This window comes from Taudactylus pleione, unplaced genomic scaffold, assembly GCF_031769625.1.
Source record: "Taudactylus pleione unplaced genomic scaffold, aTauple2 ptg000206l, whole genome shotgun sequence".
In the NCBI taxonomy this organism is placed as follows: domain Eukaryota; kingdom Metazoa; phylum Chordata; class Amphibia; order Anura; family Myobatrachidae; genus Taudactylus; species Taudactylus pleione.
In genome coordinates this window covers 12883959-13172316 of record NW_028284608.1, presented here as the reverse complement: position 1 = coordinate 13172316, position 288358 = coordinate 12883959, and the positions used below count along the sequence as shown (strand labels likewise).

General features: G+C 43.6%; 5 protein-coding genes across 7 annotated transcripts; 4 read left to right on the top strand and 1 right to left on the bottom strand.

Moving 5' to 3' along the window:
• The first annotated feature begins 5242 nt into the window (after positions 1-5242).
• JAG1 (jagged canonical Notch ligand 1) lies at positions 5243-51673 on the top strand. 2 transcript variants are annotated; one of them, XM_088478061.1, is made up of 27 exons: positions 5243-5780; positions 6149-6454; positions 24539-24590; positions 27456-27518; positions 27919-28179; positions 28313-28373; positions 30714-30844; positions 31089-31208; positions 31772-31885; positions 32037-32150; positions 33597-33710; positions 34158-34204; positions 34568-34741; positions 35187-35337; positions 36203-36367; positions 37029-37142; positions 37776-37889; positions 37972-38085; positions 39376-39492; positions 39906-39933; positions 40905-40990; positions 43119-43232; positions 43459-43568; positions 44665-44904; positions 46828-46959; positions 48051-48198; positions 50670-51673. In XM_088478061.1, exons 1-27 carry the CDS (start codon positions 5703-5705, stop codon positions 51125-51127), a joined length of 3726 nt encoding a protein of 1241 aa, XP_088334187.1. In that variant the 5' UTR covers positions 5243-5702; the 3' UTR covers positions 51128-51673. The 2 variants fall into 2 exon arrangements, with proteins under 2 accessions (XP_088334187.1, XP_088334188.1); XM_088478062.1 differs by lacking the exon at positions 27456-27518 and having other exon boundaries at positions 5246-5780.
• A 52804-nt stretch (positions 51674-104477) lies between these two features.
• SLX4IP (SLX4 interacting protein) lies at positions 104478-261773 on the bottom strand. Of its 2 annotated transcripts, XM_088478087.1 has the most exons (9): positions 261649-261773; positions 249250-249288; positions 248196-248357; positions 196926-197015; positions 193339-193462; positions 145414-145491; positions 138018-138115; positions 107491-107597; positions 104478-106748 (listed from the first exon to the last, which is right to left on the bottom strand). In XM_088478087.1, exons 3-9 carry the CDS (start codon positions 248220-248222, stop codon positions 106028-106030), a joined length of 1245 nt encoding a protein of 414 aa, XP_088334213.1. In that variant the 5' UTR covers positions 248223-248357; positions 249250-249288; positions 261649-261773; the 3' UTR covers positions 104478-106027. The 2 variants fall into 2 exon arrangements, with proteins under 2 accessions (XP_088334213.1, XP_088334214.1); XM_088478088.1 differs by lacking the exon at positions 249250-249288.
• Positions 261774-264603: 2830 nt separating this feature from the next.
• Positions 264604-268485, top strand: LOC148517928 (uncharacterized). The gene is made up of 2 exons (XM_088478059.1): positions 264604-264692; positions 268286-268485. Exon 2 carries the CDS (start codon positions 268300-268302, stop codon positions 268483-268485), a length of 186 nt encoding a protein of 61 aa, XP_088334185.1. The 5' UTR covers positions 264604-264692; positions 268286-268299.
• On the top strand, positions 264606-270711 carry LOC148517927 (uncharacterized). Its single transcript, XM_088478060.1, has 2 exons — positions 264606-264692; positions 270372-270711. Exon 2 carries the CDS (start codon positions 270413-270415, stop codon positions 270563-270565), a length of 153 nt encoding a protein of 50 aa, XP_088334186.1. The 5' UTR covers positions 264606-264692; positions 270372-270412; the 3' UTR covers positions 270566-270711.
• Positions 270712-270750: 39 nt separating this feature from the next.
• On the top strand, positions 270751-277361 carry MKKS (MKKS centrosomal shuttling protein). Its single transcript, XM_088478055.1, has 4 exons — positions 270751-271753; positions 273646-273821; positions 274463-274573; positions 275428-277361. Exons 1-4 carry the CDS (start codon positions 270763-270765, stop codon positions 275869-275871), a joined length of 1722 nt encoding a protein of 573 aa, XP_088334181.1. The 5' UTR covers positions 270751-270762; the 3' UTR covers positions 275872-277361.
• The last annotated feature ends 10997 nt before the right edge of the window (positions 277362-288358 follow it).

The following is a 288358-nucleotide window of genomic DNA, read 5'->3' as shown; positions in this document are numbered from 1 at the left end:
GACCTGGGGGCTCGTGTGCACCGCACATCATACACCCATTATAGATACGCCCCTGGCATCAGTGTTTTAAGTAAATTGGGAAATGCAGGTGGATGTTTTCTCAGTACTCCATCTTGCACTCTTTTATGTTTACCATGGGGGAAATATTATTTCTGCAACGACCTGAATCACAGACACCAAATAATTCCTGGCCAACCACCTCAGGACCAAATCCTTGGACAACACTGTTGCATACTGTATTAAAAAACTGTAGAGTGGCATCTGTAATATAATTATACTAGTACTTTTTGGAGACCTATATCATATATCATACAACCTTAAAAAGAGGCTGCAATGTCCTACGGGCTTGCTTTCTAGTTCTGCTGTTCAGCTAAAAGTATCAAAGCTATATAAATCTCCTTCAACCACTTTTGTTGATTTTCTCACCACAAAAATGTTATTGTATTTCCTGTTCGGCTACTAATAATCTTCCTTTCAGCAAGAAATGACAAAGATGTTCTGCGGCAAAAATAATATTGCACGTAGGCCCTGATTGAGAGAAGGGTGCAGTTCACACAGCAGCTGTGTCTTTGGGTGTGCTGGCTATTCCTAATCGACTTGCCCAATGTGTGCTATGGAACAGCCCTCGGCATATAGGGTGTGGCCACAGATTGAAGCTGTGTGTATTGGAGTGGAATCGGTCCCCACCCTGCTCGGGCTCCCCAGGATTAGGCGCCCTAGTTCTGCTCACAGTGACCCCATTTTTTTCACCTTTCACTTTTAGGACAGAGCAAATGCGAAATTTCAACTGGTTCCACCCCTTGGACCGCTTATTTATCTGTTCAATAATAAATATTGCCCTCCGGGCTGTATGCCTGCAGCCTTCAAGCCGTGGTTGTCTCGGGGGATTAGATACCTCAACGATCATTCCAAGGCCTTCATCTTCCTTTCGTTCTCTGACATTAAAGATACATATTCAGTACCAAACAGATCCTTCTTCCAATTCTTACAAATTCGTAACTTCCACTCCTCTATGTAGTACAGAATTTGCTCCGGACCAGTCACCACTTTTGAGATGTGTTGTGTCTTAGGTAATCCTCCACTAAGGGTGTAGTGTCCACCTTGTATGAGGAACTGCACCTGTATAGCTCCACAGACAGAGACCCACATTAGAGGCATGGGAGAGAGACCTTGGGAAAAATCTCTACAATGAGGACTGGACAGTTTTTAAGCTCCTCTATGACTGGCACCTAGTCTCCTCGAGTTTACATAAATTCCCAATAGGTGCTTGAGAGGTAGTTCAGCAACAAGCACTTTCAGTCATGTTTGGTGGGATGTTTGGTGGGATTGTCCCAAACTGATCCCTACCTGGAAAGCTGTCTGCCATCTGCTGTCCACCCTTCTGAATCCTGCTATCATTGAATTTACCTTCAGCCACTAAACACCAGAATAAGCTGATTAGACACGTATCTCTGGCAACCACTTGTCCAACTGCCTCAACCATCTCCCTCATTTTTTACCTTTTGGCTCTGTCGGCCTTAGTCCACGTCGATTTTTTTAACTGTCAACCTTTTGACCCTGTCTACCTAATACTGTAGATCTTTCAAGCCACACCTGTCTTAAAGAATTTCACTAAAAATTGAGCATCCTTTTATGTGGGAGGTCTCCTTATTTTACAATTGCCAATAGAGCCAAACAAAACACTGCTTATTTGGTGCCTGCCAGCAGGTGTGGAGCCACAAGCTAAACCACTTGTAAATTGGGAGTGTGCACAGAAAGCACCACCAAATTAGTCAAATGCCATGGAAACGTAAGTAGGTGCCAATTTCAATGAATACTTCTTAATGAAAACCATTATAATACCCCTTTTCCATTGCCACAATAACTCGGGTTATTGCCGGGTCTATCCGAGTCGTGGCTCTGTGGAAAAGGTCCCAATAAAATAACCCGCGTCCATTAACCCGGGAATCCAACCCAGGTAGCGAACAGGGTTGAACACAGGAAAGACCTGAGGTAAAGGATAGTGTAAACGTGTAACCCAGGTCGGCCGACCTGGGTCCTGTTTACAGCATGGGGAGATACGGATCTCCCGGGGCTTGGAGATGATGTCATCTCAAAGCGCTGGCAGAAGAATTCCACTGCACATGGGTGCATTGTGAATGGCGCCGACCTGGTACATTGTACTTATATTCATGTGAATACTACTAATCATGTTCTCTCTACCACCATTATTATTATTATTACAGGTCTCCTAATATTTTTTAAAAGACCTTTCAAATAACACTGTGTGGTCATGCCTGGGAACACCACCATTACTTTATATAGCAAAGCAGTGACATTTTTTAAACTCATACCTTATAACTGAAGTTTAGGATTTTACCTCAGATGTGTAACTATTAAGTCCATTGAAGCACAATGAATGAATGAGAGAAGGAGGGAGGGGATCAAAGAGAAGTGGGGAGTGGAAAGTGCTGATAAGAGGGGTGCCAACATGAAAGGAGAGGGGAAGGGCAAAGCCAATTAGAGAGGGCAAGTGACAGAGCCAATAAGAAAAGGAGAGGAGAGGGGCAAAGCCAATCACAGAAGGCCAGTGACAGAAGCCAAAACGAAAAGGAGAGGAGAGGGGCAAAGCCAATCTGAGAGGGCCAGTGACAGAAGCCAATAAAAAAAGGAGCGGAGAGGGGTGGTAACAGAAGCCAATAAGAAAAGGAGAGGGGTGTTGACAGAAGCCAATAAGAAAAGGAGACGGGTGGTGACAGAAGCCAATAAGAAAGGAGTGGACAGGGGCAAAGAGCCAATCACAGGGTAGAGAGGGGAGGGAATTAAAGAGGTGAGAAGTGAATGTAATCAATCTGATAGGTAAGGGGAGGTGACAGAAGATGATCACAGAGGAGGGAGGGCCGTAGGGGAGGCAATCTGGGCAGCTTCAGGGAGCATGAAATGTAGAAACGAATCTCAGATCCATAATTTATATAGGATATAGAGCGCACAAACCGAGATAAATGTAACAGGTGGTGTCATACTGTGCAGCGCCCCATGAATTCTGGAACCCTGGATGGCGCCCTCTGTCCATTTTGGCGCCCGGAGCTCATGCTCCACTGGAACCACCCTCGCTACACCCCTGCTCTTGAGTCGTAACCATAGACGTGATTGAAATTAATACTAATCTGTATCACTCATACTTGCGTACATTTGGTTCCAGACAGGAGCGTTTTAGGAGAGGAGGGGGCCTGTGTGCAGACTCGATGCAGGTCCCCTCCTCTCTCATGCGGTGCCGCACCATTTATCATATACAGTGACATTTATCACTCATTTTGGTGATAAAACTCGTTAGTAAATGGGGGCCATAGTGAACAAACATGAAGGGTATGCTCCACATACGGATGGACGTTGAACTCAACGGTCCTCCGATATGTAAAAGTACATTTTGCAAATGTTGACTTTGCATGTGGAAAAGTAACTCAGTCCTTCTAAGCCCCCTTCACTTGTAATGGCGGAGTTTAGGAACCTCTGTAATAAGTGCTCCCCTAGGCAATGGAGTATAGGAGGACTCTGCATTTATCCCCAAGTGTATAGTGCATAGGACACAATGAAAAAACTATTTTTACACATAGGTGACAGGTTATCTTGAACTGAAGCTGGAAAAGTGACATCCAGCTGTATAAAGAAGAAACCTGGTTATTTAGCACATAAAAAATGACCTGCTGATTGGACAGAGGTGAGCAATAGGCGTATCTTTCTTCAGTCATGACACAATAAAAATGACTTATATCCCCTACAGAAATAAAAGCTTTGGGGCGTGATAAGTTTTAATTGTGGCATGTCTTGAACTCCCTCTTGTCAAGGTTTACCGGGATAGTCCCTATTTTCCCAACTAAAACCTTAAGCCTACAGTACGTATTGTCCCATAATGTATGTCAGCCTGGTTTGCGTAGTGGGCAGCATTGCTGTCATACAGCTCTGAGGTCATGAGTTCAATTAATGGTCACAGTCGATCTGTGTGGTGTTTGAATGTTCTCTCAATGTTTGTGTGGGTACCCCCGGGTACTTTAGTTTCCTCCCACACTGCAAAAACATACAGGTAGGTTAAATGTCTGCTGACAAAACAATAATAACCCTAGTGTGTATATTTGTCCAAATGGTAGGGAATATAGATTGTATAGCTGGGTACACACCATGTCATGGTGCGACCCAGCAACGGTGTGATGCATTGTAACACTACATCACGTGCACCATACACTCTACACAATCCGGCGTACATATGTATCTGCACCACATCATTCATTGTATCGTCCCATCTGCTGTGCAGAACAGCAGTTGGGAAGATGCGATTAATGACTGTCATGAACGACAGAACGGACAATGTACGATGTATACACTATACGATGTTTACTACATATCGTTCTGATCTGCGTTGGAACGAGTTATCGTCCGATACATCATTTAGTGTGTACACATCTAAAGCTCCACTGCCTAAATACACATCCTCTGCAAAGTGCTGCATAATATGTATGCACTAATAATTAAATTACTGATGAATACAAATTACTAGGATGTTGGAAAAGGTTTATATAACTAGTACGGAATTATATGCCCTGAGCAAGCGTCAGGTTACTTTTTTTGTCAATTTTATTTATTTCCAATTTATGGTGGCCTCGGCATGTCCCAATCCCGAATCAACAAAACCGAATCAACAGACGTCGTGAAAGCCTGACGTAGATTATCCCAAACAAACCCGTGGTGTTGCAACAGTTTATGATTACCCTAAAGTTGTGCATTGCAAAAACAAACCTTCCTTCCATGTTTAATAAAGAATACACACAAATAGGGATGCATACAAATTTCAAGTCCCGGGAACATGTATATTTAATATGCGCCCTGCAGGCTGAAGCCTCTGGCAGTGTGTTATACTCTATTTTTTTTATTGTTGTTGTTGCATTTTCACATGACCTACACAGTGCAGTCCTGACACACCAAGCAGTGAAATAACTTCCCTTAGGAAATAGTATGACTGCTATGAACACTTGTGCAATTTGTCTTCTGGTCATAAGGAGTCAAATCACTGAGTTCCCACTCACTCAGCAGAGAACCCCCTCCTGTGCTCCTCTCCCATGCTGCAGAGATCAGGGCACATTGCACAAGCTTGCAGCAAACTCTATTTCCCTGTCTTGTTGTGACTGCCACCTGGTTTGTCTCCTGCCAGCTAATCCCAACTTCCTACCTGTCTCCCTCACCTACAGATTTCTCCAACCCCCCCAGTGTATTAGGATTGGAATAGAGGAGGAGGAGGAGGAGAAGGTGTTGCCAGCAACCATCTGACCACCCTGCACTATGAATACTAAACCCAGCCATGCCCCTGGCTCCTCCTGCAAGCTCGCCTCTGCCTAGATGAAGCAGTCAGTCTCTCCGATCACAGAAGCTCTTTTAGGTCTTGCCTCTCATTGTCTGTCTCATCGAACGGTTGCAGCTGATTTGCAAACAAAAAAAGAGAAAAGAAAAGGATCAATAATAAAATACAACAACAAAAAAGAGGGAGAGAGACCCCAGTAATAAAAGGAGGCTGGCTGCAGCTGCATTTGCATTCAGGATCTTGGTGTAATAGGAAAGTGTGTTGTCTTTCACTCGTGCATGCAGAAATCAGCAGCCTATATCAGAGCTGTGGAGCGGTCACAGCCCTCATTGGCGTCTGGGCGACGGCAGCAGCACTTGCAGAAGCGGAGGCAATGCTGTTACCGGAGAGAACCCTGTGCAGTCCTCTCTACTCCAGGCTTATCATTGTCTTACTATGCTTACGGGTAAAGGTATGTTTCCATCAATCTTCCGCTGGATCTGCAAAAAAAATAAATGAGGATGATCTGATCCCTCTTTTTTTTAAGTTATCCACCTCATTTTTATATACTGATTGGATGATTAGCATAGTAATATCTCCAGCCGTGCATTATTCCTGTAGATGGTATTTTTTTTTTAATGTGTATTAGTGCACTTCTGTGCATGCATTTAGCCTGCACTCCTTTTTATTTTTTTTTCCATCGCATTTATTAGTTTACATTTTGTTTTTGCAATGGGTGCAAGTGAGCAATGCACTCTTTTTCAGTTTTACAATAATTTTTATATATAGAAATTTTTTTTATTTTTTTTTCCTGATTTAATTTTTTTATTTTTACAACAGGTGTCTCTAGCGTCAGGGCAATTCGAGTTGGAGATACTATCTATGCAGAACCCCAATGGAGAGGTGCTGAATGGCAACTGCTGCGACAGCCCCCGGAACCCTGCGGACGGAAAGTGCACCAGGGATGAGTGTGACACTTATTTTAAAGTTTGCCTAAAGGAGTACCAGTCCCGGGTTTCGGCGGCCGGGACCTGCAGCTTTGGCGCCGGCTCTACCCCAGTTCTTGGGGGGAACTCTTTCAACCTTAAATACAGCCGGAATAGCGAGAGGAACAGGATCGTGCTGCCTTTCAGTTTTGCATGGCCGGTGAGTCTCCAATGGGATATGGTCCATTCCTCCCCTCCCTCTTCTTTTATTTTTCCACCAGCCATGTGCTTTGCTAGCAAATGTAAAAAGTAGATTTGTTGGTAGGGAATGGTTTAATGAGGAATCAGAGATCAGCTGTCAGTTATGATGGTGGTGTTGCAATGGGTTAACTCTTTTGCTGCCTGTCTGTGCTTGGTGTAGAGTCATGTGGATACAAATTTGGATGAGGAGGGAGGCTCACCAGTACCAGCAGAGAGGTGTACTGCAGCAAGCAGTGGACCCAGGAGAGTGGGAGGAGTGCCTGGGAATGGAGGGAGCTGCTCCTGATTATATATATATATATATATATATATATATATATATATATATATATAAATAATGTGGCTGCATGCTGTAACTGAAATATATATATGTATCTGTTTTGTTTTTTGTTAGGTCTGTATATGGCTTTACATGCTTATCCTCTATATTGATGTGGCTGTACGCTGTATTGGAGTATTGTTCTGCTTGCGGCTCTATTAGGAGGTCCCATGCATGTCTACTGTAAATCCCTGTCTGACACTATACTCTATTACTTGTGCAGCACACTGCATTGTAGTATTGTGCTGCTTGTTGCTGTTTTAGGAGTACTGTCCTATATTGTTCTCTATATGGCTGTCGACTATTACTGTGTCTATACACCATATTGGAGTATTCTTGTGGTTGCATTAGGATGTCCTATATATGGGTATCCTCTATACATGTTTCTATATAACTATCCCCTGCACATGGAGCATTGTCCTGCTTGTGGCTAGGAGTCGTCCTATATAGTTCTCTATATGGGTATCCTCTATACATGTCTATATATAACTATCCCCTGTACATGGAGCATTGTCCTGCTTGTGGCTGTATTAGTCGTCCTATATAGTTCTCTATATGGTTATCCTCTATACGGGTTATGGCTATTCTCTATTACTTGGTAAACTGTGTTGTGGTACTGTGTAGGAGGTCCTATAAATGTCTCTCTGTAGGTATTCTCTATATCATCCCCCTATAACTAGCTGTATGTACTCTCTATCGGCCTATTGTCCTGCTTGTGGCTGTATTATGAGGTCAGAAGTTCGGTAGAATGGAGAAGCTAGGGCTGGAGTAAATCTCCTGTAAACCTCTCTAGTTTTCCAATCCCTCTCCCTCCCCTCTTGTGGTTTAATGTTTGTGTATCTACAGCTGTAGCTCAGCTATTGGCAAGAGCAGGATGGATGATGATGTTGATATGGTGAAGAGGGGGGAAATGTATCACAAGTTTGCCTAGCAGGAGACCCGGAACCTAGGACTTTCTGTAGCTGCTGCAATCCCCTATAGATAATACACCTGTTTGCAGGCAGGGGCACAAAGACTGATTGACAGCTGTATCTCACATGCGACTTTGGAATGCCTCATTTGCACCACTTCCTTCTGTGAGTGACAAGTGGTTTCTTTCATGTGGTTTAAATTGGTAAACTCCAGCCAGACTGGGTGGTAATTGCCCTCCTGCTACTCAGGGAGGCTGTTATTGCAGTTTAAGATATCCATTTCTTCTCATGCTCATGGAGGCAAGCCTGGCATAGCTCCAGGAGGAACTGGGATTTATACTGTATCCTCATACCTACGGTATCTCCAAGCTCTCCCCCCCTCCTCTCTGATGGAGTGTGTGCCCTGCCCTTCCCCTCCAGCTGTGTCCTTCCATCCCAGCCAGGTGTTGCAGGGTGGGTGTGCATGATCCATTTAATCTAGGAGTGCCATTTGTATTAATCATTTGCTGTTTTGGAGCTGTAGAGACCTTTTATATTACAGCAGCGCTCCCAAAACACCTTCTCGTTTCGGCACAGTGATTTTCTAATCGATGGTTTGTAAGGTCATCTGCTCCCTCAACAACCTGAATCCATAAAACCCCAAATTGGCAGTTTCAGGTATGCTGCCTCCAAAACCAATGCTGGCGGGGGTATGACTTGCAGCCAGGATTTTGTGTCCTGTAAGGGTTACACAGTGTTCAGGTGCAGCCCAGCTGACAATCACTCCTGTTTGCTTTTCACATAAACTGCTTAACATATACTTAGAATAATTTGCTTTGCATGTTCTATAGAACGGAGAAAACTTATTTTGCTGTTTTGGGGCAGCACAGAGCCCCCCCTAAAGTGCTCTTGTCATTGGCACAGTTTATAGAATAAGTAGCCGTTTATATGTTTACACAGTGTGGCAACTTCACTGTAGATAATGTAAATCCAAACATTATTTTTTGTTTTTCAGTTGTTTTGAGTAGAACGTTTTTCAAATGGACTCTAGATTCCTTCCCCATTATTTTTGTTTTTTTCTATTATTTTAACTTACTGTGTGGCAGGGCTAGATAGTATGTTAAAAATACTGATATTAATTGTTTACAATCTTCGTATTCCCCACCGGTCACTAAATGAACTGGACATCACTCCCTCTTGTAATGCTTAACCTTGAGGGGGTTTAATTGGCTGTAAGGCCGTTTCTCTTTTGTTTCATGGTGGTTTTTATTCTCAAGCTTTCAACCTTGGTTTCGCCCAATGGGACCAAAGACTTCTTTTTATTTTTTGTTAAATAATGAGGCCACCCCAGTTGTAATTGACTAGTATGGAAGTAACCACATGTTTTGGGCTTGCTGCGCTGTCAGTGTTCTTTTTTAGAAGTTTGCATTTAGGCAATCTGATTTACAAGCATATCCTAATGCATCCATAATGCAGAAAAATATATATATTTATTTGTGTTGGGCATACAGTGTTCTATTCCTCCACTGTGTCTACTTACCTGAATCACAGACTTTGGGAATAAAGCTTTATTTTGGGGGAAATACTGGCACAATATGTTGGTTAACACAAATAGCCTCTGTTGGCAGAGCGAGGGCCAGGTTTTGCTTGCTGTGAGATAAAACTGTTATCAAATATACCATCAAAGGGATAAAAGGTTTTATAAAAATCTGTGGTATTTGAAGTCCTGCCAATGAATGCAGTGCCTCCATTGTTGTGGCATTTGACTTCTCTTTCCATTCATGCTTTGAAGGACTGTCTCGGATGTTTGCCTTCAAACCTGAGGAAATAAACTCAGGTGTTTGATCATGAACATATTCTATTCTGTTATGGATTTATGAAGCACTACAGTTTTCTTCTCTTCCACGTGGGGGTGGGTAAGGGATTGCTTTTAAAGGAACACTATGATAAAAGCGTTGGTAGTTCTAAAAGTGTATTTTTGGCAGATTCTCGCTGATTAAAGCCAAGATTTGTGTGGCAAAAATAAAGATGTGTTTTTGTATTCTACAATTTTCAGTGATAATTTGGCCACTAGGAGGCACTGTTTCATTGTTGTGCATGACTCGTGTCTCGTTTGATTTATGCTAGGGAATCTATATGGCAGCTTCCATTGTGCGAATGTACTTCGAAATTAGATTCTTGGGTATAGGAGGTTATGCTTCTGTAGTCCTGAATGTCAAAAGGGGGTTTGGGGGGGGGGGGGGGCTTATGTTCAATGATGGGTTACTTTTGCAGTTATGTTCTTAAAAGAAAATCAGTTTTCTTCTACTTTGAAAACTGTGATTTACCATTTAAGCAAACTAGCTGCACTTTTTTATAGACTTCTTTTTGCAAATCGGTGATCCTTTCTCATAAACTATCATATGTGTGATCGCTTGCCCGTGGCTAATCCGTGGCCTGTGTCGTGAATTGGTGTAAGTGGGACTGGACGATTGTTTAGCGTTTTCTTTGTATTTCAGATCACTTAATTCATGAATTGGATACCAGGGTTCTCTGTTGTGTAGGATTGAGTAATGGGTCTGGAGAATAAAGGGCTGTAAATAAATTTTTAAAGTCATCAGTTTGACAAAGTTGCTAGGTTACAGGCCATCTTGGGACAATGCGAGTTCACTAAACTTCGCTGCACCTGCAAATAGGAATGTGCACACTGTAACTAGTACTTTCACATTAACCCTGTTTTGCTACGTCTCTTTTATTTGTCTGTCTCATTCCTCCTAATCACACTATGTCAGCTTGGAGGCAGTGTTATGTTTTGGATAAATTAATTTATTAAGGCCTTTAATTAATAATGGCTTGTCCCAGTAATTCAATTCCATATATCTCAAGCTGTCAAACCTCAGTTTGTACACGAGATTGCCTATTAAAAATATATATATATATTATAGTACATGAGATTACATATATATATATATTATAGTACATGAGATTACATATATATATATATATTATAGTACATGAGATTACATATATATATATATATTATAGTACATGAGATTACATATATATATATATATATTATAGTACATGAGATTACATATATATATATATATATTATAGTACATGAGATTACATATATATATATATATTATAGTACATGAGATTACATATATATATATATATTATAGTACATGAGATTACATATATATATATATATTATAGTACATGAGATTACATATATATATATATATTATAGTACATGAGATTACATATATATATATATATTATAGTACATGAGATTACATATATATATATATATTATAGTACATGAGATTACATATATATATATATATATTATAGTACATGAGATTACATATATATATATATATTATAGTACATGAGATTACATATATATATATATATTATAGTACATGAGATTACATATATATATATATATTATAGTACATGAGATTACATATATATATATATATTATAGTACATGAGATTACATATATATATATATATATTATAGTACATGAGATTACATATATATATATATATATTATAGTACATGAGATTACATATATATATATATATATTATAGTACATGAGATTACATATATATATATATATTATAGTACATGAGATTACATTATATATATATATATTATATATTCTATGATGGCTTATGTTCAAAGGCTTTTTTTATGGTGTAATAAGATGTGGTTACTCCGATGAGTCATGACGTATTGGTATTATGTAACCCATGTAGTCTCTGCTGAGAGTGGGGAGCTAGTAGTGGTGAGGCTTGCATTGTGATACCTTGCAATACAGCTGCAAATTTGTCTGCAGTGTTTAAAGTTTTGTTTTGCGTTCTGTATAGCTTATCAACTTTATATTGGCGTTGTTGTTTGTTTTTTCTTTTTTCTTCATGTGTAAGATGGGTCAAAGGTCAATGCATGTTGCTGTGAGATGATACCAGACATTGGTGTAATGATTATGAAAACTAGTGCACAAGAATATTGACCTCATTGTTTACACTGTACTGTGGATGGAATTATCCAGGTATATCCATATAACCCCTACACATGGTCCTGCTTATCTCCTCTTTAATTATTGTGGCTTTCATATACACAGTGACTACGTTATTGTGTATAATTAATAACACTTTAATACAATGATCTAATTGGCAAATGATCTAGCTGCAATACCATGCATAAAAAAATAAAAATAAAATAAATAATCCAAAAATGGTGAAGAGGTTCAGTTATTGTTCAGACCAAACCACAGAATGGGAAAGAAATGTGATCAAAATGACTGACTGGTGAATAAATGTTGGTGCCAGACAATATGGATTGAGCATCTTGCAAATAACTGTGATCTCATGGGGATTTTTCCCATGAGATCACAGAAACGCTACAGTCTGTAGCGTTTACAGAGATTAATGCACAAAAACTACAACATCCAATGAGCAGTTCTGTGGGTGAAAACATTGTTAATGAAAGGTCAGAAGAGGATGGCCAGATGGGTTCAAACTGACAGGAACTCTTAAAACTGAAACCGGTCAATTCAGTTGAGTTGGTCCTGCGAGCCATTTTGCACGGCGAATTCCTTTTGCAATGCAGTTCCAAGCCCCCAATGATTTTTCACAGGAATTTGCTTTTCTGTGTGAACCCCCCCTTAGCAGGTAAAAAGAGAGGGATAATCTTTAGGTTTAAGGTAAAAATGTCAGGACAGTACAGAATCCCCTAGTGCACCCCTCCCAATGAATAATCACTCATTTGGAGGGGTTTAAATGTATTTATTGGCCAAATTATGCTATGTCACTTTTCAGATTTAATTTTCTTTAAGAAGCTCAATAATGGGCTAAATGATGTGGGACAGGTGTGTGGAGGTGTTGTATTGATGGGAGAGGGGTATCTGAACTAGCAGATGAGAAGTAAGTATTTTAAAAACACTTAAATAAGTTTTCTGGGATTTTTTTATATATTTTTTTTTTTTTTCTGTACCCCAAAATGCTGGAAAGACTTAATTTCTTGAAAAACACTTGCTGGCTATTCTTTTTTCACCATTAATAAAAAATGAATCTGCTATTGGACACCATATAAAAGCCTCCAGTACTTTCCTTATGACCACTGACCGCCTTCTATATGGTCCTGCTGTCACTTTTTTGGGGTCCAGCATAGTTTCCCCACTTTTTCATAAACTTGAAGAGGCTTTTTTTTTTTTTTTTTGCCGTAAAGTGGCACATCCTCACCGCCAGTACAGCCAATTGCTATTTCTAATACAATCCTGCTTTTCTCGGGCGCACACATTCGTGCAATATTAGTTTCATGAAACAAATTTGCTCCTAATTGAATTGACCCCAAAGGGAGGTGATGTAATATTATTATTTTTATCTTTGCACACATTAGTCCCCTTAATACCAATTGATTCTTTTAAATAGCAGAGCCTACCTGAGCGTTGTCTGTCTATCTTCTAGCAGCTCCTTCCAGCGGGCTCACGCACTATGGGGGGAAATGTATCAAACCTTTGCGAGAGAGAAAGTGGTTGCCTTGGGTAAATTCTCCAATCAGCTTTGTCATTTCATAGACTGTGCCATATAATTGCTAGCTAGGAGCTGATTGGTTGCTTTGGACACTCCACTTTATCTTGCTCAAAGGTTTGAAGCATCTCCCCTCTGTCACAAAGCAAGCGTCATCACAAGCTGGTTTATTAACATTTATTTTATATAGCGTTATCATATTCCATTGCGACTTACAATTGGTTCCACGTACATGACAAAGTGTACGACAATGGCCTCCCCAGTCATCAGGACTTGATCCGATAAAGTACCTTTTGGGATGTGGTAGAACAGCAGGAATGGCACCATGGATTAGAATATCTAAGGAATGTTTCCAGCACCTTGTTGAATCCAAGCCCCAAATGGGTAGCGTTCAGTGCTTTTTGCTTGCACCTGCAGGAATAAGCATTAACTGCTGCCTAGGTTGCTCACGGCTTCATTGCGGATTTTTAATTGAATAGCTCTGGGCTCCTTACCGGGGAGAAGACTGCAGTACTCAACCCACGGCTAACTGAGTCTGTCCCAACAAAGTCAAGCTGTTCTAGGGGCAAAGGCAGTCCTACCTAGCACTCGACTGATCTAGTCATACAGTGGTACTAAGGGGTCTATTTACTAAGCTGTGGATGGAGATAAAGTACCAACCAACTAGCTCCTAACTGTCATTTTTCAAACAGTTCGTGACATGGCAGTTAGGAGCTGTTTGGCTGGTTCTTTATCTCTGTTCACTTTATCGCCATCCAAGGCTTAGTAAATAGTACTATATACTTCGAGGTCTAAAGCTTGGTGCACACAGTCCGATGTGTACCCAGCGATGCGATCCACGACCATTTGGCCGACATATCGGGCGGTCCCCACACTCTGAGCGATCTGGTGCCCGACCGCCTGGTAGGGCCCCTTTTTAGTCCATGACCCTGACTACACTTTTTTGCTTGCGTTTTGTAGGTGTATGTTCTGTTGCTGTCCATCACCACTAGTAGCAAATCGGCTCACATTGTGTACAAATAAGAGATCTGTCTTTTCTGTAAGGAGGGAATGTGACTTTATAACGCCCTCGCTCATTTTCAGTCTACTCTGCACTTTCATTTATTTTCCATAATTGTGTGTGTGTGTGTTGCTTTTGCCCAATGATAACCAAATGAACCTTTCTAGCAGGTTTCAAGGAGTTAAATTATTGTATTTAATACATCACTTATAAAAACCCTGATGAATTGTATTAGCATTCCGCAACCCCCTTGAGCTTACAGGGAGAATTGATGTGCTAAACCCTAGTGACCTTTTCCCAGTTGGACAGATAAGAAAAATACTGACCATGTAAGTGCAGCGCTGCCAGGGCGTTCCAGCTGTCGGACTGCGGCTCTCCTCATCTACTGGTACGGACAGCCAAAGAGCGGGATTGAGTTTGATTGATAATTTCCACATTTAAATATATCTGTAATAAAGCTCATATATACCAAAGAAATGTCTGATTTTTTTATTTTTATTTTACTAGTGTGACCCCCAGAAATACCCTTTTGTATGAGCTTCCCAGAAGCTGCTTTGTTTCATTGGAAATTGCAGTAAGGGAAGGGTTGGCTTATTACAGTGATATTGTAGCCTTGATTGTGGCAATAAACTGCAACTTCTCCCTTGGCACCTCCTCACGAAACTGCCTGCAGCATGATTGCATCAGGCCAAACACCTGCAGAGAAGGTGACACAAAATGGGTGGTTGAAATGGAAGAGGGCAGGCAAGACAGCTAAACCACTCCGCAAATGGCCAAACCATACTGGTATGCCTCGTCTTTGGCGATTCCTTGAAGAGATGTCGAGGTATGGCTTGGGGAACTGGGGGCAAGACTTGTTGCCGTACCCCACTGTACAATGCTGCACTTGGAATAAAGATGCAGGGGGGCAGGGTTGTTGACGTGACTTGCCAGGAAGTGGATCATAGAGGTTGATCTACTCTTCCTCAAGTCGGGGAGACCTCAAGTGTGGGCCAAACATTGCTGTATCTTCTAAACCACAGGTTCTCAAACTCTGTCCTCAAACAGTGCATGTTTTCTAGGTCTCCTCACTGAATCACAAGTGAAATAAGTAGTTCCACCTGTGGATCTTTTAAAATGTGTCGGTGAGTAATGAATACACCTGCTGGGTGACCTGGAAAATGTGACCTGTGTGGAGGACCGAGTTTGAGGACCCCTGTTCTAAACCATTGTTTCTCTGCGCCAGTCCTCAAGTAGCCCCAAGAGGTTGCGTTTTCAGGATAACTGTTTGTGGAAACAGGTGGGGTAATTATTGATTCAGCAAATAGATTAACTTACCCATGCATTCTTAAAGAAATCCAGAAAACATGACTTGTTGGGGTACTTGAGAACTGGAGTTGAGAATCTCTGTTCTAAACCAAAGCTCGTAATTGTCATATTATATTAGCAAATATGTATGTTTGGGCAGAATTTAATTAATGGAAGCAACTTGTTGTAAGTAACCTTATATCTTAATGCCTACTGTATACTAGGGGCTGTATGTTTGTGTGGTGTGACCCATTAGCCTAATGATTGAATACTTAGAGAAAACACTTAGCTAATGGGAACATGTATGCCTCGTTACTATAAAGCTTTCTGTCAGATAATGTAGTTAGTTTGGAATTTTGGAACTGGTTTGTTAAGGTGTAATAATGCTGTAGATAGGGTAATACGCTCAGGCACTTGTAGTTGCTCAGTGATAGTGTTCTTTACACTTTCAGCATCTTCTCTCTCTGCCGTCTGAGTTTAGGATTAGTGAAGAAATCATAAAATGTAGATGGTGGTTGCCAAACATCCAAAGTCCCTTTCACCGGCTCAATCCATTTTATGCACTTCTAGTAAATAAGTAGAAAGGGCTCTTGTTCATGCTTGCTGTGTGTGAACCTGACTGCTGTGCTTGGCTGACCAGCTGGTATTCTATTAACCTCGCCACCCTTTTGTAACTAGTGCATTTAATTATCTGTGGGATTTTTTTTTTTTTTTTTTTTAAGATGGTTAATGTCAAATTGTGAGTAGGCTATTTGTACAGTGGCAATAAATGCCTACTTTTGATATTTTATTTTTTTACCTATTCCCATGGGCTTTCATGTTCCTCCTTATAACTTATTGTGCAGAGCCAAAGAACTAGACTTAACTTTGCCAGTTTTCTGTGTTTTTCAGCATTGTTTGTATATAATCAGGCAGTTAATTTTGTTACCCTGGGATACAACCCAAGATGCTCTCCCAAGACCATTTAATAAAGTGCAGTGAAGCAAAGATTGTTCTTATCGTAGGATGGCAAAAACAAACCACTCATTTATCCGATGATGTAACAACATGGCTTGAGGACATAGATGGACGGTAGATAAACTAGGTCAGGAGGCCATGTACCAACCAATAGAGATATTGTTTTGTTTTATACTATTGTCTGTGACCTTTTTCGAGTTGCGTGACACACAGATGACGGATAATCTGTGAACACTAGCTGGCATGGTATCGTTTACAATTTAAAAAAAAAAAATCCAAATTTTCTTCATTTGGGCTTTTATACATGCTACTTTGTGCGATTAGAACACATTGTAGTCTGGCCACCCAGACAGGCAATGACTGCTAATATTAACCAAGAACAATAGTGTGGCCATTCTGACTGCAACGAGGATTACAGAACATAATGGGGCCCATCCAAAAATAATGCAAATACAGGACAAGCAACAGGAAGCTGCAGTAGACTCAGCAGTGCCCGGCTCCCAGACAAACCGTGGACTTAGCTAACACAATGGCAACTTTAGCACATTATGTATTCACAGGATACTCATTATTCCAGAAGGCTTGCCAGATCAGAGATCAGACCTGTTTATTGGATACAACGCATGCATAGTTTGGATAGTGGCATTTATTTCTTTGCCCTCTATCATTTGGCGGAAGCAGCTGTATAACATACGTTCACAAATTCTGTCGCTCATTTTGTTTTCGTGACTGTCCCTGCTGGAGGGAAAAAGAGGAGAAACCTTAATGATCACTTTTTTTAAATATATTTATATTCTCCGCCATGAAATGTAACATTGTCCAGGCATCTTCTCTGTATTATGGTGCATACACACGATCAGATTTTTCCTTCAGATATTGAAAGAAACCTCGGTATGACATGTCGAAAAAGTGGACGCTGGTAGTTCAAGTTGAATAAGCAGCTTTACTTTACTGCCCTGTCTGTAAATATGGTGTTACTCATCACTTTTTGTTTTGTTATCAGTTCTCTAGGAATTATGTGAAAGCTGGCTTTCCATCCGGTCAGCAATTCGCAGACCAGGCCCGGCGAGGGCTTTGTTGCCTTTTCTGTGAAGCCTACAAGGCTTTTTCCCTAGCAGTGAAATGATTAGGTGCTTTTTTTTTTTTTTTTTCCTATCTAGTTTAACGCACGGTTCTTGGCAAAATATACGGAAAGTGCAATTACATGATCCATGTGCAGATGGACTGTTTATAATCTGTTCATAGGCAAAGGGAGCAGCCTTTTTTTTTTTTTTTTTTTTTGCCTCGATATTGAACTCCCTGAAATCTCAGGTCTGCCGTTATTGCACAATCTCAAAGGGACACTGTGAAAAATGTGATTCAAAGGGACAAGTCCATAGTGAGGACAATTGAAAAATCAGTAGATGTAGGCCATTGGTATGCAGTTCTCTGTGTAAATTGGTCTTGTAATTCTACCTTTCTGCATGACGCCACCGTATACTCTGCCTATTTTGTATAGTCCCCTACAACACTTTAGAGGATTCCCTTCCTTTAGAAATGTATACACACTACATAATAGTAGTAATAGATGTGTACACTGCAGTTTCCGTTTTTCCCAGCGACGGTGAAGCGCTTTGTGTTGCTTTTATCACTATGGCAATAAACTTTCGTCCATCTTGACCATTACGAATGTGCCACAGTTAAGGTTAAACTGATTTAGCCAAAGTTTACCAATGTCTTAGCCTAGAGCAGGGATGGGGAACCTCAGGCCCAGGGGCCACATAAGGCCCCCGTAATCATTTGTTCTGGCCCTCTGAGTTTGTTTTTTTTTTTTTTTCTAGCCTCATCTGGCTAGCAGGGTGCCTAGAATGGTACCATGCAGCCAGAATCTATACAGCAGTGCCACCTGCAGCGTCCTTAGGACGTTTCAGACGGACACACCACGGCCCTTGCAGTTCCCCGGAGCATTGCTGTAATCACCGGCAATTGTGGCCCCGCCCAAGTGTGACATCACAAGGAGGGGGCGTGCACCGGCCCCGCAATAACCACCTAGAGCAATTCTTTTTGCAGATGTGTCCTCATACACCTAGCAATTGTGCATAAGGCACGATGTAGGCGCCTTACCACGGGTCACGATTCTCGATATTTAGGACTTTCTTCTGAATTTTGTAGTCTTTGTCATACTGTAGTTGCACACACTCGCTTATGCTGGGCATACACGGCCAGATAAAATGCCTGTCAGACCGACAGACATTTTATCTGGCCGGCTGCCAGCCGCAGATGTCACCGGCATACACTGTGAGATTTCTCTGTGTATTTGGCAGACATCTGCGGTCCGCTCCCGGGGGAGGAGACATTTCCTTATTCCTTCCGTAGGAAGGAACACAGGAAGTGTCTGTCTGTCGGCCGCGGCTGGGCATACACTGCCCGATGCGGCCGACAGTTTACCGGGAAATATCGCATCGGACGGGCATGCTGGACAATCCGGCATGCCCGACCGAGCAATATTTAACCCTCGGTCGCCCCCCCACACGCTACAATTATTGGGGCGATCCGCCGATATAAGGCGGATCGCCCCGATAATTGTAGCGTGCATGGCCAACATTAGTGTCCTAGGTACTTAGGATTAGTATTCTTGTTGCAAAGAAATTGGTACCAAGTCACAAATCAGCAACATAACGATGCGTGGTGCGGGTCACTCCTATATGGTGCGGGTCACTCCTATATGACCTGTAGGTTTTTTTTCCTTTTTACCCAGATCAGCGAATGAGCCCTACACAGAACTACATGAACTGCCAGCGCCTCTATTCAGGGTACACGTACATTATACTATTGTCGCCTTAGTGATGTGAATAAGACTCATATTTTGGGTGGGATGTACTAAACTATAAAACCCCTGGAAATGCAGTTTTAGGGTGGTTTACTGCATTTCCCATACATTCTAGGCATCGTAATGCGATGCGTTCCCGTGCTTTGTCCCGATGGCGTTACCCAATAGAAGCCTACATGCTGCTTTTCTAGATGCCTCTGAGGGGGATCAAATTAGATCCCTCCCATCTACTCCCGTGGCGCGAGCGTCCTGCTGCGCATCTGCATAAGGACGCCAGAGAGACTTTGGGTGTTAAACCCAGTTGTCCCTCTATCTTAGAATATCGCAAAGAACAGCTCTTATAGGAAGAGCTGTCCTTTGCAAATTTAACTGCAGTTTTGAGTACATACCGGGGCAATTAACCCCGGTATATACCAGATAAGAGGTTGGATGCGATGTTTAGTACATCCTGCCCTTTGAGAGAGAAATTTTGTCGGGATGCGTGGCGCAACAAAGTCGCCAAGCCTGTGGCGCATCAAATGGGGCTATTTGCTGTAATTGTAACCACAAAGTGTTACAAGGATCTTGCAAAAGAATCCTTATTCTATGGTCTGGTTTACCCTACTAGTTAGTAATTGTCTGAATGCGGATACGGTGAATTTGAAGAGACTTGTAGAGCGACCATGGCTAATGCTGTTTTTTTTTTTTTGTTTGTTTGTTTTTAAATCAACAGGAATATTCGATTTTTACTGTATATTACCAATTTTATCTGATGTGTTCTTTAATGAAAGATCAGTGATCTTCTACAGTCAGGATGGTTTCATTGAAGCTAAGCACATGGTTATTATCTAGATACTGTGCATAGCTGGTACGTCCTCCGTACTGATGTTTAAGTATTCCTGGAGGGACATATTTTTTGGCTCAGGGTCAGACCTCTAGTGGCTAATTAAGTGTGACATTATCAGCACACAGCTGACCTTTGACACTGCGTGGATCTCTCATTTGAATACGTTGGCCGTGTGCAGTTTTTATTATTTAGGCTGGATGTATCTTTATCAGAGGTCATCTGTGGTCATGGGAACATTAAAACCTGCTGGTTGCTTTCATTCCAGAGGTATTCTGTAAACCTGAATGCAGCAGGGTGGATGTGAGTGCTCATTCACCCATTCATAAACCAACAGTTCCCAATAGCGAATGAGTTATATAGAATATATGTAATCATAGCCGGCAATTATAAGCAGGTGTACTAGATGGAGGATTAGATGGGGTATGACAAAAACAGGCAATGCTAGCAAAAATATAACCTTAAACCCAACCCCCTACCCCTTCCATATGTAAAATCGTGTTCTATTCAGGATTACAATCCCATTTTGTGCTCTCCCAGCATGTCTGACACACAGCTGACTTATTTGCCTATTTATTATTATTAATATTTTATTTCATATTTTTTCCCCAGACCATTTGGTCCGCAGTGTCCTATTTCATTGAGTGAGATGATTTTAAATATTGAACTAGTGAAATATACACTCGCCTGTGCAGGCCTGATGGGGTACACATGGTGTTAAGCCAAGATATGGGAGCTAAATTTTGTGACCCTGTGCGGCTTTGCGGCATGCATCAGCTGTCATCAGTCTGGGGGGCGTGCCCAGCACTCCAGGAGATGCTGGGCTGCCCACAGGCTCTCTCCACACTGTGAAGATGCCAAGCAGAGCAGCAGTGTGAGAGTGCTTCCCCCCCCCCCTCCATGGGACGCCAGGACAGTCCCTGAAAAGTGGGACTGTCCCACCCGAAGCGAAACAGTTGGGTAGCATGCTATACGCTTGAGCTGCTTTGTGTTCCACTTGCATTAAAACGTAACCGAATGATGCACATATGGGCAACTGAAGTTTTTTTTTTTTTGTTTTGTTTTAAGGTAAACCTGAGGGTAGCTAAACCCTGAGGCCATGACTCAATAAGGGACATGGACATGTTTTTCCTTCCAGGTGGGGTGGTTATGTTAAGGTTAACTTTTCTACTGGTGTGTGTCTGTGTCTGTTATTGGTCATAGAATAAATGGGCTTAACAGGAAGTGGAGTTCCCAGATAACTACTAAGAAACACACACCCCTTCCTTCAAAGATTTTCCCCTCCTCCATCCTTAATTACTTTTAGTTTTCTTAATGGCTTATGTGCATTTGTTTTTTTTTTCTTAGTTTGAGACTGCTCGAACGACTGTGTTGTAAGGTGGTTGTTTAGGTATCGGTGCGTCCTCCCTGTTAGTTCTGTGGTTGCTGCTGACTCCCTACGGGTTTGGCTGCACCACTTGTCCGTATGGATCCACCATAGGTTATGTTATGTATGAACGATCTTGGTGAAAGATTTCCCTTGAACTCTGTAGTGCAGGACCAACGATATTGGGTGTAAACACTGATGGATATCTTTATCTTTCAGTGAAGTCATCCTGCCACATCTCTGAACAGGCAATTCTTGAAGATATCGTCAGATTGGCCTGCGTGTATGGACAACAAAAGACCTTGTTAACGACCTGCGGGAGCGCGCATTGTTGGTTCGGCTTAAGGGAGGGTGGTCCACAAGCGAATGTGTTGGTGGTTTATCTTGTCATGTAGTTGGTGGTTTATCCTCTGTTCTTTTAATTGCCATCATACCTACCTATACCCCTCCTCACAATCCTTTCTTTTTATTCATTATTTGGTAGTAGTTTTTATGTTGAGAATGGATATTGGTGTTTCATGTCTGATAAGTGGTAGGCCTTTAAGGAGTTTATGAACTTTTAAAAATGGAACCCTATGACGATTGTAATGGTCACATTGTGGGGGATGGATGAGCAGTCACCCAGCATTAACCTGAGTTGCTTTTTGAAAAAAAAACAAAAATTTTTTTTTTTTTTTTTAAAGTTGCATTTGCCAACATTGGGGGGGAGATACTTAATAAGGAAGTGAAATGTGCAAAGAAAAAATAATTACCCCATTCTATGATCTGTCTATGATGGGCTTTGTAGTGCACATATTTCACAGTGTTCTACCATCCTTTTTTGGGAGTAAAGTATATTTTGGCTGTACTTTTGCCAGTTAAAAGTAAATCCAGTATTACTAACAAGGGTTTTTTTTTTTTATGGAAGTCCTGTATCCCAACAGAAATTTTAAACATTTTTGTTTTCTTTCCTCTGATCTTTTGTTCAATTTTTAATTGAAATGGCTGGTTACGTTACAGAAAACCATCATCCTGCTTGGGTAGAGCCCCTTGATGCTCACTCAGACCTCCAGATACCTGAGGGAGGCAGAGAAACTGGAAAACGGGCATTGTCCTAGAGATTCAGAAAGCTATCTTTACAGATGTCGGTGAATCTAGTTCCTGATTGGATAATTTTTTATGAGATGGATATTTATAAATTTGAGATCTAAACCTGTTACTGTCCCGACTAGTATTCTGGTTATTCAAAGGCCCTTTCTCTCGCACTTGGCTGTTTCAACCACTGGAAGAGAAGTAGGAGGGGCAGGGCTATAGGTAGGGGAGGAAAATGTATTACTAGGTGATGGTCCAACTTTTAAGCCATTGCAAAGCGCTCCGGTCTCCTAACTTACATCTTGTATGTAAAAAAAAAAAAAACCTGTGTGCCAGATAATTTCATTGCTCTGTGAATGCCCCCCCCAATAGTTAAAACAAAATTCCTATGTCTGTAACTTGTCTGTATCAGAAAAGGAGAATAAAGGTGTGACACTCATGCAAGTGCTTCATTGGCGGTTTATAAACCGGTGGAGGAGATACTACATGTAACATAAAAGTCCATAACAATATTGCTTATAAATGTTATTAATTTGCTGGAGAAATTGCACAATCTGCTAAATGGACCTGGCTGATGGTCTTTTGTATTGGTGGTTACGTACACGTCCAGACTTGCCCAGATTTGCTTACTCGTCTCCGTATTTTCCCACAGCTATCTGTGTACAAATTGGAATCCTACTCTTTTTGAATATTAAATATATTTAGGCTGTATTCCAAGTGGAGCCTCACAATGAAGCGCTTTCCTTCAAAGCTTGCGTGCTCTGTCAAGTTGTTAGAAGTCGCATTTATGCTGACTTTTGAAGTTTTTCTTCATCCTACACCTTCAAGGTGTATGCCTGGCTCCATAAATGCTGTATGCGCTTCTGGTTTGTCTCCTGTGTAATTACCACATTCCATTTCGTTCCAAGCAGTTTGGGATCTACAGCTGGTACCACGACTGAGCCAAATCATTTTATTTGCTGGTTCCTGCCTCGTTCGGCACTAGCTCCGACTGGCTGAAATGAGAATACAGCTGATGGTTTAGCCGAACCAGGGCTCCTTTAAAGACCTGTTTATAAAGTGGTCCTACTTGCAGCTCAGACTTGTCAGGGCTGTAAAGCAGGGAGCTCTGCCTTACTGGCTAGCCTATTTTTTTTTGGGGGGGGGGGGAAGTAGAGATAAAAGGTGGCCGTATACAATGGCTGGCATCCAGCCAGGACGATGGAGTTGGTTTAAGCAGAAGATGCTTATGATTATTACTGGAATGTATGAGATCTGCTGGTCAGATTAGTGCGCCTATAAATGTGACACATAGCTTCGCCCTAGAGGTTTTGAATGCTTGGGCCCTAGACTGTGTGTTTTTAAAAGCGCCCTCTCCTCCCTCCAACCTCACTAAAATTCACCCGTTCTCTCTCTGGATACCTGATACTTGTGGGAGCATTGATGGTCTATTGCAGACAAAGCTTTGAAAGAGGTGCTGAAAAGCAATAACTCCCAGGAGACTCCGCTTCAGATGCTCAGTGAATTACTGTTTGCAGAAGACTATGTACATGTACATATTTTCCACCCCTGGCATCCGGTTGGTTTGTCTACTTGTTTACACTCCATATAATTATTATTATTATTTTTTTTTTACCTCCCACTTCTCCGAAATAAAGATCATTTTGTTCATTCTTATATATTTTTTTTTTTTTTTGTATTTTACGCTTAAATGGCAAAGTTTATTTGTTCTCCCCCAGTTAAATATGAGAGACTCATTACTGTTGACAAAGATGAGTAATTTAGGGTTGAAAGGTCCCTGCTGAATCAGGCTGGGTAAGTTCGCTTACAGGGTTGAAGGAGGATCATCTTTGATTCAAGTGTAATCTGTTGCCTATTTAGCTTTTATTTGGCATAGATGAATACCTAGCTCTGACTTCGTCAAGCACACGTGTGTCTGTATCGAGCCAGGGTTATTATTAAACGTGTATTTATATGTAAGACTTTTTTGTTTTTTTAATGGAATTTCTAATATTTTGCAGAGATCTTATACCTTGGTGGTGGAAGCATGGGATTACAACAATGAGACCAATGGTAAGTATCTATGAGCCACTGTATATAAATGTGATTTTATCTTATTTTGTCTAAAATGCAATAGCTTTACGTTTTATTCATGGCGGCCTGGCTGCGGCACATGGCGGAGACCTATATGATGGTCTATTTATCAAGCAGTGTTAACCCCTTTCTCCAGCGTTCTTGCTGGAGGAAGAGGGTAACCACACTTCTCCCTATTTAAGTATAAAAATGGCTGATTATTTTTTTATTTGTTTTCCTAGCTGCCCCTTTATTTTAGATTGTTGCGCTGAGTGCACACCATACGATGGTGGGATGCAGCGAGCGGTGTAACGATACATCAAGCACGTCGTACTCTGCACTATCTGGCATAAGATGGAGCGATGTATCGTTACATGCTGCATGTAACTACGCATCGTTCATCTGACAGCAGATGGGATGAACGACTGTCGGGAACGATGGATCGGTCGTACACACTATATGATGTGTATGATATATCGTTTTTGATCCTCGTTGGAACGATATATCGTACAATACATCGTGTAGTGTGTACCAAGCTTTAAGCTGCATACACACATAAAGATTTTCTGTCAAACCATCCAACTAGTTGATTGATTGGTATGAAAATCTGGTAAGGTATGAAAGCAAATGACAATCGGCAATTTGCTCCCAAACGCCCGAAAATGGACAAAAACTGTTTTAACAAATTGATTAAATCAAACATTTAACAAACTTGTCTGACGACCATTTTCATCTGTTTTCTGGGATTTAGGAGCAATTTGCTGATCATCAGTTACTCCCATACATTCCCAGATTTTCATTCCAACCAATCAACTAGTTGGATGGTTGGACAGAGAATCTTTACGTGTGTATGCAGCTTAACTGTCATTCCTATAGGCTGGCACAGGTACTGCGAGCAGGGTCACTTTACCAAGCGGCAAAAGCTAAGCTTTTCACTGATGGGTAATGCCATTTGATATGGCATTGCACATACCACACAGTTGGTCAAGCCGAGGCAAGATACTTTGTCAAGAGAAGCCTCAGCATTGCAAATTACAGCCTCGCTACAACCTGTATGTAGAATTTGAAGGCACAGGCATGAGGCGATATCTGAATACAGTGACATACTGAATGTTGGTTCATCCCACAAGTGAATGCATTCATGAACCTGTACACTACTTAGTACCCAAAACCATGTATGTAGGTGACGCATGTGTTTTTTTTTTTTTTGTCGTTCCCTAGCACTTAATTTCTCTACGACCTTGTTCTGAAGTTATCCGCGTTGCGAGCATTGAAGCTGGTTTTCTGTATTAAGTCCCTCAACACATATTTCTTTTTTTTTCTCTGCGCAAAAAAATAAACAAAGCGGCAGCCCCAGTACAGTCCTATCGAGACCACAGTGGGGCTCATTTTTGTGACCTTCAAGCCAAACTGCATGGGGTCCCTGATAGAAGTTTTGTTTTTCATTTCTCCTTTTCCCGCAAGCTAATGGTATTCCCAGGGCTAGTTAGTTAAGTGTGTCTACAGACTGAAAGCCCCAAGTGAAGGTTACCATTATTGGTTATAAAAATGTTTTGAAATAGATATTGATGAGGGCAGGTGCAGCCCAAGGTTCCAGGGCGACACTGCTGCCCCCTCTAAGGACTATATGAGAAAGATGTTGATTGCTTTTTCACCTTTAGGAAAATTATATATATTTAAACATAAATCTGTGAAATATTTCGTTACCCATTTTCCATCCGTTATATTTTATTTTTACTTTTTTTTTTTTTTTTTTTTCTCCTAACTTTAATTTTTGTTTGTAATGCTAAACAAAGTTGCAGAGCTTTGTACCATTAAATTACGAGCAATGTGAGCAGTAACTGTTCATACACATGGGTGTTTAAAGTCCAATAAACTCTCTGTAATACAGATAATGCTAAAATTGAAGGAAAATGGACCTGTTGCAGTTTTGCCTGCACCTACATAAGCAACATATTACACGCATGTAAATGCTTAGTACACAAGATCCTGTCTTGCAGTGATTTAAGAACATTGGGGTCTATTTACTAAGCCTTGGATGGAGCGAAGTGAACTGAAATAAAGTACCAGCCAATCTGCTCCTAACTGTCATTTTTTTAAACAGCCGGTGACATGACTTATGAGCTGAATGGTTGGTACTTTATCTCCGTTCACTTTCTCCATCCAAGGCTTAAGATGGGTACACACTTAACATGTGTACCTAGCGCTGACAGGCCGACATATCGGGCGATACGTACACACTGGATAGTGTTGCATGAGATCGTCTGATTTTACTGCATGTACAAAAGATCGGGAGATCCGGCTGACGACCCCACGGGAGCGCGCGCTAAGTGATTTAGTGCAGACACAATGCATGATATTAACGATTTGACGTTATGATGCGTCAGAATCGGCCAAATCGTTAGCAATATCGTGTAGTGTGTAGGGGCTTTTAGTAAATAGACCCCAGAGTTTCAATACTCTGCTGAGGTTTGGTAGAGAATATTGTCTATGCCTGTAACAGGTGTGTGTACAGGGCCTTATTGTACCTTGGAGATAATTTATACATATTCCGACTGTAGTGTAATTGTTGTATAGAACATGGTGATCTGCTTGTGCCCAGAACATTTAAATAATAAATAAAAAAAAGCAGAAAAAAATGTAAACCAAAACCATTTTTACATCAATAGTGGAATAAGATCTAAATGAATCTCAGGAGGTTCTTAAATTGCCTCCAAGAACTTTCCCCCCCACCTCTCTGTTTGTTATAGAAGGCTCTTACCATTTATTTTTGTTTGCCATGCTAAACCGTCTGCCCTTGTGGTTTTTCTTTCCACTGTGTGCAAAGTTAATTTAAATGTTTTATGATAATTCTTCACTTTGCAGTGAAGGCAGAGCCTGCTGCAGGTCGTAAGCCAGTGTCAGATCGTTTGAGTCATAAGGCCCAAGGTACAGAGTGAAATACCACAGATATATACAATATTCCGGGCTACTGTGAAATATTATTTCAGGTTATAATGTTAAGCAGATGCATGTTTTTTGAAAGGACAGGTTGCGTGTCTCAGTATGTTCAGACTATGTCGGCAATATTTTCCATATTTTTCTCCATATTTATTATTATTATTTTTTTTATCAGTTACTTAAATAGCTCACTTTAACTTTTAAATAGATATTGTAGGCCAAGGAACGGTTTTGGCACTATTGCAGTGTATAAAGTGTCCTTATTTGGAGGTGAATGTATATAGCATCCTGGGTGTGATTTTGTGTTTGTGTGTTTTTAATTTTCGGGCTGTAAAACAAGAACGTCAACAAACGGCGATGTCATTTATTTATATATTTTATTTTAAAGATGACGATGATGATGACATCATAGACAAGGCCCTCCACTCCGGTATGATCAACCCTAGCCGCCAATGGCAAACTCTCAAGCAGAATGCTGGCATGTCCCACTTCGAGTACCAGATAAGAGTAACTTGTGACGACCACTACTATGGATTTGGCTGTAACAAGTTTTGCCGGCCGAGAGATGATTTCTTTGGACATTATACCTGTGATCAGAACGGCAACAAGACCTGCTTGGAAGGCTGGATGGGACTTGAATGTAACAGAGGTGCTTTGAATGTGAAATTCTATTTATTTCTAGTTTGACTATATTATATATTTTACCCTAAACCTATTGGTACTGATTTGAGGCTTCTTGGGTACATCGATTGACCTTTTACCTTGATCTTTTATATTTTCAGCTATATGTCGCCAAGGCTGCAGCCCGAAGCACGGGACTTGTAAGACTCCTGGAGAATGCAGGTAACTTACAGCTGAATAGATCTTATGTGCCTTTGTCAAACTACTGTAGGGTGCTTGTTTCAGTTGTGACTGATGTAGAATCCACAAAGTGAGCTTAATCTTGGGCTTGTGGCCCCTATGGCATAGCCGGGGTTAACACATTTTCACTGTCCACCCGTCGTCCCGTCCCCCCCCCCCCCCCCCCCCCACCACACCAAGTCTATCAATAGGCAAAAAAAAGTGAGGCATTCTTCAGAGTGGGATTAGTGAGATCTCTGGGTCCCTTAGCTCTTGTGAGCCAGCGTCTGAGTGCTGAGAGGTTAATGGCTGAGATGGAATCTCGTCAGTAGATGCTGTTTGTTGCTGGGCTTTGAAGTCCTCCGTGTTCTGGCTTCGATACAATGGAAAGCAGGTTTTATACATACTCGGACAATTTAATAATTAAAATATTGGGGACGACTTGAAATTACAGATCTTCTTTCATCTGCCCATTATCCCATTGTTAAGCTTATGTTATAAACCTGGTAAGATAAAACTTTTTAAAAAATGTTCATTGGGAATAAACGTATATGGTTTGAGTTTTACAATTGTCCTAATGTAGGGAGAGAAAAAAAAAAGCCTTTTTTTTTTAAATATTATTCTGACCACTTCATTAAATGCTGCTTGCATTCTGCTAAATTATCTGACGTTTGTTTGCATTAGAATACTCGTTATAAATATGCCTGTTCTGTGGTCACATTGTTAAACTGTAGCTGTTATATCAATTGCTTTGGGCATATTATACAGTAACTCTGATCATGAGGTGAGTAGCAGTTTAAGAACGGCTAATGACTTCTGCTCTTGTCACCAAAATAAACACGCCTTGCTGAGTCGCTACAAGAACCGGCTTTGTTTCCAGGTTTTTAGGCCTTTCTCTTTCTAGATCATATACCTCCTATTCAATGCCCAGACATGCATTATTGCTCATATTTGCTTAAGGTGCAACTTTCTCACACTTTATTTGCATATTCTGAAAAAAAAAAAAAATGGTCTTTGAGAAGCTCAAACAATTAAAAATGTGATTGGATAGTATTGTAAAGCTAAATTGCAGGCTTCTAATTGAGATAGATGCTGGTCATTGTAGTTTGCTTCCCAAGGGGAGACAACCAGGGCAGCTAATCTTTTATCTCACAGGCTGACACTTCGGGGGCCATGGAAATAGTCAATAACCAAAATTTAATGTAAAATACAATTATTTTTTTTTTTTTCGGCAAAAATGTTCATTGTGTTTTTAAAAAAAAAAAAGTATGAGTGGAAGTTGCTTGGTGGTGTTTTTTTTTTTTTTTTTTTTTTCTAAAACTGATGTTTTTTTGGAACTTCGAGATAAAAATATAAGGATCAACTCATACATCGTGCCTAAAAAGGTACTTCAGTTATGGATCAGAGCCATGCTGGTCACATAAATGATTAAGTACTAAAAGGGACGTATAGCATAGAGGGTTAAATGGGCTTGCTATTTAAAAGAGAAAAAATGAATCTCCCCCTTCAGAATGCACTAGCTTTCCCATGATACGGATTTGCTGTGGCAGATTTCTATTTGAAGTCTGAATGACCTCGATCTAATGGTTTATTTTCCTAGTTTATAAGTCTGCTTTGGGGGGCGGGGGGGGGGGGGGGAGAGAGAGAGTTTTGGTCTCCGGCTAAAGTGTTTAGCTTTGGAATCCTTGCTCCCGCATTGAAGACCCCACTAGGGTCTGTTTCCTATCTGTGGCGTTCGCTTCATGTGGTTATAATTTCTAGATGGCCTTCTCTCTTCTTGAGGATATAATCCATTTTATGTTCAAACATAATTTTGCGAATCAGGGTTATTTTTAACTTGTATAAGGTATGAGCATCCTCTTGTAAAAAATTAAAGAGATCTCAAAGACCACAGGCTGAAAAAAAAAAAATAATAATAATAAACCAAAAATAAAAAAACAAATAAAAAAAACCTGAACAGGAAAGCGTCCATGTCATTGTTCCCCGGGACTTTATATTTTACACACAATTGATTGTCCACTTTGACATTGCCTAGAGATTGATTTGTAGAGCGCACCCACTCTCTCTGTCTCATTTGAATGACCTGAGAATAGAGTATTATTGTACTGAATGGCACCACGCAGGGTCTCCCAGAACAGTTATTCTTTTGTGAAGAGATTGGCTTAGAGACCTTGGCAAAAACTACTAGTAGGTTTGTTTACAAGAAAGCACCAAATACACCCTCTAGGAATGCAGTACGTTTTTATACATGAGGGAAGGATTCTGTCGCAGTGAAGGCGACTTTGTATAAACCTTTGTATTTTTTATTTTATTCCCCCTTTCCCCCACCCCCTCCCGATGTAGATGCCAATATGGATGGCAAGGACAGTACTGTGACAAGTGCATTCCTCACCCAGGATGTGTCCATGGCACTTGCATTGAACCATGGCAGTGTCTGTGTGAAACGAATTGGGGTGGTCAGCTCTGCGACAAAGGTATGCTAATTATATACAGCAAACTATAAATTCACGATGTAAAGCCTCTTGTCTTTTATGTAAGTTTTTTTTTTTTTTTCTTTTTTCTCCATTCTATTACATTTCAATCCTAAATTAGCCGCCGCCACCACCAAATCCGAATAGACTGAAATTTGCTTAGTGCGTTTGCAGAACTGTCATCTAAAATAGCTTAAACACTGTATAATATCACTCACTGACCAGTGTATCCCTTTCCTCATGGTAGATCTCAACTCCTGTGGAACCTACCAGCCCTGTCTGAATGGAGGCACATGCAGTAATACAGGTCCCGATAAATACCAGTGTTCCTGTCCGGAGGGGTATTCAGGGCTCAACTGTGAAATTGGTAAGGGGTTTTATATAATAATCTGTGCATATTCCTGATAATACAGTAAGGTTGTGGCTGGCTTTTATATAGATAGTGTTTGTGCACCTCCATTTATATATAATTAATGATGATTTTTTTTGTTACCTTGTAAACTGCATTATGCAAGCATGCTCCTTCACAAGCACAAGTTACGCTTCCTGGAACTTTTTTACTTTTTTTGTTTTCTCTGTGCCTGTGTGTGTTCTCCCCCACCCCCATTGTACAGTGATGCCTTCTCCTGAGGCTATGGGAATCTGTGTTAGACCTGGCTCAGACTCAAGCTGATCTAAGCTATGGCACATTGATCAGGTCAGCTTAGCATGAAAGATTATTTCCTTCTTGTTTGAACTTAGTTGTGTTAAATCAAGCACTGTTAATGAGAATAAGATATAGAGGCATTGGTGCTGGTCACAACTTTGAGAGCAAGGTGGTCTGTATAGAGGACAGAAATGCACCTTTTTTTTTTCTTTACTAATCTTTTAAATACTGACGTTTATTTCTTCTAAGTACGCTCTTAAGTAAATATCATCTTCTTTCTGCAGCTGAACATGCCTGTCTTTCTGATCCATGCCACAATGGCGGAAGTTGCTCAGAGACTGCTGGAGGATTTGAGTGTAACTGTGCTCCGGGTTGGACTGGTCCCACCTGCCTCGTCAGTATGTATTTTCTTTATTTGATTTTAATGTAGGGTTTTAAAAGTATTTAATAAAATTAAAACAATACGTAATGTGTGTGTGTTTTTTTTGTTTTTGTTTTTTTTAATTAATTTTTTAAAAAAATGTTGAATTTTTTTTTTTTTAATTAAAGATATCGATGATTGCGCTCCAAATCCCTGTGCGCATGGCGGCACCTGCCAAGATCTAGTTGATGGATTTAGGTGTGTTTGTCCTTCCCAGTGGACTGGCAAGACATGCCAACTAGGTAATAACAATGGTGTATTTCCTATCTCTTTGCATGTGGGTTTGAGTCTGGCCAGGGTGCTGTATGTGTGGAGTTTGTACGTTCTTCACGTTTCCTGCGTGGGCTTGTCTTTCATAAATGGAGCATTATATTTGTAATGAGCCTTTGAAGCTGGAAATCTGACCTCCTTTTGTCTTTGTGATCACTTGTGTGAAACTTGGACAATAGACAGTTGCCATGTTGTCAGGCTATAGCTGTATGTATTACTAGGATGGCCATGTCTGCTGACTGCTCATTAGAGTTTGGCTGTAGGTTGTTTAAAAACTGTGCAGTTACTTCCAGAGACGGATTATCCACTAAGCAACGCAGGCTCCCGATTAGGGCCCAGGGGTAACGATTACTATACTGTATCCTATTTTATGTTTTTTCGAGACACCAAGTTGAGGGGAGGGAGTTTAAGTTTGCTCTTTTATAAGAAAGTAATTTTCATAATTACTTTAGCATAGTACAGTGTTTATTAGCTTATTTATTTTGTATTCTATTTTTTTTTCTTTTTATACGAATACCAATAATAACAAACAAAACCCCCAGTCATAGTCACTGAGCGCACTCGCACGGGAAGGTTTTGAGCCTTAACCATAACTAAGTAGTGTTCTCTGGAAAAATCATTTAAGTGGAGCCCACATTCGCCCTGCCTGGTCCTGTGGGAAAGTTGCTGTAACTTTTCAGCCGTGTCAACTCCCACAGACCAAGGAGTTTACAGCTGGGCTCCAAAAACGTGGTTGATCTCATGAAGAATGAGTTGTCCACATTCTCTTCTATGGAGCTCTCTAATCTGGCTGACAATGGTGCAGAAAGTTCTCTTCTGAAATGGTCAATTGCCTCTGACTCTTCTTAATGAGCGGTCACACAAATACCCGTAACAATTATAGAAGATCGTTTAAAATCTGGCTAAAAACAAATCTCACAATACAGGCAGATATGCTCCGCCGTACTGCTCTATCCGTAACTTAATGAGGCTAGGGAGCTGGTTCAAAGGTTGCCCTTCTGTATATTTAAAGGAAATTAGGATTTAGGAATTTAATAAACCTCTAGGATTACTAGAGACTGATGCGTATGTATGGTGCTGGGAAATGGTTTTTGTTTTTTCTTGTTTCTCAGCACAGACTTGAGGACCAGCAGAAAATCTGTACCATGTGTGTACATATAGAAAGATGTCTCCATTGTATATACATTACAGTGAGATCAGTAAATCGGAACGGATGTTTAGCTAAATAGGCTAAACACTCATCCAGAAAAAAAACTCAGTTACCGTGGAGAATGGGGGTGTAGCCTGTGGCTCCCACGGCTTGGTTTGTGTGCATGCTGGAACTTGCAGTCCCACAGCAACTGTAGCGGCACAGGTTACTTGCCTCTCTTGATCTGCCGTACTAATCATTCCCCTCTTGTGTTTTTTTTTTTTTTAAGATGCAAATGAGTGTGAAGTTAAACCCTGCGTTAATTCAAAGTCCTGCAAGAACCTGATTGGCAGCTACTACTGTGACTGTATCCCCGGATGGACTGGCCAGAACTGCGACATCAGTATGTACTAACAATCACATGATCCCTTTTCCTGCGTCCATGATACTGATAAGCACCTGCAGCTATTTCTACGACTCATTTCTGACCCAGAAGAAGAAATTGTGCATTAGCTGGTATAATAGAGGAGAAAAAGGGTGTTGTCAGGCTGGGAATATACGATATTATCAGACCTATTCGCTTGTAGCCTGGTCATATTTTGATACCATGGCTAAAAACAATGGTGTGAAGTTCAGCTTCTGGAAGAATTGCTTAAGGAGTTCCCACCCTGTAAAATAACCTTATCTTAAGGAAAGGATGCAGGAAACTTGACTAAAGCTCTATCTTGCTGCACTTGTACAGATTTACATTATTTCACCATCATTTGATGTGTGTATAGAGTATTTGATTTATAATTATTTTTTAATCCATTTTTTTTTTTTTTTTTCTTTTTTATTTCTTTACATGTAGACATCAATGACTGTATTGACCAATGTCAAAATGGAGGAACTTGCAGGGTAAGTCTTGGTTTTGTTGTATTATATTTTTTAGTTATCATCGTACAATCGTATTATCGCCGTACAATCGTTGCTCTATTATTAATAATTTATAATACTAATAATATCATTATTAGACCATCATTTATCGATTTATCTTGAAAATACGTTTTGTTTTGTTTTTATTATTATTATTATTATTATTATTATTATAATTTTTATTTATTTATTTTTTTGGTTGGTGAGTGCAGGTTTGTTCCTAACTGCGGTAGTGGCGGCATTTTGAAGGAAGTTGTGATATGCATTTTGCAGGAGATTGTTATGATTCTAGTTGGTGCTAAGTAAACAGTATTTCCTTTTGTTCCAACCTTTGACAAATTGCAGGACTTGGTTAATGGATTCCGCTGTATCTGTCCGCCGGGCTATGCAGGGGAGCGCTGTGAGAAAGACGTCAATGAATGTGCCAGCAACCCTTGCTTGAATGGGGGTCACTGCCAGGATGAAATCAATGGATTTCAATGTCTGTGTCCTGCTGGTTTCTCTGGAAACCTCTGTCAGGTGAGCCCTGGTGAAATGCAAACCTTTGAGAATTGTTCTTGTTGTTAGACCGGCAGTTTTTTTTTCTTTTCCTAATGACTTGTACACTAAATACCTGTTCAGTGAGGCCTGCTATATAGTCATACTCCTTACAGCTGTCTGCCAATAACGTGTTGGTTGGAGGAGGGTGGAGGATGCGTAGGAGAAATCGGATCCATTCAGTTAAACAGATTGCAAATGTTTGCGTGTTAGAGGGTTTTTTTTTTGTTGTATGTTCGCTGTTGGCCTTTGGTCACTGTTTTATATCAAGAAACTTTTCTGCAGAGATCTAGGCAGACCAGGGTTGTACATTCTGCTAGAAGTAAAATGATAAGAAGGTCTGATTCCAGACTGTCTGCTCCCTTTAGCATTGAATCGGGCGATAATAAAACCTCCTTGTTTTGCTGCCTCTTTCCAACATTTACAGTTGGACATAGATTACTGCAAGCCCAGCCCATGCCAGAACGGAGCGCAGTGCTTTAATCTTGCCGTAGACTACTTCTGCAACTGCTCCGAAGACTACGAGGGGAAGAACTGCTCACAGCTGAAAGATCACTGCCGCACGACTCCCTGTGAAGGTAAGGTGCCAGTTACCGCGACACGCTGGGTTGTCTCCAACACAACCATCACTTGCAGGTGCAGCAACTAAGTGATTTGTGGCTCATACGTGCAATGTGACAGTCCAGCTAGGTCCAAGTGGTTAAATCATTAGCATAAGTTGCGCAAAGCAAGTGCCTGGAATAATGGACCTCTCGTGTTTGCCCCAGTCATGTAGGGGTCATTGTTCTGCTTAATAGGCAGTATTCAGTATGCCTGGACTATGCTTAAAGTTCATTGAGGCCTGAGGGATTTATGCATCAGAAATGTCATTAGTTCCTAGTGGATTGATTTATTTTATTACCAGTTATTTATATAGTGCATACATATTCCGCAGTGCTTTACAGAGAATATCTTACCATTCACATCTGTTCCTGCCCCAGTGGAGCTTACAATCTATATTCCCTATGGCAGGCAGACTATGGTCAATTTTTTGTGGGGAGCCAATTAACCTACCTGTATATTTTTGGAGTGTGGGAGGAAACTGGAGTACCCGGAGGAAACCCACGCAAGCACAGGGAGAATATACAAACTCCGCACAGTTTGAATACAAACAGAATGACTGCCTGGGAAAACGTGGCATGACATTAGTTCCCACTACAGTGCAAACTTGAGTGTATAGTTGTCGAAGAACAATCCTGTAATGAAATAGAGCTTTATTTAACCATCCCTATGAGATGTAGTAATTTAATATCCTACTAATGTGATGTTGTAGTGTAACTGTTATACTGATAATGGTCAAACTTGTTACAGTTTAAACAGCCGATACAGTTTGGCCGTGATCAGGACAGCCCAGTCTTACAAGTCATGTAATTTCTACCTTTTGTCCGTCACTCTCTCCCTCAGTGATTGACAGCTGTACAGTTGCGGTGACTTCCAACAGTACCCCGGAAGGAGTGAGGTACATTTCCTCTAATGTGTGCGGACCACATGGCAAATGCAAGAGTCAGGCTGGAGGCAAATTCACCTGTGAATGCAACAAAGGCTTCACTGGCACATACTGTCATGAAAGTAAGTATGCTTTAATATAGGAATAAGACTGCGTGGACTTTCGGTTTTGTCTAATTTCAGAGGGTTGTATCTTAGCAATTTAGCTAGTCGCTATGTGTCTGATGCGCGCATATCCGTCACGTACAGATGTGTCCTCATATACCAAGCCCCAACAGGTCTTACGGCGCAAGTGAGCCGCACCGAGCAGTGTAGCGCAGTGACTTTTCCTTTAAATTGCACGTTGTAGTCTCATTGCAGACTCTGCATGATACCACTCAAAATTTATTAAAGATTTTTCGGCTGCGACTTTTGCTGCACAGAAATTAATTTTAAACATGTACAAAGTCACTGATGAAGCACGACGGAACTTGGTGTGAGCAAAAGCCGCGTCCGACTTCGTATGCAGATTCAGACTTCTTCGCGCACAGACGTACAAATATTGCATATCATATTAATCAGTGCAGTCTAGTGAAGCGGTTTTGTCACATTCAATTGTTTAATGTATGCGACAGAGGCACATTCAAGTGAAAAAGCCACTCGGCGCAAGCCGAACCGCACGGGGCCTGGTGCGCCAAGAAGCGCAGTAGGTATATAGAATAACCTTTGATGCTTCTGTAGATGATGATAAATATTATTATGTCGGATACCGTGGTATGATACATGGCTTTCTTCTTTATTGCAGATATCAATGACTGTGAAAGCAACCCTTGCAAAAATAGTGGCACCTGTATTGATGGGGTAAACTCCTACAAGTGCATTTGTAGTGAAGGCTGGGAAGGAACTTACTGTGAAATAAGTAAGTACTGTTTCTTTAGTCTACAAGAGTAACATAACTGAGCATGGTTAATAGAGGAAGCTGGAATGACCCCCCCCCCCCTTTCCTAGTATAGCGTTGATTTGCCATTTTGTCCGGCTAACGCACTTGTTGGGTTCCAGATAAAGTCGCCCAGAATTTCCTGTCACCGAGCAATGATCTTATAAGCCTATAATTCTGTCTAGTCATTTAATTTGTAAGGTGTGTGTGTGTGTGTGTGTGTGTGTGTCAACCCGGAAGAGAATGAAGGGTATATTTACTAAAGTGACAGTTGGCAACCAATAAGACTCTACTTAACATTTAAATAGCACCTTCTAGAAGATAATAGCTATAATCTGATTGGTTGCTATGGGAAACATCTCCACTTCTAAAAACTTTCACTTTAGTAATTATACCCCTGAGTGTGAAAATTTACAGAAACCGTCATTATGCAGTTTGCTTGTAATATAGACCACTTGGTGTAATGTAAAATTTTAGCTGTAGTCCAGTACTCAGAGCTTGCTGCATCTAGTTCACTATTGTATGAAAAGCCGCCAAGTTTCTGCACCAGCTCAGGCAGCCTCGGTCAGTGAGTACTTGTCTGTAACCATGTGCTGTATTTGTTTCTGTTTTTAGACATAAATAACTGCAGTAAAAATTCTTGCCACAATGGAGGTACTTGTCGAGACTTGGTTAATGATTTCTACTGTGAATGCAAGAATGGGTGGAAAGGAAAGACGTGCCACTCCCGTAAGTGTATGTTTGTGATTGAAGATGAACGCTGATGTTTTTTTGGAGGTGCCAGATCTAACACCATGCGCTCTTCTTACAGAAGACAGCCAGTGTGACGAGTCCACCTGCAACAATGGGGGCACGTGCTACGACGAGGGGGATGCCTTTAAGTGCATGTGTTCGGCTGGCTGGGAAGGGACCACTTGTAACATCGGTAAGAATACGTCCTAATTTCTTTAGGAACTGCATCTGTTGCTGTTTATCTTGGAAGTGTAATAGATATTATGTCTGCTCATGGGCTGAACTTTATTGAAAGCAACACCAAAAGAGCATAGTGAAGCCGGTGAGCCGACGCCAACATCCCGGCAGGGCTAGGATACCGACACCTGTCAGTCACTATACTAAACTTCCCTCCCCGCTGCCTAACCCTTCACCCTTAGTGCCTGTGCCCAACCCTCCCCCTAACCCCAGTACTTACTGTTGGGATGCCGGTGCCGGGATTCTAACAGGTGCCGGGATTCTGGGGGTGGCATTCTAAATGCCGGCATCCCAACTGTCTGTATTATGACCGCATCCTGGTCGTAGTAGGACTATGGCCCTAATTCAGAGACGCTCGCAAAATGCGAGCGGTCGCTCTGAATGAGTGTGGCCGCTTGGGGTTTGAAGTGCGGCCCCCTGGTCGCTAGCTAAGCTGTGGGTTACCACCCACAGCTTTAGCGACCGACCAGGTTGATGGTCGCGATGGTCAAGACCATCGCGACCATCTGGGCTTGCAATGAGACCCTAAGGTTGGGTCTCGGCAATCGCAAGCCCCAGGGAGCTTCCTGCTCTGATCGAGCAGGAAGCTCCCCACTGACATCACTGCTGATGTCAGTGCGGCCGCCCACAAAACGGCAGGCGTTAAGGAACGCCTCCGTTTGTGAAACCACCCTCCCGCCACGCCTACAAAACGGGTCGAGTGGTCGATCAACATCAACAGCCGCCCCTTTTGTAGTGAGCTCCGAAGCGAGAGAATTTCTCTCTCGCTCCGGGGCTTGCGAACGCGCAGTGCGGCCGCTGTGCGTGCACAGGGCCTAAACATCGGCCCGCTTGCGAGCGCTCAGCACTTGCGAGCGGGTCTGAATGAGGTCCTATGGTTTTATACTATAGAATCTCTGATTTACATCCTTCCCCCTTCCGGTACTGTGGCCTGCCTTCTTCATAGCTTGATGTGGGGCCTAAAAATAATTATCTCAGCGGCTCTTTAGGAAAGTATTGGTGTCCTGGTTCCAAGCATAATTGCTAGATTTCCTGTAATCCTGGCATTGCATTATGGTTTCTGGACCGGTTCTGTTGGTCTATAGTAGGGTTAAACCAGATGAAGGCATTTTGTAAGTTGCTGTTTGCAGTCAGCAGTAATGTGGGGAAAATGAATTTTAAAGGCAGGGAAACATCCTGTTCTCTCTCGTGACTCGTCTGTTCCCTGCTCGGCTTTCATGCTTACTTTGCACTGTTTTCCTCGTAGCAAGAAACAGCAGCTGTTTGCCAAATCCTTGCTTCAATGGTGGAACTTGCATAGTCCGAGGGAATTCTTTCACTTGTGTTTGCAAAGAAGGCTGGGAAGGCCCAACGTGCTCTCAGAGTAAGTTTGTGCTGCACCGGAGGGGGTGGGGGGAGCGGAGCTGAAAGAACTTAGACCATTAGCTCATCCAGTCGCCCTCTGTACCTTAAATTGAATCCAGAAGAGGGAAGTGTTTGATGTGGACTTCAGCATCACCTGAATCATGTTTTGCTATAACATTAAGTAACGGAGGTTTGACCTGGGCATGAGAAAGTTGCAAATGACATAACCAGGCACAGATGTTGCCCGGTGGTTTTATACATTCTCTGCAGCCCACAGCTCGTCTGCTTCCCTTCACCTTCTTTTTTTTTTTTTTTTTTTTTTATTTCATTTCTTTTTTAGTCTGTATGTGATTTAGATTTTTTGTTGTGACTTACAGTACCGTAGCCCTTTATTCTTTATTTTTTTTATTTATATTTTGTTTTTGTTTTTAGATACCAATGACTGCAGCCCGCATCCATGGTAAGTGAAAACTGTAAACAAATACATATTTCACCCAATAACATAAGCCACGGGCTGCTTCCTGCATATCGGAGCTCCCAAGATGTCCAGTATTCTATGTTCTACATTTAATGATTGAATGTCATGCACTATAAAGTCAGTTTCCCAACCAATGATTATCCCGGAGATTTAAACCTAAAGACTAATAGGTGGCACCTTCTTCATGGTCATTTTTAATATGCAACATTGGGAGTAAAATATTCTGAGAGATCTGGAAAACATGCACTGTTAGAGGTGCACTGATATAGACCATCTATAGGGTCAATTATTAATACTGTATAGTAATACACTATCCAGTGCATAAGGTAACCCATGTGTACATATATATCCAGGGCAGTGTTGCCCACATCTGAAATAAAAACCTTCAGCGCAGACAGGATGTCCATACTGGTGCATATAAAGGCTTAGTGTGATCGCTGGTCCTGTATTTATTACATAAACTGTTTCTTATGATGTATATTGTAGCTGATTAAGTGCTAATTATGCACACCCTCCCCCCCTTAGAAATCCTGCATTTTCCCATGGTAATGATAAACTTCTGGAAAGCAAACTCTTAACGTAACTAAACTATTCACTTCTCTGTTTGTTTGACTCATGACAAGTGTCGCTAGTACAAAAAAACAAATATATATGGCCACCTACAAAGCAGAACTATTGCAATGTCTGGGATATATACATGCTGTATGCTGTGCATTGTAGCTACTCGCATATTTACAGGGAAGTCTATAGTGAGGTTTGTGTAAAGGGAACAAGCCTATGTACTAAAGGTTGTAATAAATGCTTTAGATGCATGTAAGATTGCAGTGTATCACTCGGACTTGAAGTTGTATAAAATGGTTCCGCAGTAATGATAATTTCAATGTTTCATCTCTAAATTGTTAGCAACACTTTACAAATCAGTGTCTAATTTTTATTTATATTTTCCTTTTCAGTTACAATAGTGGAACCTGTGTAGATGGGGATAACTGGTATCGCTGTGAATGTGCTCCTGGATTTGCTGGTCCAGACTGTAGAATTAGTAAGTATTGCAACGTTTAAATCTCATTGCAAAACCCAAAACTTTGGGGGGAAGATTTATCAAACCTTGGAGAGAGAGAGAGAGAGAGAGAGAGTACAGTATCTGCCATTTTTCAAGCAACTGCCTGTAAAATGACAGTCGGGAGTTGATTGGTTGGTAGTTTCTCTTTCCACTTTATCTCTTTCCAAGGTTTGATACATCTCCCCCCTTTTAGCTCCTAAAACAAACCATTACATTTTAGTGTGTGTGTGTGTTTTTCTCCTCTTGTGGTGGTGTGAAGTGAAACTATCCCCTGTACACTGGTGTTTGTAATCCCCCACAATGTTCAGCTTATCAACTGACTAGAAACCACCTTTCCATCATTATTCCTAGTACTATAGGGGGTAAATTTACTAAAGAGAGAGTTTTAAAAGTGATGTTGCCCATAGCGACCAATCAGATTCTACTTAACATTTAACTAGCACCTTCTAGTAGATAATAGATAGAATCTGATTGGTTACTGTGGGCAACATCACTTTTTAAAACTCTCTTCTAAAAACTCACTTTAGTAAATTTACCCCTAGGACGTTTAATGTACAGCTATGTGGTGTAACTATTGCAAAGAAAAATAAAAGTCTTCTTGTTTTTAGTGTCAAACAGGCAATTAAATCATGCGGATAGATTCTGTGTAATTGTACTCAGTGATGGCACGACATGTATTTTCCATCTAAGTGGTATTCTACAGCCTGTTGTTTTAAATGGCATTCTGTCACAGATGTTGGCACTGTAGATTTCACACCAGATTCCATGTAGAAAGCCATACCGGTGATAATACAGCTGGGAACCTTTCACGCACTCATTTATGAATAGGCCTGCTTAGAATTGGCTGGCTGCCAAGCGTCGTCTAGTTGGCGTATGGATAACGACAGCCCTCCCTTACTGGCTGCTTGTTAGAAGTCGGGGCCAGCGTGCTGAGTGCAGGCTTTTGCAGGCAGGGAAGTTCTTTTGTGTTTACGCATCAGAGGAAGAGATTGGGCTTCTAAAGAAAATCTGATGAGGAGGGAAGAGAGGTGGTCAGACATAATTGTACTAGGCAGAGGGGCTAGGAAAAAGTGGAAGGAATTTCAGGATTTGAAAATCTGCATAATCATCTAGCACCAGTAATGCACAAACATGAAAAAATTACTGGTTGTGCTCAGTGGTGTCACTAGGGTTGTAGTCACCCAGCGTGCCACTGAGTGTGGCAAAGTGGGTGCAATTGTGCGTCATCCATAACCTTTGCACAGTGACACAAACCGGGGGGGGGGGGGGTTTGATGCCCAAATAACAGAGAAGCTCTGCTACTTTGCAGTGAGCTGCTGATCTAGTGCAGTGTATAAGGTGATTTAAACCTACATAAATAAACACTTGACATGAAATCCGCTTTGATTTGCCTTTTTAATATCCTATTCTTGAAGACCTTTTATAAGTGTAGTCAGAAATGTGGGACATAGGGTGAAATTGTGACTGGTTATATTGACTGGGAGGTCGTCTAGTTACAGCTTCATTCCTATTTCCACCAGTGCAACCCTGCACATGCTACAGTAGGCACACAAATCAATAAGTGGCACAGTGGTTAGCATTGCTGCTTCTCGGCATGGCTTTGATTCCAACCAGTGCACTTTCCGTATGGAGGTTATATGTGTAATATGTTGGCGTTTTATAAAACGCCATCAGTACAGAATATTGTCACTGTGCCATCTGGACATAAATGATCTACTGTGACTGTGTTTATAGCCTGTAATATTTTATAGATTGCGGTTCATCCTTTGTGTTGGTTATGATACGGTTTTCAGGCTATTGGTAGGTTAATTATTACAGCACACACTGTGATCCCTAAGGAGTTATACTTTGCCTTTGGCCTTAGAGTCTTAACTATATCTTGCATTTCATAACTGTACTTTTGAAGCTAGTCCTCTAATTGTCTTTTATCTCATTCTGCATTATTACTGTTACAAAGGTTACTTGTAAACCTACTGAGACAACGAGCTATCACAGGGGAAGTCAACTGGCTATTAATCTGCAAAGCTTAATATGCAATGTCATCACAAAATCTTCATTTCCAAATTTTAATTTTATTCTCTTTTTGTTTTTGTCTTTCTTTCCCAAGATATTAACGAGTGTCAGTCTTCTCCGTGTGCCTTTGGAGCTACGTGCATAGACGACATCAATGGTTATCATTGTAACTGTCCACCTGGCCGCAGTGGTCCAAAGTGTCAAGAAGGTATTGGCAAAAGCTTTTTACTATTGTATTATATTTAAGTTAAATGGTGACCTAACAAACAACTGTTCATGTTAACCGAAAACGGCAACCTTCATTCATGGGCTCTGTTTTATTACGATGAGATGCTGTGATATGAGGTGCCATTCCGATTGGTTGTCTCCTGTTGACCGTTTTGAATATATGCAGTTAGTACAAGCCTTGAGCTCACACTTTATCATTTGTGCAGTTACAGGAAGGCCTTGTATAACCAATGGACATGATATGCCAGATGGATCGAATTGGGAGGATGACTGCAACGCATGTCAGTGTTTTAATGGAAAAGTTGCCTGCACCAAGGTAAGCCTTTGTTTTGATAACCAGATGGCGTGAAGAACCAACGCCAATGCTGCTGGCTGCGTGCACTGCCCCTCCAAAGGCTATGGGCATTGAAATGATTGACGTAAAAAGAAAAAAAAAATCCCCTTGTAAAAAATAAATACATCTGTCATCACTGTAAGAGCAGAATACATCCAGGATCATGAGGCGGCACAGTGCATGCTGTACGCACTGCTCTTGATCCTCCTTCTAAGTGACGCATACATCAAATACAGTCTGTCCAAATATTTCCTTGCTTGATGGAACACAAGTCTTTAAACATGCAACTCATTTTATTTTAGAAAGTTGGGGGTAGTTTGCATGAATTTCTCCTTACTAAGAATATGTCGTAGTAGCAGAAAGGAGATGGTTCTAGGACTCAGCTAAGCCCCTATTTTACCATGGTCTCAGTGGGACGGCCAAGTGCTGTATGTACAAAAGTGGAGCGAACGACTGCAACGTTAGTGGTCGATGGCAGTGGAAGGCCTGGGGGCATCAGTCTTATGCTGCCCATCCACTACATGACATAGAAACGACAGCACGATTACAACATTTTTAATCGTGCTGTCGTTCGTATGTCTGTGATAAGCCTACACTTGAACCTTCAGTATAAGCGCATCCATCATCCCCATACATGCTGGGACTGACGTGATTGTCAGGTTGACCAGCATGTATGGGCAATGATAGAGGTCAAACTGCACGATTTGCGGGCGATTACCAAGCGATTGAGCGATAACGACTGTCGTTATCGCCAATCGCTAGGTTTCATCGCCTAGTGGATGGGCAGCATAAGATCCAGAAAGTTGTCGTTGTTTTTTTATAACACTTTTCAAAACGGTTTACGTTACCGTTCTGCTAATCGTCACCTAAATGATTAGGAATGTTCGAACTATATTATACTAAACTATGTGTCGTCATTCATCTTATTTACCACTGTTATTATTACTTTGCGGATTTATGATAAAAAGAGGCTCCGTAATATGGATTTGTGATAGAACAATGCTAAAACGAAAGCTGCTATATATAGCGCAGTAGTACTAAAACTTCCCCTGTATAACGGTGTTTACTTAAATTGTAGGTGTGGTGCGGCCCGCAGCGCTGTGAATTACACAGTAAAGGCCATAATGAGTGTCCCGCTGGGCAGTCTTGCTTTCCGATTAAAGACAACCACTGCTTCATCCCTCCCTGTACTGGAGCTGGGGAGTGCTGGCCGTCAAATCGGCCGCCAGTGAAAGCCAAATGTAATGTCAACACCAGTTATCAGGACAGCAGCTGTGTGAACATCACCTTTACCTTCAACAAAGAGCTGATGTCTCCGGTGAGTTGAGTCTATTCCTTACATGTCATAAGTACATTGCATTGAAATAAGATTATATCCAGTCAGGATATGGTGACGATTTGGCGATGTTTAATAAAACTATATCACAGGAAAGGTTATGCTACCAATCAAATGTTTGCTTCCTTAACTGCTGTAAATCTCATTGATTCTAGAAACGTTTTGCCTTTGTGTCAGTTACATAACTATCCAACCTTTTGGTGCAGGAGAGAAGTAAATAGTTACTTAAGCCTTACCTAAAATGTTTGCTACTCCTGTCATAGAGGGTTATGCAGTGTATACAGATGTATCCACATACTACTTTCTTATTTGTGCGTTAAACAGTCCTAGTAGCGCCATGCCGCGGTATGACTCAGTATGACGGAGCGTCTTTTCGTGCCACTTTTTACCTTCAAATGCGTCTTATTCGCAAAGTGGTGTAAATAGGATGCACAAGCGGCTTCTGCTGATTAGGAATGCCTCATATCATTTTATATTCTGTGAGCGAGTGCGGGTGTATCTGCATGCGAAATGCTACTCTACAGTGTTACAGCCGCTGGCACTAACGTAGCATTTTGCATGCAGATACACCCGCAGTTGCCCATAGGATATATAGGCATGCCGCATATCATTTTAATCAGCAGGAGCTGCTGTGCGTCCTATTCACATCGCCTTTCGTATAAGACATTGAATGGTACAAAGTCGCTCAAAGGCGCTCAGTGCTACCGAGATACACGGCACTCACATGTTATGTTTAACGCGACTTGTAGTGCACAGAGGTAAGGTGTATGTGGACACATCTGTATTCTCAGGGCTGTCAACCAAATATTCAGATACCAGTTAAAAAACATTTATTTACAAGTGGTGGTAGGGTTGGCTCGGTGAAAAATTTTGTATAGTCTCTTGCCATGTAAAAGTAAGGGCGGTATTCAATTAGTATTGCGTCTGCGATAAATTTCCGCCTGCCAGGCTTTTCGCTTACATCGCGTGTTTTGAACGTGGAAGCTTAGCTTGCGCTTCCCTGCTATACGCCGAATTCAATGCCAAAACTGGCGAAACAGGCAAGTGGCGAATGTAAAACAGGCGGGAAGTACTGTCGGAATTGGGGGAATCACTCTGTACCCCAGAAAGAGATGGACTGACTTTGGAAATCATTATGGTAGTTTAGTATTAGCCCTAATTGAACTAGTTAGGATACTTAAGTGGTGGTAATTGTTTGCTATTAGCGTCTTGGTAAAAGTGGTGAAGAATGGCATAAGGCAGTATTTTTTGGAGAAAGTAAGTAGTTCCATCAAATTTGGGGTAGTGGAAAATCGGTACAAGCATATTTTAATGTCTCTAAAGTGAAGTTTTAGACAAAGTGAAATTCCTCCTGCATACAAGCACCTGCAATCCCAAAAATACTTGGCCCCTTATTTCGCTAGTTTTTGAAGTTGTCCCCCCACTTTTTTCATTTTCAAATTTCGAAGGTGTTTTTGGCGTGTTCTTGGTTCCCCTCCCCCCCCCCCCCCTTTTTTGTGGGTCCTTGTCCTTTGGGGGGGTGTACCAAGGGTTCTGAGTGATTTCCCAACTTCTACACCCAAAAATAAAAAATCTGAACTACTTTTCACCTGCTATTCTGAGGCAAATCTTTTTAGCCTATTACAATACATTGACTTTCCGCGTACACGATGGGCTGGAATTGTATTTGGAGATAAGTTCCGACCACGTGAAAAGCCGAAATCGTCGATACTTTTCCATGGATAGCGGCTTTTCTCGTCTAATTGAAGAAGGCCCTAAGTTTAAAAATAAAACCAAACCATTTGTACGTATTGTTTTGTTTATCGAATGGGAATATTTTACGGAAGTAGGGTCCTTTTTCTTAGGTCACATTTACACAAATTAACCCTGATTACTGGAATCTAATGTGTTGTGTTCGTTTACCAGGGACTCACTACAGAGAGCATTTGCAATGAACTGAGGAATCTTAACATTGTGAAGAATGCTTCAGCTGAATATTCCATCTACATTACCTGCGAGCCATCTCCTTTGGCAAACAATGAGGTCCACGTTGCTATAGTAAGTTCATGTAGTTTTAAGATATGTATATGTGTGTATGTACTCTTGTAGAGCCATATAGATAGATAGATAGATAGGGTAATAAGATATACAAAATAATGGGATGGGCAGTGCAAAAAAAATGGCAGTGTTGAAGGAGACCAATGAATATTATTACTACTTAAAAGAAATACATAAGCCTATACATGCATGTGTAATGATACTATAATCGCACAGCTGAGACCTCTGGGCCTGATTCAGACCCGGTCGCAAGAGCTGAGCGCTTGCAACCGGGTCGATGGTGGCCCAGAGCGCATGCACACAACTGAGCCGGCTCCGTCTCGCTCATGCGCGTGACCCGGATAGCGACGGGCAATCCGGGTCTCGCACCAAAGGGGGCGTGCTGTCGATGTTGAGTGACAGCACGCCCCCTTTGGTGGGCGGGCAGGGGGGGTGGCTGCCCAAACGGGGGCGTTCCCGTGAGAACGCCTACCGTCTGGGGGTGGCCCCACTGACATCACAAGTGATGTCAGTGGGAGAGCTTTCGGCTCTGTTTGAGCCGAAAGCTCTCTGGGGCTTGCGGCCACGAGACCCTACTACAAGGATCTCGTCGCAGGCCTTTCGCTTCATAAAGAAAAAAAAAAAGACGCCCTGATTCAAAGCGAGCGCTCTGTCAGAGCGTCCGGCTCTGAATCAGGGCCTCTGTCTGGTAACCGAATGCATTGAATAGTACTGTTATCGGACCATGAATGATTATGCCCACAGAAGTGGAGGCTGACAAGCATGATACTGCACGAGGCCTCCCATTGCAAGGATTCCCCTAGAACCACAGTACTGCTACCCATTATGTATCTTTCCTCTCGACACTGGAAATGGAGTGGGCACTAGGGCTGGTCTCCGGTAAATGAAACTGTTCCTCTGTGGTCCCCCACCCCCCCCCCATCCATGCAGCCAGAGTAGCTTTAATAAGCAGTTTCCTGGTCTTAACAACAAGAATGTCAGAGGGCTTTAACACATCACAAACCTATTCAAAAGCAAACATCATATGTTGTCTGTGCTGAAAACGGAATGATCATTCTGGTAAATAACTGATGTGTGCGTTTACTTTCCAGTCTGCTGATGAAAGCAGAGATGGTAGGAACCGAGTTCAAGACATCACTGAGAAGATAATAAACCTGGTTAGTAAAAGAGATGGAAACAACACTTTCATCGCATCGGTTGCAGAGGTCCGAGTGCAAACGCAAAGCAAAAGCCAGACGGGTGAGTGCCGGGACTCGGGAGTGCCGACTGACGTAGATGCAGTTTGGGGGTTTAAAGTAAATGTTCAAAATAGATCATCATTTCTGCTAATATAATCCATATCCAGTTGCTAATCATTTGGATGCTCTATTATCTTACAATAACTTTTCATGCTTCTTATCCAGACTCGGGGTGATTCTGGGTTCTAAAGATATTACTACTAGAAAGTATTTGGATGATGCATGTTCAGCATTTACACGAGTGATACAACACTTATTTCCTCCTAAAGTTGATTGGGCAAAAATAGTGGGATCCGGTCTAAAGATCTACAGTAAAAAGGTAGACAATGTCTAGATAGATACCAGATGTTAGACAGTCAATAAGTCGACAGGGACAAAAGGTTGTCAACCATTAGTACATGTCAACCTTTGGTGTGTCAAGAGTCAAAAGGTCGACACAAAAATGGCAGAGACTCGTCTTTTAGGGTTAGGCACTTACCCCAATGGTTAGGTACGAGGAGGGGGGGGGGGGTTAGACACTTACTGGAGAGTTGGGCACTAGAAGGGACTGTTAGGGTCAGGCACCTACCTAGACGGTCAGGCATCAGGAGGGAGGGTTAGGGTTGGGCACCAAGGGGACAGTTAGGGTGAAGATTAGGCTTAGGACCTTCTGTCCCTGTCGACCATTTGACTAACATCTGGTGTTTATCTTTTTACTGTAGATCTTTCAATCCACACCTAAAAATAGTGACCTTATACCAAAATCCTAATGAGATTATTGAGTGAGGCTTTGTGAAGGTGGTAGCGAGACCAAAAGAAGCAAGTTACATTTGTATCTGGAACAAACCATGTTGCAATGCAAAGGGGTGCAAATACATACTTGCTGCTTTTGCATGTAGCCCACAAATACCGGGAAACTTAAATTTTTACATTGCAATTTAGATCTGAGTTTTACACACACCCCTCCCAAATCTAAATCTCTCTGCACATCTTACATCTGACCCCCCCTGCAGTGCAGCATGGTTTACCAAGGTGCAAAGTTACTTGCTCTTGTTTGCTTTGCTTCCAACTCAGCATTAGTCCTTCAGTGTGTGGCATATGTGCGCTCCTCTATCTGTGCCAAACCTCTCCAGGGCCTCACACGTCCATGGTGTCAACTGACTTGTGCGGAAAGCTCTGAGCAAGTCTGCTCACACTCTCTTATGTCGGATTTGTGGGGGCTCAACCTAGGAAGACTGAATAACCTCTGTCCCATCGAACGGGTATTGCTCATCATATTCTGCTACATTTTTAGGCGGGTGCCGAAAGGGGGGAATCGGATACTAATTTCTTGGGTTGTTGGAGGGGCAGCCTCTCTTGCCATCTCCGGAGGATCCAGGGAGGCTGCTACCGCTGAACGCAACAGTAGTCTCCTCTGCCTGCATCTGCATGATGAGCAGGGGATCGCACTGAGGCCTTGAATCAGGGCCGTCCTGCTGAAATTTTAGAGTGGCCTCCTGGCCGCTCGCATAGCTGTGGGTTACCACCCACAGCTATAGCGAGCGGCCAAAAAGATGGTCCATCGCGACCATCGGGCTTGCGACGAGACCCCCTTGTGGTAGGGTCTCGTTCTCCCAAGCCCTGGAGTGCTTTTGGCTCTATCAGAGCCAAAAGCACTCCCACTGACATCACTTGTGATGTCAGTAGGGCCGACCCCAGGCGTTCCCATGGGAATGTCTCCGTCTGGGCAGCCACACCCCCGGCACGCCCACCAAAGGGGGCGTTCTGTCAATCACCATCGACAGCACGCCCCCTTTGTAGCGAGGCCCGGAGCCGCGCATGCACACTTGGCCACCATCGACCCGCTTGCGAGCGCTCAGCATATTTTACTGTAGCACAGAATTGCTTTGAGGCTAAACCATGGTGGGGCATTGACTAAACTTTATTGTGTCTCCCTCCCTGGGGTATCTCTGACTTCTGTATGAGTTGAGTATAAACTTAATGTGTTTAAATTCAATAACACTGGTTTAGTTGTCACAATTTCGCAGAGATTAACAAACTTTGAAAATCGCATTACACATTATTTAAATTCAGCCAGAGTTTCTTTGATTTTGTATTTTCTGATTGTGGTAATTGGGTATATTTTTTTGCATTTTGATTATAATGGTAGTTGCTTTAAATAGCTTCAGCTAGTTGTAATGTTTCATGTTGTTGAGACTGTTACGGGGGTTATATTTACTACGCGGCGTCTTTTCAAAGCTGCTGATTTGTTGGAGGTTCTGTGCGTGGGATTTAAATGGCAATAATGATAAATTGAGCCAGAACCGCCGACAAATGGCGGGTTTGAAAAGTCATCCCTTAGTACGATCAGTTTAGATTATGGGAGCAATGGAGGTGATTGTAGTTTAAAAGATTATGCAAACCAAAGACTTCTTTAAAAGACGACATGGGTTCGGAAAACATCGCTCCACTGTATCAATATAGATATTAATTGCTCTCTTATTTTCATACCAGATTTCCTTGTGCCGTTGCTGAGCTCTATCCTGACAGTGGCATGGATTTGTTGCCTGGTCACCGCTCTTTACTGGTGTATACGGAAGCGCAGAAAGCAGAGCGGGCAAAGCCACACCGCCTCCGAGGACAACACCACGAACAACGTCAGGGAGCAGCTCAACCAGATTAAAAACCCCATCGAAAAACATGCAGCGAACAGCGTTCCCATTAAAGACTACGAAAACAAAAATTCCAAAATTGCAAAAATAAGGACACACAACTCAGAAGTTGAAGAAGACGACATGGATAAACACCAGCAGAAAAGCAGATATGTGAAGCAGCCAGCTTACACGCTGGTAGACAGGGATGAAAAACCACCTAATGGCACACCCACAAAACAACCAAACTGGACAAATAAACAGGACAACAGAGACCTAGAAACGGCACAAAGTTTAAATCGAATGGAGTACATTGTATAGCAGACGAGCACTACCATGCAGGGCTGGTGTCTGCTGTTAAGGGCTCGGAGTCTCTAGTTCTTAAACTGTTGTGTAATATTTGAGTCTAAGGCTATTATTTACTTAGAATCCCTATGTTAATTTAAGTTTTGACAAGCTGGCTTACACTGGCAAGGATAGTTGCTGTGGTTGGCTGGAATACCAAGTGCTGCATTTCACATCTATGCAAAACTAGTGAGAAGTGCCCTAATGAAAATTCAGCCGCAGCTGGACGATGGAAATGCTTCAGAAGATCCTGCATTGCCTTTGCAGTTTGCTAGCTCGTAATAATTATTATTTTTATTTTTTTTATCGACGTTTTCAACAGGTGTCCATAGTAATACAGTCTTTAGAATAATACATTTTATTTATATTTATTATATATAATTTTTTTATTTTGTATATTGGTTTTTATAGTGATGTACAACTAGTTCTGTATTTGAAAGTGCCTTTGTAGCTCAGTACCACAGCAACTATCGAAATTTAAGTTTATTATTTATTTTTTTTATTGTATTTTGTGTTGGGAAAGGGAGGGAGGGCTGGGTGGGACTGTCAGCTGTTGCTGGTAAAATGAAGAATTGTCAAGTAGAAGTTTTGTATAGACCTGTAAATAAATAACTTTTTTTTTTTTTTTTTTTTTAATTAATCAGTGTATATTTGATTTATTAACTTAATAATCAAGAGCCTTAAATATCATCATTCCTTTTTTTATTTATACCTGTGTTTAGAGTTTAAGGTTTTTGATAGCTTTTTGTAAGCTCGTGGCTTCAGTTTTTCAATTTTTCTTGTTACACGTTTAACTATATGCCAAAATTTAAGATGTTCTAAAAATAGTTTTATTTTTTAAGAATAGGATGGGCGCACGTGCCTCAACGCTGTTTTTTGTACATTGTCAAATGTTAAACACCTTTTTTATATAGTATCACTTTAAAAAAAAATACAAAAAAACTTTTTGTAAGTTCATACTGAGACCATTTTCGGAGTTAGACTTTAGAACAATCTTTGCTGCTTTTGGCTTTGATATAAAAAGAAAAAAAACCTAAGTGGGAAAAAAAAAGTGTGACTGGCAGATATTCTGCAACAGGGCAGTTCAAGGGAACAGTTTGAGGTCTTCATGTACAAGAAATGTGAGTGCGCATGTAAAAATGAGAAAAAAAAAATTAAAATCAATTGGCGTGTGAAGTTGCAAACTCTGCAATCTTGTCTTTGTAAAATCATTTTTTTTTTTTTTTTTTTTTTTTTTTTTTAACCATGAAAATGTGCTAAAGAACCACATGTAGATAATTTGTTTTGTTTGTTTTTTGATCTGCTGATACTGGGGAGCATTCTAGGCGAATTATTGAATACTTGAACAGTAGAAATCCAGTTCTCACTGTTGCTTTTCCACATGATACACTGCCTGCCATGTAGCCAAGGCACGTGGGTGTTTTGCTACTGTGGTTTAAATGTTTTGACAAAATGCTGATGTACTAATGCTACAGTATAATAATCAATGAAAAAAAGTACTTTAAAGGCAAGCTGCCAATAAAACTCTTGAGCATGATGACTCACATTTAATAGTCTTTGAGTTGCAGGGACCGGTGCAATTCAGGCAATTTGGCTTGTAGATTTAAAGCGGCAATAATTTTAACCAACTTTAAATCTACAGGATAAATCGCCAGAATCGCACTGGCAATCTGCAACCGGCAGACTGTTGTATACAGGCAGATGTTGGCCTTTTGTCACCACTTTTAAGTAAGAATAAACTGCAATAAAACTCCTGTGTATCTTAGGCTTTAACTTTAAATACATTGATAACTGCACTTGCAGAGAGGAGGGAGATGACCTTCCACTACCGCAGATGTTCAGTTGTTATGGATATATTTCAAAATGCTAAACGTCGTTCTCCCATCCGTGGCCAGAGAAGTCCTGGAGATTCCCTGTATTGCGATATTGGTGTTATATAAACCCTAAAGTGCATCTTTTGTGTTGTTGGAAGGCAATAAATTTTGAAAAGTAATATTTATTAAATTTTTTTTGTATGAAAACGTATAATATTGGATTTCACGTTTGTTTGACATATGCTATCCTGCCCATCCACTACAATATACACTGTAGACCTCTTTCCCGAAAAGGCACTCGATGCACATAGCGAAATGCATTTGTTTTGCATCTTTGTATCTAGAATCTAGATGGTCAGCCCTAAATGTCTTCGGTGTTCTTGATGAGATCTGCAAAGAGGTTGGAAACCTATTCGGAGCATTATTGATCTCCAACTTCCATTTCAACATTTTCCTCAAATTGTTGAGGCTTTATTTGCAAATACACATCTATTGTTTTGATTAGATTTAGTACTGCGGGACGATTTAACAGGGACAGATTTAATGATCCAGTTCTGACCTTAGCAGACACAGCAGTGAGGCTCACACAGTTTGGTAAAATATATTTCTCTATTGACAGAGAATATGTATTTTGCCAGAAGCATGAAAACCTGAGGAAAATGCATATTTCTGGCCATTGGAAATAAATCCTGTTGAGCAGCATTACACTTCTCTTCTCTGTTGCATTTTCTGAATAAATGAAGTGTCCCTTCTTTAACGAGAACCCAAACCTGTTACGTTGCTTCTTCAAACTAGTCTGCCACACAGGAACCAACTGCAATCTGTGACTGTCCAGTTATTCTGGGGCGTGTTCTATTGCAAATAATCTGCAGAAAAGCGTGGCATAGTGTTCTAACTTCTGTTAATTAAAACCTTCCCATTGCATATTTGCGATGGATCAGCCTTGCTGTTGCCAGAACCAATAGCCACGAGAATATAGCCATCCATTCACTAGCTACCTCATTGATGACTAGATCCTTGCACCTTTTTTATAGGCTGCAATGACAACAATTGAGTCCAGCCACAAATCTTTTCCCTCCACTGTAAGCTGGTTATACACCTCCCCAGTAGAGACCATTGGGAATTTCTAGTAGACCATTCATTGTCTTACTGTGGAATGGATCATATGTGGTAAGGTGTCCATCATAACCTAGGGTTGTCATTAGTCTTCCAATTACAATTCACTAGGGACTAATGACCCCAACTCCACCAACAAAATGGTTCCCCCTGCACCCTCTATTGTGTCTCGCTGACTTACAGTTTAAGCAACCTATAGGCAAACAAGAATGAGTACCTAGTTTGAGGACTGATGTCTGTGTTATGTATTGGTCGTACACTGCTCACTCTGATAATTTCATAGTTCAAAGTGTCATGAAGGCTTTTAAGGAAATCGCTTTGTGAAGGAAGTGGTCTCGTGATGTCTCCCAATGCTACGGCGTGTTTACTCTGAACATGATTCATCAAACTGGAGCAGAAATAGACTTGCTTCCCATTAAAATGAGGATCAGCGTTTCACTTAATAATAGCTGCAATAAAAGCATTTATTCAAATACATATTTATATAGCTTTATAGTGGTAAAGGGATAGTCTGGGAATGTTGTTTGAACATCTAATAAAGGCAATTACATGATGTGGGAACGTATCATAAAAACCCAGGTCTCAAGGCACAGTAATGGTAATTGGCTTGCTGCTGAAGTAGTCTTGTACATTACATGGTATGCCAGATTTTATCAAGGAAAAAAAAAAATAAGCAGCATAAAACCACAATAATGGTCTGACCAAGTTCTCAATACTTGCCTGCTTAAGAGATGCGCCATCAGTCCAATGGTACTATTTACCATACTTGTTCCTTTCACACCCGTCCCTGCGCCGACCCAAAATTCTACCCCTGTCCTTCAGGGTGTAGCGTTATGGACGATCTGTGTGGCTCTTGGCTTCACATAATGGGAGTTTGTGTTGGGAAATCCATTATACATTTTAATGTGAACTCATCAGCCATGAACAGTGGGAGCAGCTGTTTTTTGGGATAAAATAATACTGCTAAAAAGACAGCCAATCAATTTGCTAGGAATTTTGGGGCAGATTTATCAAAGCATCTAATAGGGAAACTTGGTGCTCTTGTCCATAGCAAACAATTAGATTCTAGCTATCATTTAGTACATTAAAGACAATTATTGATACAATCTGGTTGCTATGGGCGACAACTCCACTTTTTCTTTTTACAAGTTTTGATAAATGTACCCCTTTGAGTCTCATGCCTCAGTGATGTCAGTAGTTCCTATTGAAGTGAAAGAAAGAGCATTTAGCCCATAAAATGGCTGCCCCTGCTTTGTGAAGCTAATGGATTTATTTAAGGGGAGATTAATCAAGCTTGCGAGAGAAATAAAGAGGAGCAGTTGCCCAAAGCAACAAATCCGCTTCTAACGCTCATGTCATAGACTGTGCCAGACACATGATAATTAGCAGCTGATTGGATGCATTAGGAAATGTCTCCTCTTCATCTCCAAGGCTTGCTACTGGTTTCCAGCCTATGAGCAATGGGGACTGGCTATTGCACAGGTTCTCAAAGTCTGTCCTCAGGACCCCAAACAGTGCATGTTTTCCAGGTCTCCTCACAAAATCAAAAGTGAAATAATTCGCTCTACCAGTGAAACTTTTAAAATGTATTAGTGAAGCTGGGCATACACGTTCAGATAAAATACCTGTCAGACCGACAGACATTTTATCTGGCAGCCTGCCAGCCGCAGATGTCCACTGCGTACACTGTGAGATTACTCAGTGTATTAGTCCGACATCTGCGCTCCGCCCCCGGGGAGGAGACATTTCCCTGTTCCTTCCATGGGAAGGATCACAGGAAATGTCTATCGGCCTCGGCTGGGCATACACTGCCCGTTGTGGTCGTCAGTTTACGTCTTAAATATCGCATCAGACGGGCATGCTGGACAGAGCAATATTTAACCCTCGGTCGCCCGCACACACGCTACAATTATATGGGCGATCCGCGGATATCGGGCGGATTGCCCCAATAATTGTAACATGTATGGCCAGCATGAGTAATGACTACACCTGTGCACTTGCTGGGTGGCCTGGCATACCTCAAAACATTGTGTAAGCCTGGATTGGTCATGCTACCGTGTGTATTGCTATTGTTAAATATGGCTAGGCTGTCCCTTCTCCTCATCCTTTGCATTACAGTTATTTCTACTCACCCCATTGCCAGGTGAGTGTGGCATCCAGACACCACTGCTTGCTCATATCTGGATTATTGTGAGGTATGCTAATTACAGTTCTGTCTAGTCCCCTCGTTGATAACCATAAAGTTATCAATTACTTTGTCATTCAATACCCTGTTGAACACCTATGCCATGCTTACCATTCTGGATGGGTCATTATTGATCAATGTGTCTGAGCTGACTTCGCAACTGGGAGGGAAGTTAAATTTGCCCGCTCAGTTGTGATGTCAGGGTCAGCGGTCCCTGCAGCAAGTGTGTGGTCACCGTACACACTGCCCGCTGCACCGATATATCGGCATCGGTTGTGCTGCAGGGCTGACCAGATATTGTCTGTGAAAGACATCGATCACAGACATACAGTATTGGGTGTACACACCCGCCGATGCACTCTCTATATAAATCGCTTGTCGGTAGATAGAGCAATGTATCGCCAAGTGTGTACACAGCATTAGGTAACACCAGACTGTACTTTAATTCCACCTTCATATTTACAGATGTCCATTTTAATAGTGTTTTGACTTTTCATTATGCATCTAAACAGAGTTCCAATAAATTTTGCAGATAAAATATGGAATATTAACACACCTGAGGTGATTATAAAAAGCAAATACAAATATGTTGGTACCCTTCAACGAAAAAATAACCCCTAGTTTTCTCTGAAATAACATGACACTGACAAAAGCAGATGGTATCCGTCAACATTTGTTCCATATTTAATAGAAATCAGACTTTGGATTTGATTTTAAATAGTAAAACTAATGATGGAACAAATGATGGGACCTGTAACCTAATATTTTGTTGCACAAACATTAGAGGCAGTAACGTCAATCAAGTAATTTCTGTAGCTCTGGATGCGTCTTCTGCACCCGTCAGCAGGTAGTTTGGGCCAATCTTCCTGAGCAAACTGCTCCAGCTGTCTCAGGTTTGATGGGTGCCTTCTCCAGACTGAGTGTTTCAGCTCTTTCCACAGATGTTCGATAGGATCAGGACTCATAGGAGACCCCTGCAGAATAGTCCAATGTTTTGTTCTTTCCCATTCTTGGTTGGTTTTAGCTGTGTGTTTTGGGTCATTATCCTGTTAGAGGACCCATGACATGTGACTGACAGAGCTTTCTGATACTGAGCAGTATACTTTGCTCCAGAATACGTTAATAGTTTTGAGCCCTGCAGATTCATGCACCCGTGCTAGACAAAGTAAAGCAGCCCCAAAACATAACCAAGCCTTCATGTTTCACAATAGTTATGGTGACCTTTTCTTTGAAAGCTTAACTGTTATCTTTTGTGAACATAGAGCTGATGTGACTTGCCAAGAAGCTCCAGTTTTGACTCATTTGTCCAAAGGACATTCTCCCAGATGTATTGTGGCTTATCAATATTTTTTATGTTGTTGTTTTTTTTTCAAAAGTCGAATCTGCTGTCGCTAAAAAAGCATTGGATGGTGCCATCAGCCACTGACTTATCTTGGATTTTATCTTGTATCTTTTTGGAAGTTTTTCCGTGGCTCTTTTCTGCCAATCTCACTGTCCTGTTCAGTCTGGGGTTGATTTTTGTTTTGTGGCCACATTTAAGGAGGTTGGCTACAGTCCCATGGACTTGAAATGTCTTAATATTTGCAGTTGTAGTGACAGGAACATCAAGCTGCTTTTGAGATTGTCATTGTGTGCACCACTCTGAATATGGACCAGAGAAAGCAGAGTGTCTACTTTTCTCCATTTAAAGAGGCTGAATTATTAATTATAAGCATGAAAATATGTGATGCTAATTCAAGACAACAATTAGTTTGAAATATCACTATCCAATTATTTATTATCTATTCTAATGGGTACCAACAAATCTGGCCAGCAGTTTCTTTGCTTTATTCTATGACCTAGCAAAGGCATGCAGGTATACATTTATTTATTACCGGTTATTTATATAGCGCACACATATTCCGCAGCGCTTTACAGAAACTATTCGGCCATTCACATCCATCCCTGCCCCAGTGGAGCTTACAATCTATATTCCCTACCACATGCACACACACATACACACTATGGGTAATTTTGTTAGGAGCCAATTAACCTACCTGTATATTTTTGGAGTGTGGGAGGAAACTGGAGTACCACGCAAGCACAGGGAGAAGATACAAACTCCACACAGTACTGAACCAATGACCTCAGTGCTGTGAGGCAGTAATGCTAACCATTACACCATCTGTGCTGCCCATGAGACAATAGCTTCATCACTTTACAGGAGGAATGAAGCATTGTTTCAATGAGCTGTAAGGGTACCACATCTGTATGTCTAATGAGGGTGTGAGCAAGCCAGAGACCACAAAGTCATCACTCATACCAGCAGCTGCCCCTTCCCCCTACCCCTATTGCTCAGCTTCTCCCTGGTCCTGGCAGCCATCTATCGCAGGGTTGCCCGGAGTGTCCTTAGCATGCTCTCGGCACTGAACTTGCCTCTCTTCCTGGTGGCCCTTCCCCTCATTGTGATTTTATGATGTCACATGTTTAGGAGGAGGGTCTAGCACAGAGTGCATTTTTGACCTGCTATTGGCCCTGAGTACAGCCTCACACTGGGAGTCGTTAACACTCAAATGGCAGAGATGCAAACTGATCTTCAGTAGCGCTGGGTGCCTCGATTTATGCACCCCATCTTGATTACCGCCATAGAGCATGGAGGTTGCGGAGCGCCAGTGCAGCTATTTTTTTTTTTTGGAAGCAATGCACAGACTATATTTTGTTTAGCAAAGCAAGAGATCTGAAATTAGATATAAGCACGCATATTGTGCGCCAAACCTGAGCTGGTCTAGTCATGGTATTTACTGACCCACATTTTGCACCTTCCGCTCCAGCAGAAAAGGCCATTTCCGGGATTGGTTGAGAAGATCAATTCCAGTTATTTAAGCAGTGAGCAATTTATAATTAAGCAGTGTTTGATGATCTTCCTAGATGGCAGGGTTGTGATATTCCCCCCCTTCATTTAAACTCGCAACTGCACAATCATCAGCATCAGCACAAATCCATTTACTGACACCTCTTCACTCTCCAGTCATCTGTGACTCCAGACTGTATGAAAACAGTTACTTCCTTCCTAGAGCATCAAAGGCAGAGTCAGCTGTATTCCACAGATAGGTCTGTATGCTGAGCTCCTGCTTTATCACACAGATCTTCTGTTATTCTAAATCTAAGGCTTCATACACACAGACATTCATTTTAGTCATTGAGCGTGCATCTTTAAAGCCTACTAAATGCCCTTTTGAAGCTCATAGTACAGAAAATAATGTAAGTGAATGGACCTCTATACACACACACAACAAGTGCTCACTTTGCGGCACATCCAGTGTTTCCTGCCGTGATCAGAGACGTTGACATGGTAAAATAATATAATGCGTTATACATCATACTAAGCTGCAAGTTAGCCTTGAGGCCATATCTCCTCTCCTCGCTCACTGTCTGGAAGACTCTCGACAGTTGGGGTTCTCCCGGACTCCTGGGCCTATAGACCATCTCCAGTGAAGTGGGTGGGATGGAAGTGTGATGATACCATTAAGCAATAAACCTAGTATTCATAGCCCAGTCCCCTGTGATGTGATGTCACAATTTGCAGCATTTGGCCACACAGTGCAGGGCAGCGTTAATTAAATTCTGACACCACGCCCCCCACCAGGACTCCCCACCCCGGAAGGCACCATTAAAAGACAGTTACGTATCTTTAGATGCCAATAAATCTTCTAATGGTCTTATAAAGTAAGGAAATAGAAGAATGTTTTGATCACACATCTAAATAAAGTTTTTCACACTCATATCAACCAATCAGATTCTACCTATCATTTATCCAGCACATTCTAGAAAATTATAGCTTGAATCTAGTTGCTATGGGCAACACCTCCTCTTTTTCCTTTTTAGAAGTTTTAGCAAATCTACATCTTTAGGGCTCCATTTATCAAGCGCTAAAGGGATTATGTCGTCCTCTAAATATTTAACAAACCACGGTAATCTAAGATTACTGTTGTTTGCCACTTTATCGCTTATGCCATCTTCAGATGCAGATAGCAATACTGTCCCCATTGTCGACAATGGGGATCCGGCCGAAGCAGTTCTGGCTTCAGTGAAGCCTTCCATGCACTACCAGGTCAACCTGTTGCTGGCAGCAATAGGCTACCAAACAAAAGAGCATAAAATGCTGCTGAGGAAGGAGACGCCACTGGACCTTGGTGGTGAGGTAAGTAATGGTGAATAACAGTGGCATATTGGTTAGTATCACTGCAATAATAAACTAAAAATACGGCTGGTAATAAGTTACGTTCATTAAAGGGCTCCAAGTGAGACCATCTAGCTTCTGGCTAAATCCAAAGTAAAGCTGGGTACACACTATCCGGTATATTGTCCTGACGCGGAATGATATATCGTACACATCGTATAGTATGTACTTCAGGGGTTCCCAAACACGGTGCTCAAGGTTCCCCAACAGTTCAGGTTTTAAATCAGATTGACTGAGGTACTAATTAAGTCACCTGTGCTCAACCATGGATATCTCTAAAACCTGAACTGTTGGGGAGCCTTGAGGACCACGTTTGGGAACCTCTGATGTACTTCCAATCCGCTGGTTACTGCATCGTCCCATCTGCTGTTCTTGCATGACAGAAGGGACAATGCAATAAACGATGCAGTGCTGTCACATGTCGTATGTAACAACACATTGCACCGTCAGATTGTGCAGTGCAGTTACTTAAAATAAAATTAGTTTAATTGCAAATGACAAATTCTAGCAGTTGCCCTTTAACCACTCCAGTGCTAAGGTCAGGTGGGACTTATTCTCAGCATTACCTCAAAAATGACTCGTCCAAAATATACTTTAATGAAAGTCTCCCCAACTCCTCTATCCTGGCACATGCAGGCCTGTGGGCACACTAGTTTGAAAGAGGAATCCCCTATTTCAAAACAATCTGTCATCTTAGTAGTTACTGTCTGGTGATGACACCTTAGATTTCAGAAAACATTAAGTTTTCTAGAGATGGGAGTTTCAAATACCCAGATCTCCCCCATCCTGGGATAAAATGAAATGGAAGTCACCTCATTTGATGTGTTAGGTATTCTAGTTTTCAAAATAGTATGTCTTGTTGGGCTACCTTATTATTCTTACATAGGGCACCCTTATGTTTGTGTGTGTAAAACACAGTGCAGAAGGCATCATATAGTAGAATAGGGATACTGTGCAGCAATGACCAGTCATCTGGATGGGAGTACAGAGCTGCCTATTGGTTGTCAGTGCTAGGCACACCCGATAATGTGGCCATGCCCCAATATTGAATACATATGCTCCAGTTGGGCATGGTCCTGTCACCATCGTAACCATAAGACAAACCCTATCCTGATTCACTGATTGAAAATTTGGGGAGGTATGCATGCTTACACAGGGTCAAACTGGCCCACAGGGGTACAGGGGAAATCCCCGGTGAGCTCCACTGCCTGAGGGTCCCGGCTCCTCTTCTAAACTTAAGTTGCAGAGTGCACTTGAATTCTACATTGTTTTTTTTTTTTTTATTACAGGGTCAGTTACCTGGTAGAGCAAGAACATGGATGAACAGACTCTATAACACTTGGTCAAGCCCCCGGCTGGCCACAACCTTTAAGCACTGGCCACTACCTCTGCCTTCCCCCGGTGGGCCCTTCATGCCCCAATCCGACACTGTTCTTACATGCCCCCTCCTCCTTTATTTTTACTAGATGTCTCGATAATCTTGCGCACTGGAGAGGTTAGTTGTGGCAGGGTGTGCTGTACTGGAGAGGTTAGTTGTGGCAGGGTGTGCTGTACTGGAGAGGTTAGCTGTGGCGGGGTGTGCTGTACAGGGGAGGTTAGCGGTGGCGGGGTGTGCTGTACTGGAGAGGTTAGCTGTGGCGGGGCGTGCTGTACTGGAGAGGTTAGTTGTGGCGGGGTGTGCTGTACTGGAGAGGTTAGTTGTGGCGGGGTGTGCTGGACTGGAGAGGTTAGTTGTGGCGGGGTGTGCTGCACTGGAGAGGTTAGTTGTGGCGTGGTGTGCTGCACTGGAGAGGTTAGTTGTGGCGGGTTGTGCTGCACTGGAGAGGTTAGTTGTGGCGGGGTGTGCTGTACTGGAGAGGTTAGTTGTGGCGGGGTGTGCTGTACTGGAGAGGTTAGTTGTGGCGGGGTGTGCTGTACTGGAGAGGTTAGCTGTGGCGGGGTGTGCTGTACTGGACAGGTTAGTTATGGCGGGTTGTGCTGCACTGGAGAGGTTAGCTGTGGCGGGGTGTGCTGCACTGGAGAGGTTAGTTGTGGCGGGGTGTGCTGCACTGGAGAGGTTAGTTGTGGCGGGGTGTGCTGTACTGGAGAGGTTAGTTGTGGCGGGTTGTGCTGTACTGGAGAGGTTAGTTGTGGCAGGGTGTGCTGTACTGGAGAGGTTAGTTGTGGCGGGGTGTGCTGTACTGGAGAGGTTAGTTGTGGCGGGGTGTGCTGTATTGGAGAGGTTAGTTGTGGCGGGGTGTGCTGTACTGGAGAGGTTAGTTGTGGCGGGCTGTGCTGCACCTAAATCAGAGGTACCTAAGGCCTCTGGTACAGTTAGTGAAAAGAAGAGTTACTGCACTCACCCCTATTTCTACATGTGCTTATGTTGATCAGGTGGTACTAGTGTCACAGTAATGTTAACCATCTCCTATGTATATGATGAGTTCCTGAAATAGATGTACTTTACATTGATTGGAGGCAATGGTATCAAGACTCTACTCAGTAGATCTTCAAAAAGGATACATTACTTATATACGTAAAACACACAAAATGGAACAATCTAAAATCAATCTAAAGATACATAGCAAAGTACTGCAATACTACATATCTTTGCTGGCTGATTGGCTGAAATGTGCTTACTTAGAGTATGTCAGCTGCACTCCAGACTAATGGTGCATACACGTGGGACAATCGTTAACGATATCGTTGAACGATCCCCCGGGTGTGCTGGATGATCGATATCGATCATCCAGCACACCATGAACCCACCAACAATCGCCGGTCCCTATAGTAACCTGGTCAATATCGACCAGGTTGGCCTGCGTGCGCGGACGATGGACAATATAATTATCGCAGGTCGTTGGTGGGTTGAAGGCACTGAAAAATGCACGATATGATTAATATCGTTATCGTTCATTTTAATCGTACCGTGTGTATGCACCATAAATAAGACTTTATAATTTTCACACCGCCTGCTTTAACCGCAGATGCATACTATTTGTGTTGTTATTGTATATTATCCATCGTCTTGTGCTGCACTGATCATTGACATTTATAATTGGGGTAGTGTTTAAAGGTGTTATTTGTATGCATTGGTTGGCTGGCCCTTTAGCTTGATTGATTTTAGATTGTTCCATTTTGTCTGTTTTACGTATATAAGTAAAGTATACTTTTTGAAGATCTACTGAGTAGAGTCTTGATATCATTGCATCCAATCACTGTACACATATTTCAGGGACACATCATATACATAGGAGGTTGTTAACATTACTGTGACACTAGTACCACCTGATCAACATAAGCACATGTAGAATAGGGGTGAGCGCAGTAACTCTTCTTTTATTTTTTACTAGGAGAGAGCAAGTATGTGGTAAGACCTTGTTGGACCGAATAATAAAAAAGATAATTACAGTAAGGAGGGAAAAAATAAACAAACATAACCATCACTATGCTGCCCTTTGAGCAGTACTGCCCTAGGCAGCTGGCTAGTTAGTTCATATAACAGTCCAGACTTTTTACCCATGCCCTACAGGAAATGCCAGAGAGGGAGGCACAGGTGGGAGGTGCTGGGGGCTTAAAGCTCTGACTCACATCATTCTGGCCCTGATTCCCGCTCACGACGATGCAATTCACCAAGCATGGTTTCATCAAGAACCCAAACCACCTGCATCTCTGGAGAAGTGAGTGGATACAGGAGGCTGACCTACTCTCCCAGGATATTGGGAGACCTCCCCTGACATTTGTGAGTCTTCCGGACAGTCCAGGAGTCGGCAAGTAGGGTACAATCCCACTAGTTTACTAAGACAAGACACAGTCTAAGTGCATACAATGTAAAACGGACTATATAAAATAGATGTGTGAGTGCAGAAAGAAAAGATGTGAGCTGAAGTCAGATGGCTTGTTTGTTTTAGAGTAGTTAAGGAGATAAGTCTATTTCTGGAAGGACTGTGTGTTTACAAGATCTGCTATATTTTAAATCATAAATTACAGGTTAATCCACAGACCTGTGAAATGTGAGACATTTAAAAAGATCAATGCAACCCTGCAGAAACCTTTTCCATAATTTACTTCCCTCTCTGTAATAGCAGCAGACTGCAAGCACATAGGAGTCACTCACTGTCAGAGCATGCACTGTCATGCGAGTGCGTAGGCAGCGCTACACACAGACCAGATGTGATGAACCATATAAGTAACTTAAGAGATCACTTTAAAGGGGAAGCTAAAAAAAAAACAATCACGTTGAATTTGTAATTATAAAAAGAAGATACAAAATAGTAGAGCTATCACCTAAAAGCTCAATTGCATAACAAACTGTTCTTATACCTTCTAAGTGACAGAAAAAGTATTTATATCATATTATCCTGTCGCCTAATTAACTATTACAATGCATCTTACATATAAAATTCATTGGTCTGTTTGTTTGTCTGTGTATTCGAACACCCCTGCACCGATTGGGATGAAACCAATGCGAGGTAGTCCAGTTGGATCCTGGCCCTGTTTTAAACGGGGTTAGGGTCCCTGTCGGACCTTCCGTTGGTGTATGCTGGGCAGAACTTTGACCCGGGGAGCCTGTTCTGGATGGATTTGGATAAAACTTCACAGAGTGGTAACACTGGTTTCCAGAAGGCATACTAGGGGGGTAGAGGTCCCGGTCGAACCTCCCGTTGGTGTACACTGGGCAGAACTTTGACCGGGGAGCCTGTTCTGGGCATTCCACTGGATGGATTTGGATGAAAACTTCAGAGGGGTGGCAATTGGTCTGGGGTGCCTAATGGAGTGGTTGGAGTCCCGGTCGGACCTCATGGTAGAGGGCAACGGGCAGAACTTTGACCCAGGGAGCCTGTTCTGGGCCTTCCACTGGATGAATTTGGATGACAACACATAATAAAACTTAATATCTTGAAGATTTAGACCCGGACAATGCCGGGTACTGGAGCTAGTTGATACATAAAATTCATACACGTCATTTTAGCCTTTTGATCACAACATTTCTGAATTTTTTTTTCTGTATCTCTACCTTTCTACCTTGAACTGTACCCTCTAAGCTTTACTCTATGGGCCTGATACAGAGTTGTACACAACACGATGGTTTATTTAATGATCGGCACACGTGCCGATCACAGACTGAGAGATCGCTCGCAGTGCCCTCAAGTCGCAGCATGATTGACAGGCTGCAGCCATTTGGGGGCTGGGTGGAGACGGAGACTTGGTTTACAAAACAGGGCATGTAACCTCTGTTTTGTAGGGGTACCGAGGCCAGAGTCTGCGTATTCTGACGCATTTACAATGGCCAGTCTGAGTAAGCTAAGGCACAAAAACCAATGGACTAGGGCAGGGGTGGGGAACCTTTTTTCTGCCGGGGGCCATTTTGATATATGTAATAGTTTTTGCGGGCTCGGTGCAGGCCACAACCCTCCGTGTGACATCACAAGGGGCGGGGCCACAAGCGCCAGGGATTACACCAATGCCTGGAGCATCCTGAGGATGCTTCGGGGAGCTGTAAGGGCAGTGGTGTGAATGTCTGAAGCATCCTAAGGACGCTTCAGCGGCACTGCTGTATATAATTCTAGCTGCAGGATGCCAGTCTAGGCACCTTGCTAGCCAGATGAGGCTAGCAGAAAAAAGCTCAGAGGGCAATACCAAATGATTCCGGGGGCCTTATACGGCCCCTGGGCCTGAGGTTCCCCATCCCTGGACTAGGGAGAAAGATCTACTAGAGGCAAGGGTGCTAATAGTGATGCCCTGAAGTCTGGAGGCCATCAAACCCTTATGCCAATACTACAGCTACTGACCTTCCCCATACATACCCAACAATTCTTTTAGTACGCTGAGATAAGGGAATCAGTATGAAATACTGCCAGCCACATAGTTCTAATCCCAACAGAGGAAGCCCGGTAGGGGTGAAGATCCCGATCGCTAATTTAGGTAAGTACCCCTAACCCTCCTTTAGGGGTGCCTAACCCTAACCCCCCCTTCCTCGCAGCCTAACTCAAACCCTCCCAGGGGGGTGCCTAACCCAAAGTCCTCCTGGGAGCCCTAAAACCTTCCCCTCACCCCCGCCCCCCGCCCCCCCCCCCCACACACACACACGGATGTCCGTGCCCGGATTATCCTTGTTCCGTATACCGGGCGTCAGGCTCTCAGCGTAGGTCTAATGACAGGCATCGGGATTTCAATGCCTGTCATTAGTACCTTGCTGGGATTTGACAGTCGGGAAGCCGGCGGTCAGCATTTCAGCCGTTGGCTTCCTAACTGCATCCCGAGATGGGTATCTGCAAGATGCCCAGTATGCCAAGGTTTGTGACATTGATGAGTAGCAGGTACTATATGCACTCTTTTCTTATTTTTGTGCAACTTTAAGTGATCATAGCATAGCATCCAGGGGATAGATGCTAGATGACCTACAGTATAATTCGTCAATGTTTTCCATTGATATTCCAGACTGAGAGCTTATTTTGGATGCATAAAGCATCAAAGAAATACAGTATTTAAAAAAAAAAATTCTTGAAAGAAAGCGGTTCATTATTTTGGTCTGTTTTGTTAATTTCCTGCATTAATTTATTATAGAACATTATACATCTCTCTACTAGACTGAATTAAATTAAAGTAGCTGAAGGGCAGGGTAGTAGAGGATGTGGTGCATAATCCTTTTGTTCCAGACATTAAGGGTCTTCTATATGAGGAGATGAGCAGATCTGTCTGGAAAAGGCTTCCACCCAATTCTCGCTCTTGATAAACCTAAAATAGAAGTTGATCCAAAAGGGAAGAAACATTCTGCGACATGATTATCACCTATCTCCCCAATCATCCCCCAAAATGGTCCACATTGATAATGAGCCAGTTCAACTGCTAAAATGATCAATTAATATCAACCCCAAATGAAGTCAATCATCATATTAAAATGAGCAAATTCCTGTATGTAATTATACAAATTAATATTGATTAATACATATTAGCAGTAATATTTTTTTTGCCCTTAGTTATTAGTTTGTGTGTATACTCCTGCAAATTTTACTAGATACAGGAGTCTGGCCTTTCATTTGCTTCCTTCGGTCTCTATCAACAAGCCGATTATATTATATAATCATACTTTCTGTTCATGTTTTACAGTATATGGGATGTTGCTCTGCACTATGGCATAGAAATGGTGGGCCACAAATAAATATAAATATAGTTGTACCCAAGGCACACACCAGAGCTGGGCTGTGCCATATTCAAGGGTAACACTTACAAAACAACTAAGCTAGTAGTCATAAAGGCCTTTGTGAAGAACACGGAAGTAAATCAGAAAGATAACACAAGGGGCCAAATGTAATAGGCAGTCTGTTTTAGTAACAGTACAAACTCGCACTTTCTCGCACTTTTAAAAAGTGCGAGTTTGTACTGAAACTCGCAAATTCAATAGCCTGCGAACTTTTCAGCTCGAGGCTACTGCATTTGCGAGTTTAGGCGAGTTTAGGACTATGTAAACTGACACCTTTTAATGCAAGTAGCATTAAAAGGTGCGAGTTTTAGAGAAGCCATCACAGATCAGTGAGATCCGTGATGGCGTCTGTGTGTGTTTTAAAAAAAAAAAACGTGCACCCCCTCCCCAAAAGCATAACCAGCCCCGGGCTTTATAAAGCCTGTTCTGGTTCTAAAAATACAGGGGCCAAAATGCGTAGGGGGCCCCTGTATATTAAAAACCAGCACAGGGCTTTGTTGAGCTGGTCCTGGTTCTGTAAAATTAGGGGACAAAACAAGTAGGGGTCCCCTGAAAATTCCAGAACCATCACCGAACTCTTTCTAGCGGGGGGATAATGCCACAGCCAGGGAAAACCTTTCACCGGTTTCCCCGGCCAAAGCATTATCCCTGACCGCTAGTCAGTCCAGGCCGAGGATCCCTGGGGAGTTGGGTACCCCCCCAATAAAGGGGTACCCCTCTCCAGGGCACCCCAGGCCTAGACTGATAGCCCGGGGCTATCCCCGGCACCCTAGGGCGGTGGGTGCCGGGTTGATAGTGTAAAGTGTAAAAATAAAGTTTGCATATTGTCTTTAGTTGTAGAACCACAAGTACCAGCAAGCCTTCCCTGCATGCTGGTATTTGGAGAACCACAAATACCAGCATGCGGGGCATTGCGGGCCCGCTGGCACTTGTAGTTCCACAACTAAAGAAATACGTAAATAAACAAACATACACTGTGAATGTCAAATTTTATTAAAACATACATGCACACTCACACTCACACATACTCACCTAGTATCCGAAGTAATCCATAGGGGTGTACCTGAAAAAAAAAAAATCCATACTCACCTCTCCTATGCGTAGAATACGTCCACTGGCAATCCAGGGGTTAAAATAAAAAAACGCAAAAAACCCGATCCATGCCGGACTGAGCAATGGTATGTGTGTACACATACCTTTGCTCCGCGTAAATGTGCATACTTATGTTAAATGTTTTTAAATTTTAAAAAAATGACGTGCACCCCCTCCCCAAAAACATAACCAGCCCTGGGCTTTATAAAGCCTGTTCTGGTTCTAAAAATACAGGGGCCAAAATGCGTAGGGCGGTGGGTGCCGGGTTGATAGTGTAAAGTGTAAAAATAAAGTTTGCTCCGCGTATGGATATGTGCATGTTTCAGTGTTAAGCTGACCTGCTCAGGATGTACTCGCTAGCCTGAAGCAGGTCTATTATTTGGGGACTTTTGGTAATCTTTTTTTTGCGAGTCTGAAACAGACACTCTATTACATTGGGCGAGTTGATTGTTTTCAATGTGAAAACATCTGGATGCGAGTTTGAGAATGGAGAGTTTTAGTAACTCTGAAAAATGCGAGTTTTAGTGAACAGACACCCTATTACATTGGAGAGTTGTGAAAAATTGCGAGTTTAGCACCAAACTTGCAATTTACCAAAACAGACACCCTACTACATTTGGCCCAATGTGTTTTGTGAAATATGGGGCCTGAAAGAAAATGCGAGCCTTAATAATGGCTCTTCCAGCCTCCGACTCTATTATTGCAAAATGTTAAAAGTAACAAAAAAGAGCAAAATTAACACAATTCAATTTGATAACATTTCAAATAGGTACATTATTCCCATTTGAACTAACAGGGCAGTGTGGCTGATACATGTAAACTGAGCTTCTGCTCAAGCTGGCATGACAGTTGGATGCTCCTTTGGAGGAATGGCTGAAACTCATGTACCTTCCACGGGCCGCAGAGCATCCAGATTTCCCTGAATAAGCTGTTGTGGGTTATCTTCCTCTTGTTGGAGGACGTCCTTCAGTTCCCAGCTGATTCCATGACTTTCAGACTAATAAAAACGGTCATGCAGCAGACTACCTAGGAGGACTCTTTTAGTCAGTTTAGGGTTGGCACTGGCAGCGTTGAGATGCGGAGTCTAACGGTCTTCACAGGAACCGCTACAACGAAGTAAAGGCTTCATTGTCAGGGACCCGCAGGTCATGGCCCTCTAACTGCCCATTTAACTGAAAAGGTAGCTGTTAACACGGCACGGTGCAGAATCAGAATGCAAAGTATGGTCAGGCATAGCACAAGGTAAGTGACGCAGGGCCATAAGCAGTACAGAGGCAGAAGTTGGGATCAAATTCATAAACAGTAGCACAGACAGTGGGGAGTTACCAGATAGCCAAGGTACTGGAGTAAAGGAATGAGACCTAATACTCTGGCACTGAATAGTGCACATAGTGCTTCTTAAACAGGCTGCTCTAATTTTGAACTTGGCGCTGCTGGTCACATGACCAACCACTTTAAAGGGGCCTATTTATCTCCCTTTTTTCTTCTATTTTTTTTTTTAACTAAAATAATGTGAAAACGAGTATTTTCACAATCTTTTACGGTCTCTTAAATGTATAGAAAAATACCCTGATAGGTGCAGGGTCAGCATTCGCAGGGACATAGGCCCTCATTCAGAGCCGCTCGCTATTTGCGGTCGTTCGTTCTAAAACAAGGGGTGGCTATTCAAATGAACCGTTCGCTAATTGCGGTCTGTTCACGCCTCTAAGTCTGAACGAGCGAGCAAAACTTGCGGTTGTAATTTTGAAAAATACGCCCCCTTGCCGCTCGCAGCATACGTCATGTCCGCTATTTATTAGATTAATCGAGTACATTGAACAGCGTATGAACTACTCGCTATTCTTGTGGCTGGTTTTTTCAACTGCTATTTTGCGAGCAGTTCTGGGTAAAAGAAAACCAAGTGACGTGGTCAATGACGCTGCTGTATTAATTATGCACTCCCTTAAAACGCCCGTTTTGACCTTTAAGCATGCCTGCGTTCAAATTCCACACCCCCGTTTTCAAGCACCTTCCCCTGTTACCACCCACATATGCCTCCTTCTGTCACTCAAAATAGCAGGCATTCGCTATATAGCGAACAAACGATTTTCGACCGCACTGACTGGTTCGCGCATGCGTATTAAAATCCGTACGCATGCGCAGATGTGCGAACATCGGTCAGAACGAACGAGCGGCCGATTACGAGCGGCTCTGAATCAGGGCCATAGATCTTAAGAGAAACCTATCTCCACACACACCCCTCCTCCCCTTCCACCGTTTCACCTACTCCAGCTCAGGGAGAGCAGAGTCCGGAGTTGGCTTCTGTGATTAGCCATGTGTGTCTAAGAAACCACAGGATGATCATAGTAAAAAATATATATATAGCAACACTTACCTGTACCCAGGGACCAGTGATCTGGTGAACTCCTCGGTAACCTAGTCATCTGATCGCTGTGCTCTGTTACCCCGATCAGCTGATCTGCAAAGTCAACCGAGATGCTGTGAAGCCCCGGCCGGCAGTGCTGATCAGATGGCCGAGGTCACAGAGCAGGAGCCCAGAGATCAGATGACCGAATCTCTGAGGAGATCAACGATCACCGGTCCCTGGCTGCAGGTAAGTGTAAATGGGGAGAGGAAGCGCACGGACAGAGGTTTTTCGCACACTCTGTCCTTGCGTGCGATATTTGTATACCACGTCCCATCTGCATCGGAGAAGCGGATTGTGATAAATATGACCCTTAGTACCAGAGTCACATGCCTGCCCCTAGGAGAAGCACTGTTAGCAGGCCCGAGAGGACACCTGTTCCACAGAAAGAGACAGACAGCAGAGATGACAGCAGGGATGGAGGGCCTAGTTCTGAGATGTACGCTAACCCGGTGGTTAGCGTACATCTCAGTTGGCGAGTGGTCTGCGCATGCGTTCTGTGCATGTGCAGAACAGGTCCTGTGATCTTGCAAGCCGCATCATGATTGCAACAGGTCCTGTGACCCTCCCAAGCCGCATCATGATTGACATTTGGGGGTCAGATCGGGGGCGTTCGTGGGCAGCTTTTACGGAAACTAGGGCATGTCTCCCCCTCGCAGCTGCCAGGACCCGGTCAGGCTGCAATAAGCTTCAGCTACTGCAGCATGGCCAAAGGTGCATCCATCATAAACGATGGCCACAATAGTAATCCCAGGCTGAGACCTCGGTCGCAGCGCTGGTATTGCTGATGCAGCAAGGAGGTGTCAGTTTCCTACACAGACCTTCTGCTGCATTTGAAGTTTTGATGGACAGAATTGCCCCAGCAGCTTACGTGCGGCTCTGCAATTCCAACTCTCTCTGAATAAGCCCCGGATGCCGCACTGCCAGACCCAGTAGGTGGGCACGAAGCGCTGTTTTATGTCTAATTACAGGCACCTCTCTCATTTCATCAATGCCGCCTTGAAGAATCTAGAGACCTCTATCCCAGTATGTATCCATCTATTTTTAAGTGGCTATCACATCCATTTATGAAAAGATATAAATCACAACATATAGATAAGTGGGGAATCTGGTTCCCTTTGTCCTAGGAAACCGTCTTAGTAGACACGATATAATCCCTGAACCTCTTCTTACTTTACTTAGCGGAGAGCCTCAGGAGCTGAGCAAATTGCTTTTCATACCTGTGTGATGTGTGCTTAGCTGCTAGATGCTGAATAGCGAAATCATGAAAAACTAAACTTCCAAGAAGTCCTCAATAAAACATGTGAGTTCGGCCTCGCTCTATGTTTCCCCAATAAGCAGATATTTGGGCTGTATAGGACACTGCTGTAATTGTTGGTATCTGGGTCACAGACATATTTCCAGTTTCATTTCCTCTTCCTACATCTTATTCCCTGTTCCCTTGTATCATCACTTTTCTTTTGTCTTTTCTCTCTCTATATATATATATTATATAAGCTCATAAATCTTTCTATTCCATATGCGCGGCACATCTCTAGTATTGCAGTCATTAACACATTTATTATATCCTTCACCTTGTGCTATTATGTGTGTATTATTGAAGATAACCATCTTATTGTTGTTACTATCCAATTATATGTAAAAAAAAATGTTGCCATCAATTCAGTAAAGAAAAATTTAATGCTTAAATAAATAAGTACTTTTGGCTATAAAATAGTTCAATGTTAGCATAGAGGGCTGACCACCTTTATATCAGGCATGTCTGTAACCAGTTAAACAACGAAATAATAGATCTCTCATGGCTACAGAAAAATATAGGTGGGCTCCAGTCATACGGCTGATACATCAATAATAAGCTGTTAAAACACTGGGCCTGCTTCCTAGATGGACACATCTGCGGCCACACCAGCCGTGTATACTAAATACCATGCGCCTCCCTGTCCCGCCCTCTGTATTACATCCGCTGCTGTCATTATTAGTATATGGACACATCTGCGGCCACACCAGCCGTGTATACTTATATCATGCGCCTCCATGTCCCGCCCTCTGTATTACATCCGCTGCTGTCATTAGTATATGGACACATCTGCGGCCACACCAGCCGTGTATACTAAATACCATGCGCCTCCCTGTCCCGCCCTCTGTATTACATCCGCTGCTGTCATTATTAGTATATGGACACTTCTGCGGCCACACCAGCCGTGTATACTTATATCATGCGCCTCCATGTACCGCCCTCTGTATTACATCCGCTGCTGTCATTATTAGTATATGGACATATCTGCGGCCACACCAGCCGTGTATACTTATATCCGTGCGCCTCCCTGTCCCGCCCTCTGTATTACATCCGCTGCTGTCATTAGTATATGGACACATCTGCGGCCACACCAGCCGTGTATACTAAATACCATGCGCCTCCCTGTCCCGCCCTCTGTATTACATCCGCTGCTGTCATTATTAGTATATGGACACTTCTGCGGCCACACCAGCCGTGTATACTTATATCATGCGCCTCCATGTACCGCCCTCTGTATTACATCCGCTGCTGTCATTATTAGTATATGGACATATCTGCGGCCACACCAGCCGTGTATACTAAATACCATGCGCCTCCATGTCCCGCCCTCTGTATTACATCTGCTGCTGTCATTATTAGTATATGGACACATCTGCGGCCACACCAGCCGTGTATACTTATATCCGTGCGCCTCCATGTCCAGCCCTCTGTATTACATCCGCTGCTGTCATTATTAGTATATGGACACATCTGCGGCCACACCAGTCGTGTATACTTATATCCGTGCGCCTCCATGTCCAGCCCTCTGTATTACATCCGCTGCTGTCATTATTAGTATATGGACACATCTGCGGCCACACCAGCCGTGTATACTTATATCCGTGCGCCTCCATGTCCAGCCCTCTGTATTACATCTGCTGCTGTCATTATTAGTATATGGACACATCTGTGGCCACACCAGCCGTGTATACTAAATATCCGTGCGTCTCCATGTCCCGCCCTCTGTATTACATCTGCTGCTGTCATTATTAGTATATGGACACATCTGCGGCCACACCAGCCGTGTATACTAAATATCCGTGCGCCTCCATGTCCCGCCCTCTGTATTACATATGCTGCTGTCATTATTAGTATATGGACACATCTGTGGCCACACCAGCCGTGTATACTAAATATCCGTGCGCCTCCCTGTCCCGCCCTCTGTATTACATCTGCTGCTGTCATTATTAGTATATGGACACATCTGCGGCCACACCAGCCGTGTATATTAAATATCCGTGCGTCTCCATGTCCCGCCCTCTGTATTACATCTGCTGCTGTCATTATTAGTATATGGACTTGCAGCCACCTCATGCTGGGTGATAAAAGGGCGTCCAATTTCCGTTCGCACGCTACCATCCAGCATGAATGATACGGAACAGTTCTGTGCCTTAACGCGCTCGCCACCAAGTTACCGACCACAAATGCTCATTTTACAGATAGTGTGCGACAGATGGACAATCCATACACACTAGTGTTCTCCATTCGCGTGCATATACCTGATCCGGACATTTTACATTATTTCTTTGGCACATGTGCATTATGCTGAAATGCGCAAAGTCCGTCCGTATTTCTGCTTGCATACATCTCAGGATAGCCCACTGTCTTTACTGTCACATCTACAAGAAAATAGGAGTTGTAATTCAATCGATTCATATGCTAATTTGGGCCTAATGCCAGGTATGTATAATGCAATTATTGGTCCAATACGCCGATAATCTGAGGATTGGGCTGATAATTGCAGAGTGTATGGCCGCAACAGAGCAGTGATGATTGGACAGTCAAAGATTTTGCAACATGCATCACTGATCTGATCATTGGTTGGCTGCATCGGGCAATGTATGTGCTGCCGCGGTGGACACTTCCCGTTCCTTCACAGGGGAGCAACGGGGAAATGGAATCTAGATAATGTGGGCCAAATACTGACATACAGTGTCAGTGTATGGCCACGATATCTGGCTGTTAGATAAGATGTCTGTGTGTATGCCCAGCATTAGGCTACTGCCCTGTCCTTAAGCCAGCCCCCAGTGTTATAACACCAGGAGTTCTCCCTGATGTTGTACAGCCTTAGGCTGTATTTGCAAACCGTATAACTACCTGCATAATTCAGATGTGCTCGTCCATGCTACAATCATAGAAAACATTTGTCCACTGTTAGGTGATATTAATTGGCTATTCTAACCAAGGAGCTGTTATATTTGGTACAGATACCATACAGAGGGGTTTATGTGTTGCTATGGGCAACTTTTCCACTGGTCCACTGCTTGATACATGAACCCCACACATTATTATGTGATTATAACACCCTCCTAGTATTTTAGGCATTGTAAGTCAGTCACCCTACAGTATCTAATGTACATGCTCCGTAAAAAGGTTCAGTCAATCAGTTCAACTAATATATAAGGTATTACCTTTCTGTTAAAATGTGAGAACAGCTTTATTTATGGAAAAGTATTCCAGTTATTTACTGAAAGCTGCCATGTTTCTGTGAAAGTCACTGATTTGCACCAGCAGGTAACCGGCCTTGTATGCTAATCACTTACTCTAAATCAAGAAATACTAAGAAAAGTATATATCAGGCGCACACTATAAATAATTAATGGAAAACAGCTAATGAAGCAGCTCTCAGAAGGGGTGTTTGGGAGCACCCTACAGAATAATGAGTACACAATGAAATATGAAATGAAGAGAGCGCTAGTAAATAAAAGTAAATCTCTTTAGTAAAATGTAAAATAACAAATCAATCATAAGGCAACATAAATCATTATAGAAATGGGCAGTAAAAACATATATCAATAATTAAAAGTAACCCAGCTATATGCCGATTAGAATGATAGTCAATAAAAAATTCCAATTTTAAAAGGGAAAACGTGAGTTTGTAAAACCCACTCCTTACTGGTTAGATTGTATCCCTATTTGTCATCGATCCAGATACAGTAAAGATATGATGGGAATCCAGTATTCCGGAGTTAAAGGTTTTCCTTTAAATTAATAGTAAGTCACCGATTACTCACTCAAGCAGCTCAGTGATAGCATTAGTAGTACAAATCCGAAGAGACTGCTGGGAGATGACTTGGAGTTCCACTTATCACCGATCGAATCACCTGGCTTGCTCACAGCATCAGCCTAGCTGTGGTACTCACGGCTCCACTTGTGGCATTGTCTGTATACTGCCCAGAACTCTGTCTCTCACAGATGCAATAATCAGCAGGTCTTTCCCATCAGCTGTTTAGAGGGCAAAATAGCGGGTATGGATATTTCAAAGTCCTTAACGCGTTTCTCCATTGTCTAGAAATTCTAACGGTTTCACTTACTCTAAACATAGACCTTAGAAAGCTGTGTCTCTAGTGACTTCTGTTACTTGTGTCACATAGCGGATTTGAAAGGGACTTTTTCTCAAGAACAAATCAATAGAATCACACGGGTGCTTCTTACCATTGTGTAAGCTCACCTAAAACAGAACAGTAAACAATTCTATTGTTATCACATTTTGTGTTATCTCAATGCTTATATTTTACGAAAAAATAATAAGAATTACCATCATGCTATAGCCCAATCAGAACAGGCTGAGTTAGATATAAGGCAGTATAATGTATCCATGTATCACTTTCAGGTGTATGTATGATTCTTAGGGCAAAATTTACTAAGCGTCGGGTTCTAAACCCCGGCGGTTTGGTGGTGGTTTTGCTATCCGCAGATTTACTAGGGCCAAAACCACTGCAAAACCGCCGTCAAAACAAATTTTAGAATATACTTCAAAAAACACTGTTGTTTCGATCCCGCACAGATATAAATATTAGTACCTTTGCAAATCCAGAAGAATAGTATGTTCTCTGTAAGACCTATAGAACTCCTTAGTGTCCTTAAATTCCTCCTGTATTGGTAGGTAGGTTCTATTCCTGGAGGTGCCCCCAGACCATCTTCTGATACTACAATATAATTTATCACAAAAAAAGAAGATATTCTGGTCCAGTGCACTAATCGGTCTTAATTAATCGTCTGTTAATCGAATATCTTCAAGACAAAAGGGTTTATAATTTATATAAAATATAACTTTTATTAATGAATTTAAAATGTAGTGTTTATACATATAGGCAAAATATTAAAAAATAGTGTAAAGAAAAATGTGAAATTTGTGATTAAAACACTTCCTGTTGCTGCCGGTCATTTGGATCCTATAATCACATAATATAATCGCAGCGCTAAGTGTATCGGTATCACTATTTGTATCTAGTGGATCTTATCCATGCCCATGTCTTAATAGTCAGTGCAAGTGAATCGTGACATAAACAACATTTTTTCATATATTGATTAACTTGTAGTGACTGTAATTAAAAGTAATAAAGATACCAATATATAACAAAGATATGTTGTGTTTGTTCCCTCAATCTTCATAACTCTCAACACTTGTAGGGGATAGCTGTTATCTGGATTTGTCTACACTGTCATCCAAGTCATAGTTAGGGGTAATGAACACACTGTATATAATTCATGTATGGTCTGAATATAACCAATCTGCGGTGTATCACATGCACGTTAATTAGAGTGGTATCCGAATGTCATTCTAATCTCCAGAAAAAATAGAAATCAACTTGCAGGCTATTCACGTGTAGTTGTATCAGTATCAAGTATTGAGTAAATCGGATTCACCGCCTGAGATATTCAGTGGTGTTCCGATCAAATTCCCTTATCTCTTTCCAGCACTCTTAATGCATATAGGGGAATGCCACACATTCATATGTATACTATGCCGAGGATATTAGCTTAATTAAGAGGTTTCAATAGTCTGCATAAAATTGTGCGGTCACGGGCAGCACTCAGGGAACGCCGACGCGATTTTCACCTGAGGCTGCATTTTCAAGGCAGTTCCTACATTTTAAAATTCATTAATAAAAGTTATATTTTATAGAAATTATAAACTCTTTTGTCTTGACGATATACAATTAACAGACGATTAAGACCTATTAGTGCACTGGACCAGCATGTCTTCTCTTTTCTTTTGTGATACATTTTAGAATAGATTAGAACAGGGCTGTCATTTAGAAACCGCCACCAAACCCCCGGGGTTTAGAACCCACCACTTAGTAAATTTTCCACTAAATCTTTTACGCACAGTAAATTGTGTTTTTAGGGGTGGCAAAGATAATAAAAAATTTATTTAGACAGCTTTTTTCTCCAATAGGACTCAAGGTGCTTTACGTTTGAAGAGAATACAAAAATCCAGAACCATAATACAGAGGTTTACATTTGCACAAAATACAGGAAGCATGAACATAATACAGAGGTGAGGAAGCCATTTTGGATCTTCAGTTCCAAGATTGCTCATCCTACCCACAAGAGTTCCAGGTGAGGTAGCCATTTTAGGCAGGGGCGTAACTAGGTATTTGAAGGGCAAAACTTTGTAAGGGCCCTTATGTACCACCCAATGGTGAAAAACGTATATAACACATATAACTTTGATAAGGAAGATGGGCCCCCGTCAGCTCTGGGCCGCACAGTAGCTGTACCCCTTGCACCTATGGTAGTTACGCCCATGATTTTGGGCCCACAATATAGGTTACATAGGTGATTCTTGGAAGAGATGAAACAAAATGGGGGAACTGCAGAACACTCAAACTAGATAAAGAGTACAAAATCAACAGCCATGCATTTATATCCTACCCACAAGAGGGGTGTGGTATGTTATGCAAACAGTTATAATGTTGACTTGCATAAGGTTGGCATGAGAATGTAAACATGGTTGAAATGTTGACATTCTTAGCACATACTGTATAGTGATCATGTCGACATTTATCGTGTCTACGCAGATGACATGTCGACGTGACAATGTCGACATAACACCCTGGTGTTTCAGCAGTCACTTACCTGGTCCCGGTGCCAGCGCCGTTTACCGGGTCCCGGCGGCCTTGTGATGAGCTGTTCTGGTGCAGACGGCTGATGTGTGGCATTCCAGTGAGCACAGTCACCCTTTCCCTATCCATATCCCTAACCTCCCCCTAGTGCCTAACCCTAAGCCTCCCGCTGGTGCTTAAATCTGAGTGTTGGCATTCTGAGAATGTTGACATTTCACATGTCGACATTGTGAACATGTCAACATGGTACCTGTCAACATGTTGGACCATGTCGTCATTCGACTGTGGACACGGTAACTGTCGACAATGTGACTGGATACTCCCCAAGAGTTCCATGTGAGACAGGCACCTTGGCCACACAACACTGGCTACGATGGGCGAGGCAGGCAATACATGGATATGTGATACAAATTGTGGAAATATGGAATAGAAGAGCAGCATACAGGTTACTCACGGAATCAACTGAATCCATGTATTGTCCATCCTGTGAAATTACCTGACGAGATCTCCATCGTGGGCGCCCTACATAGGTTAGAATGTAGACGATACGCATGGACATAGAATGGGTAAGATCTGGTCCTGCCTTCTATACATGGCTACCTTTGCCTGTCTGAATGACTCCCTAGCCTTGACACACAGTGGGCGAGATGCAGGAAGGTGTGAATTGCGGTCAAACCCGGAAAATGCAGGTATGACCACATTTCTCATATGCACCAAGCCCCCCCGCTGGTTGCGGGGCGTTACCCAAAAAGGCCTAAGGGCTTCTCCCCACCGTACATTCTGATGAAACCGTTATACTGCTGCAACGGAGAAACGCGTTAAGAACTTTTTATCAATTATTTCCACTGCTGTCGGGAGTTACGATTGTTTATCTGGGACATTGATGACTGGATCTTACCCTCCATTATCTTCAGCGAGAGCTGCAGTCTCCCTCCTCACATCAGCAAAGGCAGTTACTCCCTTCACGGGCGTCGCTCTGCACCAAGTGGGCGGTTTCTGTGTTTGGTGTTGGGCTTACCTAGGATTCTTCCTCCCACTATCGCCGCACTGGGGCTGCATTCTGCGGGCGATCTCTACACAAGTGGTGAGCTGACTATATGGTGGGGAGGTTGAGTACAACGCATGCTGCTAGCTCTTAATGCTGTTTACAAACAATCGATTGGAATATATGTCATCTTTCAAAATTAATGTGGATTTCTATTAAAGCGACATAACACCAGAGCTTCTAAATTCAAAGTGGATATATATATAATTTTTTTGTTCTCAGGACTTTATATATTTTTTTAGATTGGCCACAATTGGTGGTTTCTAATTAATATATGTATATTTGTTTGTAAACAAGTATTTTTATAAAAATTATATCATGTATCTTTAATCGCGCTCCCTATGTGCTTTTGTTGTTCTCTCTGCAGAGTGCTGATAGAGGGATCCAATCGAATTCCTCCCAGCACACCCGCGGTGCGTGCATCCTTCTGAGCATGCTCAGAAGGATGGCGGAGGGGCTTCTTGGTCATAGACCCGGAAGTCCCTTCATCACAAAGTGCCACTCTTACCGACAGAGTGGTCCTTTGCGGTGATACTCATGCATACCAGCGATACCAATGCATTGTATCCAGAGTGTGATGCGTCATGCATCCCACTCAGGGACTTTAGAGAAACAGGATGATAGAGCTTTGACAGAACATATTCTACATTTTCCAGTGATCCTTGGGAAGTAACGACTGGGAGTACGCTTTAATGATATATAGACATCTTCATATCCCTCTCTCATCTAGTTTTTTTTACATGAGAAAGGAAGAGAGCAGTGCCAGACTATTAATGAGGTAGATGGGACTACAGCTCCAGGCCTCCATATAAAAATAGGTCCATCATCATGACCGTTTGATGATGACCAGCCACCACTTGGCCACACAGCCATAAATAATAAGTATTAAAATTTAGCTTCTACTTCCCTCACAAAAAGATGCAATTCCTACTTTTATGTATTTAGGGAGATATTGGGGCTGACCGTGTAGGCAGTGTACACGCCCACATGACACTAGCCACACCCACACAGAACTGGTCACACCTCCTCCACTTCTCACAGTAGGCCCTTGATCATTTTCAGCTCCAGGCCCTTGTTGCCATGGAAAAGAGAGTGATATATATTATATAGTATGGAGACCATTCATCTCTATGTAATAACACACTGACCCTGCACACAGCAGTGGGTAGTTTAGGGGCAAGGACAGGAGCAATAGAACATGTTCTGTCTTCTGTTTCTCTAAAGCCCCTGTGTGTCTTGTCAGTCTATTACTCCATAGCAATTAATTATTAGCATCTTCACTCCAATAAAAAAAAACAGGAACAAATAGGAGATGGAAACCACAATATGGCCTGAGCCCTATGAAAACATTTGCTTATATATCTCTGCTGCAACAGGTGATGTCACTTAGAAGGATCCATGCATGAATTCAAATCTGCAGTTCTTTATTGCATCTCCTTGTGTGTTGACTTGCTTGGGATGGGTGATGGTAAAAATATAGGCCGCCATCCTATTAGCTGCAAAAATTTTTACGGATGCAAAAAATGGGGGTTTTCTGCGTTTTTTTTTTTTTTTTTAAGGTATCCAATTAAACCCCGTTTTTGATGTCAGTAAAAAATTAATGTTTCTCGCAAAAATACGTAGGGTGTGCGAAAAAGTCGCGGACCTATGTATTTTCGCTACAGCTGCGATCGCGGGACAAAAAGGGCTTATCGCGGATTTGGTTTTGCCTGCCTGGAGCCTAATTAGATAGCCCTGGGTGAGGTAATTAGCAGCGGTAATTTACCGTGGCTAATAGGATACCGCCCATTAGGGGTGTAGCGAGGGTGGTCCTGCGGAACCCGTGTTCTGGGCGCCTGTGACTGCTAGGGCGCAAGAGATCAAATGGGGGGCGAATCACCTGCAGATCCTGAAGCAGAGAGGGATCAGTGACTCCAGACAGTGAGCATGGTGTGGACGGAGCAATGCTTGCACCATGGGAATTGTGTGAAGGGGGAGCTGAATGAGGGGAGATCTCAGTAAGTGGGCAGACCTGTGTGTTTGGGGGAGTCTGTGCGAAAAGGGGTGATCTGTGTGAGGGCAGGGACATCTCTTCCATTGGGCTTGTTGGGCAGTTGCCCAAGGGCCCGAAGCTCAAAGGGGCCCATCAACCTGCCCCCCTGCAGCCGCAGCCAGTTGGTAAATGTGATATTTTTATAAGACGTCCGGCAGTGCACTGTATTCTGATCTAACCTCCCCCCCCATCCCCCCCCGTGACAAGTACTCACCTCAGTCCCAGTTTCACTCCATCCGCCGGCTTCAGACGAGTCAGACAGAGTCTCTCTGCATGTGTGGGAGGTCTGATGGGCATGCAGGAAGGTTTAATTTGATTGACCATTTTTATTTTTTTCCCGGTAATGGGTGGGTAGGGGCCCCAGTGCATTGCTTTGCCCAGGGTCCACACTGCTGTTAAGACAACCCTGAGGGGGGGAGAGAGCAGTGTGGGGGAATCTCAGTGAATAGGGAAGAGCTGTGTGTGGGTGGGAGGGGGGCACTATTGTGTGTAGTACGTTCCTTTTTTATGGTTATACAGGTTTATAGCTGAACTGGTTCAGTATTATTAAAAACCTGTATAACCATAAAAAAGGAACCTACTACATGTTGTATCTATTCTATCCCCATTTTTCATTTACATACCCATCAAACTAAGACGAGGATAAGAAATTGTTGAAAAAGAAATGGAATCCCCACCTCTATAAGGGATGTATAGTTTTAATTTATTTATTGCATGTATGTTTTCCTTTCACACTAACCACATACTAATCATTAATCCCAAAAAAGGAGCGCCAATTGACACTATCTATTCTTATCAATTTTGAGCTAAATATACAGTGCATCCGGAAAGTATTCACAGCACTTCACTTTTTCCATAATTTGTTATGTTACAGCCTTATTCTAAAATGCAATAAATAAATTTTTGTCCTCAATATTCTACACACAATACCCCATAATGACATGCAAAAAGTGTGAGATTTTTGCAAATTTTATTTAAAAAAAAACCCCGAAGGAATCACATGTACATAAGTATTCACAGCATTTGCCATGAAGCTCAAAATTTAGCTCAGGTGTATCCTGTTTCCACTGATCATCCTTGAGATGCTCCTACAGCTTAATTGGAGTCCACCTGTGGTAAAATCTGTTGATTGGACATGCTTTTGAAAGGCATACACCTGTCTGTATAAGGTCCCATACTTGACAGTGCATGTCAGAGCACAAACCAAGCATGAAGTCCAAGGAATTGTCTGTAGACCTCCGAGACAGGATTGTCTTGAGGCGCAAATCTGGGGAAAGGTACAGAAAATATCTGCTGCTTTGAAGGTCCCAATGAGCACAGTGGCCTCCATCATCCGTAAATGGAAGAAGTTTGGAACCATCAGGACTCTTCCTAGAGTTGCCGGCTGGTCTAAACTGAGCGATCGTGGAAGAAGGGCCCTAGTCAGGGAGGTGACCAAGAACCTGATGATCAATCTGTCAGAGCTACAGCATTCCTCTGTGGAGAGAGGAGAACCTTCCAGAAGGACAACCATCTCTGCGGCAATCCACCGCTATGGTAGAGTGGCCAGACGGAAGCCACTCCTTAGTAAAAAGCACATGGCAGCCCGCCTGGAGTTTGCCAAAATGCACCTGGAGGACTCTCAGACCATGAGAAACAAAATTCTCTGGTCTGATGAGACAAAGATTGAACTCTCTGGCGTGAATGCCATGCGTTATGTTTGGAGGAAACCAGGCACCGCTCATCACCAGGCCAATACCATCCCTACAGTGAAGCATGGTGGTGGCAGCATCATGCTGTGGGGATGTTTTTCAGGAGCAGGAACTGGAAGACTAGTCAGAATAGAGGGAAAGATGAATGTAGCAATGTACAGAGACATCCTGGATGAAAATCTGCTCCAAAGCGCTCTTGACCTCAGACTGGGGCGACGGTTCAACTTTCAGCAGGACAACGACCCTAAGCACACAGCCAAGATATCAAAGGTGTGGCTTCAGGACAACTCTGTGAAAGTCCTTGAGTGGCCCAGCCAGAACCCAGACTTGAATCCAATTGAACATCTCTGGAGAGATCTGAAAATGGCTGTGCACCGATGCTTACTATTCCAACCTGAAGGAGCTTGAGAGGTGCTGCAAAGAGGAATGGGTGAAACTGCCCAAATATAGGTATGCCAAGCTTGTGGCATTATATTCAAAAAGACTTGAGGCTGTAGTTGCTGCCAAAAGGTGCATCAACAAAGTATTGAGCAAAGGTTGTGAATACTTATATACATGTGATGTCTTATATATTTATTTATTTTATTACATTTGCAAAAATCTCAAAAAAAACTTTTTACACGTTGTCATTATGGGGTATTGTGTGTATAATTTATTCCATTTTGGAATAAGGCTGTAACATAACAGAATGTGGAAAAAGTGAAGTACTGTGAATACTTTCTGGATGCACTGTATTGGGGACCTGTGGGAGTAGACCCCTTGGTAGTAGCAAAGGCAGAACCTTTTGGAAGCACTCCAGCTCCCATCTCATACCATTTTGCATTATTATATTTATTTTCCCTGTAATTTACCGCTACATGCTGGACATGCCCCCTACGTGGTACACTAGGGGAGGAGGGGGTGCAGTAGCGCACACATGCTCCGGGCACCATGGCTACACGCTACATCGCTGCCGCCCATAGTATGATGCACTCTTTATATTATGCATAGGAATACACATTTTTGTTGTTATGTAGCCTCCAATGTAATATTAGCATAAGTTACTTTTTAAGCAATTACTGTTTTCCTATGAAAAGAAATGTTGAGTGCTGCTGAAAAAAATACCACCCATTGGCAGGATACAGCCTACTGTCTATCCCAGAGCCACACAAGTAATACAAACCACAGACATGATATTGAGAAATTAAATGTGGTCTGTGAGCGAGATATGAACACAGTAGCAATGACACAATGGCACTCTATGATCATTAAGTCATGATCCACATTAGTGCTGTCTGTGAGAAGGAAAATAGCTTTGTAACGAGTTTCACGAGATAGTTTTCTTCCCAAACGATTTGTACAGTATGTTACATAACATGTTTTTTTATGCATGTGACTTATTCATCATTTAAATGTATTCACAAAACAAAGCACATCATTTAGTGAAAAACAACTACAGGGTATATTTACTAAGTGAGAGTTTTTAGAAGTGGAGATGTTGCCCATAGCAACCAATCAGATTCTAGCTATTATCTTCTAGAAGGTGCTAGTTAAAAGTGAAGTAGAATCTGATTGGTTGGTATGGGCAACACAGGGCCGGCGCTACAATTAGGCAGCTGCCTAGAGTGCCAGCCGGGTCCAGAAAAAGTAAACCATGTCTGTGGTTTAATTAAGTGTAGTGTGGAACGCACATAAGTGCGGTCCACACTACACAATAACAAACACATAGCGTCCGGCGCCGGTGTGTTTGTTTTAGCAGCCCATGAGATTCAGACAGACTCATTGGCTGCTGCGCCCACTGCCGGAGACGAGCTGGAGCTCACTCATGAGCTTCGACTTCCGGCTCCCGCAGTGGGTGATGGGAGAGACGTCATGACGTTTCTCCCATTGTGCAGAGCGGGCCGGGAGGACGGAGGAGTGGACGGCGACGGGCGCAGGAGCGGGGATTCTGGTACGTATAATGTTTGTCTGTTTTGTGTGTATGGGGCACTGCATAGGGGGGACCACTACTTGGGGCACTGCATTGGGGGGAGATCACTACAGGGGGCACTGCATAGGGGGGACCACTACAGTGGAGCACTGCATAGGGGCGAACACTACTGGGGGAACTGTATAAGAGGCACTACTGAGGGGCACTGCATAGTGGGGACCACTACTGGGGGCACTGTATAAGGGGCACTACTGAGGGCACTATATAAGGGGCACTGTCTAGCAGGACCACTACTGGGGGCATTGTATAAGGGGTACTGCTGGGGGAACTGCATAGGGGGACCTATACTGGGGGCACAGCATAGTGGGGACTGCTCCTGGTGGCACTGTATAAGGGGCACTACTGAGGGCACTGTATAAGGGGAACTGCATAGACGGACCACTACTGGGGGCACTGCATAGGGGGACCACTACTGGGGGCACTGCATGGGGGGGACCACTACTGGGGGCACTGCATGGGGGGGACCACTACTGGGGGCCCTGCATAGGTGGACCCACTACTGGGGGCACTGCATAGGGGGGACCACTACTGAGGGCACTGCATAGGGGGACCACTACTGGGGGCACTGCATAGGGGGCACTCCATGGGGGGGCCACTACTGGGAACACTCCATAGGGGGGACCACTACTGGGGGCACACCATGGGGGGGCCACTACATAGGGGGGGATCACTACTGGGGCACTGCATAGGGGGGCCACTACTGGGAGCACTGCATAGTGGGGACTACTACTGGGGGCACTGTATAAGGGGTACTACTGAGGGCACTGTATAAGGGGCATCCCCATATGGGGGACCACTACTGGGGGCACAGCATAGTTGGGACCACTACTGAGGGCACTATATAAGGGGCACTGCATAGGAGGACCACTACCAGGGGCACTGTATAAAGGCTTGTGTAGCTATCCGAGAGAAGGGGGGGAGCTAGGCTATAGCTATGCCTAGGGTACCAAGAAACCTTGCAGCGGCCCTGGGGCAACATCTCCACTTCTGAACACCTGCACTTTAGTAAATGTACCCCTAATATTTGTCTGAACTTGAAATATAATACATGCTATAATAAATGATTGCAGAAGTGGTCTTCATTTCTCTCCAGCAAACCTGGATCGTTCCTTTGTATGCTGTATGGGCCTGATGCCGATTTGGAAGCATATTGGGCATAATTTATTCCCCAAAAAAGCAGAATCAGCATGTAATATTGAAATAATGTATATATGTAAACATGGCGTACCAGCATTACAACACACATCCAGCTATGCACCAGGTTTATACCCAGATACACGTACCATTCTTACCTACTTTTGAAAAAGCATTTCAGGGAGATTGTGAGAGAACGGTAAAGTGGGCGTGTACTGCTACATCTGAGGGGCGTGTCATAAGTTGACTTGCATCCAAATATAAACGAGCCCCAAAGCAGTTAGTAAGATGTACTTGTAGATGAAAACAAACTGATACTCTTCAGAAAATACATGTAGCCATAGGGATCATTGTGCCGTATAACAAATGCAGGGAAATTATACTAATGATCCCATTTGAATGTATAGATCTCTGTTTTATTTTTAATATAACAGCTTCATAATGGGAGTAAAGTGCAATCACGGAGATTGACAGACTCTTAGGTAGACAGGGAGATTGCTTCTATTTAAGGGAGTCTCCCTGACAATGAGGGAGAGTTAGCAAGTATGAGACACACACAACCAATGACAGCACAGTGGCACAATGCCTAGCTTGCTGACTCACGGCACTGAGATCTTTGGTTCGATTCCCACCAAGGCCCTATCTGTTTAGGGTTTGTATATTCAACCCTGGGTTTGTGTGGGTTTCCTCCCACAGTCCAAAAAAATTCTGGTAAAAAAAATGAACCTTATTGTATACGTGAGTGTGTGTATACTAGTTTGTAACTGGGGTAGGGACTGTGAATGAGGGACATATTCTTTGTAATAGGTCTGCGCTGTATACATAGCTTTTATAAATAAACAAACCAGGTCATAAGCACACAAAAAAAAAGTTTGTTAACATTTGTTTTGACAGCGAAAAATGCATTTGTTATTCAGCTTGATTTAAATAATATTTGTTTTCTTACAAGAAGGTTAAAGTAGCACATAAAAATATGTTTAAAGTGGGCCCTCAAAATCCTAAAATACATGCACGATCAATGGAAAAAGCCAAACAGCCAATTAGATGATGCCATCATTATCAGCTCATATTGGCAGCAGACAGCCGCTGTAGATATGGCGATTGTCATCCCTGAGTCAGGGGAATATGTAGAACCACAGCTGCTCTGTTGGCGACCGCCCGTCTGCAACTTTTTAGAAATGCCAATATGTCCTTCCCGGTGTACATGCGTGTGTCCGAATGTGCAAACACTGAGAGGCCCTCTGTCAGCGTCCGTACACGCTGTAATACTGCCTGGTGACTCCACCATCATTCGCACCATCAAAACTTGCACCATCCCTATGACAGGTGTAGTTTTTACCTCTGAGTATGGCCTCCTATGTGACTGGTCGAGCGTATGTGCACGCAACCACTTTCACCGATACGCCCATAACATGCCCATAAACCGGACTATCTCCGTGCATGTTCTAAAACCGCTCCCTGTCACTGCCCAGGAACGGCCACTACATTTTCAATACACTTCTTCCTGCGTCCACCTGAAATTGCAACTGTGGCTCTGTACGGACACAATCGGGATGCATGCGCAGTGCGATATAAACGCATGCGCAGTAGCAAAGTCACTCCACTACGTACAACATCGGCAGTGCGTCCACCTCTAACTCAGGCCTTGTATTTTTAAAGCCCTGCGCTCCGCAATTGGTGATTTCTATATGGTTAGCTGCACATAAACCAGGGACGGATCCTAATATCTGATATTACATTTAGAAAACCAGTCAATGTACCAGCTGACAGTCTCCGATCAATGCCAACGGGTAAATGCGCACACAGTCTGAATAGAATGGTCCTGTGGTTCAGAGGGCGGCGTCCCACAACTCTGCTTCACACCGTCTTACCAGATGTGAGGTCTTTGCACAGCAGTCTCTGGAGTGTTCCTGAGTGGTAGAGCATGGGATGGAATCGGTATGTAATGCTGTCGGATCAAATACCGACAGCGGCAGCCCGACAATTCGGAATCCTGACAGCAGCAGGTAAGTAGTACTCTAACCCTCTCATCTAAAGGGTGCCTAACCCTAACCTCCCCACCATTAGTGCCTAAACCTAACACCCCCTCCCCGCACCCTAAACCTAACCCTCCCGGGGGGGTGCCTAACCCCCCTTTCCGTACCCTAACCCTCCCGGGGGGTGCCAAACCCTAAGTCCCCCTAAAGCTATCTTTAGTCTCATGTCAGTATTAGGCAAAATAGGGTTAATAATTTTCCCAAATTCTATGTACTGTAAATAGATTCATATGCAATTTAAACACTAAGCTATGGATTTAGGACCTCATTCAGACACGCTCACAAGCGGGTCGATGTTTGGCTGTGCGCACGCGCAGCAGCTGCACTGCGCGCGCACAAGCCCCGGAGCGATTCTCTCGCTTAAGGGGATCACTACAAAAGGCAAAAGGGGCGGCTGTCGATGTTGATCGACAGCTCGACCCGTTTTGTAGGCGTGGCATAGGGGTGGCTTCACAAACAGAGGTGTTCCCATGCGAACGCCTGCCGTTTGTGGGCGGATCCACTGACCAGTGATGTCAGTGAGAGAGCTTCCAGGGTCATTAGGGTCTCGTCGCAAGCCCTGATGGTTGCGACGAGACCGGATCATCAGGAGGCCGGATCATTTTTTAGATGTGGCCGCCCTCATTCAGAGCGAGCGCTCGCATTTTGCGAGCGGCTCTGAATGAGGTCCTTAGTGTATCCATAATATCTACTTCACTGACTCGGAATGCCCAATCCTCACCTAAGAATCGGTGAAACGCAATGATTAGGTCTTCTCACAATATATGGACCGAAACAGACAGAAGGGGTCATTCAATTAAATGTGATTTAGGCGACGTGCTGTTGGAGGGGGGCGACATGTGAATGCCGGCAATGGCACCCTACATTTTACCCTGCACCCTAAAAGGGTGTGCAGGAAGATTCACAGTGTTACAGGGTATGTGGGCAATTCCCAAGCTACTGTGAGTAATCTACTTCATGCTTTAACATGAAACATCTTTTCATGCCACAAATGGTACTGGGCGCAGTCGCGGCATTCATTGCGTCTTTTGCCGCTGTCGCGTATGCGGCTTTATACTGCCACTACATTGTCCTTCCCTGGGGTATATCTGTGCGTCTGAATGTGCAAGGTCTGAGATACCCACCATCAGTCAGGCCCAGAGTGGGATGAACAGAGATTTTATTGTATTGTACACACAGTATAGTAGTGGGTGGATCCCAGTGGCTAGTCGCCAGGCAGTTTATAGAGGCGGAGGTACAGTCAACAGAGGTGGCTGGTCATAGGCTTGGGGAACATGTGGGCTAGTATGCACACACAGCGGAAGCTGGTCACAGACAGCGGTACAGTGGGGTACTTCACTAGCTGTGATGTAGGAAGCAGCAGAAATTGGTCAAAGACTTGAGTTAAAGCAGAGTGCTGCAGTGTAGGAAAAGACTAGGGGTGGCAATAGACCGTAGATGGATAGAAACAGTCAATGGTTTTACCATCGATTTGATGGTTCTATGCCATCGATGGCAGAGGCACGGTGAGGTTTTCTTTGTTTAGCCAGCGCAAGGGGCATCTCCTCAATGCTCCACTTAGCCCAGGCTCCTTCCCTGATTGGCCCACCGCCCACTGTGCAGCATAAGCAATGATGTCTATTGATGGTTAAACCTTGGATGGCCAACAGTAGAAAAAGACCCAGGGGAGTCTGCAACCAGAATCTCAACAGTTCCAAATATGAAACCATGTCTGACCAATTTAATAAAAACAGCCTTATGACCCCCAAAAATGGATCTGAAAGCATCTTGATCTATTCTACACTGTCGGTAAACAAAGCAATAATGGTGTTCTCAGTCTAAATGAGCCTGGATGTAGGGATGGCCATTGATGGATGATATTTCATAACCATCAGTGTTTTCAGAACAAGCGCAATGGTTTCTCCATTCCATGGAATGAGGTTGCTCCCATGGCTTGCTTCATTCCGATGATCGTTTAGCGAAGTTTGGTGATGTAATTCCTGCTCATACACCAGAAGGACAAACCCTGAGTCTGTGGGATAGCTCCTTTGCGCAAACTCTCCCCCGCCATAGCACATGCGCACGAGCGTACCATTGATGGCTCAAACCACCAAGTGATTTTGAAACAACAGACACATACCATCGTTAAGCAGAAACCATGACAGAAAAACTGAAACAATTCAATAACAACTTTCCGGTGTGTAGCCTTACTTGGTTTCTCTAAAGTCAGCAGAATGGATATGTGCAATTTAGATTACATTGTCTTGTTTTGTACAGAAAACAATAAATTAAAAAATGTCTTAAGAAAATTTCCAAATATTTGGTAAGATTAATAATAAAAAAATAAAAATTCCTGTGAAAAGTTTTTTTTTAACGATATCCACGTGCATAACCAAAACTGCACCCCACACCACCTGCTGCCTAAATGTAACCACTCTTTGGGGTATATTTACTATAAGTGCAGGATTTTGAAGTGGAGTTGTTGCCCATCAATCAGATTCTAGCTAATGTCTTATAGAAGGTGCTAGATAGATAAGTAGAATCTGATTGGTTGCTAAGGGCAACAACTCCACTTCTAAAATCTACACTTTTTTAAATATACCCCTTCTAGTGTTACAGCACAAGAGTGTTGACAACAGCTGGACCAACAGTAGGGGTCAGCACTTATGCAAATGAGGTTATGGTGGAGAGATTTCGGAGGAGGAACCTCCATGCCCATAATTGCTATGTTGCCATGGACATCCCTTGTGACAGTATGTCAGAAATGCAGAAAGCAGAAGTGTAGCTTTCCTCACAACTACTTACCTGCATTCACTTCAATGTCAGTAATGCTGGGCATACACTCTACAATTATCTGTCAGATATCTGTCCAATCTGGCTGGTTGGAATGAAAATCTGGTAATGTATGGGAGCCAATGACTATCGACCATATGGTCTTAAACACTGGAAAATGGACAAAAATGATTGGTCATATTGGTTAAATTCATTTGATTTAACGAATTTGTCTGAATTGCCATTTTTGTCTGTTTTTCAGTATTTGTGAGCAAATGGACGATATTCATTTGCTCCCATACATTACCAGATTTTCATTGCAACCATCCACATTGGACAGATATCCGACAGAATTGTATAGTGTATGCCCAGTATAACAAACTCAGGCCTTACAGAAGCCACAGGTGCTGGCATTTAGACCGTAGACTGCAACACAACTGTAATCTCATTGCTTTAAAAAATATATATATATATACACTGTGTGTATGTATATATATATATATATATATATATATATATATATATATATATAAAAATCAAAAGGTATAACCACAACAGAACTGCAGGAAGGTTAGCTTGTATTCAGAAAGGGGCACCAGAATATGCATGAATTCTGGGAATAAAGCCCACCTGTTGCAGAATAGCTGTGGTTATTCATTTACTGTAAGGGATCTAATAGTTCAATTACTGGCAAGCACCTGCAACACCTATTGCTGTTACGCCATTCATAAGCAAAGCTGCCAGCTCCTCTTATCTGTCATAAGGTAAAGCTGCCATGTAATGCTCTATGCGGTTAACTTGACCCATTTATTTTCCTTTTTTTTTTTTACCCATCTTCTGTAAGAAAAAAGAAAAAAAAAAAAAAACCCGAGATAAACATTTACCAGTAACAATAAAATGTACATTATATAAGGGATCAGTTCTCACCTACTGCCTGTATATAGGAAATTGAATGTAAATCTCACGTGCCTAATTGTATGTCCCCTTATCTACAGCACTATAAGATATGTAATTGCTTGATCAATGAATGCAAAGCCACAAATAAGTAACAGAAATCTTAATTCAACACATAAAAGTTCTATGTAAGTTAAAGTAGCAAATGGCCAAACGTTGAAGTCTCCTCCTTTTCAGGTCTAAAAACTGAGTCACATTTTTGGAATGCTCTACAGTCAGATGCTGTTTAGGCGTAAATGTGTGTGAGTGTGTGTGTGTGTGTGTGTGTGTCTGTGGCTATTCAATGTTCTGTACAGGTTTTAACTCAACAATAAAGAAATCTCTGCAATGAGTGCTACTGTTGGCCCCTGTTATTACCTTTGACTCAGCCTAGCTTTGCACCATACAGAGGGGAAGCAGCCTGTACTTTATAGCCTGCAGCAGTCTACTCCCTGTGTGTCATATTTCTGGAACCCTGGATTGCACAAAGTAGATAAAGAGCATTGAGTTAATTATTGGTTTACCACGAAATAAGGAAAATACTATTCCTGTGATGGTCACTTTAATTATACCCCAAATTCCCCCTGCCACAAAAAATATAAATAAATACATACAAATATATAGATGAATAAATATTTTTAATCAATATAAAATGTTGGAATATCATTAACAATGATCAGTCATAGTAAAAATGCATGAAAGCCACTTAACAATATGCCCTTTACAGAAGTTACTTTATGCAACCTAAAACATTGCATTCATAAAAATAAAATAAAAAATAGACAATACTGATGAAAATATGTTTTATGGGTCTTCATACTGAACATCAAAGTGCAATAAAACTGGATGACAACCGATAAACTGGAACACACCTATACTATTAACCTGCCGATCACACAATATTAACTGATCGGCCCAATAATTGTATAGGTGTGTATCATGGAGCATTAGAAAATAAACGGCTTCAATCGCTCCTGCAATGGTCGGTTCCAGAGCTCGCATCTTACAAGCTGCTTAAAAGTTTAGATGCCCGACCTCAGGTTTTTCAAAGCGGTCATTCCTCAGCAGCTAGGACAGCTGGATATAAAAGAGCACTAGTAATATGCGGAAAATCACGCTTGTTTTGCATGTATTACTATTGCCCTTTTAAAAGCAGCGAGAATCAGCGGCTTTGAAAATTAAAATGTTGTTTAGTAAATATACCCCTTAGTATGGGCGAGCCCTTACTGTTACTATATCTTTGTTCAATTTCGCTTTGAAGTGCCAGAAGCAGGTGATAGGCAGAGATAGGTATACCGGTCATCTGCACAGTGGAGGCATCCATGTTTTCTGGGCTGAACCAACATTTCTGGATATGCAGCATATTATTTTACTAGAAACTGAACACATTTATTACCATTTATTTGTATAGCACAAACTTAATACACATGATTTTTGCCTTTGTAGAAAATTAAGCCTAGAGGAAAAAACACGCAAGCATCGTGGGAACATGCAAACTCCACAGATATAAGCCCTTGGTCTGAATTTAACCCATGGTCCCAACACAGTGAGGAAGCACTGCTAATCACTGTCCCAGTGTAAATGGGATACCACCATTTTCATCAGCTGAAAGGGGAGGGCCACCACAATTTAGTTTTAGTATCAGTCGAGGCGTAGTTCAATTGGATGTGGCTTAATATTATCATCATTTATTTATATGACGCCACGTGTTCCGCAGCACCTTACAAAGTACATAAACAAATAAGTAACCAGCGACTTACTATACAATACAATGCAGGACATGGATAATAAACATAGCTATATATTAGCGACCTTTACACCCACATAAGCATCCAAGTGTTAGTTGCCCTAGTGGGGAGTAAGAGAAATTAAAATACAGTAGGGAGAAGCACAAGAGAGTAGAGGGCCCTGTTCGAAAGACCTTACATTCTAAAAAGAGAGGAGCAGACAAACAGGAGTGACACAGATGGGGTAGGCGGGGAGGAAGGAAGATGTAGCAGCAAGTTAGGATGAGAGCTGGAAGGCTTTAATGAAGTAGTGGGTCTTAAGAGCTTGTTTGAATGATTGCAGAGAGGTGCAGAGTCTGATGGGGAGAGGGAGGGAGTTCCAAAGGTGGGGAGCAGCACATGTAAAATCTTGGAGGTGGGAGTGGGAGGAAGTAATCAATTGGCATGAAAGGCGACGTGTATTAAGTGAACGAAGAGGGCAAACAGAAGAGTGAAGGGAGATGAGATCAGAGACATAAATGGGAGAGGAATGGGTGAGGGCTTTGTAGGTGAGTGTGAGAACCTTGAATTGGATTCCGGAAGGGAAGGAGGAGCCAGTGGAGGGCTTATAGGAGAGGGGGAGCAGATGTAGAGCGTTTGGAGAGGAAAATGAGCCGAGCAGCAGCATTGAGGACAGGCTGGAGAGGAGAGAGATGGGAATTGGGGAGGCCAGATAGGAGGAGGTTACAGTAGTCCAATCTGGAGATGACCAGTGAATGTATGAGGGCTTTGGTGGCATCCTGGGTGAGAAAGGGTCTGATCTTGGAAATATTCCTGAGATTAAACGACAGGACTGTGAGAGGTTCTGAATTTGAGGTTTGAACGAAAGGGAAGAGTCCAGGATGACTCCAAGACAAAGCACTTTGGGACTAGATGAGATAGTTATGCCATCTATTGATAAAGAAATAGTGGCAAATGAGGTTATGTGGGAGGGTGTGAAGATGATCAGCTCAGTCTTAGACATATTAAGAGAGACAGTTGGAGATACGAGTCAGTAGAGAGGGGGAAAGATCATGTGAGGAAAGGTAGATCTGAGTATTATCCGCATAGAGATGATAATGAAGGTCAAAAGAGCGGATGAGTTTACCTAGAGAGGACCTATAGAGAGAATAGGAGAGGTCCAAGAACAGAACCTTGGGAAACACCTACTGTAAGAGGCTGTGGGGGGTGAGGAGTCGTCGTGAGAGGAAACAGAAAAAACAGTCAGAGGTAGGACAGCCAGGAGAGAGTAGTGTCACGTAGACATAGGGAGTGAAGAATATGCAGCAGGAGAGGGCGGTCCACAGTGTCAAAAGCAGCAGAGAGGTCAAGGAGAATGAGTAGGGAGTAGTGGACCTTGGATTTGGTAGCAAGGAGGTTATTGCTGACTTTCGTGAAGGCAGTTTCAGTGGTGTGTAGAGAACGGAAGCCAGACTGAAAAGGGTCAAGGAGGGAGTGAGAGGAAAGAAATGTGGTGAGGCGGTTGTAAACAATACACTGAGTTTGGAGGCAAAAGGGAGGAGAGAGATGGGACGGTAGTTAGAGTGAATGTTAGGATCAAGGGTAGGTTTTTTTAAGAATGGGGGAGACAAGGGCATGCTTGAATGCAGAAAGGACCATGCCAGAAGAGAGGAAGAGATTAAGGAAGTGGGTAAGATGGGAGCAGGCAGAAGGAGAGAGGCAGCGGGAGGGTATAGGGTCAAGGGGGGAGGTGGAAGGGGGGGGGAACTGGATGAGGGCCATTGCTTCCTCTCCAGATAAAGGGGAGAAGGATGTCAGAGTTGGTAAAGTGGATGGGGAGGGGTGATCCGGGAAAGGAGGGGGTGAAGAGCTGGGGGACTGGTTGGATATGATGTCCTGATGATGGAATAAATTTTAGATGTAAAATAGTTAGCAAAGTCAGTGGCAGAGAGCAAGGAGGGGAGACGAGGAGGGGGTGGACAGAGGAGGGAGTTGAAGGTGGAAGAGACGCTGGGGATTTGAGATTCTTGAAATATGACTGTTTAGAGAGGGAAAGGGCAGCACTGTAGGATGACAGCAGAAATTTGAAATGGAGAAAATCAGCCTGAGAGCGTGATCCTCTCCACTGTCGCTCGGCGGTTCGTGAACATTTTTGCAGGTATCTGGTGCATTTGGAATGCCAGGGTTGAAGTGTGGATTTGCGTGGATGAGTAATGATCACCTAAGCAACAGAGTCAAGAGCAGAAGTAAGGGAGGCATTGTCTGGGGAAGCAGCTTGTTCAAGTTTAATAAAACAAAATGTAGTAAAGTAATACAGTGAAGTAAATTGTGCTTACCTGTCATCCTTAGGTTTGGTTATATAGTGGTAGACAGGTTTGGGCTTCTTTTTGTGCGCATATTTAAATTACATTGACCATAAAGAATTTGATTTGGTGCAGGACCACCAACCTGAGGCACCCCAGGGTGCCGCGGCGCACAGTTTGGGAACCACTGAGCTAACTAACAAAGAAACAAAAAACAAAACCAAAAAACATCAGGCTACTATACTATGCAGTGATATGCTATTTAACATTGCTTATAAGTTAAATGCTGAGACTTGTAGTCCATAACCTAAAGTTATTAGGCTGGGCAATATAAATTCATTGCAGCAAAATGGCTTAAAGTCACTTGATTCCCAAATTAAGAAGGTTGTGATGTAGGGTTCACTTGACCAGCATCATCCTTGCAGCATCTAATCAGCAAACGATTAGATGAGGGTTTCCCAAACTCGGCCCCTCAAGGCACCATAACAGTCCATGTTTTAAGGATATCCATGCTTGTCCACAGATGGTATAATAAAATTGACTGAGGTACTAATTAAGTCACCTGTGCTTAAGTATGGACATCCTTAAAACCTGGACTGCCTTGAGGACCAGGTGTGGGAACCACTGGATTAGACTATAGAACTACGTTGGTGCATAATACTTATTTAAAGAATCATCACTTAAACTGAAAAATAAGTCTCCTCCTACTTCAAGACCTTCCTAAAATATCATTCAATGTTAACCACTTGGAACCCCATTTACTGTGTTACAATTCTATCATGTATTTTGTACTTGCTGGTGTTTGCAAAGGAACAAAGATCGTCTATATCCATAAGCAGACAAAACCCCAGCTGGTTTCCATTTCTTGCCAAATTTGTTTTGCTATGTAGCATCAAGCGAGGGAAACGGACAAGTTTTTTTTTTTTTAAATAGAAAATATTTCTTAGATTCCTTAAATATAACAAAGGCTGTGGGCAGGGCTTTCTGGGACTCATCTAATTTTCCAGGACACTTGACAGCAGCAGAAAGTAGGTATTTCAGTTTAATCAGAACTATGTCAAACTATGGGATTCTGAATAGGCTTTTCCAAAAATATTATGAATCCCAGATTGTGCAGCTGTCTGATGGCAAAGATTCAGTCTTCAATCAACATGTTGCAGGACTGTGTGTAGAACTCAAACAATTAAAGAAGCACTAGAACCGAGAGGCACAAGAGGAGCCCAGGTCATTTAGAAATAGGTTAGAAATATTAGTACTCCATCATATAAATGTGTTTATATGGGTAAACAATTTAGAGGTCTATTTAAAATAGGGAGGATAGCCCAGAATCCATACGTTTTCACCGGAAATACAGTTTCTCCCAATTTAGCATGCCTCCAGAGATTGATTGCTTCCTCATGCGAAGTATGGGAAATCTGTTTATGACGAGTGGTTATTGCCATCTCAGGATGGATATAGCGTGGCGATAGAGGGGAAAAAGGTATGTGACAGCATCATGTAAATAAAAAATAAAAAAACATATGCTCTGCATTCACCTAATTACACTCCAAACTGCATTTCATTTAAATTCAAGGAATGTTTGTTTCAAAACATTGCAATGATTTGTTAAGCTGGCCAACTCTCTCAACTTAATACCTGGTGGCAAAGGAAGCAGAGCAATGCTCATTATATATATATATACATTTCATTGGTTGGTTTGTCTGTCTGGTTATGCATTCGGTCACCCCTGCACCAATTGGGATGAAACCAACGCGAGGTGGTCCAGTTGGATCCTGGACAGGTTTTAAAGGGGTTAGGGTCCCGGTGGGACCTTCTGTTGGTGTACGCTGGCAAGAACTTTGACCCGGGGAGCCTTTTCTGAGCCTTCCACTGGATGGATTTGGATGAAAACTTTCCAGGGTGGTAACATTGGATCCCAGAAGACATACTAGGGGGGCTGAGGTCCCGGTCGAACCTCCTGTTGGTGTACGCTGGACAGAACTTTGACCCAGGGAATATGGGCAGAACCTTGACCTGGGGAGATTGTTCTGGGACTTCCACTGGATGGATTTGGATGAAAACTTCACAGAGGGGTGTCAATTAGTCTGGGTGTCAATGCCACTGCGACCCCAGTTGCAGTGCCCAGGACGCTGCAGTTTGATTGACAGGTCCGGGCATCTGTGGGTGGAGAATGGGACCATTCCACAAAATGGAGAGGTGTTTTCTTTCTTGTTTTTTTTTCTATTTCTTGGATGATAACTTCTACTGGTAGTCCAAGCTTACTGCTGCCAGCCGGTTTCACTGTGTAGCCAAATGAACATTTAGTGATAAATTGCAGCAATAAAAGATTTTAAATCGCTTCTAAAAGTGGCAATAGAAATTCTCTTGTATTGCGGCAGCGGCATACTGGTAAATAGACCCCCAAGTCCATTAACATAATGAAGAATGAAACTATTTAAATTTGATGGCTACCTCAATGGGAGAGTATAATTCATTGGCACACTACTCTCACCCCATTGTTTTGTATAATATTGTGATGAAGTTAATGGGGTCTAGAATCTTTGGACGGGTTTTAACGCAATTGGCTTCTGCATGCCCCTCTGCAACTTTTACTAAATGTATTACATTTTATCACATTATTTTTCGCTTTTGTTCTGCGATTTGATATTGCCAATCTCTTTTTTTCCAATAATAATGTTGACAACACAATATTCGACATGTGAAATGCAGCAGACAATGACAGAATGTCGACATTAGGGTTAGGCTGCAGGTCGGAAGTGTTAGGCACTAGGGGTAGGTTAGGCTGCAGGGGGGGAGGGGATTGGGTGATGAGTGTCAACATATAATACCTAACCCCACCTCTTCTGCAATGAAACTTCATGTCGTAATGAAAATTAACAAATCTACATGGGAGTACAGAGCCAGCTGGTGTAGCGCATCTTGTGGATTCTGTGACTCGTGCCTGGCATAAACCAGATGCATATGTTGCTGACCGGAAAGCAGCTTGAGCTCGACACATGGATGCTGTATAAATATTTGCTCAGTGTACAGGTGACTGACCTATTTATCCTTCTTCTAATACCACTTTCAGACATAAAATCCCGGCTTCAACCTGGCTCGGACCCGGGACACCGAGCACTGGTTGAAGCCAGGCTACCCCTTTCACATTCAAGAGATGACCCTGGTTATTCCCAGGTCGTCACCCTTCACACCTGACCCGGGTGCTTCGGTATTCAGTGGATGCTTGTAGATGATCTCAACTCCAAGGTGCCACTGTCCCCGGCCAGTCAGTTTGTTGTAGGCATGACCCGGGTCGCACCATTTACACTTCAGCAGAGTCGTCTTGCAAGTCCCGGGAAAAACCCTGCTAGTGACGGTCAACCTGGGTTGCACCTTTCAGACTTACGTCTGGGATGATGCGCGTTCACACGCAGAAAGCCGGATTTTAGGCTGATGTCTGGAAGGGGTAGAATAGGCAAATTTCGTGCTGTGGAGGATTTATTTTTTTATTTTGGCACACAGGAAGCAATCAATTAATGGGCTCTCAATCTGCCGACTACCACCAGCAGGGTCCAACAACAAGTTTGTTTCCCTGTATACAGCATGTTACAATTACTGCACAGTTATGTCATTGCAGTGTGGGGGGTGGGGAGACAATAGGGCATCCTATATGCCAGCAAAGCACAGACTAAGAAAATTATTTCATTGGGGGGAATTCAATTGAACGCCCTATTGAATAGCGATGGGAGGGACTCCCGAAGCTATTCAATACACTGAGCTGTTTGGTCGTGCTAAGGATTTCTTCTCGCACCCCTCTGGGGATGAGAGGAGAAATTCGACCAAAGTGCTGGGCGCACAACAGTTTTTCTGCATAGCACTGCGCTAACAGCCGCGCGCCCGGCACTTTGGTCAGAGAATGCCGGTGTACGCGCCTTAACACTCTTGTTAAGGCGCGATAACCGGCAATTCTCCGACCACACAGCGCAGTGTATTGAACAGCTTTGGGAGTCCCTCCCGTCGCTATTCAATAGCGTGTTCAATTGAATACCCCCATTGTTATGACATTCCTATAATATATATCTACAACAGTGAAAATAATATGACCATACGAGATGGTGCACTGGTAACAGCTGGTAAAAGCTGCATTAATACATATCAACCGATCAGATTAGTTCTTTTTATCAGTAGTTAAACTGAAAGCAAAATGTGTGATTTGTTGCTATGGGTTACTTCTGATTTTTTTATAGTTACTTGTGTACCAGTTTCCATTAGATTTGCCCCCCAATATAGTAATTTAATGCTGTGAATAGCTACTTCCATCTTTACATTTACACTGCCTTTTTATATGAATTGGTTAACTGTTACACTTTTGCCCATAAATATGCCCAAGCTATGCATTGATTCATGCCCTCCTATACCAGTAATCAGTATAATCAAGGGTAGAAGGTAAACTCAGGAAAACGCTTACGGTACTTATGAGCTATAATTATATATTTGTAGCTAGCTGCTGTGATTGCATTATTTACATAATGTGTGTATATAAAATTACATTTTATTACAAAACGATTGAAGCAGAAGTATTCAAATCTGGTATATCCTGCCTGCAATTGTAAGTGTCTAATTATATCAGTGTTCAATGCATTAGCATTGTTTGTACCGATGAATATTTATATGGATGTAGCAACATTTCTGTGATTTGAGGTAAGTTCATGGTGTACTGTGCCATTAGGCAAACCACATGGAGTCTTGAATTGTTCGGAAAGCCGGCAGTCGCAGACTGCAATTAGTACAATGACTGTACAGCAATATCTGTCCTTGAATGACGTTTTCCTTTCATGTACAACAATCTTTTCTGATATTAAACACAGAAAAAGCTTTGATGTTAGCCGATTTGTTAAAACACAAAGGAGACAAGTTCATTGTTTATCTTTGCGCAAACACACACACATAAATGGTATAATATATGTGTGTGTATGTGCATACATAATATATATGTACACACACACACACTTACAGATGTGTCTGCATACATCTAGTCTGCTTGCGCGTTAAATAGCCCTTCTAGTGCGTCATCCTGTGGCGTGACTCAATAGCGCTGAGCAACTTTTTCCTTTACAGCGTGTCAGCGGCTGTGACGCTGTAAGGTAGCATTTCACATGCAGATACAGCCGCAGTCACACACAGAATACAGGTATGCCCAGTGGCGGGCTGGGCCGGGGGGCAGGGTGCCATGTGCCCCCCGGGCCGCAGCGTCATGCGGGCCGCGGTGCAGACTGTGTCACTGTGACACAGCTGCACCGCGTGTGTAGCGCTAACCGGACGGAGTTCGGTCAGCGCTACACAGCACAAACACACAGCCGCCGGAGCCGGCAACTGTGTGTTTGCTTTAGCAGCTGATGAGAGTCAGACAGACTCTCATCGGCTGCTGCTCCCACTGCCAGAGCCGGACATCTTCCGGCTCCCGCAGTGGATAAAATGGGAGTGACGCGTCACTCCTATAATGCAAGGCGGCGGACGGAGGAGCTGATCTCGGCGGCGGGACCAGGAGCAGGTGTCAGGTAAGTGTTTTTTTTTTCTTTTTTATTATGTCTCAGCTGCGGGGGGGACGGACTACTGGGAGCACTACAAGGGAGGGACTCCTGGGAGCACTACAAGGGGGGGGACTCCTGGGAGCACTACAAGGGGGGGGACTCCTGGGAGCACTACAAGGGGGGGGACTCCTGGGAGCACTACAAGGGGGGGGACTCCTGGGAGCACTACAAGGGGGGGGACTCCTGGGAGCACTACAAGGGGGGGGGACTCCTGGGAGCACTACAAGGGGGGGGGGACTCCTGGGAGCACTACAAGGGGGGGGGGGACTCCTGGGAGCACTACAAGGGGGGGGGGGACTCCTGGGAGCACTACAAGGGGGGGGACTCCTGGGAGCACTACAAGGGGGGGGACGACTCCTGGGAGCACTACAAGGGGGGGGACGACTCCTGGGAGCACTACAAGGGGGGGGGGGGGACTCCTGGGAGCACTACAAGGGGGGGGGGGACTCCTGGGAGCACTACAAGGGGGGGGGGGGGACTCCTGGGAGCACTACAAGGGGGGTGGACTCCTGGGAGCACTACAAGGGGGGGGGACTCCTGGGAGCACTACAAGGGGGGGGGGACTCCTGGGAGCACTACAAGGGGGGGGGGGGGGACTCCTGGGAGCACTACAAGGGGGGGGGGACTCCTGGGAGCACTACAAGGGGGGGGGGGACTCCTGGGAGCACTACAAGGGGGGGGGGGACTCCTGGGAGCACTACAAGGGGGGGGACTCCTGGGAGCACTACAAGGGGGGGGACTCCTGGGAGCACTACAAGGGGGGGGACTCCTGGGAGCACTACAAGGGGGGGACTCCTGGGGGCACTACAAGGGGGGGGACTCCTGGGGGCACTACAAGGGGGGGGACTCCTGGGGGCACTACAAGGGGGGGACTCCTGGGGGCACTACAAGGGGGGGGGACTCCTGGGAGCACTACAAGGGGGGGGACTCCTGGGGGCACTACAAGGGGGGGACTCCTGGGGGCACTACAAGGGGGGGGACTCCTGGGAGCACTACAAGGGGGGGACTTCTGGGGGCACTACAAGGGGGGGACTTCTGGGGGCACTACAAGGGGGGGACTCCTGGGGGCACTACAAGGGGGGGACTCCTGGGGGCACTACAAGGGGGGGACTCCTGGGAGCACTACAAGGGGAGGACTCCTACTGGGGGCACTACAAGGGGGGGGACTCCTACTGGGGGCACTACAAGGGGGGGAATACTACTGGGGGCACTACAAGGGGGGGACTACTGGGAGCACTACAAGGGGGGGGACTACTGGGAGCACTACAGGGGGGGAATACTACTGGGGGCACTACAAGGGGGGGACTCCTGGGAGCACTACAAGGGGGGGACTACTACTACTGGGGGCACTACAAGGGCAGGACTACTACTACTGGGGGCACTACAAGGAGGGTACTACTACTGGGGGGGACTACTACTAGGAGCACTACAAGGGGAGGGGACTACTAATAGGGGCATTACATAGGGGGGAGGGGACTACTACTAGGGGCACTACATAGGGGGGAGGGGACTACCACTGGGGGCACTGCATCGAGGGACCACTGCTGGGGGCTCTATATAAAGGGCAATAGTGGGGGTACTGCATAGGGGGAAGACTACAACTGGGGCCACTATTTAAGGGGCACTGCATAGGGGGAAGACTACAACTGGGGGCACTATATAAGGGGCTTACTACTGGGGGCACAAGGGGCACTGCATAGGGGGGATCACTACTGGGTGCACTACTCGAGGCCTGCATAAGGGTGTCCTCCTGTGGCACTGCATATGGGCACTACGACAGGGGGCTGCCCCATATCTTTATTTTTACCTTACATTAATCCCATATGGACCCGCCTCCTCCCTAGAACACTTGAGGGGGTGGGGGGGTGCCGTAGCACGCACGTTCTTTCGAGCACCCTGGCTACACGCTACTCCTCTGCCAGGGCCGCCTGCATGCATTTGCCCCCCAGGCTAAAAGTTGCCAGCCAGCCCCTGGGTATGCCGCATATCAATTTAATCAGCATGAGCTGCTCTACTTTGTGCATCCTATTTGCTTCACTTTACAAATAAGACGCACCGTAAGGAAAAACATTGCACGGAAAGACGCTCTGCACTAAAGGGTCGCACAGTGCTCATGTGTTATGTGTAATGCGACTTGTAGCGCACGGTAGATGTATATGTACACATCTGTGTGTATATGTATATATCTTTATATACACATTTTTATTACACAAATATATATCTTATTAACAGCATTTTATTGAAGACAGTTACAAAAACCAAACAGACACACAGGTACTTATTATATTACAGTAGAGCAGTGGAAACTCTATATGTTGAGAGTATGGGCCAATGCCAAAAGTAAATTATAACTAAATGCAGATGCTTTTTGTATCTCACAAGTCACCATTGAGTTCTTCAATTAGTACTTTTAAGCAAACAGCTTATGGAACATCAAGGTAACATATATTATGCACTTTAAGGTCTAAATGAAAGCGAGTTAGAAGTTCATATGTATGTGTGCAGCCAGGAATGGCGTTATTTGAAATTAAAATATCAGGATTGAACTATGTTTCAAATGACTTTTACCAGTATATTGTCAGGGTACGTTTGAGAGAAGCAATGGCTTACCGCGGATAAAGTTGTTGTGTATTGTGCAGGACTGAAGACGTGAGTCCAGACCATCTGACTGGATGCGGCCAGTCACATGACTACAGCTACAATGCGCTGAAGAGCTAACACACGCCTTTTGTACCTTAACGATGGTTCTTTGTAGTTTCTAACGGTTCAGATTCATAAGAGATCTTAAATCAATCTTATTTTATGTTCAAAATAAAAATAAACAAGATGCATGGTTTGAATGTATGATGTTCATCTTTAAAGGTAGAATCATCATCAGACTAGTTTCTATTGTTCTATTCACTAAATTTAGAGATACAAACGTAAATGACGCTGGCTGAATTGTAATCCAATGTTGTCTGATAACATTAATGTTATCATTATTGTATTTTATTTATTTATTTATTTTATTTATTTATTACCAGTTATTTATATAGCGCACACATATTCCGCAGCGCTTTACAGAGAATAGTTGGCCACTCACATCAGTCCCTGCCCCAGTGGAGCTTACAATCTATGTTCCCTATCACATGCTCACACACATACACACTAGGGTTAATTTTTTTTTTTTTTTTAGGTTTTTTGGAGCCAATTAACCTACCAGTATATTTTTGGAGTGTGGGAGGAAACCGGAGTACCTGGAGGAAACCCACGCAAGCACAGGGAGAATATACAAACTCCACACAGTTAGGGCCGTGGTGGGAATCGAACCCACGACCTCTGTGCTGTGAGGCAGTAACGCTAACCATTACACCGTAAGACTATACCTGAAGGTGAGCTGTCGGATGACGTCATGGAGCATCCACATGTCATCGCTGGGATATTACAGTACCCTACATACACATGGTAGAAGAGCCAAAGAGTTCTCCTACCATGATCAGTGATATCAGATACGTAGATCATGCATATTAATCTGTAGCGATACATTCCAGCGCTATATTTCACACGCTCCATGTGCTGAGTGCCCTACGTGGACTGGGTAAAGTAAGAGAGAACGAGTCTTCATTAAATCTTGGAAAGCAGAGTTTGAATTAAAACTGCCTCTAGTTAATAATAATACCTGGTGAACATAAAAACACAACAGATGTTTAAACACTAGTAACTGTTTCACTAAGGGACAATCTTCACAGATAGACTTTGAACTAATGTTATGGCTAAGAAGTTCAGGCCGTACCTACAGAACAGAATTATTGCAATTTTTTGGACCTTTGAAGTTTTAACTTCCTTGGCTGGCCGCTGGTAGGCCTTCTGGTATCTTCACGGGTTCCGTCTTCAGGTGTGCTGTTGGCCAATAAGTCTACCACGTTCTCACTAGCGAGTACCTCGATGTTATTAGCCAGTGTCATCTTTTCCACCGGCACTATCGTGGCACCTGCGACTGTGGAGAACTTCTGAATGTTACGTATCCTTAACGCTAAAGGTATGTCCTCTACAGGCTGTGCTGCCCCCTTGTCAGCTAGGCTTAGAAAGGTATCATCCCTTAAATCTGCTTTCTTGTAGCTGAGCGTAGGTTTCCCTTCCGAGCTGTGCCGTCTCCTCTTCTGTTGCGTAACACTTGTTCGGAGAGTTTGTTTTTGTTTTGGCAATGCTGACTCACGGATCCAGGAAAGAGCCTCGCTCGGGTCCTCTGCCTGTAACCGCTCTGCAGGGCTGAGTCTCTGCTGGCTGCTAGTTGTGCATGGCTGGCTGTGATTAACATAATTTTCCACTTCAGCATCAGGAAGCTCCGAGCTGCTCTGAGCAGTATTTATGCAATCCTTCGCTTGTTCCGCACTCCTACTCTCGGTTTCAGATTGCGTATTACTCTTGTTTCCTTTGTCAGAGTCCGCTTGCCGTAAACGCGGGTGCACGTTACAGTCCTGGCCGAGCTCAGAGCTAGCATTCTTCGTGGCTTTTACCTTCTTTACTCTGTAATTTAAAAAAAAAAAAACAAGGCTCGTTCTCCGCTCTACTGGTAATTTATTAGGCGTTTAATAGGCTCGGAAAACATCTGTCCTGTAACGTAACAAAGCTGCCATACACATCACCATGACAAGAAACATTGCTTGCAGTGGAGGAATCCTATCATACTTTATAATCTTGATTTTCTCTCAACATGCAGGGATATACATATATCTACATATTTAGTCACTCGGCTATGGAGGAGTTCACATTGTACTGACTAATTTGTTACAGATGTTAAGGTCAATATTGCATACTGGGATCACGTTTCAGTAGAGGCTAAATAAAATATTATAGCACAAATAGGGCTTTTTAAGGAATGCATCCCAAGGCACTTAATGATATTACTCAATACACACTTAGCCAGTGCCATAATTTTTTACCGTGTAATAGCGGAGATAGAACCGCTGGGGGCCTAGAACAGTGTATAATCAATCTAGTTTATCTACTGTGTTTGTCACATGCCAAGCTTTTTACACATCCTGAAACGGAGCTATGCAAATGAGCTGCCTCTGAACGTGATGGGGGGAAAACATGACATCACCCGAGAACAGCTGGCCCAACTTTGTTTCTTGATGACACAATGCAGCTTAGCAGCAATTCCGCCTAGAGTTATCTGGCAAACGTTGCTCCAGGGTTTTGGAATGGAAGGCCGAGATTCAGACATCACAATCACCTCATGATATCGTCACCTTGGAGGAGAACTTACATGTTTATCAGCACGGAGTGCTTCCTCACTGCGGCGGATAATATGTTGTTTATTTCGCTTTCCCTGTGTTCAGCAAAATATTCGGACGTTCCGCTGGAAGCCGCCTCCTATGTGATTGCAAAGACAATAAAACAGTGATATATAAGCAGCTGTCCCTTTGGAAACTGACCCAGGAAACTCTATAATCACAAGATGAAAGTTCAGTTCTCTTTGCCCAAAACCTACAGATGTTGCTTGTTGAATTATTTAAATTGGAGTGGGATGGGCGAGTTATAAACTAGTCCTGGTGCTAATGAGGCAAATAAATGGCTGTGGTGAGCTTCAATTAGGGAATGACGTGTTTAACAGGGTAACAGTATAGCAGAAGATTGTGACAGCATGTAGTCTCATTACCATACAAACCACCAGGCCTCAGAACACCAAGGGGACTTAGGGGTCTATTTACTAAACAGTGTTAGGAGACAGAGTGAAAAGTGATAAGGTGCCAGCCAATCAGCTCCCAACTGTCATTTTTCAAACACAGCCTGTGAGATGACAGTTGGGAGCTGATTGGCTGGTACCTTATCACTCTTCACTCAGTCTCCTAACACTGCTTAGTACATAGACCCCATATTTTCATAGTCTAAACAGTGCAGGATACAAAACTGCTTATAGTACTAAACATGCATTGTGTATAGCCTAACTAAACATGAATGACAAACCAGAACAACCGCTGTGAAGTGAATGAGGAGAAAGTAGTGTGGTAAATTTAGATTTGAATTCATAGTTTATTAGCTGTCTTTTAACAAAAGCAAGAAGTATCTTTTGTGCTTACTGGATTCTGTGCATTTATAGAGAAGAAGAATTTCCACCCACTTGTGGCAAATGACTGCATTTAAAGTGTCCCCACGACTTGCGGGCTTATGTATTACTATGTAGCAATATCACCTTTCCTATTTTAATCACAGCGATAGAAAATCAGTCACTACAACAATCGACACATTTCGCAGAGACAGCTGAGAGTTAAGCTGGGCACACACCGTAACATGGTGCGACCCAGAGATGCCAAAGATATGATGTAATGATACATCACATGCGGTACACATTATCTGATGTACGACGGCATGATGTATGGTTACATGCTGCATGTAGCAGCACTGTGTCGTTCATTGCATCGTCCTATCTGACATGCAGAACAGCGGATAGAATGATGCGATGAATGATGGATCGGGCATACACACTATACGAAGTGTACGATTCCCATCTGCACCAGAACAATATAAAGTACGAATTATCATATAGTGTATACACAGCTTTACTCTATGCCAGTCTTGGCTCTGACTTGGGTAAATATTTTTTTTTTTTAAATAATAAAAAAACAATATATATATATATATATATATATATATATATATATATATATATATTATTTTTTTTTTTTCTTTATACAAAATATATATTTTAGTGGCCAGATTTAAATAAAAAATTTTTCTACTAATACATTCACCTAGCAACATGCTGGGACAGCTTTCCCTTGAGATACACTTCATAAATAAGGAGAAGGCATTTTTCTGGCACAAATACCAGAGATGGGGCTATTCCTGCTTTAGTAAATAGAACATTAATGAGTTTTGTTATGGCATAACTGTTTACAATGTTATGTACCAGTTACTTAAAGAGAAGAGTACACCGTGGGATATAAGGAGCAAGATGACTACTTTGGGCCATATTCAATTAGGCTGCAAAAACCCATTGTCGGCGATACTTTATCGCCGATGATGTCGTTTTCGCGGGTCTGACTTATCCCCGTTTTCAATTTTCCCGACTTTTAACAGGAGTGAAAAGTCTATGCATTGGGACCTGCGAAAAAGTATCACCATTGAATAGGTTGCGAGAACAAATGCAGAATTGGGGTTTTGGGGTGCAGACTTCCAACAAGTACCCTGCACTCCTTGGACAGTCCCCTAAAGTTATCCTGTGTCAAATTTTTTTTAAAAAGGACCACAGGACGCCCCAAAAAAAGGTACTTTCATTTTTGGGACAAAAAAAAATATTTAGGGGACAAACTTGAAAACTAGCGAAATAGACTCAGGGGGGCCCCCCGAAGTATGCGGCAGGTGTTTTTTTGATTGCAGGTAGATTCACGATTTTTAAAACGTCACATTAGCCACTTTAAAATATACTAGTACACATTTTCATGTACCCCAAATTTGATGGGACACCTTATTTAAAAAAAAAAAAAAAAAGAAAAGTTGCTAAATGCTATTCTTCACCACTTTGCAAAAAAAACGCTATACAACACCTATTGAGACTGTTTAAAGACCCCACATACCTTTAGCAGGGCTTTTCAGGGGTACCCATAGTGATCCCCCATGTCACAGCATCTTTTGGGGGGTGTCAGGCAAATTTCCCCTAAAATTACAGGACTTTTCGCCGATTTCCTTTTCGCCGGGTCCCGTTTTCACCAAAATGAAATTGAATATGGGGAATCGCAGGAATGAGCGCGATAAGTTTTCACTTCCAAAACCTCAGATGACGGCGAAAAGTCCGGCAACAGACTTTTCGCCTCAAATTGAATATGGCCCTATGTCCTTTATAATATTGCCACATGTGCTCTATAGATTCTCTGCTTCTGAATAGGTACAATTTACCAGAATGTACTGTAGGTAAAACACCTACATTAGATACGAGCACATAAGGGGTCCACATACGGAATAACTACAACTGGTGAGTTTTCACGTCACAAGTTGCCAATCTAATCTTATATTACATAATAATACCGAATAGGTATATTTTCTGATAACATGGGACACAAAGGCCACTAATATATGTACAAACGGTATGCAGTCGGGATCCCGCCTATCTAATCCTGGCAAGGGTCTAATGACAGGCGTCGAAATCCCGACACCTGTCATTTTACCTACGCCGAGAGCCCGACGCCCGGCATCCTGATCGATGGTAAGCCGGGTGCGGACAGCCGCGCGGGGAGGGGGCGGGGAGGGTTAGGGATAGCACCCCCGGGTGAGGTTATGGATAGGCACCCCTTCAGGAGGGTTAGGTTTAGGCAGCGGGGAAGGGGGGGTTTAGGTTTAGGCACGGAGGGGGGATAGGCACTGGGGGGGGGGGGAGGTTAGGTTAGGCACCCCTAAGGGCGGGTTAGGGTGGAGTGGTTAGGCTGGTTTATACTTACCTGTAGCGCAGTCGGGATTTTCACTGGTGCCGGTCTACCGGCGTTGGGATTTGAACAGACGGACATGCGTCCAGGATGCGTCATACCGATCCCGTATAAACTTGTGCAAAGAACTGTATAAACCGTATGACTAAAGATGTCATCATTTATAATCAATGTTTTGTCAGTTTTTGTCACATTGGTAATCAGTATATTCATTGTCAAGTAAAGTTATTTGCATTGTGAAACAAAGAATGGCCGTGAAAGCTTAAGCCACTATACATAGCTAGATAATAACATTTCAGTAATACAATACACAAAATAAAATCTGATCCTATGCTCTTTTCTGTGAACGATATGGCTAAACAGTACTGGGGGGGGGAAGCATCAAACCTCATAAGAGGACAAGTGGAGAAGTGCTCTAAACAGCAACCAATCAGCTCCTAGCTATCATTTATCGATTACATTCTATAAAATGATATCTAGCATCTGATTGGTTACTATGGGAAACCCCTCCATTTGTCCTCTGTAGATGGTTCCCTACATCTCTCCCCTTAATTTTTAAACTGAGAATATAGATCTGTGAAAGTGAGTGGGGAACAGGTCATATAATGCTGTGAGTACAGGAGGGGGGAGAGGAAACTCAAGTGTCACTTACTGGATAGACCACACAGACTTCCCCATGTGTAACTATTGTCTGCTATTGTCTATCTTAAATGGATGAATGATGGCGCTTAGATTAGTTGGCACCATACAGCTATGTTACACGAAGAGTCTGGTACAAGATTGGATGGAGGTGGCACTGCCTATTTTCAGGGTGTCATGGGCACTGGTAATGCCACTGTTGGTTGATCATGCTCTACAGTGTATCAGACTGGGATGTAGTGGCATACTGCTTCTAGATAGAGACCAGTGGATATATTGAGGTACTATCAAAAAGGCAATAATAATAAGCATCTCATGGGGTTTCTGTTCTTCTTCAACTGCGGAACCACCCGTAACTTTTAGAATGATCCGAAATCTTTAGATCCATAGCAGTTATGTTGGTTGATATACCCAGTTATACATGGACCTTGTGTGTGTGTAGTGTTATGCTGCACACCATATGTACATCCAATGCAGCAAACAACCTGAGGCTTCCTTACTGCAAGTTGTGCAGTTAATGCGCCATTACACACAATGAAGACACGTTTCTAGATGGATTAACATACTTTCATAGTATAGATATATCCCTTTTGAAAATGGGGCCACTGCCATTATTAGTGTCATTAAGAAAGCAATTAGCTATGTGCAAATGGAGCTTATGGCCCTCATTCAGAGCTGTACGCTCTGAGCAGAGCGCACGCTCTGAATGAGGGCCGCCCTCCATAATTATGGAGCGTCCTCCTGGACGCTCGTATAGCTGTGGGTCACCACCCACAGCCTATACGAGCGTGCAGTTTGATGGCCGCGATGGTCGTGACCATCGCGACCATCGAAACTGCGAGCCGGAGCCTGCGGTTGAGGTTTTCAACCGCAAGGCTCGGAGTGATTTTGGCTCTATCAGAGCCAAAATCACTCCCACTGACATCACGGGCCGGCTTTTGACGGGAGGCGTTCCCTTGGGTACGCCCCCGTCAGGGAGGCACGCCCCCGGCACACCCACCAAAGGTGGCGTGCTGTCAATCAACATCGACAGCACGCCCCCTTTGATCAGACACAACGAGCGAAGGAAAGTCCTTCGCTCGTCGCGTCTGACGCATGCGCACGACGGAGCTCCCTCCGTCGTGCGCATGCTCAGTGCAGACCATCGACCCACTTGCGAGCGGGTCTGAATCAGGCCCTATGTTCCCAACCTATGGGTGTACATTCATTAATAACGCAGTGTATGCACATCAGTATGCTATATCCAATATCACCGAGATGTTTGCGGTCATTTTAAAAACTAAATGACAAAATGTGAGCTTTCGCTACCAATTACATGGACATGGCAGGATAACACAATGATAACACACGTACATATAAATGAGTGGATAATGCCTACCACTTTCAAAGATCTAGTAAGTGTACGACTAGAGGGGGCTCCATTTGGAAAGTTCCCGTTTGGATGGAGGGGGGGGGGGGGGGGTCACTTTTTCACTCACAGCCCAATGTATGAGAGCACCTGTGGACATGTATTTAATTCTTTACAAAATACTGCACTATACACTACTGTATATTGCTCTATGTATTCACTATTTGGTTATATGCTTTGGAGAAGAAAAAAACAAAACAAACAATCACGAACATAAGAACACATGACAACCTAGAATCTGATTGAGAGTGGGCTTCTGTGGGACCAGGACTGGAATAGAGCTCTATGCCGCTCCCGCCCCCTAGAACAGTGACGACATGCCTAGCGAGCAAGGTTGCCGGGTCTAGGAAGTAGGCAGTGCCACTGGCTGCAGGGTGCCGTTCCAGGTACTCTGCAAGCAACATGCAAGTGCTGTGTGAGCTGCAACAGTGCCAACCCCTTGGTCCCGCGCAACGGCACCACCCATACAGCCCAGTGTGGGACTATTTTCATTGTCCAAATCAAAGGTTATCCATTCATTTATATGTAGCTATTTAGAGGTGGTCTGGTCAACACCCAGGAGACCCTATTCTAGGCTGCTTTTTGAGGTGATATTGGTGTCCTCCACTTGTAAAATGACAATTTACAGAAAAGCCATGGTTTTAATTGCTCTTTTTAGAGTCTTGTAGTCAGTTAAAACAATAAGGGGAGTGTGCATTCTTCATTGTAAATTGTGTTCTCTGAAGATTTAAATGGGATGTAGAATATTCACATTAGATGACAGCAGAAGGTCTATGTTATTTTTAACTTTTCGATCTAAAGAAACAGTTGATTTTTTTGAAGGATTACTATTAACACTATATACTGTATATAATTTCATTTAGAGACTCGCTTAGCACAACAATCTGCACACCAGACTGACAGAGCCTCACATCACTACTCTGTGCTGGGAATGTTACAATAATCTGAATGGCATAGCCCCTTCCACTTCAAAACGTGTCCACATATGGACTAGGGGTGGCCAATCTGCTGCCCCGCATCGATCCATCAAATCAATATGGCATAGACAAAACGAAATAATTAAATAAAAATCCATCTCTACAAAGATCAATATTTGGTCACATGCGTTGTTACGTAGTTAGGTAAAGGCGCAGAATTGGATCAACTGAATGAACATTGGTCATCTGAGGAATCCTCAGGATGTGATATTTCACACTTTCGGTGCCAGCGAAGTTGCGTCCAAGGACGAAACCACTGGAATCAGCATGCCCGAAAATGGAGCCGACGCTGCCTCTTTCTTTAATGCTTGGCTGTTGCCGCGCCTCTTCTCCAGCCCCAAACGGCTGTGGCATGTCAATCATGCTGCGGCTTAGGGGGCACTGCCGTTGCAGACACAGATCCTGCACATACGCATATCGCCAAACAGCGGAGATGTACGTAAACCATCGGGTTTGCATAGAACTCTGAACCAGGCCCTGTGTCTCCAGAATCCAAAAATCGCCATGTATCGGGCATGAAAATCTTTTTAAAAGATTGGAGAGATGCCCATCCCTGATATGGGCACACAGGAGTTGGCTAAGGGGGAAAAAAACTGCACTGATTGGCTACAGGGTGCTCTAACCCTGCCCACCCACCCTGCTAGTCCTGGTCTCCACAAGCTTGAAAAGTAAACGCAGTTGGTATTTTGACCCTAATCCTGAAAGACATTTTCTACATTACTATATACCTTCACTTGGAGAACAAGAAAAAAAGGTTTTCCAATAAGAGATAGACAACATAATGGTTCTTCAGCTCTGGTTTAACTGCGGAACACTTGTGGCGCCATATAAATAAAGGATAATAATAATAATAACTATATACCAGCAAGCTTTGTCCCTGCTAGAGCCACAGGTCCTCCATTTGATTCCTACGTATTAAGCAAATTCAGACGAGCAGCATGTTCTGTCCATGGTTCCATTAAGCATTGGAAATTGTGGGGTTAAACCACAAGCCTAAACATTTGGATGATCATGGTTTGTGCTTGTTGGCTACACTTCCTGCACAAACCACAGGAGATTTCATGTTGTCCATGTTAAAAAATAGAATCATTGGAGAGCTTTATCATTTGATGAGATCCACATAAAACATAAACACAGAAAGAAAAACACAACAAGCTATGTACGAAAAGGCATGTTTCACCCGAGACAGATACAGTATACACTGCTTACATGCACAAACTGAATGTTGCAATCTTTTTATTAGCTTGCTCCACATTAGCTTGTTTACATGAGAAAAAAATAAAAAGAATAATCTTCCTTGTCCCTGGGGCCATTTCAAAAGAAGCCTTCTCTGCTCTTCATTTATTAGTGCAACAATATTTTATTTTATTACCAGTTATATATATAGCGCACACATATTCCGCAGCGATTTACAGAGAATATTTGGCCATTCACATCAGTCCTTGCCCCAGTGGCTCTTACAATCTATATTCCCTACCACATGCACACACATATATAGGGTTAATTTATGTTAGAAGCCAATAAAGCTACCAGTATATCTTTGGATTGTGGGAGGAAACCGGAGTACTCGGAGGAAACCCACATAAGCACGGGGAAAATATGCAAACACTACAGTTAGGGTCGTGGTGGGAATTGAACTCAAGACATCAGTGCTGTGAGGCAGTAATCCTAACCATTACAACAACCGTGCTGTGCAATATCATATACGTTCTTTCTGTACTGGATCATGCCTTTAGGTAACACCTGGTACCTGGACTATACAACATGTTGTAAGGAGAACATCCACTGAGAATAGCAAGCAGATAACCTGTTTGTGGTTCGACTTGATCTGGCAGAAGCAAGATATTTGTTTTATATCTTGAGAAGGGGCATTTTTTTTTGTAAATAAAGCCCTAGGTTTAGGTTTATGATAAATGTAGGAGGACAGCAGCCACTGGATATATAAACACATTTAAACACTGTGGGGTGGATACTGAATCCACCCAACAGTACATTGGATTTCGGAGCATATCTTGAATGTTATTGTACTGCACAGAGCTGTACGCATTCAATCACATGTCCACTTGCGATAAGGAGATGTAACTAAGCTGTGACGTGGCGTTGCAAATCAAGGCGTCTCTATCAAGCAGTGATAGCCCCTTTTTCATGGATACTGCAGAGAAATTAGGATAGCTTTATGTATGGTCTGCGTTGCGGGGTCTAAAGTAATCTTCAGATGTACTGCGCACGTGCAACTTTTCCTCTCGCTCATGCGCAGTACAGGGGGAAATGGCAAGTTTGTACTGTGGAAGCCTCTCTGGCCCTCACATGTGCATTATTTCAATCAGTACATTCATTACCGAAAAGCATTACTCTCTCAGCTAAGACGACCGGAGATGGGCCGGATTTTGGTGAATGCGGATTACTAAATCGCAGCGGTACTTCACATTGTATTGCTGCAGTATAATGAGTCATAGAATGTTAGTGTAAGTACCAAATGAGTCATTAATAAATGGTAAAAAAAAATATAATAAAAATAAAATAATTCCAATGAGTCATTATTAATAAACAGACCCCCAAATGTTGATTGGAAATGAACGTTGTTTTGTGCCAACAAACGCTGCAATTTAACCTGTCCAGATTGGCCTCCCAAATTGCTTTGTGTGTGGGCAGTTTATGTTCAATCCTTCGAACAAAAGGTTTGTAAAGATGCAGTGAATTAGGAGGCCAGTGGTTGACTCCTTGTGAACTTGTGAAGTCGCTATTCTCTAGTGCTTGGAAAGCTGAGGTTTGTAGTGCAATGTAGCACTAGGTTGATTCAGATTTGTACATCAAAAAGATTAAGCTCTGAAAAGGTATAGAGAAAAAACTGTGTATTTACTCCCATATGCGGGGGCAGAGCCAACTCATCTTAAGATTAATCCTGTTCTGCACCAGTTGCAAACGCGTCACGTTCATGTCAGACATACATAAGATACTATTACATTATAAGAACATTTTTAACTTTTGTTTTGATAGTGAAAAATTTGCTTATAGAGTTGCTTTAAAAGAAAAAAAAAAAAACAGCCCCCTATACTGTAATACAGTTGGTATAAGCTCCCTTTGGGGGCGATTCAATTGTTTTATAGGGTGCCTAAAAACTAATGGGCACCCGACAGAGCAATTCAATTGTTGCTCCATTCGGGCGCGCATAGCCGTTGTTAGACACGTTTTTGATCGCAGCCGTCTGTGGTGGCGAGCAGAAATGTGAGAGAAGTTGGCTGTTTTGGCACCCAAATCTGTGCTTTAGACGGGGTTAGCGGCTGTACGCGGCTAAACCCTGTGCTTTGGGTCTCACATACGCAACACCTGTGCCCATCCGAGCAAACGGATTTGCTCCATTGGGTGCCCATTGTGTTTGGATGCCTGAAAAACAACCGAATTGCCCACGTATAAAAATAAAACATTGAATTCTAAATTCTGCCCACAATTATTATGCCAATATAACAAAGGCCTGAGCAATGAATAAATGACCTATCAGCTGCTGAATCTGCAATCAGCCAATCAGAGGAGATCAGCTAGTGCTGGTACCCGTCACCATCATCGTGCACCAAACCTCAGGCGCCTGCGAGTGATAGGACTATGGGCAGGTGTGTATACTTCTTAGTGCAGGTCTGGCTACTGCGCAGTTACGTAAACACAAACCTTACTGTACTTAGTAGGCACTTGCATGTCACCCACCCGTCCAAGCATAAGGTGGGCTTAGTTACTTTGGAACTTGTGGTTCCATAACAGCTGGTGAGCCACAGGTTCCTGATGCACAGCTGGTTCATTCTGTGCATAGCACTAGGTAAAAGCTGCAAGCACTATATAAAATTAAAAGATTATAACAGTAACGTCAGCTCTCCTCCACTAACGCATTATACCTAAGGGAGCATTAAACTTTAATTCATCCCTGACAACTGGAGCACTCTGTATCTGTATCCCTCACTTCATAATACGGCTGTCTAGTCCTCGGAGACGGAGCGAGCGCTAACAGCCGGCATGCGGGAAGGTAGCCGTGCAAGGTCGCTCTTTTGCTTTAAGTTGTGAGTGTCGCATTTTTTTAATGGAACAAAAACATGATTTGTGTGTGAAACATTTCTGAACATGCCCTTTAAGTACAGTAGACTTTCCTCTCTGGCCACACCCTTAAAGTGCTGAATTTTCAGAACAATTAACACAGACCGTGAGTCAGTCTTTGAACAGCTCTGTGGGAACCAGAGACTCAGCTATGTGCAGTGATGTAAACTCCCTGAGGCTTTCAAAAGCCTACAAGAGAATTCAGAAACAGACATAAATAAGAGACGGAACCCAGTCACATTACCAAAGCGTCTTGGCGTAATGGACCGTGCGCTGCGCTGTATACTTGTTTATTTCTGGCTATCGAGCAGCGTTGCCGTCTCTGTATTGCAGATGTGGAGATTCATTTTCTATTCAGAAAGAAGTTTGTACACAGAGTTATAAGAAACTTTACATGTTGATGTATTTTATCAACACTGGAAGGGGTGAAACTTGCAAGTAACAAATGTTACCCCCCCCCCCCCACCCCCTTCATGCTTCTTAAATTAAAAGCACATTTCCTGGCGTATTTACACTTGCGTAAAAGACTGGGTGGGCACGGCACATAACCGAGCGTTTCCAGCCCATGGGCTGTCAGCTCTTATTAGACATTCGGCGCACTGACTCCTCACTTCTGACCGACTCTTGGGAAGGGTTAAGGCCCTGACATCCCTTAGGGAAATGAGATTAGGAGGAAAGTGAAGGTAAAGCTGATACCGAGGCACTTCTAAGTGATGTAAAAAGTATGCAGTCTTTTATAAACTGTCCCCTGACGGATCCACCGATCACTCCTCTTACCATGCTAAGAATTTGGCTCTGTAAAAGGTAATCTAATTATTTTAGGCAGTTTATTGCCGGTGACCTATGCAAAGCTTCATAGAACTGGCTTTACTTTTTAAAAGTAAAAGAAAAAAAAAAAAAAAGTTTTGGTTTATTGAAGAAATAACAAAAAATTCCTAGTCACCAAAGAATTTATAAAGTGTCCGTGTTTTTACACCGCACGACTTAACAAAATAAGATGCAGTTGAAATTGGCTCTATTCCATAAAGTACCATTTTAATACTGTACTATAGTGTGTGTGTGTGTCTGTCTGTATATATACACACATACATATATACACACATATACACTGTATGTTAACAAGAAAAAAAGTGTACTGGTTAAAATGATGATTAGGAGGTAGAGTCACTGAACATGATTGCTCAATTGCTATAGCCTGATCCGAGTGTATGCCCCTTTTATATACATTATGGACACACATGAGAATTTTCAGGGATTCCAACCTGAGGGTTTCTTAAACATACTTGTGGAAGTGGATAAATACACATACATATATTCATCAAAGCTTTCCACTGCTCCATGCTCCTTCCTCACTATCTACCCAATCTGTGCCACTCCTGTCTGTCTGCCCCTCCCCTTTAGAATGTAAGCTCTCATGAGCAGGGCCCTCTTCCTAATGTGCTTCTCCTTCCCTTACTTATACTATAATTTACTCCTAACTCCCTAACACTTGGTTGCTGATGGCCTGCTGCTTGTTTCAAGGTTATGCAGCGATGTTTATAAACCATGTCCTTGTCCTGCATTATTTTGAATTGTTAATAACTGTTTGCTATTTGGCGCCATATAAAGACCTCTGATGGTGTCCTGTGGTATCTGGCACCATGAGATTAGCAGCAGATCCTTTAAGTCCTGTAAATTGTGAGGTGGGTTCTCCACGGCTCAAGACTTGATTTCCAACACATCCCACAGATGCTCGATCGGACTCCAATCTGGGGAATTCGGTCATGTTCCTCAAATCACTCCTGAACAGTGTGGCCGGGCACAGTATCCTACTGAAAGAGGCCTCTGCCATCAGGGAACACCATTGCCATGAAGGTGTGTACTTGGTCTTCAAAAATGTTTAGGTAGGCGATACATGTCAAAATAACATCCACATGAATGCCAGGACCCAAAGTTTCCTAGCAGAACATTGCCCAGAGCATCACACTGCCTCCGCTAGTTTCCCATAGTGCATCCTGATGCCATCTCTACCCTGCCGCCCACACAATGAAAAAAGTGTGATTCATCAGACCAGGCCACCTTCTTCCACTGCTCCATGGTCCATTTCTGACACTCACGTGCCCATTATGGCGGTGAACAAGCGTCAGCATGGGCACTTTGACTAGTCTCCGGCTACACAGCATCAAACTTAGCAAGCTGCTTTGCCTTGCATGTTCTGTCACCTTTCTATCATGGCCGGCATCAACTTTTTCAGCAATCTGTGCTACAGTAGCTCTTCCCTGGGATCCGAACAGATAAATTAGCCTTTGCTTCTAAATGCGCATCAAGGCTGCTTGGGTGCTCACAGTCCTGTTACATACATACACACACAAATTTTTATAACTATATACATACATACACACAATATATATATATATATATATATATATATATATATATAGTGCATCCGGAAAGTATTCACAGCGCTTCACTTTTTCCACATTTTGTTATGTTACAGCCTTATTTCAAAATGGAATAAATTCATTTTTGTCCTCAAAATTCTACACAAAATACCCCATAATGACAATGTGTACAAAAATTTTTGCAAATTTTATTAAATTTAAAAAAAAAAAAAAAAAAGAAATCACATGTACATAAGTATTCACAACCTTTGCTCAATACTTTGTTAATGCACCTTTGGCAGTAATTACAGCCTCAAGTCTTTTTGAATATGATGCCACAAGCTTGGAACATCTATCTTTGGGCAGTTTCGCCCATTCCTCTTTGCAGCACCTCTCAAGCTCCATCAGGTTGGATGGGAATCGTCGGTGCACAGCCATTTTCAATCTCTCCAGAGATTCAAGTCTGGGCTCTGGCTGGGCCACTCAAGGACATTCACAGAGTTGTCCTGAAGCCACTCCTTTGATATCTTGACTGTGTGCTTAGGGTCGTTGTCCTGCTGAAAGATGAACAGTCGCCCCAGTCTGAGGTCAAGAGCGCTCTGGAGCAGGTTTTCATCCAGGATTTCTCTTTACATTGCTGCAGTCATATTTCCCTCTATCCTGACAAGTCTCTCAGTTCTTGCCACTGAAAAACATCCCCACAGCATGATGCTGCCACCACCATGCTTCACTGTAGGGAAGGTATTGGCCTGGTGATGAGTGGGGCCTGGTTTCCTCCAAACATAATGCCTGGCATTCACGCCAAAGAGTTCAATCATTGTCTCTCATGGTCTGAGAGTCCTTCAGGTGCATTTTGGCAAACTCCAGGTGGGCTGCCATGTGCTTTTTGCTAAAGAGTGGCTTCTGTCTGGCCACTCTACCATACAGGCCTGATTGGTGGATTGCTGCGGAGATGGTTGTCCTTCTGGAATGTTCTCCTCTCTCCACACACAGAGGAATGCTACACACCTGACAGACCATCAGGTTCTTGGTCACCTCCCTGGGGCCCTTCTCCCCCGATCGCTCAGTTTAGATGGCCGGCAACTCTAGGAAGAGTCCTGGTGGTTCCGAACTTCTTCCATTTACAGATGATGGAGGCCAGTGTGCTCATTGGGACCTTCAAAGCAGCAGATATTTTTCTGTACCCTTCCCCAGATTTGTGCCTCGAGACAATCCTGTACTGGAGGTCTACAGACAATTCCTTGGACTTCATGCTTGGTTTGTGCTCTGACAAGTGTGGGACCTTATATAGATAGGTGTATGCCTTTCAAAATCAAGTCCAATCAACGATTTTTACCACAGGTGGTCTCCAATTAAGCTGTAGGAACATCTCAAGGATGATCAGTGGAAACAGGATGCACCCTGAGCTAAATTTTGAGCTTCATGGCAAAGGCCGTGAATACTTATGTACATGTGATTTCTTAGTGTTTTTTTTTTTTATAAAATTTGCAAAAATCTCCAAAAAAACTTTTTACATGTAGTCATTATGGGGTATTGTGTGTGTGTATATGTATATGTATATATATATATATATATATATATATATATACACACACACACACACACAGTCAGGTCCATAAATATTGGGACATTGACAGAATTTTCAGATTTTGGCCTCTATTCACCACCACAAAGGTTTTGAAATTAAACAATGAAACAACCAAGATGTGCTTTAACTGCAGACTTTCAGATTTAATTTGAGGGTAATTACATCCAAATCGGGTGAACGGTGTAGGAATTACAACAGTTTCAATATGTGCCTCCCACTTTTTAAGGGGCCAAAAGTAATGGGACTGTCAACTCAAAAGCTATTTCATGGACAGGTGTGGGCTATTCCCTCGTTATTTCATTATCAATTAAGCAGGTAAAAGGTCTGGAGTTGATTCTAGGTGTGACATTTGCATTTGGAATCAGTTGCTGTCAACTCTCAATATGAGATCCAAAGAGCTGTCACCATCAGTGAAGCAAGCCATCATTAGGCTGAAAAATCAAAACAAACCCATCAGAGAGATAGCAAAAACACAACAGTTGGCCAAATCAAGAACACTCTCCAGGAGGTAGATGTATATGTGTCAAAGTCAACAATCAAGAGAAGACTTCACAAGAGTGAATATAGAGGGTTCACCACAAGATGCAAACCATTGGTGAGCCACAAAAACAGGAAGACCAGATTAGAGTTTGCCAAACAACATCTAAAAAAGCCATTACAGTTCTGGAACAACATCCTATTGACAGATGAGACAAAGATCAACTTGTACCAGAGTGATGGGAAGAGAAGAGAAGGAAAGGAACTGCTCATGATCCAGAACATACCACCTCATCAGTGAAGCATGGTGGTGGTAGTGTCATGGTGTGGGCATGTATGGCTGCCAATGGAACTGGTTCCCTTGTATTTATTGATGATGTGACTGCTGACAAAAGCAGCAGAATGAATTCTGAAGTGTTTTGGGCAATATCATATGCTCATATTCAGTCAAATGCTTCAGAACTCATTGGACGGCGCTTCAAAGTGCAGATGGACAATGACCCGAAGCATACTGCAAATGCAACCAAAGAGTTTTTTAAGCTAAAAAGTGGAATGTTATGCAATGGCCAAGTCAATCCCCTGACCTGAATCCGATTGAGCATGCATTTCACTTGATGAAGACAAAACTGAAGGGAAAATGCCCCAAGAACAAGCAGGAACTGAAGACATTTGCAGTAGAGGCCTGGCAGAGCAGAGCATCACCAGGGATGAAACCCAGCGTCTGGTGATGTCTATGCGTTCCAGACTTCAGGCTGTAATTGCCTGCAAAGGATTTGCAACAAAGTATTAAAAAGTGAAAGTTAGATTTAGGATTGTTTAGTTTGTCCCATTACTTTTGGCCCCTTAAAAAGCGGGAGGCACATATAGAAACCGTTGTAATTCCTACACCGTTCACCTGATTTGGATGTAATTACCCTCAAATTAAATCTGAAAGTCTGCAGTTAAAGCACATCTTGTTTGTTTAATTTCAAAGCCATTGTGGTGGTGAATAGAGGCCAAAATATGAAAATTCTGTCAATGTCCCAATATTTATGGACCTGACTGTATATATATATAAAAAAAATCTTGAGCGAGAAATCTGTACTTTCCCAGCTCGACACATTCAATATTTAATAGAGTGGTGAAAAATGGCGTATTCGGTTAAGAAACCATTTCACACTTGGGGCCGTACTCAATTAAGTGGCAAAAAACAAACGAAAACGGGTAGGTGCGATAAAAAAAACAGGCGAAAATAGGCAAAAAAGTCAGGACATGCAGGAAATTGCGTCTGTACCCCAAAAAATGTCTGACGTACAACGGAAATGAATTTAGAAGTGCATTATTGGCCGTAAAAAAAAAGTATTTAAGGTACTTAAATTACGTTGGTTGGCTGTAGTTTGCGTATATGAAAAAATATATAGAAAGCAATTTTTTTCCAGGAAATTATTGTTTCATGTAAATTGGGGGTATGTTAAAATGGGTGCAAGTATATTTTCGTGTCATAAAAGCACACTTTTAATAACCAATATCCTTTAAAAAAACCGCCTGCTGCAACCACGTGCAAAGTTTAAAACACTTGACGCATCCATATAGCCCCCCGAAATACCAGACCCAATACCTTAAACCCATTTTCATTGATTTTTTTTTTTTTCACCCAATAGTTGACCGGTCGTTTTTCACCAAATTACGCAAATTTTGGGGTACTAAATCATTAGGGGGGCTGTCCAAAGGGTTTTGAAAGAAATCTCCAAATCTTTAGGCAAAAATAGGGATTTTGCATTTTTTTTCACCTGATCTGAGATAGTGTAAAACAGGCGAAAAGTTTTCACCATCTGATTATCGTGCGTGCGATAATTTGCCACAAAATCATCCGATTTTATTGCTGGCGATAAAATCGGCCGATTTCGTACTTAATTGAATCCGGCCCTAAAGCTGGGTACACACTATACGATGTAACAAACAATGTAACTGTTGTTCCAACTTCACTAAATTCCAGAACACATGATATAGAGCATACACACTATGCAATCATCCAAACAACAGCACAATATATCATGTTGTATCCAATTAGTTTCTCCTATACACTGGGGCCTCATTCACAGATGTACACTCTTCCAATTTCTACGCAGTTGTGCGATTATCGGTGAGCTGAAAATGCATCGAAATGTGCCAAGCCCCCTCTGCGATCCTGCACACATACCTTCAAGGAGCGCAGTGTGACTGACAGGAAGGCACCGTTTGGCGAGGAAACCGAGGAGTGGTTGGCAAAATGAAGACGAGTCATTGCCATTTTGGGGGTGGGTCGCTTAGGTGTCTGCAATCCCCTGCGTACACAAGAATGTTCCAGTGTCTCAGTCCAGGCCCCCGTACTGTGTGACCATGGGAAGACTCACAAAGCCGATTATGGAAGACCACGTGTATGGGCTGCAAATGTATATGCAGTTGCATTGCTGTTTGCGATGGCTCCGATGGACGTAACAGTACTTTACGGGAGGGTGTTATTTTACAATCGCTCCTCCGCAGCATGAGAAATCGCAGCTGCAACACCGCACACCTCTGCATCAGGTCCTATGTGCGGTCATGCATACACACTGCACGATCGTTCATTGCACTGTCCCATCTGACGTGCAGCACAGCTACACTACCCGTAACCATGCACCCGCTCCCCGCACACACTACCCGTAACCCTGCACCCGCTCCCCGCACACACTACCTAACTACACTACCCGTAACCATGCACCCGCTCCCCGCACACACTACCTAACTACACTACCTGTAACCATGCACCCGCTCCCCACACACACTACCTAACTACACTACCCGTAACCATGCACCCGCTCCCCACACACACTACCTAACTACACTACCCGTAACCATGCACCCGCTCCCCGCACACACTACCCAACTACACTACCCGTAACCATGCACCCGCTCCCCGCACACACTACCTAACTACACTACCCGTAACCATGCACCCGCTCCCCGCACACACTACCTAACTACACTACCCGTAACCATACACCCGCTCCCCGCACACACTATCCGTAACCATGCACCCGCTCCCCGCACACACTACCTAACTACACTACCCGTAACCATGCACCCGCTCCCCGCACACACTACCTAACTACACTACCCGTAACCATGCACCTGCTCCCCGCACACACTACCTAACTACACTAACCGTAACCATGCACCCGCTCCCCGCACACACTACCCGTAACCATGCACCCCGCTCCCTGCACACACTACTAACTACACTACCCGTAACCATGCACCTGCTCCCCGCACACACTACCTAAGTACACTACCCGTAACCATGCACCTGCTCCCCGCACACACTACCTAACTATACTACCGCCGCTAACCCTGCACCCCTCTCTCGGCACACTGCTGAGAAGTGTTATGACTTACCGTATATGTTTTTAGAGTCCAGCTAAGCAGGACATGATTTGTTACCGGACTGATTACCAAAAACAAAATTTCCCTCCTGCGGTTATTTTAAATTGGATAATGGGGCGAGCATACCCACGGTAATCCAAAATTGGTCTGTGTATATTTTTGAGGGCAAAACCTCGCGGCCAATTGAATAGGACCCCTAGAATTGTATATGTATGACGACCCAGTTTTTCACATTTAGCTGCATTGTTAGTCTTATGGGTAGACTGTGACGTTGTCTAGTTGTAATTTTTTTTTGCTAATCTTTTGCACATTTGCTGCAAATATTCGCAAACAGGAATATGGGTCACTCCGCTATGAAGCGTCTTGGTTTTCTGACCACAAACTATTTGTCTCCAGACCACATAGAGACCTCTCAGTAGGATGTGAAGATGACCGTTGACCGAGTCAAAGTTCTGTCCAGCGTACACCAATGGGAGGTCCAACCAGGACCCTAACCCCCATAAAACCTGGCCAGGATCCAACTGGTCCACCTCGCGTTGGTATCATCTCAATCCGGTGCAGTAGTGTCCGAATGCATAACCGGACAGAAACAGACCAATGAATTTTATATACAAGATATTTCTGTTGCAAATTTTGTACCTATTAATAAATGACATTTTATAACTTAATTCCTGGTTCTAAAATCACGGGAAAGAGACGTAAATAACGTAACATTTATAGAAACTCTGCCTATTATGGCACAGTTTGGTCTTTCTGCCCACCTTCACTCTCTTACCTACGTACAACCAAATACTATGCTGCTCTTGCTACAAGATAGATGGGACCATTGGGAAGAGTGAACGTCTCTGCCGTTCGTTCCACAGCCGGCTGTTGGGTGGTCACACACACTCGCTCTTCATCCTCCACCTCCTCAAGGCGTACTTCATTTTCCCTATAGGAAAGGGAGGATGAGTGCGGTTTAAGGCCTGGCCGCTGCTTACGAGCGGAGCAGAGAAAACCGATCAGCTTTCCCCTGAGGTCCGCATCCATCCTCGGCCAAGGATTTCTGCTGTAATTCCGTACGGCTGCTCTTGACGTTCTCCATGGCAGGAGGCCACTGGTATGTTTTTCAGTGATCATAGGATCCCAAAAGGACTGATACGATTACATATCTTCAAGGAAACCAACTGTAAACGTTCCAGGAGGAAATAAATCGTGGAACTGCGCCAGCTGCGTCTATGGAAAACGCACAGTGCTAACTATAAATAAAGGTGATGACATAAACAATATAGGATTCAGATGGTCGAATAAGAAAAATATTTATTTAACTGACTTTATTCAAAGGAGGAAAGAAGCACGAAGGCCATTTTGCACTCTCTGGACGGCTGCACCTCTGGCAATAAAACGGCTACTTTCTTAATTGTTATTTTGTGTCATAGGAGGTGACTTTGGCACATGTCCCATCTACAGTGCATAATTTGTACTTTGGCACGTACATTCCATAATTACTTGGGATAACTGGCAGGTTCACTTCAATGGCTGTATAATGGTAACTCTCGCATCTATGCAAAGTGTTTCTTTTCCCTCTAAATAGTTACTATACCAATACCAGGAGCCGTGCTGGGATGTGTAGTTCCACAGCAGCTGGAGAGCCGCATGTTGAATAGCTCTGTTGTTGTAACCTTGCAGCACATGTATTGTTACTTGGGTGTAGTAGGTATTACTGCCGGACGCAGGGCCGTCGGTTCGAATCCCGACAGTGGCAGCCCGACAAGGGTGAAAATCCTGATCGTCCCTAAGGTAAGTATCACTAACCTAATTCCCCCCCCCCATCCCTAACCCTCCCTTAGGGGTGCCTAACCCTAACCGCCCCCCCAAGTGCCTAACCTTAATCCCCCCTCTAAGTGCCTAAACCTAACCCCCCCATTCCCCGCAGCCTAAACCTAAGTCTCCCCCAGGTGGGTACCTAACCCTAACCTCCCCCCAGGGGCGCCTAACCCCCCCCCCCCCCTTCCCGTAGCCTACACCTAACCCTCCCGGGGGGGTGCCTAACCCTAAGTCCCCCAGAGAGATCTAAACCTATAAACCTAACCCTCCCCCCCCGCAGCTGCCGACGCCTGGCTTACCTACGTTCGGTATGCCGGGCGTCGGTCTTCCGGCATCTGGTTAATGACAGGCGTCGATTTTTTGACGCCCGTCATTAGTACCATGCCGGGATTACAAAGTCTGGAAGCCGGCGGTCGGCATTTAGACCGTCGGCTTCCAAACTACATCCCTGTTACTTGTGTTTGGTATTGTAAAATTCAGAGTTTCTGTGAGAGCAGATGACAGCTAGGGCCAGATGCAGAGCTCAATGTAAGTCAGTTTGTGGACAGATCATGTGCGTTTTCACACTACGCATGCTGCGGAGCTGAGCGTATGCGAATGAAGCAATGCCGATTGGTACGCAATTCAGCCTGATCTCCACTTGTGCCTGAAGGGGCATTACTGCATGATAGCAGAGAGAGCATGTACCAGACTTGCAGGGGTATTCAATATGGGAGCGAAAACATCGTTTTTGCGTTAATCTCAGAGGTATGACGTCATTATCGCAGGTTTTACTTTTACACCGTATTCAATTTCAAAGACTTATCGCAGTTTTGAAAAGTCTTTGATAAAAAACGGGGATAACTTTTCACCATTGAATAGGTGTTGAAAAAAAGTGCAGAATTGGGGTTTAGGGGTGCAGGCTTAAAAAAAATAGCCTGCACCCCTGGGAATGACATTTAAAAAAGAAACGTGTCAAAAAAAGTTTAAAAAAAAATAGGGAAACCCCAAAAAATGTATTTAAAAATTGGGGTGAAAAAAAAAAAAAAAATGGGATAAAATTGTTTAAGAATAGGGTAACAGGTTCAGGGCTATTCTGCAAGTATGCGGCAGGTGTTTTCTAGAATAGAATTATAGCGGCAGGTGCACAAATGCAGAATTTTTTAAAACTTACTTTAGGGACATAAAAATATGCTAGTACCCATTTTCATGTACCCCAAATTTGATGGGACCATTTAAAAAAATGAAAAAAATAACCTAAGTGCTCTTCTGCATCACTTCTTCAATGTCGGAAAAAAAAACACCTGCTGCGGCTATTTAAATCCCCGACTTTTAATTAAAGGTTAAAACGGGGGTACCCATAGTGATCCCCCATGTTTTTACAACTTTAGGGGGGTCTTACAATTTTTTTAAGGAAAAATTCGTAACTTTACGCAAATCCAACTTCGGAGTTTCCCGTTTTCGTTAATTTTATATTGAATACGGGGATAAGCGGGAGCGCGCCCGATACTTTATCGTAGGTAAAAACTCCGATATGAAACGTTAACTTCGACAGTGAAGTTAACGTTTCATATTGAATACACCTCTTGGAGGGCTATGCATGCCTGTTGTGCGTACGTGTAATAATTATACATGTTTCAGATGTATTGTTTTCCACCCAACATTAGTCTTGAGCAAGTACGCATTGATAATATTGACGGCTATGACAAACTGAGAAACTACGGAAAACCTCCCCCAGAACTACAGGTGCGTCTGGGTGGGTGTCATGTGGACCCCATGGACCATGAAGAAAAAGAGTTAACAAAGGTATGTTATACCATAACTCTAATTTTCTCCTTCGGGGTCCATGGGGTCCACAGCCATTACGTTGGGGATATCCCAAAGCACTAACCCTACGGGCGGGGACGCTCCTGACTCTCGGAAGAGAGGAGAATCCTACGCCCGAAGGAGGCATCCTGAGAGGCAAAAGTGTCAAAGGCATAAAATTTGACAAAGGTATGGATGGAAGACCATGTGGCTGCTTTACATAATTGCTCAGCAGAGGCACCCCGGCGGGCCGCCCATGATGGACCTACCGCCCTAGTAGAATGTGCCGTCACTGAATCCGGCACACGCATACCAGCCTGTGTATAAGCCAATGAAATTGCCATGCGAATACACCTGGCCAGTGTCTGTTTATTGGCTGGCCAGCCACACTTATGACAACCATAAAGCACAAAAAGTGAATCGGACTTCCTCCATTTGCTCGTGCGTTTAACATAAATTCTCAATGCACGGACCACATCCAGGGAAGCCTCACCTTGTGAGAGACTTGTGCCCTGAAATGCTGGAACTACTATTTCTTCATTAATATGAAATTTAGACACCACTTTCGAAAGGTAACCCCTCCCTAGTACGTAGTACTGCTCTATCTTGATGAAATATCAAGATCGGCTCCCGGAAGGAAAGCGCAGCTAAATCCGACACTCTACGTGCAGATGCCATAGCAAGGAGGAATACCGTCTTTGCTGTTAGCCACTTGATGTCTATTGAATTTAAAGGCTCGAACGGAGGAGCCTGTAAAACCTTCAGAACTAGAGTCAAGTCCCACGGAACAACCGGGGAAACGAAGGGAGGCTGAATCCTCAACACCCCCTGAAAAAAGGTCTTTATATCCGGTCTCGGAGCAATTTTATGTTGGAACCAGACTGAAAGAGCTGACACCTGTACCCTTAAAGAGGCCAGGCGTAGCCCTTTTTCCAGACCGCTTTGAAGAAAATCCAGCACTCAGGATATCAGGAATTTATGTGGATCATACCCTTTCAGTTCACACCACTGAAAGAAAGTATGCCAAACCCTATAATATATACGGGCTGAGGATGGTTTCCATGCCTTCAGCATCGTCCGTATAACAGACTCGGAAAACCCCTTTTCCCTCAAGACGGAGGCCTCAAGAGCCATGCCGTCAAAGATGGCCGATGAAGATCCGGGTACCAGCAGGGACCCTGTAGCAACAGATCCGGTCTCAATGGCAGAGGCCATGGAGTGTCTATGGAGAGAGACCGTAGATCTGTGAACCAGTGCCGTCTCGGCCACGCCGGAGCTATTAATATGACGGTGCTGCCCTCTTGTTTGATCTTTCTGACCACTCTGGGCAGAAGAGCAAACGGGGGAAACAGATATACCAGCTTGTAACGCCACTTTACTGTCAGTGCGTCTACAAACTCGGCTCTCTTGTCCAGGATCCGTACCTGGGAACATTGTTGTTCCTTCTTCATGCCATCAGATCTATTTTTGGTAGACCCCACCTGTCCACAAGGTTCCGAAAAACCTGTGGATGTAGAGCCCATTCCCCTGCATTTATCTCTTGCCGACTGAGAAAATCGGCCTCAAAATTCAGGATTCCTGGAATGAACACGGCAGATATTGTGGGCAGATGAGTCTCTGCCCATACCAGGATTCTTGATACCTCTGCCAAGGCGGCCCGACTCCTCGTGCCCCCTTGATGATTTAGGTAGGCGACCGCGGTGCGATTGTCCGACTGTATCTGAACCGACCTGCCCTTTAAGATTTCCTGAGCCTGCACTAAAGCTTTGAATATAGCTCTTAGTTCCAGGATATTTATCGGTAGCCGGCTTTCCGTCACTGACCACTTTCCTTAGAAAGTGTGTGACCCCGTCATCGCCCCCCAACCTCGAAGACTGGCGTCGGTTTTGACTAATGTCCAATCCGGCACCCAAAAGGGGCGACCCTGCCTGAGATGCTTTGTCTGCAACCACCAGGTCAGGGACAACCGTACCTCTGGAGAGAGATGCAGCAGCTGGGACCTGATCGTGCGATGATCCTGTTCCAGCGAGACAGAATGAATTGCTGCAGTGGTCTAGAGCGGAATTGAGCGTATTCCACCATCCTGAAGGTGGCCACCATCGACCCCATGACCTGCATGGCTACTAGAACGGATATTTGCCTGTTGCGAAGCAACCTGCGTATTTGTGATTGTAGAGCAAGGATCTTCTCCTCCGGCAGATATATTCTCTGCACCACGGAGTCCAATCTCGCTCCCAAATGACACATCTGTTGTACCGGACAGGGTGACGATTTTTGCAAGTTTATGATCCAGCCGTGACTGTACAGACATGATACTGTCAGCCTCAAACGATCCTGTAACTGCTGTGGGGACTGCCCCAGCAACAGGAGGTCATCCAAGTAAGGCAAAATCCCGACGCCTTGGCGCCTGAGGCATGCCATCATAACTGCCATCACCTTGGTGAATACCCGAGGGGCTGTGGACAGGCCAAACGGCAGGGCCTGGAACTGCAAATGTTCCTCCCCTACCGCAAAACGAAGAAATTTTTGATGAGCGTGTGATTGGGATGTGAAAGTAGGCATCTTGTATGTCTAGGGACACCATATAGTCCCCCTGTTCCATTGCCAACACAATCGATCGCAATGTTTCCATCCTGAACCCGGGGGCTCGAACAAATTTGTTGAGCTCTCTCAGATTTAGAATAGGCCGGTATGACCCATTCGGTTTCAGAACCAAGAACAGATTGGAGTAAAACCCCTCTCGGAACTGGTTCTCTGGCACCGGAATCACTAATTCTTATGGTAGTAAGGCAAATATAGCCTTCTGAAGGGCCAAAGCTCTTTCTGAACCCACCTGCGGGTTTACACAAAAGAACCTTTGAGGAGGAGTCCTCCAAAACGTCAGGGCGTACCCTCGGGAAACAACTCCCTGAACCCAGGCATCCTCCGTCGTGAGGTGCCAGGGCTCTGAGAACCGAGGCAGTCGGCCCCCCACCCTGGGATCACCCAGGGGGAGGCCCGTCCCATCAGGCCACTGGTTTATCCTGGACCCTAGATCCTGGACGTTTGTTCTGCCAGGGCTTCCTGGGTCCTGCCTTTCTTGGTGGAAATCTCGCTGAGGGCTTACCTTTGGCCTTGCCCTGCGGCCGAAACCCCCGAAAGGATGCCCTCCTCGATTTAGACGAGGTTGCTGATGGTAAACCTGCCGTCTTTGAGGCTGCCATGGAGGATACAATTTTGTCCAGTTCTGGACCAAAGAGCACACCTCCTGTGAATGGAAGGAATTCTAGGGCCTTTTTGGACCCGACATCTGCCCTCCAATCTTTCAACCAGAGGATCCTACGTGCCACCACGGACTCAGCTGAAACTTTAGAGGAAAGGATCCCTGCATCCAAGGCGGCATCACCCAAATAAGAGACCCCTTCTCTAATAAAGGAGATCATATTCAGTTGCTCCTTAGAGGCATCTGGTAAAGACTCCGTTAGAGTTTTGGCACACTCCTCCATAGCTCTTGCTACCCAGGCAGTGGCCATAACATTGGGGCGGGTGGCCGTTCCTGCCAGCGAAAAAATTGATTTGAGACAAGACTCCAGTCTCCTATCCGTGGTTTCCTTCAGCGAAACTGCTGGGATTAGCAAAGTGGTAATCAGCTGTGCCACATGCGCATCAACTGATGGTGGATTCTCCCACTTGGCACAGTCCTCTGCTGAAAAAGGATATAGAAGCGCCATTCTTTTAGAAGAATGGCTTATCTTATCCGGACGGACCCAGGCTTCCTCCATAAGTTCTGATAAATGTTCAGACTTTGGGAATTCTGCCTTAATCACTTTTTCGTGCTTGAACAGGGGGGCTTTCCTAAGCAGAAGATCCCCTTCCTCGATATTTTACACCGATTTTACAGCCCTTATCAGAAAAGGGATATCGGCTACTGGGAAATGATCACCACCCTCCTCGGAGGAGGCACTCGAGTACTCACCCATGTAAGGCGGTACATGGCACCTAGATTTAGGCTGCTTTGGCTTGACAGCCTGAGGCTGAAAAACCCCCAAGGATGATGCCATAACCTTACCAGCACCAGGGTCCATCCAAGGCGGCCACATCATGGGTATAGGATGCATCTACTGAGGCAAACCCCAAACCGGTGGTACCGGGGCAGCCAGCCGTTCCGCCACCTGAGCCATAACCTGAGAAAATGATGCCCAAGGAGGCTCAGGTCCTGAAACAGGCAAACTTAATTGGTGTGGTGGATGTCTGAAACAGTTCCCACAAAGCCCATTTTGTAGAAAGCCCTGTGGGGACAAACCTGCCTTGCAGGCTACACAGGATATCAGCAACGGGGCTCCCGCCACCTGACCCTCAGACTCCTTAGACATAACACTATGTCACTGGTTCTGAGTGTATATGTGCTGCTTTCTACTCTCAACCCACACACCTGTAGCAAGGGAAGGGTAGAGACAGTGACAGTATACAGGAATTACAGTTCTTTTACAGAAGAAACAGTATCCATAAACAACAATCACATGTCATGCATAAATACTCTGCGAGCCATATGCATATAAGGTCTCACTACCATAATCAGCCTCAGCTTAGGTAGGATAGAGCCCTGTAAAAACCTAGACCAGCAGTAGGGAAGTTATACAGGGAGACTGCCCAGCGTCCCTCTTGTAGGAGCAGCGTTCAGAGAGCAACTGACATACACTCTGGCTGCCCTATATGGAGGCTGGGAGGAACAATCCACAATCAACTGTGCCAGAGGACTGAACTAGCGTGTGGATTGGGGGAGGGGTCTCCGGGGAAGCGTACCTCCCCTATGCTGCTTGCACCTGCCCGATAAACTGACCTGGCCGCCGCCACAAGCCCCGGCTGGTCAGGAACATCAAATCCCGGCGGTCTAGGCTAGGAGAACCTCCTGACTGCAGCGCGCCTCCGGCCAGTCTCACCGCCGGAGGCCGGACCACCACGTGGTCCCGGCGTCAGCGGCCGCCGCGACCACCTGCTTACCTGCCATCCCCTTGATCCGGTTGCGGTCCAGGGCCAGAAAGCCCCTGCCAAGGACCTGCCGAGGCTAGCGGTGCGGCGCCGGAGGAGGTAGTTGCAGCGCGTGGCCGGTGCGCCTCCAATCAGGCGCGAGGCTGCTTTCAGAACAGCTCAGACCACCCGCTGAGATAGAGAGAGGATTGTCTCGAGGCGCAAATCTGGGGAAAGGTACAGAAAATATCTGCTGCTTTGAAGGTCCCAATGAGCACAGTGGCCTCCATCATCCGTATATGGAAGAAGTTCGTAACCACCAAGACTCTTCCTAGAGTTTGCTGGCCGTCTAAACTGAGCGATCGTGGGAGAAGGGCCCTAGTCAGGGAGGTGACCAAGAACCCGATTGTCACTTTGTCAGAGCTACAGCATTCCTCTGTGGAGAGAGGAGAACCTTCCAGAAGGAAAACCATCTCTGCAGCAATCCACCAATCAGGCCTGTATGGTAGAGTGGCCAGACGGAAGTCACTCCTCAGTAAAAAGCACATGGCAGCCCACCTGGAGTTTGCCAAAATGCACCTGGAGGACTATCAGACCATGAGAGACAAAGATTGAACTCTTTGGCATGAATGCCAGGTGTTAGGTTTGGAGGAAATCAGGCACCGCTCATCACCAGGCCAATACCATCCCTACAGTGAAGCATGGTGGTGGCATCGTCATGCTGTGGGGATGTTTTTCAGTGGCAGGAACTGGGAGACTAGTCACGATAGAGGGAAAGATGAATGCAGCAATGTACACAGACATCCTGAATGAAAACCTGCTCCAGAGCGCTCTTGACCTCAGACTGGGGCGACGGCTCATCTTTCAGCAAGACAACGACCCTAAGCACACAGCCAAGATATCAAAGGAGTGGCTTCAGGACAACTCTGTGAATGTCCTTGAGTGGCCCAGCCAGAGCCCAGACTTGAATCCGATTGAACATCTCTGGAGAGATCTGAAAATGGCTGTGCACCGACGCTTCCCGTCCAACCTGATGGAGCTTGACAGGTGCTGCAAAGAGGAATGGGCGAAACTGCCCAAAGATAGATGTGCCAAGCTTGTGGCATCATATTCAAAAAGACTTGAGGCTGTAATTGCTGGCAAAGGTGCATCAACAAAGTATTGAGCCAAGGTTGTGAATATTTATGTACATGTGATTTCTTAGGTTTTTTTATTAAAATTGCAAAAAAACTTTTTACACGTTGCCATTATGGGGTATTGTGTGTAGAATTTTGAGGACAAAAATGAATTTATTCCATTTTGGAATAAGGCTGTAACATAACAATATGTGGAAAAAGTGAAGCGTTGTGAATACTTTCCGGATGCACTGTATGTATTTGCACCCCTTGCATTGCAACATGGTTTGTCCAGGTACAGTTACTTGCTATATCTTACCATATTCCCAAGTCTGAATAAGGTCCAAAGTACATAAACAGTTGAGCAATTTATACACACAATATAAGGGAATGTCCATTCGGTATAAACTCTGATCAAAATGTTAGTGAATTTTATTATGAGTATGCCAAGAAACATATAGGTACAGGGCCCTGGAGTCCTTTGTTACTCCTATTAAAATTTGCTTTACGGTTTCAGATTGAAGCATAAAAGCAGTATAAATATATATAAAAAAAAAAAGTAAAAATAAAAAAATTTAAAAGAAAAAAAACTTTAAAAAATTGTTCCATATCTATTTTTATTTAAGACACAAAGTAAAATATACATTTAAATAAAAAAAAATCTTACTAACTCACTCTGCAGAAGCGGACAACTCCGTGAAATGCTTTGCAGAGAGGTTATGAAACCAAGCATGCGGATAGGGGCGATCTGATCTCAGATGAAACTATACATAAATATAGGTATTTAGTTCAATGCTCAACACGCGAGAGTCGGGACCAATTATGGGTGACTTGCGTTCCACTCTGCATTAGCCCCTCAAGGGCCAAATCAAGTAAGCGCAATTGCCGCCAGTACGGCTTTGTGCATTGCCTCCCACCAGCATAACTAAACCACACACACTTGCCGATTTTAAGGGACCTTCCTACTGGGAGATCATGAACGTCGTTCCAAGTTCAGGGTTGCAGTGACAAGATTTCGGTCATCAATGCCCAACACCATGGTGCAATGCTGCCAATTGCTGCATCATTTGGCTGGGGCGAAAGGCCAATATGGCGCCTTTTGCACTGAAATGAGTTAGAAAGCCCAAGTCCCAACCACTTCACCAGGAAATTGAGCACGATCCGGGAGCCTTTACAGTTCACCCAGGAGTCAGGAGGATGGGGTAGGTGTATCTGGCTATGATAGCTTCTTTCGCGGACATAGGACTCCACAGACCCAGCAACCAGGAGATATTAGCATTCTATTCGCAGTGGACGCACAGAATTTCATTAGTATTAAGTGCCACTCAGAATCAGGGCCTAACAACACAATTCACCATGCTGCTTTTTGTAATTTCACCATTTGCCCTAGCCGTGTTGGTAGTACAGGTTGAGTCTCCCATATCCAAAATGCTCGGGACCAGGGGTATTTTGGATATCGGATTATTCCGTATTTTGGAATATTTGCATACTATAATGAAATATCTTGGGTATAGGACCCACAACTAAACACAGAATGCATTTATGTTCTATATACACCTTATACACACAGCCTGCAGCTTATTTTATACAATATTTTTTATAATTTTGAGCATCAAAAAAAGTTTGTGTACATACATGAAATTCATTTATGTTTCATATACACCTTATACACACAGCCTGAAGGTTATTGTATACTGTATTTTAATGAATTTGTGCTTTAAAACAAGTTTGTGTACATTGAACCATCAGAAAGCAAAGGTTTCACATTCTCAGTCATACTAAAAATATTCCGTAATACGGAATATTCTGTATTTCGGAATATTTGGATATGGGAGACTCAACCTGTATCTTTAAACAACCCTTTTGTATAACAACAAAGAACGCAAATAAAAAATACAATTAGAAACATACAAGTTTGGTATTAATTGTATCTATTTTTGAATAAACATTTAAAAAAAAATGTATGTACAGTGAAAATATATATATATATATATATATATATATATATATATATACACATACACACACATACTGTCAAACAACCGACAACAGTGGCCTTTTTTTTTTGTTTCTCTTTTAACCAAATATTTTATTTCCTGTGCACCAAATACTGACAGATTCATAGCATGGACACTTATTCTTATAAGAATATAGATTTGAGGATATATTATATGAAAATGAAAAAGGGTTATTCCCATATGTAGAAGTGTTATGGTGCATACACACGATCAGATTTTTCCTTCAGATATGAACGATAACGATTTAAAAATCGTTCAGTCGTTCATATCTGAAGGAAAATCGTTCATATCTGACATGCCTGAACGATGGACGATCAACGATGCGCGTTCCCGATGGTCAGATAACGATTTCTGACATCTGATGTGTTTGCAGTCAGACTTGGACGATTCCATTCATTTTAATGCAGTCAAAAATCGTTCAATCGTTCAAATCGTTCAAATCTTTGGTAAAATCGTTCAAATCGTTCAAATCGTTCAATCGTTCAGTCGTTCATCTGACAAATCTGACAAGTCTGACAAATCTGACCGTGTGTATGCTCCATAAGTGCAAAATGTATTTTCAAACAATTCTATACAAGCATGTTTCACGATTTCACCACTAGGGGCACTGTTCCATTGGACTATGACTGAAATCAATACAATTTAGCTGGCAGCACCCATTCCTAGCAATATAACAATACATGAAGAGAGATATATATATATCATGATAATGCTACAGTAAAAAAACACATCCATATAGTTCAGCCTCCCTACGAGCAATGTAAGCAAGACTTCTTGAGTGTACTAACTCACCATGCTGGCAGGTTTGCCCATTGCGGCTACCCACATGTTGGAATCCGGTTCTAGCTGACTCGCGCAGACCACAAATCTGTCTGGAAACACATACAGCTCTGCACAATGACAAAGATTGAGGAAATTGCTTACGTACTCAGCATGTTTTTGTTCCTATGCATTCTAATGGTAGTTTTTTTCTTATTATGCATTATTTTGATAAAATATGTAATAAAAACCATAGTTAAATCACAGCAAATCTCAGGCTGCTAGCGAGTACAACCAGTTCTCCAGCCCCATAATTACATATTTCATCATGGGCTTACTTGGTGAAGTGGATAATATTGTATGTGGTTGGACCACTGGCAAGAGCCAACTGTGATCATGTTAGGAACTTGAGAAAATCTGTCATCCTACAAGGTTCAGAGGGCGGACGGAGTTCATCACCAAAGTAGGTTACTTTAAGAGTACAACGACAAGATTCATTTTACAGGGGGAGGCGCTCGGTTCCTGTGTCTGAAGCTGCAAAATACTTGTTTCACCATCTTACTCAGGCAAATAGGCAGCACTTGCAAAAAGGCAAAAACACAAAATAGCTACAAATTAAACCTATATTCATTTGAAACCGAATATTTTAAAGGTTAATTTTATATTCTGTGGAAATTTAACAAAAACTTAGACTCCACTTGTCATTTTTATTCAATAAACTCCTGTTTGTCAGGAATATGCCCCAAATAACTCCCTACCTAAGTTTTACATTTTGTTATGTTTGCCCCCATCAGCTTCGGTAGGATCACAGGGTCATTCAGACCCGCTCGCGAGCGCAGGACGCTCGCAAGCGGGTCAATGTTGCCCCACTGCGCATGCGCGAGACCCGGATAGCGACGGGCTCTCCGTCGCTCCGGGTCTCGCACCAAAGGTGGCGTGCTGTCGATTTTGATTGACAGCACGCCCCCTTTGGTGTGCGTGCCAGGGGCGTGGCTGCCAGACGGAGGCGTTTCCATGGGAACGCCTACCGTCTGAAGCCGACCCCACTGACATCACTAGTGATGTCAGTGGGAGTGATTTTGGCTCTGATAGAGCCAAAATCACTCCAGGGCTTGCGGCAGCGAGACCCTACCGCAGGGTCTCCGTCGCAAGCCCTATGGTCGCGATGGTCTTGACCATCGCGACCATCATCATGGACGATCGCATAAGCTGTGGGTGGAAACCCACAGCTATGCGAGCGTCCATAAGGCTGCTCCATTTTCATGTAGGAGGGCCCTGATTCAGAGCGAGCGCTCTGGTCAGAGCGTCCGGCTCTGAATCAGGCCCACTGTCCAAACCGCTAACACAAATGGGTGTCTCTACTAACTTATGGGCACACAATCCTCTCTCTACCTAACTCACAAGCAGGTACTGGTAACGCCATCTCCATTAACTTTGCCTAAGTAGTAAAGCTAAAGCTGGGTACACACTAGATTATTTCTCGGATGATATGAAGAATTGGACAGGCATTTCATCCGGATCGTTTAGTGTGCATGCGCTATAGGCGCTCCCACACGCCGACACCGGGTCGTTCCGTCGGCCGTGCACGCACAGCTGATGAATGGACCTAGGTGCCGACGCCAGGAAGGTGAACGATATATCGGGCGGTCATTCCCCGGATTTGTGCAATGTGTATCAACCGCCCGCTATATCATGCTGTCGTAACATCGGGCTTTGTATTGTGGGTCGTCTAGTGTACACCCAGCCTTAGAGACGATTGCAATGTGATATCTGGCAAAGGTTATTAGGATTCCATTTTCTATATTAATATTACTACTTTTGTCTTGGGTGAAGTCTTTTAAAATTTTAACAGTAGGTTGACTTATCCTGTAAGCTAATTGCTATTTCCCAAGCATCAGCTGACCAGAACAATAGCCCCACCCCACCCACATATGATCTGGTGGCTGAGCCTAGGAACCGAGTGATGGGATGAAACCAACGTTGTGGCTCGTGCATAACACACCGTATGGCCACCACTCCTGTGCTTCGGAACTTTGATGCTTTGTATGCCGAGATAAATCCTAGCAGCATCACAAAAGAATTCTAGACCTGTAGCAGGTAGGAGCTATACGGTCACTGCTGCAACATCACACGGTTATGAATTCCAAGCTCTAGCATGAGAGAAAAAAAAAAAAAAAAAATTCCTTTGATAATACCACCTAAAGGTTGGTTTTAGGTTACATCTGACCAATAATGAGAACAATGTGGACTCGGGTTTCAGTCTCTCAGAGATATGGTATAAAGTGAGTTAGTTGTCGCTGTCCAGCTGATGTACCCTGAAGGGTGGAACCTATCTCAGGTGAAACTCTTGTTGCATTTTTTTCATTACATAGAGGCACATTCTGGTATATTGATCTGTAAAGCTGTCAACGCTGGTTCCCACCGTAAAACATTAGCTCTACAAAGTAACACAGTAAGAAGGAAGGGGGAAGCACAAACAAATCACTTGCGATGGCATCTAAAATATTAAGTTACTTTTGGATATTTGTGACAGTGATGATATGACCGATGGGTGTAAAGATCGCTGAAGCAAGCTATATTATGTTACCGTGTACAGTACTAAAGGAGGACATTTATCATACAGTATTGAAGGTGTCAAAATTAGATTTCTTAACCGATTAATCTAATGAACCCTTGTTGTAATTGGCTACATGAACAGAAGAATAGCTGCTTATTGGTGTCAAGCAATTGCCCAGAAATCTGGTAAATATAATGCTCCATCTGAGGGGCAGCACAAAATGCTGTTAATGTTTATGTAGGCAGTAAGAAACAGAGGAGTGAAGTTGCCCATAGCAACCAATTCGACTTCTACTTATCATAATTGTCGCTACCGCTGCTGCGGGAGGGAGAAAGGGGAAAGGAGATTGGGATAATGTGGGGCGGCGCAGTCTGTTGCAGGTGGTAGGATGAAGGGGGAGAGGAGACTGCCAGATGAAGGGGGAGGGGGGGCGGGGGCGCTGGCTGCTGCGGGTGGTAGGAAGAAGGGGGAGAGGAGACTGCCGGCTGATGTGGGAGGGGGGCCGCTGGCTGCTGCTGTGGGTGGTAGGAAGAAGGGGGAGAGGAGACTGCCGGCTGATGCAGAAGGGTGGAAGTGGCTTCTGTGCACTGTAGGCTGGTGCAGGAGGAAGAGAGGAAAGGGGGTCTGCCGGGACCTAGCGCTCGTCGTCAGCGCTACGTAACAGCTACTGCACCCTGGAGAGTTTCAATTACACCAACGAGCGGCAAGTTCAAAATACCACTCGCTGATAAATACACACAGCCGTCATTTTCAATGGATATATGAAGTGAAATAGCGCTGCTATATCTAAGGAGACAGCACAGTGCACACATCAATAATAAATACCAGGAGCTTCTATTTTACATACACAGAGTTTACACACACAAACATCGTTAATAAATGGAGCCCTCAATCTGTTATGATGCAGTATTTACAGGTGCTTCTCATCCTAGGATGGCATTTTATATAGACAGAGGGGTCTATTTACTAAGCAGTGTTAGGAGACAGAGTGAAAAGTGATAAGAAAGTGATAAGGTGCCAGCCAATCAGCTCCCAACTGTTATTTTTCAAACACAGCCTGTGAGATGACAGTTGGGAGCTGATTGGCTGGCACCTTATCACTTTCTTATCACTTTTCACTCTGTCTCCTAACACTGCTTAGTAAATAGACCCCAGAATCTGCAGTGGTTCCCTTAGGAATTGTTTGCACTAGTAATTTCAAAGCCGCTGAGCAGATCACAGGAGTGGGGAAAGGACATATACAGGGCACCACTCTTTGAAGAACGAACCTGCAAACATGTTAGATACACTATTTTAGAGAGTGTATATAACCAATGATTAAAGACAGAGTAGGCTTAACATTTATACAATATTATGCACATTACAGGGGGGTGGGGAGAAGGACACAAAGGTGAACTTGTCACTTAAGGTAAGTTGTGCTGATCAGCAGTTGTTTTGCTTCTTTCAACTTAAATGAATGAATACCTGCACTGCCAGTCTGACATACTGTGCATACATGCATAAATAACACTTACATATACTGCAAGTTCTACATTTGTAATACAATTCCAAGGGACATAGAACAGCTGCATTATCCTTTTGTTGTTAGGGACCCTGCACTGTTTACAACAGTCTGACTGTTACAGGTAATGGCCAAGATATGCATACACATCCAATATGCAAATACAGGTCTCCCATATCCAAAATGCTTGGGACCAGGGGTATTTTGGATATCGGAATATTCTGTATATTGGAATATTTGCATATCATCAAAACTAAACACAGAATGCTTTTATGTGTTGTATACACCTTATACACACACAGCCTGCAGGTAATTTTATACAATATTTTTAATAATTTTGTGGCTCAAACAAAGTTTGTGTACAGTACATTAAATCATCAAAAAGCAAAAAGAGTCTCAGTCATGCTAAAAATATTCCGGATTTCAGAATATTTGGATATGGGAGACTCAACCTGTATACAAAAAAGTAAAGTTGGCTTTTATGTCTTTTCACATTGGATCAACGTTTGTTTTATAATTAGTCATTTATAGATGTAATTATTTTAGGTGTCATTGGTAGGAACTCATTTACAGATGTGTCTGATTTACAGGTAATCAGTCTCAACAGCCATCTCTATGATACCGCCTTTACCCTATTATTTTAGTGATTGGCCAGTGTCAGCAAGTGAAGTCAGCCAATGACAGGAAGAGATGGTATTGTAGCTGGTAATTAGGTAAATACTGAATGGCTAAATCCATAGCAGCTACACATGTACCGGTTACCTTGCAGATGTAGCCCACTATGGGTAAACTGCTATTTTTGTATTTCCCTGCCTGCATTTCTCTACACATCAGCTCATCCAGCACAGAAAGGCTTCTGTGATTGTAGGGCAGGACATGCTGAGGTGGGCCTCATTAGTGAGGTTAATAAGGGATATTTCCCACAGATCAATCCAGCATGGTAATATTACATTACCAGTTGGCGTGAGACAAGAGTGAGCTAGAGCTCGGATGGCTAATGAACAGAAAAGCTAGTAGCTAACCAGTTTTAATCAATAAATGACCACACTATGACAGAGAAACCTGCTGGGACTAAATGAATGAGTCTCCAAAGAGAGAGATTTTGAATTATGGGGCGGTACAGTGGCACAGTGGTTAACATGCTGCCTCAGAGCCCTGAGGTCTTGGGTTCATTCCCATCAAGGTCCTATCTATGCAGACTGGGATTCTCACTGTGTTTGCAGTAGTTTCTTCCTGCAAAAGGGCAAAAACGTACTTATACGTTAAATGGCTTCTGACATAAATGAACACTAGTGTGTGTCAGGGAATTTAAACTGTAAGTTCTAACAGGGCAGGGACTCATGTGAAAGACCTAGAAGAGCAGCTTCCTTTGCCTACGAAGGCTGCTTCATCCTCTGCAAATATGTAAAGCTAAATATACATACATATATACACACACACATATATATATATATATACATACATACATACACACACACACACACATACATATATATATATATATACATACACACATACATACATACATACATACATATACAGGGCTCGACAAATCCCGGGGCCAGGTTACCATGGCTACCAGATTTTGCTGCCTGGCTACCAGATTTTGCAGTGAGGGAGGAAGCAGATCCTCATCAGCTCCGGCAGAGATTCGTGCCTATAGTATTGCGGTGTTCATATCATGCACAGGAGTGCATGTGCTGAGTGTCGCCTGCGGTGACTGCTGTGCCTGTGTCCGTCCCAGCCTGCGCTGACGACTCCTCCATCCTGGCCTGCTCTGATCCCTGCTGTCTGTCCCAGTCTACGCTGATCCTCCTGTATGTCCCAACTATGTATGTATGTATGTATGTATGTCTCCTATCTCCAACTGCATAGAGCTCTCCGGTAGTAGGGTCTATGCGTGGCCAGGGATTGCGGAGGAGCCTCAGAGGGATAGTGGTGTGACCATGAGGGGAGGGGGGTTTTGTTGCACTTTCTGGCACCATTGTTTTATGTGAAATGTGGTCCATTATTACTGGAGGGTGGAGCAGGGGAGCTGTGCAGAGCAGTAAGGGGGGCCTCCATTTTCCTTTAACCATACAACATACAGAGCTGTGCTCCTTACACACTCCTGATATTTTTCTTGAGGGGGGCAGTGGTCTGGCTCCTACAATTTCATCCTGGCTCCTAGATTTTAGAAAAATTTGTCAAGCTCTGTATGTATATAATAAATATATATATATACAGGTTGAGTCTCCAAAATCCAAAATGCTTGGGACCAGGGTTATTTTGGATAACGGAATATTCCGTATTTTGGAATATTTGCATACTATAATGAAATTTTTGGGGTATAGGACCCAAAACTAAACACAGAATGCATTTATGTTCTATATACACTTTATACACACAGCCTGCAGGTCATTTTATACAATATTTTTAATAATTTTGAGCATCAAAAAAAGTTTGTGTACATACATGAAATTCATTTATGTTTCATATACACCTTATACACACAGCCTGAAGGTTATTGTATACTGTATTTTAATGATTTTGTGCTTTAAAAAAAGCTTGTGTACATTGAACCATCAGAAAGCAAAGGTTTCACATTATCAGTCATACAAAAAATATTCCGTATTTCGGAATATTTGGATATGGGAGAGTGTGTGTGTGTGAGTGTGTGAGTGTGTGAGTGAGTGTGTGAGTGTGTGTGTGTGTACACAACACACACCTGACTAAGGGGTGCTATCCCCGAAACGTTGAACACAGATAATACAATGGTTTTGCAGGACTGAGTCTGAGAGCAGTCTATTTCTCTGCATATTATATTATATACATACACATATAGACAATAGAATGGCACTCCCACTCGCAATGAAATAAAGTCCCGGGTGCCCTCTGTAGCTTGCTATAACATAGCAGCACATACACATACAATCTCAGCGGCACTCCAGTATGGAAAAATGCACATGCACTCTTACATCAACGTTTCGATGCCTTTATTGCATCGTCATCAGGATACACATATATATCTGATGATGATGCAATAAAGGCATCGAAACGTTGATGTAAGAGATCCTGTGCATTTTTCATACTGGAGTGCCGCTGAGATTGTGTATATATATATATATATATATATATACACACACACACACACATACACACAGTATATAATAGTTAGTATGGAGTCTCCTTATATTAATAATGAAATAAAGAGGAGTCCCTATAAATAACATAAGCCCAGTTCTTTAGGTCTGAACCCACAGCCACCTATTAAAGAGGGCCCCTCTCATGCTGAAAGGATCCAGGAGATTTCTCCATCACTACTAAATGACATTACAGATATGCAGAGTTTCACAGTCCATACAGAAGTCTAGGAAGAGAACATGCCATACCTCGATACTGATGTTTTACAACACAACGAAGGTTAACCCATCTTTTAATGAAATAGGCCGCAATCCGTATGCTGCTTCCTGCAAAATATAGATGCATATGTATTTTTAGTAAGCAATTGCTATTTACCAGTTATAAACTGTGAAAAGAACACAGATGTTTAAGTTACTATATAAAAGGACCTATGATTTTAGTGAAACGCGTGGGTAAAAACTTTATAATGTGTTACCCCACACTTCCAGACACCATTGGGCAAGAGGCTCCATCAGAATTAATGTTTGTATATTAAATCATAATTAGAGACTATGTCATGCCATCATTGAGAAATTTGCTGTGTAATCAGTATTCCAAGCACAGCTACACTGAAAACATGAAATTTGTGTATGAAGCAAGAGCGTGAAATTCATTTTCACTGTTACTAAAAATTTCCCTGCAGCTTTTTTAGAAGAGTGCCAACCGAAAAAAAAACATCCTCAGCTCAATTAAACATATATAATTAAGCTGTGTCAAAAGGCTTAGACAGCACATGTGCCTTCAGACTTGCAGTGATGTAACTAATCACCCCTGTTAGGGGTGTGGTATAAAAAATAGACAGTAAAAAGGTTGACAATGTCTAGATAGACACTGGATGTTAGACAGGTGTGATACCCCCAAATCGGGGCATCACTGGCACAAGGAGAGAGCTGGGGCTCAGAAGAGGCACATGCCTCCATATAACAGCTATGGGAATATAGATTGTGGAACTATATTGGCAGCGGTATACAAAGAAGGGCGGAGTTATACAGCTCTGTGTGATTTGCCCAGTCAGAGAAAGAGGGGCAGGGTGAGAGACAGGAAGAGGTTGGTTTTGTTTTGTTTTTCCCTTGGAGGGTGGAGGAGAGGCAACTGCGCTGGAGCTTGAAGCCATGAGGTATGTCAGGGACACTGACAAACCCTTGGTTTGCTTCGGCTGATGACAGGATTCCCTGGAGAGTGACTTCGTGAGGGGCTGCATCAAAGAGCCATTCAGAGGGTCCCAAGCCTGAAACAGAGGTCAGTTCCCAGTGGCAGACAATGGATCAGGTCTGTACCAAAGCACCAGCAATATTGACAGCAAGTGACTCTATACACTAAAGGGCTCATACACATGGGACGATATGTGCTGTATGAACGATATTGGTGAAAGATTTCCTTTGGACTTTCTGTAGTGCAGGACAAACGATATTGGGTGTACACACTGAAAGATATCTATGATACATATCTTTCAGTGAAGTCATCCTGCCACATCTCTGAACAGGCAATTCTTGATGATACTGTCAGATTGACCTGCATGTACGGACGACAAAGACATTGTTAACGACTCGCTGGAGTATGTATCTTTGGTCGTTCACTGCATACACACTGAACGATATATCGTTGAACGATATCGTTATCGTCCATATGAATCGTGTATTGTGTATACGGCTTAAGTCTGCATGAGGCCAGCTTCAGGACCAGATCAGTACTGACTAGACTTATATAAAGTATAGTTTCTGTGGAGCTGCAGCATAGGAAACACAGAGACAGTCTGTATTACAGAGTCAGGAGTATTACTGCCAGTCATCAGTACAGAGCCAGGAGTATTACCGCCAGTCATCAGTACATTGACAGTCTGAATTACAGAGTCAGGAGTATTACTGCCAGTCAGCAGTACAGAGTCAGGAGTATTACTGCCAGTCATCAGTACAGAGCCAGGAGTATTACCGTCAGTCATCAGTACATTGACAGTCTGAATTACAGAGTCAGGAGTATTACTGCCAGTCAGCAGTACAGAGTCAGGAGTATTACTGCCAGTCATCAGTACAGAGACAGTCTGTATTACTGAGTCAGGAGTATTACTGCCAGTCATCAGTACAGAGCCAGGAGTATTACCACCAGTCATCAGTACATTGACAGTCTGAATTACAGAGTCAGGAGTATTACTGCCAGTCAGCAGTACAGAGACAGTCTGTATTACAGAGTCAGGAGTATTACTGCCAGTCATCAGCACAGAGACAGTCTGTATTACTGAGTCAGGAGTATTACTGCCAGTCATCAGTACAGAGAGTCTGTATTACAGAGTCAGGAGTATTACTGAGTCAGGAGTATTACTGCCAGTCATCAGTACAGAGTGAGGAGTATTACTGCCAGTCATCAGTACAGAGACAGTCTGTATTACAGAGTCAGGAGTATTACTGCTAGTCAGCAGTACAGAGTCAGGAGTATTACAGAGTCAGGAGTATTACTGCCAGTCATCAGCACAGAGACAGTCTGTATTACTGAGTCAGGAGTATTACTGCCAGTCATCAGTACAGAGCCAGGAGTATTACCGCCAGTCATCAGTACATTGACAGTCTGAATTACAGAGTCAGGAGTATTACTGCCAGTCAGCAGTACAGAGTCAGGAGTATTACTGCCAGTCATCAGTACAGAGAGTCTGTATTACAGAGTCAGGAGTATTACTGCCAGTCATCAGTACAGAGCCAGGAGTATTACCGCCAGTCATCAGTACATTGACAGTCTGAATTACAGAGTCAGGAGTATTACTGCCAGTCAGCAGTACAGAGTCAGGAGTATTACTGCCAGTCATCAGTACAGAGAGTCTGTATTACAGAGTCAGGAGTATTACTGAGTCAGGAGTATTACTGCCAGTCATCAGTACAGAGACAGTCTGTATTACAGAGTCAGGAGTATTACTGCTAGTCAGCAGTACAGAGTCAGGAGTATTACTGCCAGTCAGCAGTACAGAGTCAGGAGTATTACAGAGTCAGGAGTATTACTGCCAGTCATCAGCACAGAGACAGTCTGTATTACTGAGTCAGGAGTATTACTGCCAGTCATCAGTACAGAGCCAGGAGTATTACCGCCAGTCATCAGTAAATTGACAGTCTGAATTACAGAGTCAGGAGTATTACTGCCAGTCAGCAGTACAGAGAGTCTGTATTACAGAGTCAGGAGTATTACTGAGTCAGGAGTATTACTGCCAGTCATCAGTACAGAGTGAGGAGTATTACTGCCAGTAATCAGTACAGTGACAGTCTTATCATCAGCAATGAGTCATAAAGGGAAAGCCACTGGTGAAGTGCGCTACAGATGCTTCTTTACAAAACTCCATACATCCCAGCTGCTACATATTCAGAGCTAATATTAAACAAGTACCAAGCCGGCTTGCGACAATAATTAACAGTAAAAACTACATGCACCCACATTCTAACTGGCCAGTGGACATTCTTCTTGTACAGTGTTTTGATTATTTGTGTGGGTACATTGCCTATAGTCGAGACTTTAACTATTAGTACACAGAATAACTTTTAATTGTTAACTAATGCAGTAACTGGATGTAACTAAACACGAGTAGTGTTATTGTGCGTACACACTGGGCGATTAAAGTGGACGACTGTTCAGTCGTCCACTTTATTGTCCATTTTTAACACAAAAACGATGAACGATGACAACACGCGTTCCCGCGGGTCGTTCGTCATCATCGTTCATCGGGTTAACATGCAGACCAACCTGACGATGTCGTCAGGTTGCTGCATGTTATGGAATGGGGGAGAGAGCCCGGCGCTGAACAATATGGTTAATGATATCGTTCAGCGGGTGTGCTCAATGTCATGAACGACATTGAGCACAGCCTGCTGGGGACACACTAGACGAAATCGCTCAGGGAGCATACCGTCTAATGTGTACGCACCATTAGAGTGATATATATGAAGTGTTTCATAATTGTGTTGTAGTGTGCAATGTATTATTGTTAGCTAAGTGCATAAGAAGTTCCAATATTGAAGAAGTGCTCCAGTGTGATAAGTCTGAATTTATTTTTTTTAAATATGTGTGATTTTTGAGTCTGGGGGTCAGGTTGCCTTCATCTCTCAGCCAGTGATGGAAAGGAGTGACTACAGAAAGAAGCTATCCTATCAGAACCAACAGACACCTTTGGTGAGTGACATTATAGTGGGGAGTGTCACACAGGCAATAGGTGGACAGGGACAGAGTCAAAAGGTCGGCTCGAAAATGATCAATGCAAAAATGGTCGACACGTGTTTTTTTTCAGGCGGCACTGCTGCATTGATTCTGGCTGCAGGGTGTCAATCTAGGCACCCTGCTAGCCAGATGAGGCTAGCAGAAAACGGCTCAGAGGGCCAGACCAAATGATTCCGCAGGCCTTATACGGCCCCCGGGCCTGAATTTCCCCATCCCTGCTATATAGGGTCTGCCACTAGTAGATGGAGTATTTGTTGTGCCAAAATCATTTATTATCTATGACGATACAAGAAAAAAGTGGCGATGGGGGGGGGGGGTTGGGGGGGCAATTGGGCAATCTATAACAGCAGATGGAAATTATTCCATATATCTCTGTTTATCTGACCATGGCTTTGTGCCAGTAAAACAGCGCAGCCATCTATAAATCAAACCTAGTCCTCATTAGCATCGCTAATTATCCACCCACACAAAAAACTATGCTTTATCTATGTGTTCCAGCAGGAACTGAAATTCCTAACATCTCATATTATAGCTATGGTGTCTTTCACTGCAAGTCCACGTTATGCTTAATATCTGAAACCTTAACTAGGATATTCAGGGACCGACTCAGAGGTGTACAGACTCGTTGCCATTGATGTTACAGTTTGCGGAGCTGCGGCAGCGATATGCAAATGCTACTTTCAGCCTTCCTCCTTGTGTACTTAGCGTGCGCCAGAATGAGCAAGCCCCGAGAGGCCCACTTTCACTGCTCCGTGCACTGTATAAATGGGTGCAGCACACTAGGGGCAAAAACTTATGGCAGTGGTGATGGACACACTGATATATGCGGCCAGGAGGTGCGAGTGTAAATTACAAGTACAGAAGAGAAATTAAGGGTGTTCAGGGCGAAAAAACACAAATTCTATGCAAAAATCACAGGGGGGGTTGGAAGACAAAATATAGATAAAATATATACATATATAGGCGAGTAGAAGAGAAAATGGGACAAAATCAATCACATTCTGCTACCGCAAATACCGAAAGCATCCATCTTCGTTTTACAAGTCATGCGGCCCTTGTGGTCATATGAGCTTGGTACCCCTTCATCTACTCTGCCACTTCTACAAAAGGAATAAAGCACTTTAAACAGATTGCATTATGTTCAGCTAATATTGGACCCGGTTCAGGTTCCGATGGTGTTGGAAAATTTGTCGCTGCTTACCGATTATCATCCTGTGATCTTGTACACAGATCACTAAGTGCTGCATGATTTACATGATGCTTCATTTTTTTTGGGGGGGGGGGGGGGGTGGCGTGTGGCCAGTGTTCCCGGAAACAGGGGAGTCTCTCCCCTGTTCTCTGAGGAGTGCAAAGGTCAGGGTCTGCGTCGGCGGATGCAGATTTCCTGGCCTCACAGGCTGCCAGCCTGAGTAAGCGGAAGCTTACCCAGACTAGCCAGTGCTGCCGCCATAGCGACCAACAGTCGAAAAAGGTGATACGAGGCAGCGTGGCACTCCGATCACTAGTGCTGTCAGGAGGCGTCTGCTTCCTCTCGATGGCTCATGGAGTATTTTAAAATGTGCTGGACCGTATTGTGTGTGTGGTGGGGGCATTGCTTCATTTCCACGGCTGGCTTTGGACACCCCTACAAGCCCGGGCCTAGTTAATCTGTACACAGGGGCTGATTCAGCATTACACATACTGTATGTGCAATGCTGATCTGGCATTTAAGGGGCGGTGCGGGGGCGGCCGGCGTTCCCGGAAATGGGGGCGTGTCCGTCCAGTTTTCCGGAAGTGGCAAGGCCACGGACGCAGTTTCCTAGCCTCGCAAGCCGGCCAGCCAGAGTAAGCCGAGGCTTACTCAGCTGGCTGGCAGCCTGGCGCTGTCCACCATTGCGACCGAGTCATCCCAGCCTGCAACCTTGGTCGCAGTGCTGGGATCGGAAATGCAGCAGGGGGTGTCATACACCTCCTGCTGCATTTGCATATTAGTAAGGATGGAATTGCAAAGCTGCCTGTGTGTAGCTTTGCAATTCTGTTCTAAGCTGAATTAGCCCCACAGTGCCCATGATTGAGGACATGGGAAATGTAATCATCTTGCGTTTCTCATAGTGCCATGCACACTAAGGGCATCATCTAACATTAAGGACCGTATTCAATTGGCGGCGAAAAGTCCAGGACTTTTCGCCTGACGGACTTTCCATAAACATTGCATGTTTTTGGCGAACACACTTTCCGTGCGTGCGCCCGCTTCTCGCCCTATTCAATTCCAAAGAATGCGAAAACGCGTACCGGCGGATCTCAAACAGGCGAAAAGTGCTGTAAGATTTGGGGAAATCAGTCCAACACCCCCCAAAAAGATGTACTGACATGTTTTTGGGGTGCTTAAATGCTCTCAATTGCTGCTATTTAGTGTCTTTACACAAGTGGTGAAGAAAGGAATTTAGTGTTTTTTTTTTGCAAAAAGTAGTCCCAGCAAATTTGGGGTACAAGAAAAATGGGTGCAAGCATGGTTAAAAATCCATCAAGTGAGGTTTTAAAAAACGCACCTTCAGCAAGCACCTGCAATCAAAAAACACCTGGGGCATACTTGGAGGACCCCCTGGAGTCTATTTCGCTAGTTTTTAAGTTTGGTCCCCAACTTTGAACTTTTTCGCCCCCAAAACAAAAGTACTTTCTGGAGGGGATCAAAAGTATTTTTTTTTTTTTTTTTTGACGCAGTTTACCATTGGGGGACTGTCCAAAGGCTGCAGAGGTGTTCCCGCAACTTTGCACCCCAAACCCCCAATTCTGCACTTTTTTCCACCTCCATTCAGAGTTGAATCTTTTCTGCTGGTTACAAGGCGCAGACTTTTTGCACCGGCGAAAAAAAGTCTTTGCAATTGAATACGGCGGAATGTTTCCGGCAGGCGACATGACTTCATCGGCAAAAACTTTTCGCCAAGAACGGCTTTTCGCCAGCAATTGAATACGGCCCTAAGTGAGAATCCATCTATACAAAACCATGTTGTGCTGCTACAGTATGGCAGTGACATGGAAGGGACTTAAAATGTGCGGACAGATCTACAGCTGGGTAATGGGGGGGGGATCTGAGCTTATCTCTAATTTGCAGGATAAAATGAAGCTGCCCACTATGTGTCTGCTAAATGCACACCCTGGAGGTATTTTCCCTGCATTCTAGAAAAACAAGATTACAAAGGCTACCTGGACATCACTGCTGACACTGACCCCTTATTACATCATGCTATCTGTAGACAATTCTACAACTGTGCCAAGTCCTCCGCTGATGAGCCTCATGTCTATTCCCTAACTCCCTTCCGTGGATGAGCAATAACAGGCTGGAATCCACAATGGTGCGACATCCAAAACAAACATCAGTCATAGGAGCCAAATTCTAAAAATGACTGGGGGTGCTCTCATTACCACCCATCATATTACTGAGACATGCCATGTACAGAAGTGGCTAGTGGGAGCACAAATACTTGGGAGGGGGGTCAACAACACAGACCTGGTCCCTACAACAACAGTAACACATAACAATTACAGGTAACAGCAATTGAAGTTTCTTCACCGATGACCCTCTGCACAGTTAATATTAAATACATATATGCACACAAACATATGTAAGATGGGCAGTGTTAAAAATACAAGACATGCAGGCTTAGAAATTAGACGTTGCTTCATCGTATTGTACTGAAAATGATTTCCAAAATGCTAGATATTTGGATACATGAAAAAAAAAAAAAATTAATGTATTTAACTTTCTTCCCCTATCCACTGTAAGTACATACTTCATATAATCTTATATACCATGTTTAAACTTGCTACAAGTCTCGGCAGGGCTCCAGAGATACCTCTGCTGTATAGACCGGCACTTTACAAATGTATAATAAATCTCCATTTTTCACTCCGCAGTTGTTTATTTATAGATTATATGATTAGGCACGTACGAGAACCTGTGTATATATATATATATATATATACACACACACGTGTTTTCTTTTCTTTATATAATGGCAAATTGTTTAGTTTAGCATTAGTGGTTTTAAATCAAGTATGATTTGCCCCACCGGTTGAGTTTTAAAAGAATACTTGACAGCTGCTCCAAACAGGAAACACCTGTCTGATCTGATATTTTTATGTATTATTGCCAAATGGGGAAAGTAGACAGTGAAACCAAAACCGGTTTACAGCAGAGGAAGATCACTCGCTCACTAGCTTGAGGAACTACAAGGCCCAGCATGTCCTGCCAACAGCTTGAGAGAGAGAGCGCGACATGTTGTCTAAAGCCTGGTCTACAACAACTAGAAGAGTTCAAGAATAGATAAACTTCATTCTGGTTTTTGGGTATTAGAAACTAAAATATAATATTCATAATGCAAACAACATTTGCAATAATCGTTACAAGAAGGCAGTGTTTAACTAGGACGGCACGGAAACGCAGCTGACCGAGCAAGGACAACCACAATAGCAGATCACGGCAAATACGTCCTATCCATATTTATGAAAAAGACTAAAAATTTATAAAAGTGAAGATACATTTCGAAAAAACATTTTGATAAGGTAAAACTACAGAGGACAAAAATAAATTAAAAAAAAATACAGACCGCTCTACACTTTTATTGTATGCGCAAGAAAGAAAAATAAAAAAGGTTTTAAAAATAAAACGACAGACATTTAAAACTGGCACATTTTTTGGATTTATGATCATTTCCTCTAATTGTGAAGGCCGTGTAAAAAAATAAAAAAAGTGATTCATTGTCTGTGTATTCAGAGAGACAGATTTGCAGACAAAATACACCCAGCGCAAGGGGCACCCAGACTTGTGAATCCGCTCGGAGACTAAATGTCATCGCTCCACAATTGCAATTCTGTCTTATGTCACACATTCATACCCTGCCTGGATAAAATGGCACAGCGCTGTCAAAGCGGCAGATTGTTTTATGGAAAACAAGATTCTCCTTGTGTCCACGATCTTGAATGGAATTAGAAGATTATGAATTGGCAAACTGAGAGGGAAACACAAAGAGGTCTTGGAATTACGCAGGACATCTCCGTTCCTCCAATTTTCTTGCAGGAATAAAAACTTGTTAATTACTAAATATGAAAACAGGTGAGCTTTGTGTCACTGATTCAGCGTCCTCATCACATGCCGATGGGAATTTAAACTGTTAGGAGATATATTTCCTAAAGAGGAACTAAAGCCTCCCCCCCCCCTCCCAAAGCCAGAACAATTTATTGGGAGTCAATGGAAATCTAGAAAATCCCCTTCCCTGTTCTAGAGCCAGTGATGCCAGTCCCAGAGCAGCCAGCATGCCAAGCGCTTAGTGATGCAGAAGGCTGGCAGCTCGAAGCGCATGAAGTCAGGATCTCTGACCCGAAATATGCAACCGAAACATATAACATTACACACACACAATGCACCACATGGAGAGACAATAGTGATCGTCACCCTGCGCAAAGCGTTTATAATTCAAGATAAATGAGAGGTATGTGCGAGTTTATAGTGGGAATAATGAACAACCTCCTGTAAAACTATCTCAGCACTGCAGCTTTGCACTTTTGTTTGATCTAAGAATTCCTAGTCGTTTTCTAGTATACAGCAAGATACAGATGTGTTCTCATACATTACTGCTGTGATCACGGCAAACAGCCTCTCTTGGCGCACCAGGTCCCATGCTACTCTGCTACCGCTGGGCATCTTTCTTGCCGAAAATGCGTCTTATCCGCAATGCGACACTTGTATGTCTGTGCGCGACTGAGTATTTGAATCTATATACAAAGAAGCTTTTTTCCACGCCAAGTCATTGTGTGTGACTCAGTCTCTCACAGATATACAAGTGTCGCATAATCAGCGCAGTCTGCCGGTGCGTCCTAGTACATGCATTTCCACTAAGGTGCATTTTCGGGCAGCAAAAGATGCAAAAAATACACCTGGCAAGCCCCTTGCGCCACATGGCGTATTGAGGCTAGATGTATGAGGACACATCTGTATGTGTATATGGGTTGGGTTCGGGATGTTGGCGCTCAGGATCCCGGCAGTCAGAATTTAGACAGGGTTAGGATACAGACACCTGTCGGTAAATATCCTAACTCTACCCCTAACCCTCCCCCCCAGTGCCTAACCCTCCCCCCCAGTGCCTAACCCTAACCCTCTCCTCCAGTGCCTAACCCTCCCCCCTGGTGCCTAACCCTAACCCTCCCCCCTAGTGCCTAAATAGTGCTTAATCCTAACCCTCCCCCCATAGTGCCTAACCGTAACCCTCCCCCTTACCGTCGGGATTCCGGCGCTGGCATTCTGAGCGCCGGGATCCTGACTGCCGGGTTTTCAACTACATCCCGTGTATATATGGGATCAGTATTAAATACATACGGCTGAATAGCCGGCGGTTCTCATACCAACGCCGAAAGCCTGATCGGCTACAATCCCGACTGGGACTGGTAAATATCCTTACCCTCCCCTAACCTCCCCTTGGTGGTACCTAACCCTAAGTCCCCCCAGGGGTGCCTAAACCTAACCCTTCCGGGGAGGGGGGGGGTGCCTAACCCTAACATTCCCACTAACCTGTTCCCGCTTACCTTCGTTCAGGATTTCAACGTGGGGCTAAAAATAGGAGTCGGGATTTCGACGCCTATCTTTAGTCCCGGGTCGGGCTTCTATTGTTGAGATTCCGACGGCCAGCATCCCATATATATATATATATATATATATACACATGTAACTATAATAGAAAATGTTACCACTGGTCCTTAGATCAGGTGTTACATTTTCTATTATACCTGAGCATCGCACCCTCGTCCATCCCTTCATGTGCATGTCTTCTCTGCAAAACCACCAGGGTCTCTCTGATATACAGTATATACACAATATATATGCTGCTTTTTCTGGCTATTATGTTGCAAGCTTTATAAACACCTTGGTTGTTCCTGAGGAAGCTAGAGTGCATTTCTTCACTTTATACTATTATCTCCACTGGCCCCCTACTACTACCTACCAGCAGAGCAACCAACTACCTACTAACGCGCACGCACAAGAGAAAAATAAAATACTTGTAAAAAACAAATCTACAAATACTGGGGAAAAAAAAAACTTTACCTTGAATGCTGTTTCTATTATCACAATGGTTCTTGTTAAATAGACTTTCCATTTTGCAAGTAGGAGCTATTGGCTGCCGTTGAGACCCGGAGAAAATACTGGTTTTGTCATTTTTCATCCTTCACTAAGTAGCCCCCTTATTATGGGAATCTGCTTTACTTCCATATAAATGAATAATGTAACACATTTTTTTTCTATTACTTCACTGTTACGTATACGAAATATAAATCACAAGGGAAACAGATACAAAACACACAAATAATAATAATTAGTTTAAGTGGAAGTAAACTAGAGGTTGTGCAATGATGCTCAATGTGACCACCATAAATCACACTAGATTTTGAAAACTGTAGTGCACGTTGGAAAGACAGCTAAGGGCGGAACTGTACATTGCCGCAACATTTGGGTTAGGGCCCATGGCCCTGAAAGGATATTAAGAAAAAACTGGAACAGAACGATATATCGTACAAATCGTATAAAGTGTACGTCCGATCCGTCCTTAATGACGGTCGTTCATTGCATCGTCCTATCTGCTGTTTTGCACAGAATATGGGAAATTACAATGAATGGCGCGGTGCTGTTCCATACAGAATGTAACAACTCCATTGTACGCAGGATCGTGCAGGGTGTACGGCGCACGCAATATTTTGTTTCCTCGCATCGCACGGCTGCTGGGTAGATACATCGTATAGAGTGTACCCAGCTTAAGACGTCAAATTTAAGACTTCCTTATACACTGATAATTACCAAGTGGACTGCATATTGACGCTTAGGATTATTACACTGCCCAGGAAAACCATCTCTAAAATGATTAGAGGTATAATCTGTAACAGAATTTCACATCCCATGGCTCTACAAGTATTAGGTAAAACAGCTTGTTGCTTTAATCGCAGTTTGACGCCTTTCAAACAAAGAAACAAGGCATGCTCATCCAAGTAAAGCAGACAAACACTCCACGGACAGTTAGCTAAGAGAATACTAATGCCATAACCATGAATACAAAACTGTTCTGACTGCCAAAAGCACAACAATCTGGGTGGGCAAGCTAGCTAATTGAACTCAACAAGTGACTATAAAAGGCTGATCACTTTCAGATGCTCCTGACTATGTTATGTTCCCTGCCCTACATGACTCACATAAGAACATTGCAAGTAGTGATACCTTTGAGTTTACCCCACAGGATAGGAGTTTGGTACCCTTGTCGTCTCCACAGGAGTTTTGTAGCATTGTATACCCCTCTCCACCACTATTTGTAACCATCTCTACCGTTTCTCTACCACTCCCTTTATTTCAGCCATACTTCAGTCATTTGGTCCATCTCCACCTCTTTAGTTTACTGGTCATTTAGTCCACATTCCATTCACCACAACTTTCGTCGTTCCTACTGTACTTCCATTGTTCAATCCATTTCCTTCAGCAACCCCATCTCTTCATTTATTGTCCTCAGAGTTCCCCAACTTTACCATTAATATAATCTGGTTAATTTCCTCCTGCCACTGCTCGTTTAATACGATAAAATGCTTTACAATGCCTTTGTCATACCCATATTCATCACGTATAAACAAACAACTACTTACCTTTGTTCCGCTGATACAGCTAAAGGGGCCCATACACTACCGATGGATCACCGTGTTCCTGCAACCAGACATCTTTGGATCTGTGAAATCCAATATGTTGGATTTCACCGATTTGCGAATCACAATCAAAATATGATTGTGATCAGCAATTTCCGACCTACGGATCGGCTTTTCTGATCTCATCACAGGATCCAGCAATCTGTAGGATAGTGTATGGGGCTCTAACTGTTAGTAGCTGTAACAGCCCATCTGGACAGTGGTAAAAAGAAAGTGGTTGTGAATACCACCAGCGCTAAAAGAAACCTGTGTTACTCAAATAATGGGTAAAATTACATCCCTCTAGTAACAGTCAGGAATCGATCATAATCCACCTTTTCCTCCAATGTCAATATACGGTAAAAGTCCCTTGTGTGTTCTCTTTCTCACTGTGCCAAATCACCTCCCGATGTTCTCACAATGGGTGATGTCATGAAAATAATGCATATAGTGTAATACTATTTTAATCAAGAAAAGAAAACACAAGGACAACATAAAATTAATATCCAGAACGTAAAACGTGGCAAGTTCTCCTCCGGAATCATGTGGAAATAAAAGGGCTAATTACCAGCAAGCTTTCAGAACTGGATGTTGACAGTTCTGTAAGGAGGGGAGGGATTTCTGAACATTAAACTAGCCTTGAAAAAGACCCTGGATAAGGGTTGAAACGCGTTGGCTCGATTTTGGCTGTTCCCCCTGTTGGTCCAAAGGATTGAAGGATTATTTCCAGCAGACAGGCAGTGCTTATCTAGAGGAGCTTTCCCGGGACTCCCAAAGACCTGCACTTCATGCTCTTACAGAACTGTCAACATCCAGTTCTGAAAGCCCTGCTGGTAATTAGCCCTTTTATTTCCACGTGATTCCGGGGGAGAACTTGCCACATTTTACTTTCTGGATATTAATTTTATGTTGTTGTCCTTGTTGTATTTTTTTTTTTTTTATTAAAATAGTATTACACTATATGCATTTTTTTCATGACATCACCCATTGTGAGAACATCGGGAGGTGATTTGGCACAGTGAGAAAGAGAACACACAAGGGACTTTTACCGTATATTGACATTGGAGGAAAAGATGGATTATGATCGATTCCCGATTGTTACTAGAGGGATGTAATTTTACCCATTATTTGAGTAACACCGGTTTCTTTTAGCGCTGGTGGTATTCACACCCACTTTCTTTTTACTGATATTCACAACAGGTGGTGGGGATCACCTATTAGGGTGTGTTTTCGACTTTAATATTGTGCGCATGGTAATACACATTATAATACACACTATCTAGACAGTGATTGACATTCTACACAAACTATTTAGTACCCCAGAGGAGATAAAATGGATGGACTGCAAATACCTGTTAGTGCACAATACCTCATTTTTTTCCTGGCCCAGGCCCAGATCTTTGGGCAGTCTTCACGAGTCTGGACTAACACAGAACATTTTGGACTACTCAGACATTGGGCCAAATGCAGGTTGCGCCAAGTGGTTATTAGAATTAGCCGTGAGATTTCTAAGAGCAATTTTTCTAATAGGCAAAAACTAAATTTTTGCTTTTAATTTTGCGGCTAAATCACTGAAATCTCGGCACTTGCCGCTACTCGCAGGCTATTACATATGGAGCATTATATTTAAAGGCTCCTATTTATACTCTGCTTTTGCATATAATTGATCTGTGAATTGGTTTCAAGTTTTCAACACTCAAACTGTAGCTATGATCATGCCAAGCCTGAAAATGTTATCTATAATAACAACCAAATGTAAAAGGACCTATCACTTCTATGACAGGCCTTATAGGTTAAGTACAAGTTATTCGAAGACTATAAAAACAAAATAAAAATAATCCTCTGCATCTCCCTGGCTTGTCTGGAAATGGGACAGACAGAAAGCGCGCGCAGAGACCCTTTTTTTGCATGCCAGAGGTTTTCAATGGTCTAGAGTGAGAGTGAAGGGATGGCAGTGACAGCTACTATCATATTAGACCGTCTGCTTTGCATGCTGGATGGGCTAATTAGCATGCTAAATAGCCTGATTGGCATACTAATCATCTGACCCCAAGGAGAATCCTTTGGGCACAACCAGTGTGGGCACTGGGTATAGGATTTGTTATAGCCTGTTACTAACAAAGCAGGATGTGACAGGTCCGCTTTCACACACGACATACTTACAAATGTTTAATTGTCTGCCAGTATGGGGGTGGCTTAGGAATCCCTTCTGTGCTCTACAACAGACGTCAGTTTCCGCAAAGGCTGCAATGTTGCAGGAGGGATGTTATCTTTCCTCCGGCTGAGTTTTCCTATCATACTATCACATCAAATGAATGGAGACTGCTGGACGAAAGGACTTAGAGAACACTGATAATTTTGGGGTGATCTAGTAGCAAAAAGCCCCCTAGACACAATATTAACCAATAAAGAACCACAAACTATTTGATTCCTGAGCCTCCATAATTGCAATTTAATAAAACGGACTTAAAGTCACAGTGAGTGTGAGAGTCATTAGCATTATTAAGTTCTGCAACATCTGGGAGGGCTCCATCAATCGACTGCGATATGGATACTGGAAATGTAAAAAATGTTAACTGCTTAATACGCTTCAGGGGGAACATAAGAAGCCTGTTCTTAACTAAAATGCTTCTTAAAGAAGTTAATAAATGTAACATACTGCCTAAAGCAAAAGGCACTGGATGAGAGAGATCCACATACACCTGACTTAGATAAGCTCAGAGCAGCTTTGATTTTGCCATTCCTTAGCAGATGGGGAACTGCTGGCTGTCTTTCACTGAATGACATGGGACTTTGGGCCTGATTCAGAGACGGACGCTCTGAAAGAGCGCTCGCTCTGAATCAGGGAGTTGTTTTTTTTTGTGCGGCCTCCTAGCCGATCGCATAGCTGTGGGTGACCATCCACAGCTATTGCGAGCGGCCAGGAAGATGGTCACGATTGTCAAGACCATCGGGGTTTGCGACGAGACCAGTGTGGTAGGGTCTAGTGGCCGCAAGCCCCAGAGAGCTGGTGCTGTCAGTGGGGCCGCCCACAACCTGCAGGCATTCGCTTGGGAACACCTCCGTTTGTGAAGCCACCCCCCCCACCACGCCTCCAAAACAGTGCGAGCTGCCGATCAAAATCGACAGCCGCCCCCTTTTGGTGGGGACCCGACCCGTCGCTAGCTGGGTCTCGCGCATGCACACGTTGGAGCAGACTCCGGCATGCGCAGTGGCCAAACATCGACCCGCTCGCGAGAGTATAACGCTTGCGAGCGGGTCTGAATCAGGCCCTTTGCCCTTAGTGCAAGATTGAGTGGACACCTTCTGCTATAGCCCCTGCCGCCAGCACACACAAAATCCTGCCCAGTTCCCCCAATGCGCACATTATTTTCAATCTTTAACCCCATCAACATGACCAAGCAACGTCAGGAGAAAGAGCTAAAGATGTCACACGCAGACTACAGCTCTTTGCACAAATGTCAGGAGATGTTGCTGCATTAGACAGATGCAGATGGTTCTAGAAGTGACTGTTAGATAAGTCATGGGACACTAGAAGAGAGGGACCCCAACCTGACTGCTGCCTAGGGGAGAGGCATTTATTAGAATGACCTAATTTTCATTAATATTGGTTTGGCCCACAAACTGGCAGCGTCCACTTTGCGCAGACAAAAACTACACGGTAATGTCATAACTCCATGGATATTGTCGTTGACTCTAGAAACCACATAAGAAGTCTGTAAAACCACATCAGACCTAACAGGCCGCCACTGGAACCAATGACCATGAAATCGTACAAAGTCTCCGTCTCATTTAGCACAGACTAATATAGTTACAGGGAACGCCTAAGGCGATTTTGAAAGGTTTCATTTGTGTTGTAAACAAGCCTTTATTTTATGCTACTGTTCTAAGTACTAAGTTAGGCATGTATACGTCATCTACAGATAAACCAAATAGAGAGTCCAATAATAAGAATATTACAAAAGTAATGAAAAAAGGTATTTTACTATAGCCAATAGAAATGATGTACGGTGCCATGTTGGAAAAGCCCATATTGCTGAAAATAAATTTAAGCCATAGAGTTTATGATTTCTTTTCTTTGTAAACAAAGTGGCACTGGGCCTTAATCTGAGTTGGATGCATCCGCGGCCGCCTACTTAGTTATGCTACTGTAATGCGAGAATCCGCTCATGTACACTAAATATCCGTGCGTCTGTATTTGGAAGCACCTGCTCTTGCACCTAGCATGGGGATTGGGTACGGGATGCCAGCGGTCAAGATCCCAGTGGTCAGAATCCTGATGCCGGCAGGGTTAGGATACCGACACCCAATGGTCAGTATCCTATCCCTTACTCCTCCCTATCCCCCCCGGTGCCTAAACCCAATTCTCCCTACCTAGTGTATAAACCTAACCTCCTCCCCTAGTTTCTAACCCCAATCCTTCCCCCCTTAGTGCCTAACCCACCCTCTAGTGCATAACCCTAACCCTCCCCCCAACCCCAGTACTTTCCAGCAGGATGCCAGCAGTTGGGATGCCAGCGCCAGGATTCTGACAGGTGTTGGGACTGGGCGTCGGCATTCTAAGCGACTGTCGAGATTAGAACAACATCCCCAGCTTTGTAACAATCTGAAACAGTGGTTCAATTTCTGTCCACCCGCTAGGATCTGACAAGGAAACCAGCATGCCCATCCACGTCATTACCACGAGACGGAACTGTTCCGTGCGTTCACATGGTCGTCGCTAAGTTATGACCACTCCACGGATATTGCACTCTGTGGATGGCCGTATCAATCCACGCGCACTAACGAACTCCATCTGAGTGCATATACCCGATCCAGCGCTTACGTCGAATTGTCTCATCCGTCCGCTTTTTGACCCACGGCGTTTTTGTCATTGCTGCTTTGTATACTATAATTCTGTATACTCCGTACCTTTAAAGGAACTTCAAAAACTTCAAGTACATAAACTTTTCCACAACAGATGTAGAAATGGACAGAGACCATGTTTTATTAAAGCTTGAATTGCTACTTTAGCATTGAATGTTTGAGAATGAGTCATGGTTTGAAGGGAGTGGTAATCTGCCCGGCTTGCTATAATGCATGGTCCCAGGGCAGTGAGAGGAAATATCAGACACCAAGTTTTCACTGTAAAACTATCCAGCAACACTTGTTTTCCAGTGGAGTCACAGCCAAGTTGACTCGATATTCCACATGGCTGCCAAACAGAGTCTGTGGTACAGTGTAGGACAGTGGAAAGCCCTCTCCCACGGCTATTAGTGACCATTCATTTGGGAGCCTGGGAAAGTGCCTCTGAGCTGCAAAGCTATCTGGAGTTGCCTGGCAGGTGCCTGCTTCTCACAAAAATCTGGCACCTGCTTAACTCTCTTGTAGCATCCAAATAAGTCTTCCCCAATCATGGAACAGACCTTGTAAGATTCAATACACCAAGCAAATGCTTTACAGGGCCACAGGCCATCAGGCTAGAAATAAATGCACATTTTAAATTAGGTGAAGGTGCTAGACTCTCTAAGGAAGTAGAGAGGACATGTACCCATGGAGGTACCGGTACTGCCTGTACCTGTTGTGGCAATCCCATAGGGGGAATCACTGCCGGGACTGTCAGGCGGTCTGCAATAGTAGCCAGCATCTGATTCAGGGAGACTCATGGACAAAGGCAGAAGACGTACCTGGTGTAATAGAACACGTTGTACATAGTCCACCCTGGACAACATCCTCCTCATTCCAGCTTGCTGCACAGGATTTGCATGAGAGCAATGTAGGTGCAGTCGCTTGCTTACTACTTTTGACTTTGTTAGACATAGTCGCAGATGCTATTATGCGACAGAATACACCAAATACAATTGGGTATGCAGATGCTATTATGCGACAGTGTATACAAATGGGTATGCAGTATAGTGATCCTGCCTTATGCTTAAATAAGCTGCAGGAGAGCACAGCACAGAATATGGTACTGTGTAGAGTGCAACCAAACAGTATGTGATAGCCTTCACATTTATAAGTAAAAGTGAAATACAGAAGACCCTGAATACAACTGTATGGTAGTGTTATAGTAAGAGGAAAGGGAAAGGCATAGGCTGACCGATGAATCATACAGACACACAGCGCTAGCAAAAGTCACATACTATGCAGGAAAACACCAACTGCAAAAGGGCGCTACATTCAGCTACTCAGACGCAGTGTCTGGTAGGCTATAGCGCTACATAACCTGACTCCTGGGAGAGGTATGGAGGGGGACTGAACTCAGCGTTTTCCAGAGAGCTGTGGCTGAGCCTGTAGAATATGGCCGCTGGAGACCTGAGGGGACAGGGTCCGAGGAGGAGAGCAGCTCAGAGCGTCCAGACCGCGGTGGAATGGCGCCATGAGCTGGGGGAGGGGCCGCTGTAATAGGGAAAGCTGACCTCCCCTGGCTGATTTGTGACCACCGGGACGCTGGAATCCCGAACTATATGTACCCTGCTGGTCTAGTGAATCACGAGGTCGAGGCTGGTGTTCACTCTCAGCACCTCCGGTGTGTCCCCTAAGACCAGAGGTAAGACTGCCCAGCTGCGGGCTACTGCAAGCGGTAACCCGCCTTACCCGTCCCCTGCGTCCGAGTTGCAGTCTGGGGTCCTCTGTGGGGCCGGCTAGCAAGGTCCCCGGGAGACCCGCCGAAAGTACCAATCAATGCTAAGGAGTTGCAGCGCCCGGAGGGGAGAGGGAGTGGCAGCACAGACGTCCTAAGGACAGTCTGATGCTGCGCACTCAGTAATAAAGATAAATAAAATTAGAAATATCATAAAAATAAAGTTTTGGGCTGCATAAGGCAGGCAAAGTTATAGAAGGTGATCCAAGCTCCCGCCAGACACCAAGCAAACTGATTTGCCTCAGGCTCAGGGGCGGGATTTCGGGGGGAGGGACCGTTGCATCCTGGCAGTTAAAAGCTCAACTGTTTGGCCGGTCCTTATCCACCACCTACACCCCATGGTAGTCCTGTGGATCCTTATGGACCCTGAAGAAGAAAAATGCACATTTCAAATTATTGGAGAGCCTGCCACATATCCCTGACATTCTCCTAGATAAGTCATTAGATTGTAAGCTCCTAGGAGCAGAGTCCTTTCTCCTCATGTCTTATTGCCTGCACCCAACCTCATTCACCGATAAATATTTCAGTTATGTTTCTTGCATGTTCCGTACCACACATTATGGGCCCGTGTCTGAGTCTGACGCAAGCTCGGGTGGATTCCAGCATTAATGAGCAAGCGCAAAAGAAAGAGACCGGCGAGTGTGCATGTGCAGGATCAGACTTACACTAACTGACGGAGTTGAAATAATTAAGCTGATGGACCTCACTTTCTGTGAAATGGGCGTTTGATCGGTGACCATGCGTCATGGGCAAGTAAATTCAACTTCCATGTGTGACCGTAGCGCTCGTACGGAGATAGGACATCTGCTATTGATGGATCTTTTGGATCTTCTAGCATGGGACTGGTGCACCTGGGCGCCTGTGGACGGATACCCAGTGGGCGGGGACAGGCTTCCACTTCGTTATACAGATTCTCTGTGCACTTTGGCAGTGTTTCGCATTTGCATATGACAGTAGAATGCCCTAGGCATACAGAAAAGCATCCGCAGACTCAGAATCAGGCCCTATGTTTGTTCTATAACTTACTTCTTATATGCTGTACTTTTTTGGGGGAGGTCACTATTGCATACATGAATCTTGAATGCTTTGTATTTTGCTTGATGGGCTATTGTGTTTTAGTTATAAAGCTCCAGTTACCTACTACATAGCGAATAAGTAGTCGGAAGTTGAATAGTTTATAGGGACAAGTGATAATTGGAGAGGTGCACCTGTAATAAGTCACCCATTTGTTTTATTATTCCCTTTTGTTAATTTAACTTAATCCTAAACCTAGAAATAAACACACTGACACATGTATATGGAATTCAAAGAGGTCACAGCCAGAATTTATTGATCAAATTGAAATTCTAGAATAGGTGGCAAGAAGAAAGCAGTGCTCCAAGGCCACAGCCCAGTGGATATCAATACAAATAAAAAGGGGCGGATCCCCGCCCTGCACAGACTGACCTGGGGCAGTACCATCCTTCCCTAATTGGCACAGCATTGGTCCCTCCCTTGGAACAATGACCATGTCCCCCCTTTAGGCGGTGACAAACTGGCCGCTCTCAAAGGAAGAATGCTACCACAGGCACTCCTGCGCTAATAATAGGCCGCCCATGAGCACTGCTTCCCGCCAAAGCCCGGTTCACAGAACCAGGCCCGCCACCAAAACTGTGACCTTCTTAATGAAATTGAAAACTGCAGAGGTCATCGGTCAACTGCTCTAGCCGCGCGCTCGTGAGATGTACCCCGTCGGGCCTATGCAAGCTCTCTGCCCCGTGACATAAACTTGGGTATTGTATGACGCGTCCACCAAACGCTAAATGACAAGCGTGCAATGGCCATATCTGTTCAATACCCACGAATGCGACCAAATCATTGCCTCCCAAGTCTGACCCCAAACTTCTCCTCTGCTGCCCATGGGGCATCTAGCAGGCATTTACAGTGCATTTCTCGTAATCCTAAGCAATGCCACTTACGCACTCACAACCAAAATTGGGAATGTAACTCCAAAGGGTGCTGGCTAGCCCAGTAAATATAGGAATTTTCCCACACCCGACAGTTAGCACTCACGGACAACCCTGTCCGAAAGTTCACCTAGACAGAATTGGCATTTATACAGACAGATATTGGTATTTAATACAAACAGAAATTGCTATGTATAATAACAACAATAATCTAACCACAAGGAAAGGGAAACAAATAGTTGGGTGACCCATCTGAAGATGAAAAACAGCAAAACCTCCTTGAGGGCAAAAGCTGAAAATCCTTTCAGAATCCCTAGCGGCAGTAGGCATAAGGCCCCTGGGTTTCCCAACAAACTCGCAAGGAGCGCAACTACTTAATGCTACTTGTTTTAAATACGACTTCCACTGCCCTAGCTATAATATAATTCTGAAACACCCTCGTAAACTACGACCTGGACAAAAGGGAGTTAGATTAACACGGATAACCGCTGCCCGCCACCTGGAGGGCAAACCCTATTAAAGTACCCCAAAGAGCAACTGGCCAAATCACTGGATCTGCATGCATCTGAATAGAAATCCCTCGCACCCTGCCAGTTAATCTGTCTTAGACCCATCTATTCAGCACAAGCTCAATACCGGTTTGATAACCACCTTATTTTAACATTAAACCTGATAGCGCAGAAATCTTAGTAGCAGCAACTAGCTCACCCATTCTAAAAGCCCTAAAGTAAGCTAATGAAAATGCTAACCAAAAAGGGGCGGGGGGCGCCTAGCACTTGACCGAAGCCACTCCTTTACTGGCCCAATCAAATCCTGTAATAGGGCAGCGTTGATGGGGCTCCGCGCAACGCCTTTGATAGGACGCTCCCTTGCCCACCCTATTAAATACCTTTGTAAATACTCTCTTGCCCACCCTATTAAATGCCTTGTTTAATACAAATAATTTGTCAGGATCCGCCAAACGTGCAACTTGGAAAATTATACTGGGTAACGCTGGAGACAAGCCGCCTTGGAACGACCCCTGTCATAGCAGCTACAGACAAACTCTGCCATACAATCATTAACCATCTGAAACCGCCCGCTCTTGGAAGCTAAACACCTTGCCAATCGCACAAAACTAGCGTGTAGGTCTTAATGTACTTGGTGCCCATGACTTCCGTGCTAGTCCCTGGATGCCGGCGTGACGATCCGCCAGGCATGGAAGGGGAAGGAGAAACCATGTAAATTAGCAGGAGGCACGAGCGAATGAAACATGTCCTACTGATCGATATAAGATGTCCACTATCTTGGTAGCAACGCCCGAAACATGCCGTGCCCTAAACTCAATATTCCTTAAACACATAGATGCCTAACCACTGCGAGACCGGATCTAAGTCCGTCCTAGATTAGAGCCTTCTTATGCCACACCTAAGTTATCACCAAACAGGATTTGCCTAATGCAAGGCTTGCTGGACCACAGTTCGACCGCCACTACAATTGAAAAATTCTCAAGAATAAGGATGTTCCTGTCTAGGCCCTGAACCCCACAGGAAACCGGCCAAGGCTCCGTGCCACACTCCCCTTCAAATGCACCACTTAATGAACAGGATGCATACGTAACGGTCTCAGTTCGGACTTGGCTACGGGTGACGTGTGCAGAACTGTACTCCGTTGAATTTGCGCATAAAAAACAAACAAATGCACAGCATGTCCACTCCGCTCCAGAGGGACACATATGAGGTGACAAGGCTTCCTAACCCCTGCTGTGGCTCCTTCTAGCCGTCTACTGAAAAACCGACCCCTATGTATGACTCTAAATGCCAAACTGAGGGGGCCCGATAGCGACTGCAACTGTACTAGCGAAAAAATTTTTTTTTGCCAAAATGAAATGCTTCTAGCAATTCCCCAAAACGCCACGCCTTCGCCATAGGCAAGCGGCATAATCCTATAAAGGTATCGATTTCTATCCGCAAATAAGATAATGCGCATAACTGAACCTTCTTACCTGTCACGAGCCATCGGGGCTCCCATAACGACTAAACTAAGGAAATTAATTGAATACTGGCAAACTCTGGTATCTACTAGCCCCATAACATGAAAACATCCAGGTAGCAGGACACCACAGTTTGTCCCAATACCCGCATGGACAACTACTGCAAAAAGTAACTAAAACCTTCAACTAAAGTACACGAAATGAAAAAGCCAATCGGCCGCCATGTAAAAACAGTCATCTTAACCACAAGGCCATAAGGGCTTTCCCTCTGTGTAACGTAATTGAGCCCTGCAACTCCAAACCCCAAATATTTAAAGGACTCGGGGAGAAATGGGCAGCAGTCAAAAAGCAGATGCGATATATCTGCCTTAGCTAGTAGAGCCCTCCCCCCGTTTGTTAAACGGCGCAGTGATCTGACAGATATTTTGTGTGATTGCCGACCCCTTCCATTTATGTAAGAGACTCTGTAACAATCCCAATTTACCCAATTCCTTCTACGACACCCCCTTGAAGGCGGTGCACCTAAACCCTACCAAAAGTGGGTGGAGCAAAAGGGGCCACGCATGGGCCCCCACCCGACTTCTGCTTTCAGATTCCTCTCAGAAACCACGGATATTCCTGTGTCAAAGATAAATGCAAACCCACGCCCAAAAACCCCAAATTAATCAATGACGGTGCTTTTCTGAACACCTCTGCGCTGCTGCTGCAATATTCTCCTTGACCCTGTGCGGCAGACCAACGCGCACTCCTTGGCTGGATGAATGCTCCCACAGAGCATGCAGATATGACTGTATCCACAGCCTGCCCCATATGACCCTGCGTGTTATTACACGCGTAGCACTACCAGCGGCTGATGCCCACAGATCTGGGCAGGCCAGAAAGGGCTGCTTCCGACCAACCGAGGATTCCGCAGGCAAGCTAGGCAGTTGGTCGAGCAAACCAAACCTCAACATCCTTGAAACCTAATTGAAAACACTGCCTGTCCCTCCTGTTGTGTCTGGACTCAAGGTAGCACGCCACAAAAAACATAACATACCCGAAGGCCCCCGCCATTACTCCTGCTGACCTAGCCTGAACTAAACCTACGTGCGTCAGCCGTTATCACAAACATATCCACAAATTTACTCTTCACTAACCGCTCCCTACTTTAAAACTTTAAATCTTTAAGGATAGCCGTATTCGCTCAGTGAACCATAACCCGCGCTTCATCCGGTACCTCAATTGCTGACACTGTGTTAAATCTCTAAGGGCACCCTTGCTACCCATTAAATTTGCACTAAGTAACGCCTAAGCTTGCGCGGATTTACAAATGAACTGGAAGAATCGCTAGAATCATCAGTGGTAGGGGAATGTGTGCTGCGCAAATGGGTTAACACCATGCTCACCTGATCCTGACGTGGAAGGCCCAGCCACTGGCTCCTTTGTGTTCGCCAACAGTCCCTCGCTGCGCGGTGCGCCCACCACGACTTGATTCGACATCAGCACCATCTGTCCGCTGGACTTCGACAATGGTCCTAGACGCTCAAAAAGCTGTGACCAGGGGGCTCGAAAAAATATCTGGTGAAACCCACGCAACAAAGTCCCTCCGCAGAAGAAAGAGCAGGAGATGCTGTAGCCAGCGGGGGTACGGGATCAGGTTTTGGGGGGAGGGGTGTGAGGAGGGGGTGGAAACATGTATGGGTTCAGGAAAACAGCTGTAGTGGCATGCGGCTGGATGGGCATAGCTATTGCGCCTTGTAGTGAGGCGCCAATCCCTGGGAAAAAAGGGGGGGGGCGCGTTAGCAGTGGAGAGGGCAAACTGGAGGAGAGTGGGGGGCAGTGGCTGGCAGTGCATAAGCGGGGCGGATGATAAGGGGCTGAAAAATGCATTGGGCTTATGTGCAGCATCCCGGTGGCAGGGAAATAAGGGGGGGGGGCAGCCCGGCGGCGCTTCATTGTAGGCTTGAATGGGGCAGGATTATTGTGCTGTGCACCAGCCGCCCCTAAATGCAAGGGGGGTGTAACCCCAACCCCAGGGTGCGGGGGGGGAAAGGGGACAAGTTGGTGGGTGGCGCGCTAGGGGACACCGCACCAAGGGGGTCTCTGGTGCTGGCAGAGCAGGGGGGGCTGTGCAGGGAGGTGCCCCCCTGTTCTTAAGTAGTGGGGGCATGGGGGGGTTGGAGGGGTGCGGCAGAGCACCATGCGGCGCCTGGCTGCACAAGATGGCCGCCGCAACCCTGTGGGTGGAGCTAGCCACCGGTGCAGGGAGCGGGATGGCCGCGCTTAGCGTGAGGGGAGACGGGGAGTGGGGGCTGTCTAGCTAATTTCGCTGCCGCTTGAGAGCAGGCGGCCGCGGGGAAGTGGTGGTCGATGTGGGGGGGCGGCAATCGAGAGCCGGCAGCAGGAGTGCAGGCAGGTGGAGCCTTGCGCCTGAGCGGACCATGGCCCTCACGTGGCTGGGGAAGCAGCCACAGAGGTGAGAGGCCTGGCACCCGGGGGCGGGGGGGGACACGGGGCCTGTGTATCTGGAAATGACAGGGAGGGAGGGCACTGGCAGGTAACAGGGACTATATGGAAACACAAGCAGGGGAAGGGGGAAGAAAAGTATGGAACATGTGCAGAAAGGAAAGGACAGGGGGGAAATTAGAAAAAGGAAGGTAGTAAAAGATAAAATTAACAGGAGACAGAGAGGGTGGTAGACCAGGGGAAATAAATGGGGTGTGAAATGTGAAAGAAGAAGAGAAAGACAGACATATAAAATACAATACATATGTCACTTAGCCAGCCTGGTTGAAATAAACTGGAAAGAGGAAGATGGCTCCCCTCACCAGGCTATTTATATGGAACCTCTAAGCCCTCCCTTAAATCCTACCATAGGCTTATACTCCTCAAGTGACGAATACTAACCACATCCCCCTCCAGCTTTTAACCCTTAACTTACCTAACAAAATTACATATCAAACAGGGTGCTTATCTATCCTCAAACTTATTCAAGTATTCGGATGCATGTGTCATGCTCTGTGCTCCCCAGGACGATGACGTATGGCAATACATTCCAGCCAGACGGGAGCTCCGCTATGAAATTTATATTGTTACTGTATAACTAAACTCACCTACCTCAGAAAAACTGCAACATATACTGAAATTTATATCTATACACAACAAGGGACGTGGCGCTGAGCACCTGGACAAAGGGGACGTGGCGCTGAGCATCTGGACAATGGGGACGTGGGCGCTGAGCACCTGGACAAAGGGGACGTGGGCGCTGAGCACCTGGACAAAGGGGACGTGGGCGCTGAGCACCTGGACAAAGGGGACGTGGGCGCTGAGCACCTGGACAATGGGGACGTGGGCGCTGAGCACCTGGACAATGGGGACGTGGCGCTGAGCACCTGGACAATGGGGACGTGGCGCTGAGCACCTGGACAATGGGGACGTGGCGCTGAGCACCTGGACAATGGGGACGTGGCGCTGAGCACCTGGACAATGGGGACGTGGCGCTGAGCACCTGGACAAGGGACTGTTGTAGAATGTATATTAGAGAATTAAAAAGGCAAGGATGCAATTAAATTACAATCATGTGTAGTGTCCTCGTCTCTGTATAGGTTGTTTCACACATACATGATAGGAACCAAGACACTGAACAATGTAGAACAAGAGACAAATATAAAATATTAAGAAAACCATATGTGCATCTACAGTAGAAAAGATTCCACAAACATTTCTCGTTTGTGTCTGGCTTTTTAACGTTAAATGCAGATGCAAATTAAACTGGAATAATTGAAAGAAACCAGACCACCCCCTCAGTATCCTGAGCACTTATTAATAAAGTTTGTCAAATATATAAAGTTGGATGACATCACAGGTATAAGACACAACCGCTTTAAGCAATCTACCAATACTTAGAAAGTTTGGACTCTGTACTATGAACCTAGGGGGTCATTCAGACCCGCTCACGAGCGGCAGTACGCTCGCAAGCGGGTCGATTGTTCCCCACTGCGCATGCGCATGACGGAGGGAGCTCCATCGTGCGCATGCGCGAGACCCGGGGAGCGACGGGCTTTCCATCGCTCCGGGTCTCGCACCAAAGGGGGCGTGCTGTCGATGTTGATTGACAGCACGCCCCCTTTGGTGGGCGTGCCGGGGGCGTGCCAGCCAGACGGAGGCGTTCCCATGGGAACGCCTACCGTCTGAAGCCGGCCCCACTGACATCACTAGTGATGTCAGTGGGAGTGATTTTGGCTCTGATAGAGCCAAAATCACTCCAGGGCTTGTGGCAGGGAGACCCTACCGCATGGTCTCCGTCGCAAGTCCGATGGTCGCGATGGTCAAGACCATCGCGACCATCTTTTTGGCCGCTCGCATATGCTGTGGGTGGTCACCCACAGCTATGCGAGCGGCCAGGAGGCCGCTCCATTTTCATGGAGGAGGGCCCTGATTCAGAGCGAGCGCTCTGGTCAGAGCGTTCAGCTCTGAATCAGGCCTCTAGACCAGTGTCAACAAATAGAGCCTTCTCTTCAATTCCATTTCTTTGAACACAGGACTTTCTATATACCCACATATGCCTATTTCTGATAAGTACCAGAATGGAAGTGGATTTCCAACCTTAAATCTGTTGGTACCTTCGGAATCAGATCAATTTCTTGTGTCACTAAGGGAGATTCGGCTACCATAATACGTATTACGCTGATCATTTTGTGTGTTATCCCCAGCTTTTCTTCTTCAACCGTCACTTTAGCGCCATGGTACACAAGTCTTCTCCTGTAGCATTACAATGCAAACAAATTGTTCCACACGTTATTAACATACTTCTAGACAATGAAAGATTTTACTGAAATCCCCCACCTCATCTCCCTCCACACTCCCAACAATCATTCCCATTGATAACCACCTCATAGTTCCAGTTGGAATATCCTTCAGCCTCCCATGCTTCAAAATGCACGCTCATAACTCACCTGAGCATAAAAAAAAACCCTAACACTCCACCAGCTAAGTCCTCCCAGACTGGTCAACCCTCAGTACATTTACATAACCACTTCTAGTGTCAACCCCCCCTTTGGCATGTAGACTCTCAGGGGCATAGCAAGGCCCTCTTTCCTCTTGTATCCTTCCATGTGTGTATCCCTATCCCTCAGAAACATGCCAAGTATTATTCCATCTTACACACGGTTTGTAATGTTGATGCGTCAAGCTTTGAATTTATTATTTTCTTTTTATACCTCCCGTTTGTCCTTTCTGTTGTGTCATGAAATCATTGTTAGTTACTTTATGCTCTGCCTCTGTTGTGCTGCAGGCGCCTTTCTTTTTTAAATATATAGTTAAAAACTAATATATGATAGATAAGCTATGGCTATTTGTAACTGATCTGAAGCAGAGATATATTTGTACTTTAAGGAGAGAATTCAACTATATAATATACCATAGGTCCCAGGTTGATCTTGTTTTTGCAAGTCAGGCCCAGTGAGAGTCTTCCTTAGTGCAGTTAGTTCACACTATTGTATATAGTACATATGTCTATTTACTGTGTCACTTGCTCATACTAATACCCCTTTTACACCAACCGAATAACCCGGGTTATTGCCGGGTCAATCCGGGTCGATGCTCTGTGTGAACGGCTTCCAGAAAAAAATCCCGGGTTGATTTACCCGGGAATCTTACTCGGGTTGAGAGCAGGGTTGAAAACGGGTTGTTCCCGTGTCATGCGGCAGTGTGAACGGGTGCTACCCGGATTATTTTTCCTGGCTACATTCTGCTATTAGCTGATTGGAGCTTCTGGGGCGCTGGCAGATGATGTCATTTGTCAGGGCCCTGCAGAGAGATGCACACGCAGCCATTACTTGCATGCCAAACCTGCACAGAGCCTGCACCACAGCCTGACCAACTCCCACAAAACGCAGGCTTATACACAGGCTGCCACAGTCAGAACTGCAGCCTGCACCACAGCTTGACCAGCAGCTCCAAACGCAGGCTGATACACAGCCATAACAGCAGCCTGAGCCACACCCTGTTGCTACAGCAGCATGTGTGCTGCATCGAACTGGACCGATGCCGATATCCGAGAGCTACTGCTCATCAGGGCAGAGGAAGAAATTAAACGCCAGATGACCAGCACAGTGAAAGATGCAGTAGTGTACCACAATATAGCCAAGATGCTGAAGTCCCGAGGGATAAAACGCACGCAGCAGCAAGTGATCAATAAATTGAAGGCCTTGCGTAAGCAGTTCACTAAAGTGCACGATCATAACCGCAGGCCGCAAGGAATGGGTGCATTACCAATTGTGCTACAGCGCTTTTGGAAATACATCGCTTTCAAACCCCATAGCACTGTCCTCCTCAATTGCGCCATCCTGCTTCAGCCAGCAGGAGGATAGTCAAGAGGTACCGGCTGCACAAGTTACCCCGCCGTCCTCGCAAAGCAGACCAACATCACTGCTCCTACTGACCGATGAACCTGGAGAAGGTAGTGGGATGGATTCATCTGTGAATGCTGACAGGATGGATTCATCTGTGAATGCTGACAGTATCACTACCACCATAGATGAGGTAGCTGAGAAGCTCAGAGACTGCGCCCTTAAAAAGACCCCTCTGCTACGCGCTAATAGTAAGTATTTTAAAAAATAAAAACACCCACATTACACACACACACACACACACACACTACATTCACTTAAATCCAAATGGTAACTGTTGCAGAGTGCTGCTAGCGTGCAGGTAGATAGAAGGCCACAAGCACATGTACGCAAACACCACTATCTTTACGTCGGTTCAGTGCATAATACATATTTTTGTTTTTGTTTCTCCCCTTTGCAGTCTACAATGTGCCACCCAGAAAGAAGAAGCTCAACAGGTCGGAGCAAGCGGCTAGAGCGATGACTTCTGTGATCGTGGAGCATCTCCGCGAATTGGATGCCGATATTCAGAGACAGGAGGATGCTAGATTGGATCGGTTTCTAGAGTCCGAAAAGCAAATACAGCAGTCATTTATGAGGCAATTAATGGATACGCAAGAGAGACAGATGTCTTTTTTTGAGCGCACATTTGCACATTTGCTCGTGGTTTTCCCAACCAAACACAGCCATTACCACAGGCCCCAGTGTACCCAGAAGACAGATTTGGCCAATGCAATATGGGTCCCAATTATTACAACCCTAGCACTAACCCCAACACAACACAAACAAGCCAAGAGTCACCACAGTATACAGTGTATAGGCAATTGCCGTAAACATGGCCGGAACATTTGTTATTTTAGTTTTGTTTTTTATATTGTGTGGCTAAAATTATAATGTTTATTGTGTGAAGGCACTTTATTTTTTTATCACTTTTACAGTGTATTGTTTTGACTGCAGGGATAAGGCACTTTTCTTTTACACTGGGCATATGATGCTTGACATATGTTTACACTGTTTTTATACTTTTGAAATAATCCGAGATTATGTTAAAACTGTTCTATTAAAAAACACAATATATGCACATGGTTAAAGTAAAAAAAAAAAAAAAATTCAACCAAATAAACCGAAATCATGTTTGGAATTTGAAATTTAGCATTTTATTTTAAACCAATAAGCGAAGGTTTGTTGCAATCGTGACCCAGATGAGCTCGGCGCTGTCCTCATGCTCCCCCACGTAGCTTACTGCATCACTTGTAATGCCCTCCACCTCAGTGTCCTGCACATTCCACTCGGGAAGGAAGTGGTCCTTTTGAATTTCACAAATATTATGAAGTATGCAGCAGGCTGCTACTACATGGGGCATGATTTTTAGGTCCACATCATTCCTCTTCATGAGACAGCGCCAACGTCCTTTTAAACGTCCGAAAGCATTTTCCACAGCCATCCGGGGCAGAGCTAAGGGTGTGAGTGTAGGTGACCTTTTCCAGGGACAACTGTACATGTTGGGTATAACCCTTCATTAGCCAATGCTTCAATGGATATGCCGCATCACCAATGATGTGGACTGGGACCTCCACCCCATCTACGGTCACCGATTTCTGTAAAAAAAAAAAAATATGGTAACTATATATGTATTCACATGGTGGTCAAGTAGGTTTCAGAAATTTCATGTATTTTACAGCACAATATGTTGACAAATACTTTGGAATATCATGCATTCCGCACCATTACACACTTAATATTTTGCTAAACCACATAAGTATAGTGGACATAAAGAGTAAAAGGACCATATATTCTTACCTCTCTAGGGAAAAGCCATCCACCCCGCTTTTCCTCTGCTATTTTGTACAAGTCAGAGTTGGCTAGTACTCTGGCGTCATGTGCCCGTCCAGGCCAGCCTATGAAAACATCGGTAAAACTAAAAAAAAAAACTAAAAAAAAATATGAGTATTCTACCAACAAAAAACATAAAATAAAAGTAGATATGAAAGAATAATTAGTGCAAATTTACTTACCAGTATCGGTGGTCCACAACAGCTTGAATAATGGAATGCCACCCTTTTCGATTATAATAATCCACAGGGTTTTCATGGGGGCGATGATGGGAATGTGGGTCCCGTCTATGGCACCAGCACACTGCGGATACCCATGCCTGAGGAAGCATTGGATGGTTTCATCTAGGCGCTTTCCTTCTGTCAAGGAGATAAAGCGCTGGTACAGGGTGTCCACTAATGCCCGCGTCACCTGGTAAATGATCTTGCAGACTGTGCCAATCCCAACACCAAATAGACAGGAGAGTGTGCGGTACTCTCCGGGGTTTAGCATACCACCAGAGTGCAATGGCTAATTTCTTGATTGGGGTGATGGGTTTTCGGTAGTTGGTGGTCTGCATCATCAGTGCTGGTGCCAGTAATTCCAATATATAATAAAAGGTGGCACGCGACATCCGAAAGTGTTCCAGCCACTGCTCCACTTGGAAAGCTTCTACAGTCAGCATGAAAGCTTCTCCATGGTGGCGGTCTCTGGCCCACATTCTTCTATTTCTCATCGTGGTCAATCTCATCATGGTGGTGATGATATCAGTGCTCTCCTCCTGCGCAAATATTGCCGTAGAAATCTGGCCCTCTCAGCCAAGAATTGTGCTCTCCTCCTCGAACCCTGCACAAGGTGCCACATCATAAAAAGCTGCATCCAATTCTCTGTTGCTGAAATCAACAGAAAGCTGAAAACAGTGAGGACATCGGGAATACCCACATGTGCTCCGTCTGCCATCATTGCTGCAATGCTGTAAGCAGTCCCCGCCCCTCTCTTTTGTTGCCTTTTGTGACCTCATCTTTGTCAGCCCTTAAAAAAGACCATTTTTAATGACATCTATAGGGAAAAGCCGGGATTACCCGGGTTCAATGTAAACTAGGCAAACCCGAGAATAACCCGGGTCAAGTTGCAGTGTAAACGGGGTCTGAAGCAGAGTTCGACCCGGGATTGACCAGTGTTCAAATTCCAGGGTCGGACCCGGGATTTTGGTGTAAAAGGGGTATAACTGACACCATGCACATTTCCTCTCAGTACTTTGGGACATGTAATAACTAGGATTATACAGAAGGAGGACACAATTTATTGCTGCCACTGAAGTATCTCCCTTCATTGTGTTTTTCTTAATGTGGACAGGTATCAATGAACCAAACTATTAGCAAACTTGCCAAACACACTTATTAGCTGCCGATGTGAGGCAAAATTAAATCGGTGGGGACTTGCCAATAGAGATAGTACAGGTTGAGTCTCCCATATCCAAAATGCTTGGGACCAGGGGTATTTTGGATATCGGAATATTCCGTAGTTTGGAATAATTGCATATTATAATGAAATGTCTTGGGAATGGGACCCAAATATACACACAGAATGCATTTATGTGTTATATACACCTTATACACACAGCCTGCAGGTCATTTTAGACAATATTTTTTATAATTTTGTGCATCAAAAAAAGTTTGTGTACATACATGAAATTCATTTATGTTTCATATACACCTTATACGCACAGCCTGAAGGTTATTTTATACAATCTTTTTAATAATTTGTGCCTTAGACAAAGTTTATGTACATTAAACCATCAAAAATCAAAGATTTCATTATCTCAGTCATGCTGAAAATATTCCGTATTTCGGAATATTCCGTATTTCTGAATATTTGGATATGGGAGACTCAACCTGTATTAGATTGATGTACTGTACCAGGCATGGCTAATGTGTGAAGTGCCTTATTCTGCCTGTCTGCAGTGGATGTGCTACGACATTTATTACTGACAGCAGCTGAATACTACAGGAACAAGACTAAGGTGCTATCTGTGTGGAGTTTGTATGGTCTCTCTAAGTGCTTCCGGAAGACTAAAAGGCATAAACAATGTAGGTTAACTGGTTACTGAATAAGAGGCATACTTATTATCAGGTCTTAGAATGGTGTTCGCATCACATTCCAGAAATTGGTAAATGTGGCTAAAAAGCAGCTTCTTTAGAAACCTAGAACGGATGCTTTTGCCAGGGAAACCGGGATACTGTAGCGGATATCTCTGCAGTCCCCTGTACATACATATGAGGGTTACTTATTTGCAGGTACCCCTGGAAATACTCGCAAATAATTAAGAAATAGGCCCCTTAATTAGCCAAGGTGCATGTATGCTTATTGCAATTAAACCAAGTGTCCTCATACATCTATACGTCATATGGCGCAAGATGTCCCAGTGCGCATGAGACCCTCCGAGAGGTGTAGCGTACAGTCTTTTCTTTATATGTTGCATATTATTTGCATTGCAGACACAGCAAAACACCACTCAGTGTACTACAGACACTGGGCAGTGACTTTAACCATACAGGAATTAGCGTTAAACTCATACATTGTCGCAGATGAAGCACAACTGAACCTGGCGCGAGGCAGAGCTACAGCCGATGCATCATAGCACTTCATATACAGATTCAGACTCGTCCGCCCACAAATGTACAAATGTCACGCATCCAACTGATTACTGAAATCTAGCACTTCTGTCACTTTCAGTTGTTTAGTTTATGCAAATAAAACGCACATTTAGAGCGAGACACGACCGTGCACGGGGGGCTGTTTGGCGCGACTGAAGCCACAATGTATGAGGACGCATGAGTAAAACAATAACAAGTCGGCATTATATTCATTGCACTGACCACATGGATATCACATGCCCGGTATTAAAATATTTGTGACTGCAGAACCATAAGCTAAGGCCCTTGCAATTGCTTGTTCACACCTTAATGTACTTTAAAGTGAACAAATACTGCATTTGTAGGTAATTGGTCTTTAACACACTTGGGGAATATGTATGAAAGTGGTGAAGTTGCCCATAACAACCACACAAAAGAAACACTAGCATGTGTGAAAACATATACATTTTCTATATTCTATATTTTCCTTCTGCAACGGAACATACTTCTATAATGGCCTATTTCTGTTTGATGTGAATATTCAACAAACTATTTAGCTCAGCCTCTTAAGCCTTTCATAAAATGTTAAAGTCTGAGGTCATTACCCCTATATCCCAGAGGTCCTACTTATGTAACAGGAGGTAAGGAGACGGAACCATGCCCTTTGAAACATGTGCACTGTAGTCTTTGTGTATTTTAAAAAGGTATTAGTGTAGCATTCCTATGTAAGCTGAGGGCACACCAATAACACAGATAATTCCTGAAGCCGAGCTGTTGGTTCAGAACTCAACACTAAATTAATAAAAGGACTGAGACAGAATAATACCTTGAAGAGTGATAGGTCCTTGGGGAATCTGCCTATTTTGTCTATTGTCTATTGAGATATTGAGAAAAGAGCTTTCACCATTGCTTTAGTATCAAAACCACGTACTACATCTTCTACCTTAAGGTGAGCTCACTCACTGATCAGCCTAAGTGCATTGGACATTGAGTCAGTTGGGTGTCATAACTGCAGTACAGGGGTGCAGGCCTATGTCGATGCTTAAGTTTGCCATAGATGTTGATTATACTGTGAAAGGCTTGTTGCATCTCAACCAACAGATGCTGGATTGGACTGAGATCTGGTGACATGGGAGGCCAGTACAGAGCTGATGTTACAGTCATGTTTGTGGGACCATTAGATGCGTAGGCTACTACATGGACAGTAATTATGTCTAATGTCACTTTACTTTTATTAAGCAACCCAATGTGTGCAACAAAACCACATCCAAACCCCATAACCACCAGCCTACATTGCTCACATCAAGTAGTATTGTTCTATTTGTTTTTACCACGTCTGCCATATTGGCGACTCTCATACAAGAATAACAACATCGAGCCTACAAGAATATGGACCGCCAGCTCATAGCTACATGAGGGGGACACTACATCAGACGGATGACATCTGAAGGTGCACATATCGAATATCTTTTCAATTTAATAAAGAACACCATTTGCAGTTCAAACTATTTTGTTTGTTTATATAGTTGTTTTGCTTGATTTATACTGAACTATTTAAGGTGACAGTTTTTGACCTTATGTGTCTTGTGGCATCCCAACCCATTCACTTCCAGCTGCATTTAACAATTTCAGAAATTAACATTTGTTGGTTATTGGGCTTCGTTCACCTTTAAATGCTAATATGGCAACAGGACTTCAATTAATGTAGACAAAAATAAAGCTCATAGCTTAGTATCTCTATCCTAAGAAGATATCCTTGTTCTCTATAACCTTGTTCTCCTGAGGAGCTGAGAATTGACTATTCTATGCAATGGCACCAATCAGCAGCGCTTCAAACCCAGGTAATTAGTACCCCCCGCCGCCTCCCTGCATACAGCAGCCACAACAAAAAGGCCAAAAGACCATAGCACATCATTAAGAAAAAAAAACTTTACTAGTTAATTAGTTTGCAAAGTGAAATATTTAGATTTTACACCAAATATTTACTTTTGCAAATTAAATGTGATTTATCCAATAGTAAAGAATATTGGAAACCGTTGGAGGCTTTAAAGACTAAAGGGCCCCATACATCAGAGATTGATTGCAGCAATCGTGCAATTTGCAATCGATTGTGTATGAAAATGTTTCCCTTTTTCAATCAATTGTGGCAATTCTGCAATCTGCAATCGATTGAAAAAGGGAAAGATTTTTATACACAATCGATTGCAAATTGCACGATTGCTGCAATCAGTCTCTGATGTATGGGGGCCTTTAAGCTTGCCACACATCTATAGATTATCTGTCCAACCAGCCAACTGGTAACGTATGGGAGTAACTGATGATCAGCAATTTGCTCCTAAATGCCAGAAAACAGATGAAAATGGTCGTTCAGACAAGTTTGTTAAATGTTTGATCTAAACAATTTGTTCAAACAGTTTTTATCTATTTTCTGGCTTTGGGAGTAAATTGCTGAATGTCATTTGCTTTCATACCTTACCAGATTTTCATTCCAACTAATTAACTAGTTGGCTGGTTGGACAGATAATCTTTAGATGTGTGGCCATTTTAAGGGCTCGATCCAATTAGCTGCGATGATCTCGCCAGTGCGAGTCATCGCGGCAATGGCCGCACTTTACGGCAGCCCGAGTTCGCTGAAAATTGGTCGCAGCCCCAAAGGGCTCTATGCAAAATTCTGCGAATTGGGGCTCGGAGCGGTCCGCGAATGGTATGAGATGTCGGTCCGTTGCACGTGTTTTTAACGCCATTGCAATGGCAACTCGCACCCTTCCCATGGAATGGGATAGACCTCTAATGGTTTACAAACTAATAGTTCTGATGCGGGATTTATAGTGGCGATTTTTTTTTTTTTTTTTTCAAAAGCAGAAAAATCGGCGCCTTGAAAACGCGCTGTTTAGTAAACAAACCCTAAGCCAGCTTCTTTGTCCAATTACAGTAGCCTGCCAGATGAGAGGACATTACAGCATTGAAAACGTGAAATGACTGACTATAGTTAGTTAACTTTAATTATGGTTTGTTAACATTATTTGCAAAGGTTCTGCATACCTATGTGATGGCGATGATTGTGGCAAACTTTCGATGAATCATAAAACTATTTTGTAACCTACACTGCCATATCATCATCCCTTAAAATGGCCACCTGATAGATGGATATAGAGGGGCTCAATCATGCTCTAAGAAAAATGTGAATTTATGATGACCGAGCCGCTATAAGTCAATGCTACAAGCCATAGGTATCCTGCACTCCCGTTAGATCAGCTATAATATTTTACAAGATGATGTGATTTCCTCCGGACATCCATTTTATGAAGTATTATGTATTCCGGGTATTTTTTTTGTATTTTATATCTGTGATAAGATAGCATTATTATAACAGGACTGGCTAGATAAAAGAATGAATGAAAGTGTATATAACTCAGTGACTTTTCGTGTACAGAATGTTAACGCTTTGATCTGACTGATAGCCACACAATACATTCATTCCGCCCTGGTGAAAAGGATACAGCCAGCCTCCGTCTGGGTGGGTGTCCCGCGTTCTCACACTTTTGGCCGATGCCAGCACAATGCATGGAGGAAATTGTGTAGCAGAAAGGTCGCAACATATCATTTCCAGGTCGTCCTACTTCTGGTTGTAATTATGTAAAAATTCTAATTTTTAATAACTGTCAGGTTCCATAAACACGTAGAAGAAAATCCCCAGCATACTGCAGCCATTGTGAGCACAGTTTCATACTCCTGCTTTAGAAATGATGGAGGATCTGAAAGCGTGCAGGCTATTTATCATAACATGGACGCTGGTTATTCGTTAGGTCTGCAGAAATGGTAATAGGAAATCCATTCTGTCACAATATTTACATCCATAACAAAACTTTTCTTTTTCTTTAATGCCCTAATGATTAACGCAAACTCCTCGGCTTGGCCAGCATTTGAACATGTCAAGTCGAAATGTTCTGTGTGAGCCAAAAACGAACTCCCACATTTAAAAGAAAAAAAATATTTTATGACAAAATGTTCAACACAGATTTATGCGTGTTACAGCATGTGCAGGAGAAGGGGCCATTGTTTCCTGAATTTTCTCCTGCCCAGTGCGGATTTTCATATAAATTAAAGATTTAAGTTTAATTCTTCCTATATTTACTTGTCGCGTTTGATATTCTTGAGCTCAAGACAACTGGAAAAAAAAGTGTTGTTCTCCCATAGACTGGCTTGATTCCAAACCAACAATTTTTTTTGTAATGGGCATCCATCTTTATAATGTGAGCTCGTGGAAAATAAAACACCCACATAGGTAATTAGACATGCAATAAAACAAACAGAAAAGGTTAGTGAAATGTTTCTACTTCATACTTTTTTTTGTGTTTTTTTTTTACTATTTCCACTTTAATGAAGAGAAATTCTCAGAAGGCTCTAAAAAAAAAAAAAAAAAAAAAAAAAGTTACTCACAGTAACATCCCACCCAGCTGAACCTCAGCAAGGGTGCATAGTGCCTTTTCCCATCCAGATGTTCCCTACATGTATATCTCTTTGGACAGGCTAGCATCCAGACAGGCATTATGGTTTCTGAATTCACCGTAATTATGAATAATTATGTGCACTTGTAATACAAATGCACGCTTTAAGAGCTTGTTGCTAAGGAAGGCTGTGCATTATGTTAATTTGCTTATGGAAGTAGGTCAAGGGCACTCAGATACTATGGGGGAAATGTATCGATTCTTCTAAACAGGGGAGAAGTGGACACGTTGAACGCTGTTGCATAGGCGTGCATAAATTAGCCACTGCGACTACCTACGCAGCCTGAGTGCTCACTGCGTGTGACGAGACTTACAATTTCTGTGACGGGTCAGACCTGCTGTAATTGTGCATGAGGGGTCGATGTGCTTCAATGTTACCGATGTATACGCAGAACTGCGAGGTATTACGAATGTGAGAAAGCAGCAGTGGGCGTCTCTATGCTGGCTGAGCTGTGGAAGGTATTAGTATATTTTCGCAGCTGTGATCGCAATTGCGATCCATACTGAATCAGGCCCTTAGTACACTATTAACGACTTTAAACGCAAAAATCAGGAAAAAGTACGTAATCATGGGAAGAAGGTAAAAGACAGAGGTTCTACAGCAGGGGTTCCCAACCACGGTCCTCAAGGCACACTAACAGTCCAGGTTTTGGGGATAGCCATGCTTGAGCACAAGTGACTTAATTAGTACCTCAGTTATTTTGATTTAACCATCTGTGCACAATCATGGATATAACTAAAACCAGGACTGTTAGTGTGCCTTGAGGACCGAGGTTGGGAATCACTGTTCTACAACCTCTGTCTTTTGCCTTTTTACCCAGATTACGTACTTTTTCCTGATTTTTGCATCTTAATTCGCTAATAGTGTACTACGCATTTAGGATTAATATTGCACATAAAGATGAATATTTTAAAAACCAGTCACATGGTGCGGCTAAAGCTGTTCATAAATTGTCAGATAAAATGTCTGTTGGTCTGACAGTCATTTTATCTGACAGCCTGAAGCCAGCGGATATCGTGGCCAAACACTCTGCGATATGACACCATGCATGGCCACACGCTATCTAGGTTCCTCCCTTGGGAGGACACATTTCCCTGTTCCTTCTTTATTCTTCTGCGGTTGGAAGATTTTCCATGCCAGGACTTTCCGATCATCGCCGATTGATTGCTGCAAAACAGTATGCAAGAACTTGGCCCAATCCATTGATAACCTGCTGATCGTGATTTTTGCCGGGCATACATTATACAAAGTCCATGGAGTTCCGGAGGGGTGCTATTTCTTGCAAGGGTAGGTGTATGTGTATATAGAGTATCTGTATACTTAAGAAATTGTCGCAGCGTGCGGGACACCGGCTGTTACTTACCGGGTCCGGTGCTGCTGGGCACCTGGCCATCAGCAGGCGTGAAGTCACTGGCGCCCGCTGCAGACAGCCTCTGATCTTGGCCCCTCCCTTCCTCCCCCTGCTTCGGGTCTGGAATACGGGCAGCCGAGGCTCCCGTAGGAACACGTGTGCCATCCTGTGAAAACTTTTAAGGGGCAGGCACGTTTGTCACGAATTTTGACTATAGAGGTTATATAAGGGGGTTCCTATGCACAATTCAGTACCAGAGTATAGGCTCAACCATTCTCCAGCGTTCCTAGTGATACCTACTGCTCGTTCCTGCCCTGATTCCATCTCATCCCTTGTATTGTGCTTGATGTTCTGGTATTGACCTTGGCTAGTCCCTGTGACCCTGTTTACGTCTGATCCTTGGTACCGCCTTGTCTGTTTGGTTCTGACCCAGCTCGTTGACTAAGCTTTCTTCATACACTGCTGTATTCCAGAATACACCAGCACCTGTATTAGGGAACAAAGTTCTAATACACCACCTGCGTGTAGGACGCAGCTAAGACCTATCCTCCTTGCAGAGCTCCCTGGTGAATGCCACCGACACGTTAGCCTCCGTACTGGGTCTCGCCAATACAGAAATACGGGCTAGCATCCATTATCCATCCGCGAATAGTGACAGAAATAACCTGTGTTGCTTCCAAAAATTTTCTCTTAACTCAGACCAATTACTTTCTTTGGAGAACAGCACATGGTGGCTGCCATGAAGGCATGTATGTAGATAAACACGCCAGAGTATCTCTACATAGTAACCTGTGCCCCTAAAACATTTTAAGCTACGTTTATTGTAAGTGTGAAGTCTAAAGCCTAGGACATAATATCAGATAACTGCATAAAAGTTTGTCTTTAGGAAGTTCTAATTAGGTTTAAGCTATAGCTCTAAATCGTAAACTGTACACATTTAAATATGGCATATTCGTCCTTTACATAAATACCACCAGACAGTACCACCTATACCACGGAATCATTGTGCATCAAACTCATACATTATCGTTTGTTTGGTTCCGCTGAATTCAGCCGTCCTTGATAGAGCTATTTCCTTTCCCATCCTACTCCATGCTCCGTGCCAGCCCAGTTCACACCAGTTAATAAACGCCGTGGAACATAACTCATTCAGAGGTTAATGCAGCTTGAAGGAAAATTGCTGAACGTAAAGGTATTAGATTGCAATGCTATTAAATTCCCACGGGCGGATTCCTTGTAAACAAAGAAAAATGCTTAAACAGCTTCATTATATATATTTATACGTTTAAACGTTCCTAACTAGTCATGTTTTCACAGTATTGTGTTTCGTTTTCCTCCGAGCCGTGCTGCAGTCAATGCTTATTACACGTCAGGTATGACAGGAGCCCAAAGACTGTTCTTACAGTTGAAGAATTGCATTACTGACTCAGCAGTCTGACAATTCCCTATGTGTAACCCTGTGATGTGTTGAGTGAGGCAGAGATTTCATTGCGTAGGCTGAACCAGCATGCCACTTCATGGCTCCCGCAACCTGTAGGTTCTGTGTCCTATATCTACTGCTCATCAATGATCTACTACTAGGGCACATGCAGTAAATACCTATCACTACTATTCGCTGGAACAAAGAACGTGTTATACAACAAAGAATCAGTTACCGGGAGGAGAGTTGGTCATTTATTACAAAGTATACACTACGAAGAACATTGTGCCAAACAAATGTCCTCACCCCCTTTCACATCATGCTTCATCTTTACTCACTTTAAAATGACAACAATGACAGCGAGAACTACTACTACTAAAAGGGACCCTCAGTCTGCCCCTTGGCTTGGCCCACCCCCCCGTTCCTAGCCCCTACAACTCCTAGGAGAGGGTCTGTCCCGCCCCCCTAACCAGTGGTAGTCATTGCGGAATGTGCCCTAGCTACCACTGTGGTTGCACGTTGGAGACGAGACAGACGTTAAGAGAATTATTATATAGATAATAAAAACTAAACCAAAAGAACATAAGCACTCCATCTAGTGACAGGACTCGCGCTTTAAGCGGCAATGTTATATGCCAGTGATGGGCAACAGGCGGCCCTAGCTTGTAACACACCAGCTGACGTTATTACAAATAGATATTTCTTTCTTTGATTAAATGTATGGTTTTAACTATTGACTGAGATTAAGAGTAGAGTGCGGCCTTTTAGAAAGTTAGAGGGCCGTCCGATGCTGCCCCTGAGTACTAGGTTGCCTATTACACTGACACCACAGACATTGTTGTGCGAGATAAACCCAGTACTTTGTCATGTTCAAAGTAATTATTAAATGTTTTGTCTCGTCAGTTCTCTAGAAAATATTTTCATATTATGTGGGCAATCAATCTCTCTCTCTCTCTCTCTATATATATATATATATATATATATATATATATATATATATATATTTTCAGAAGAGTCCACACACACACACTTCAGTATAACATGATTGCTGGGGTGCCACATCAAAGTTCTGTCTGGATAAAAATCCTCAGACAAAAGATATATATAATATGGGGGTGCACTCACCAGACTTCAGCCAGTTCATTTTAATTAGTAGCTTTATTCCATAGTAAAAAGATCTGACGTTTCGGTCCTCCATCTTTTTACTATGGAATAAAGCTACTAATCCATTGAACTGGCTGAAATCTGGTGAGTGCACCCCCATATTTATAATTTATTTATTTTTGTTTTAGACCATCCTTCTTTCATTTTAGAATAGAATTCACACTACAGTGGGACACACATGCGACAACTTACAGTAATCCGGAGCACAGTCCCATGGTTAACAAGAAACTCCACAGTAAGCAGCCAATATGCAATAAAGTGCTCTAATTCTATACCTCACTATCCTGAAACTCAGTTTATACATTGTAGTGTTCTCACCAGGCTGTTTTCTGCGGGCGCAACGCCTGGCAGAAACAGCCTACCGCCCGGCACTTTCCCCCGCTGACCCCTGCTGTGGAACGCTGGCCTCTGAAGTGACCGGAGGCTAAAGAAGCCTCTGATCGCTTCAGAGGCCAGCATTCCCAGTGATGCAGTGCGCGGGTGACATCATGACATCACCCATGACATGAGGAGCCTGCCCCGCAGTCCTGCTGGATCTAGTTAGATCCAGTCACAGCGAGGCAGCGTGAGTGGGAGCGCGAGCAAGTAAAGGTAAGTTCTGGGCTGGGACCAGTCTGGGGGCACTATTTAAGCCTGGGTGCACTGCATAAGGGACACTATTTAAGCCTGGGGGCACTGCATCTGGGACCAGCCTGGGGGCACTGCATAAGGGACCAGCCTGGGGGCACTGCATAAGGGACACTATTTAAACCTGGGGGCACTGCATAAGGGGCCAACCTGGGGGCACTGCATAAGGGACACTATTTAAGCCTGGGGGCACTGCATAACGGGCCAGTCTGAGGGCACTATTTAAGCCTGGGGGCACTACATAATGGACCAGTATGGGGGCACTACATAGGGGCACTACTTCAGCCTGGGGGGACTGCATTAGGGCAAATCAAAACTACACGGGCAATGCATAAAGGGGAAAACTACAGGGGGCAATGTATAAAGGTCACAAATACAGGGGGCACTGCATATGGTGATAAGATAACTACAGGGGGCACTGCTTAATGGGCACTTTTGACTGAGAGCCAGTGGGGGAGCAGCCAGAGACCTGTCGAGCTGGAATGGTAAGGGAGATGCCCCTTTTCTCGGTGCGCGCATAATTGCGAAGGCCCCCACCCGGCTACTTCTTGATGCCACCGGGCTGGAAAAAATTTCTGGGGAGAACACTGTACAACATAAAAAGGACTCTAGAATAATAAAATACCCACAATGTAATTAACTAAAAGCAGAACACAAGAATGTTAGGGCTGCACGTGGCTCCAGACCTGCTGTTGGGCCTAGAAATAGCTATTCCAAGTGCAGTCTCGTAGTTTGCTATCTGCTTCATGCTTTACACAAATTAACATATATGGGGGTGATTAAGCAAACCTTCCGTAATGGAAAAGTGGTGGTATTGCCCATTGCAACCAATCAGATTGTAGCTAATTTTCTAGAATGTACAAGATAAATTATAGCGAGAATCTAATTGGTGGCTTTCAGCATACCCTCCGCTTTTTCTTTTCAAAAGTTTTGATAAGCCTCCTCCCGTATGTGCTCCATTTTAAATGAATCTGTAAAACACAATTTCCTTCGATTTTACACCCCATGACCAGCTGTTAATGTGGGTTGTGTACGGTTCATGATCCCCCGGTCAAAATCCCGACGCCGGGATCCTGACAGGATTATGATATTGACACCGGTCTGTAAGTATCTTAACCCTTCCTCTCTGCAGCCTAAACCTAACCTTTGCCCCTCCCCCCCCCCCCCGCAGCCTAACCCCAACCCCCTGCATCCTTACCCTAACCTCCCCCTAGTGCCTAATCCTAGCCCTCCCCCTAACTCCATAACTTACCATCGGGATGCCGGCACTGGGAATCTGACCAATGTCGGCATTCTCAGTGCAGGCATCCCGACCGCTGGGATATAAACTACATACCGTGAAGGTTGGTGTATGCATGATTGCAGTTTAAGTTTGCCACTTTTCTTTTTTGGTTACTAATACTTTTCTTTCTCTGGCGTGTCTCCTACACACTCCCATGTCTTCCCTGCTTGTCACGGCATCTACACATAAAATAAAAGCCTATCATATCCCCCGATATGAAGATTGAGTAACGTCACAATTTGGACCTCTCCAAGTTTCACCCTGAAGCCTGGTTCTCTGCAAACAGACGTGAGAAATTGTTAAAAGCTTTTCTTAAGGACTAACTTATGCCTTTCAAAAATACTCCCAGTCGTGCTGACAAATGAGAAATATCATGGGAGATAATAACAAACCTAAGACTCTTGTCAAGGCATTTTCCATGCTATAACGTAAGGGTGATGTATCTTTCACATTAGTTCAATGAAGATGTGCACTTCAGAATACTAAAACTTAATTTGTTCTCTTCTGGCATTGTAAACAACTAGTAATTGAACATATTATATATATACGATGTAATGAATGCCATCTCACAACATTTAATGGTGTGGTACCTGTCATTACACACACAAAAAAAAAAGGTTTCTACTACAAGCATTGAAGTTTTGAGGAAATTATTTAAATAATCGTTGACAAAGCCTTGAAAGGAAGTTTGGGTTTCAGACACAACAGGTCTCTATAGGATGTCTGAATGGCAGAAGGTCCTCAGTCAGGTCATTCGCATATGTAATGATCCTGGATGCCTTGGGCAACGATGCTGAACAAATGTATCAGATGTTCCAAAGCCTTCTTTTACACAGTTTACCAACAAGGCCAGACAATTCCCTTGGGTTGACCATTATATGAAACGCGTCGAGTGTCCATTTCATCAGCAAGAAAAAAAATATATAAACTCCTATGACTTTGTAGTCTGAACCAAATAAAAGTACTTGCCTGCACTTTGAAGCTGTAGTTAAACAATTCTAAAGCAAGGTCAACCAAACGCCCTTTAATTTTCTCAGCAGGAAATCCAATATTACATTTTTAATAATACACATTTAAATCAAGAGTATCAATATTCAGTTTTGTGACATCTATAGAATTGTGTAATATCAGTTTCTAAAAAATATTTAGCCTCAAATGTGAAAATCTGTTATTTTCCAAAAGTTGCCTCATAAAAAGGTTGGATTTGTATTTTCACATCTAATTTCTCAGTCTACTCCTCGTCATATCCCTATTTTTCAAGCAAATAATCTGTATAGAGCCTTTACTATACATAATAAACACCTCGCTTTCCTCTGTGTCATGTTAGCTTGTACTATTATATTCATTAGATATATACACTGAAGTGCCAAAAGTCATGGGATAGATGCCTAGTATCTTGTAGGACCCCCTCTAGCCCAGCAACTCGATGTGGCATAGTTTCCACAAGTGGACGGAAGATCTCTGTAGTGATGTTGACCCGTGCCGTTTGGATAGTTTCCCAAAGCACCCTGATATTTGTAGGTGCATGATCTTAGTTGTGAATAGACCTTTCCACCACATCCCATAAATTCTCAATCGGGTTCATGTTGGGCGATACCAGAACTCTCCAGAATGCTCCACGAACCAACACTGGACAACTTGGGGCCGATGACACGGCGCAATATTCTGCTGGAATATTCCATTGTTGTGGGGACATATGAAGTCCATGAAGGGCTGCAAAATGGTCATCAAGCAAAACAACGTATAGGTTACCAGTCAATGAGGTGTTCAGGCGGACCAGTGGAACACACCCCACACCGTTATGAAACCACCACCAGCCTGCACAGTGCCCAGTTGGCAACTGGGATCCATGGCCTCATGGGGTCTGAATCCTACCATCAGCACAAAACACAACTGGAACCTTCACTTATCGGACTACCCCACATGTTACCAGTCCTCCAATTAGCGATATCAGGAGCCCAGGTGAGGTGCTGTGCCGGTGTCATAGTGTTACCAAGTGAGTTCTTACAGGTCTCCTGCTCCCATATCCCATGGACACTAAAGAACGCTGCACTGACCTCCTGAATATGTATCTGGTACCTCCTGCATTGAATGTGGATGTGATTTGAGCCAGCGTCGCTTGTTTGTTACCATGGACAATTCTGGCCAGATGCCGATGGTTACGATTATCAAGCACCCGTGGTTGGCCGCTGCGCTGTCCAAGATGGGTGGCAATGCCTTCTATGACACATGACACCGTAGATCAAAGAATGCTGAATGTCGGAAAATGGAATGTCCCAACCGCCTGGCAACCATTATCATGCCCCATTCAAACTCCGATAATTCACGTCGCCTAGCCATGAGCAGCCTAGTCGTGTGTTCAAACTTACGAGATATCATATTACAACTGATGCAGGTCTGGGCATTTCCAAGACTTCACAGTACAGTGACGCCACCTACTATTACCTTTACATACTGCTATCCCATGACTATTGGCACTTCAGTGTATATACTATTGCCTTTTGTTAACCACAAAGAATTTGGTCCTATAACATTCCATTCATTTTAGTTCTACATTATGGCGTTGACCATTTACAAAAGATTTTAAAACAATTACTTGTTCTGTTTTTATTTGAGAACAATAACTTGATTATATGGAAAATGTCTAATGTAATTTTAGAAAATGTCACAATGGCTTTAAATATCCACCGTGAATAATTAATTGTCTCTCTCGCACTAACAGTTCGTTCTTTTAGCGAAATGCCATCCTGTGGCCAAACGACGTAGGAGGGTTTTTCTGCAGTTGCACAAGACGCCCATTACAAACGATCACATAATTAGAATATGATGCAATAATGTGTGAACAAGTAATTTTCCTTAGCTTCACAAATATATGTATTACAGGAACAACATGCATACAGAAAACACATTCATTGCTGTATAGGATTCTCATCTTTATCTTGCATTTATGGAGTAACTGCATAGACCCTGTATGGAATTAAAGGCCATCTTTTTTTATATTCATACAAATTTTGTAATTTTTGCAAAGGTCAAGATGGCAGATTTACGCCTTCTGACGACTTTATTGGCGTGTATGCATGCTTGTAACGCTTACAAAAAATAAATTATTGTACCCATCTTTCGTGAGGCAGTGACCTGTCCGTTCACCGCATTACCTTAGTGAGGACAGGGCTGCATGTAACAGTGTCATGATGCGGAGGGCAATACAGACAATTTGGAAACAATGAGCAATTTGCAATAGGATATGTGGAAGACTATATTAACAAAAGTCATCTGATGTTGGTAAATCCTTAAAAAGAATACAATTAAGAAATATAAAATATATAAACTTGTATGTGGTTACAGTTTAAAAGGAAAGTTTCGGAGGTCTACTGATATTTAATGAAATGACCCAAGAAAGGTGTGCCAATGTAGTACCGGCTCTGTGCCTGGCTCCCGGGAACTGCTCGAGCATGCAATATTTTTAAAAATAATTTTGTTTATACGTTTCCTTTAAATAGAGGCCTGCTCTCCTTTAACATTGGTAGAACAAAGGCAAAGGGCACTTACCTTTCAAGAACAAGGGACTGGCCTGCGTGTATTCTTTGTGTTTCACCTGAACCTGTTGCCTGCGGCTTTCAATATGCCTCTTCACTCTGGACTCAATCGCGTCTTTAGTTAACACGCAGACTTCCTGAAAGCATAGAAATGATATCAATATTTTTAAAATGGTAATGAGGAAAGCTGGGAACACACTGAACGATATATATACCTATAGGCCACGAACGATCTATATCGTCCCGACCGTTGGCTCATGTGTACACCCAATATATTTGTGAATTACGTAGCTCATAGATAGATCGCATTAGCTGTGCAAATGTGACAGCACACATACACGTCTGTCGGTGAATATACACAAGTGACAGACAGATATGCTGGCAACAGGAAGCAGTAAAAATGACATCAACAGTACTTCCTCTCGCCAGACTTATCGGTCAGCCAATTCCTAAGCATGTATGCACAGGCACATACTTACCAAATCGGTCGGCCGATCCCTCTGCCAGGTGTGTACCACATAGAATACACTGATGCCCAAGCAGAGCTATAAGCCAATATTATTATTTACAATTTTTGTCCAGTCACAGATACATCGCCCAGTCATGCATAAAGCCTAATTTTGGTTCCTAAGATACAGTACAAAAAAGACGCAAGGTGTGTGTAGGGGGGGTTTCGCCCAACTTGCCACAGGCATTTAGGTCCCGTTAAGTGTCCAGAGCTATTCAATGACATCCTGAACACACTTTGAGGCAGTGGTTCCCAAACTTTTTGGGATCACAGCGCCCTAGAGTATCAGCTCTGTTTTCACGGCACCCCTAAGCCAAAAGTTTGTTATTGAGAAATTCAGAAAAAAATGTAGTGAAGTAGTAAAGTGACGTAAATTGTGCTGACCTGTCACCCTTAGGCTCAGTAATATGGTGGTGGACAGGTCTGCGCTTATGTTTGTCCAAATATTTACATTACAATGATCATAAATTATTTGATTTGGTGCTGGAGCCCCAATCTGAGGCACCCCTGCAAGTGCCCAGAGGCACCCCAGGGTGCCACGGAGCACAGTTTGGGAACCACAGCTTTAAGGTATAGATTCCAGGTTTGCACTTAACACGGATATCTGTTTGCACACTTTAAGCAGTAATTGTATAGGTTTCGGGCTCTTAACCTGGGAGCTAAAAGCCTGCAGTAAGTTCCGTGGCTAACTGAATCCCTCCCAAAAATAATAATTGCCAATAGCCAGCTAACACATGCACAGTGGGATAGGGCTCCTATTGCCTGGTACGGACAGAAGGGACTGCAGGAAAGTACAGTCGGGGTATGTGTATACACCTCGACCTGTCGAATGATGGGGGTCCAATATGCTAGGTTTATGTATATATAGCGCTAACACATTCCGTAGTGCCTTACAACCAGCCGAATTCATTAAACTATCGAGACTGCGTTTTCACTTGGCCTCCAGCAAAACTACATATATTTTTTTTTTTACCTTAGATAGTGCTTCTTGGTAAATGTATTGGATGTAAAATCTGCCAGTGAAAGCTTCTCTCACATAAGGATAATACCACAAGTGCTCCAAAAAGGTTTACAGAGGATACTGACATAAGCCAGAGAGCCCGTGTGCATTATTATAGCCTAAGACAGGAGCAAGTTAAACTGAAAATAGGTCTAGTGAAAAACCAAGTTTCCTCAAGATGTCAATGCTAATTCACTGAGACAAAGCCAACAAAACAGGACAAATTACAGGCAATTAATTGTGCACCTGTGTAAAGCAGTTAATTAGCCCACAAGCCAGAGCTTCTTGTCTTATCCTAGTAAATTGACAGGTTAGAATGGATTATGGAGTAAGTCCTTGCATTAGTATAGTGTCAGAGAACAAGGCTTTAGGCAGCACAGGGAACTAGTGTATATACCACAAAATGTGCAGTTTCCTTATAGCTAATGGGATACTCTGACCCCCTTTACAAATCCCAGTGTCAGCCGCTTGTGCACAGTTCTCTGCATCTGCCGTTGCTCCAGGCAGCAAAGAATACTGTGATCTTAATTGCGTTCATCAGGAGATTTACCTAAAATTGGGAAGAAGTGCAATGGTTGCCTATAAAGATTGCAGGCTGCCCCTGGTTTCCATATCTTTCGGACATGTTTTTGTTACGCATGTATGCTTGCCAACATTCTTATTACTGGTAGAGTACATTTATTTTATACAAACAGAGGTTAAAGTTATACGTTATTAAGTTCTGTGATGATGTGGGAGCAAAAGGCACAGTGGCTAGCATTGCTACCGCACAGTGCTGGTGAGAAAGGTTTGATTGAGGGTCTGAGAGGAAGTAGTGATTTGTGGGTTGATCCCATGTTTTTGAAAATGCAGAATTCCAATGTTCATGACATCAATTCACTAAAGGGTCAATTCATTAAATGTATTATCGTAGGTGAAAAGATTATTTTCCATCCATTTTTGGAGAAATTAAGTATTGGATGGATATCTCCTGCTTACCTTGTAGTCCCGTTGTGGCCCGCCATCCTTATGTACCTGTATGGGGGACCTACATTCGCCAAAGTTCGAAAACGGAAAGTTTTCAGAGTTAGATTGCGAGAACTGACGCCATCTTCAGATGGTGTAAATTCCCTGAGCTATGAGCAAGGAGACCCGGGTTGCGAATAGGGTTCCATTCGGATAATTCCGCCCGTTTATACATGTGCAGAAATACTGCCGGGTAAAAACCGGAAGTTTAAGCTTTCACCACTACTGATTAGCTGCAAGAGTAGCAGTGACCGGACTTGCGGGTAGAGCTGCCTCTTGGCGCAATTGTCCCAACAACGGAGCAAATAAATTTAGTTGTTTGGTATTTGCGGCTGCAACTTGCAGCGAGTCAAAATACCTAATTAACGGGGGTCAGTCGGGACACAAAGATGAATATGGCCATAAGAACCAGAGAATTAACAGAGTCATCACGGAGTGTTTCACTGTACACAATCGTAGAATTAAGACCCGTAAGTGCATGAATATTGCCAGCAATAAAGCTGTAATGTTGCTGATCTATTCAAAATGGTGCTTTGTACAGGGAATGGGAAATGATGCTGCACTGGATTTAATTAGTTGAGCCCTAGATTAATTACCAGGTCACAGAGTTGCACAATCAGTGAGAACTCCTTTGTAAATATGGCGTACATTTCTCTATTTTATTCATACTCCGACCGGACTAGAACAATTATGAGCATTACATAGAAGACCCTTTATTCCAAAATTATTTAATACTATTGCATGTAACCGAGAACGGTAAAAATAAAAAATGTAGATTTTTTTAATATGTTATAATTGTGCCGTCCTACATTAAACAACTCAGGGCAAAGTTAACGACGTACAATTCAGATAGGAAAACAATGTATCTCTGGGAAAGGCCAGAATAAGAAGGTTAAAAAAAAAAAAAAAGTCATTAAATAAGGGAAACAGAACACATGTCTAATAGTCCCCTAGGAGCTGTTAAAGGTTAGTTATAATTCACAGTAGTCTCAGCATAACAATGAAAATAAGATCTGAGCAAATCAGACCAGTCCAATTTCTTCCCTGCAGCTACGGGCTTTTGAAGTAGAAATGGTTTTTGTTGTACCTCCTTCTCATGGTCGGAAAACCAGCTGGTGTCTTTACTGGTGCCTCGAGGCAACACATGAAGATCCACCAGAACGGCAAAGTTCCCACACTGCAAGACAAAAGATGAAATCTTTAGGATGTTGTAAGGCGTATGTACAGCACACAGGAAAGGAGAAGCCACCATCCAGGATCGTTCCCAGCTCCCACCTCTGAAGGAGCACATCAAATTACATGATTACTTGACCCACCGCTGGAAGTGGCAAATCATTTGTTTAGTGGCCCATTCACAAACTTGCTTCAACTTTTTCAATTAAACCCATAAAATTAAGGGCAACGGGGAAAACCATAAACCAACCACGGCGTAACAAAACACGTGTGCTGTCATGTTAAACCATCACAATTCTCGCATAAGGCCAGTATAAATACTTAGTAAAACATGTATAACGCATTTTAAGTAAAATAAAAAAAAAAACATTAAGTAATGTTATCTTGATTAAGGAAAAAAATAAACTAGTTAGTAAGAGATCATAGATATTATATTTTATAAAAGGTGGGAACTGTAAAAATACAATATGAGGTATTATGTACAGTAAACGATATTTATAAAGTTTCACACATATGTTAACACCACACAATACTTAAGACGTTATATAAGAGTAACGCTATACAAAGTATGCAGTGACATTATTCATGTATAGAATAACATGGTGTCGTTTTCTAAATGACATCATAAAAACATTTCTATATAAAAAAAACTGGATAAAGCAGAAAACACCATTTTTACAGGTAATGAGTTTTCTACAGAAAACTATTTTAAAAAGCACAAAAGGAAAATAAATCATAGATACATATAATGTACGCTGTGTTGTAATTTATAAGAATATTAGAAGTCGTCACTGAGGAATAGACCGCATTAGGCGGTCATACAGGTCATGGATCTGTGAGGAGACTTCTCTAATATCTGAATTTACAACAGGGGGTGTGTTATCCTAACAGACACTGAAAAGATGACATCAGAATCGACTGATAAGAAGTGATGACATCACTGGTTGTACAATATTTTAGTAGATCTTGGGTACTATAGTGTCATTTACACTCAGACATGGTTCTCTGAGAGCATCCTGGTGAGGAGAAAGCTAAATAATCTAATGAGGCGAGAATGCCAGAGGAGAAAGATGGGATCTTTTTACATTTCAAAACCCCAAGTCCCAAGCATCTGTGTAAAATATCCTATAGGCGTATTGCTAACTTATTATAGTTCTTGGACAAGTGATGTTAAAGTTACCAACAAAGCAGCAGTGAGAGCCTGTAGAATAGCTGTCACTCAGCTGTGCTAATGCCTGCAGTATCCATACACTGGGAACACCTGTGATAGCAGTCCACATTGCAGGTTCCCCTATTTGCCGATAGAGGACTACAGTATATGACTTTCTGCAGTATCCATACACTGGGAACACTTGTGATAGCAGTCCACATTGCAGGCTCCCCTATTTGCCGATAGAGGACTACAGTATATGACTTTCTGCAGTATCCATATACACTGGGAACACTTGTGATAGCAGTCCACATTGCAGGCTCCCCTATTTGCCGATAGAGGACTACAGTATATGACTTTCTGCAGTATCCATACACTGGGAACACTTGTGATAGCAGTCCACATTGCAGGCTCCCTATTTGCCGATAGAGGACTACAGTATATGACTTTCTGCAGTATCCATACACTGGGAACACTTGTGATAGCAGTCCACATTGCAGGCTCCCTATTTGCCGATAGAGGACTACAGTATATGACTTTCTGCAGTATCCGTACACTGGGAACACTTGTGATAGGGGAGCCTGCAATGTGGACTGCTATCACAAGTGTTCCCAGTGTACGGATACTGCAGAAAGTCATATACTGTAGTCCTCTATCGGCAAATAGGGAGCCTGCAATGTGGACTGCTATCACAAGTATTCCCAGTGTACGGATACTGCAGAAAGTCATATACTGTAGTCCTCTATCGGCAAATAGGGAGCCTGCAATGTGGACTGCTATTTGCCAATAGAGGACTACAGTATATGACTTTCTGCAGTATCCATACACTGGGAACACTTGTGATAGCAGTCCACATTGCAGGCTCCCCTATTTGCCGATAGAGGACTACAGTATATGACTTTCTGCAGTATCCATACACTGGGAACACTTGTGATAGCAGTCCACATTGCAGGCTCCCCTATTTGCCGATAGAGGACTACAGTATATGACTTTCTGCAGTATCCATACACTGGGAACACTTGTGATAGCAGTCCACATTGCAGGCTCCCCTATTTGCCGATAGAGGACTACAGTATATGACTTTCTGCAGTATCCGTACACTGGGAACACTTGTGATAGCAGTCCACATTGCAGGCTCCCCTATTTGCCGATAGAGGACTACAGTATATGACTTTCTGCAGTATCCGTACACTGGGAACACTTGTGATAGCAGTCCACATTGCAGGCTCCCCTATTTGCCGATAGAGGACTACAGTATATGACTTTCTGCAGTATTGTAAAGTGACAGTGAGGCCTATTCACTAGCTTGGCACAGATTACACTAATGTAAGTAACCCATAGCAACTGATCAGATTTAAAGCGTAACTTCACCCAAAATAAACAAACCACATACAATCCTACAAAACCGCTGTAGAGCTTCTGACGTCTATAGCAACTTCATGCAGAATTTCTGCATTTCTAGATTAATTCAGAAATGACAATGGAAAGAATTTTCTGTTTCCAGTGCCCTGCCACTTACCTTGCTGTTGCCATATTAAATTAACTCTAACAGGTCTATTTATTAAAACTTGTCTTAGACAGGGAGAAGTCCTATCTCCAACTATCAAGGCCTCCCTGCTAGTGAAAGCTATAACAGATGTCGCCAACTACCTATTTAAGAATGGTAGCTGCAAATCCTCTTATCACTCTCTCAGGATGGCAATAGTCCTATAAATATATAGATAGATAGATACGATAGATAGATCTATCAAGGATTACAGTCCATCAGACTATCGCCGGGGAGCAGAGCATCGCTCAGCTGCTTTGGTCAAATTTACTTGTTAAACTGGGTGATTTTCTATATATGTGATAAGCAGCGATAAAACAAATGTTCGATAACACTTAGATAAGACTGACCCATAGTAAATAGGACATATAAAGTATGTCTGCGTACAGTGGGCCTGATTCAACAGTGGACGGAACTGCAATGCTGCACGCAAGCAGCTTTACAATTCGTCCTTGCTATTATGCTAATGCTGCAGGAGGCGTTATTGCATTAATGTTCCGAGCTGCGTCCGTGTCCCCCGGCCAGCTGAGTAACCAAGGGGTCACGAAGGCCAGGAGGCCGGGGGAGATCCTGGTCTCTTCCCTCCCCCCCCCCCCCCCCAATGGTGGTGACACGCCTCAGCTTTGAAAAACAGAGGCCATCGCTGCCTCCAAACGGGAGCAGACTGTCAATCACTGATGTTGCTCTGCGTAGTCGCGCAGGACCCGTTCTGCACATGAGCAGATTCTGCGTTCAGCACTGCACCCTACGTGCACTACTGAATGAGGGCCAGTGAGCGCATTCATTATTTAATTCTATAGCGTCCGCATATTCCATTAGGTTTTACAATTGGGATGTTTTCTGTTCTTGCAGTTTTATGGTTTGTGACAATAGCCAGATGCAACATTGGGCCTGATTCAGACCCGCTGGCAAGCGGGTCGATGTTGCCCAAGTGCGCATGCGCACGACGGAGGTGGCTCCCCCCAAAGGGGGCATGCTGTCGATGGTGATTGACAGCACGCCCCCTTTGGTGGGCGTGGCTGCCCAGACGGAGGCGTTCCCATGGGAACGCCTACCATCTGGGGCCGGCCCCACTGACATCACTAGTGGTGGGAGTGCTTTTGGCTCTGATAGAGCCAAAAGCACTCCAGGGCTTGCGGCAGCGAGACCCTACCGCAAGGGTCTTGTCGCAAGCCCGATGGTCGCGATGGTCTTGACCATCACGACCATCATTTGGCCAGGAGGCCCCTCCAAAAAGTAGGAGGGACGGCCCTGATTCAGAGTGAGCGCTCTGTCAGAGCGTCTGGCTCTGAATCAGGGCCATTGTTCCATCTTAATCAGCCCCTGTGCGAAACATGCACCAAAGCCCGCCCATCATCACACCCCTGCAAAATACACAACGGGGTCTATTTACTAAGCCTTGGACGGAAATAAAATGAACGGCGATAAAGTACCAGACAATCAGCTCCTGTCATTTCACAGGCTGTGTTAGAAAAATGAATTAGGAGCTAGTTGGCTGGTACTTTATCTCCATTCACTTTATCTCCATCCAAGGCTTAGAAAATAGGCCGCAATGTCTTAAATATTTCACGAAAAACCCATACACAGATTACTAAGAATAAGTGGTTGGTGCCAAAATACCATCAGGGGTCTCTTGCCCTCTGCCACACATGCAGGTCTGCAATCCTAATGTACCCTAAATCCAGTTTTCACGTGTGAACAAGCACTGATACATTATGACCCGGCTTTATCTCGAAGACTCGGGAAAACAATTCTTCAGTGTCAGAGATGAAATTAGAGTGGAATATTCAAATTTTTTCACATGTGAAACTGATACACTACAACCTACATGTCGGGGAGGAATATTCCATAAGTAAATTAGGTATGCAGTTACATTTCTGAATCAGTCTCAACTGTTGCATTCTTGTGGCTACAAATAAAAAAATAAAAATCGGGCTGTCCTCACAGTGCAGCATCTTCTCACAGAACACAAGGAGTTTATTCCATGTCACAGTTGCAGCTTTTGTCTTCTGCAATCAGGCTAACAAGATGCAATCCTAGGCAAGAACAATGATTACAATTTGGATTCTACATAAGAGAATCTGATTTTATTTTATCATCATACAGAATTACAAGAGTGATTCCATTTGCCGCTTATAGATTTTGTCAACATGGGATAATAATTGAAATATCTATAAAACCATTAAAACAAATCTTTTCAAGTCTTAAACTGAGGCTGTTGCAAAGACTGTAAATGCCAACTGCAATTTCTGCCATCTCTCCAGGGATGTTCGCCAGACTGACAAAGTTTGGAGAGCTCTGTCAGATACCTGGGAAGGTTGTCAATCGTCCCAGACGCACCCACTCCCTCAGTGAAGTAGCTGATGGGGGCTTGATGACGCGTTTCGCAGTAAACCATGTTCCTGCCCCCCATGAATGAATGCAAATGTAACCAGTGGGAAGAGCCATCGCCTGTCAGTAAGTATCCTAACCCTACCCCTAAATCTAACCATCCTGCCGCCTAAACCTAATCCCTCCTAAACCTAACCTTCACCGCCCCCCCCCCCCAAAGCCTAAATGTGCGTACACACGGAAGGATATTTTTCAAGGATATGGGTGATAATGATATCGTTCAATGATATATCGTTCAGTGTGTACGCAATGAACGACTAACGACAACAAAAGATATCTTTTGTCGTCGGTGGTGCAAGGCCAATTTGGACGATATCGTTAATATCGTTCAGTGTGTACAGGAGTGAACGATCAACAAAAAGACATCCCAGATTTTGATTTATTTTCCTTCTATATCTCGTTCATGTGTGCATGAACGATATCGTTCATTTTAACCACCGGGAATGTTGAACGACATCGTTGAACTATAGCGTTCATACAAAACATTGTTCCGTGTGTACCCAGCCATCCCTGCAGCATAAACCTAACCCTCCCCCTAACCTCAATACTTACCGTCTGGATTCTAGCGCCGGGGTTCTGACTGGTGTCGGGATTCAGACATCCCAACCTACATTCTGTACAGATTTGACATTTTAAGAACTTTTCTAGGTAGACTGCAGTTCGCTATATCAGGATAATCTAATTTACTGTGAGAACATTAGAGCTTGTTGATATGTGTGCTATTTGCCGATGGTATGCATAATTAACATCAACACTAGCGGAATTGCAGACACACCAAACAGTCCAGGTGTCAAGTTTATTTGAAGTGTAGTAGTTACTGGTACAACCGTACTCACAGTTATACACTCGTTGAACTGAATGGAGCAGAGCATATACATCACTAGCCGGTGATGTGTGTAGGTAGCAGAATTTCTATACGCAAAATGCGCTGTACAAATAGACCAGTATTCAGGATATTCTGGCAGGAACTCTGGAGCTACAGTAAGAGGAACACGTCCGTGTCCCACTGTGGCGTTCATACACAGTGACAAGATGGTGCAGCACATGCACAGAAGATCAAAGTCGGCCATCTTGGTAAAGTAGAATGCTTCAGTTATGGAGAATACATGGAGGAAGCACTGTAGCGCACTCCATATTTCAACAGAACCTAACACCAGATACAGACTGTGGAGGGTCTGCTTTAAACTGCCTAACCTTCCATAGCAATATATGTTGTAGGGTCATTTGATGGTTCCGATCCCCCTGAACCTGCTTTGGAATGGTTTACCAAGCGAGAAGAGTAAAACTACTTCAGGATTTTTTATTTTGAATGGGAAGAAGCCCTTAGTTTCTGATGAGCTACTGTATGTTGCAAAAGACTCCACTTGTCTGATCACCAATCACAACTTTATAAACTAAGGCAATCACAACAAATCATTGTCACACAATGTCTTTACATTGTGAACAGGATCAGCTACTTTGAGAGAACTCAGCATTGCGGGTCCCAGTCAGGTGAGGATGAGACTGTGAAACTAATGTGAGGCAAACAGCTTTGATTGTTTTTCCATTGCAGTTTCACAATAGAGCTGAAGCCACTTCCGACATGTTTAAGATGCTGCTGTAATGGTTTTTGATCAAGAACAAAACATTTACAATGAAAATCATAACATTATTAACCATTATACTCGCTCCATGAGAGACAGATTCTAATATGCAGCCTGTACGAGTCATTTCTATTACCATGGATGTGATAACCAAGCTCACAAGCTACTGTATGAGTTTCTACTGCTACAAAATAGAGAATTACCATCCTCTGAAGCAATTGTCAAGCTATGAAGGGCCACCAAGGCAAACTGTGGGACCGGAAGTGACAGGGGGGGAGTGATCATTCCAGTAGGTGTAACCACACCTTTTTAGGAAAAAAAAATAAAATAGTAGAACACAGCTACTGAGGAGCCCAGCCCGCTGTGGACAAGGCGGATTGATCCCCTGCGAAGGGGGGACGTCTCATCCTCCACTTTTTACCAGGTCCCCAAACCAATGCCAGGTCTAGGTAATCAATACCTGCTCCCCGCCAACTCTTGGCGACCCTGAAGCTATGTATAATGTGGAGAGCAACGCCATATTAAAATACATATCATAATCTAGCTACAATAGTCTGAAACTTAAAAGTTCATGAGGATAACTGTACTTTTCCTGTAGGCATGAGAAACAGCTTGCTGTGGTATCTGGACCAGTGTGATCTCGATTTCATTATGCCGCACTTAATTATTATAACCTTTGATATCCGACTGATAGGTTTGAATGACACAAGTCCCACCAAGGGATGGTAATCGATAGGTATAGGATGAAGTTGCCATGACAGATGAATGTGGTGGTCTTCTGTGGTGTTATTTTAAACGGAGGACGAAAAGATTAAGCTGGAGAATCATGAGAAATGAATTTTGATGATTAAACCAGATAAGGAATGAAACAGACATATTTTTGGTTTTTAGAAATATATTTTTTTTTTTTGTGAAAGGTTTTTCCAACATAACCACAACATACACATCATTCTAGAGGAGGATTCCTGATAAAACTTTACTTTAATAAAAGCACACATGCTTCATTATCTGGTAGAATAATAACCAGTACATTTATTAAAATCACAGAACTACCAAAAGACACACAAACAAACCCAGACTACAAACATTAAAATGTGCGCGCGTGTGTGCGTGTATATATATATATATATATATATATATATACATATACATACATACACACATACACATACACACACACACACACACACACACATAAACGCTTAGCATGGAGTCGCAGCACTCAGGGTACTTGAAATAGTGATTTAATCCAACATCACAAACAGCAACGTTTCTGTGCCAACAACCGGCACTGTCCTCAGGCTTAATAAACGGCATAAGTCATCTTACAATGCAGCATGCAGACGCCCAGACCAGGACTGCACACCCGGTCTGGCGGCGCATGAGAGCGACATCATCACTCACATCATCATGTGCCCACCATGGTAACAACACAACTAAAAAAATGAATAAATAAAAAAATATATAGACACTACTACAGCAAAGCATATTGTAAAGACTAAAGATCAAAACTAACAAATATATATATATATAGTACTTATATGATAACAAACATAAGCAAATTACCGACCATGAAGGTCATCACTTACAAGTAATATACAGTCATATGTAGAATAAATGACATGTGTACATGAACAATCTAACACTGACTAAACGCAGAAAGGTCAATGGACGCTGATATTAAATGAAATGTTGCAAGCCAAGGTATTCGTTAAGTCCCTTGGGAGCATGGTCCCTAATATAAAAATCCAACGACTTTCCAATTGAAGTAATTTAAGGCCACGATCACCCCCCCTCAATGATTGAGGTGACGTGATCAATCATACGATAAAGCAAGGTGGAAAGTGAATGTGGAGCTTTTGCAAAAATGCCGTGCCACAGGTTGCTCACTGTTGCCGCTGAGTAAAGCTGCTCGGATGGCACATCTATGTGCAGCCATTCGTTCCTTGAAGGAACGTTCGATTTTACCGATATAGGAAAGCCCACAAGGGCATATAATTTGATATACAATGTACTTAGAGTTACATGTAAGTCTAAAATTGATTGAATATTACTTACCTGAATGTGGGTGACGAAAAGTATCACCAGGGATTAAAAATCCACAGGTGGTACATGTGCATTTAATACACTCTTTCCCATAAGAAAATGACTAGGCTTAGGGGACAGTGGGCTACAGGTATTAGGTTTAACCAAAAAATCTCTAATGGAGCGTACACACGGTCAGATTTGTCAGACTTGTCAGATTTGTCAGATGAACGATTGAACGATTAAACGATTTGAACGATTTTACCAAAGTTTTGAACGATTTGAACGATTGAATGATTTTTGACTGCATTAAAATGAATGGAATCGTCCAAGTCTGACTGCAAACCCATCAGATGTCAGATATCGTTATCTGACAAACGGGAACGCGCATCGTTGATCGTCCATCGTTCAGGCATGTCAGATATGAACGATTTTCCTTCAGATATGAACGACTGAACGATTTTTAAATCGTTATCGTCCATATCTGAAGAAAAAATCTGATCGTGTGTATGCACCATAAGACTGCGTCCTCTCTTGTTACTGGCCATTAGTTTTGTATCTGCTAGTTTAAGGTTAGTGTCAGATTGCACCATAGACCACAGTTGTTTGGACATTTGATTAACATTAAAGCTAGCCGTACTGAATTGTGTAACCCAAGGCAAGGTGTTAGTCTTGGAATGTTTACATGTTTGCTCAATAAGTTCACTCTAGGAATACGGAGGACTTTATCCTTAGTTTCATCATATCCCCTCTCCAAAAATTTAAGTATCATGGATTCCAACTGAAGTTCCGCAAGTTTAGGATTAGATATAATGCGTCTTATACGTAAAAGTTGAGAGAACGGTAATCCTCTCTTGAGCGGGTAAGGATGGAAACTGGACATATGTAACAAATTATTGCGATCTGTCGGCTTAGTATACATCGAGGTTTCAATCCTACCATGATCAAGAGTGATCTGTACATCAAGGAAATTAACAGTAGTGGCACTAATGTTATACGGAAATTTTACAGGATGGTTCAGAGCGTTGTGGTCATCGGTGAGCTGTTTGAAGGCGGATTCCCTGCCTCGCCAAAAAATCAGCAGATCAATGTATCGTCTATCAAATCACAGAACTACCAAAAGACACACAAACAAACCCAGACTACAAACATTAAAACGTGCGTGTGTGTATAATATTTTTTATATAAATATAATGTAGTTCCGGTCACAATCCCGACACCGGAATGCCGGCCAGGGATTTATGACAGGTGTCAAGATACCGACGCCTGCCATAACCCTGACGCCGGAATGCAGGACGACGTGGGCCCGAACAAGGCAAGTATGGGCGCCCGTCCTCTTAGCAGAGGGGGGTGTGGGGGAGAGTTAAGTTTAAGGCACCTCGGGGGGTGGGGGGGGACTTAGGGATAGGCACCCCCCCTGGGAGGGTTAGGTTTAGGGTGCGGGGAGGGGGGGGGTGTTAGGTTTAGGGACTAACAGGGGGAGGATAGGGTTAGGCACTAGGGGGTAGGTTAAGGTTAGGCACCCCTAAAGGAGGGTTAGGGGGGGAGAGAGGGGAGGGTTAGCTTTACTTGCCTCCGCTGTCGGGATTTCCTCCCTTCAGCCAGCCGCTGTTGGGATTTGAACAGCCCGCTATACAGCCGCCGGCAATACAATCCCATTCCATATATATAGCTATACACTGCTGCTCACCTCTATGGGGGGAATTTAAGCGTGTTGCGCGCCGGTGGCCACTATATGGCGCCCGACGGATCAATACAATTGTTCTTCCGTTTGGGCGCGCACACTGACATTTCTACTCGCAGCCTCCCCCACTAGCTGCCGAGCAGAGACAACCGAAAAGTGGCCTGTTTAAGCTCTCAAACTAGCCTTTTCGCAGGCAAGAGACAATGTCCCCGTCATTTTGACGGGCTGTTAACTACTTTAAACTAAAGATTAAAAATAATTGCATATTTTAAAAAAAAAAAGAAAAGTGCAAAAAGACAAAAAAATAAAAATTGACTGATAGATAGACAAGGTGGGAAAATGTGATAAAACACATGAAAACTAACGCATTAGACACGTTTTAGTGTTATGTGAATGTAATGGTAGACATGAGCCCATGACAAAAGAATTATATTTTTAACAATACTTTCAGGCATTAGTGGCGGATAAGTGTATTAACAGCAGGTGTGAACAAGCCTCTAATGTCAACTGTGCAATGATAATGACATGAGGATGTGTACATCACAGTCACAGCTGATAGAGCCAATGAGGGCTCACTAACACTCCAGCTGAATGAGATCTATTTTAAGCTCAGCTCTCATGCAAAGTTTTGCATTTCCCAAGTGCCTCATAAACCACAAGCTAGGGTTACGGAGAACAATTAATTAGCATGCAGTTCAAACCTATACACAGAATACCAGCATATAATTGCAGTACAACACTAGAATGTCATTGCAGTATGATAATATTCAATAATTTACCAAACCGTGCAGCAAATTCTTGTTGGGGGAGCTACTGCCTGCAAGACACTAACCAGTACAGTATAGCTAATTAAAAGCTGCCTCCATTTCTGGTGAAAGCCAATCAAAGGTTTGTGCCATTGACCCATCTTGTTCTATAGCGGATAGATCTTCTCCTTGCCATGCAAGCTACAAATGTGTCCACATACTGTACATCTAGCCTCCTTGGGCGTTAAACAGCCCCTCTTGTAACGCCATGCGGTATCTGCATCGATGTGCAAATAAGAAGCATTTGAAGGGAAAAAGTCGCACGAAAAAGCTACTCGCCGCTAGAGTGTCACACGACGCTCACGCGTTAGGTGTAACGAGACTTGTAGCGCACGGAGGATAGATGTATGTGGACACATCTGTACTAAAGCCTCAACTTTGCTTATTTTAATGGCACTGACAGATTCAATTAGCTGAGGGACCCCACTCGCAAGGAAAGGCCTAATTGAATAGCTATTCCCCACGGGATGCGATCGATTACCATATCCCGCGGCGAATTGAATTCCCCCCTACGTGAGTCAGTGATTTCATTTATTTATCCACAGTTACATATGTAGCGCAATTGGGAACAAAACAGAAATAAAATGAGCCTGTGTAATAGACACACAGAGAGGTAAGAGGGTCCTGCTCAAAAACTGTCTATAGGGAAATAGGTATATTATACATTTGAGGATAGGCGCTATATATTACATATTGGTCCAGCCAGATTGCAGAAGTTCTCTGTGCACACAGGAATGTTGGCCTGGAGTCAGTGGGTTGTTATAGGAAGAGAACATATGTAAGGTTATGTGTGGACTGTGTAGAGGGGATGTAATTGGGTAGAAGAGTCTATGGAGGTTATGTGGGTGGTTCTGGAATTTGATCAGCTGCCTGCAGAGATAAGTTTTAAGGGAATGTTCTCATTCCTTTTTTTCTTATGGAAGTTTAATTACTCTTATAATACATTATTAAAACTATAAATGTTTTTATTACCATAATTTATAAAACATGTGGGTACTGGCAGGTTTTAGTTGCAACCCAACAAGCTGCTTGAAAAACAAAAATGTTTCCCTTTTGATTACGGGAAAAAGTTGGCAGAAATAAACTAAGGGCCATGACCGCAGCGGGGAGCCCCTGTTTATTAAAGCGGGCTCAGCTGGGAAGGGACGTCTAGGTATTATTGGGGTCCCTTCTGTAAATGCAATAGCATGAGATTAGGGCGAGCACATGATAGTTGGAGGAGGTCAGTGGAGCATGCACTGCTGGGAAAGGGTCAGAAAAAAAAATAAAAAAGGTGCAATAATTCCCTCTCATTTCCCAGGTTAGTGCACAGAATCATATACTGGTAAACCTGGGAGGCATCTATGGAGGTAGTGAGGGTATGCAGTCAGGGAGCCAGCGGTCGAAATGCTGACCGCCGGCATCCTGACTGTCTAATCCCGGCAGGGGTCTAATGACAGGCGTCGAAATCCCGACGCCTGTCATTTTACCTACGCCGGGAGCCCGACGCCCGGCATACCGATCGAAGGTAAGCTGAGGGGTTGGAGGGTTAGGTTAGGGGCTCCCGTGGAGGACTTAAGGTTAGGCACCACCCCGGGAGGGTTAGGGTTAGGCTAGGGTAAGGGGGGGGGTTAGGGTTAGGCACCCCCCGGGAGACTTAGGTTTAGGCTGCGGGGAAGGGCGGGTTACTTTTAGGCACTTACAGGCGGGGCAAGGGTTAGGCACTTGGGGGGGGGGGGGAGGTTAGGGTTAGGCATCCCTAAGGAAGGGTTAGGGTTAGGTTAGTAATAGTTTAAATACTTACCTGTTGGTATCTTCACTGCCGGACTTCCGGCGTCAGGATTTGAACCGCCAGACGCATACCGATCCCGTGGTGAGAGTAGCTTAGGGCCAAAAATCCCAGAGTGGCTGAAAGGGGACCTATTTCCTAGACACATTTGCTATTGCACAACAGCAGGAGCAGCCTTTGTCACACCTATGGGGCCAAGTGAGTTGGAGAAGGCTTAGTCAGCGACTGTTGGCAGTACTGGAGGAAGGGGAGAGCCCCCCATACTATATGAATTCACATGAGCCGGGATATTAGAACAGTTAAGTCTCTCCCAAGTGGTGGGGCGTCCAAGTCACCAGGGAAAGTGACCGCTTCAAGAGAGGTGTCAAAGGCTCCAGATGTTGAACAAAAAGCATGAGGCTGTGGACTGCCCACATCTAACTAAACCACAGGTAAAGACTGGGATCACCAAAAAGATGAGTATGGAAGTGGCAGTCTCTAATCGGGAACATGGAACCAGTCTGAGGTACCACAGGCGAGAGCAGTTAGGTCACCAGCCGGAGCCTTGAGGGTGTCAAGCCCACTGTAGGTGGAAGGCAGGCTGCAGGTTCATAGAAGAGACGAGGATAGAAGGGGCAAAGTGCTAGAGAGTAGTATGTGCACTTGATGGCTGTCTTTTCTCTTTACAGACTGAATTATCTCCACAAATGGAACAATGTTGGTTGTGGGAAGCACAGAGAGCTTACTGGTGGACTGAATGAGGCCACAAGCGAGAGCTGATGTGGTATGGAGGAAGAAGCATGTGGTGGACCCTAATGATCAAATAATTGACAGTCACTGACAATGTCCAGATCTGATTATTTTGCAAGCGGGAGGCAATGATATGGGTCAAATTAATGCATTAGAGTTGTCCACTATCATTTTCAAGGACTAAGTAATAAAGTATTAGTGAGATGTTTGATGGGTATATGACACATTGGTCTGAAATAAGAAATCGTTTGAAGACAGGCCATTAAGTTAAGGGCATCAACATGTATCTACTGAAAACAAAAGGCTGGCTGATTACCAATGATGATGCGGACATTAACCATCAGGCAACAGGAGCTGGAAGACCTCACACCTGAGTTAAGTGCATTAGTCTGATATTGGTCTGGAAATATTGAAATATACATATGCAAGAAGCAGTAAAAAGGAACTTCAAGCCTTGGGAGGAGAGATCAATTTAAGGTAAAACTTCCCTCTTATTGGCTGTGCTCCAGTTATAATAGGTCTATATTGTTTTCAAGGTGGGAGCAGCGCTTACAGTGCCCTAGTGCTCACCTGCATTTTGCCACATGCGATTGAGGTGGTTTGCAAACCACCATAAAAAAGGGGGATGTTACAGGTGTCTGGTGAAGCCATGCCGGCAATACTTGGAAACCGGTGACTGCACGCACCTGAGGAGTAGGCACTCAGTCCCAGGCCCTCATAATTGTCAGAGGTAAAGTCAAGGGCAATGCTACAAACATCTGGTGAAGTCATGTCAGCAATACTTGGAAGCAGGTGACTGCACGCACGATACTGAATAGCCCCGGGAGGGAGCTTCTGGAGCTATTCAATTCAGCATACTGTTTGGTATGACAGTTGCCAGTTAAGTTGCGAGAATAAAGTTTCTTGCGACTTAACCTAGGTGTTTAATCGCGAGAACCGGCATTCTCTGACTAAAGTGCCAGCCTGTTAGCGCCATGCTAAGCTGGAAAGCAGTCTCGCAGCCGGCACTTTTGAACCCCTCATGGGTGTGCGAGAGCAAAATCCTGGATTAATCACCACAGCCAGATTACTTGCATTCAATCACTGGCCAGCTTACAAGGATAGCCGTTGTTTTCCAACCTGGAACTCTTACACGCATTATACATTTGTAGATCACTGGTGTGTGGAGCTCATTCTAAGATAGTGTACCTTATCACGGGATCCTTTTTATTGGACAACTGGTAACTATAGTACTATTTGAGAACACAAACTACACCTATGGTTTATTAGGGTGCTCAAATCTTTCAGATTGAGGCCAGTATTCAATTAGATTCGCATATGGGATAAAGTTCCGCCTGCTGTACTTTTCACATTCAACGCGTATTTTAGCCGCGGAAACTTAGCGCACGTGTACCCGTGATTCGCACTATTCAATTCCAAAAGATGCGAAAACGTAACCTGGCGAACGCAAAACAGGCGAAAAGTGTTGACAGAATTGGGGAAATCAGCCTGACACCCCCTAAACGATGCACTAACATTGGGGATCAATGTACATGCCCCCGAATAGCCTTAATAAAGCTATTTGGGGTCCTTAAGGTGTGTCAGTATCTTCTAATTAGCATCTTTGCACAAGTGGTGAAGAATAGCATTAAGCAAGCTTTTTTGGAGAAAATAAGTAGTCCTGTCAAATTTGGTGTGCTTGAAAATGGGTGCAAGCATGGTTTAAAGTCGTTAAAGTAAAGTTTAAAAAAAACTTAAAAAACGCACCTGAAGCAAGCACCTGCAATAAAAAAAAAAAAAACACCTCACCCATACTTGCAGACCCCCCGAAAGTCAATTTCGCTAGTTTTTGAGTTTGTACCCCCACTTTTAACTTTTTCACCCCCATTTTCAAAGTGCTTTTTTGGGGTGTTCCTCTATTTTATTAAGGTTTTTTTGACGCAGTTATACTTTGGGGGGCTGTTCCAAGGGTGCCGAGTGGTTTCCCCACCTTTGCACCCCAAAATAGCAATTTTGCACTTTTTTTCTCTACCTATTCAGAGGCGGATCTTTTTCACCTATTACATTGCATTTTCGCGTACGTGTGTTTGCAGTTGAATACGGAGCTAAGTTTCCGCCTTTTTCGCGGAATCCGACTTTTCGCGGCTAATTGAATATGGCTCTAATTTGGTTATTTGATTACATTTTAACTAATGGTTACTTTTAAGAAATTGCTATTTTATTGCACACTTCCTTCAGCATTTGCAATTATTTTTGTATTCATACTATACTGTTACCAGCACTGTAAGCTTTCTTATCTATTGATATAGGATAAGATTTTTTTTTTTTTTTTCTTTTTAGGGGGCTCACATCCTCCTTTACAGCAGCAGGTCAGTATTGGTTTAGCACCCAAAGAGGGTCTATCTAATATACTGTACTTTCAGAATGATGCCTTTCAGACCGGACTGATATAGCTTGTGCAGCTCAAGCTACAGTAGGTCAAGTGCAGATGCGACGAGTTTTAGGCCGACCATCGGGCCCTGGTGCTGCGTCGACTCTAAATAACTCAATAGTTTTCAGTCACAGCCGCCTAATTGTTTCTAATTACAGAACAATGTAATTACCATAAAAATAAGGTCACTGTTAACCCAAAGCAAAACAAAAACAACAAACATCTGAAAATCTGTGATTATTTTTTTTTTTTATCCTTCTGATCACCAAAACACACAAAGATATTAAAAACATGACCAACTGAGCAGTTAATGAAAGGTTAGCATGGACGCACTAAGCCAGTGAGGGTTCCTTGTTGAAATCTTTATGGAATAACAAGTCACTGAGCAATAACTCAAATGATATTCCATATCCAAGTTGCGTAAAAGAAGTGCCAACGTAAGCAAGACTGAGCTGCTTATAATCACCACTCTAATGAATGAGCGATGCGCCACGGCACAAATTCTATTTTTATTTCTAATCACTAAACAAATAATTTTGGTACTTTATTAAACACAAGTCTCCTTCTCTCTTAATTTCCCAACTACAACTCTGGTCTGCATCATTCTCAGCTCCCAAGTGGCTTCTCACAGGTCCCTTATCTTGGCTTCAGTTTCCCACTGTCAGACTCTGTTTTTCTAGTAAGACAGCAGCAGCCGAGATGAGAAATGTTGCTTAACACCTCCTTGCCCTTTAGCACTACTGTCACCTCGGGATTTCCCTTGACATAAGAATTTGTGAATCTATTTGTGATACAGCTAGTGGTGACAGCTATAGTAAATCATACTCAATTCCCTGCCTATTCTTGTTTGGAGAAGTAATTTAATAAATGCCCATGCAAAAAAATATTGTGCTGGCAGAGCATAGCATTAACTTATTGTGGATATTCTTGACCCTAATTGACTCTTGCAAGAAGACATTTTATTTCTCTTGCCAAGAGATCAGTCACAGACGTCTTTCAATGCATACTCTATGATGGCATTGGAGAGGACGCTCAAGGTCGACATACTCCTTGCAGTAGCTACAATTCCTTTGAAAGCTGCCAACACAGATAACCACATGTACAGTACGCTCATTGTCAATAAGACAATGCAATAAAAGAAGAGAAACTAACTCATGGTAGCAGGACTTGAGTTATTCAAACCAGAATATCTTTCATTCTGCACTCCTCTCCAAAGAGGCACTGCTGTCTCTGATGTCCAACTGGATCAGACGCATAGTACTACAAAAATAGGCAACACGCGATAGAACTCCCTGATCTCGCAGGCAGATGATTACTGCATTTAGCCAGGCTTTTTTTTTTTTTCAGAATAGTGCAACTAACAACAATATAACTTGTGTTTTGGAAAAGGGACATCCACTTTGTTAGTCCATTATTAAAGAGTTAAAGCTGTTCTGGAACGTGCAGATAAAAATGACCCCCATCTGTTAAACCAGGAAGCGTCTATCGCTTAAGCAATAATGGCGCGTTTTACATCTTCTTTAGAGCACAGCGTGTAAATGTTCCAAACTGAAAAAAGAAATTTCAACGGGTGAAACAGAGAAGATGTGTGTGCAATGAGATGGATCAGAATGTCCTCCAGTTGGAACCCATTATATTTGAGCAAAACTTTAAGCACTCGCTATAAACTGTGAGCATGAAGGCGTTCCTCCTTTCCAGCTACGAAAAAAAACAACCTATACAAATTAGGTATGAGCGCTTGTGAAGCCGGAATCTAGCTAAATTTGGATGAAACCTATAGCATTTATGAAACTCCAATAAGGAAATGGGCGATTTTGAAATTACATATTTTTTGTTGGAATATTTTGGCATAGTTCTTCTTTAACACATAATTATATTTAATAGTATGAACATGTGGCTGCAATGTTATTCCACAAATACTTTGCATATTTACATTACAGAGAAATGCAGATTATCGAAACTTAGGACCCACGCTCGTTCTGAAAAGTCAGTTTTTTGGATAGCTGGAGATGTATTAAACTATGCATGTTTGTTTTTTTTATTTTTTTTAATTGTCCAAAACAACCTAGATTTTATGGGCTGACTTGATGTTCCCAGCACTGCCTTGGTTTTTCTCTCTCTGTCTTTACCACTCTTTTTCCCCAGTAAATCCCCCCACCCACCCACCACTATCTCTCCTCTTAAGATGGGTACACACCTCATAGATATATCTGCAGATCGACTGCAGAACATATATTCTGCATACAGTCTGCACGATCAGTCATGACTCACATCATAACTGGGCGTACATTTATATGTGCCCGCCCAGTTGAGCTGTTGGCTGATCGCCAGTACACAGAACACGATGCCCCATATATCTTCAGATATATTGGGCATCGGCTGTGCAGCACTGTCTACGCAATATGCCTGCAGACGTGAACATCGTTCGCAGACATATCGCTGGTACACACTGGCCGATGCACACACGATAGATATATATCCATCGGCCGTTCAATTGAACGGCCAATATGTCGGCCAGTGTGTACCCAGCTTTACGCCATCTCCCTCTTGCTCCTCACCTATTTCTCTTCTCAACACTTGTTTTTATTATTTAGCTTACCCATCGTGATATGCTACGTTTAGCAGCACTGAGTCCTTCATTTCATCGTCCCATCTGCTGTGCAGAATAGCAGATGGGACAATGCCATGAACGACCCTCATTGATGACAGATCGGACGTACACACTATGCGATGTGTACGATATTATCATTGTTATCCACAGCGGAGCGATATATCGTATATTGTGTACCTAGCTTATGTCTCTTTATGTTCGCCTATTTGTAGTGCGCTGGGGGATATTTTTTTGCCATTTTTTATAGTCTAGATTAACCCCCCCTTACATGCGTCTGTGATGGGGTTATAAATTGATTTGAGCAAGTTCCATTCAGTATATGATTATAGACACGCCCCCTTTTCATAACCGCGCGCGCCGAAGGCGCGCGCACAACATTGCCCTCTCTAGCTCCGGCGCCCTGCCTGCCGCCGGAGCTAGAGTGAACACTATAAATATATATATATATATATATATATATATATATATATATATATATATCTCTATATCTCAAATATTAGTTTTGGTTCCCATAGATCGTGGTCAGACAACTGTCGTTTGGATACTGTATTGTTTACCTATAATCAAGTCCTACACTAACTTTTTAGTTGCTGATTACATATGGTGTAATGTGTATAGGGTGCATAGTTTTTGTATGAGGATAGATGCACTGGAAAGTGCATTTATGGAAATTCTATTTAAAGAGCACCTGTTCCCTAGATAATGGTGATATGAATATACTAACCAGTGCTCATGAGGCATGGCCAATATACATCACGCACTGGCTCATTCATCCTCGGCATTCTTAAGATTATTGGATCAGCCTACAAAATGACTGCCTCCGTCATGTGAATTATATGGGTGTTCTTTAAAGGTTGTCAACATAAATAAAAAAAAAAAGGCAATGAAACAATATTTGTAGTAGAAAAAAAAAAGTCACAACTGAAAATATAAAACTCTTTGGCCTTTGATGTATTTTTTAAACTAACATACTGAAAATTGTAACAGAGCTATGATGTAGCTTTATGTAGCCAAGACAATAAGTCATTATTATGCGATAAGGAAGACATTTCATTGAGCACAATATTAATTAAGCTATTATACGTTCCCTAGACTTCTAACTTTTCTCCCTGTATAGCTGAGAGATATTAATATTTTTACCAGACTTGTTTGAAGCAAGCCAAACACATGTTGACACAGTTGCACACCAAACTATGCTGAACCATCTTAGTATGCTGATCACGCCAGCACACACACACACAAAATATATTTTCTTTTTTACTCTGTAAGGAAGCCAGACTGTTTACATGCTTAAGTGGCTGGAGACTATACTGTGTGTGTGTGGTCGGATAACTCAATATCACAACTGTGAGCTGAAAAAAAAAAAGCAAAATGCCACATTAAAACTGCAGCAGCAGAAGTAGTGAGGCACTCCGTGCGGATGACAGCTCCGACTAGCAATACTTCCATAAATAGGAATTTCTGTAAGATAGATTTTTATAGACACAACACCATATTGTACTCAGACACAACACTATAAGTCAGAGATTGCTCTGCTAATGATTTGGATGACTTAACTGCAAAATAACAGTTGACAATAATAGTAAATGTTCACTTGAGTCAAGGTATCCCTAGTGGTGTATGATACACACATACATTATAAGCCTATAGAGACATACTGTACATACATCTACACACAATCCTATTGAATGGATAAAGGCAACCGTACAATGGATAAGTCCATCCTGATCCTTGGCCTGAGCGATAAAATCAATGTCATTCAGTTGGGCGAGATCCAACCACTCGGGTCAAACAACCACATAATTTGCGTCTTCCAGCACATTTCTGATGAGATAATTCATGGGCACAATGGTAATTTTTGGGATGAAGGCTGTAATATTTGTTTAATTAACCTATTTAGACTGTCATATCGTAGCATGTGGGGCATGCACTAGAACCTAGGGGTATATTTACTAAAGTGCTGGTCTTTAGAAGTGGTGTTGTTGCCCATAGAAACCAATCAGATTCTACAGTAGATATTATCTTCTAGAAGGTGCCAGAAAAGTTAAATAGAATCTGATTGGTTGCCATGGGTTACAACTCCACTTCTAAAAACCAGCACTTCAGTAAATGTATCCCCTAGTATGAAGGGACGTTAATCTTCGAAAGTCCACTATCTTTAACACCTGGTCTACTCTGTTGAATAGGACTACACAGATTGAGTCCTGCAGCAGTAGTACTACTGTGGTTCTTTGAAGCAGTCTGGACAATGTGGGGCTATCCCGTTTTTAATAAATATAGGCACCAGGACATACTGGGAGGCTATCCAAACTTTTAGAAGTAGATGTAAATTTTATGAATTCTTTATACTTTTATCCATTCCAGAATAAGTAATAAGAATTACTGGAAGTCAAAGTAAATTAAATATAAATACTCCATTGTGGGACAACTTAGCCAATACTCCCCCATCCAACGACGAAGGGCCACACTGAGGAGTCAAGCTGCTAGGACAGGAGGGGTGTACTGAAGACAGTATGACAGGGCTCGACAAATCCCGGGGGCCAGGTCGCCATGGCTACCAGATTTTGCAGGGAGGGAGGAAGCAGATAATCATCAGCTCTGGCGGAGATTCGTGGCTATAGTGTTCATATCACGCACAGGAGTGCATGTGCTGAGTGTCGCCTGTGGTTACTGCTGTGCTGTGTCCGTCCCAGCCCGCGCTGACAACTCCTCTCTAGCCTGGCCTGCTCTGATCCCTGCTGTCTGTCCCAGTCTACGCTGATCCTCCAGTACGTCCCGGCTGTCTACTGTCTCCCATCTCCTGCTGCATAGAGCTCTCCGGTAGTAGGGTCTATGCGTGGCCAGGGATTGTGGAACAGCTTCAGAGGGATAGTGGTGTGACCATGAGGAGAGGGGGTTTTTGTTGTACTTTCTGGCACCATTGTTTTATGTGAAATGTGGTCCGTTATTACTGGAGGGTGGAGCAGGGGAGCTGTGCAGAGCAGTGAGGGGGCCTCCGTTTTACTGTATCCATTCAACTGTGACCATTTTGTGGACTAGTATAGTGTGTATAACAGTTGCATAACACATAGAGCTGTTCTCCTCACTCACTCCTGTAATTGTTTTGGGGGGCGGTGATCTGGCTTCTACAATTTCATCCTGGCTCCTAGATTTTAGAAAAATTTGTCAAGCCCTGCAGTATGCGATTGGATGGCACTATTCCAATCAGGTGCAACGTTTTCTCCACATCACCTCCTCTGGCAAATACAATTTAAACCTGGTCCAGCCTCCTGCTCTGAATGCTGTGCTTTCCTGTCCTTTCATAAGATATTGACTGTTATTTTGAATATTAACAGACTGAAGACTATACCGAGTTTATATAAACCACCCATACCACCCCAGATCTAAACTGGCTTTAAAGATATTTTTTTTTTTTTTTTTTACAAACGTCTGTCTAAAGGCCCCATACATCTGCCATTTATTGGGCCAATACCCAGATTCCCAGACGCAGTGACATCGGTGAAATCCAAGATGTTGGATTTCACAGATTTGCCGATCACGAACAAAATATGATCGTGATCAGCAAATTTTTAACATGAAGAATTTCACAGATTGATGGCCGACAATCGGCATTTCCGACCAGCGCTTCTGTGAATCAATGAAATGGCTGGCAAATGTATGGGGCTCTTAACAGTACACATATTGACTAATTAATCAGAATTTTCCACACCCATAATTAATGATGCGCAGCGCGGCACCATTTTGAAAATGCTAGGCAGGCAATATTCATTTGCTTTTGCCACCTAGGACAGGAAGGTCTGCCCTCACTTGTCACAAGGCATCACAATGTACAACATTCACAATGTAGCATGGACAAGCTCTTCCTGCATATAACAGTTACACACACCAGACATACAGAGTGAGTGTCCATCAGGTGTTATGGGAAAATGTAGCCGTCATGCTCAGGAAATCCTATTCCCGCTCTGCAGCACAGCACGTGTGTCTGGCGAGTGGCTATTGTGCACAAAGCAGCTCTGAGTACTACATATTCCACTGTGATTTTTCTGCTGCAACCCAACATCCTGGTATTGATAACTACAAAAGGAACTGCTAGTAAAGAGACCGGGGGCACGATTCAGAGATGGACGGTATAGCACAGCCACATGGAAGCGGCTGTAGAATACCAACCAACTAATATTCTAATGCAGCAGGAGGCATCTGTCAGAAGATGCCACCTGTCAGAACCTGCGATCCGAGTGCTGCATCCGAAGACGCAGCCACGGTTAACTATCAGAATGGGCAACGTACCTGCTCAGCAGGGGTCAGGAAGTCTACCCTGGCCCCAGCTCTCCCAGAACACTGGGGGCGATATGTCCCCCCCCCCACTCTTTCCGGGAAACCCAGGCCAATCACACCTCCGTTCTGCCCCCAAACGGCCGCAGCATGTTTTATCATGGTGATGTAATCAGGAAGCCGACAGTCTAAATACCGACCGCCGGCTTCCAGACTGTCAAATCCCGGCAAGGTACTAATGACAGGCGTTGAAATCCCGACGCCTGTCATTAGACCTACGCTGGGAGCCCGACGCCCGGCAAACCGAACAAAGGTAAGCCAGGCACAGACAGCCGCGGGGGGAGAGTGTTAGGTTTTAGGAAGACTTGTGGTCAGGCACCCCCCCCCCGGGAGGGTTAGGTTTAGGCTAGTTGAAGGGAGGGGTTAGGATTAGGCACCCCCGGGGGTAGGTTAGGGTTAGGCACCCCCTGGGGTAGGTTAGGGTTAGGTACCCCCCCCCCCGGTAGACTTAGGGTTAGGCTGCAGGGAAGGGGTGGGTTAGGTTTAGGCACTTGGGGGAGGTTAGGGTTAGGCACCCCTAAGGGAGGGTTAGGGGAAAATAGGGATAGTTATACTTACCTAATTAGCGATTGGGAACTTCACCTCTGCCACGCTTCCGTTATTGGGATTTGAACTGCCGGCCATGCGCCCAGCGGTAATACTTATTACACCCTTACCATGCTACAGCCTGGGGAAACAGCGTGCAAGTATGCAGGACCCGTTCTGCACTTGCGACAACAATCGGAGATGTACGCAGACTATCTGGTTTGTGTACTGCTCAGAATCAGGCCCCAGGTTTACAGAGTAAGTTACTATACATGTTACTATGGAAATGACAGGACAACCCTTTGTGATTCTACTCTCTGAAACCATCTGACTGTGCAGATCTAGAGTTGGCACCAGTAACTGGAGTAAAATGTCCCCCCTAATAAATTTATAGTAGTATGACATGCATCAATGCATAGAGAGAGTGGTGAACTTATACCCAATATACATGATCAAAATGGCCTGGAATATGACGTGCCAATTATCCTTTTGGGCTATAGAGGTTGGTCATTCACTGAAGATCTACACTGTATGTTCACGTTTCTTACCAGCAATATACGAGTATCATCCAGCATCATGTGTGTTACTCATAAACGGAAGTCACTTTCCTCCATTTATCGAACCCCTCCATATTCAACAATTTTCCTCACAGACTTGGATGACACAGAAGTCAGCCACCCGTTTCAAATTTATATAAACTACCCAGCAGGGCCTACAGCAGTATCTGCAGCTCCGCCATGTTCCAACTAAATATACCTCCAAGGTATCCCACTACACTTGTACTAAGGACCTTGCGGCTAATTGACTCCGCCCGCAAAACGTTCAATATTGAATCCTTCAGATTACAATTATCTATCAAAGGGCTTAACACGACAGAGAACAGATCTTAGATACATCCACTCTAAATATAGACAAGTTCCATGTTTATAGAATGATCCCTACTGTTCCCCATATTTTTGGTCAGTAATAAGACAAAAGGAAAAAATAAGGGAGTGACCAGACTTTTTTTCTAGGGTCTCCCTAAAACTGATATTACACAGTGTGTGCTGGGAACTGGGTTTATGGTATGGGCAAATTTTAACTAAATGGTAACATTAATCAATGAATTTGCTCCTGACTAAGGTCAGCCCAAATCGATCACTAGTGTAGAGGGGAATGTCAAGGCACTTCAAGCATAAAACATGGGATAAACACTGCAACCTCAACAGAAACAGAGGTAAATTTACTAAAAAGGCAGAGTTTTAGAAGTGGAGATGTTGCCCACAGCAACCCGATTCTAGCTATTATCTTCTAGAAGGTGCTAATTAAATATTAAGTAGAATCTGATCTCCACTTCTAAAAACTCTCACTTTAGTAAATAAATCCCATAGAATTTGACAGCAGATAAAAAACACTTGGCCAATCTAGTCTCCCCCTTTTTGTTTCAACCTTATGGTAACCTCAACCTATTTGATCCTAGGCCCTCATTCAGAGCCGTACGCTCTGAGCAGAGCGCACGCTCTGAATGAGGGCCACCCTCCATAAAAATGGAGCGTCCTCCTGGACGCTCGTATAGCTGTGGGTCACCACCCACAGCCTATACGAGCGTGCAGTTTGATGGCCGCGATGGTCGTGACCATCGCGACCGTCGAAACTGCGAGCCGGAGCCTGCGGTTGAGGTTTTCAACCGCAAGCCCCGGAGTGATTTTGGCTCTATCAGAGCCAAAATCACTCCCACTGACATCACTAGTGATGTCAGTGGGCCGGCTTCTGACGGGAGGCGTTCCCGTCAGGGAGGCACGCCCACCAAAGGGGGCGTGCTGTCAATCAACATCGACAGCACGCCCCCTTTGATCAGACACAACGAGCGAAGGACTTTCCTTCGCTCGTCGCGTCTGGTGCATGCGCACGACGGAGCTCCCTCCGTCGTGCGCATGCTCAGTGCAGACCATCGACCCACTTGCGAGCGGACAGCCGCTTGCGAGTGGGTCTGAATCAGGGCCCTAGTTCTTTGTAAGGATATCCTTATGTCTATCCCAAGTATGTTTAAATTGCTTTACAACTGTATTAGCCTCTACCTCCTTTGATGGGAGGCCATTCCACTTATCCACTACCATTTCTGTGAAGTAATTTTCCTCCGATTTCCTCTGAACCTTCCTCCCCCAGTCTTAATGCATGTCCTTGTATTCTAATACTTCTTACGTTGAAGAATGTTTCCCTCCTGCACTTTGTTAGAACCCTTTATATATTTGAAAGTTTCTATCATGTCCCCCCTTTCCCTTCTCTGCTCCAAACTATACATGTTAAGATCTTTTAGTCTTTCCGGGTACGTTTTGTGACGTAGGCCATGCACCATATATTAGTTGCTCTTCATTGTACAGTCTCTAATGTATTTATATCCTTCTGGAGATATGGCCTCCAGAACTGAACACAGTATTCTAGATGAGGCCGTACCAATGACCTATACCGTGACATAATTACTTTTCCTGCTGAGGATTCCTCTCCCTATGCAACCAAGTATCTGACTTGCCTTTCTCATCGCTTTCTTACATTGCTTACTGAAATAGAGACTCCTAGATCCCTTTCTTCCTCAGTAGTGTCCATTATACTGCAGTTAATACTATATTTAGCCTTTGGGTTTTTGAGACCCGAGTGCATGAATTTGCTTTTTTTTTTGGCATTAAATTGTAGTGACCACGTTCTTACCCATTCCTTTAGTCTACCTAGATCATCACTCATATGTTTTACTCCTCATGGTGTGTCTACTCTGTTGCATCATCTGCAAAAAGGCATACTTTCTCTTCAATGCCATTTGCAATGTCACCAATAAAGATATTAAACAGCACTGGTCCCAGTACAGATCCCTAGGATGCTCTACTGATAACCTTTCCCTCCTGTGACTGCACTCCATTTACTACAACTCATTGGGGGAGATTCAATCCAGCATGAATTGAATAGCACTAGGAGCGCTGTTCAGTCCAGCTAAGGATTTCTCCTCGCACCCTCCTGAGGATGCAAGGAGAAATCAGACCAAAGTGATGCCAGTCAGGCTGATTTCCGGCTTAGCGCGGAACTAACATGATGGTTCTCGCAACTAAACACTCAGGTTAAGTCACGAGAACCAGCATTCACGTTGGAGTAAACAACACGCTGAACTGAATAGCGCCGGGAGCTCCCACCCAGCGCTAATCAGTTCAAGCTGAATTGCCCCCGCTGTTTCCTATCCTGCAACCAAGATTTTATTCACTGCTCCATTCTCCTTCCTCACTATCTACCCCACCTGTGTCACCAATGGTTGCCGACATTCTGGCTGCTCCTTCCGGGAGGGGGCAGCCAGATCAGCATGGCAGGGATGTGTGGCCAGTACAAGGGGGTGGGGCCGGACAACTTACTGACATTTGTAGGCAGATCTTTTTTGCCCCACCCCTGTTGCACAATGCCAATACAGGCATTGTGAAGCAGGGGGTGGGTCCAAAATGGCGCATCCCTCCCCCCGCTGCAGAGGTTTCTCAGGTTACCGCGGGGTGCACGTGGGGGGGGGGGGTCGGAGGGTTTGGCGAACACCAAGAGGCTTGCTTGCCTTTCCAGGGGGCCGGGAGCAGCACTCGATATTTGGGAGGCTCCCAGCCGACTCGGGAGGGTAGGAAAGTATGGTGTCACCCCAGGCTGTCTGTTCATCCGCTTTAGAATGCAAGCTCTCACGAGCAGGGCCCTCTTCCCTCATGTGCTTCTACTTCCTTTACTTATACTATAATTTAGTCCCCAAACGGCACCTAACACGTGGTTGCTGACGCATTGCTGCTTATTTCAGTGTTATACAGCAATCTTTATAAACCATGTCCTTGTCCTGCAATAATATTATCAACTCAACCATCTTAAAGTCCAATCTCATGTGCAGGGAAAAACAAAAAAACAAAACAAAAAATAAAAGCAAAATAAAAAAACGTAAAAAATAATTAAAAAAAAAAGTAAAAGGACTGACTTTTCCCATGGTGCAAGAATAGCAGCAGCTCAGTAACAGGATAATGTCATCTGACATCTGAGGATAATAATTATCCCTGGTTAAAATTTAGTGAGCTGGAAAAGACTTTGAGGCTTTAGAGAAATGCCTGAGTCCTCCTGAGAGAGACGAATGGAAGCTGGTACTGATAACAATGCCTTTAATAAAGTATGTATGGTATTTTTCAAGGTAACAGCTTATAAAGAGCAAACACGCAGCTACATCACACAAAGATGTTCTCAGCTACATGAAATATCTACTATACAAGCAAAATAAATACATGTATATAGGTGTATATCATTCTATATATACAGATACACATACACACACATATATATATATATATATATATATATATATATATATATGTGTGTATGTGTATTTATATATACATACGCAAACTGTATGTGCGTGTGTAAATTCCTTACACATGCTGTTATTCTAATCATGGTTGCATACCTGCAATTTTTTTATTTGAATAGCTTAGAAACCATGCTCCTTTTTATTCTATAGAATCAGTAAAATGTAATACACCTAAAAGGCTTGCTACATGCAGAAAGCCATTAAACTACACCATTAGCTGGTTTATAGGCGCTTAAAAGAGTTTTATTATGTGCAAGAGTTTTAAGGAATCTGTCACTATTGTCATCTTATTAGCGGACATTAACTCTTCAAGTAACACCGATAAGGCTGCGCATAAAGTATCCATGTCCTCCAAGTGACTTTCAATTATCACGTTTCTAGATAAGCTAAGCGCAGAATATGGGGTGCACTCATACTTCCTCTGGCAGCGAAGATCTGACTCAATCCACCACAAGAAAGCAACCGAAAGCCACAGGTTGGCATCTCCAGCTGTACTGGAACACTTAGAAACCATTCACCAACGACTGACAAAAAGTTTAAAATAAAAACAGAAGAAATAAAAAAAATTATTGTGTGTTTATGGTGACTTTAAAGTTCACGGAAACACATGTAAGGCAAGAAGCTAATGCGTTCCATAGTACATACGGAAGGTTAAAATCATTGTGGAGGGAAAGGCAGGTTTACACTCATCGCTGTAACAGCACACACAGCAGGCTTTAGGTTGTGTGCGTCTCATGTATCACATGCAAACGTGATTTATACTAGGGTTCAATTGGTTTGGTGGCATATAAGTGAGCAGTCCCCTGACTGTAGACTGGATCCTGTTAGTAGATCAGTACTTTATAGCAGAAGCGTTTCTCCCAGCCATTAGATTATTTTATGCGGGTTTAGTCCCACCTTGTCGTTCTGATAATCCAACATTACCTTAGATTTAATAATGTGGCAATTAGATGCATTAACGGCATTTTTTATAAATTTCCCCGGCCCCAATAAGCACTTGCCATTATGGATGATTGCAGAATATTAGTTCAGATAAATCGCCAAGTTGAATTCCTTTATGTGGCGGCCGTGTCACTTGGTTAGAAAATATTCTTACCTGCTTAAGTGGATCTTTCGACTAAATATTATGCTAGATAGGAGAATGGTCCAAAATAAGGCAATGCCAGACTGTTATTCACTCACTTGTGTCCATCTGTGAAGTCCACTTTTTCTGTAATGAATTCAAAGGAACAAGATGTCCCTGAAATACAATGATGTTGCCATGTAAAGGAGTTCTTCAGTTAATTTACTGGGTTGGATACGCGATCCTGGCGCTCCTAACCCTAAACCTAACCGTCGGGATTCTGGAGCTGGGATTCTGACTGGTGTCGGGATTACGGGGCCAGGATTCTGTCCGCCGGCAATGTCTGCGCCGAGAGGCTGACTACATGCCAACATACCAGCATTGTCTGATTCAAGGTGCTCCTGAACAAGTTTTGGAATAGAATTGTGTATGATAGAATGCATGCACTCCCTGAGCCTCAACACTGATTATGTAAATGGACTTATAGACTTTAAGCTAAGGTACCTCAGGTAGAGGTTGCATTATCATTAATATCATGAAGATATCGTTATTACAAAACAAATGAGAATAGATACAAGTGTGGAGACCAGTTAGAGCTGATAGCGGAGACATTAGGGCAGACGTTCCCAAACTCCGCCATTACAGTTCAGGTTTTAAGGCTATCCCATGCTTGAGCCCAGATGGATAAATCAAATTGACTGAGGTGCTGATAAAGTCACCTGTGCTCAAACCTGGACTGTAATGGCGAAGTTTGGGAACCTCTGCATTAGGGTATTAATTTCTGAAGATGTGGTCTTGATTGAGTCCATTTGGTCACTCACTGGAAGAGACTAACAGCCCCCAAAATATGAACCAAATGTTTCTGCCAATTCTGAAGTTCGTAAAGAGCGATGCGAGATGTCTTTAAAAGCAATTGTTCTAGACATTAAAGTTTGATCGGTCTAGAACGGATCGGTTAGGACTGTAGATTATCTCATCCAATGACCATATCTCTCAGTATATGGTTATACCCATAACGTAAAAAGGGCCTACTGGGGATCAGACAGGGACTGTCCAACTTACCCATGACATGTGACCAAGTTAGATACAAATATAGTTAATGGGCAAACTGACTACAATTAGCCATCCAATGCTACCTATACTATACACATGTGAAAAACAAATAAAGGGCAATTAATTTGTTTTAGTGTTAGCACTTGCATGTAGTCTACCTTTCTGTGCTCATTCGCAATTAGTTCTCCCCCTCTGCCTTCACATGCACTTCAGAGAGCAGTGAGCATGCGTGTGTGTCTGGCAAGCCACACTGAACGCCCCCTCCAGAGAGATTTTGAAAAGGAGATCATAAATTTAACAGAAAAATCAGATGCATACTTAAAAAAAGTACTTACATTCTATTTAAAAAAAGAAAAGAAAAAAAAAATCTCTTTGTGGAAAAACTTACATTTAAAAAACATATGCATGAGAAGTCCATCTAAAAGAGGATAATTAAGTGTCAGTGGTGCCAACGCAGGCATCACAAATTTTATAATGAGTTACAACCCAATTCTGATACATTCAAACGCGTTCTCAGTACAATGGATTCTAATGGTTAAATGACAAGGCAGGAAAAGCATGTGGAATATGTGTATCACCAAAAGCGTCTTAAGCATTGTTTTTTCATCATTTTATTCCAGCATATGCGAACAATCTCGAAATTATATATAATGAATAAAATACCCTATACAATTGCTGGTTATGACCCTGCGCCAGTGGGTATCCGAACTATAGACAGACAGTAAAAAGGATGACAGTCTAGATAGACACCAGATGTCAGACAGAAAATGGGTCGACAGGGGTCAAATGTTGACACAGTAAAGGTTGACAGGTACAAATGGTTGGCAGGGTCAAAATGTCGACACACAAATGTTCAACACACAAATGGTCGACATTTTTTGTTAGAGTTAGGCACTTACTCCGATGGTTAGGCACTAGAAGGGACGGTTAGGGTCAGGCATCTACCCAGACAGTTAGGGTTTAGCACCAGGAGGGAGGGTTGGGGTTAAGATTAGGGTTAGAGAAAAAAAGTGTGTTGACCTTTACTGTGTCAACCTTTTGTCCCTATCACCCTATTGCATGTCTAACATCCGGTGTGTATCTAGAGTAGACATTGTCCAACTTTTACTATCTTCTATACCATAAATGAGCCAGTGATCCATAACATTATTTTAAATTGTGTTTTGTTTTAAATATTTGATAGTGAATATCAGACTACATGATTTCATAGAAACCGCGTGGGGTGACAGCCCTTTATGTATGTCTACATTTGACTCACTTAGTGCAGTACAGATGTACTAGCCAAACATTTTCTATTTTTCACCAAGTTTTAACAATGGACTGATATTTTTTTTATTAGCTACAAACGGATTACATTAGTGAACGCAAGCTCAAGTTCAACTTTCTATAAAACCCAGCTCACAAATACAGTACTGTACACAAACAGTCACTAAACCATGAAACAATATAAAGAAGTGTATTATATTTAAGCTATTACCCAAGGGTCTACAGCGTTTTTCTCTGCAATGTCCCTTGGGTCTTTTTGTTAGCAAATCAGTTTACTGTAAACTTTCTGCTCTTAATAAACAATGCTCTGAAAGTTAAACTTACACAAATGTTTCTATGAATGTCCTGCGGTCGAGGTGGGCTCTGCATCCCAACAGTTTGCACTGTCATTTATTCTTGATACTCATTAAATATATAATTTCTATATTACTTTTGGTATGTACAGTAGGATATATACTTTCTAGAATTTGAGAGGTGTTTTATTAACACTAGTAAACACAAACACATTTCATATGTAGTTTCCGAGCCTTTTACAGATGATTGTACTCTTTCAACGGTGTTGAAACCTCAGAAACATACGGAGATAGAACAGTGATGAAAAAGAACAAAATGCACAATGTTACAGTATTCAGTACCACTTATGCAGAACCTTTCACTTATTCAAACCCAGGTCTGACCCGGCATAGGACAATGAGCCTGATTCAGGTCGATGGTCGGGCAGTGCGCACGCACTGAGTGGGGCTCGCAGCAAAACGGGGCGGCTGTTGATGTTGATTGACAGCTCGCCCGTTTTGTAGGCGGGTCTGGGGGGGGGGGTGGCTGGCCAAACGAGACCCTACCACAAGGGTCTTGTCGCAAGCCCGTTGGTCGCGATAATCGCGGCCATAACCTGGCCGCTCGCAAAAGCTGTGGGTGGTCACCCACAGCTTAGCGAATGGCCAGGAGGCCGGACCCCCCAAAAAAAAAAAAAGCGGGTCTGAATCAGGGCCAATGATCATAGTAACGCAGTTGTTTCAAATAATAGCTATACTTAATTTTGAAGCATACTACTCTCCCAGAACAGGCTCCTGAAACTCAGATGGTGCAGCTGGCTCTAGGAGACTTGCCCTTGGTTAGAAATTTTTTTGGGGTGCCTTGCTTCTCGGACGTGAACCCCTTAATGCTAGGGACGCCAGTATAGAGGAGCCTTGACGATTGGCCTGGTGCTTATTCATATATTTGCAAATGTATGTAACTAATACCTCTGAATCGCTATTATCATGTAGGATTTAAGTATTGTTTTTGCTGCAGTGTGCTGGGGGGCAAATCTCTCTTTTTTTCTGGGCTCTAGGAGACTGCCTGACTCTTCTGGGCAACTGGCAGCACCACCCAATTCCGGGAGAGTAGGTAAGTATGGTCTAAAGTTAAGTATGGAATCGCATCATCCTGGCTCCGCCCCACAATGCCAGTAATGACGGCATTGTGTAGCAAAGGCAGGGCCAAGATGACGCAATTGCGTCATCACATCCACCAACCCGCCCACTTTGCCACGACACCCACCACTGCACTGAGTCGACCTGGCTGCCCCCCAGCCAGTAAGTTGGCAAATATGCTTTAGACTCGTCTGATGTCTGTCTATATTTCTGAGAGCAGATAAAAACATAACCTCTTATATATAATAAATAAATAAAATATAGATAAAGCCTGGCAATAGGTCTGTAAGAAGACATTGGGAGAAGAGAATGTTATGGTGGAGAAAGAACGGCGCCACACAGCAGGTTATCTGCTCACCACCACAATCAGGCAAAGATGGGGGTCTTCTGCTGCCAGCCCATCACACACAAGGTATATAAACTCTCACAAAATGGCCACCAGGATTAGAGCGGTGGTGCCGCTGACCCCAGTAGGGTTGAATAAGCCGAACCTGTGTATTGGTGGGGAGAGCACTTCAAGACCTAATAGTGGGAGACAGCTACAGCCATCATTATTTCTCACATATAAAAACAAAATATCACGATAGGCAACAGAGGCGAAAGCACCAACCCCTTTTTCTCTCCTGCTCCAGTCTCTTCTTTCTCTCCCTGTAACATCTTAGTCCCCGTGGACAACTGGGACCTCTCAGTTTTCCACCAGGAACATGGTTGTGGCCAGCGTCTCCAGATCCCAAGGTCACCGCTTCTTCCTATTGTAAAGATAACTCCTCCACTTTCTACCCGAGGAGTCCCTCTGTCTCTCATGGGGCCTGGACACTGTGGAACCTGATGAGAAGGAAATAGAGAGGGGCCTTGGTGGGGCTGAGGGAGGACTAAACTCCCTGGCAGCAGAGGGAAAAACATCCCTCCATACTCCTTCCCCCTGTATCACCCTGTGTACTAAACCTTCTAACCCCCACTATATCGATCCTTCTCATTTTCAGTGAAAAAGTTCCACCGTGAAAGCACGTGCTTGGCAAACACAACTTTTTTTCCCCTCCAATTACAAAAACACCCTTATTTTTAAAAACATTTTCGATTGATAAACTAAAAACAAAAGTAGAGTTCATAAAGAAAAAGAAAAACCACTGTACACCAACAATATTTTTAATCTTAACCTAAAACCTCTTCCATTTTGGCACATTACATATTAAACTTGCATGAAATAAAAATATAAGTCGATCACTGACAATTGGCCTTCTATTTTTGTCATTCTATTTTTGGTCTAAGTTATATAGAATTACTTCACAATCACTTCGCAGTGGGTCAGACTAACTAAGGTAGTGATCTAATAGAAACTCAACTCTACCATCCATCTAAAATGTAACATCCCGACCCTCTATTACAACATAGGCCCAGGCCCAGTTCCTCTTTAGGAACACATATCATGTATGGAGGAAAGTGATAATTTCCAGAAATGCTATTAATTCATTTTATTCTGTAGTATTCCAAAAACTATACTAGTTAGTCATTATGCGGTACGTGAGAATGTATTGTCTCTTCCTCAGACAACTAAAAATATATTACCAAAATGGAGAAGTAAAAGTACATGGAAAAATGCATAGTCATTGTGAAAACATAACGGATATTATTTTGCATTATTTAACATTAATGACTGGTAAAATCACAAGTCTGGCTCGTGGAAGGACTCTCCTAGTTACCAATGTATTTTTATATTTTGCTTTGTTTGCGAGTGGAGAAAATACAGATTTGAGCTTGGTCTACCTCATGAGTGCCTCCATTAGGAATACTTTCTCCTACGGTGGTCTGGCTGGTATCTTTATAGTCTGGGGTGCACGGCCCAATTGATTATCATAGAATATATTCACAATTAACGTACCCGCTAGGCTGTTTCAGCAGGGAGCCCGCCCTGCCCTATTTTAAAATGCTAAAATGCACTTTTTTATAGAGGTACCCCGCTGTCTACTAGGTGCTGTCCCCACCCGGGGTGGGCTGCAGCGTCTTCCGGGAAAGAGGAGGGAGGGGGATTGATTGCATCTACTCACACTACGGGGAGAGCTTGGGAGTAGCCCAGCATCTCCAAGAGTGCTGGGCACGAATCCTACAGTGATGAAAATGGGGCACGCCACAAGGCCCAGCCCTCTTAGTGTGACCAGTCCCCTTTTTTCAACGCGCACTACAGTGCTCTTTAGGCTGATAGGTCCCCTGCTTCCCCCTGACAGAGATAGAACGAACATTACACACCGTTTCTGTAATTCCCGTTGTAGCTGATATTATTGGGTAGGGGTGGAAGATTAATTTCATGGTGTGCATATAATCTTTGGCGGTGACTGCAAACAGGCAGTTGTGGCTGAAAGAAAAACCCTCACTGACCACGGGGTCGTAAGCTACACTTTAGAACACAGGTTCTCAAACTTGGTCCTCAGGACCACAAACAGTTCATGTTTTCCAGGTCTTCTCACAGAATCACAAGTGAAATAAATTGGCTCCACCTGTGGATCTTTTAAAATGTGTCAGTGAGTAATGAATACACCTGTGCACCTGCTAGGTGACCTGGAAAACGTGACCTGTGTAGGGTCCTGAGGACAGAGTTTGAGAACCACTGTTTTAGAAAGATCCAGAGTATAATCCACAAGGTTCTCAACTCCAGTCCCCAAGTGCCACCAATAGAACATGCTCTGTGGATATCTTTAATCGTGCACAAAGTGAGGTTACCTATTTTACTGGGTCAGTAATTACCCCACCTGCTTCCACAGACAGAAATCCACAAAACACGACCTGTTGGGGAAATGTGAGGGTTTAGGGTTGAGAACCACTGATCTACATAATAGCTCTATGAACATGTCGTTCTTTTTCTGATTAATAAATTCCCTAATTTTAATGACTATGGATATTAGTAGTCACCTGAACTTGTATGAGAGGTATAAACGCACAGGGGTAAAAATATAGATTACAATCTTTATACACCCTGCATCTTTTCAGCATTAATATGGGGCGATTCAATTCAGCGGGAGTGGAGTTGGTCCTGGAGGTATTTAATTCAGCGCGCTGTTAGATTTATTTTCTCACTCCTCCTAGGAGTTTCCAGTTAGATCAGGGAATCGGCCACCTGATGTATGGGACCCTTAAGATCCTCTTCCACTCGCTGGTCATCTCCAGATTGGACTACTGTAACCTTCTACTCTCTGGCCTCCCTGACTCCTACCTCTCTTCACTCTAATCTGTCCTCAATGCTACTGCCTGGCTCATCTTCCTCTTCAAAACGTACTACAACTGCCTCCCCTCTCCTACAAGCCTTACACTGGCTCCCCGTCCCCTTCTGATCCAATTCAAGCTTCTCACACTCACTTACAAAGCCCTCATGGAATTCTCTCCTACATATCTGTCCTCATCTCCCTTCACACTCTCGCCCTCCCACTTTGCGCCACAAATGAATGCCGAATTTCCTGCCATGTGATTACTTTCTTCCACTCTGCATCCAGGATTTTGCCCGTGGTGCTCCCTACCCCTATCAGACTCTCCATCACTCTACAAAACTTCAAATGGGCTCTTAAGACCCACTTTTTCATCAAAACCTTCCAGCTCTCATCCTAACGCACTGCTCCATGATCCTTCCTCACTGACTACCCCATCTGTGTCACCCACCTGTCTGCCCCTCCCCTTTAGAATGTAAGCTCTCACAAGCAGGGCCCTCTTCCCTCATGTGCTTTTCCTTCCCTTACTTATACTATCTATTCCATACAATAGCACTTGTCGCCATTATGCTTGAATATTATAACCGCTGTTGCAGCAAAGTTTATAAACAGTGTTCTTGTCCTGCAATGTTTTGTACTGTAAGTCACTGTTTTCTATGTACTTTGTAAGGTGCTGCGGAACCCTGGTGGTGCCATATAAATAATAATTAATAACAATTCTTTATCACATAAATGCTGTAGCTTTTAAAGCAGGATAACTACTGTAGTCCAGTAGTAACTACTCAAACTAATGTGGATATCCAACCACAGCTTCCGTCTGTGGTGACACAGAAATGTCCCATCTCCTCACCACCTTCAGCATTTCCCAGACACAAGATCGAGTTGCAGCAATTATTCTTCACCAGTGGACATCCTCTTTTACAGGTCATTCAACTTTCCAGCATTTACTGTACATGCACACACATGGAAAAATTAGATTTCCTGAATCAGCATGCGTTCAATACAGTGCTAGATGAAACTAAAAACAGGTTACTGAAAACAGACACAAGAGAGGACAGATACACAGTATGTTCTGCTACGCAGAAGTCAAAGTGAGTAGTTAGGGATTCCTAAAAATTCCCTAACCCTGTTTCCATCCCTCTATTTCATGTGTGCGACACAGGTCCGTCCCATCTCCTCTATGCGCACGCAGTGGTAGCCTGGCCGCGCATTGCCAATGGCTAGGGATGGCCATCGGTGTGTTATCAATCGATGGTTACCATCGATGGAAAACATGGACACCCCATCGATGGTATTAAACTATGTAATGGCATACCATCTCTGGCTCCTGCCATCAGAGTTTCGTGCATGGGCAGAAGTCAGTGGGCAAAAGTCCTTCTGCACATGTGCGGCTGGCGGCCGCTGATGCTTGCTGAGTCTATGAGTGAGCCGGGTGCAGGGCTGGACTGCTGACAGCTGAGCTCAGCCAGCGTAAAGTCATGGATGCAGGCCAGCCCGCCAATCCCAGCAGGCACATATCGGTCAGACACCGACTGTCACAGTCACACTGAACTGTTTCAGCTGCCGGACTCAGGGCCAGTGGTGGCGCTGGGCTACTGGCTGACAGCCTAGTAGCTCTGCACTGCAGTTCAGTGTAGAAAAACCAAATTGGGCCAACAGCAACCATCGATTGCTGAAAATTCTGTATTTCCACCATCGATGGCTGTATTTCTGGCAGACATTGCTAGCAGTTTCGGGCACTGGTCCCTTGTGATTGGCTGGTGTAGAAGGGGCGTGACTGGGAAGTCAAACACAAAACATTGCAGTCACTCTGGGAAACTACTTACGATCACTTTAACAGATTAGAGCGGTGGGACAATTAATTATTTTGCCAGCGAACTGTAGCGCTTTGATAATCAATAGTAGTCACTACAAACGCCATATTATCTTCTTCCCTTAAAATACAAAATGTCACTAGACCCTATGGTTGGAGCCTTTAAGGGCAACAGTATATAAAACAACTGCCCCAGAGACTACAGGCCCTATGCTAAAAATTGCTGGGATCCTGCACCCTAACGCTCCTGGTTAGTGCCTATCCCTATCCCTAACCTCCCCCCTCCTGGTGGCGCCAAACCCTAACTCCCCCCGTGGTGCCTAACCCACCCCCACTGATGCCTAACCCTAACCTCCCAACCCCGCAGCCTAACCCTAATTCCCCCCCGTGATGCCTAAACCTAAATTCTCCCACGCGGCTAACAGCTAACCTGAGGCGCTATACTTACGATCAGGAATCGGCATCTCACCCGATGTTGGGATTCCGGCGCTGGTGTTGTGGCAGCAGGTTAGGATTCAGACGCTGGGATTTCGCCTGCCGGCATCCTAATAGTCTACAAAATTACTACATCCCCAATAGCAAATAGATTGCGAATACACACCACTAAGGGGTCACAAACTAAAACACGCGATTTAGGGGCCAATTAGGCATGAAACCAGCGCAATTTAGCGTGCTGTTGCTGGCAGTGCCATGGCACACTATGAGCGCCACCCACTACTCACCCCTAATTGAATTGACCCCATAGAATGCAATGTATTTTTACATTCATTTGTATGCACTGTACTTGGTTAAAGACATGAATCAAATGCAGCCCTTCAACACCAGAGGATAACTGGCTTTAAGGGTATGTACACACTACATACATGCTGTCACATTAGGGACACTGCGGAAGAGATGACCTAAGTCTTACTAGACCCAGAGTGTCTCGCTGCAAGTCCCAACAATCACATCCCCAGGGTTTCCTACAGCATTAGTGACTCGAAATAACACATGGCATCTCTGGAGATCCTAGTGCCCACCTGCAACCCTGGCTCACAAACATTTACAGTGTGTGGGTGCTGACCGCTCTAGTATTTATGGCAGTGGCAACCTTGTAAATGCTATGAGGGTGGCAATCAAAAGGTCAGACTGAGTCTGCTTACCAGTTAGAAAGCCAAAGGTTATCTACCTCTATACAAAGCATGTGTAAAGTGCATAGGTGCTAGTCCTGTAACGTCATCCTTTATGATGTGCTAGGGTAAGAGCAAGATGCAGCTGTAGAAATCTCCAACGACTGGACCTATAACAAATATTGAGTGCAAATAGTTTTGCATCAAACACGTAAATAAGCCTGTCATTTATACTTTTATCTATCAGGGTACAACCTCAATTCTCTGGTTCACTGTGGGAATATTAGCTCTAAATAGCTGGAAAAAAAAATAGATTAAAACCTTCTTTTCTTCACAGAGCTCATGCTGTATTACATGCAGAGGAAGGCTTGTCAACACGTTTTGTAGCTCACCATAACCTATTAGGCTTCATCTAATAAAGGAATGCAGCAGTTTCTATTGTGTCAGCTATTTTCATTCCAGAGTCCAAGGTCTCTTAAATGCTAGGGAACGGGAACTTGCTGTACTGTGGAGGAATCCTGCCATCTAGTGGATCATTTGCATTCAGCATGCACATTCATAAATGCTTGGCGTTTCAGTTTTATTTTATATACATATTTATTTCAATACGTCCCATTCTTAAAATGAAGACCTATATATTTTTTTTTCTAAGTAACAAACTGTTTTGTTCTTTTGTTTAAATGAAAAAAAAAAAAAAAGGTACTTAAAATAATGCTATACATATATACGAGGTCTGTCTAATAAGTTCGGTGAATGTTCTGATAAATCTGTATGCAATGCTTGCAACAAGGTCACTCATGCACGCTGACATGCATGGACATGTCTGGACCTGCCCCCAGTTGGGTTTTGCCCGAGGCCGCCACCGCACTGCTATTGCATTCATTTCAACAGAGTGTCCCGAGCAGTGTGGGTCGAACAGCAATGGAGCAACCACACAACATTAAGTTCTGCTTCACTTTGGGTAAATCGGCGACGGAGATGCACAAAACGTTGATGAAAGTGTACGGGCAGGATGCTGTGACTAGAAAATGTGTGTACGATTGGTTTGCACGCTTTTGCAGTGGTAAGGAATCGGTGGAAGACAAGCTCCATTGCTGTTCGACGCACACTGCTCGGGACACTCTGATGAAATGAATGCAATAGCAGTGAGGTGGCGGACTCGGCCAAACCCCCGACTGGGGGCAGGTCCAGACAGGTCCATGCATGTCAGCGCGCATGAGCGACCTTGTTGTAAGCATTGCATACAGATATATCAGACCAATCACCAAACTTTTTAGACAGACCTCGTATATTAGACGTTGACACTTGGTAGAATTCAGGCATGTCAGCATTATGCTGCAATTTTACACAATTTAAAGGAAAACTTCACCTGGTTTTTAAGGTACAAATGTGTGAAGTAGACGCTAAAGTCCCCCTTATCCTAACTGTAGAAAACATGCTAGGGTAGACCACCTGTACCTGTCCCCTGTCTATGTCCAGCCCCCACCACTACAGTACATCATGCTGACGACATAATGAGTTTCAACAAAATTAATATGGTGTTGGCCACAAGCTTTGGTCTTGATACCAGTTGCCCACTGAAGGTTTCAGGAGTGGAAAGAGCTATACACTTTTTATTACAGCAAACATATATCAAAACAGTTACATATAGGACAGAACCCAAACAACCTATTTAATATATTATACCTAAAAAAGGCAACAAAATTCCAATATGGCCTATTCAGAGCTATCTGTAGCTGTAATTAATAGGTAAAATGCCACAAAATGTAGTAACTAGTAGTATACCATTTAAGGGACAGGGAGAAAGATTTTGTGAAAAAAAAAAAGTTTTAAAATCTGCCACTAGGGGTAAGAATGGCGCTGTACAAGGTAAAACAGATCAATAGAAAACTAAAATGAAATTGCAAATCTAAATTTTTATATTTCCTCTTTGTAAGAACTGAAAAATAAACAGAACTAAGGTACCAGAGGAATTGCTCTCACTGCCTCAAACTCACTTGCAATGTTTGATAATGTGGATTAGGCAGTAAATATTCGATGTGACTACCATATTTCTGGACCACAAATCGCATTCAATACACAGAATCCGTCCTCCCCCCATGCCTGGACTAGTATATGTACTAAATTTGGATATCATTAAAACCTTGGCTGTTAGAGTGCCTTGAGGACATAGTTTGGGACCACTGGTTTAAGCAATCTTCTTTCTGATTGGACAACCTGCCCAATAACCCAGCACCACCTTCATCAAGGGAAGTTCGTCCCCTGATGTGCAGATTCCACTGGCAGAGCCAAACCCAAACTGCCTCATTCACTTAACTTAAAGTGACTCAGCCTGCTAGCATGAAGAGAAATGTGCGCAGATGGTATACAATCTGGAAGCCGGCTGCTTTAATACCGGCAGCCGGCTGCTTTAATACCGGCAGCCGGCTGCTTTAATACCGGCAGCCGGCTGCTTTAATACCGGCAGCCGGCTGCTTTAATACCGGCAGCCAGCTGCTTTAATACCGGCAGTCGGCTTCCCGACTGTCATATCCCGGCGAGGGTGAAATGCCGGGCGTCTAGATGTAGACGCCTAACATTTCCCCGACACCGGGAGACTTGCGCCCGGCATCCCGATCGAAGGGATGCCAGGCGCCGCGAGCGGACAGCTGTGAGGGGGGGAGGGTTAGGTTTAGGGCACCTGGGAAGGACTTAGGGTTAGGCACCCCCCCTGGGAGGGTTAGGGTTAGGCACCCCCTGGGGTACTTTGGTTTAGGCAGCGGGGAAGGGGGGGGTTAAGGTTAGAACTTAGAGGGGGGGATTAAGGTTAGGCACTTGGGGGGGAGGTTAGGGTTAGGCACCCCTAAGGAGGGTTAGGGGGTTAGGTTAGAACATACTTACCTATCGACGATCGGGATTTCCAGCGCTGTCGGGCTTCCGCTGCCGGGAATTCTGCTGTGGTCGGCCAGCCACTGCCGGGAAAATCGGCCAGCGGTATTTCATACCGATTCCGCGCAGATACAGCGATAGCAGGGGGTGTCTTATATGAGCAGTACTGAAGTGTCTGATTATATGTTACTGGTATCTAAGGGCAGGTACACACTAGAATGAGGTCTTCACGATTTGTCGTTACCAGGCAGATTGGAACGACAAATCGCGGAGATCGTTCAGGGTGTAGCGGCAATTACACTCTCCCGCTGGTCGTTCACGATATCTTCTGGTTGGCCGTACTGCCTGGTCAATCAAAAGACTTTGTGCACAATGCCATGCTGCTAAATACAGCGGATCGGCCAGGAACATATCGTTGTTGTGTACCCGGCCTTATAGTGACATAAAAATTAGAGAAGGCTACAAGAATAATTAGTTAAGTTATGGGAAATACTATAATTAAAGTTAGAATATAGTTGAGTCAGCCTTTAAGCTGCCTACACATGCAACACTTATGAGTTTTATGCAAAAGGTTCATTATTAGAGCATATATTTATGGATATTATGCAACCCTGATCAATGTTACTATTGCTTTCGTAAATGCAAACTTAAAATTGGGTTTATCTGTTGTTAAAGAATAGTTTAAACTTCAAAATTAAAATATTAAAAACGAGAAAAGCAAAAATGTTCAGTCTCCAAGGCTGTGGCTTTTAATGTCCTGGGAGTGACAAAAGACAGAGAAGCACCATGGTTCTAAATTTCTGCTCTATCTAAAGAAGGGTCTGAAGGTTTTTTCCCTCTTCAATACTCCATGAAAAATTATATATTTTTAAAAATGATATAGGGCCTGATTCAGACCCACTCGCGAGCGGCTGTCCGCTCGCAAGTGGGTCGATGGTCTGCACTGAGCATGCGCACGACGGAGGGAGCTCCGTCGTGCGCATGCGCCAGACACGACGAGCGAAGGACTTTCCTTCGCTCGTTGTGTCCGATCAAAGGGGGCGTGCTGTCAATGTTGATTGACAGCACGCCCCCTTTGGTGGGCGTGCCGGGGGCGTGCCTCCCTGACGGGGGCGTTCCCACGGGAACGCCTCCCGTCAGAAGCCGGCCCACTGACATCACTAGTGATGTCAGTGGGAGTGATTTTGGCTCTGATAGAGCCAAAATCACTCCGGAGTTTGCGGTTGAAAACCTCAACCGCAGGCTCCGGCTCGCAATTTCGATGGTCGCGATGGTCACGACCATCGCGGCCATCAAAATGCACGCTCGTATAGCCTGTGGGTGGTGACCCACAGCTATACGAGCGTCCAGGAGGACGCTCCATGAAAATGGAGCCCGGCCCTCATTCAGAGCGTGCGCTCTGCTCAGAGCGTACGGCTCTGAATGAGGGCCATAGTCTCTCTAATCCTAATTGTATAGGATGGAACGTGGTATATAAGAAAGCTTTGATTCACTAACAAATCAGTCAGTGAGGAGATACGGAGGTAGAGCCAGCCGAGTCAGTGATGGCAGATGCTCTGCAGCAGCACTCTGGTGAGAAAAGAAAAAGCCTGGGCTTAGGAGATGGCAGTGTAACTTGGTGCAGGGAGAGGTCCGGGCCCCAGGGGAATCCCGGGCCTCGTAACAGCTGCACTCCCTGCACCTGCTATACCTACGCCCTTGGTTGTGAGTGGAAGCTGGTCTGCCAAAGATTGGAAGAATGTGACACAATCCTTTCAGCAGATAGTTTGCAGATCTGAGATCTGCTGCAAAATTGGACAGCTGTGCAGGCATATAATGGGTGTTGAATCTGCATTCAAGTCTCCAGCAGGATTGTAAACAGTCTGGTCTGGAGTTGGATCATCGGAGGATTTGACAACAGTACATTCATCTTAAGTCATGCAGCATCATATGAGATGAATAATTAGCTTCATACATGGTTTCTAAATTAAAAACTGCAGATAAAATGGAGGGAGGTGTCTGAAGGGGTAAGAGTGTTAGCCCAAAATTTGTTATATATTCCTTACCTGAAGATGTTACTCAGTTTATTTTTCTGAAGCGGTTGCTGTCTAGGATCTTATTGAAAGATGTAATCTAAAGTCCATATCTGTAGTCGTTATCCAAACTCACTTAAATAAAGCAGGAACTACTCAGAGAGGATCAATGTAGCACAAGATGTCACCACAAAATGGCTGCCAGTAGCTGGGCATCCTTTATATAGGGCTGTGACCTGTACTGTGACATCACAATGCATTCAGGCAGCAGCTGGAGATGGCTGTGGCTTAGATCAGCTCTGGGCCCTAGCTGCCACATTTATAGAATGATACCAAGAAAATATGTAGTATAGGGCGCTGTGGTTTTAAGTAAGTTACAAGGTAGAATCCAAGTGCAGCTCTCCGTAAGGGATGACTAACCCCTAAATCAGGAAAACCAGAATTACAACAAAAAGGGAGCGCAAGAGGATTCAAAACTGTTTATTACAAAATTATCTCTAAGTTCTAATTAAAATAAGAACATATTTGGGATAAATCACATTCAAATTGAGTCACAATAACTCAAAATCACATTGAGCAAATCAAATAAAATAGAGGTCTAAAAGATACAAAATTGTAGTGTAGGTGTAAACAGATAGATGTAAATTGTTGCAAATACCCAGTGATCTTATATAAATCGATAGATTTCTTTCATATATTAAGACAATTGATATGTTTCAAACAATAGAATAAAAGGAAAAAAAAAGCTCAAAAATAAAAATTCACTCCATGGTCGGTGATGTTCTTAAATGCTCTAATGGGTGTATCCGTGCACCGATGTGCAAAAATTTCAAAAAAGTTACGGTTAATTAAATGGTTAACCAGTAAAGACTTATTGGAAAAGGGGGCAATCGTGCTCAGACACATGTAATCACTTGTAGCGGCATTTTATGATCAGCTGTTCACCGGTGGTTTTATTGTACAAATGTTAGCCAACCTGCTCAGCGGGTCTCCTGGCTCGCGCCAAGCTGTATAAGGAGGGCGGTGTCCGGATTGTGGCTCCAATGGTGAATACCAGCTGTGTGGAGGAAATAATTTTTCTCCCACTCCATAACCAAAGCTGAGGTTACTGAAGCTTCCCTTCTAGATATGTAGAGGCAGGTTGTTTAAAAAACGCCCCTATGATGGTAAACAAGGTGGTTCCCACTTTCCACCAGTGTCTTTTACGATCACTAAACTAAACAGGCAGGTAATGTTTTTGATTTCCTGCAGAAAGTAGTGGATTTCCCTTCTCTCAAAGTCTTGGGGTCAAACCACTACAATGACGCTGAAGAGAAGACGGGCTAATTACCCGGATGCATAACGTCATGTAGACACAGAGGACAGGTGTAGCTGGAGCTAAAGGAGGAACGGGAATTGTAATAGAGTATTCACAGCTGGAACAGGGGCCCAAACATCTGGAAGAACCTACCCGCTCGAGTCGAACCTTAAATTAGGGAAATGCTTTATGCATTTTCCGGACCACTTAGATAGTAGTAGGTTATTTTCTGCAGCATTGTTACAGGCCCTCCAGTAAGGAAGATTATTATTATCTAGAATTTGTAAGGCACCATAAGAGTTCCGTAGCGCAGGACAACCTTCCCATAGAGTACGCGAAGCATGATGAGAATATATACTCCAAATGTACCCCCAGGCCTTAAACAAGCCTCAAGAACAATTTAAAGAGCTCCTTGCTTGTATGAACCTAGCTTGTGTTACTAGAGAAGAATAAATACCCAAACAAGGGGTTAAAAGACCTAGGCCAATAGCACAGGTTGAGGCGAATAACAGACATTATTATTCAGAAGGGGATCTTGCAGACACTGATGGAAATGTCTCCTTTGTAATCTGGGGGAAATTGAACAAAGATCCCTGTTTGAAGAACCTAGTTAGAAAATCTGCATACACTACAGAATTAAATTTAAAAGTGCAGATGCAGTTGGAGAAATGTCGTTCTAATACTTATTACCTGGAACGTGTGTTTCCATTTAATGATGGAGACATACAAACATGAACAACGGTAACTAAAGGGGATGCAGCTATAGCTAGTATGTCTAATACTATGGCACTCCTACTCAAGAATGGGGGATCCTATTAAAGACTCGATGAATCGAAAAATTTTAAATTAATTTAGAAATGTATATATATTGCTAGGGACTGCTTTAACGCCCATTACTGCCATAGATTCATTGTCCAGTGGTCTCAGACAGTGGCGTAACCGGCGGGAATGCAGTGGGAGCGACCGCTCCCCAAGCTGAAATGTAGCTCCTGATCAGCACCTATGCTGGTCCCTGTAGCGCCCGGATCACGAGTACCCAGCAGCTTAACGGACGTGATGTAATGACATTGCATTGCTACTGGTCAGACACTGGAAGAGCCATCCGTGTCAGCACTGTAGGTATCTGTGGAGCGTAGGCAGGCAGGACTGGGTGATGGCATAGAACACAGAAATGGGTGTACACTACAGGCCATACTGTACAGATGAGGGGAGGGAAGAGGAAGGGAACATTTGTTTTACGGTGGTGATATAGAACATAATACAGATCAAAGAGGTGGGAGAGAAGGGACAATACAGGATATATAGTACAAATGGGGGGGCACTATATTGGACATACAGATTAGGGGGCCACAAAATGTGGTGATTCTAACAGGCTTTATGAGGGGCACGTGGGAAACAACTGGGGAGCCTATTTTTCCATATTGGCTCCCCCTCATGTCGAAAGATGCCTACGCCACTGCTCTTAGAGAATGGGGTCGTGCACTGTAAACAGATGTAGAAGATACAATTAGCAGACAGGAGCTGCAGCAATGTACAGTATAGGCGTTGTGCAAAGAGTAACGCAGGTCCTGTGTAAAGCTTCCTTAGGTACCATTGCTTTCTCAGCCAGTATGGCAGCATCTTCAATAAATGCTAGAAGGGCCCTTTGGCTACATGTGTGGACAGTAGACACTCAGTCTAATTATGGTTTGACTAATAATCCAGATGAAGGCAAAATTTCCATTTAAAAAATAAAATAGATGCAATGATACACTTATCTTCTTTACATCACTGCCTGAAGGATTACCCTCCTGACATCAGCAGTTGAGAGATGCAAGAAGCTAGAACTCTGGAAGACAATACAACAGACATTGGTCTTCTGCCACGAGACAACATTTTTGAGTCTTCAAGATCAAGATTGAAAGTCAACACCAGAACACCACAATGACTATTGTCAGGATCAGCCCCTTCTAACACCCATCAGACAGCAAGGATCACAAGACGCAGACATAGGGCAAAAACACGACTGAGATGGGATAGGGAGTTTTTATTCAAGTTGGGCAGCATGATTGGTGTAATGGTCAGCATTACTGCCTTACAGCACTGAGGTCTTGGGTTCGATTCCCACCCTGGCCTTAACTGTGTGGAGTTTGTATATTCTTACCCATGCTTGCATGGGTTTCCTCCAGGTACTCCGGTTTCCTCCCACACTCCAATAATATACTGGTATCACCAGCCAAATATATCGTCTCACAACAAAACGTACCCCTAGTGTGTCTGTGTGTGCATGTGGTAGGGAATATAAAGTGTAAGCTCCAGTGGGTCAGGGACTGATGTGAATGGACAAAAATAGTCTGTAAAGAGCGGCATAATATGTATGTGCCATATAAATAACTCAATAATGAAAGTTTGTCCACAGAATACCTGATACAGTTTATTGTGTGATATGTAAGGAAGAAGGGAAACACATAGGGGTCGATTCAATGACATGTAACTTACTGGGATCTGCGAGTAAGTGTGGCTATATGAGGCACTTACAGTACTGATGATTTTTGTTTGCAGCCCCACAAGGGCGAGATCCGGCTGCGACTTCAGCTGCTGTTGTACCGTTGTGTTTCCACGCCCTTGCAAAGGCAACTTGCCCCCCTCACATCTGATTGAATTGACCCCTGATTATGCAGCACATGTAGCGATTTGTTCTCATCGCCTTCCCGAATCATGGACTTTTGAAAATAACAGATAGTACTCGCCGATAATTCCTTTCCATCAAAATACTCTGTAGTATCCCTGATTTTCTGGCCCATGTTGTTTCTGATCTTTATATTTTTACAGTCACAGACACTGAGGAAGGGGTGAAACCCCCTTATATAACATCACTGGGGGTGTTTTTTATACTACCTGTCGCTACATCTAGAAGGGACATAACCCATTATAAGGGCAGCCAAGGAGTATTTAGAATAAAAGAATATCATTAAGTGTAAACCGTTATTTTCTTTTTTGAAGTGTAAATGTTAACTAAATACTGCCCCGAATATTAATACATTTATTCCAAGCCACGCCTTATGCACCTAAAGGTTTTCAAATTACTCTTTGTCATTGGTTTCATCTTGGTTTTATTCTTTGCCAATAATGGAATGTTATGAGTTGTATTGAGTGCCCCATGAATCTATTTGAGGTACACATACGGCAGGTTGAGAACAAAGGCTCTATAGCAGGGGTATTCAACATGCGGCCTGCCAGCTGCTGTGGAACTACACATCCCATCAAGCCCTGCCACAGTATTGCTATTGAGGCATGCTAAAACTGTGGTAGGGCATGCTGGGATGTGTAGTTCCACAGCAGCTGGAGGGCCCATGAATACGCCTTCTGCAAAGGGTTGAACAGCACAAAACACAATTTGTTTCACTCACTAATGTATTACAGCAAACACATCACCATTCAAAACACCTAAAGTGTTTAATCCCAAAACATTACCCTTAATATCACAAATCAGTGTTTATGGCTATAATCCTTATACAATAATAAGCCAGATAGTATGTTAGACAAGACAGTATAACTCTGGGTGCTTGCGGCTAGGATATGTAAAGCAAGGACACAGCAGGTAACTAACACTGTAACTGCATTGTCATGTGCATATAGGGGCACCACTGCACAGATGAGCAGAGCCCTGTGATACAGACATACTGCAGAGTTTTTAAAACAGAGAAGAGCGGCGGGAATCACAGCTGACATACCGATGTGCCCAGCTAGTTTGTTGCTCCATACAGCCATGTAGCGCATACAGGCATCTCGCGCCGCACAGTAGCCTTGAGTCACACAGAATGTTTTGTGTCGGAACGTAGCGTAGCACTGGAAAAAAAGTCATATCGTGTAATACAACTTATTGTCCACCAGGTGTCACTTTTCCTAAACTACACAGCGCATGCGTCAGATTTCCAATGCATTTTCTGCATCACCACCCGATGATGGGCTGACAGAAGCTGTAATTGGGTACACTATAGTATAGCATTTTGGTCAAGGAATCAGGGCAATAGAAGAATGTGTAATAAAGTATTAAATAATTACAGTACAGTAAAAAATGAATAAATAATATTTTAGTCTCAAGGGCTCACAGGTACGCACAGCTTTTACTGAGATGCGTTGAATGTGTTTACACGTACTGTACCAATATAGCGTGACTCGGTAGCGCAAGCGTCTTATGCAACTTTTACCTTCAAATGCGTCTGAATCACACAGTGATGCAAATTGATAGCACAAACAGCTTCTGCTGATTAAAATGATATGCAGCATGCCTATGCTCTGTGAGCAAGTGCGGGTACATCTGCACACGAAACGCTACATTACAGTATCAGCGACTGTAACACTGCCTGCTATTGACATTGTACACATTGCCTGTTTTAATTCGCACACTTCACATCACGTACACGACAGGTGCAGTTCTCAACATGGCTGGTGTGTAGGGGCTAGTGGCTAAGGTGTGCACCTCGCACCTTGGGTGTGCCAGGTTCGAGTCATGGAAAGGGAGATTTTTTTTTTTTTTTTTTAGTTTTTAAATCTTCACTACAGGATTAAAAATAAATCACTTGGTGGTGTGTGAATTCTGTTATTTATACAAATATATATACAGATGGTCCTCATACATCTGGCCTCCTTGCACGTTAAACAGGCTTTCTAGTCGTGTGACTCTGTAGCGCGTCTTTTTATGCGACTTTTTACCTTCAAATGAGTCTGAGTCATACAGCGAATACAACTGATAGCACAAGCAGCTTCTGCTGATTAAAGTTATATGCAGCATGCCTATGTTCTGTTAGCCAGTGCGGGTGTATCTGCACGTATCAGCGACTGTGAAGCTGCATACACACGTAAAGATTTTCTATCCAACTAGTTGATTGGTTGGAATGAAAATCTGGTGAGGTATGAAAGCAAATGACAATCAGCAATTTGCTCCCAATTGCCGGAAAATGGACAAAAACTGTTGTCTGAACAAATTGTTTGAATCAAACATTTAACAAACTTGTCTGACGACCATTTTCATCTGTTTTCTGGCATTTTAGGAGCAAATTGCTGATCATCAGTTACTCTCACACATTACCAGATTTTCATTCCAACCAATCAACTAATTGGATTGTTGGACAGAAAATCTTTATGCGTGTACCCAGCTTGACACTAAAGGTGCCCATACACGGTAAGATTTTTTTACCCAATATGGACAGTTTCAACAGGTTGTACAGACCAATCTTATGAAAAGAGATGTTTTTTTGTGTCTTCTGCGACCCCGGTGCGTGTCCCTGCCGTCCTCTAGTTGGATCGCAGATCAGATGGTTTTGCAGAGAGATCTACGATCTTTTAAGTACAATGTGATACACTCCAATGCATCTTATACTATGATCGTAATGATCAATCGTACACCATTTGACCACATCTTATGAAAAATTTCAAGGGAAGAATTTCAAGGGCAGTCTTACCAACTTTGAATCGCACAGTGTATGGGGGCCTTAACATAGTGATTTGCTTGCAGATACACCAGCACTCGCTCACAGAACATAGGCATGCTGCATATCATTTTAATCAGCAGAAGCTGTTTGTGCCAATAAGATGCATTTGAAGGTAAACAAGACGCAAAAAAAGACGATCTGCGCTACCGAGTCACAAAGCACTCCTGTGACCCTAGACTCAAAATATTTCTCTCAACATCCCACCACTTGGCATTTCCGCTATACAGTCGACATTGTATTGTACACATTACAGGGCCATCCACTTTAATAACAGTGTGCTATTCAGTAGTACAAATTTAATCAGCGGAGCACTCGCCACCCAGAGGTTAAGCAGTGTATTACATGCCATGGCTTATCTTTCACGCCACAGTACAGCCATCACGTAACGTTCCATGGCGTGACACAGAGGCCTGGAATGGCGTGCCATGAGCAACAAACTAGCTGGGCCCATCTGTACACAGCATCTAGTGTAATAAGCATAAAGTCATATACAGCGCGTTATTTATACTAGCTGAAGAAACAGTACAGCACATCTATAGTTATATGGCCAAGTGGACTGCACTTCACATTTATTAGATGAACTGTAATGAAATGTAGTTGCTTCTTTATAAATTACATTCAAAAAATAAAAACACATCAGTAATGGATAAACTATACCACGAACCAGATAGTATGGACAAAGATTTCCTAAACATAGTGACTGGTAATAACTTGTTCTTACCTTGACCACAAGTTTGTTAGACATCATGTCACACAGTCCAGACGTGAGACCTGTAATCACGGATAGTATCAGCTGCAGCCGGGAAACTCACATTCTATTACTCAGCAGAACATGGTGGGACAGGCAGACACCTGCGGGATCCTCATGTACATTGTCAGGAGGCTGTATAGGAAAATAAAGAGGTATTACAAGCGTGTGTGTACACAAGCTATTTACAAAACATATTAGAATTATACAGGTCATAACAGTTTTCTTTCTTACAGTAGAGTTTCCATTTAATAAAGGACACAGAGAATGGACCTCTGAGGCTGACAATAACAGCAGTTCTGCAGCTTAATCCCCAGAGAAAAGACAGGCATTGAGGGGTCAATGTACTAAGCCTTGAAGAGAGATAAAGTGGACGGAGATACAGTACCAACCAATCAGCTCCTGTACCTTTACAGGCAGTGTTTAAAAATGACAGCTAGGAGCTGATTGGTTGGTACTTTCTCTCCATCCACTTTCTCTCTCTCTCCAAGACTTAGTGCCCGATTCATTGAGGATCGCTACTGCAACAGCGCTCGCCGTTAACCGATTGTGCACGTAGGCACCACTGCGATCACGGAGGTTACACAGAGTCATCGCAGAGTGATTGACAGGCAGTGGGCTTTTGGGGGGAGGTGACAAGGGGTGGTCGGAGAAACGCAGGGCGGGCCTGACCGTTTGAACGCCGTTGCATGGACGTGTATAAATTAGCCATTGCGATGGCATACGCAGCTTGTGTACTCACTGCGTGCAACCAGGTTAGCAATTTCCAAGTAAGGTCAGTTCTGCTGTAATTCTGCGTGAGGGACCGATGGTACTCTATGTTACCGATGTGTATGGAGGTTTGCAAGGTATTACGGATGTGAGATAGCGGTACTGGGAGGCAGTGGGCGTCTCTATGCTGGCAGTGTGGTGGCATTGCAATAGCATTCATTAGCATATTTTCGCAGCAGACCTGCGATCACAATAGCGATCCTTAATGAATCAGGTCTTTAGTACATAGGGTCACACTAGCGATTCATACACTTACGTTTTACACATGGGGCCAAGTGCAAGAGGGTGCAGGATTCTGAAACGGACGAGAATTCAGCAAGTTAGTAGCCAAATTTAAAGCAACAAAATGGTTTTGGCTTATTAAACATTGCGATTTTAAGGTTAGTTTCAGAAGGTCTATATCCATATCGCACTAGTACTCATATACCCTGCATACACAGAAGCCCAAAGCCACATCAAAGTATATATTTTTCTGTCAGAAAACCATTAAAACAGTAACCAGCATGATCCCCTATATTAAAGCTGCATTTACAACACTGCAAAACTTTATTCCCCTGCTCCTTCCCCCTCTCTGCAGTCCTGGGGGCGGCTCCATGCAGCCTTAAAGCTGGCCACACATCTAAAGATTATCTGTCCAACCAGCCAACTAGTTGATTGGTTGGAATGAAAATCTGGTAAGGAATAAAGGCAAATGACAATCAGCAATTTGCTCCCAAATGCCGGAAAATGGACCAAAAATGTTGTTTGAACTAATTGTTTAGATCAAACATTTAACAAACTTGTCTGACGACCATTTTCATCTGTTTTTCTTGCATTTAGGAGCAAATTGCTGATCATCACTTACTCCCATACATTACCAGATTTTCATTCCAACCAATCAACAAGTTGGCTGGTTGGATGTAAGTTGGTCTAGTGTGTGGCCAGCTTAAGTCTCCGGTCTATGCTGCTGCCGTAAAATAGAACTGGCAAAACTTTTAAGTTAACCACGGCGAGAGGTTTTATTCAGAACCTGCAATCTCTGTGAATGTTATGCACAGACCCTATAGAAATAAAACACCTCCAACTCACATAGGTAATGTATATATCAACACATTATATGGTGCCATGGCTACATAACTGGATTTGTCCAGCTCTACTTTCACACAATACGATAGCTTATGCTCCTGTTTAGAACTGTACACATTTCCTGATAAAGTTTTCTGTGTCTGTATTCAGAGGAGAACAGTAAGGTTGCTAATAAAGGTATTTACAAGTAATCCTATACATTATAATGACTGCACCTATTCACTCATTTGGGGAAGGTATTCTGATCCTTCATGACACAGCATGCCAGCATTCACATGCATCACACTGATATGTAGCGTTGGCGTGGAACACACACAGGCGTGAGTCAGACACAAGGCAGCTGATCTCTGAATGTCACCACACCTGGAGCAGGAGTCTGCTGACAATGGGCCTCATTTAATCAACGACTTTTATCATTCACAACGAGTGATAATGCTGGGTCTGATAAATGGTGCTCCAGCCAATCAGCTCCCAACCGTCACCTGTTTGGAAAATGACAGTTGGGAGCGGATTGGCTGGAGCACCATTTATCATAGGCAATGAGTGTCATCACTCGTTGTAAACGATAAAACTTGTTGATAAATGAGGCCCAATATGAGCCATTTGCTCCTGATCACTGGAATTAGATAGGCTATCACATTACAGTAGGTGATTATAAGGATTAATGCCGCTCACACCTTTGGGTGGAATATCCTTAGTAAAAGCCAGACCCAAACGATTGCTTACCTGGGTCAACAGGAGCTGTGCGGCAGTCTCAGGGGGCTAAATATCGCTCTGGGTCAGGGGATGGATACATGCGCATTATAAAGCCATATTCAGAGTTGTGTCCACAAATCTAGGGCCAAAATGTAGGAGCCAGGATCAGTGCGTCGGTCAGGCATTGGTAGTGTGGAGGACTATCTTTACATAAAACTGGCTAGTTAGTGCCAACCATATAAGACGCTGCAGAAACTTTGATAATGTTTTCTTGCGTCTATGAGAATAGATCACCATTGAGAGAGATTTTATGCAGCTAAGACCACAAAACGACAGCCACCCAATCTGGCGATGTCAACTAATGTCACCAGAATGCAACAACCTCAATACAGAAGATCTGCACTTTGTTACATGGTGAACAATAAAGACTATGGGCCTGATTCAGACCCACTCGCGAGCGGCTGTACGCTCGCAAGTGGGTCGATGGTCTGCACTGAGCATGCGCACGACGGAGGGAGCTCCGTCGTGCGCATGCGCCAGACACGACGAGCGAAGGACTTTCCTTCGCTCGTTGTGTCCGATCAAAGGGGGCGTGCTGTCAATGTTGATTGACAGCACGCCCCCTTTGGTGGGCGTGCCTCCCTGACGGGGGCGTTCCCACGGGAACGCCTCCCGTCAGAAGCCGGCCCACTGACATCACTAGTGATGTCAGTGGGAGTGATTTTGGCTCTGATAGAGCCAAAATCAATCCGGAGCTTGCGGTTGAAAACCTCAACCGCAGGCTCCGGCTCGCAATTTCGATGGTCGCGATGGTCACGACCATCGCGGCCATCAAAATGCACGCTCGTATAGCCTGTGGGTGGTGACCCACAGCTATACGAGCGTCCAGGAGGACGCTCCATGAAAAAGGAGCCCGGCCCTCATGCAGAGCGTGCGCTCTGCTCAGAGCGTACGGCTCTGAATGAGGGCCTATGTCAGAGCTTCCCAAACTCCACCATTACAGTCCAGGTTTTAAAGGATATTAAGAGTTATGGTACTTACCTTTGTTAACTATTTCTTTGAAGACCATAGGATTCACAGGGATACCATGGGGTGTGTGTGGTTGGAGTGATCCCGGGCACCAACAGTTAAGCTTTAGCTCCCAGGATGCCCCGGTTCTCCTCCACATATATTGTTCAGCAGAAGCACCATGTCGAACCGCCCAGGAGGGTCCCACAGACCGAGAACAATGAGCTGTAACCCTGTTTGGAACAGGAAGATTAGCTTGCGTGTAGGCCTGAGAGACTGTCATGCAGAGCCATCAAGTCAGAGTCCGTTTGTTAGCTGGCCAGCCTTGCTTGTGAAAGCCATACAACACAAAAAGAATGTGATTTCTTCAAGGAATTTGTACGATCCATGTAGATCCGAAGAGCATGAACCACATTCAATCAAGGAAGATTCACCTGCAGAAAGATCCGAGGACTGGAAGGCCGGACCTACAATCTCTTCATTCAAATGGAACAGGGATACCACTTTAGGGAGTTACCCAGCCCTGTTACGGAGGACAGCTCTGTCTGGAAGAAAGATCAAAAATGGGGAGCGACAGTAGAGCACTGCCACATCAGATACCCTGCGGGTATAAGATATTGCGAGGAGAAAGAGCATATTCGCTGTCAGTCACTTGAGGTCTTCAGAGTCCAGAGGTTCAATTGGATGAGCCTGTAGAGCCCTGAAAACCAAGGACAAATCCAACGGAGCTACCGGAGTGACAAAAAGGAGGTTGAAGACGGAGAATCCCCTGAAAAATGTTCTAACATCAGGCAGGAGAGCAATCCTTTGCTGGAACCAGATTGACAGAGCAGAAACCTGAACTCTAAGGGAGGCCAGGCAGCAGGGGCTGGCTGGCAACTTTTAGCCTGGGGGGCAAATGCATGCAGGCGGCCCTGGCAGAGGAGTAGCGTGTAGCCATGGTGTCCGAAGAATATGTGTGCTACGGCGCCCCCCCCCCTCAAGTGTTCCAGGGAGGAGGCGGGTCCATATGGGATTAATGTAAGGTAAAAATAAAGATTAGGGCAGCCCCCTGCCCATATGCAGTGCCCCCGTGTGCCACAGGAGAGAACACCCTTATGCAGGCCTCCAGTAGTGCCCCCAGTAGTAGTAGTCCCCCCCCCTTTGTAGTGCCCCCAGTAGTAGTAGTCCCCCCCCCCCTTTGTAGTGCCCCCAGTAGTAGTAGTCCCCCCCCCTTTGCAGTGCCCCCAGTAGTAGTAGTCCCCCCCCTTTGCAGTGCCCCCAGTAGTAGTAGTCCCCCCCTTTGTAGTGCCCCCATTAGTAGTAGTCCCCCCCCTTGTAGTGCCCCCAGTAGTAGTAGTCCCCCCCTTGTAGTGTCCCCAGTAGTAGTAGTCCCCAGTAGTAGCAGTCCTCCACCCCCCTTGTAGTGCCCCCAGTAGTAGTAGTCCCCTTATAGTGCCCCCAGTAGTAGTAGTCCCCAGTAGTAGTAGTCCCCTCACCCCTGTAGTGCCCCCAGTAGTAGAAGTCCCCCACCCCCCTTGTAGTACCTCCAGTAGTAGTAGTAGTCCCCTTATAGTGCCCCCAGTTGTAGTAGTAGTCCCAGGTAGTAGTAGTCCCCTCCCCCTTGTAGTGCCCCCAGTAGCAGTAGTCCCCCCCCTTGTAGTGTCCCCAGTAGTAGTAGTCCCCCACCCCCCTTGTAGTGCCCCCAGCAGTAGTAGTCCCCTTATAGTGCCCCCAGTAGTAGTAGTCCCCTCCCTCTTGTAGTGCCCACAGTAGTAGTAGTCCCCCACCCCCCTTGTAATGCCCTCAGTAGTAGTAGTTCCCCCCTTTGTAGTGCCCCCAGTAGTGCCAGACCCCCCCCCAGTAGACACACATAATATAAAAAAACAAAATAAAAAAAAAAACCACTTACCTGAATCCTGCTGCCGCCATCTGCTCCTACATCTGTCCTCCCGGGCCGGGCCGCTCTGCATTATGGGAGAGACGTCATATGACATCATGACGTCTCTCCCATTGCCCACTGCGAGAGCCGGAAGATGGAGCGGCTCCCGCAGTGGGCGCAGCAGCAGCTAATGAGAGTCTGACAGACTCTCATTGGCTGCTGCTTACAACAAACACACAGCTGCCGGAGCCGGCGGCTGTGTGTTTGTCAGTGTAGCGCTGACCGAACTCCGTCCGGTCAGTGCTACACACGTGGTGCAGTCTGTGTCACAGTGACACAGACTGCACCGGCCCGCGGCCCGCATGACACTGCGGCCCGGGGGGCACATGGCACCCTGCCCCCTGGCCCAGCCCGCCACTGCCAGGCAGAGACCAAGGTCTAATCCAGCCTGGAGAAAGGTAGGTACCCGGGAGACCCTAAAAACTGTAGGGTCATAGCCTCTGGGGGGGAGCACCATTGAAAGTAAGAGTGCCAAACTCTAATATATGTGGGCTGAGGCAGGCTTACGCACCCTGAGCATAGTCTGGACAACAGAGTGAGAGAAACTATTGGCCCTTAAGAGGGAAGACTCAAGAGCCACACTGTCAAAGACAGACGAGGTAGGTCCGGGTGCAGAGAAGGACCCTGTGCTAGTAGATCCTGCTGTAAAGGAAGTGGAAATGGAGTGTCTAAGGTGAGACTCTGTAGGTCGGTTAACCAATGTCGCCTGGTCCAGGCTGGGGCTATTAGTATCACCGTGCCACCTTCTTGCTTGAATTTTCGAAGCACCCTCGGGAGGAGGGAGATCAGAGGAATAATGTATGCAAGACTGAAGTCCCACCTCACTACCAGAGCATCCACGAAGACAGCTGAGGGGTCTCTGGTCTTGGACCCGTACCTGGGAACCTTGTGGTTGTGACGTGAGGCCATGAGGTCTACATCTGTCTGGCCCCATTTGTCCACCAGGAGTTGAAAGACATCCGGGTGGAGAGCCCAGTCCCCGGCGTGTATGTCCTGACGGCTTAGGAAGTCCGCTTCCCAGTTGAGGACTCCTGGAATGAACACTGCCAAGATTGCTGGGAGATGACCTTCAGTCCAGACCAGAATGTTTGCCACTTCCCGTGCCTCCCTGATGGTTGAGCTAGGCTACCGCAGTCGCGTTGTCGGACTGGATCTGGACCGGCCTGCCCTAGAGGAGATCCTGTGCCTGAGTGAGTGCTCTGTACACTGCTCGAAGCTCCAGAATGTTTATGGGCATCCGCAAAGGCTGGCATCCGTCGTGAGAAGTTCTCTATCTGGAATCCAAAAGGAGCAACCCTTGTCCAGATGGGACATCTGTATCCACCATGAGAGGGTAAGCCAAACCTTCGGGACTGGATCAGATGATACTGTCAGTTCCACCGGGAGAGAATCAGTTGTTGAAGGGGCCTGGAGTTGAACTGGACGTACTCCACCATGTCGAAGGTGGATACCATGAACCCTAGGACCTGCATTGCTGAGTGAATGGATACCGTCCGATTGTGTAGCAAGCTGCGCACCCGCAAGTATAGTGTTAAAATCTTGTCTGCTGGCAGAAAGGTCCTCTATATTCGAGAATCTAGGAGTGCCCCCAGATGTATCAAACACTGTGTTGGAGATAGGGAGGACTTTTTCCAATTGATGATCCAGCCGTGTGTTTGTAGGCAGTCCATGGTCAGATGGAGATGGCATTGTAACACAACTAGTGAGTCTGCCAAGATTAAGAGGACGTCTAGGTCCCTGGCATCTGTGCCGCCATAACCGCCATTATTTTGGTAAAGACCTGAGGGGCTGTTGACAGACCAAAATGGCAGTGCTCGAAACTGGTAATGTTGCTGGTGGGTTGGAGTAATAGGTACATGCAGGTATGCATTGTGAAAGTTCAGAGAAACCATGAAATCCCCAGGCTCCATTGCCAGGACAATTGATCATAAAGTTTCCATGCGGAACGTGGGCACTCTGATAAACCTGTTGAGGGATCTGAGATTCAGGATAGGCGATGAGACCCATTCGGCTTCTGAATCAAAAAGAGAGTGGAATAAAAACCAGCTCCTCTCTGAGCCAAAGGCACCGGTATTATCACACCTGAACGCAGCAGGTAGTGAATAGCCTCCTCGATCTGATGGGGGGACCTGTACAAAAATATTGCTGGGGAGGACGCCTCATGAAAATGAGAGCGTACCCCTGAAAGACCACTTCTCGGACTCAGGCGTCTTGTTGTTTGACGCCAAGAGTCGGAAAACTGAAGAAGTCGGCCACCCACCCTGGGATACCCCAGGAGGAGACCTACCCCATCATGCGTAGGGTTTGTTGCCAGACTTGGAAGCTGAACGACTGGCGGATCAAGACTGCTTTGATCGTTGCTTGGTGGTCTTCTGAAAACTAGACTGCCTGAGAAAGGCCTGTCCTCTTGCCTTACCCTGGCAGATTATGAGGCTGCCACAGTCGCCACAATCTTGTCCAACTCTGCACCGAACAGCCTGTCTCCAGAGAAGGGTAAGAATTCGAATGCCTTCTTGGATCCCATGTCTGCCTTCCAGGACCGTAGCCAAAAGACCCAGCGTGCGACTACCAAGGCCGCAGATGTCTTAGAGCACAGATTCTCAAACTCGGTCCTCAGGACCCCAAACAGTGCATATTTTCCAGGTCTTCTCACAGAATCACAACTGAAATAATTAGCTCCACTTGTGGATCTTCTAAAATGTGTCAGTGAGTAATAAATACACCTGTGCACCTGCTAGGTGACCTGGAAAACCTTAACTGTGTGGGGTCCCGAGGACCGCGTTTGAGAACCACTGCCTTAGAGGCAAGAAGTCCAGTATACAACGCAGCTTCTCCCAAATAAGAGGCCGCTTCCTAAATATGGGAGATGTATGCCAGTTGTTCTCTGGTAGCGTCTGATGGCAGACTCTCTTCCAGTGCCCCTTGCCCATCCTTCGATAGCCTTAGCCACCCAGGCCGCAGCCATAGCTGGCCTATTGATAGCACTAAAAAGTGAGTAGACTGACTTGAGACAAGTTTCTAGCTTTCTATCCGTGGCATCCTTAAGGGAGAATGTAGACAGTAAAGGCAGCGTAGAGCTTCTGACTAAGCGTGCCACGTGCGAATCCACAGTGGGAGGGACTTCCCACTTAGTACACTCATTAGTAGGGAGAGGGTAAAAAGACACTACTCTTTTTGGGACCTGGAACAGTTTGCCAGGAGTACCTCAAGCTTCTCCCATGAGCTCAGTGAGCTGTTCTGATTGAGGGAATTCAACCTCAACCACCTTTTGACATTTAAACATTGGGGTTTTAGGTTTAGGGGCCGGTTCATCAACCTCTATTTTCAGGATTTATTTAACCACCCTTACTAAAACAGGAACGCCCACTGTTGGTTGACGATGCTCCTCACTCGAGTGTGACTCAGAGAGAGAACTTCCTCAGATGATGCATCAGAATCCGAAAGCTGGGCAGACAGAGGATGAGACTGTCTGCCTATGTGTTTTGGTGGCTAGTGGTCTGTCCGTCTGTAACCTTTGCGGCAGACGTTTGAGCCATATTCTGAACTGAGCGGGCATAAACATCCATCCAAGGAGGATGCATACTGGGTACCGACATAGTAGGCTGTAATAGCTGTGAGTGCCCCATGGGAGTTGATTAACAATCCACTAGCTGCGTCATAACCTGGGATAAGGAGGAAACCGAATGTGGCTCCTGGACAGGGCCTGGTAAGGTGGACTGGTGAGTACATTTATAACAATTAGCACACAAATCATCATGCATGAAATTTTGAGAGGGCAAGCCCGCAAAACAGGATTTGCATGTAACCAACACAGGGGCCTCAGCCTCCTGTTTATCTTTGCCTTTAGAAGACATAGAAATAGCCAGCGAGTAGCACACAAGAAGGTAAATTTACTAAAGTGAGAGCTTTTGGAAGTGGAGATGTTGCGCATAGCAACCAGATTCTAGCTATTATCTTCTAGAAGGTGCTAGTTAAATGTTAAGTGGAATCTGATTGGTGCTAAGGGCAACATCTCCATTTCTAAAAACCCTCACCTTAGTAAATATACCCCTAAGTGTCTAGCTAATAATGCAATGTGACAGCCTTCACAAATACAAGTAAATATGAAATACTAATGAACCCCTCCACAGTAGTTGAGGGTTTGAGAAAGAGCAGCAGGGATAAATATAAATGAGTCAGAAATTTTAAGACAGTATAGCACAACAGCAGTGCTAGCAGAAGTCACATACAATGCATATAAATATACTTCTAATGGGCACTAAATCAACTACTCAAGCCTCCAAGGGCTGGTAGGATTTGTGCGATGTACAACCTGGCCCCAGGGAGAGGTATACAGGGAGACTGAACCCAAATCTCCTGAGACCTGTAGCTTCAGAAAAACCCTGTTAATGGCTACTGAGCGTCTCATATAGGAGGGCGAGTAGGAGGAGCAGCCCAGAAGTGAGAAAACTCTTGAGTGATCGTGCTCTGGGCTGGGGGAGGGGCAGCTTGGCAAGAGCCTACCTCCTCACTGCTGCATTAAACGCTGGGTGCCGCTGGCTTCTACCTGGTCCCCGACGTCAGATTTAACCACCCGGTGGACTAGTGGGGAGCGGATGAACCAGGCCACTATATATATATATATATATATATATATATATATATATTTTATAGAGTAGTATAGAAGATGTGCCCCAAAGAAAAATAACGAACTGTGCGTTTCGTCCTCCACCGGGACTTCATTAGTGAATGTATGATACACTGACTTCCTGTTGAGATCGGACAGACTAAAGAAAGGAGCTATTTGCTGGGTTGTTAGCCACTGTCAACTTGCACCTAATAAGGAGCGATTGCCCACTTTCAAAATTGTGTTATACACCTGATGAAGTCCTGGTGGAGGATGAAACGCAGTGGATGTGTGCTATCTACCCTATATAGGGGCGTTATACATATTGAGGGTTTATTTTTAGATATTTATCTCCTTAAGAAGATAAGGAGTTTTTCTTCATATTAAGAAAATCCAATCGTATGGGAGAAAAGCCACACTAAAGTTTTTAGTATCCATAAAGTGGACAAGTCGCCGTAGGATCCATCTCTTCCAAGAATTTATAATACTGCAAATTGGATTACAATCTTATTATAGATTGGACTACAGATTGGACTTTTTAAATATAATTAATTGAAGTGAACAGTTCGTTATTTGTTTTCTTTGGGGCGCATCTACTATACTACTCTATAAAGTATTGTGTTCTAGCCCCTACTAAGAGACAGAGAAAGAGAAAAAGATAGCATTCACCAACAAATGCAGTTTATTGTTTTAATACTTCCATAGCAGGCTTACATTACTGCGACGTTTCGGACCACACATAGACCTTTTTCAAGCAGCCACTGGGTGATAGACACATAAAGGCTAGCTGTTTATTATGTTTTATTGTCCTGAAGAAAATGCCTAATAAATGGCATTGAAACGTTGATGCACTGAATATGCCGCTGAACTAAGAGTTTATCATTGTATGCCTGGAATGCTGCACCAAGAGGGGTATTTATATATAATAGCGTTGTATATACACAGAATTACAACTTTTTGGGGCATTTTCTATATGCATACACGTACAACTCTACATAAGGACCTATATGTGCAAAAAAGAATAATGTTCTAACTTCTACAATTTTACTTACCTGTCCTGATGCCCCAGCCACCAATAGCTGGGCTGCCCTAGTGAGACCGCTGTCTATGGCCAACCGCCCCCTGTACATTACAAGCCTGAAGTCACCAGTTGAAAATACAGTTATCCTTTAAGGTTATGTGCACCTGGCGATTGCAACCCGCTAGTGCAGCGTCTCTTAGGGGAGAGACACCCGTACACTAGGAAACACTGATGGTATGTATTTGCACTTGGAATGCATTTAGCGTACCGTGATATTTACAAAGAAAAACCACAAGACTACAGGGCTGACAAATATGCACATATGTCTGAAGGCTTGATGCAACATATTTGAGATTCAAATGCTTTCATTGTAATTTTTGGGTGTCAAAACACTACTACTTACCATTCTGAATCCCTGCCGTCCCAACACAACTTTACCCTTACCCATCACTTGTCCATACATGTTAGGGTTCAACCCCCTGATATTTAAAAAACATTACTTACGACATTACTTTTTACAGTGGTCAATAACGCTAGAGGACTGCTTCCAAGCCATTGTATAACCTTTAAGGGCCGTATTCAAATGCAGGCGAAAAGCCGTGATCGATGAAAAGTTTTCGCCGATGACATCATTTTGCCAGCTGAAGTCTTTCCGCAAAATTCAAAAGCAGTGACTTTTCGGCTAAGTGGAAAGTCAATGCATTCAGATAGGTGAAAAAGATTCGCCTCTGAAGAGAGGGGGAAAAAAGTGCAGATTTGGGGTTTTGGGGTGCAAAGTTGCGGGAACCCCCGTACAGTGTTAGGACAGTCCCCCAAAGGTAAACTGCGTCAAAAAAAGTTATAAAAAAACCTTTACAACAACCCAAAAAAGTACTTTCGTTTTGGTGGGCAAAAAAGTGCATAGCTGCGGGATAAACTTAAAAACTAGCGAAACAGACTCCAGGGGGGTCCCCAAGTGTGCCCCAGGTGTTTTTTTTCTTTGCAGGTGTTTGCGGCAGGTGGATTTTCCATGATTTTTAAGACTTCTCTTTAGCAACTTTTAAATATTGCTAAATGCTATTCTTCACCCCATATGCAAATACGCTAATAAGCACCTATTGAGTCCATTAAAGTACCCCAAATACCTTCTGCAGGGCTATAAACTTTCCCAGTGCGTCATGCCATTGACAATAATTAGTTCCGCCAGGGGTGAGTTAGTAGGGAACTATGTAACTTGGCGTACCCCATGGTTCCATCAGTACTCTATCAAAAGAATAGTTTTAATTGGACTGGTCTTCCTAATGGTGCGTACACATGGTACGACTGTCATGAACGATAACGATATCGTTCATATCGGTATCGTTCACTTTTTTGCAGTCACCAACCTGACAACAACCAACAAAGCGCGTTCCTGCATGGACAATAAAGATATCTATGATCGTCCGTACATGGCCTTGGACGATATCGTCAACTTTGCCTGTTCAGAGATGTGGCAAGATGACTTTACTGACAGATATCTTTCAAGTCGTTGGTGGTACAGATCGTACCGTGTGTATGCACCATTACACCTCTGCGGCACTAAATTGTTCCAGTATTCAGTATTATTTGGTTTACAACATTTAAAAAAAAAAGAATGAACCTATATTATATACATAATGCAGATTATTGTATTAGATAATATGTATTTTTCAAAACGAATGCCTTTAACCCTATATATGTACACCAGAATTGAGAATGAGCTCTCTTTTACTAGCTAATCTGCCAGCTGTGGGCTTTGCACTTTCTTTTAGACATAAATTTTTAAATTACATAGGTATGTTTTTACGTCAATAAGTTTTTTGTGTCATTTATGCTGGTTTTGAATTTTTCACATTACGTAGCCTTGCGTACCAGCGGTCTTCCTACTTTCTATTATTTAGTTCAGGGAGAAAGTGGCTAACATTGATGCCTCTGGGTGTGGCCTTTGTTTCTATCCGACACATAAGATCATACGCCCTGTGTCTTAGCAGTATGTTGCAACAGCTGAGTGTGCTAGAAGCACCAGAGCAGAGAGCGACACCCCAGGCAGGACAGAGGAACTGCACGTGTTGTGACAGGTACAGGGTGCTAGAATGAACACTAATAAACAATCTTTTTAGGCAATTACCATATACCAAATGTTACAGCTTTCAGTAATAATTAATGTATTTAAAAGAAATAAATTCATATTTATGGAGCTAATCAGAAATAATTCACTTCCTAAAATTGACCACCAGGTGGCAGTATAAGTATAGGATTGTAATATATCATGGTCACACTCGTGCATGGTTCTGTTTATGGCTCATGCCTGAGCTACATGCGATGTCTATGACGACATTACCTGGATTTCTTTAATAGCCGGGACCCTTGCCCTGCCAGCCTCACTCAGAACCCCATGAGAATTAGACAAAGCACCTACTTCCTGTACAAACTGAAATCGGCGGGCAGGAAATGGATACGGGAAGGGCAGAACACACTGCTGCAGCCTTTTGACCCAATCAAATATGGCGGATGAAAACTACGATATCCGTACTAGGACAAAAAGGGAATATTTTTGTAATGCTCCTGCCTGCATTATTATTATACTACCTTTTACAGGCTAAAGAGGTGGTTTGCTTGTCTTAAAATTCCAAAGACAAATGGCATTATCATAAACTCTAAATAGCAGTGAAAGTATGTATGATTGCATGCCAGCTATGATGGAAATACGAATAAATGGAAGCACTGTAATTGACTTGCATGTTTTACCCCTTAAAGGTATTTTGCTGGCTTTAAAATTATAAAAGCCAAGTTGCATGCCTTTTCATTGGGGTGAATTAATTGAAGGGAAAATTGCAGAGTATGCCCCGTTGTGACGGGGTTGGAACACTAGCAAGTGCTCCCTAAATTGCACTGATTTTACTCCTAAATTGTGCAGTGTTAATTTGCAGAAATAACAGATCCAAAGGGTTGCGTATTAAAAATATATATGATTTAGGGCAGTGTTGGCTAACCTTGACACTCCAGCTGTTGTGGAACTATATATCCCATCATGCCCTGCCACAGTTTTAGCATGCCCTAATAGCAAAACTGTAGCAGTGCATGCTGGGTTATGTAGTTCCATAACAGCTGGAGTGTCAAGGTTAGCCAACACTGATTTAGGGGCTACCATGTTTACGGCATATGAACGCACTGAATCACACACATCACCCCTAAGATAATTAAACATATAATTTAGAACCCATGGGGCTCTAGGCAACATATCTGGACCCTCATCCATTCGAAAAAAAAAAATGTGTTAGGGTGATCTGGGCCCTAGGTGGGAGCCTAGATTGCAATATGGATGATCCAGCTTTGCTCCATCCATTCACATTCTTTCAGCTCAGCGCCCTTTTTATAATGTTCAACGATAATAACTCAGATCCTGCAACATGACTCCTTCCATCAGGTACAAAATGCTCTGCTCCTGGACTCTTCTCATAGGGGTCAATCCAATTAGCCGCGATGGGTGCGAGTTGCCGTTGCTACGGCGTCAAAACTCTGGCAACGGCACCTCATCTCGCATCCCTAGCGGCCGCCTCCGAGCCCGAATTTGCATAATTTTGCTTGAAGCCCTATGGGGCTGCCGTAAAGTGTGGCTTTTGCAGCAATGACTCACACCCGCAAGATCAACGCTAATTGGATCGAGCCCTTAATGTATGATTACCCTCACCTATGTTGAAAGACCTTTCTGATCAATTAACTGGTTCAACATAGGTGGTGTTAGTCATAAGTTAAGTGGGAAATCCTGGAGCAGAACATTTTGTACTTGATGGAAAGGGTCATGTTGGAGGGTCTGTTAATGGTTTTCTTTAACAGGGACTGAACGCACAGAATAATACCCCTTTTACACTGGAGCTAAAACCCGGGTTATTGCAGGGTTAACCCGGGCAGCTCCTTGGTTTAAAAGGGGTGAGGGTTGGATCGCCGGGTCAAGTGACCCGGCAAACCAACCCAGATAAATAGCAGGGTTTAACACGGGAGTAACCCATGAAACCCTGCTGTGTGTACGGCGCATTCTGGGTCTTGATGACCTGTAATGCGCCGCAAGCCGGCCAATTGTTCCGGCTTCAGTGGCACTTGGAGATGACGTCATCTCCAAGCGTCCACTTTCACGCCGGAAAAGCCAGGTCTATGCAGACCCGACTGCGGTGTGAGCGGCGCCTACTCGGGAATATCCCGAGTCGGCACCGGCTAAATTACGGGTCTGATCCGGATAGGAACCCTGTTCCAACTCCGGGTCAGACCCAGAATTTTGGTGGAAAAGGGGTATGATTGTTCTTTAAGCACTACTAATAACCCTTTTACACAGACATTAAAATCCCGAGTTTTTGCACGTAAACGTGCATGAGTCCGGGATTTTTGTCAGTGTAAACGGATCAACCCGGGTCCAGTGACCTGGGGATCCGACAGGGCTAGTTTGCAGGGTTGGGAACGGGTTGTGCCTGTGTCACCCTGCAGTGTAAACAGCGCAACCCGGGTCACGATGACCTCGGTTGCGCCACATGCTCGCTGATTGGCCGACTTCAGTGGCGGTTGGAGATTACATCATCTCCAAGTGTACACTGCAACGCCGGAATACCCAGATCACTGCAGACACGGGTCCGGTATGAACGCCTACCCTCCAACATGACCCGATCCATTAGGTACAAAATGCTCTTCTCCTGGACTTCCCACATAATTGATGATTGCAGTCACCTGTGGTGAGCTAGGTAATTGATGATACAGGTGTTTCTACACAGGTGGTTGCAATCATCAATTAAAAAGGGAGTCCAGGAGCAGAGCATTTTGTACCTAATGGAACGGGTCATATTGGAGGGTCTGTGAACGGTGCTCACCCGGGCATAAATTGGGTTGGCGCCGCAGTGGGAAAGGGTTCTGTCCCATGTCTGATCCGGGTTGGAAACGTGTTCCAACTGCTAATTACACCCATGCCCCTAGGACAGGTGCTGACAACCTGTGGCACTCCTGTTGATGTGAACTACACATCCCAGCATGCCCTGTCACAGTTGTATCATGCCCTAACATGCCAAACTGGGACATGACATTCTGGGACGTACTGTTTCAATTTCAACTTGATTGCTGCACGGTAGAACATAACATAACTCATGTGCTTCCAGTACACAAAATGTCCGCCCAGGTCTCTCCTCCACCTTTGCCATCTAGTGTATTTCCCTTAAAAGTGACCAATCACAGCTCTCGTTTTAAGTGGTTCAGGGGATAATGCAGGTGAAAGGCGCAGTGCTATTGGCCCGCTCGCTTGCTGGCACTTAGGGACAAGGTGACCGTAGCGATGCCTGAGCCTCTGCTTCCGGCACTGAGCTTCTGCCTGTGACAGACGCCGGCTGCCTGTCTGGGCCGCTCCAGGTGCGTACAGTCTCCCCCCCTCCTCGTGACTTTCCCCTCATCTTGCCTGTCCTTCTTAAGTTATGCAATGGCCAAACGTGATTCACGTAGACTTTGCGTAGTTTACGCAGAAACCATTTGTGTGCTGCTGCTCTCCATCAGCTGTGTAACTACAAGTCCCAGCAATGCCTGGCAATCCATTTTGCGGAACTTGGTATTTCATAGAGCTGGGGAGCCATAGTTAGCTTAAATCTCAAGTACGGGAAGGCATGCTGGGATTTGTAGTGTCAAGCCAGCTTGACAGCAAAAGTTCAATCTATGGATAGCATAGGGGTCAATTCAATGAGGGGGAGATGCCCCCACCTTGCCGTCGTTCATCGTTGCTGGCATCGGCAAGTGTGTATGCACTTATGCTGCCCATCCACTAGACGAGCTGAAAACGACTGCACGATTACAACATTGTAATCGTGCAGTCGTTTGTCAGTCTGTGATGAGCCTGCACTGAACGAGCAGTCGTTCGGTGCAGGCTCATCAATCATCTGCAAACATTGTCAACCTGACGTTATTGTCAGGTTGACCAGCTTGTTTGCCCGATGATAGATGTCTAAATGACCAGCGGCAGCGCGTATTGCTGGTCGTTTTACACATTTTTGCAAATGATTTATAGTAGGGATGTGCAGGCTCGGATAGGTTCGAGTTTGCACGTGGAGTTCGGATTTTTCCCTCCAAAAAAACGGAACTCAGAAAGAGGCAAAACGTCATCTTACATGGACGAACATCATCATTCCTGGGCAAAACTCCAGGAATGATGATGTTCGTCCATGTAAGATGACGTTTTGCCTCTTTCTGAGTTCCGTTTTTTTGGAGGGAAAAATCCGAACTCCACGTGCAAACTCGAACCTATCCGAGCCTGCACATCCCTAATTTATAGAAATCGTCCAGTGGATGGGCAGCTTTACTGATGCCGGCACGTCTGCCAGGCCCGCCGCTGCCGATATCGCTTCATACACATATCGTCCAGTGTGTACGATGCTTACAGTGATGCTGTACTTGTGTACTCTTTCTTTATATCTACTTTAAATTTGGATGGGGAATATCTTAGCGGATTTCTTGCTAGTGTCACACTTGAGATTACCGCAGTGTTTTCTCCTGCAATGATCAGATGAGCATTAGGAGCTGGATGGTATTTGTGGGAAACACATATTAGCTGGCACTTATGCTGTAGAAACACTACATGTGCTCTCGTGTGACAGGTAATAGCTGTAATTCTATGGACTATTTTGTAGCTTTTAAAGTGAATTTAAATGCAAATTGCTCTGTGCTTCCCCGTTGCTGCCTCTACACCTGCACTTCACATGGGAGATTTCTCACATTTTCTAGAGAGGACAAATGGAGACATTGGGCCTGATTCAGAGCCGTTCGCTATTTGCGGTAGTTCGTTCAAAAACAAGGGGTGGCTATTCAAATGATCCGTTCGCAAATTGCAGTCTGTTCACACCTCTAAGTCTGAACGAGCGAGCAAAACATACGCTCGTTTATTTGTTAAAAACGCCCCCTGGCCGCTCGCACCATACGTCATGTCCGCTATTTATTAGATTAATCGAGTACATCGACCAGCGTATGAACTGCTCGCTATTCTTGTGGTTGGTTTTTGCTACCACAATCTTGCGAGCAGTTCTGGCTATAAAATAACCCAGTGACGTGGTCAATGACGCTGCTGTATTAATTATGCACACCCATAAAACGCCCGTTTTGACCTTTAAGCACGCCTGCGTTCTGATCTCCACTCCCCATTTTCAAGCACCTTCCCCTGTTACCACCCACATACACCTCATTCTGTCACTCAAAATAGCAGGCATTCGCTATATTGCGAGCACATGAATTTCGGCCGCACTGACTGGTTCGCGCAAGCGTATAACGATCCGTACGCATGCGCAGATGTGCGAACATCGCTCGGAACGAGCGTACTGCCGCTAGCGAGTGGCTCTGAATGAGGGCCCTTGCCCATAGGAACCAATAAGACTGTAGGTATCATTTGTCTAGTACATTCAATAAAATGATAGGCAGAATCTGATTGGTTACTAGGGGCAGGTTTGATCCAATGTAATAGGCCGGGATGTGTGGAAAGGGGCAAGATGTAGGCACTGTAGCTGTGAGGTTTTTTTAAAAGGCGAAAAACAAACCTACACTTACATTTGCCTCTGAGAGCAGTGAATTGCTGTCTTGTCTAGATCTATTGCAGCTGCTAAAACTGCTTTGAAATACAGTTGCAAAATGTGTGTAATGGTCCATTTTAAACTTATGTTTTTGAAATTGCTACAAAGTCACACATGCGACTCTTTAAAAATGCTTTAAAGTTGGCCTGTCTCTTGCACACAATGAGGTTGGCTACATTTTAGCTGTATTGATGTTTGTGAGCATATAGTGTATCAATTCATTGGGCACCAGTACATCATAAATATTGGTTATGCTGGGCATACACGGCCAGATAAAATGTCTGTCAGACCGACAGACATTTTTATCTGGCCGGCTGCCAGCCGCAGATGTCGCCGGCATACACTGTGAGATTTCTCTCACAGTGTATCAGCCCGACATCCGCGCTCCGCCCTCGGGGGAGGAGACATTTCCCTGTTCCTTCCGTAGGGAGGAACACAGGAAATGTCTGTCGGCCGCGCTGGGCATACACTGCCCGACGCAGCCGACAGATTACCTCTAAATATCGCATCGGACGGGCATGCTGGACAATCCGGCATGCCCGACCGAGCAATATTTAACCCTCAGTCACTCCCCCCACACGCTACAATTATCGGGGCGATCCGCCGATATCAGGCGGATCGCCCTGACAATTGTAGCGTGTATGGCCAGCTTTAGACATTGTCTCAGTGATGTCACTGGTTGTCTGCAAAACCTCCACCATGTTGTAGACCTGCTGTCATACTCTAGTAGAAGTTTGGGATACTCCAGTATTTGTGGTAGTGCTCCCATTTCCTGGAAGATTAGAAAACACTCCCACTTAACTTCCCATTCACTGTTGTGAATCTCATCATCTCGGTCCCTGTTCCCCCCGTGACTTGTGGCATTACTTTGCCAGGAGCAGGGCTACAATGGGCTTGATTTAATTTAACACGAATTGAATAGCGCCGGGAAGGAGCTCCCGGAGCTTTTCAATTCAGCTCGATGTTTAGCCCAACTAAGGATTTCCTCTCGCACTCCTAATGGAAATCCGACAAAACTACAGGCGCAATGCTGTTTTCTGCCTTTAGCCTGCAGAAACAGCATCGCGCCGGGCAGTTTAGTCGGTGAATGCCGGTTCTCGCTACTAAACACCATGTTTAAGGTGTGAGAACGGGTATTCTTCGATATAACAGCGTGGTGAATTGAATAGCTCCGGGAGCACCTTCCCGGCACTATTCAATTCGGGTTGAATTGAATCGTGTCCATTGATGTCGCCTAGCCCCAGCCACTCCCACCTGTAACACAGTGCGCACAAGTAGGTAAACATGTATGTAGGTGACCTGTCCACTTTAATAAATTCTGTGCCCACACCCTTTGTTTCTTTTCAGTCCCATTTTTATGTAATCTGCTATTTATAGCATTATGTCTCTTTTGTTTAGATTGGTGCAAAGTAATGGGACTAAAGACAATATGGAAGAACTACAAAGTTTTGATTGTTATGGGAACAGGTCTTGGAATTACTCATTGGGGCTGGTATAACATGCAATCAAACCCAGTCTTTCATCCTGAGGGCAAAGGACGATTACCATACGTTGTTCGTTATATTACGGGGAAGGAAACAGATGCCAAAGCCAAATAGTCATCTCTTAATGGTATATTAGGTAGGTGTCCATTACAGTAGTGTAAATACACAAATGAACATTCAACGTACAATGGGGGGAATTCAATTGCTGAAATTGCCACGATGTGCTGTTCTGCAATGACACGTTGTGTTCTGCCTGCATCTCAAGTTTTCCCGTGCACCCTATAGAGGTGTGGGGGAATACTTGCAATGTTGGCACTACCGTAATTGGCCGATATGTGCACAGCCAGCATGGCGCCAATGCCCAGCGACACTTCCCGCTTATTTAAATGCCCCCAATGAACCAACTTATCAAAACAGAAGTGATTACAGCATCTATAACGCCAGCATATTATAGTCAGTACCTATAGATAAACCTGACTGGTGACAGTAACTCCAGAAGAATAGATTATTATAGGGCTATTATAATAGAGCTACAGCATATCCAACCAACAGGACTTACGCTTGGGGGATCAGAATTACAAAACACTGAACATGTGCAGAATCTTGGTGTTGTCCTGGATAGTGGCTTGACACTTAAATACCAGGTATCAGCCACAATCAAATCCTCATTTTTTCATCTGAGGAACATAGGCCCTCATTCAGAGCCGTACGCTCTGAGCAGAGCGCACGCTCTGAAGAGGGCCGGCCTCCATGAAAAAGGAGCGTCCTCCTGGACGCTCGTATAGCTGTGGGTGACCACCCACAGGCTATACGAGCGTGCAGTTTGATGGCCGCGATGGTCTTGACCATCGCGACCATCGAAACTGCGAGCCGGAGCCTGCGGTTGAGGTTTTCAACCGCAAGCTCCGGAGTGATTTTGGCTCTATCAGAGCCAAAATCACTCCCACTGACATCACTAGTGATGTCAGTGGGCCGGCTTCTGACGGGAGGCGTTCCCGTGGGAACGCCCCCGTCAGGGAGGCACGCCCCCGGCACGCCTACCAAAGGGGGCGTGCTGTCAATCAACATCGACAGCACGCCCCCTTTGATCAGACACAACGAGCGAAGGACTTTCCTTCGCTCGTCGCGTCTGGCGCATGCGCACGACGGAGCTCCCTCCGTCGTGCGCATGCTCAGTCCAGAACATCGACCCACTTGCGAGTGGGTCTGAATCAGGCCCATAGCCAGAATCAAGCACTTAATTCCCTCAGACGATCTGCCTAAAGTCATACATTTATATCATCACGCCTAGACTACTGCAACGCCCTCTACCTTGGACTCCCAGCAAATTAATTGCACCGCTTGCAGATGGTACAAAACGCAGCTGCTAGGCTATTAGCCAACCAGCCACGTTCCAGCCACATAACACCCATTCTCTACTTCCTTCACTGGCTGCCTGTCAGATGGCGAATTGTTTTCAAGATTGGCTTACTAACTTACAAAGCCCTACATGACCATGGCCCAAGGTACCTAAAGCAGCTTCTGATTCCTTACCGTCCCACTCGTTTACTGTGATCGGTTGATGAAGGACTATTAACAGTACCTAGAATCTCCCGGAATTCGTCTGGGGGTTGAGCTTTCAGTTTTGGGGCTCCAACCTTATTGAACTCACTTCCCCGCACAGTTCGAGAGGCCTCCACTCTAGAGTCCTTCAAAAATAGACTCAAGACTCACCTATTCACCCAAGCATTTCACTAATGTCCCTTGTTTAAGCTTATTTTGTGTTTTGTACTGTAAAGGCAAATGTAAAGCACTTTGAGTCCTTTAGGAGAAAAGCGCTATATAAATAACATTATTATTATTATCTCAGTTATTATCCAGTGGACTTCACTGTCACTCACATAAGTTATGCCATTTTATAGCTTTATAAAATTTACATTTTCAGTTAATGAGGTCATTTAATTAAACGGTATACAGTACATTGATGAACCTTATATTAATTTGAAGCTTTTATTTTCCAGATCATTCCTCGGAGACCTGTTTTCCAGCCCAACAAGGAGAAATGAAAGCAAAATCATATTTTAGAAGAAACATTCTCTGGATTGCCGGGATATCGTTTCTAGGCATTCACTTTGGGACATATATTATTCAAAAGTTTGCAAAAAGTTCTGCTAGAGAAACTGTGGCCCTGAAAGACTCTAAAAGTAGCAACTGAATGCCCCCTGATGTCCTACTCCCCCCTCCTCACTCAAATGTCCATCCAAACTACCACTGCTGAAACCATTGTAACTGTTTACCCAACGCTGTAATCTTTCCCTATTGATGTGAAATAAATAAATAATATATATACGTTTTAAGCCATACCAGCACAATCTGAATTATTTTCTTGAACAGAGGAGCAGGGATCTAATAATGACAAGAGTAGAACAGAAGAAGCCATCTCTGTGTACAGCTGGACCATTGACTAGTGCCTCAATCAGGGAACCCCTGAGTGTGCTGCAGATGATTGTAACATCGTGCTATGGTCCGTCTGGCAGACTTAAACAGGTCCATAATGGAAGCGGAGGATATGTTACCATGACGTCACAGTCCTCTGCGTTACTCAGGGGCATGTCTGTCAGCCATCCTGTGCTACAGTTACTTGTCGCCTCTCTGCGTAACCATATTTCTAGCTTTAGCGATTGCGGACTCTTTGCCGCAATCCTTTGCTCCAACTTGATTGACAGGTGCCTGAGTTTACCTCTATCGACCCATAAGGTGATTCAATTAAACAAGAGTATTTTGGACATGTGCTTGAGTTACCTTAAGTCTGAAGACTGCGCGTGCAAGACGAGGGTAGCTTTCACCTGTAACAAATCACTGATTGATTTAGCTCTGTCTGTGCTCTGTAGCAAGCCAGCATGCATGCTGCTAATGGAAGAAGTAGACTATCTCAGTGTTTTAATAGTTAAAGCCTTTCTCTACAAAGTCCCCAATGAGAGCGGTCCTCATGTGACTTTAGGAAGAACAGTGATTGTCCCTGTTGAAGGCCTGAGCGCTATGGAATCCACCTTTGTTCCTGGAATCCTCATTGAAATGCCAGGGAGCAGCTGGAGGACAGCGATTCCTTCGTCGGGGCTACCCACAGCGAACGTGAAGCTGGCCTTGTTTGCAGCCTCATTATCTGGAGATTTTAGCGACGCAGGCGATGGCGCTGTGGATGTGGCGGATGGTGTAGACACTGAACAAGTTATGCTGGATCAGCTGATTGTTTTAGGGAAACAGCTGGCGGATGACGGCGTGCACATACTTTTGTGCCAAAAAGTGATCCACCCATCGCTGAAACAATATCTGAGAGAGCAAAAGGTCCTTGCAGTGGATAGATTAGGAGCAGATCTTATGGAACCATTATGTCAAATGACAGGTAATGGTATATACTCTGTTACCTTCTCTTTATGCCTAATATATGGAACTATAAATTCTCACCATTAGGATTGAAATTTAAATCAGTACAATTGGGTGGTTTCAAGGATGGACAGTGATCCTGTTTGGCATTACTCCTTTGTAAATATAATTGGTAAGTCACTAGTCTACTAACTATGGGGTCTCCATGCGACCTCCAGTCCTGTTTGTGCATATTAAAGTTATTTCTAACTTAGGGGTCTATTTACTAAGCCTTGGATGGAGATAAAGTCCCAACCAAAGGGCTCCTAACTGCCATGTGACAGGCCGTGTTTGCAAAATGACAGGTAAGAGCTGATTGGTTGGGACTTTATCTCCGTTAACTTTACCTCCATCCAAGGCTTAGTAAATAGACCCCTTAGCTACATTTGAGCTTGGTATATCAGCTTGTACTGTATATTTTGTTTAGAAAGTTGGTGTTGTCACTTCACATCTTCTCTACAGTAGACCAAATCCAAGGAGCAGATTCTTCTACACACGAGATGTTGCCAGATCGGTTACACGGACTGTATCTCTCTCTCTCATTTCTGCTCACAGGCCATGGAGAAATGAGCTAACACAATTGCTCTTGTGTGCTCAGCGCACATTACTCGAAGCTGCTTGTGTGGCATTGAATCTGCCTCCAAGAATTCTATTTTGTTTTGTGTTGTTTTCATCATTCTTCTTATTATTGTTATTCATACTGTTGCAATATTATTCTACTCTTTCTCAAAACTGTTCCCATGGACGTTTCTCTTCTTCCGTGGTAAATTCAATCTGAGCTGCATTCCCCGCTAGGTGACCTTTCCTTACCTTTCAGAGTAAATAGAGTCCGGTGAAGAAGGGGCATCATGTACAATAGCCCATGCTAGATTGATGTCCGCCAGTGTTCACTGATCACTTGTGTTTCATCTCTGCAATAAAAGCTATGTCTTCTGCTGGTTAAGCTGCATTCACCGAGCAGTGAAACGTTACAAAGGACCAACCGTAACCAAGACGTGTGAAAACCTCCCTATAGCGCAAAAAAAACCTGTATAATTTTACATCTTTTCAACCAAATAAGAAAAATGAAATTCAATACAAACCGTCCTATCATCAATTGGCGGGATATGACTTTAAAGAAAAAAATATATATATTGGATATCTTCTGTAAATGTCTGTATAAAAGGGTAAACTGTCATTTGGAGAGAACACCGTCCTATCGCTTCAAATTTTGTGTCTAATATACTGTTCGCTTGTAAAAATGCTACTAAAAGTCTAATGTTGTATACACAAGGTCAGATTTTGTAGGACGATATAAACGATATCGTCAATATCGTCCATTTTTTGGCCCCTTTCAACTCCCAAACTACGGACGATGCGCGGGCACGGATGGTCGATAACGATAACGACCATCGCCCGTGCATGCAGTCCAACATGGTCGATATCGATCCGGTTACTATAGGGACCCGCGATCGTTTGGGGGTTGGTGCTGTGCTGGATGTTCGATAACGATCAGCACATGCAGGACGATCAGACAACGATATCTTTATTATTGTCTGATCTGAACGTGTGTATGCACCATAACACCTAACACAAACTACCAAGATGCTTCTTAAATAGAATGCAGGCACAGAAATATGTTCCATCCACCTCCATGGGCAACTTGAACTATATGCAATGCCTTGAAGTACTACATTATTGGCAGGTTCATACTATCATGACGAGTACTATCTGTTCTTTCCTGACTACATATGGAGTGTAAATGATGCACACCAATGACATCAGTTTCAGCACATTTGCAGAGGAAGAATGTTGACGCTTTAGTATTTGCTTTTTTTTTTTTTTATAGAATATTTTGCTGCAGATTAAATAAAATATTTTTTTCAACCACAGGTGCACAGTCCGTAGCGTCTCTGTCCTCCGTTCCGTCAGCTTGCTATGGAAGTCTCAGACAAATAAGTAAAATGTCCCATGGAAACAAGCGCTACTTACATCTTATTCCGTTTGACACCTCCGTCTGCAGCCTTGTGTTCTGCAACCGAAGTGAGACTTCATTAAAAGAGCTCGTGGTCAGCAACATTTCTATTTATATATGTGTATACTGTATATAATGTATATTTCAGATTAGTATAATAAGTTGTTATACTTTTCCCAACAAAAATATACACTTGTTGAACATGATTGTCAAATTTTGTGTTTTCAGCTACTTTCTACTGCAAATGTCTCACATTGCACAAGGTCCGGGCCTCGGCAGCCTACTTATTAGTTTATGTTAATGTGATTATCAGCCCATCAATGTATCCGTGCACAATTTTGTTCCTGACTGATATGTGTGCATTCAAAATTGTTCTTTACAAAAAGGCTTTATTCAGGATTTACTATTAATGTTAGATAATGTTTTTGTTTTTGTCGTGGAATTTTTTGTTTATTATTTATTAATATTCATAACGGCATAAGATCCACTTGAAGAATACATCATATAGTTTTCATTTGCAAAAACGTTAAATAAATGTTATTTTTGAAGTAGCGATTATCCTTGCAAATAGTCCATAACTTACCTCCAGGGCAGGAGTAGACATGTTCCTTGGTTAGTTAGTGTAAATGTGTAAAATCTGTTACAGTATTGCCTAATAATATCATACTCTTCTTTACACAAATTAGTCATCAAGCTACTGATTTTTTGTTTTTTTTTCCTGCTTTATAATTTCAGCGAACTTGTCAGACAGCAGAACATACTTTAAATCTACTGCTTAAGGAACCTTGGCTCCTTCTGGGTGGAGGCTGCACTGAAGCACATATAGCTGCTTACGTCAGATATAAGGTATGCCTCGACAAGCTATATGGGATTTGTGGGAGTGAAGGGGTTAGTCCAGAGGTTCCCAAACGCAGTCCTCAAGGCAACCCAACAGTTCAGGTTTTAGAGATATCCATGGTTGAGCACAGATGGTTAAATGAAATTGACTGAGGTACTAATTAAGTTACCTGTGGTCAAGCATGGATATTCTTTAAAACCAAGACTGTTAGGGTGCCTTGAGGACCGAATCTGGTCTGTCCAAAAATTTATAAAATTAAGATTTAGCTGAAATCCTTACAAAGTCGTTAGTTACTCTCTAACCTATTCCAAAATACAATCACAGCTTAATTTACTGTAAACTCAAAAAGTAGCATTAATAAAAAAAAAAAGTTTAACACTTGAATTTGTTAAGGACACAAAGACAGAACGTTAATAAATAAAGTTTAATATGACAAAAATGGTCATATTGCTTATTATATTTAAACAAGGATACCAAATTAAAATATAGAAAATGTTGAATGCAAAACAGTTTTTGAATAAAAACAGGCCAAAATGAAATGATTAAATGTTCTATTTCAGGGAAATGATTCATATGATTTGACATTAATTCCAGTTTAACATTTAATGCAAAATAGACTACAATTAAATAGGCAAAATCTGGCAACATTTTTTTTTTCTGTAAATATAATATGTGCATTTGTTGTTTTTAATTATTACAAACTAGTTTAATGAATGTTGGGTCACCTCGGTCTCCGCCATGCCCCCCTCTCTGCTGCCCACACCCCCCTCTATATTTGCTAATGGCCTACTCAAAGTGATAACCTAAAACAAAACTATGTTTTAATTTTTTGTAAAGAACGAATATTTATTTTATGTCTCAGAGTGGCCATATCCACAGTGACCACCTGAAGGAACTGAACTGTTCAGCGACAGAGTACAAACTGGTAGCCGACTGCTTTTGTTCATCATTAGAGTCTGTGGCGCGAAGTCTGGAACATGATGGCGGGGAAATCCTTACTGACCTACAGGATGGTCACTCCTGGTCTATAGCACCCGATGCCGCTTTGAATCTCCACTATGCAGAAACTGCCCACCATTGTGGCTGCCAGTTGCTGGAAAGGAGTGACAATTTACAGTGGAGTGTTCTAGGAACCACGTGCCAGCCATTCTGTCCACGGCAGAGTATAGAAGTCTTCTCATCGTTGATGTCGAATGAACCACGGATTGTTGATAGTTTCACTGCAAAGTATAATGGCCTGAGGGTAGCCGTTGACACAGCTGGCCTGATTTTGGATCTGGCATACATTATTAAAGATGATAATTAGTTACCGACCTTAAAGGAATAATAACAATTAAGATGCAGCTTGCTGGACTTATTTTGTTATGAGTTAATGACAATGGTTTGTAAAGTGTTGATGGTATGAAGGGATGTTTAGAAGAAATGGGAGAAGTTGTATCAAAGCTTTGAGAGTGATAAAATGGTGAGAGATAAAGTACTAACTAATCAGCTCCTACCTGTCATGCTACAGACTGTGGCCCTGATTCAGAGCCACTCGCAAGCGGCCCGATGTTTAAGCACTGCGCATGCGCCGTGTCCGGCGTGCGCGAGCCCCGCCGAGCGACTGAAGTTCAGTCGCTACGGGGCTGTCGATGGTGAGTGACAGCTCGCCCCTTTTTGTGGGCGGGTGGGGGGGGTAGCTGGACAAACGCAGGCGTACCCTTAGGAACGCCTGTCGCTTGTATGGAGGACTTACTGACATCACTACTGATGTCAGTAGAGGACTTCCTGCTCTATTAGAGCAGGAAGTCCACTCGGCCTTGCGGCAGCCTAGACCCTACTGTAGGGTCTCGTCGCAAGGTCGATGGTCGCAATTATCGTGGGTGGTCTCCCACAGCTTTGCGAGCGGCCGGAGAACAAAAAAAAAAATGCCCACTATCCCAGCGTGTGGGCAGCGACAGCGAACGGCTCTGTATCAGGGCCTCTGTTTTGAAAAAACAACAGGAGCTGTTTGGTTTGTCCTTAATCTCTCTCTGCGGCTTGATGCATCTTTCCCTAGTTCAGTAAAAATAGCGATGATAATGCTTGCAAATATTTCTTGTTTTTGACACACCATAATATAATATATTCTATATTAACTATTCAAGAATATATTTTCAGTCCGTTATACCAGTATTTATTTATTATTTAAAAGCACAACATTGCTTTTTAGAAATAGGAAAATATATTTGGATTCCATAAGTTGCCTAATTTTGGACAGGAGCCCCCTCACTCCCCCATGATATAACTAGTATCATCCCTCATGTAATAAAACAGGTGTTCATCTGTGTTGTTAAGAGCAGATTTCTTTTGCAATCAGATGATTCTTGTTGTAACAGCTCATGGCTAAAGCTGGCCGGCCATACACGTCCAGATAAAATGCCTGTCAGACCGAGAGACAGTTTATCTGGCAGCCTGCCAGCCGCAGATGTCCGCGGCATACACTGTGAGATTATGGTATATGGTCTCGGTCGCCCGCACACACGCTACAATTATCGGGGTGATCCGCTGATATCGGGTGGATCGCCCTGATAATTGCAGCGTGTATGGTCAGCTGAAGTATTATACCCCGTCCTGTCCTCATCAGTAACCGATTGTGACCCCTCCAACAGAGTTGGAGTGAGGTTGTCAATAAATATTAAGGTGTCGAATCCCAGTGGTTCCCAGTGTCTGTATATTTCTTAATAGTGCTATAACTTATATTGTGATAAATACTTTCTGGGTTTTTGTTTGTTTTAAGTTTTGAATGTGTATAGTAGTATAGGCCAACGTTTTTCCAGTAGCCAATTTTATTTTCTCTTTATCACATGACATTGCAAGTCAAAAGCATTTTCCCATGCATAATGGCTCAATGTAAAAAAAATATATAAACTAATACAAAAAAAAAGGTGAAGATAAAAGATCACAAAAACATTCTCTCCATTATGATTTAAATTACTAATCAGGCTGCACGATCAGCACTTTACTTGCTGGAGGCCAACTTGTTGATTAAGGGCCTGATTCTGAGATGTATGTTCATCCGATGCTGAACATATATCGCCGATGGTTCTGTACCTGCACAGGACCCGTTCTGAGCATGTGCAGAACTAGTCCTGCGATTACGCTCGCAGACCCCCTCAAGCCGCAGCATGATTGACATGCTGCAGCATTTGTGAGGCGGAGAGGGGGCGTGGCTGGTCACCGTTCCTGGAAACGGGGGCGTGTCGTCCCCATTTTCTGGAATGGTGATAAATAGACTCTCGTTGGTTGCTATGGGCAACACCTCCACTTCTATAAACCGGCACTTTAGTAAATATACCCCCTGGCCTCTGAAGTGACCAGCTCCTGCAGCCTAACCAACGGAGCGACCATCGCATCCGATTGCGATGGTGCTCCCAGATGCAGCAAGGTGGTGTCTGACACCACCTTTTGCATTAAGATGGATGGAATTGCGAAGCTTCTGGTGTGCAGCTTTGCTATTCTGTCCATCTACGTATCCAAAGGGCTGATGTAGACATTATTACAAAACATTAATGACCACACACACACACACAGAACATGTGCATGTTCAAAGGGGAGGCAGATTTATATAGGGTACAATATAAAGGTGCGACTTACCGTAGCACTGCGATGATTAAGTACATATTATTTTGTATGTCTACATGATCAGGCCCTATAGGAGTGTACAGTGTAGGCACATATAAGATTTTTAGGCATTAGGAAAACAAGTATGAGAGAGAGAATTATCTAAGCAATTTGCAGCCCTAAGCGTTACAATATAGAATAATATTTACTTTTTAGAGTGCTAGAGAAATTTTGCAGGAATTAAATTTGGGGCATATGAATGAACAGCAATAAGATTAAACACATTGTTTTCCAAATAATATGGAATCCAGCTCTGCACTAAACAGTAACATGGAAAGTGCCAGTACAGCAATAAATGTTACACTTCGTTGGGAAGGAATGAAAATCCATAGCTCCTTCAGCCAGGTTAGCCCGAAGATCCCTGAGGAGCCATTAGAAGTATTAGGAGTCGCGGAACTTTTGAGTAAAAAATAATAATTTAAAGTTTTACCCAAAGTTATAGATACCCCTCAGAAAGTAGCTCACATAGCCACTCAAGGCACAAAATTCTAGTTAGGTATAAGGTACAGAGCGATTCATGAAGCAGGAAAACTCCTTTAACCACTTAACTGACAAAAAAAAAAAATTTTTTATGATTGAATTAGGTCAAGAACATCTTTTTAAAACACGATTTCATAAACAAACATTTTTTTTAAACACCATATAGCATAAAAATAGCAAAAGGAAAGAAAGGACTCAACCGAAACGCGTTGAACCGCCTATCAGACGGGGTGATCAAAGGTTCAATGCGTTTCGGGGAGTCCACATATACCTTTTGTTTTATAGACTGTCCCGCATTGAGCCTAGGCAGCCATATACTCTGCAATTATTGTCCCAATGATGTACTATTTATGGTCACGTCTGAGCAGCAGTTATTGCTCTGTCGGGTATAAGAAATCTTTCAGCCTCTCCGAAAGATGCGATAATTGCTGCTTGGATCTGGCAGTATGACGATGACCAGCCACCCGCTTGCCACACAGCTGATAATAAATCATAAGTATTAAAATTGTTTGCATAATTTTGTGAGGAAAGTAAAAAAAAACAATTTTTATACTTTTTCTTATTTAGGGAGACATTGTGGCTGATAATGTAACACAGCACTGGTCACAGCTTTACTGCTTCTCATAATAGGCCCTTGAACATTTTCAGCCCCAGGCTCATGTGGCTCTTACTCCGAACCTGCACATGCGTACCACTGAGTGTATGGAAAGGCCGCCATTGCGTATGGAATCTCTCCCAATTGAGCTGGTGGCGGAAAGCCATAGGCATGCCTGGGAGGTTACTGAGAGATGGATGTCTCATGGGCATGCTCAGAGAGTGTCACAGGCATGTCAGTGTACCTGGCTGAGTTCTCAAACGTAGAACCACAACCACAGAGGCCATGTTTAGAGAATTTTGTGAAGGAGACACTGGACCAGCCATAGGCTGTCGTAAGTGTCGATGGTGCAAGCAATAGTGCACGGATGGCGGAGTTTTCACAACTGCCGGCGGAGTTACACTGTCCGTGAGCACTGAAAATGGGCACCTTCAAATTTGCACAGTATATCATATGCTAGTACACAAGGGGGAAATGGAAACGAGCATTTACATATTACCGCCGCTGTGCTCCGCAAAAATGCACAGCTGCGCATTCATGTCACCTGTGTGAGCTATAACCATAATATATAATATTACACCACATGGCATTATGAAGCATAATTTGACATGAGATACTAATTTAATTATATATATATATATATATATATATATATATACACACACACACAACTGAATGGCGGCACACACGGCGACTGTTCACAAATGGCAAAAGACTCTCATGGATGGATCAACGTTTCATGAAGCTTTACTTCATTTTGTCATGGATCAACGTTTCATGAAGTAAAGCTTCATGAAACGTTGATCCATCCATGAGTCTTTTGCCATTTGTGAACAGTCGCCGTGAGTGCCGCCATTCAGTTGTGTATATTGGTCCTGTCAGCAGTTCCACAGAGGGCACTGGCGCATTACTGACATTTGAAATGGAGAGTGCCAGCATGATTGTTATATCTATATATATATATATATATATATATATATATATATAAACAAAAAAGGGTGAAGGAGCGGCGCCTCCAGTGTAACAACTTTTATAACAGGGATATTAGGACCAAGTCCATGAGGTCCAAACACACAGTCTATCCTTGTGGTGTCTTCGTGTGAATCCCACGATGTAAATCTCAAAGAAAACAGAAAAATAAAACAAACATAGTGTAGTCTGAAATGATATAAATATATATATATACGTTCAAAAAGTGCTGTTGTGCAAAAGTGGTGACATATAAACAGTAGCCGTGTGTTAGAAACACTCCACTCGTGTGTATACAACAAAGCTCCAGCACCCCGAGTATATATAAGAAATAGCCTTGTACCAGCTGTTTACTTGTCTTATGTCAAGGTAACAGGTATCTTTCTTTTGGTCCTTTTCTACGTCCAGGAACTAGGTCCAAATGCATATGCAAACATAGAGAAAGAAAGGAGGGCCTCCAATAGTGTAATAAGTTTAACACATACACTTTAATGAAGACAACAACAAAAAAGACTCGTACAATATAGCAAGATTAAAAGGGCTTATCTGTCCAACAATGTGGAGGTGTAACAGGAGGTTCTACTAGGTACTGCTCAACGCGTTTCGTCCCTCTGTGGTTTCTGGGGACTTCCTCAGGAGTGGATACAGCAATAGGGATACTCTATCTTAAACACATATATTTATACCCATACTAATAGTAATCACCTGGATTACGTTTAACGAGCGCCCAGGGCCGCCTCTATGCACATGCGCGAGAGTTCCAGGCTCTCGCGCAGCCTAGAGACTGAGGTCAACAGTCCATGTCGCGTTATCAGTGCGGATGCCGCTATAGATGCCCTGAGTGAGTCTCTGTGCTTATCAAACACCCGCTCTTAGTACAAGCGGGGTGGGGTGACACTTTTGGCTCTATCGATTCCCATAACTATGTACTTTCGGCTGCCATTTTCCCATAGACATAGGCGGTCGCCATTTTGGGTATGTCTTGGGAAATTATGTAGTTGCTGACCCCTGTTGCAACTCCTCTCCACAATATTGATTATGCAGATAAGCATCCTTTTATCTCATTTCTATGTTTTTTAACCCTGTCTGTACCGTGTATTCCCCATGTACTAAGTATTATTAAACCACTTGTTGATGTAAGCCCCCCTGAGTAAGAGTCACTTTCTGTTTGATTTAAGTGGACCTACTCCTTCTGCACTTGCCAATACTGGGGCCAGCATACGAGTCTGAAGAGGTGACTTAGTACTTGATGCATTCTGGTACGCATATATAACTACTTCACCATATTATTTGTTTGAGACACAAAATTACTACACCATGTATGCGTATTTTGGCTCGACATGAGCTAATTTTATTTAAGGTTCCTGGTTACCCTGAAGTTGTGAAACCACTTCACCATATGGGGTTCCAGTAAAACAACCACAGATAAGCTATAAAGATTTATTTTCTGGTACGCACATTTATATTTGAGCACGTGCTAATATATTTTTTGAAATACTACACTATTAGGCGCATGTTCTTTCCATACCCCATTCCTATATATATATATATATATACAGTCAGGTCCATAAATATTGGAACATTGACAGAATTTTCAGATTTTGGCCTCTATTCACCACCACAATGGTTTTGAAATGAAACAAACAAGGTGTACTTTTAACTGCAGACTTTCAGATTTAATTTGAGGGTAATTACATCCAAATCGGGTGAACGGTGTAGGAATTACAACAGTTTCAATATGTGCCTCCCACTTTTTAAGGGGCCAAAAGTAATGGGACTATCAACTCAAAAGCTATTTCATGGACAGGTGTGGGCTATTCCCTCATTATTTCATTATCAATTAAGCAGGTAAAAGGTCTGGAGTTGATTCTAGGTGTGACATTTGCATTTGGAACCAGTTGCTGTCAACTCTCAATATGAGATCCAAAGAGCTGTCACTATCAGTGAAGCAAGCCATCATTAGGCTGAAAAATGAAAACAAACCCATCAGAGAGATAGCAAATACATTAGGTGTGGCCAAATCGACTGTTTGGAACATTCTTAAAAAGAAAGAATGCACCGGAAAGCTCAGCAACACTAAAAGACCCGGAAGACCACGGAAAACAACTGTGGTGGATGACAAAAGAATTATTTCCCTGGTGAAGAAAAACCCCTTCACAACAGTTGGCCAAATCAAGAACACTCTCCAGGAGGTAGACGTATATGTCAAAGTCAGCAATCAAGAGAAGACTTCACAAGAGTGAATATAGAGGGTTCACCACAAGATGCAAACCATTGGTGAGCCACAAAAACAGGAAGACCAGATTAGAGTTTGCCAAACAACATCTAAAAAAGCCATTACAGTTCTGGAACAACATCCTATTGACAGATGAGACAAAGATCAACTTGTACCAGAGTGATGGGAAGAGAAGAGAAGGAAAGGAACTGCTCATGATCCAAAACATACCACCTCATCAGTGTAGCATGGTGGTTGTAGCGTCATGGCGTGGGCATGTATGGCTGCCAATGGAACTGGTTCCCTTGTATTTATTGATGATGTGACTGCTGACAAAAGCAGCAGAATGAATTCTGAAGTGTTCCGGCAATATTATATGCTCATATTCAGTCAAATGCTTCAGAACTCATTGGACAGCGCTTCACAGTGCAGATGGACAATGACCCGAAGCATACTGCAAAAGCAACCAAAGAGTTTTTTAAGGCTAAAAAGTGGAATGTTATGCAATGGCCAAGTCAATCCCCTGACCTGAATCTGATTGAGCATGCATTTCACTTGATGAAGTCAAAACTGAAGGGAAAATGCCCCAAGAACAAGCAGGAACTGAAGACATTTGCAGTAGATGCCTGGCAGAGCATCACCAGGGATGAAACCCAGCGTCTGGTGAGGTCTATGCGTTCCAGACCAGGCTGTAATTGCCTGCAAAGGATTTGCAACACAGTATTAAAAAGTGAAAGTTAGATTTAGGATTGTTTAGTTTGTCCCATTACTTTTGACCCCTTAAAAAGTGGGAGGCACATATAGAAACCGTTGTAATTCCTACACCGTTCACCTGATTTGGATGTAATTACCCTCAAATTAAATCTGAAAGTCTGCAGTTAAAGCACATCTTGTTTGTTTCATTTCAAAGCCATTGTGGTGGTGAATAGAGGACAAAATATGAAAATTCTGTCAATGTCCCAATATTTATGGACCTGACTGTATATATTTAATTATATATAAAATATGTTTTGCTGTTGAAATATGTTTTGCTGGGAGAAACCTGGGGAGGAAAAGCAGGTGGGTGGAGTTGGGGGCGGGGCCGACTGGGTTGCTTCATTAAGCCCCACCCCCTCACAGGAATTCACTGCCAACACTGGATATTTAAAATAGAGATGGGGCTAAATGATGTGATTCTCATAGAATTGCGTCATTAGGACCTCGCCCCCAACACACGGACCCGCCGATCCCCGGTAATATTCTCCCCATTCTGTCCACTTCATTAGGAAGTGGGCAGAATGCGGGGGAAGTGCCTATCCTCCCGGGGGTGTGGGGGGTTGCCTGAAAAATTGGTAGCCCCCCGCGACTTCCGGGAGGGTAGGCATGAATGTTTAAATCTAGTGACTATGGGCCTGGTTCAGCTACTTGCGAATATATGCTAATGCCGCAGGAGGCAACTCCCGAAGGTGCAGCATCGGGTCCCCGTCCTGACCATCAGTTGCAACATCGGCCAACTTAGGAGGCCAAAGCTACACAGAATGACCGTCTCATCTCTGTAGCTGAGGCCAATAAATCTGCATTGGAAGATGCAGACACTGGTCTCGGCATACTCACAAAAAGGAAGCAAAATGCCTCCGTTTCGGGAAACGGACCCTGGTGCCACCCCCTCCCAGCCCCCAAACAGCTGCAGCATGTCAATCATGCTTTAACTTAGGGGGCACTGCGAGCAATCTGGCAGTACTAGATCTGCTTTATACGCAGTACAGATCCTGCGCATATCAAAAACCATCGATGTACGCAAACCAAACCAGGCGAGCTCAGGAAGGACAGAAACCTCCCGTGGAGCAGAAGGGCAAACCATCGGGTTTGCGTACATCTCTGAATCAGGCTGAAATCGTATTGGCTCTCATAAATCGCGGGCTATTACGTTTGGCCCTCAGTCTAATACCGCTTTTATACCTAAATTCTGGGTCTGACCCGGAGGTTGGAACAGGGTTCCAAACTGGATCAGACCCGTAATTTAGCCGGCGCTGACCCATGATATTCCTGAGTTGGCGCCGTTCACACTGGAGCTGGGTCTGCAGGGACCCGGCTCTTCCTGCGTGGAAGTGGACGCTTGGAGATGACGTCATCTCCAAGTGCCACTGAAGCCGGCCAATCAGCCGGCATTCGGCGCGCTCCAAGTCATCGTGACCCGGATTGCGCTGTTTACACTCTAGGGTTTCACGGGTCATTCCCGTATTAAACCCTGTAAGTTACCTGGGTTGGATTGCCGGATCACTTGACCCAGGAATCCAACCCTGTTCCCTTTTACACCAAGGAGCTACCCGGGTTAACCATGCAACAACCCGGGTTTTAGCTCTGGTGTAAAAGGGGTATTAATGGTTTCCTTCTAGTAAGATTAGTAAAGCATAATAATGAAGCAAATATTTCATGAGGAGTTTAATTTCTTCATTCAAGTTAATTTGTCTTATAATTCTGAATTTAAGCAACATTTTAAATTCTACATAGGCTTTGTTATCAAATGCCGGTTGTTGGAGACAACCAAAAGACACTTAACGGTTTAGTTAGATGAATGAGTAGTGTAGGCACTAATTGCGAGTTACTTGTAAATTAGACCCCCTTTCATGCAACCTATTTTGATAATTAGGGAGGAATTACTGCTTTTGGCTCACTCCTACATATAGCCTGTTATAATTTCCTAAATTGAATAAAGAATACCTATTTTGGAGGCAATTAAGCATGAAAAAAAATCCTTCACATCTAAACAGAAAATTACAAAAATAGACAAATCAGATCACAACCATGTAATTAGAAATGCATTTAAATCCAAAAAAAACAAAAAACAAACAAAACTGCTGCACCCATGTCTGTAAAATCATGAATCAAACTCTCAAGAATGGTGACTCAGCAGGCAAAGCGCATTAAGACAGGCGATCTATCAAGAGCTCTTTTATCGAGCAACAGGTGAATGGCGTGGCGCATAATGTTTCGGGTGAGCTCCTCCCCCTTCTTCGGGGATGGAAATTAATTAATTACGCATTCTCTGTGCAAGGAGTTGATCTGCACCTATGACCAGTGTGAATTGCGCAGACCCGGGAATAATCCAGCTCGGTGCTGCGACTCTTGCTTTCCTATACATTCAGCCTCAACAGTTATGCTACTTGCCTTTCCTCCTATTATTATAATTTGGTAATTTTACTGGATATTGTTTCACCTTACCCTGAATTTCATTGTCATTGTTTCTGGTTATTTCTATGTTGTTTCTTTTTTGTATCTGCCGACATCTTAATAAATTATTTGAAAGAAAATAAATAAGTGAGCAAAATTGTATAAAATAGTTTTTTACTATTATTTTCTAGCCATATTTATATGATAAGGGATTCCGGGACAGAACCTGTGTCGGCGAGGAGAGATTTGGCCTCCAGTACTTTTAGCCCAGAAATGAAGAGGCAGAGAAAATTATGAGTATGGAGATCCAATATTTTAGTCTTTTTCCAGCAAAAATTCTGGAGAAAAGACTTTTATTTGATAAAATAGACCCTTTAGAGACCTATGAACATGCTGGATTTGCAGGTTACATTGGGAGATTGTGATGTATACTTGCCTACCCTCCCAGAACTGCCTGGAGGATCACAAAAATCGGGTGGCCCTCTGGAAAGGTGGACAGGTCTCCCAGGGTCTGGGGTCATCCAGCTGCTGCCGCATAGTTCCCCAGTGAAGTGGGTGGCACAGACGGCCGATGGCACAAAATGCGTTGAATCGAAGTCAATGTTGCTCTGCTCCACGCTGAGCGAACCCCACTCATCGTCGCCCCCAGACCTACCTAGCGTGGAGGTACCCTCAGTGTTGGTAATTGCAGCATGTTTGCCACAGGACTGAATGCATTGTGGGGGGAAGGGTGTGCCGATTCCGAGGGGGGTGTGGGCGGCACCCGCAGGGGCTGCGCCTGGGATTGTGGGTGGATGCATCGGCTGAGAAAGGGGGGTGTACCGGCGATCGTGATGGGGCATCTAGTGTAATAAAGCAGGATGTTGTGGGCTCAGTACTGTCACCAGACAAAGTGAGGCAGACACCACAGGAGAGAGAGAGACTCTCTTACCGACAGCAGCTGCAGCTAGCAACAAGCAATCATCATCCAAAATGGATTGCCAACATACCAGGTGGTCAATTCCAGAGATTGAGGAGGAATTGTTCTAAAGATACGGATTTTGCGATACAAAGTGAGAAACTGAAGGAAAGATTTGAAGACAGAAGCTATAACAAGGACCTGCTAGAAAACAGTCTTAAAGCAATCCACAGAAAAAATAGAAGTGACCTCATCAAATATAAGACATCCTAAAAGGATGTCACATCACAAATGACTTTCATAACCAGATATAATAGTAATACAAAAGCATTGGAAAATATTATACACAAACATTGGCATATCCTCAAAACAGACCCATTGTTAGAAGGAATAATTCCTCCAAAACCGAGAATAATTTACAGAAGAGCCAACACATTGCAAACATCTCTTACTGCAAGCTACATCCCACTAGCAGAACCAAGCACAAACAATGGCAGCAAGGGATTCTTCCATTGTAACCACTGCAAAGGATGTACAACATTGGAAAAAGTAACAACGAAAGGGATACACAGTTTCCTATCAAAAGTAACAATTAAGGAATATACGGTGAAAGAACATCTAACTTGCAATACAGAAGGAGTCATATATTTGCTACAATGTGACTGTGGACTTCAGTATGTGGGCCGCACGAAAAGAAAGTTGAAAATTAGAATATGTGAACATATCAATAACACAGAAAAAAAGAGAGATTTGCCCTCCAGCACACTGCAGCAAAAACAATACTTAAATCCTACATAATAATAGAGATTTAGAGGTATTGGTTACACATATTTGCAAATATATGAATAAGCGCCAGGCCAATCGTCAAGGCTCCTCTATACTGGCGTCCCTAATATTAAGGGGCTCACGTCCGAGAAGCAAGGCACCCCGAAAAAATTCCAACCAAGGGCCATCCCCAGGGCATCACACGAAAAAGGGAAAAAGGTGATAGTGAAGTATGTAGAAAAGATGTGTAAAGATAAATCAATAAGTGTTAATGAAATGATAAAGAATTAAAATGACATATATAATGTACAAACAAATAGAGAAGTTTACATATGTACTGTTATCATGCAGTACATCAATTGTAATTATATGACCCAGAGTGGGTGCTACCATTATGTAGCAATAATTATTTTGGGGTGAGCGTTTGGGAGTGGGGCCCCCGGGGGGTTCTGACTGGGCCTTTCTCATGGCATCACCACTTAATTCACATAGAATATTTTTATCACTTCTCTATTTGTTTGTACATTATATATGTCATTTTTGCTTCTCGGACGTGAGCCCCTTAATATTAGGGACGCCAGTATAGAGGAGCCTTGACGATTGGCCTGGCGCTTATTCATATATTTGCAAATATGTGTAACCAATACCTCTAAATCTCTATTATTATGTAGGATTTAAGTATTGTTTGTGCTGCAGTGTGCTGGAGGGCAAATCTCTCTTTTTTTCTGTGTTCAGAGTAAACCCCGCCGTTTACAAGCACCTGTGTTATGCAATTAAGCTGATCTGAGCAACTACCATTTTTCTTTGTAAACATCATATCAGGAAAGGCTTAAGAACACACAGCGTCTCTGACCATTTCTTCATTAAACACAACAGTAATCCTAAGGGGTTAAGATTCATGGCTGTACAGAAAATAGAAGAAGATTGGAGAGGGGGGAATTTTATACAACGAATGTCCAAAAAAGAAACACAATGGATTTATGAACTGAAAACTTTGCATCCCGGAGGACTCAATATAGATTTTGAACTGAGTTCATTTTTAACTAGTGCTTAACAACCTGTTTTTATACATCCTGCGG

Bases quoted from the DNA above. Each gene is read 5' to 3' on its own strand.
- JAG1 (XM_088478061.1), top strand. From the start codon at position 5,703: ATGCTGTTACCGGAGAGAACCCTGTGCAGTCCTCTCTACTCCAGGCTT. The intron at 6,455-24,538 runs GTGAGTCTCCAA...AATATTTTGCAG, and splicing joins CTTTCAGTTTTGCATGGCCG to AGATCTTATACCTTGGTGGT. The intron at 44,905-46,827 runs GTGAGTTGAGTC...TTCGTTTACCAG, and splicing joins ACAAAGAGCTGATGTCTCCG to GGACTCACTACAGAGAGCAT.
- SLX4IP (XM_088478087.1), bottom strand. From the start codon at position 248,222: ATGATGTCTAACAAACTTGTGGTCAAG. The intron at 193,463-196,925 runs GTACAACAAAAA...CTATGCTTTCAG, and splicing joins TTTCCGACCATGAGAAGGAG to GAAGTCTGCGTGTTAACTAA. The intron at 138,116-145,413 runs GTATGGCATGTT...GTCATTGTGCAG, and splicing joins TGTAAAACATCAGTATCGAG to AGCTGTATGTGTTTCCAGAC.
- LOC148517928 (XM_088478059.1), top strand. From the start codon at position 268,300: ATGGGACTAAAGACAATATGGAAGAACTACAAAGTTTTGATTGTTATG.
- LOC148517927 (XM_088478060.1), top strand. From the start codon at position 270,413: ATGAAAGCAAAATCATATTTTAGAAGAAACATTCTCTGGATTGCCGGG.
- MKKS (XM_088478055.1), top strand. From the start codon at position 270,763: ATGACAAGAGTAGAACAGAAGAAGCCATCTCTGTGTACAGCTGGACCA. The intron at 271,754-273,645 runs GTAATGGTATAT...TTTCAACCACAG, and splicing joins ACCATTATGTCAAATGACAG to GTGCACAGTCCGTAGCGTCT. The intron at 274,574-275,427 runs GTATGCCTCGAC...TTTATGTCTCAG, and splicing joins CTGCTTACGTCAGATATAAG to AGTGGCCATATCCACAGTGA.